This window comes from Equus asinus, chromosome 20 (assembly GCF_041296235.1).
Source record: "Equus asinus isolate D_3611 breed Donkey chromosome 20, EquAss-T2T_v2, whole genome shotgun sequence".
Lineage (NCBI taxonomy): Eukaryota > Metazoa > Chordata > Mammalia > Perissodactyla > Equidae > Equus > Equus asinus.
The window spans coordinates 22700875-22979961 of NC_091809.1; the positions used below are offsets into that span (position 1 = coordinate 22700875).

Sequence of the window (279087 nt, forward strand, 5' to 3'; positions counted from 1 at the left end):
TGGGTCTCAGAGCATCTCAAACTCAACTAGACCATATCCAAACACCGGTTTAGGATATAACTCAGAGTCTCCTTTGCTCAAACCCTCTCACGGCCCCCCATGATGCTCTAATTAAGAACCAAATTTCTCCCAATGCCTCAGGGCCTTTGCACTTGCTATGCCTCCATCTGGAATGCCCTTCCCCTCCACATATGCATGGTTCACTCACTCGCCTCCTTCAAGCCTTTCCTCAAATGTCACCTTCTCATTGAGCCCCTTCCCTACCACCCTATTCGAAATGTCAGAAACCAATCAACAGGCCCTTCCGACTTCCTTCCCCTGTGCAAACTTTTTTTTGCATACACTTATCATCTGCTCATAGACTATTTAAACTCCTCGTTATGCTTAGTGGTCATTATGCCCTCCCTTGCGAGGATGTCAGTTTCATCAGGACAGAGACTTCGTCGTCTGTTCTGCTGGGTCCCCGTACCTACAACGGGGCCTGGCACACAGTGGTGCTCAATAAGTGTTTGCTAAATGAATGAACTAATCACTTGAGGATGCTGATAAACCAGGGAGAAGCACAGACTGATCTTGAGCTGTCCACTTCCAGGTCCTCTCATCCCTCAGTCCTCCTCGTCCAGGAAGCCCCTCTACAGTAAGGGTCCTTCTGTCAGGACTTGAAGTTGGGAGGCTGAGAAGTGAGAGAAAGAAGCACTGTGTGCATTAGAGATACAACAAACGTCTGCATCTCTGCTAGTGTACCCACTCAGCCTACATTTATGAGCACCCACTGTGTGCCAGGCCCTGTTCTAGGAACTGGGGACCCAGCAGTGACCAAAACAGAGACCCTATCCTGGTGGATCTGACATCGTAGTCAGCAGAGAGGCAATAAAACGTGTACATAACATTGGAAGGGGTAAGTTACTCGAAGAGAAATAAACATGGATAAACAGTTAAAGAGTGAAAGGTGTGCGATTCTACACATGTGGTCAGGGAGAGCATCTCTAAGTAGGTGATACTGAAACAGAAATCTGAATGGAGTGGAAAAATGAGCCACGGGGATATCTGCAAGCTGAGGGCTCTCAGCAAGGGAACAGCAAGTGCAGCGGGGCTGCGTTCGGCATGCTCCCGTGTACGTAACTGAGTGGCACTGTGTGATACGGGGGTCATCACTGGGTGCCTGTGAATTTGGGGTGTTTCAAAGCGAGGTGAATCATGGGTTGTGCATCTGTTCCGGGTGGGGGCTGAGGTGGTGCATTTGACAAGGCAGTGTAACAATGTACCTCGTGTGTGTGTGTGTGTGCAGAAAGAGCTGTACGTGCATCAGGCGAAAGGAAACGTGACTGTGTGTGTGCAGTGGTAATGTCATGGTTGTATCTGAGTGTGTTCTGGTGAGTGTGCAAGGGAGAGAGTGTGTATGGGATGCTTTGTGTCAGGGTAGGATAGGGTTGTGAGCATGTGCTCGAAAGCCCATGGGGATTCTGGAAGTGGAATATATAGAGACGCTGTGGGGGTGCGTGTGTGTAGAGTGGCGTGGGGGTGCAGGCTGTGTGAGTGGGCGTATTGGGGGGACGTTGTGGAGCTGTGTTCCGGCCCCAGAGGGAGAGAGAAAGCCCAGGAAATCTCAGTTCCGCCTTGCCCCGGGTCTCCTGGCAACGGCACCACTTTGAAGTTACCAAGAGACCGCGTTGCCAGGGCAACAGGGGCGTGAGTGGCAGCTCTGGGGCGAAGTCTGGGTGAGGAGACCCAGCTAGCGACCGCTTGATCACTCACCTCGTTCCTCCTTCTCTCCCAGTTTCTCATCAACCCTACCTTCCTTTCTTCATTCATTTATTTAAAGAGCATATATTGAGGATCTAGAATGAGCTAGTAGCTGCTCCGGGCGCTGGAGACGCCGAAGTGAAAAGACAAACGAGGTCCCTGCCGTGGCTCTCCCTCTGTCTTCCAGTCGCTGTCTCTGCCTCTCCCAGGGCCTTCTTTGGTCTATGATCTGCCTTCCCCCGGACTCCCAAGCAGGACCCAAGGAACCCCTCGGCCAATGAGGAAGCCAGCTGATAGCCCTCTTCTCACAGCCCCTCAGAGACAGCTGCTGCTGTTTTGCACACAAATGTCCCCGAGCCTGCAGCCCCAGATACACGCTTGTGCGGGTACTCGGGTGCAGACAGAGACGGGCCCACAGCTCATCCCTCTCTCCACTTCTCCAGTGGAATTGGGTGACATCAGCGGGAACACACACAGACACATGCCCACCGCAGTATTCCTCTGAGACATCATGAGCTCCATTTTACAGGTGAGCAAACTGAGGCTAGGAGACTAAGTCATGTCAGTGATTAGGGCTTGCTCCCTCCAACTCTCAGCTCTTATACCTGCCTGATTAGATCACAATAGTAGTATTCGTGCTGCTTCCCTCAGCAAGCTCGCCCAAGGGAAGGAAGAGCCTTTTCTCCCTCAAACGCCCTGATTCCTCCTCGGTCAGACTAGGTTATTTCCCCCTCCACCAGGGGAGGAGCTAGCAGGCCGATCTAAGGTTGATGGACAGATCCATGGACCAACGAAGAAGCCAAGTGCACTGTAACCAATGAGACCTCGCCTTGGGCGGGATTAAGGGCAGAAACGGCCGCCGATTGGACAGAGTTACGTTGCGAATGGCGGAGGTGCTGAGGCGGGTGCTAAGTCCCAGCAGCGCGGCCGGGCCTGAGGAGGAGAACACAGCTGAGGCTGGGCCACCTTTGCTGCTGCTCTGCGGTCCCGGCTCCGGAAAGACAGCGCTGCTATTCGCGGCGGCCCTTGAGACGGCAGGGGAGGGCCGAGGCCCCGTCCTCTTCCTGACCCGGAGGCCTCTGCAAAGCCTGCCTCGCGGGACCGGAGCGGCGCTCGACCATCTGCGGCTGCAGGTAACGGAGGGTGGGATCAGAGGCGGACCAGCCAGTGACGGGGCGGATCGATGATTGAGTGACAGGTCTACAGACCAATGGCGGCGACGAAGGGAGGGCGAGCCGGAGCAGCCATTATGGGGCGGAGTCAGGAATGAGCGGAGGGCGGGACCATGCGAAGCTAGTGAAGATTGACTGAAAGACCCTCCAGTGATGGAGCGGAATTAGCGAAAGGCGGTGCCCAAGGGGTGGAGTCTGCGACAAGCAAGGGGCGGGGCTAAACTTGGGTCTCCTCTGGACGCGAGTTGGTACCAGTGGAACCGGAGTCAGTGATGGGGTCAGACTTGGGGCGCCACTGGCGGGTTTTCCGTGGAAAGTTAGAGATTTGGCAAAAAGACATACCTTGTTTTCAACTAATACTAGGCAGTGATGAGTGCTGGATAATAAAAGGGGGAGAGGGCAAAAGAATATTCCATCACTGTGAACTGCTAAAGTCTGGTACCAGGTACCCGCTGCCTGGGGAGTGAGCGCCTCGTCCAGGACAGTATACAAGGAAACAGGGCTGCTGAGTCTGGCCCTTTCCTTCTTTTCCTCCCTCTAGAAGATCCGCTTCCAGTACCCACGCTCGACCCGTGAGCTTCTCCACCTCCTGTGCTCTGCCCATGAGGCCCGGGGGCCAGCCCCGTCCCTCCTGCTGCTCGATGGCTTGGAGGAGTACCTAGCTGAAGACCCGGGGCTCCAGGAAGCCGCCTACCTGGCTGCCCTGCTTCTGGACACTGCTGACCACTTCAGCCACCGAGTTGGACCTGGCGGTGGCTGTGGGCTCATTGTGGCCCTCCAGACCCAGGAGGAGGGAGACAGTGGGGATGCCCTGCAGCTGTCAGTGCTCCAGCGGTATTTCCCTGCCCAGTGCTGGCTGCAGCCGGATGCACCAGGGCCAGGACAGCACCGCCTCCGAGCCAGCCTGGAGCCAGGTGGGCTGGGCCCCAGGGCAGAGTGGTGCGTGGCTTTCCGACCAGATGGAGAGATGACAGTCACCCCGTGGCCTGCCCAGGCTGGCGACCCCAGCTCAGACAAGGGTTCAAGCTCTGGAGGCCAGCGCTGAGCTTTGGTGTGTGACAGCCTCTCTATGCCTCAGTTTCCCCTGGCTGGAATACTTCCCCCAGGGAAATGTACAGATTCGAAGACCTAAAGAATGTAAAATGCTTTTCCCTTTTAAAAATAGCATTATCATGTACACATTATACCCAAGCCACATACTGTTTCGTTTTGCTGTTTTGAACTTTATAAAAATAGTTTGATGATAAATGTAATCTTTTGAGACTCCCTTTTCTCCCACTCAACATCATTACTAAGATTCAGCCACATTTTTCAGTTCATTCCTTTTTCTCCACTGCATATGATTCCATGGGTGACCCCACCCCAATTTAATTATCAGATTGACTTATTTACTGCTCTGAACATTCTTGCACACATGTCCTGGTGCATGTGTGTGAGAGGTTTTTTGTTGTTTTTTTGCTGAGGAGGATTTGTCCTGAGCTAATATCTGTTGCCAATCTTCTTTGTTTTTTGCTTAAGGAAGATTAGCCCTGAGTTAACATCTGTGCCATCTTTGTGTGTGGGTTGCTGCCAGAGTGTGGCTGAGGAGCGGTATAGGTCCACGCCCAGGATCTGAACCCGAAAACCCAGGCCGCCGAAGCAGACAGCGTGAACTTAACTTCTCCACCACAGGGCTGGCCCCGTGTAAGAGTTTCTAGAAGGGGAATTGCTGGAGCAGAAGGTTTGCACATGTTCAGCTTCCCTAGGTTATGCCAAACTTTTAAAAAATAGTGAAACCAGAACTCCCACTGAACCACCTGATGACACTTGGTGTCATCAGAGTGCTTTTTTCGAACAGGGCCTGACACAGGATAAAGCCCTATGAATTAAGGTTATTATTATTAGTGGCAGAGCCTAGCTAGGGACTCACTGAACAGCTTCCTCTCCCTGGGCGCACAGCTAAACTACATTTCCCAGCAGTCCATGGGGCTAGCTGGGGGGGGGGGGGGGTCCCATGACTATTTCTGGCCAATGGGATTTATGAAGATGAGATGGCGTCCACTTCTAGGCTAGATCCCTGAAACGGCCCACAGAACCTTCTGCTGTCTCTCTCTCTGCTTCTTGGCTGGCAGGATGCAGAGGATCCATCTAAAGACGCCAGGGTGGCCCTGGGGGATGGTGAAGCTACAGACCAGAAGAGTCTGGGCTTCTCATTCATCTGGGGATGGCCGCCCACCTGTCGGAATTGAGATGCGAGCAATAAACCATTCAATGTGTTAAGCCACTCCGGTTTAGGCGTTGTTTGTTATGGCAGCTGGCGTAACTTATAGTGACTGATTGATTTTATTAGGATGATTATTCAGATTGCCAGGTCCAGAATTTCACTCTGGGCTCAAGGCTTTTGATTGCTGCCCCTTATGGCTTGGGCCCAGGGACAGTTGGGGCTTACAGGGCATTTGCAGAAGTCCTGATAAAAAAACTTACACATGTGGATCTATACAAAAAACTATACATTTGAAAATACTGCAAGGTTGTGACTTCCTGAGCAGGATGGCTTGGGCAGAAAGCTGAGGTCAGCAATGCCCCTGGTCCTGAGGGTAGCCTCACTGGCCTTGCCCACTAAGTCTTGGGCCTGGCCTAGCCCTCGTGGTCATGCTAGGTCCCCAAGCTTCTGAGGGCTGAAGTCTTAGGAGCAGGCCACGTAGCTGGGGGCTGAAGGTTCAGGGGCCGGGACGAGGCTGTTCTCATAATGGTTGGAATAGGGGCCATCGGAGGAGCCCCTCTGGGCACCCTGGGAGCCCCCTGAGCTGTAGTCAGTTGAGATGCCAGAATCGGACACCACGAGGTACAGGTACTTGAGGTGGGGTGGGGTTGGGGGCAGCTCAGGAGGCAGTGCCCTCGGGCGCAAGAGCTGGGAGCTGGGATCCAGGATGGTGTACTCAAAGCTGGCAGCCGAGGCCCCCTCCGGCCCAGGCTTCAGCGCCAGAGCAGATGAGCAGGAGGAGGCCTCCGAGCCCGCATCCGTGGCTGCCGTGTCCAGACCGCCACCAGGCTGTGGGAGGTCCTCGCTGGGGGGGCTCCGGGGCAGCAGCCACTTGTCCAGCACCAAGTAGGGGTCCCGGGCATGCTCACTGCCCACCGGCTCCAGCAGGGGCCCCTCGTCCTCTGCCCCGGGTTCCACTGCCTGGGTCACCCCCCAGCAGCGCTCAGAGAGGACCTCCAGGGAGGCGGGGGGGTCCTCTGTGAAGGGGGTGCAGGGGTTCCACCACAGACAGCCGTCGTTCTGGTACAGCCACAGCTGGGGAAACAGCGCCAGCTGCTCAGAGCCCGGGGGTGTGGCCCAGGAGCAGGGAAGCCCCGGCCCCAAGGACAAGGCCACCTACCTGGAAGTTACCCTTGTGGGTGGTGAAGAGGCCCTCAAACTCGCTCTCGGGGCTCGGGATGCCAGGCCAGATCTTCTGCTTCAGAGCCCTGGTGAAGCCAAAAGAAACGAGTACAATACTCCCCAATACATCCCCAGCACCAGTCACAGGGGCACAGATCATGATGGAGGCAGAGGAACGCATAGGGACTGAGGAACGGGGGCTCTGGCTGAAGCATCTGCAAGGCCCCACAAAAGGGTGATGGGAATAGGGTTTTGAAGGATGAATAGGAGTTCAATACACACTGCTTCATGCTCCCTCTAAACCTGGCCCAGGCTTGCCTGGAGGTTCCTTATGTTACTTCCCTTCTCCTTTCCATGGTTCCCCAATGCATTCAGAATATAATTCGAACTCCTCCCCACAGCGCTGTGGAGACTCTGCATGTTCTGACCCCTGTCACCTCCCTCACCTCATCATCCACCACTTCTCCTTAGACACTCTGCTCTAGCCATAGAGCTCTTCTTGCAGCTGCTGCAATGTTCCAAGCTCCTTCCTACCTCAGGGCCTTTGCACTTGTTGTTTCTTCTCCCCACTTTTCATGTGGCTGCCTCCTTCCAACCTTCGGGTTTCTGCTCTGATGTCACCTCCCAGAGGCCTTCCCTGATCATCCCGTCATGTCCCTCGACCCCCTTTGTTGCTCCAGCATCACAATTTATAATCAAATATCTGTTGGTTCCCTTGTTTGTTGTCTGACTCAACTTTGAGACCCTCAAGGTCAGGGATGTGTCTGGTTTGTTCTCCACTTTCTCCCCAGCGCCTAGCACATACCTGGCTCTCAAGGTGTGTTTTCCAACCAAGTAAATGAACAGGGCCTCGAAAGACAATGAGGAGATTGCTTGGGGGAGAAGGCAGGAAGGGCATTTCAGGCAGAAGGAACAGCATGTGCCAAGGCTTGGGGGTGTAAAACCACATGGTCTGTGCTGGGAATTACAAAAACCTCAGGATGGCTCGTCATATCATAAATCTTTCCGTGAAGCCCATCTGATGGATTTGACAAAAGTTGATGACATTGGGAAAAGGAATGAGCAAAGGAATCCAAGAAGGAGCAGCCGCTGAGGCACAAGGAAAACCAGGTGAATGTCCCCCGAGAATTTTAACCAAAATTCTGGGTCTGGTCTGGCTGGCCTCCCAGCCCTGCCACTGACTGCTCACTGTGTGACCTCGGGCAAGTGCCTGACCCTCTCTGAGCCTGGGTTTGCACAGCGAAAAGGGGACGCTGGTGGGGAGGAGTGTGGGCCCGGGCCCGAACGGGGCGCTCACCGGCGGTGGGAGAGCAGCGCGAGCACAGCCAGCAGCAGCAGGATGAGCACGAGGATGAGGGAGAGCGTCAGGAGGAGGGGGTCCAAGTCTGGGGAGCAGGGAGGCGGTCAGGGCGGGGGCCTGGCCCGAGGCTCCGCCCCAGCCCCTCCCGCCCCCCGCGCGGGGCCTCACCACTGGCGGTCAGCAGCGACGCGGGCTCGGACCAGGCGCTCCAGAAGCCGCCGAAGCTCGGCTCAGCCATGCGCGCGCGCACCGCGAAGGTGTAGCGCGTCTGGCCGCGCAGGTTGCTCAGCACGCACTCCGTGCGGCCGTCCAGGATCTCCACCTGGGGGCGGGGCCGGGGTGAGAGGCGGGGCCGGAGGGGGCGGGCCCTGAGGGCCGAGCCAATCATAGGAAGGAAGGGCGGTGCTCAAGCGCGGCGGGAGGAGGGGGCGGGCGATGAAAGCAGGAGGCGGGGCCCAGGAAAGCTCGGAGCCAATCAGGGCAGGGGCGGGGCCAGAGCATAGAGGGGCGGGGTCTGGGGTTTGAGACCACGCGGGTAAGTGGGGTTGGATTCGGGTGGGCTGGTGGGCATTGGGAAGGAGGCCTTGTCGCGGGCGTCAGGGGCGGGACCCGGAGGGGCGAGGCCATGGGGGCGGGGCCGTGATGACCATCTGCGCGGGACTTAGATGGGCGGGGCGGGGATGGCGACAGGGGAGCCTTTGGGAAGCTGGGCGGTAGCGGCGGGCCTCACCCTCTGCGCGCCCCCGGCGGCGTTGCCTGCCGAGATGTTCACCTCGTAGCGGATAAGGCTCGCCATGGGGGCCCCAGGCGGCGGGAGCCAGCGCAGTAGCACGTGGCCGCCCTCATCGGCCAGCCGCGCCAGCAGCCCCGCGGGGGGATCCAGGAGCACTGCCAAAGAGGGGATGCTCAGGTGGGGGGAGACCAGGGGCCCCTCCCCCGACCACCGCCCCGTTCCCGGCACACCTACCTACTTCGTTGACCTGGATGACGCGGCGGTAGCGTGGAGCGCCCGAGGTGGCCGCTGTGACGCGCAACTCTAGGGGCACGAAGCTCGACGTGTCGGCCGTCGGCAGCGAGCACCAGAAGCGCACCGCGCCGCGGGCCGTGGACGCCTGGTGCAGGCGGCACGGCTTCCACGGCTCACCCCTGTGCGCCGAGGGACCAGCGAGGGAAGGGAGCAGGTTGGAGACATTGCCCGCACCGTGGGCGCACTTCGGACACTACCACCAGGGGGCGGCCCAGCCCCGACGCACGCGACGCCTTGGTCCTGATTTGGAGGGGTGTGGTCCCGGCCCTGATGTTTGGGGTCGTGCTCCAGCGGTGATCAGGGGAGCGAGCGTACAAGCCCTGGCCACTAAGGGACGTGTCAGTCCTGACCCCGCAGTCTTCCCCCAAGTGCCCCCCCCGGGGAAGGTGCCCTCCGGCCCCTGGCAACAGGAGGCGTCCCTAGCAACGAGCTCCGGGGCGCTCTGCCTCCCGGGTCGGACTCACTCGAGCTGGTAGGAGAAGCTGTAGTTTTCGGGGCCGACCCCGGCGCTTGCCGCCTCCTCCCAGAAGCACACCAAGTCCTCCAACCGCTCGGTGAAGCATAGAAGCTCCTCGGGCCCGCCGGCCGCCAGCAGGGCCGCTGGGGGTGGGCGCAAGGGGAGGGGGTCAGGGCAGCCGAGCCCGGTCCTCCGGCCCCAGCATCTTCCCCCTTCTTCCCGCCGCCTGTGCGCACCGATAAGAAAAAAGCCCCGCCCCGCTCTCTAACCCAGCGAGGCCCCCTGAGGGGTCCGCAGAGGTGCTGCCCCCCGAACTCCCAAGCGCAGGTTGCTTGCCTTACTGTCGCCCCCTACACACACACCGGCCACCTCGCGAAGGGCTGAATTGCGCGCGGTATTCAAGGCCTCCGCCTCCCGATGCCGCCCCGCCCCAGCCCAGGACGTGCGTGCCCGCGGGCGAGTGTGGAGGAGGCGGGGCCCCCTATCGGCCCCAGCAGGCTCCCCGCTGCCCGATAGCGCCAACCGTGCCCCCTGCCCCCCTCCCTCGGCCCGGCGGGGAAAGGGATCTGGCGCCCGCATGCAAACCGTGTTTACAGTCGCCTGCGGCCCGGCCCCTCTGCCTCGGACTCGAGCTTTATCCTCCCTCCCACTCTGGAGGGTCCCCCAGGTCCCCTCCCTTTGGGGACTCTCGACTGCAGTACCTAGACCCAGCACCACCCCTGCCCCGTTAGCATTTAGCATGTCCCAGGCTCCCTGAAAAGATACAATAGGAAACTTATGTCCCTCTCTAGCGTCTCCCCCAGAACCCAGTCTGGGAACTGAGACCCCAACATGCCCCACTAGGACCCAGTCTAGGGGTTCAGACACCAGCTTGGCCCCCAGGACCCAGAGGGGACCTTCAGAACCCAGAAGGCCCCCAGGACCCAAAATAGAAGTTCAGGCCCCAGCATTGCTCTCCAGGCCCCAGTGCGGGGGTCCATACACAGCCCCATCCTCACCTTTGCTTTCAAACTTGGGGTCCGAGGAGTTGGGTGGGGGAGCCCAGGCGGCCCCAGCGAGCAGGAGACAGAGGGAGCCGACTCCAGGCCAAAGAGGCGCACCGAGGTGATTCATGATGCAGCCCCCGCTAGGAGGGGTCCAGGGCTCCCGCCCCCCCCCTTTTCCAGCCCTGGCACAGTCCACAGCTGGGTCAGCAGCTGCCTCCGCCGGACACAGCTGGCCAGGCGCTTCCCGGCCAGGCTCCTCCAAGTGGCAGCTTCCCGGAGGGGGCGGGACCAGCAGGCAGCCTGGGCTCAGATAAGCGGGAGGCTGCTGCCCTGCCTGGCCCGCGGGAGGGGGCAGGGGCTCTCCTGGGCCCCGGGGCAGCTGGGGGGCTGGAACAGAGTTCTGCCTCAGACACACTTTCTTGCTGTGTGACCCTGGACAAGTGACTTACCTTATCTGCACTTCCATCTTCTCATGTGTAAAATCCAGCTTGGCATATAGCACACATTCCAAAACTGTAAACTTGATAGTATCGTGCTAACCAACATCTTTTCCCAGTCTGGGGAGGAATAAATAACAACAGTGATAGTGACTAGCGGTAGAGGGTTTTCGCAGTGCTGAGCAGGACGGCCAGACAGTATGCACGATCTCATTCATATTTGTAAAATACATATATTCTGGAGTGAGGTTTCATTTGTGATTTTTTTGGAAAAAAAATTTTACTGCTTACAATTTTTATATTCTTGGGATTTTAGTTTACAAGGAGTACACAGTTCTTTTAATGATCCGGAAAGTGATTCTAGAACAAACTGGAAAAGCTATTTGCTTGGGTTGAGCTCAAACGGAGGTACCCCTCGGCCCCCGCCCCAGGTACGTGCCTGGGGGAGGGGTGGTTACCTACCTCGCGCCACCTGCCCGCCCTAGACTAGCCAATCAGAGTTCTTCACTCCCTGAAGCACAGTGATTGGTTAAGGGTGAGCACGTGATCCAAGTGCATCCAATGAGCTTCCGTCTTGGGACTTTACCTGGAGTTACTGGGAAAGGGGGCGTGGCTCTCTGTCGGACGATAAGATCGGCGGATGGAGTGGCCAGAGACATCTGTGCCACTAAGAGGGAAGGAATTGCCGGATGGTGAAGCTAACACTGGCTTTTGCACCGTCTGTTCCCTCTACCTGGAAAGCTGTTCCTCTAACTATCCACAGGGCTCACTCCATCATTTTAAGCCTCTGCCTAAACGTCACCTCCTCAACGAAGCCCGCCTTGATCGCCCTCCTTAAAATAGCAACCCACCCATCCCAAACTCCCCGTCGCTGCTAAATGACTTATTTTATTATTATTATTAGTTTGCATCCTCTGTGCTGTTGTCACCTAACATGCATTTGATGTTATGTTATTGATTCGCCTCCCTCACTGGTCCATTTGGTTCATTTCTGCATCCCCAGCCCCTAGAACAGGGCCTGGCACACAGTAGGCCCTCAAGAAATACGGGTGGAGTAAAAGATGAGGGAAAAACCAAGCTAAGAGAGGTAAAGAAACACTTGGTCTTGAGTGAGTCCCCGGATGCAGCTGTGCTCGGGCGCTCCCGCGCTTTTAAAAACCAGAAGTCATTCCACGAGAATCTCTTCCTCAGGACATCGGCGTTTGGGTGTGTGTGTGAGAGAAGCAGAAACGGTAAGCCGTGATTCTGAGAGGCGAGCCAGCCCAGTGGGGAAGTGGACGTGTCTTGACACATCGGAGATAGTTCAAGTTTGAGCCCCAATCTTATCAGGCCACCTTGGGTCAATCACTTGACCCTCCCGAGTCTCCGTTTTTCGTGTATAAAATGGGCACAATAACAGTCCCTACTTCGTTGGGTTGTTATGAGGATTATGAGATAGATTCTGTCATGTTCTTAGAACAGTGTACACAGCAAGGACAGCAATTGCTTGCTTAAGCTGGTTCAAGAAGGTGATGTTACTTACACCCGATTGGCCTTAAGAGACTTAGAGGGAAAAAAAAGCCTGTAAGTAGCATGTTGTGTACCATAATTGACTTTTTATCAGACTCTCCGTGAGGCTTCAATTCTGTCTCCTCTCCCACCCCACACAGTCCTTGAGCATCCCCTTATGATTGTCCCAGGGAAATGTTTAGAACCCTAGGAATTGCTTTTGCCCATTCACCAGAGTTCTCCCTTCTCCTAACAGCGCCCAAATGTAATTTCCTTTTTTTCCTCCCCAAAGCCCCAGTACATAGTTGTATATTCTAATTGTAAGTCCTTCTAGTTCTTCTATGTGAGATGCCGCCTCAGCATGGCTTGATAAGTGGCGTGTAGGTCTGCGCCCAGGACCCAAACTGGTGAACCCCAGGCCACCGAAGCAGAGGGCATGAACTTAACCACTACGCCATTGGGGCCGGCCCCTAATTTCCATTTTTGTGCCATCCTCCAGAATCCTCTCCTGTGATTGGAAGTTTCTCTGCCAGCTCAAAGGATCGAACCAGGACCCAGGCCTGGCCAATTAGCATATTAGAATCCTCTGAACACAGTGATTGGTTCAGGGGTGGCCACGTGACACCAGCTGGTCCAATGGGCATCTGCTCTGAGACTTTTGCTGGAGCCGATGGGAAGGAGGGGCTCTCCTGGCATGGGAAGGTGGAGCTGGTGGGTTGTCAGCCTGTAACTGCCCCCAGGAGGTGTGAGCCTGCCTTGGAGCAGGGCTATATAAATTAAAATGTTCTTTTGGCTACTGCAATGGAGACCCAAATAATAGGGGCTTACATAAGATAGATATTTATTTTTCTCTTAAGTAACAACCCAAGTAGCAGTAATACAATATGGCAGCTCCCTGGTCTCAGAGAGCCATGCTCCTTCCATTTTGTCGCTCAGTCATTCAGACAATGTTAAACCACCCAATCCAACATGATCCACTCCATGGCTTCATTCTAACCAGCAGGAGGCAGAAGAGGAAGAGGAGGACACACCCCTTGTCTTTAAGGGCAAGACCTAGAATTTGCCCAGCTCCTATCCCTTTACATCTCATTGACCAGCACTTAGTCACATGATCACATTTTGCTGCACGGGAGACTAGAAATGCGGTTTTTACTCTGGGTAGCCAGCTAAAAATCAGTGGTTCTATTACCATAGAAGAAGGTGATTGGATTTGAGGGGACAATGGACAGTCTCAGCCTCAGTGCAAATCCGAGCCAAGAGACAGCAACAAAATCCTGATGACATCTTTTTGAGTCCCTGGATCCAACTGTGCCTGAAGCTGGATCCATTGAACTTTTCAATTACACGAGCTATTAATTTCCTTTTTTGCACATGCCTGTTTGAATTGGGGTTTTGACCACTCGAAACAGACAAAACCCTGATTAATACAGTGAGCTATAAAGCCCCTAGTGTTCAGCACAGAATAGGAGTTCATAAGTGGGCATATTATTGTTACTATTATTGTTGTTGTTATAAGTATGTTGCAGGTGGCCCTACAGCTCACTGTTGCCTTCCCTACCTGTTTCTTCTTCCTCCCCTAGTACTGATAGAGAGCTCATCCCTCTGCTTTCATGCTCCCAGCCCTTACTGACTCACAGACCATAATGTTATTTGTCTCTGATTCCGATGGAATTTCATTTCGTCGCTCTTCCATATACATGGCAGAAAAGAAGCCTATCGCCCCAAAATGTTGGTGGAGGGAGTCCTGAACTCTGTGTGTGTGACAGGGCCCCCCTCTGTCATCCAGTCATGCCTCACCCACCCCCCTTTCTTAGAGCTCTTAGTTTTTTTTCTCCTTTTTAAAAAATTTTTGTCTTGATGAAGAGTAAACACGGGGCACATGTCCATAACTTTGGTCACTATTTTCATCCACTTCAGTGAGTTCTGATGCGTCTCCAATGGTTACAAGATTTCTCTGGGGAAGGGTCTGACCCCCACAGTGATTCCCTTTCTATATTTACAGGAAGAAACTCTCCACCGGCCCCCCATGGGCCGATGCCTTTGGAATGGGGATCTGGTGCCAGGAGGGTCAGAGGGATGGGGTCCAATAAGGTGGGGGGAGGGGTCACGGGCTGGGGAGCACAATGGGCCCTACTGGGGAACGGAAGCTTTCCAGGGCCAGGCCCCAAGCTGCCCATGGGGTCTGCATCCTGGCGGGAGGAGAGAGCCACCTCAGGTCGGGGAGACTGAGTTTGTGTGCCGGGCCCCCTCCTTCCGGCGCAGCATGAAGTCTCCGGGGGCGGCTGGACTCATGGCATAGAAGACATTGGCGTTGTCCGGAATCAGGAGCTCTGGCCAGAGGTGGAGATGATGAGCAAAGGCCCGCACAACCTCATTCTTGCCCCATAAAGCACCTCGGTAACGTGCTGCTGGTCACCCTGCGGCCTGAACAACCTTGGGCCCCTTCAGCCAGTGTGAAGCCAACCTCATTCTCCTCTCATTGGGAACCTGGATGACTTCCCAGTCGAAGCCTGAACAACCTCAAGTCTGCTCCCCACCATGAACCTGGGCAGCCTCCTGCCATTTCTTCCTGGAGTCTAGACAACCTACACTAGCAGCTTGGGCAAACTGAGGCCGCCCGTCCCAAACAACTTTCTGTGCTCCCTTGCCCCCAACCAATGCCCAGCCAAGGTCATGCTGCTCTCACCATGAACTTGGACAACTTCTAACTTCCTGCTTCCAGCCTGCACAACCTCTGGCCCTCGCCCTTGACATCTGAATGACCTCATGTACTCCTTCCTAACGTTCAGCCAACCTCATGTCATGTCCAGTTATATATCAACCTCTTGCCTCTCAGTCTTGAAAACTGGACAACCTCCTACCCACATCTACACTGAAAACCTCATGCTCCCCTACCCTGAATTTCAATACCATGTGGCCCTCTCCATGCCAACTTCATGGACAAACTCATTTCCCCTCAAATCCAAACCCAGATCCCCTTCAGTCTCCCACCCCACCAGGCTGAGCCTGAACAACCTCATGATCCTACAAATTTAAGCCCAGACAACATTCTACACTCCCTCTCCCACTTGACCCTGGACAATCTCCTTTCCCCCATAAATCCTAGGAGGACATCTTTGGTGCCCCCTCCCTCACAGTGAGCCAGGACAACCTCATGACCCCACATAATTGAGGCACAAATATTTGACTGCCTCTTATCCCTACTCTGTACCTAAACTACCTCATGGCCCTGTTAGGGCCATGCTTGACCCTGGCCAGTCTGCCACCCTCCAAGCGGTCCCTGCTCACCCCGGTCCCCAGGAAGGACTTGGAAGAGCTGGTAGTCATGGGCCCAGGGCTGGGCCACATTATGCTTTTGCAAGGCTCGCTGCACCACGCTGGGGGCCTTGTCCTGACTAGTGAGCTGGGAAGAGAGGGTGGGAGGTGAGGGGTGATGGCCCCAACCCCAAGGGCAGGGCTGCTCCCAGCAGGTCCCCAGCCCAGCTGCTCACCAAGATACTCCGATACAGGTTCCCATGGTCATTATCGATGCTGACGCGGATGACACGGGCCTCCGAGCCCTGCAGTCCCGGGAGGGGGATGCAAGGGCCGCTCAGGGACAAGGCCAGGGGCCGGGGGCCTGGCAGGTCTGGGCTCAGGGGCAGCTGTAGGCAGCGGGGTGGGGGTTGAGCCGAGCACTAGCCCCCTCCCTCATTGTATCCAACTCGTCCTCTGAAACACCCAGAGCCTGGGGACACGCCATTAGGATGCACACCAGCTCACATCTACACAACTACACCGCAGACAGACCTTCATGCTGTGTTACACAAACACGCTACACACGACCCATAAACACACAAACCCACGTTCACACAGAAGACATCCCGTGTACACACACGTGCTCGCAACTGTTATACACCCACGAGCCCACGTCCACAAACAGCCCTGCCAACGTCCTGCGGATATTGTAGAGATTCACGCCACATCTCTCCTTAACGTATGCAAATTCCTGGGGACACACATATCCTCGCAAAAGGGTGTGATCACGCCCTGGAGAGCCCTGTGGGCAAGCAGACCCAAGGGTCCAGATCTGAGCACAAGCCAGCTGTGTGCGCAGGCTCCTTCGCACATGCCTGGCCCCGGAAGCCCGCGCACGCCGGTGCGCATGCGCACACACAGTCTGGGCGCCCGCAGTCCCACGTGCGCGCACGGGAGGGCCCGGTACCTTGGTGCTGGGAACCTGGGGGCCTGGAGAGGCCGGGGTACTGCCAGGAGGAGGGTCCTTGCTTCTAGGACTGGACGGGGGGGACCCTGGGGACAGACTAGGGAGACACAGAGCTGAAGGTGGGGTGCCTGCCCCAACCTCTGACTCTGTCATCTCCAGTCCCTTCACCAAGCGGGAAGCTCACCTGGAGGTGGGGGATGAGGGGTCCCCGGGACTCCCGCCAGGGGACGGGCCTTTCTCTCGGGACAGCTTCCTGAGAATAGGGCCAGGAGAGGAGGCTGAAGCCAGACTCCGTCCCAGCAGCAGACCGCCGTCCCTGTCCACATCGCCCCCCACACACCCCGAGACTCACGCACTGAGGCGCTTGGTGAGGCTGATTCGCCGCCGGACACGTGGGGAGCTGGGGCAGGAGGCGGCCGGCGGCTCAGTGACACGGGAGACGTGGTAGCTGAGAGGTCGGGGTGCAGAGGCAGTGGGCAGGGAACCAGGGGATGAGAGGTAGAATCAGTGGGAAGCTGGATTTTGGGTGGGTAAGTGGGGAACAGCCAGGGGGGGAGCACCCAAGGTCAGGGTCAAGGTAGTAAATGGGGTAATTAGCATCAGGGTCTTATTTGGGATGAGTTGCGATGGCTTAGTTGACAGGTCACACTGGGACGCACAGGGTGGGAATGAGGAGTCAAATTTGGTGAAGGATAGAGTTCAAGGTCAGGTAACCATTGGGGTCCATGGTTAGGGTCATGGGTTCAACAGAATGGAAGGAAACAACTGGGATAGTTGAGTTGGATGGTCAGATATACGTCAAATTTGGAATCAATGTTGGGGGTCAATGATTGGGCTCTGAGAGTCAGACGGGGGGTCATGAATGGGGTCCAGGGTCAGATGGGGTCAAAGGTGGGAACAGAACAGAAGACACTTGAGTGCAGTTGCCAGCTACATGTTATAGGTTGAAGTCAGAAAGTCAGATGGGGTCAAAGTTTGAGGTCAGAGGTTGACTAGGGCCCTTGACCGGGCTGGAGATAATGCAGGGTCACAGGTTGGGGACTCAGGGCTCAGGAAGGGGTCTTAGGAGGCCTTGGGGAGGTAAATGGGATAGGCAGATCCAGGGTGCATACAGGGTCAGCCCGGGTGGGGCCAGGCCACAGGGGGGTCACCTCTGCTCCTCGCTGAGCTGCCGCTGTGCCCGCAGGGCAGCCAGGACAGGCGGGTGAGGGCTCAGGCAGTAGCTCCGACAGCGCCTCTGCAGCTGCTGGATGCGGGCCAGGATCTCCCACTCCTGGGGGGGTGGCCTCTGAGACCCTGCCCCTGCCCTGCCCCCAACCCTACCCCCCCACACCCACCCCAGGGCCCGCTTACCTTCCTCCTCTTCTCAAAGTTGATGAGATCCCCCTGCAGGCAAATTTTGTCTGAGCTGGAGCCTTCAGGGTCAAGGATCAAGGGTCAAGGTCGGGGGCTGAAATGTCAGGAGCCCCACTGCACTAAGGGGCTGGGGTCAAGAGTTCAGGCGGGGTCAAGGGTGGGGTGTCAGGAGGCCTACTGTGCTGATGGTGCTAGTGCTGAAGGCGATGGTGCTGGGGTCAAGAGGCAAGGGGCAGGCAGGGGTCAGACCTCTAGCATGTCCGGTAGGGCTGTGTCCAGCATAATCAGGTCCGTGAGAAAGGTACCAAGGTAGGGGACAGGGCCTGGGGGCAGTTTCTGTGGCCCCCAGAGCTCCAGTCAGTCTCAGCCATCACCCACTCCATCACGCTCCACCCCCTTCCCTGAGGGTCCCACTGGTCCCCATCCCAAACCACATCACTCACTGAGGGCAGGCTTCCTGGGGGGGTGTCCTCCTCTTGGGGTCCCTCGGTGGCCTCCTCCTGCAGGGAGGGGAAGATCTGAGCAGTCCTAGGGTCTCTTTGACCCCCCCTCGGGGAAGATGCCTCAATATACACCCATTTTGCTTTCAGCAATCACAGACCAGTTGCAAAGGTTTCCCAAGGGAAAGTGAACAGGGCGGGGGAGGGAGGGAGGGAGCAGATAAACCGCAGAAAGCAGGCCCCACCGGGACGATGAGACCCGTGGAAAGTCGTAGAAGAAAACTCAACTGGAGCCGGGAAGGCCTGTAGGGGGAGCTCTCACGCCCTGTGACACATCGTCAACTACACCAAATAGGAGACAGAGCTTGCATCATCCACGGGGAGTAAAATCACTCTACCAGGGGTGGAAGATTTCTCTCCCCACCCGGAAACAGCCCAGCCAATGAGAAATGCCACAGCTCAGCCAATGAGAAACGCCACAGCCCAGCCAATGAGAAATGCCACAGCTCAGCCAATGGGAAACGCTCCAGCTCAGCCAATGAGAAATGCTGCAGCCCAGCCAATGAGGAGCCACTGCCTCCCCGAGTTGTTACTTCCCTCCAATGAGCTTTCCTTTAGAACAGCCCCTCCCTCCTCCCCCTTCTCTCTATAAAAGCCCCTCCCCTCCTTTCTTTCCTGCATTTGCCTGTGGTTCCCCACAGCGTGTACGTCGTGAATTGCAATTCTTTTGGCTCTCCCTGGATAAACCCCTTTTGAGGCTTTATAAGTTGACAGAGGTGGGGCTTGCATGTGACCCTCCAGAGCCAGCCTTGACACAGCTGAGAATCCTTGTCTGGGGCCTGGATGGAACGGGCTGGCTGTCAGTCTGCTGGAGATACCCTGAATCTTGCCTTCACAGCATCGCTTGGCTGATAATTTTTTTTTTTGGTAGTGCTTTTATTTTATTCTTTTTGTTTTTTAAAGATTGACCCTGAGCTAACATCTCTTACTAATCTTCTTTTCTCCTTCTCCTTCCTCTTCCCCTCCCCCTCCCCCCCTCCTCCTTCTTCTCAAAGCCCCCCAGTACATAGTTGTATATTCCAGTTGTAGGTTCTTCTAGTTGTGACATGTGGGATGCCACTTCAGCATGGCTTGATGAGCGGTGCTAGGTTGGTGCCCAGAATCTGAACCAGCGGAACCCTGCACCCCAGAAGCTGAGGGTGTGAACTTAACCGCTTGGCCATGGGGTGGCTCTGTGATAGTTAATTACAAAGCTGCTGGAGGACTCATGACTGCACTGTGTGTCTCTCCCAAGGCGGGAACCATGCCTATCTGGTTCATGGAGTAGCCTCCTGGGACACAGTAGGTGCCTAATGCAGAGTCCCGTGTTCCTCGAGCTTATCGTTGTCATTAGAACCTAAACCTTGCCTACAATAAGTCAGATGTGCTGGCACACATTTTTCAGTTTTGCTTATCAAAGTCAAGGCCCTAGCACAATTTTTTTTTCACTCTTTGCTGCGACTGTGGCCTCAAGCGACCTTTTCCCGTAACTTCTGATATTTGTTGAATGAATAAATAAGGTGGTCACTGGGTGTGAGCTATCACGAGGGCAGCAGAGGTGGTGAAAAGGTGGGGCTGCTAACATACAGGAGGCAGGTCACTCCTGAAGGGCAAGAAAAGGACTCTAAGCCACAAGCGATGCCCTGTTCTGCCCCAGGTCCCCCTCCCGGCCCGGGATCCGCGGGGTCCGCACATCTCTACCTGGGAAAGGATCTCTCTGCAGCTGAGGTGGTTGTTCTCGTCGGAGAAAATCTGTGAAAGTTTCCTGAAAGTGGATAAGGGTTCCCTGGGGGGACAGGAGAGGGGTCAGAGGTCCGCGGCTGGGAGGCTCAGAGCTGGGATGGGGGAGGAGGAGAATCCGCCCCAGGGGACCCCCGCTCCTCGCTCACCGGCTCACGGCGCCCCAGCTGCGCTTGAGGCGGTAGATGGGGTTCGACTGCAGGGCCGACAGGATGGCGCGCAGCGAGGAGAAGTTCCGCAGCTCCCGGCAGCGCTGGGGGCGGGGTGGGGGCGCTGGTCAGACCTCAAGTCTGACCCCCAGGTACGAGCCACCTTTGATCCTATGACTTTTGACCCCTGGCCAGACCCCTACGACTCGCCCCACATCTGATAAGCTACCCAGAGTCAATCTCCTCCCGCAAGAGCCCCTCCCCTCCTCTCCCTGCAGCCCCAGCCCCGCCCCAAGCCGCCCCTCCATCCCTTACCTCTGACCTTGGCTGCTCGCGTCCCTGCCTCTTACTTCTCCCTGAGCCCTAGTCGTGCCCACAGCATCTCTCCTGGACCCAGACCCCTCCTCACTAAACCCAAGTCTCACCCCGGGTATCAACCTTCCACCCCCTCCCCTCCCCCTTCGCCACGCCCCCACTCTCTCCTGGGCCCCCCATTTCTCTCTTCCTCTCTGCCCCGAGGCTCCTGCCGCGCCCCTACCCAGTCTCTTTCGGGGACCCCCGCCCCCTCCCCCGGGCTTTGGTCCCTCCTCCAATCGTATCCCTTCCCCAGCACCGGCCCCATCCCATCCTCTTATCCCTGCACCCGCCCAGCGTCCCTCAGCTGTCCCTGGGCCGGGCCAGCCTCCACCCGCCGCCAGGCTTTCTCTTAGGCACTTCCCAGCCCCAACCCTCCTCTTATTCCCAGACCGCGGTCCTCTGCCTTCCGCCCGCCCCGCCTCCCCCACAACACGCACCTGGGCGATGCGGATCCACTTCTCCAGCCGCTGCGCCCTCTGCGGGGCGGCCAGGCCCGGCGGCCCGAGCACGGAGCCCAGCACGCAGCCGGTCACTGTGTTGAACTGGGTGACAGTGGCGCGCACGGTGGGGGCGACGCCTGCGGCCCCAGGCCGGTCCCGCTGCGACCACACGGAGCCCAGGCACTCGCAGGGCCGCACGCGGGAGAAGAGCTCCTGGGCGGAGAGGGGGACGTGGAAGTGGGTGGGTAGGAGCTGTGCCCAGCGGGACGTGCCCCCACCCCCCGCAGGCCCCGGGCCCTCACCACGTCCAGCAGGGTCAGCTGCTCGGCCACTTCGTCTACACCGAAGTCCAGGAGCTCAGGGCCTTCCTGCACCAATCCTTCCTCCTCTTGCGAGCAGCCTTCCGGGCAGCCTGCACAGGGAGTCTGGGCAGCTCCGGGAGGTCCTGAGGGAGCATTCGAGGGGGTTAAAAATGCGCAAATTTTAATCCAAGACTGGCTGTGTGACCTTGGGCAAGTCCCTTGGCGTTTCTGAGCCTCTCTTTCCTCATCTGTAAAGCGGAGACCTCCCTGAGCGTTTTTAAGGACGTGGGAGCAAAAGTAACATTCATCGAGCACCTGGCATGGATTAGCACACTCGGTAATTTAGCACACTAACCCAGCGGGGGAGGTACTATTATCCACCTTCTCCAGGTGGGGAAACTGAGGCAGGAACAATCTGCCCTATGTCACACCATCAGTAAATGGCAAGGCAGGGATTTGAAGCCAGGTGCTCAAAGGCTAGAGCAGAAAATAGGGCTTTTTGACTTTGAACCTCTGTTAGGATAAGATCTGTCTGCCCCGGTCTTGTGAGAAGTGGTAAAACTTTGTGGTTAACGGAAGGCTATTGTCCAAAAGCCCCAAGTTCAAATTCAAACTGGTCCACCGGGCTTGCTGTGTGAACTACAGCCAGGCTTTTTACCTCTCTGTGCATTGGTTTCTTCATCTGGACTTTTTTCAGTCAAACAAGATCATGCATGCGAGACTGCCATAAAGTGCTCAAGAAATATGAATGATGTTTCCGAAGTGGGTTTCAGTGGTGGCGCCCCCTAGGGGACATTTTGAAAGCTGGCTCCTGCCACAAGGTGGATGGACGTGCACAGAGAATTGTCCCACTCAGCCTCCAAATGTCCCTCCGAGACATTTGTGTCCTTGAAAAACCTATTGTTTGCAATAATCGGCTCCCAGAATCCGACTGTCTTGCTCATAAACACGAATTATTTTGGCTCCAGGAATGCAAAGACCGTGAAAGTCTGGACTTTCTTTTGTTCGGAAATTACGAGTGTTTACTATTTCGGAAAACGATGTCACCAAGGTCTGTGCTTCCAGCGTCTGTGTTGCCAGGGTGCTAGTCGGTGTCTGTGGCTGTCACATTCATCACCATCCTGCCACAGACAAAGGCACTGGACAACTTCATCGTGTCGCCCAGTGCCCAAGCATTGACACGTCAGCAAGCAGAGTTTATTGTTGTGCACGCTGCTTTCATTTGATTTCTTCCTCGGGTTACAGTTCCAGCATCATATTACTATTTTAAATTATCTTTGTGAGTCTAATTATGTCTCTGATTTCAAATTAGGACAGGTGGCATTGCAAAATATTAGTTTCAAAAAGTGGGCACTGGGAAAAAAAAACTGCACCCAAGTTTAATCAAACCTTCAGATCTTCCAGCAAGTATGGGGGATAGAGGAGCATGCCACATGTCACCACGGGAAAGCGAACAGGGAAATAGAGAAGAACGTGTCCTTCCTCAAGACAGATGACCCATTTTTTTCCTAATGACACAGGGACTGTCACAGAACAGAGACCTAAGGAACAAACAACCAAATGCCTTGAATGGATCTTTGGATTTTGAAGAAACAACTGTAAAAAAGGAAATTTAGGGACCATGGCATGATTTTAATATAGACTGGGTATTTTTTGATGTTAACTGATGACTGATGATTTTTTTGGAAATGATTGTGGGCATGACTGTTACATTTTTTTTAAAGTCCTTGTCAATTAGAGGTACAAACCAAAATATTTATGTGTGAAGTGACCTATGTCTGGGGTTTGCCTTCAAATCATCCTGAAAAGGAATTGGGGGGTCAAATGGACGATTGCTGAAGGTGAGCAATGGGTGTTCGAGAATTCCTTACACTATTCTCTCTACTCCTGTATAGGTCTGAAATTTTCCACAGTAAAAAGGAACCCAAAAATAAAGATATTAAGGTTCCCAGAGGCTGGCACACAGTAGGTATTCAATACATGTTTGTTTTCTCCTCTGACCTCAAGAACCCATAGCTTAGCTTAGCACTTTCAATAGAATTTCCTGCAATGGTGGAAATAGTTTCTACCTGTGCTGTCCGATGGGGCCGCTGAGCACTAGAACGGTGGCTAGTGGAGCCAAAGAACTGAATTATTTTTATTTCACTTAAGTGCAATTTCAATGGCTGCATGGGGCTGGTGGCTACCCCATCGGACTGAGCAGCTCTAATGACTTAGAATCCGCTGGTGAAATCTGGAAGGCAGAGGAAGAAAGGCACTTAGTAACCAGGAGGGAAGATTGCGGGCTAAAAATCTATAAATAACTGAGACTTTGTCATCCGGGAGAGAGCAGTGGCTGCTAGTTTGTAAAGCAGAGAGAAATGTGGCCACTTTATCTGAGTATTAGCGGATGGAGATGAGGGATACAGCGACACAGATGCTTTTGTGATAGGGATCAGATCAGACACAGATGGGTGAAAGATGATACTTTATAAGCAGGATGCAATTATTCAGTCAACAAATCCTCCTTGTTCCTGCCCCCTGAGGTCAGAGCCGGGGACAAGACGAATGAGAGATATGCAGAAAAATAAGGCGGGCTCAGAGGATGGAGGGGGGGGATATATTTGTTGGGAGGGGGTCAGAAAAGACATATCTCAGGATATTTTTCCCTCCCCCCCAAAGCTCTCTACAACAGAGGTTAGCAAACTCTTTCTGGAAAAGACCAGACAGTCTGCTGACACGTACTCGACAGGAAAATATCAGTGTGGCTTCTTGTATCTATTTCTTTATAAGTGGTCCATAGCTAATAAGTAAGAATCAGTGATAATAATGAAAATTACACTTTTGCCAAGCCCTCATTGTTTATTTATTTACTCGTTTACTGATTCTCTTCCCCAGGAAACTGGGTCTCCTGCCCACTCTTATGTGCCCAGAGCCGGTGGCCAAATATTTGTTGAAAGAATGAAGAGGCCAATGAGGTAAGTACTGTGATTGGCCCACTTCACAGCTAAGGAAACTGAGGCTCAGAGAGGTGAAGTGACTTATCCAAGGTCACACAGTCAGCAAACGGCAGAACTGGGATTCGAACCCAAGTCTCTGGGGCTCCCAACACAAGTAGCAATGGAGTGATCTGTGGCTAGAAACACCGGGCGTCCTGACCCAATGGTGGAGTATCTTTGTAGTTAGGATGGAGGGGGTAGGGGGAGGCGCTAGACAAATGCTAATACGTTAGACCAAGAGTTATTATCCCCACTTCACAGGTGGGGAAACTGAGGCTCAGACAGGGTTAAGAACCTTGCCCAAGATCTGTAGCTCTTTGAGCAGAGAGGAGGCCCCTGGGGGATGGAGCAAGCAGGAGAGGCCTCCTCAGAGCCCTATCAGCGAGCAACCCCCTCACCTGCCCTGGCCTGGGGCTGCGCCTCCTCTTCCTGCGCATGCTCAGCCTCCTCCAGGAACTCGCCCAGCAGCTTCTCCGCCTCCCGGGCCTCGGCGCCCAGGGGGGCCGCCCAGCCCAGGAAGGTGCGAACACTGCTCAGGTCCGAGTGGGCCGGAGGGTCCCGGAAATCCTGAGGGTGGTCCCGCAGCCAGGAGCCCAGCACCGACACCACAGCCCTGGCCGGAGGGGCGGGGCCTTAGAGCCCAGCCCGCAGCTCTGAACCTGGGGGGCCCCTCCTCTTCAGATCCCAGCTGTGACCTCTAGGCCCCCCCCCCCCATGGGAGACCAACCTCAGGTTCTGGTTGAAGCTCAGATCGCGGCCCTCTGTCTTCTTGATCTCTACCCTGGGCAGAATCCCCCAACTGGGTCAAGAGGAGGGAGCTATGGGGGGCTCAGGAGGAGGGTTCTGGGGTTGGGGGGGTTTCCGGGTTCCAAACCGGAGGGAGTGCCCAGGAGGTTTCCCGTGGGTACTGACCCCGGAGGCAGGGGCGGCGGCGGCGGGGGCAGGAGAAGGGCCAGCACCCGGGCAGTGGGCACGAAGGCCCGGTGGGTGGCCAGGAAGGCTGGCACGAAGCCCGGGTCCTGTGCGCGGTCTCCAGACACCAGCTCCTGCACCAGCCGCTCCAGCCGCGCCGCCCTCAGCGCCCGCACCTTGCTGGTACGGTAATGGAGGAAGGCGTCGCAGGCAGCGGGGCTGGGGACCTGCAATGGGACACGGAGGAGTGGCCCCCGGAGCCCCCCTCCAATCCCTCCCATCTCTACCGCCGCTCTTGCCTCTGATCCCGCCCCCTGGACTCATTATTTTGCCCCAGGCTCGGATGACCCGCAGCCTGGCCGGGACACCCTCGTCCTCCCAGGCCCTGCCCTCTGTCCTCAACGCTCCAGCCACGCTTCACTGGCGCTTCCTGGTGCCTGCCCTCCCCGCCCCCTCGCCCTCACCTGGCCGCTTCTAAAGACCATCTCTCCCTCCAGCTCAGCCCCGCTAACCTGGCTAACCCGGGCCCTGCCGTCCAGTTGGGTCCCCGGGTCGCGCTCTGCAACCGCGCGCTCACCTGGCCCCGCCTTCCTCATCTCCTCCACTCACCTGGCCGCCCCAAGTCCCCTCCCCACCCTTACCTGGCCGCCTTGAAGCCCCACCCCTCCACTCTGCCCTCACCTCTTTACCTCCCCGCCCCTCCACTCGGCCCCGCCCCCACCCGGTGGCCTCCCGCCCCGCCCCCTCCGCCCCCTCCTCACCTCGCCGCCCCCAGGCCCCTGTCCCGGGCTCCAGCGCTGGCTGCGCTGCCGCCGCAGGGACACACTGTACACCGCGCCGTCCTCGGTCTCCTGGCCCCAGTCCTGCAGCGGCGCCTGGACGCGGAGGCGAGCTCAGGGCGCCGCTGGGGGCTCAGGACCCTCTCCCCCGCGGCCTCGGGCTGGCCCTTCCCGCTCCATCCTCCCTTCCCGGCCGGAGTCGGCGAGACTCAGGGCGGGGTCCCAGGCTAGAGAAGCCCCCTTGGCGCCGCGGGGACCCTCCTTCCCCGGTCCTGGGAGAATGGGCTGGCATTTTGGGACGTCCCAGGGTCCAGTCTCACGGAGTCTGTCTCTGTCCCCTCCTGCAGATGCGCTGAGACCACCCCCCCACACACACACACCACCCCGCGTCTTCCATCCCTAAGAGGAACCTGCCACTGCACTGGGTCAGCAGCCAGGAGGCCTGAGGGCGGGGACCTGGAGGTCGCCAGGGATGTGGGGTCCCGGGAGCCCCGGCCCCCTTACCAGGGCGAGCTCCCGGCCCGCTGTCCGCTCCATGGCCCGTGCCCGTCCCGCTCAGTGGCGCCGAGGAGTGAGGCGGAAGGGCCGGCGGCACGGGGCGGGGCAGCCAGGCCTCCCGGGGGCGGGGCGGGGTGGGGCAGGCGGGACCCACACTCTCGGATGCCCCCAGGCGGACCCCCGCGCCCAGCTCAGGCCCCCGGGGTAGAGCTTCCAGCTCTCCCTATAGGTGTGTATCAACCTGTGCCCAGGAACAAGGCCACCTCTCTCTCCCAGGGGAGGGCTCTTTGCTGTGTCCCCAGGTGTGGGGGAGCTAGTGTGCATAGCTAAGTGGGGGCAGGTCTGCGTCCCCAGGCGGACAGTCCCCTGTCCTTAGACGGGGAGGGCTGATCCGCCCCAGGGGTGGGGGTATGTCCGTCCCATTTCTCTGGAGGGGCAGGGAGAGCCCCATGTGTCCCCAGCTGATGGCGGTCGTCACTGCCCCGGTCGGAGGGGTCTGGGTCTGCGGCACTGGGTTTGAGGGGCAGCGTCTTTGGGGCGGAGCCGGATCAAGCAGAGGCGAATACCCAGGGGGCTGGTCGGTGACATTTATTGCGCGATTCGGAGGCCGGCGCGGACCCGCCTGGGGAGATTTACTGTGGGAACGTCCGGCGGCCCAGCCCCCGTCTCTGCTCCGGGCGCCGCCGGCCCGCTCCGCTCCCTTGTGCCGGCGCGTTCAGCCCTTGAAGGGGCCCGGTGGGCCGGCGGCTGGGCCCAGAGGGCTCGAGGACTCCGCAGGGGCCGGGAGACGCCAGGTGGGCGCCAGGGCGAGTCTAGGACCTCCGCGAGCGATTGCGCCTGTTGTGGGTTTCGATGAATTTCTGGGAACGCATCTTGAGCGCCGCGCGGGTCACCATGCCGTCGTCTTCGTCCTCACTCTCCTCTTCGTCTGCGAAGGGCGATGGGGGGGATCCAGGTTCCCACCTCTGGCTCGATTGTCTCTTCCTAGCCTTTACCACCCCACCCCACCCCCACCTGGGCCCATGGCCCGGCCTCGGACCACCTCCGGATGCTCGGCTTGGGCCCCCAGCTCCGCCCCTTTCTCCTGCCCGCACTGACCGAAGAACTTGTCCTTGGGCCTGGTGAGCGGCAGGGAGATGCGGGTGTTGTACAAGGGCAGCTTTCCCTCTAGGCTGGAGTAGAACTGGGGGGGGGGGGGGCGAGAGAGAAGAGTGAGGGCGGGGCCTGGACTGCAGGAAGCCGAGTTCCCCTCCTGCCCATCCCGCTCCGAGATACACCTGAGTCCACACGCACGGCTGCCCACTCCTCCAGCTGAGTTTTTCTCGGGCCCGTTCGCGTCACCCTTTCTCGGCGCGCACCCTGATACCCGGCCCCATCTCCTTGTCCTCCCCCGAGACCCGCCCCTGGTCTCTAGGCCCCACCCCTTGGCCTCTCGAGACCCTCATCCCCCGAGCCCAATAGTATCCAGAGGACACTCTGGAAGCTCACCTGGCTCGTCCCTGGCTCCTCAAACCTCACCTGTTGTCCCTGAGGCCCATTCCCGGCCCCCCGGCCCCCCCACCCCCAGTCTTCCGAGGGTTGCCCCCGGCTCCTCGGTTTTCCGCCTCAGTCCTGGCGGCTCGGGCACCTCGCGGTTGGCGATGTGGCGCAGCATCTCCGGCACCTCGTGGCTCTGGAGTTGCCCCTGCAACTTCAGCAGCTTCTCCTCCACGAGGCCCAGCAGGTTCTGCAGATAGTCAGGCGCCTTGGGGTCCAGCTCCCTTCCCGCGGAGCGGCCGGCCTCCTGCGGTCGGGGGCAGAGTCAGGTCGGCCGGGGGCGGGGCCTCCGGGGCAGGCTCCACCCGGGGGCGGGGCTTTGAGCTGAGGGGCACCCAGCAGGGGCGGGTCCTCTAGGACAGACTCCACCCAGGGGCGGAGCTTTGAGCTGAGGGGCACCCAGCAGGGGCGGGTCCTCTAGGACAGACTCCACCCGGGGGCGGGGCTTTGAGCTGAGGGGCACCCAGCAGGGGCGGGTCCTCTAGGACAGACTCCACCCGGGGGCGGGGCTTTGAGCTGAGGGGCACCCAGCAGGGGCGGGTTCTCTAGGACAGACTCCACCCGGGGGTGGAGCTTTGAGCTGAGGGGCACCCAGCAGGGGCCACGCCTATGAGGGCAAAGCCTCTAAGAGCAGCGATGGGAGGAAGTCTTTTCGTGGGGGGGATAATAACTCGAGAGAAGCCTTTGGGGGGACAGGCTTCTGAAGAAATGGGACTCTGCTGCGGGATGGGTGGGGCTTCTGTCTCGGGCCGCTCCAAGATTGGAGGGGAGTCTCTGAGGTTTTAGAGGGGGCAAGGCGGGACCTTCCCACGGGACAGGATAACGGGGTTCCCCTAGGGACGTGGGTTGGGGCTTCCCCTGCAGGCAGGCCTCTGATGCCCCGGCGTGGGTTCCCTTGAATGGGCTACAAGGTGGGAACCTCACCTGGGTGGCTGCGCCTCCTCTTGGGTCCTGGGAAGTTGGGGGCGGGGCTCCCTCCCGGGCGGGGCCAGCCACTGAGACCTGGTGCAGCTTGCCTGCCAGGTGCTCCAGGCCCTCCTTGGTGGTCTGCATCGCCCGCAGCGCACGCTCCAGCTGCTCTCGGGCCTCCGTGCGCCGCTGCTCCTCCGCCTGGAGGCGCCCCTGCAACTCGGCTAGCAGCTTCTGCTCGCTGCAGGGAGTGGGGAGGCCGCCGTGGGAGCGCCACCCACCCCGCAACCCCCACTCTCGCCCTCGGGCCTCACCCGGGCCTCACCTCACCAGCGTGGCCTCCCCTGAGTACTTGAGGTCTTCGAGCTCCCGCTGCAGCCGCTGCTTCTCTTGCTTCAGCCTCATCAGCGTCTGCTCATTTTCGCTCTTGAGCGTCTCCAACTGCGTGAAGGTTTCACCTTGCGCCAGAAACCGCCGCACCACCGCCTGCGGGCCACCCAGCCTCAGTCAGAGCCGGGGCCTGGCGAGGCACGGGTGCACGCCTCGTCTTCCCCTTCCCCCGGGCACACAAGACAGGTGGCCTAAGCTGGTGGCTTCGGCCCAGCGATGTTTAGGGACTCTGGGATGCCTCAAAGGTCTGCAGTCCCGACAAACCATTTTTGCGGGCCCTTCCTTGTCTATATAAGGAATGTGAATGAGCCAACATCAGCTTGCGGGGCAAGGTACCAGGAGGCATCGCTGCTTTCCAGAACGAACGTGCCAGCGACATTCTGGCAGTGAATCTCGCCCAATCCCGTGAGTGATCCGCCCACCGGGCCTATTTCTGGAAAGGCGCCCAGCCCCAGTGTCCCAGATGACCACGTAGGTCCGAGACCCAGAAGTCCCCAGCGCCACCCATGGGAGAGGTCACAGGTTGGGGAGTCCCAAAGGGGAGAAACTGGACTAGAGTCCAGTGGGATCAGTGTTTGCAAGCGGAGGACATAAGGGTCTTAGAAAATGTCTAGGAAAACGCTGCAAGGCAGAGGTCCAGCTTGCCAGAGTCTGAGGGTGGCACGGGACAGTCTCCTGGGCCCCAGGCCATGTTACAGGCGCTGGAGACACAGGAGAGGACAGACAAAACTCCCGGTTCTGGCACAGCTCACTGCCAAAGAAGTCAGTGCCCGCATCAGAGCGAACAGGAGAGAGAATGGTGGCGAGTGTAGACAGCGCGCGTGGGTTTTGCTGGGAGGGGCAGCAGAGAAACGGGGCAGTATCTGGAGGAGGTTTTGGGTGGGAGGAGCTGTCTTTTAAGAAGAGCGTAGGTTTGTGTGCTGAGGAGCCAACCTGGGAGAAAGGGGAGGCTGGATGTGTTGGCTTCGGGGCGGGCGGCTCGCGCGCGTCTGGAGCGGAGAGGGCTGTGGGCAGCACTCACGTGCGTTTCGGCCACGCCGGTGGCGTCCTTGACCTTGCCGAAGAGCACCTCCATCTGGTACATGCTCCAGCGCTGCAGCAGCTCCTGCTGCTTGACGTGCAGGCTGTCGTGGGTCACATCTTCCGACTGCAGCAGCACGTGCTCGCGCTGGGACTGCTCGTGGGTTGAGGTCAGGAGGTCAGCTCCGGGATAAGGGCTTAAGACGGAGGCCAGGGAGGGGTAGCGGGAGGGGGGTCGAGGAGGGGGTGGGGCCTGGCCTGGGAGCCGGGGCAAAGGCTTGGGGCCAGGGACAGGCACCCAGGCGGGAGTCAGGAATCAGGAATCAAGGCTGCTCGGCCTCACAGGCAGTGCAGAGGGGCGGGGTCAACAGAGAGGGGCGGGGCCTATGGGTTAGGGGCGGGCTATAGGCGGGGTCAGATGCGGATGGGGGCGGGGCTGAGTCAGGTGCGGAAGGATGCGGACCAACCAGTGAGTAAGAGGAGGGCTGGAGACTCCTCCAGTAGGACGGTCAGATGGGGGGCGGGGTCAGGGAAGTGGGAGGCACCTTGGCATCCAGAGACGGTGGAGGCGGAGTCAGGAGAAAAGTCAGGGGTGCGGCAGGGTCTAAGATGCGTGCCAACGTGGGGGCGTGGCCAGGACCCCGCGGGGCACAGCTGGGGCCCCTCACCCCTGGGTGCCCACCTTGCGCTCCATGCGCTCGTTCTGCAGTTTCTTCTCCTCCGCTCGTTTCTTGCACTCAGTTAAGTTGCGCTCGCGCTTCCTGCGTTCTCGGAACACTGTCTCCTCCAGAGACTGCAGCTGGTTCTGAAGGGCGGGCGGGCAGGGGAACAGCGGGGCTGGCTGGCACCTACCGTGGCTCAGGGCCGGAGCCGCGGGCCCAACTCTGGGCAGCTGGGCCAGGCTGTAGGATCCTGGGAGATAGATGGCGGGGCTCGGGGACAGCTAGGGTTCAGATTCTGGGGCCAGGGGACCAGGGTGGCTGGGCAGGACCCCCAGGGGCCGGCGGGCTGGCACCTTGGCGATGTCCCTGGCGTTGAGCGCCTCTTGATTCACCACCTGCAGTTCCTCCACCTCGTGTTTGGTCCTCACCACCTCGGCCTCCACGGAGTCCAGCCGGTTCTCCAAGTGAAGGCTCTCCTCCTGGGACGTGGGAGGTGGGGCAGGCCTGTGACCTCCGTTCCTGGCCTGGCTGCCCCTCCCACTTGCCTCCCCGCCCCGCAAGCTGTCCTGGGCCCTACCTGGAGATAGGCCTTGAGCTGCAGGTACACGCTGGTGATGTGCTCCGCCTCCTCTGCCTTCATCCGGGCCTTCTCCAGGCGGTTCTCCAGGTTCCGCATGGTCTAGAGGGACGCCAGGCTGGGCTGAGTCCTCTCCCCCTGCAATCCCTCCCCCAGGACCGAGCGCCCCCAGACCTCACTGGCGCCACCTTGGCCACCTCCGTGTTGCTGTCTTGCATCTCGGCCATCTCCAGCTCGCGCAGGCTGTGCTGCAGTTGCAGCTCCTCCAGCCACTTCTGCCGCAGCCCCACCTGGTGCCGCAGAGCATTCAGCTGCTTCACCTTCTCGCTCACCCGGTGGTCCAGGTACTCCAGGGCCTGCTGGAGGGAGGCGAGCAAGGGCAGGCTCATCGCCACGGCCATATCCATTTATTTGCCTTCCAGATGTCTCCATAAGCACCTCCAAGCCATGGTGTCCAAAATTGAGCACTTGATCCTTCCCCAAACCTGCCCTTCTGGAATATTCCCCATCTCAGCTCCTGGCAGCTCCATCCTCCCAGGGGTCAAGTCCAAAACCTTGATGTCGTTGTCATCTTCTCTTTTCCTCTCCTGCCTACATCCAATTTCTTAGCAATCCTCTGCTCTATTTCAAAGGTTCCCCCGGAGATACCTCTTTCTTCTTTCTTCTACCACTTTTCGGTGCGGCCAACACCATCTTTCACCTGGATGACCTCCTCCGGGCTCCCACTCTTGCTTCCTCACAGTCCATTTTCCACTTCTCAGATTCTTAGTACAAAATCCACACCCTTCATCGTGGCCAGCAAAGCCTGCTGCAAGATTCAGCCCTTGCTGGCCTCCTTGACCTCACCTCCTACGGAACCCCCTCACTCACCCCCATCCCACCACACTAGCCTCTCCGTGTCTCTAACACTCTATGCTCCTTCCTACCCCAGGGACTTTGCACTTGCTGTTCCATCTGTCTGGGGCGCTTCTCCTCAGATCATCTCCTGCCTGTTCCATTCTCAGCTCAAATATCACCTTCTTAGAGAGAGGCGTCTTTGCTGTCCCCCACCACCAATCTAAGTGCAAACCCCTGTCCCCATACATCTATAGTAAGTCATTCTGTTTTATTTTACTTGTTTTTCTTGTCACTACTGGAAATCACTTTGTTTCTATATTTGTTGTTTGTAGGGGGTTTGGTCTGTTTTCTCCACTATGATATGAGGGGACTTTGTTTTTTCACTGCATGGTCCCCATCATCTCATACCATGCCAGGCACACCATCAGTGCGTGATAAAGATTAATTGAGTGAATAAATGAATGGCAGCTGATGTGGAGAAAGGATTGGAGAGAGTGAGACGGGAGGCAGGGAGTCCAGTGGGAAGGGGACCTCCCCCCACTGGAAATGAAGGGGCATGGTCAGTGGAGTGGGGACACAGCAAACCTGGCCTGTCTTGTTCTTCAGGTACGGCTTCTCTGACTTCCACCCCCGAATCACTGCCTGGACCAATTTCTCATCTCCCTGCAAGGAGAAGGGCTCAGTCCGCACTCACTCAGGCCACCTCTACTCGAGGTGGCGTCCTGCCTCTGGGATGCTGCCCCCGTCCCTTGGAACCTCTTCCCTGCCTCTGCACCCTCACCTGGAGCAGGTCCGTCAGCTGTAGCTGCAGCACCCTGATCTCATCGCGCAGCTGGTTGATGGTCTCCTGATTCTTCTTCATGTTCCACTGGGTGCTCTCATAAAAGGCCTTCCTGTCACCCTCTGGCAGATGACCAAGCAGAGTGTCACCGGAGGAGGGAGGGACTTCCCAGAGGAAAGGCCTTTTGGTAATCATCAACTTAATATTCTAACAATACTTCATTTTGAGCATTTATTTTGTGTTGGATGCTGGACCAAGAATTTTCCAGGTATCAAATACCAAATGCCAATAGGTGCATATCCAGATCCATGTCATACCCATTTTACGGATGAGAAGACTGAGGCTCAGGCTTATTAGAATGTTTGAGGCCATAAGCAGTCTGACTCCTGAGCCCATACTCTCAACCACTATGCAAGATTACCTCCTAATAATAATAAAACAACAATAATAATAATGGTTCACATCTGGATTTCTCAACCTTGGCATGACTGACATTTAGGATGGATAATTATTTGCTGTGGTGAGCTGTTCTGGGCATTGTCGAATGCTGAGCAGCATCTCTGGCCTCTACCCACTAGAAGCCAGTAGCACTCCCTTGACAATGTGACAACCAAAAATGTCTTCAGACATTGCCAAATGTCCCCTGGGGAACAAAAAAGCGCTCTTCCATTGAGAACCACTGCTTTACACTTTATATTGCTTGACCATGTGCCAGGCACTGTTCTAAGCCCTTGACACATTTCAGCTTCCTATGGGGTAATACTGTTACTATCCCCATTTTATGGATGGAGAAACAGAATAATTAGGTTACTCTTAATTCCCCAAGATCAAACAATTAGTATACGCAGGGGCAGGTCCAGGGCAGTTTGAATCCAGAAAATCTGGCTCCAGAATCTATGTTCTTCACCACGCCATGCACGGGAGAAGACTTGAAACTACACAAAAGTAGGAAATACAGTCCAGTTGGTTCTGAGCCCAGAAAAAGTTTTATGAGAGATGAGGAAAACCATGAACAAGTAGGACTCTTTGCCTCCAGAAACTGGCCACCTGGATGAATGCCGGTGAAACGCCCTTGTCACACTTTGTGTGGTCAACGGGCTGGGCGGGCACTCTTGATTCTTGACCCTTCCTTACCCTCTGGAGCCATCTTACCTAACAGTTGTATCTTCCTTTGTAACTCGGCCACCTGCATCTGCACAGCGGCCTTCCCTCCGATGGCGTGGAGGGATCTCGACTTGGAATGGAGTGGGGGCCAGGCCTGTGCCGCACTCTTGCCTCGGGGGTGACGTTGGTTGGCCTGAGCCTGACTCCCCTTGACCTTGGAGGTGGTTGCAACCTGGTCCTGAACAGGTTGGACGTTGGCAGTGGCCGCCCAGCACAGAGGAGACGTCATGATTGGGTTGGGGCCGAGGGCCCCTGGGAGTTACAGGGGCGACTAGGAATAGCCCCTGTCCGGGATCCGTCAGCTCGGGTTCCTCGGACTCCGGGAATGCACTTTCCGACCGCTTGGCGGGGCCTCGCAGCATCTCCCGGTTGCTAGGTAACCTCCTCCCCCGCCTCCCTCCAGCGCTCCCATGGAAACCTCCCGCGTTCCACACCACCGCTCTCATTGGCTGACCCTGCGAGGGTGGGCGGTCCCAACAGGGGGCGGAGCAGACCGCTCAGCAGGATGGTGCGGGAGAGGGTACTTTGGCTCACGTGGCCATCCCATTTCCTCCCCCACCCCGCCGGGGGTTCGGGGGCATTTTTCAGGAACTTTCTTTTCTGGATGCAGAACTCGCCACTCCCAAGATGGAGGCCCCTTGCGCCGCCATTAAGCGCGAACCTTCAGAACTATCCCTGTAAGGCTTCACAGTCCCATCCAAGATGGCCGCCCCGCTTCCTGCACAACTCTACTTGCCACTCCCAACATGGCGTCCCTGACCCGCCGTTCCGGGCGCGCAGCGCGGTGCCGGAAGTGACGCATCCACACAGTTCCGCTTTCTGGCTGCAGGAGGCACCGATTGCTGCTGGGCCGGGGGGGCGCGGTGGATCTTGACCTTTGCCCCGGCCGCGTGTAGGTGATGAACTAACGGGTGGGAGGGCGTCCCACTTTCCTATGGCGGGCAGCCGGAGGGTGTGCGTCGGGAGAGGGGGAGACTGTTAACCCCTTCGGCCTATTGGCGGGAATTGGCTGGCTCACCCCCATAGGGAGCGGAACTTTTGAGATCCCCGCCATTGATAGGAGCAGAGTGGGACTCCCCTCCACTGGGCAGGATTGGGGAGACCCCTCCCCAAATGGGAAGCAGAGTGAGCCCTGATTGCCCGGAAGCGAAGGAGGAAGAGGTGCCTTCCTTTGGCTGGAAGTAGCCCTTTGCCCTGATTGGCGCCCCTTCTCGCCGCAGCGTGGGGGCCCAGCGTTTCTCCCCGCACCTGCTTCCTCCCACCGAACCCGTTTCCGGCCTCCGAGCCTCAGGCGAGATGTTACTGTTGCTGCTGCTGCTGCCCGTGTGCTGGGCCGTGGAGGTCAAGCGGCCCCGGGGCGTCTCCCTCACCTGTGAGTCCGCCGAGGTGGGACTGGGGTGTGGGCGGGCCTGACTTTGGCACCCAGGACAGGCACTTACAGCCTTCTGCCTCAGTTTCCCCACCTCTGGGTAGGGAAGATGCCAATGCTCAGCTGGTGGGTGGGGGCAGAGGTGCCATTCGTTGGAGAATGACCTGGGCCCCTTGTCCCCCTGCCCAGACCATCACTTCTACGACGAGACCAAGCCTTTCACTTGCCTGGATGGCTCGGCCACTATCCCTTTTGATCAGGTCAACGATGACTACTGTGACTGCAAGGATGGCTCCGACGAGCCAGGTGAGCTTTTTCTCCGTTCATTCATTCATTCATTCATTCATGGTACATTTCTCGAGCACCTGGTGAGTGCCAGGTCCTGCCCTCACGTGGCTCCCTTTGGAGTCCGGGGAAAGCAGGCACAGAAGTGAGTGATGGGTGGGTTGGTGAGGAGAGTCGCAAGCACTGTGGGAGCCCAGAGAGACCCCCACCCAGCCTGGGGTCGGGAGGTGAGGTCTCCGCCAATCGAGGGGTTCTGCCAGTGGAGGGGCCAGCATGTGCCAACACCTGGAGGTGGGAGAGGATGTGGGGCTGAAAGGGAGACAGAAACAGAGGTGAAGGCCAGGGAGGGAGGAGCTGGTGGGTCCCTGTTCGTAGGGCCTCGATGGGGACAGGCAGGAGGGAGCTCTGGAAGTTTCTGTTTCGGGTCCCAAGTTTGCAGCCATGTCCTGAGCACACACCGCCTCCCTCCCTTCTTCCTCACAGGCACGGCCGCCTGTCCCAACGGCAGCTTCCACTGTGCTAACGCTGGCTACAAGCCCCTGTACATCTCCTCCAGATGGGTCAACGACGGAGTCTGTGGTGAATGCGATGGCGCCCGCGCTTGGGGAAACAGGTGGTGGGGAGAAGGAGGAGGGACCTCTGGGTCTGATCGCGCGCCCCCTTCTGCCCTCAGACTGCTGTGATGGCACAGACGAGTACAACAGCGGGATCGTCTGTGAGAACACTTGCAAGTACGTGGGGACACCGACCCCAGGACCTGGCCTTGCCCTTCGTGGTCAGTCAGGCCCCCTCTCTTTTCTGCTTTTGTCTATCAAGTCCTCGCTCTGTGCTAGGCACCTTATGAACGCTGCAGCACCAGTATCCCTTCGGAAACAGGTGTGGTTGTTTCCCTATTCAGTAGCTGAGCAAACTCAAGTTTAGCCAGGAAAGTGACTTCCCCAGGCTCGCATAGCTCGGAGCTAGCAGAGCGGGGACTCGAATTCAGGTTGGTCAAACTCGATACTCTGTGCTTTTCATTGCTATGCTTTGCTACAGGACCTGAGAACTGAAACGCGCACAGGCAGGCCATCTAAACAGAAATGGGCTGAGTAGGAGGCAGTAGGGAGTGGTGGGAACTGTGGCATCTAAAGGCACAGCTGCCCTCGACTCCTGTGAGTTGATGGCCGGTGGTAGGGCCAGATTTGTTTGCAAAGAAGCAAAAAATCGCCATACTTGGGGAAACTCTCCAGATCTGAGATCTTTTAAGTAGAGAGTGGCTCAAGCATGACACACTTACTGGCCCGATTGCCTTGTTGTCTGTGGGTCTTGACTTCTCTACTTGTCTCTCTTTTCTTTCTTGGGAGCCGACTTCCAGCCCCATATCCCAGCATTCCCGAGTCCCTCCCTTGACCCCGAGGATGGGAGAAACCTGCCCGCTGTCCCTCCTCCTGAGGACAGCGATGAGGGGCTCTGAGACCAAGAGAGCGGCGGGGAGGTGGCGGGGAGGAAGTGCTCTTTATCTTTCCCAGTGCGAGGGGTGGTGGGAACAGGTGAGTCGAGCCCTCCTGGAGGAGGCAGACCTGGGGGGCCCTCAGTGCCCGCTGGTGGTTCCTGTGTGTCCCCCCAGAGAGAAGGGCCAGAAGGAGAGAGAGACCCTACAGCAGATGGCAGAGGTTACCCGCGAGGGCTTCCGCCTGAAGAAGATCCTTATTGAGGACTGGAAGAAGGCCCGGGAGGAGAAGCAGGTGAGGGGCCCGGGGGCTGACCCAGGACCATCTGGAGGACGGGGCTGGCGAGGCCTGGCTGGGTTCACGTTTGCTTCTTGCCAGTGGTGTCCCGGGGCCAGTGACTATCTGTGCCTCAGTTTACTCATTTGTCCACTGGGCGTTTAGTTTTGGGGAAAGCTGTCACCAGCATGGCTGTCGACCAGAGCAGACTGAAGTAGGCTCAGAGGAGCTCTGCTCCCTTCTAGAATGAGAGGGACGCATCCCAGTTCTGCCGTTCTGTTGTCTGGAAGCTGGGGCCCATGACTGTGTGACTTCCTGGTCCTGGGGGAGGACTCAGGACAGTGCCAGGTGCAGCGAGTGGGGGAGGGGTGGAGGAGTATGTGTCCCCAGGGGTGTGTCTCTCCCTCACCCCACCCCTGCTTGCTGCCCCCTTGGCTGTCTGATGGGTCACAGTCCTCTGAGCTGCCCCTGGGCTCCTGCCTGAGCCACTGAGCAAGGGCTCCAGCTGTTTTTCTGCCCAGGGAAGGTTCCAGGTCTTTCTCTTCCACCCCCATGGCCTGGCTACTGAGGTCTGTTCCGAACTTCCAGGGCAGGGGGGCCCCTCCTGGGTTTGGAAGGTAGTGAGCGAGGTCTTTCCTGAATTCAGAGGATAGCATGGGGGGGGGGTGGCGCATGTGATAAGGTTTGCTTCAAGTGACCTTTGCCCTCGTGAGAGCTAGAAGGATTCTGGAAGCAGGCCAGGCTGAGGTGGCAGCCACAGTCTTGGAAGGAAAGTGATCCAGTGGGGGCTGGGCCTAAGACCCTACAGCCTGGGGTTGCATCCCTAGGCTGGAGCCTGCCCAACACACTCGTTCCTTCCTGAATTATCCATAGAGCCCGAGGATGTGCCATGCGCTGGGCATGAGGCTGGAAGGGGCCCTGGAACTACCTCAAGGGCACATCTTCTAGCGTGAGGGACAGAGAGACAAAGTGACACCCAGGGCTTTTGAGAAAAGGGACATTTGGGGCTGTGAGGCCTACAGGAGACTCTTGCCCAGTCCACTTCCCCCTGCCCGTCTTGGTGGCAAGAAGCAGGGAAGACTTCCTGGAGGAGGAGGCCTGTATGAAAACTAAAATCTTTCGGGTAATTCAGAGTTAGCCAGGCAGAGTGTTCCAGAGAGAAGGAAAGCATGTGTGAAGAACTGGGGGCAGAGAGTGTTGGGGGTCTGAATGTGAGGGCAGTTGGATCCTGGAGTTTAAGAGAGTGATAGGGCACATGGGGCTGGGGAGGTGGGCAGGGCCTGGTCACTCTGGGCCTGGGGGGCTACATGGAGGGGTTTGGGTTTCCCTCCAGTGGGCTGTGGGGAACCACAGCCAGGAGGACACCCAGGGAGGTGTGTGTTCTGGACAATCCCATAGCCACCCTGTGGAGTAGAGGTGGGGAGGGGACAGAACAGAGGGAGAGCTGGCCCTTTGCTTTCTGCCCACCCAGAAAAAGCTCACTGAGCTACAGGACGGAAAGAAATCCCTGGAGGACCAGGTAGAGATGCTGCGGACGGTGAAGGAGGAGGCCGAGAAGCCAGAGAAGGAGGCCAAGGACCAGCACCGGAAGCTGTGGGAAGGTACGTGGTGGGCTGGCCATCCCTCACCCTTGGCTCCTGGCCGGAAAGAGCGTGGGCCCAGGAGACGCTTGCCCGTTATCTGTTGTCTGTTGTCTCCGCCAACTTTTTTTTTTTGTAGTTCACATACAACATTTATTAATTTCAGGTATATGACATAATAATTTGATATTCCGCCAACTTTTGATTGTGATGCCTCAGCTCTCGGGTGCCTAGTTATCTTCGAGTGTGTGTCGGTCATCATATGTGACAGTCATTTATAGAAATGATTGGCAGCCTAGGACAAGACGTCCTTCTCTCGAGAGGAGGGGCCTTTCTTTCTGCCAGTGTGTGGCAGCACTACCATTCGGGGATCCCACAAATCCAAATTCAGGCTGAGGTTCCTCCAGCCTCTCGGGTAGCGTGAGATCCAAGCAGAGGCTGGGCGATTTCTGGTCCAGCCTGTCCCTGTGGGGATCGCCGCTGGGGGTCCTGGCTTAGTTACTGGGGAGGGTCTGTTATGAATGCCCCTACCTGGGACTTCAATTTCTATCTCTCTTGCCTCTCAAGTTCTCATCCACATTTGCCAGGATCGGCCAAGTCCCTCTGGGCAAAGGCAGCTTCTGCTCTCTTTCCTTCCTGAGTTCCTCTTTGCCCCCACAATTCCTGTTGCCTTGGTTGCTTTTCTTTTTTTTTAAAGGTATGGTTTTTGGTGAGGAAGATTGGCCCTGAGCTAACATCTGTTGCCAATCTTCTTTTTTTCCTCCCCAAAGCCCCAGTACATAGTTGTATATCCTAGTTGTAGGTCCTTCTGGTTCTTCTGTGTGGGACGCCACCTCAGCATGGCTTGGTGAGCAGTGTGTAGGTCCGCGTCCAGGATCCGAACCCCCAAACCCTAGGCTACCGAAGTGGAGCGTGCACACTTTACCACCACACCACTGGGCCAGCCCCTGCCTGGTTTTAAGATGGTGTTATACGCTGTGTCCAGCATTTTCTGGCTGTTGGGAGATCAGCTCTCATGGGGAATCTGAAACCTCAGTCCTCATTCCCAGTCTGCTGCGTGGGGGGACATGCCGTGGCAGCAGCAGGGGAAGGGGATGTCGGCGGAAACCCACTCCACACTAGTTAAGGTACATAGCGTTGCTGGGAGCATTGGAGGTGTGGCCCCCAGCTGCTTGCCTGGCTGGTAACCAGGACTGGGCAGCTCCCCCGAGGCCACACTATTGATCTCCTCCATCTCTCTGGGCTTCTGCATCCTTCCTTCCCTCCCTCCCTCTGCCAACTGGCTCTCCCTGATTTCTCATAACCAGTAATTAAGTCATTCACCCATGAGCACCTGGGGTGTGCCAGGCACACCCCAGGTGCCACCAATACAGCACTGAACAAGATGGAGAAAGCCCCCTGCCTGCAGGGGGAGGGAGGGAGTGAGCGAGCCAGGCAGAAGGGACAGGTGCAAAGGCCCTGAGGCAGCCGCACACCTGGTTTTTAAGGACCAGCAAGGAGGCCATGGGGCTGGAGGGAGTGAGCGAGGAGAGTTGGGGTGGGCAGACTAGAGTGGGTGCCCATGGGGCAGGCCGTGCAGGGCCTTAGGGACCACGGGGTGGACTTGGGCTTTTGCTCTGTGTAAGGTGGGAGCCATAGAGGATTCTAGCAGAGGAGGAACAGGAGCTGGGAAACCAGAGAGGAGCTCCCTGCACTGGTCCAGGCAACAGAGGAGGAGGCTGGGACTGGGGTGGGAGCCGTGGAGGTGGAGAGAGGTGGGCACATGCTGGATGCCGGCTGAAGGCCGACTGCAGCTGGCTATGCCCGCCCTCCCCGGGCCTGGGGCAGGTGAGCAGAGAGCTGCTCAGTCTGGAACGGCTGTCCTCAAGCTCCGCCTTCCCCTCCAGGGCTGGGCTGCGGGACAGCCTCTTCTCCGTGCTGGTGGAGCCCGACGTCCTGACCCTCCTTGTTCGCTGGGTTTCTGAGGCCTGGATTTCCCCCGGCCCCTTTCTTAGGTCTGTGAACTTTTTCTCCACGTCCTTTGTGGAAGCCACTGCCCCATGCAGGGGTCTTCCTGCCCTTTCTCCTGGCGGCCCCCACTCTAATCCATCTGCTCGTGGGCCCAAGACCCCACTGGGCGGCCTCTTTGGGGCTGGGACCCTGATCTCTGTCTTCTTTCTTCTTTGGTTCCCTGCCTGGAACCCCAGCTGTACCTGAATGTACCTGCCTGTAGATGTCCCACAGGGACCCCAGGCTCTCCAGGTCACCCCCTCATGCCCCAAGCTTCCTTCGCTCCTCTGAGTGACAGCCAGCCTCCTGAGGCTGCCAGAATTAAACAAACACAGAGACCAGGGGTTGGCAAACTACGGCCCTTGGGCCAACTGCAGCCCACAGGTCTGATCTGGCCCGCCGTCTGCTTTATCAATAAAGTTTTATTGACACAGTCATGCCCATTTTTTAGATAATGGTTTATGGCTGCTTTTGTGATACAACTGTAGAGTTGAGTGATTCCAACAGAGACCTTATGGCCTGCAAAGCCCCAAATATTTATCATGGGACCTTTCACAGAAGAAGTTTGTCAACCCCTGATAAAGACATCGGTAGCGGGGGCTGGCCCAGTAGCATAGTGGTTAAGTTTATGTGCTCTGCTTCGGCAGCCTGGAGTTTGCCAGTTCAGATCCTGGGCATGGACCTACGCACTGCTCATCAAGCCATGCTGTGGCGGGGTCCCACATAGAAAGGGCTAGAAGGACCTACGATATACAGTTATGTTCTGGGGCTTTGGGGAAAGGGGAAAAAAAAGGGAAGATTGGCAATAGATGTTACCTCAGGGCCAATCTTCCCCACCAAAAAAAGAAAAGAAAAAAAAAAGACTGGTAGTTTCTTCCACACTGACTGTGGGCCTTCCAGAGCACCAGGAAGTTGTTTCATCTGCATCATCTTATCACCCCTCCCTCTCCCCATGAAGTGCACCCGGACATAACCCCATTTCACAGTTGAAACTGAGGCCAGAGAGGCCACTGATTGCCCAGTATCACACAGCAAAGCTAGATTGATGCGTAGCTCTCTCCTGTTGCACACCTGGTCCCTTAACCACAGGCTCAAGTCACCCGTCTGTTCCTGCCTTGCACAGTGCCCTGTGGGAGTCCTCCCTCCACCTCTGGGCTCTGGCTCCTCTCTGGGCTTCCTTCCTGGGTAGGCTCTGCCCACCTGTGCCAGCACGACCCCAGGCAGCCTAGCTTCTTTCCTGGCTCAGCAGCCCCAGTGGGTAGAGGGTACCACTTTCCCATGAGCCTCAGCACAAGTCCCAGGGAAGGCTCCCATTGGCTCGTCCCAGGTCATGTGGCCATCCAAGAACTAATCCCTGCGGCGAGGGGGTACAGTGCACACTCTGATTGGCCAGGCCTGGGTCACAGGCCCATCCCTAGAGGCAGGAGGTGGGATCAACTCTGGCAGGCCCCAAGGGGGATGGAGGAGGTGTATTGTAGACCAGTGGGGGTTTTGCTGGAAAGGATTGCCCCCCTTCCCCGTTCCCGTCTTCCTGCTGTGCTCTCCCCTCCTGAGTTTTGGAGTGAGTAGCTAGTGCCCAGATCAGACGCATCCAGGGCCAAGACCTTAGGGTCACCCAGCTCAGACTTTCAAGGGTGGTTTGAGTCCCCAGGCCAGATCATCAGGGGCACAAGAGACGTAGGGTGTGACTTGGGGCCTTGAAAGAAGACTGGGAGTCCTCTGCTCCATTTCTTCCCAGTTTTCATCCGATTTTAAATATTCCATCTGATTTCCGTGTTCTCTCTGAAAAAGATTTTTTTTTATAAATGTCTAGAAAGTAATAAAGTAGGGAGAGTCTTTTTCTCCAGGGTAACCTCTATGCAAGAGATCTGAAAGCTTTTAGACTTTTCTTGCCTGTCCCAGACAGAGACGCAGCTCTCACCAGCTCTGTGGCCATTTCAGTGGCCACGTGTAGCCGGTGGCTGTCCTTTTGGACAGCACAGGTGTAGACCGTGTCCATCGTTGTGGAAAATTCTATTGGACGACGGCACTGGCCTATATGCTGTATGACTGTGGTGCTGTATCAGTGGGTACTTGGTTTCCTTTTTATTTTTGATCTTTAATTTCTCTCTTACTGTGATAAAATGTCTATAACATATACAAGTTACCATTTCAGCCATTTTAAAGCGTACAATTCAGTAGCATTAAGTACATCCACAGTGTCGTGTTGCCAGCACCACTGTCTAGTTCCAGAACGTTCCCATCCCCCGAAAAGGGAATCCCATGCCCATTAAGCCGTCTATCCCCGTGCCCCCTCCCCCAGCCCCTGGCGCCCACTCATCTGCTTCCTGTCTCTCTGGATTTGCCTGTTCTGGGCATTTCATATAAATGGGACCATACGTTATGTGGCCTTTTCTCTCTGCCTTCTTGCACTGAGCATCACTTTTTGAGGTTCATCCACGTGGTAGCGTGTGTCAGGACACCAATTCTTTTAACAGCTCTGTGTGTTCCATTGTGTGACCCTTGCAGGATTTATTTTCTCCAATGACCATTTTTTCTATCAGGTGTTTGCTATCTTCATCATTTCTAAGTGCACATTATGTATTAGAGGGTTGGCCCTTTCTGACTTAACTTACATACATTTTCTCCTTTTCTATCACTCACCTTTGGTGCTGGGTTCTTGGTGCTTTGTGGCCAGGCCACGTTTCAGGAAATGAATTCACTCCTCTCATCTTTGCTTCTGTTTTGCCTCGTTTGGGGAAGCATCCCTGTGCATGGGCCTGGGCAGACTGGTGCCCGGTTTCCCTTAGCGCACGTCCTCAGTCTGGAGTTGGCTGAATCGGAGGCAGTGCACCACACTTTGACCCAGATTCCCAAAGGGTGACAGGGACGAGCGAGGGCTCCGGAGGCTGATGGACAGCTGGGTGAAGAGGGGCTGAGCCTCACACCTCCATCTGGGAGAGTGACAGTGTCAGCCGGGTCAGCTAGCGCATTGTGGGATCTCCTGGGGTGACCCATGATGTGTCAGAGGACACACCACTTGTCACACTTGGTCCTGTTTTAGAGGGCAGAGCTGAGGCTTGGTATACAGTAGGAGCTTAATCATTGGAGCTGCACTGGTGGCTGTTTCCCCTCCCCTGGGCTAGGTGGGGATAAGGCAGGCAGAGGCAGGACCATCAGTTCCCTCAGTGCAGTGGCCCCCGTTCGCCTGAGACCCTCCCCTGGAGCCCCAGGAAGGCCCCCCTTGCCCAGCCACCCCCGCCCCTAGTGTCCGTCCCCTGGTCTCCTTCAGGTGGGAGAGTGAGCCCGGCAGGTGCTTGCTCTTCCCGTGGGGGCCTCTCAGATCTAATGCACGGTCCCCTGCCTGTCCCTCACGTGCTCTCTGCCTGTCCCTGCTTGTTCAAACTGAAAGTCCCAGGAGTGACCTTGACCCCCGCACCTGAGCCATCATGAGACCCCCTCAGCGCCCCTTTCAGAATCTCCCCACAATCGGGCACTTCTCACCACCGCCTCTCCCCTCCCCTGGCTGGGCCTCGTCATTGCCTGGCTCCCGCCCCCAGTCTGTCCCCACAGTGGCCTGACTCAGGGCCCCCGTGCCCAACAGAGGGCCCCGCGGGGTTTTTGGGCAGACAGGGTGGGGGCGGCAGGAACCCACGGGCAGGGCGGAGGGTGACGGAGCTGCCCCTCCACAGAGCAGCAGGCCGCCTCCAGGGCCCAGCGCGAGCAGGAGCTGGCGGCCAACGCTTTCCAGGAGCTGGACGACGACATGGACGGGACGTGAGTGCCCGCGCGGCCGTGGGCCGGGGTCCCTCCTCCCACCCCCCCTTCAGAAGCCAGCCAGAGGACCCTCCTGGCCAGGGGGCCTGAGCTGGTCCCAAGCCCTTCTGAGTGAGCTCGGCTTACTCACGTGTAGGGGGAGGATGTGGGCGAGGTGACAAGCCATCCCACTGCTTTTCCCAAGCTTCCTCTGTGGCCTGGGACACTGGGGAGAAAGCCAGCCCTGGCTTTGAACCCCGCTGTGCCCCTGCACTTGCTGGCTGGCCCCAGGCTCGTGGCTTGGTGGAGGCTGGGCAGGCACCCGGTGGGAGGTGTGGGGTGGTGAGAGCTGAGGGTGCTCAGAGGGACCCAGGGGCAGCATGGGCAGGGCAGGCCATTCCTCAGTTGGCGATGGTGACAGGTAGGGGACAGGATGTGGTGCCCGGGCCACTATGCCTATTTGGGCTTTGCTGGGTGGGGGGGCGCCAGGCAGAGGGCAGTTTCAGTGCATTGGGTTCTAAGGGTGGAAGGAAGTGGGAGTGGGTGGGCGGGAGGAGACGGGATCTTGGGGGACACAGGGAGGGTCCAGGGGTCTCCTGACCCCACCCCTGTCTCTCTCCCTCCTTTGAGCCCCTTCAGGGTTTGTGGAGACCTTGGGAGGGGAGCAGCCGGGCGACTGGGCAGCTGGGACCTGCTCCTCCTGGGGGCGGGGGTCCCCAGAGCCCCCCTTCTCCCACCTTCCTGCCACCAAGTTTTGGGGGGACCCTGGCGGGGGGAGCGGGCGGCTGGCTGGGAGCCAGTGGGCCTCACCCCTCCAGCCTCTGCCTGCTCCCCTGCAGGGTCTCGGCGGCCGAGCTGCAGACCCACCCGGAGCTGGACACGGATGGGGACGGGGCGCTGTCAGAAGGGGAGGCCCAGGTACCCCCCTGCCCCTTGGCCTAAGACTTCTAGAAGGATTGCCCCAGGTGGCCTTGGGGATGGGGGGCAGGGGACAGGCCGGCTGTGGACTGCTACCACGGAAGGCTCCCCGTGGGCCCCGGCCAGGGCTGCTGGGGTGGCTGGCTTCTCCCTGCCGTTTGGGACAGGGTGGGGTCATGCAGGTGCCACAAGTGTCTGGTAAGGACAGAGCCGGGTTTCGCACCCACATTCCTCTTTTGCTCCCCCAAGTGTGTGTCCCCAGTTCACCCTCCTCACCTGCTGGCCTCTGGCTCCTGGGTACCTGCTCCTTGGTCCCTCTGTCCATCCCTCCCTGGCCGTCCTTGGCCTGTCCTCCCTCTGACGGCCTGGCAGCTCTGGTCCTGGGTTCTCCTTCTCCCTCTCTGTCTCTGTCCCTCCAGCCCCACCTCTGTCCTGCAGGCCCATGCTGCCCCCTTCTGGCCACTGTGCCTCACCCGGCCTGGCTGTGGGCCCGCAGGGACGCTGGTGCCTGGCACCTCGGCCTCAGGCTCCTGTCTAGCCAGCCAGGGGCTCAGGGGGCCCGTGGAGGCCCCGCTCCGACACTGCCCTGACCCACACACAGGCCCTCCTCGGGGGAGACGCACCGACGGACTCCACTGCCTTCTACGACCGTGTCTGGGCTGCCATCCGGGACAAGTACCGGTCCGAGGTCAGTGCGGGCCAGGGGACGGGGGTGGGGCCCTGTGCCCCACCCGCCGCACCTCCCAGAGGAGCTGCCTCCAGTTCTGGCACTGGGCCACCCTGGCCAGCTGGGCGCCCCCGGCTCCCTCTGTAGAGGCCCCCCCACCCCCAGCTGTCGGAGCCTCCCTCCCTGCAGTAAGGGGTGGGGACATGGAGGCTGCCCCTTGGGTGATGGGCTCGAGCCCAGGCTGGGGGTGGACCCTGGGTCCACGGCACTGATCCCCCACGTGCCCGTCAGGCACTGTCCACCGAGCCGCCAGTGCCTTCTGCTCCTGACCTGCCGGAGCCCAAGGAGGAGCAGTCCCCCGTGGCCTCACCACCCTCAGAGGACGAGGAGGAGGAGGAGGAGGAAGAGGAGACGGAAGAGGAGGAGGAGGAGGAGGAAGAGGAGGAGACCCAGGGGCAGGGCGAGCAGCCCAAGGTGCGTGTTTGGAGGAGAAGGGGACGCGCGGTGGGGTGGGGTCCCTCGCTGATGTGCCCCTCCCCCAGGAGCCCCCGCCCCCACTGGTGCCCCCACAGACCGCCAGCCCCGGCGAGGAGGACAAGATGCCACCCTATGATGAGCAGACACAGGCCTTCATCGACGGTGAGGCCCGGCCGGGGAGGGAGCGGACCCTGCCCAGACCCCGGGCCCAAGGAGGGACCCTGAGCGAGCCGGGGGTTTGGGCATCCTGGAGGGGGTGGTGAGGGCCTGGGGAAGCCAGCGCCACCCCCCAGCCCCAGGGGCCCTCCCGCCTCCTCACGGGCTGCCACTTGTTTGTGCCACCCCAGCAGGCGGGCCAGGAGCCAGCTGGGCCCTGGGAGCCCTGGGCCCGCTCCCTGGGGAGCTGAGAGCCTGGGCAGTGGGGTGGGGTCTGCCCTGCAGCTGGCAGGGCACCGTCTTTGCCCAGAGCCAGGGGGCCAGGGGGAGCGGGCATGTCCATCTTCCTGGATGGCAGTGGGGGCCCCTCTGACCTGCCCCGCCCCACCCCCCAGCCGCCCAGGAGGCCCGCAACAAGTTCGAGGAGGCCGAGCGGTCCTTGAGGGAGATGGAGGAGTCCATCAGGTAACCTGGCGCCCTGCCCCACCCCGCCTGCTGCTGGCCCCAGAGGAGGCGGCACCCAGGAGTCGCCCAGGCAACGTGGGGAGGTGGCAGTGGCTGCTGCAGGGAGGGTCCCCAGGGGCGAGGAGCCCAGCCTGCACGTGTCCCTCCATCCCTGGCGCGGGTCTTCCCTCGGTGTCCCCAGCCGGGCGGGGGCGTCCCCGGCTCCCCTGACCCGCTCGGCCTCCCCTTCCAGGAACCTGGAGCAGGAGATTTCATTCGATTTTGGCCCTGACGGGGAGTTCGCCTACTTGTACAGCCAGTGCTACGAGCTGGCCACCAATGAGTGCGTCCCTATGGGCAGGCGGGCGGGCGAGCGGGGCGCTGGGGGGGCCTGGGAGGGTGGCAGCTGTGCAGGCAGTCAGTGGAGTTGGAGATACCTGTGAGCCCCCGATGGGTGGGGCCACCCAGGAGGCTGGGGTCCCGTGGCCCCCGCCCACCAGCCCCTTCCCGTGACAGGTACATCTACCGGCTCTGCCCCTTCAAGATGGTGTCACAGAAACCCAAGCTCGGCGGCTCCCCCACCAACCTCGGGTGAGTGGGCTTAGGCCGGGCCCTCTGCCCACAGCACGCCCCCCCCACACACCTTCCTCGCCGGTCCCCCTAAGTCCCCCTCTCCTGCAGCACCTGGGGCTCGTGGGCCGGCCCCGAGCACGACAAGTTCAGCGCCATGAAGTACGAACAGGGCACGGGGTGCTGGCAGGGCCCCAACCGCTCCACCACCGTGAGTGCCTAGCGGGCAGGGGGGCGAGGGGGGACGCCGGTGCCTGCCAGCCCACTGAGCCCCTGGCTGCCCACCGCCCGGCCAGGTGCGCCTGCTGTGCGGGAAGGAGACAGTGGTGACAAGCACCACGGAGCCCAGTCGCTGTGAGTACCTGATGGAGCTGATGACGCCGGCCGCCTGCCCGGAGCCGCCGCCCGAAGTACCCGCCGAAGGGGACCACGACGAACTCTAGGCCTGCCCGGCGCAGAGGTGGGCCTGGAGGCGGGGTCCTGCCCGGCCCTGGGGGCCCCGCGGAGTCTGAGGCAGGCAGACCCGCCTGTCTCCTCCGCCTGTCTCCTCCGTCTCCATCTTTCTCATCTGGTCTTTCCTCGGCCCCAGAACCTCAAAGCGTGGAAGCAGCTCCGGCGGTGCCACCCACCCCTCCGTCCGTGGACCAAGGGCTGTCCCTCTGGGTCTCCTCACCCTCCCCAGGGGCGCAGAAACCGTGGGGGGCTCTGTCCTGCTCTCGGGGGCTGGGGGCACAGAGCCACATTCCCAGGCCCCAGCCGCCTCCAAAGATGAATATAAGGGAGCTCGCCCTCCCTGGGTCCCCACCTTGGTGGCTCCCCCCACCCCACCCCACCCCTGCCCAGGGCATCTGCCTCCCATCCTGTGGGGACAAATCACTTGACCTGTGACCTCAAAACAATAAACATGATCCCCCCCCACTGATCTGTGTCTGCCTTGCCTTGCTCGGGTGTGAAATAGGCCGTGGGTGGGCAGAGGGTGCAACCCAGGGGAGCAGATCCTGTGAGGGCCTCCTCCACCTTCAGGCCGGCTCCACAGGTGGGGCTTCATCAGGCCCCAAGTCACACCTGAGGTGATTCACGCCTGGATGGTTCACACCTAAGATGTCTGGCACCAAAGAACAGAGGGACCCTGGACCCCTTCCATCTGGGTTTCCGCCTGCGCCAGCCTCCCACCTTCCTTGAGTCTCGTGTGCTCTGGGGAGACCAAGAGGCTCCAGATGAGACCCAGGGCCAGAGAGGGGCAGTGGCTTGCACACGGCCACACAGCCAGGGCCCATGGCACACCCTCCAACGCTCCCTGCACGCCGGCACAGACACCCAAGGCTGTAAGATTCTGAACTTTTATTTTCTGGCATGAAAAGTACAAATAATTAAACAATTCCATGTAAAAGTCTGTTACCGCGGCCAGGCCTGTAATCCCGGTAATAAATAGTCTAAACGCAACGCAAAGTGTTCTTGTTGGGTTTTGGGTTTGTGTGTGTCTTTTTTTTTTTTTTTTTTTTTACAGTTCTTTATCACCTCCAACACGGACTCTGATTTGAAACCTTCCGAATAAATAAGATGAAGGGAGGGCTGGAGGGGCTGAGCCCCCATCCCCACGGCCCCTGCCCCTGCCCCCCAGGGACACGGGAGACCCCAGGCGCCCTCCCCTGGGGTGAGGGGCTGGCCTCCAGGAAGGGGGCCTGGCTGGGCTGAGTTCTGTGTTTTAGAAAAAGAAGTCCCCTCCCAGAGTTGGGGGTGGCAGGGGCCCGGGCCTCAGTGCGGGGGGGAGGGAGTGTGGGGAGGTGTCCCCTCTCCAGAGCCCGGCCCCCCCCAGGGTGGGGACAAACCCAGCCCTTATTGCTCACAAACGCCTCCACCGCGCTGCCCACGTGCTCACACGTGTCCCCCGCGCGGAGGGCAGAGGGGAGAGAGCCCAGGGAACAGCAGAGGAGAGGGAAGGACCCCCGGGGAGGGGGGGGGGGGTCTGCCCTGCTGGAGGGGAGGGGGGATCCGGGAGGACTTAAAAACCACAAGAATAAATAGGTTCGTGTATCAAGAACAAGCTAGGGTTTTCACCAGCTAAATAGGACTGAAAAAATTCTCAAGACAGCAAAAATAATCCCATTGAGACCCCGGAGGGCGCTGGCTGCGCGGGGACCGCCCCGCAGAGCGCATGCGCCCCCGGGTGCCGCTTGGCTACCGTTACTGTTATTAATAATTATTATTACTTTAATGATTCCACTTCCCCTTTTATAAATAAATTAGGCATAATCACGTCTCCGCAAAACTTAAAGAAACAAAGAACATCGTGGTTCCTTAAACTTGCAAACTGGATGGAGGAACAGAAATATACACAAATGTCCTTACAGGGCAACAATAAGAATAAATAGTTAACATAGCAATAAGTTAAAACTACGAGAAGCTAAATTCGGCAAAAAAGTACAAGAAAGTTAACTGGTGCCAGTTTATGTCTTTTTTTTTCTTTGTTTTTAAATCTCTTCTGTGTGTTTTTTTCTTCCTTTTTTTGTCGCTTTTTTTTCTCTTCTGTTTGTGTTTTTTTGTCGCTTTTTTGATTTTTTTTTTTTTTTTTGTTCCTTGCAGCAGAAGCTCCACAGACGGTTAATAACAACACCGGGAGGGGTGGGGGAGAGAGAGCTGGGCAGTCAGACGGGGCCGTGGCCGGACACCAAAATGCAGGGACACCGGAGGGGGGGGCGACCGAAGCTGAGAATTGGGGTTTGCAATTCTCACTTCTGATGGGGCCCGCTGCGGGGGTGGGGGGCTGCGAGGGCTCCTGGGGGCTCCGGCCTTTGGCTTCTGTTGGAATTTTGTTTTTTTTACGAAGAATGAAAACTAGGGGGATGGAAAGTTCCAGACAGAAGCCAGAGCCGGGGCTGGGGATGGGGGCTGCGTCCACTGCCCTCACTGATCTGGAAAGACGGAGAAACCCAACAACTGAAATAGGGGAACAGGTGGACGGGAAGGGGATGTGGGGCGGGGCCCCGGGCCCGTCCACCCTGGGCCTGGCGGGGGTTAGCGGGGGCTTGCTGCTGGGGAGACCCTGCAGGGGCGAGGCTCAGAGCCGGCCCAGGGAGCCTCAGCCCCGGGGACGGGGTCCTTTGGCCTCAAGTGTTGGGGGGGCTGGCTCCAGCCCACCATGATGCCAAAAATGGAACGAGGTATTGTGTGTCTGGATGCATGGATGCCGAGTTCGCACGCCGGTGTTCGTGGGGAGCAGGGAGCTCTGGTGAGCGAGGTGAGACCTCTGCAGGGAATCAGGGCAGGGGCGAGTGGGGCGAGGGCCGGGGGCGGGGCCTGGCTGGAGGAGGTGGACTGCGCTGGAGTCTGTGCTGCGACCTCTCGCCTGGGCCCCAGGGATGCTATGGGGATGTTTGTGTGTCCCTGGATGTTGTGTCTGTTTCACCATGCCTGGGTGTCTAGATTTGTGTGTCCAAATGTACCTTCCATGGGTCCACGTGTACACATGGCACTGTTCCCATGGCCACATCCACCTCTAGCCACATCCACCCATGGCCACTTGTGCCCACATCCATCTATGCTGACGTCACCCCATCTTTGGGTCTCCTGTGTGCATCCACGTGTTTATCTACATGTCTGGGTTTGGCCAGTGACCTCCTGACCGTGTCTGGAGCGTGTCTCTGGGTCTCTCTGTGTGTCCCTGTGGTGTGTATGCGTGTGTACGTGCCCCTGCGTGTCTTTGCGTGGCGTGGCTGTGTTTCTCTGTGTAGTCCCCCGGACCCCCAGCCCCCAAGCCTTGCCCCAGTTGGTAAACATAACCTGCCAAAATATTTTCTTTTTTTTTTTTTGTCTTTTTTTGTGTTTTTTTTTTCAAGTTCAAGAATCCCCAGTAAAAATTCTCCACGAGGTCTTTTTTCCCTTTTTACAAAAATAGAGTTTTTCTTCCCCTCCCACCCCCCCCTTTTTTTTCATTTTGTTTCTGTTTCCAGCCCCTCCCCCTGCCCCTCACGCCCCTACCAAGGGGCTCTGGGCCAGGGCTGCCCACACCCCTCCTCACGCTTCGCTTTTTTGGGGATTTTTAAACCTGTTCCCCCCTCCCCTCAGGCTCACCTGGGTGTAGGGGAGGCCTGGGCAAGGGGGCCAGGGGGCCCCCCCAAGCCATCCCACAGGGGGAGGTGGAGGGTGGGGTGGGGGTACGTCTCTGCTTTCTTGTGAGCCGAAAAAAGAAACAAAAACCATCACCATGATCAAAACCAAGACGAGAGAGTGAACAGCCCAGCCTGGGGTGTGGGGGCAAGAGGATGGGGTGGGGGACCCCCAGGCACCCCCCGTTCCCTGCAGACCCTACCCCCCGAGTGCTCACCCTGTGGCTCCCGCCGGGATGCGGGCCCTCGGCCGTCCGTGGTCTGCCTGCGCTGTCTCTCTCGGGCCCCCTCTCTCTCTCTCTCTCTCTCTCTCTCTCTCTGCTGCCCGGGGAGGGTGGGGAGGCGGCTCAGGCCTTGTGCTGTTTGCTGGTCTTGAAGGACACCTGCAGCACGCGCTCGCCCAGGCGGTAGCCGTTGAGGCTGGCGATGGCCATGGCCGCCTCGTCGTAGTTGGTCATGGTGACGAAGCCGAAGCCCTTACACTTGTTGGTAGTGAAGTCGCGGATGACCTTGACGTTGGTGACCGCCCCGAAGGGCCCGAACAGCTGCCACAACACGCTCTCGTCTGCCTCCGGCGACAGGTTGTACACGAAGATGCACCAGCCGGCGCCCGCCGCGCCCCCTGACAGGCCCACGCCGGCCAGGCCACTCATGCCGTCGATGGCGATGGGCGAGAACCTGGCGATGAGCGACAGGGGACTACTTTGGGGGTCACGCGGGCTCTGCCCTGACCCCCTAGCATGCCCCCGATCCCCCTGCGACCCCGCACACTGTCATGACCTGGGACGGTGCTGTGACCTCGGGACTATGTGACCCCTGTGTTGGCCTGACCCTGCCACCGTCCCGTGACCTTCATCTGTGACCCCCACCTTAAGCCCACCCCGTCTGACTGGCTCAGAGATGCCAGCCCCCCATCTCCATCCTGCCCTGAGCCCCATCTAGACCCTGACCCCATGACCTTTGACCCTACCCGGTCCTTAGCCCTGTTGGCCCACCCCTGGCCACCACCCTTCCCCTTGCCACATCTTCCCACCCAACTCCTGCCCTCGCCCCCACTCTGACCCCACTCTGACCGGGTCCTCGACAACGGGGTCCCCTCCACCCCCTGCCCCTCAACCCCAGAGGCCCACCCTGGAAGCAGAGCGGTGGGAGCCAGGATGTGGGCGTAGCCCTTTAAGTGCCTCCTTCCCACGCCTCAGGTCTTAGCTCCACTGTCACCTCCTCAGGGCGGCCTCCTGTGACCCATCAAGAGGCCAGTGCCTCCCTCTGCACCGCTCGGCTTTTCACCATTCCGATTACACATTTATCCTCGCTCCCTCTCGCCTGCAGGTTCTGCTCCCTGCGCTGCCCCCACCCAGCACAGTCCCAAGCACACAGTAGGCACTCCAGAGGGGTTTGTCGAGTGACTGAATGAATGAAAGGACAGAATTGGCTCCACCCACACTCCTCACCGACTCCTTGCCTTCCTGAGGTTCCACTCGACTGGGGGGACCCCCAGGGTTTGGGCTCTTGGGACTAACTGTTCGCTCCTTCCTCCTGGCCTTTGCACAGGCTGTTCCCACGGCCAGGAACTCTGTGACCTCAGCTGGCTGGGGGGCTCTGCTGGGTCCCCACCTCCCCTTCTCCTGCCCCCTTCCCAGCCGGGGTCACTGCTCCTCTCTGTCTCCTTTCCCACCAGACTGAGATCATTAACAAAAGGGACAAGAAGCATGAGAGTGGCATCCTGTGACCCTCAGCCAAGATGACCAAGAGTGGCCAGTGGAACTCAGAGACCTAACGCGGGAACCAGGGGCACAGCTGTTCCCGGCAACACTGTCACCTTCCACTGGGCCAAGAGGACACAGACAGGCCCCCTGGACCCACATTTTGTGGCAGCTCTTAGTTTTAGGTATTTACAGGCTTGACAGCCCCCCAGATCTCTGAATGGCTACGCCATCCAGATGGGGTCAGACACGGCGACACTGGCAATCCTGCGGGGGGAGCTGGGGATGGGGTCCGTCAGGGAAGGGTCTGAGGGGACAGCAGGGCGGGGGCACTGTTACCTCTTGACTCCGTAGGCCATGTTGAGCAAATTGTCCAGCCTGTGGAGGCAGAAGGGGTGGTCACTGGTGGCCTCGGGCACGCCCCCGGCTATGATGCCGGCCAGCCAGCCCTCCCAGCCCCCACCCAGCGGGCCAGCAGCGCCAGCCCTGCCCCCACCACTGCCCGCCCGGCTGGACACCGCCTGGCACGGAACCGGGGCCACAGGCACCGCCTCTCGCCTGCCCTGCTGTGCCCGGCCTGCCCCAAGTCCCTTTCCTCCCCCTCCCAGCCGGTCTGCTTGCCTGCCCCCACCCTGCAGGGCTTGGGTCCACAGAAGGGGTGGTTCGAGTCTCTTCTCCGCCACGCCTGGACTGAACCAGAGACAACGCCTCCCTGTGCCTCAGGGTCCCGTCCTTCAAATGGGGACAAGACAAGCTCCCTTCTCATCGGGTTGCTGTGCAGAACGAATAAGTGTGTCTGGCACGCAGTCCGCACCCAGGAAATGTGGATGGGGAAACTGAGGCACAGACAGCTGGAGCCACGGGCCTCAGGGAGAGGGACAGTCAGAGCTGGACTCTATCAGGTGACTCTCAAAACTCTGAACGCCCATAATGCCACTCACAGGGCCCTGCACACATTGAGTGCCTGCTGTATACAAAGACCTGCCCTAAGCCCCTGACAGGCCCACACATTTCCCCTCTGCGTGTGGGAGCTGTCCCGTGTCCCTCTGCCTCGCAGGAATGGGGTTCAGGGAGGGGGGCTGCAAGCTTTGGGCCACAGCCTGGGGGCCCCGGGGCGCCCGGAGCAGGGGGGGCCTCACCGGAAGCGCTGCGTCTGATGGTGCAGGGGGCCCGCGTAGCGCCGGGCGGACGACTGGTAGAGGTGAGTGAGCAGGGCCTGCCCCGTCTTCTGACTCGGGTTGTTGGCGAACTTGACCGTGATGGGCTCAGCCGCGCCCAGCGGCTTCTGCCCGTTCAGTCCCTTGATGGCCTCCTCGGCCTCGATTCTCTTGTCGAAGCGGATGAATCCCACACCCCGAGAGACACCTGCTGGCGCGGGGCGGGGGGAGGGGGGGCGTCAGGGGACCCCGGCCCTCACTCCTGTGCGACCCCTCGCTCTTCCCTTACTTCTGGCCCTTACTTCTACACCCCGCCCTCTCCATCCTGGTCCTCTCTCGGTGCCTCCGGCGGGCGCCCCCGCGGCCTGACCTGTGACCTGGTCCACCAGGATGCGGGAGGTGATGATGCGGCCGTACTGGGAGAAGAGCTGTTCCATCTCCTTCTGGCTCATGGTCTTGGGGAGCCCGCTGACGTACAGGTTGGCGTCCCGGATGGATGCAGAGCTGGGTCTGGCATAGGACACCTGGGGGAGGAGGTCAGGCGGCCGGGGTGAGGGGAGGACCCACATCGCAGATGGGGAGAGTGAGGCCACACCCAAAGCACCACTGAGGAGCAGAAATGCCTGTGTTCACTCGACAGATCTCTCTTGAGTCATCGTCACCCTGGGACCCCCGCGGTTTGGGGGGGGAGGGGACATGGACATGGCCGAGACAACATGGCCCTGCTTGCAGAATGATGGGGGATCTGCTGCCTGAGGAGGTCAAAGGAGCCGCGCCCCTGGGGTCATGGGTCTCCTTGGGGACCTCAGGGACCGTCACGTCCCCAGCCAATGGGCTCACGCTGGACATTCCATCAACATCGACACTTTCCCCTCCTTTGCAAAGTGAGCCTGGGATGCTGTCCCCTTCTCTCCCTGACAACACTGGGCCCCTTGGAGTCCCTCAGGTCTTTAGCCAGAAGATCAAGGCTGACAACTCCCAAATGTTGTCCCCAGTGTGGGCCTTGTCACACTCAGTGTGGCAGCATTGGGCCCCTGACCGCACCCCAACTTGCCCCAACTCAGTGATGGCAGCTCGGTCCTCCTGGGTGCTCAGGTCCCCAGCCTCTCTTGTCCTTGACAGCTCTTTCAAATTCACATCCAATCCGCCATCAATCCTGTTGGCTCCACGTTCCTCATTATCCAGAATCCACGCTCTTTTCCTACAGCCACAGCCTGGCCCAGCCCCCACAATGGCTCACCCCCGGACCAGTGCCACTGTCTCCATCCTCCTCCCCCCACAGTCTGTTCCCCCCACAGCAGCCAGAGGGCGCCTGTGAGCATCTGAGCCAGGTCACATGCCTCCGCTGCTCAGAACCTTCAGTGGCTCCCACTTTCTTCAGAGTTAACGTCCTTCCCACGGCCCACAAGGCCCTGTATGACCTACCCCATCACCCCTCTGCCCTCATCTCCACCCACTTGCCCCCTCATTCACTCTCTTCCAGCCACACAGACCTCCTCCATGTTCCTCAAACACACAGGCATACTCCAGCCTCAGGGCCTTTGCACTGGCTGTTCCTCCTGCCCGGAACTCTCTTCTTCTCCCTTTCCTCCAGGTCTCAGTTGCAATGTCCTCGCCTACCTCCATGTGGGTCCCTGCCCCTACCCTCCTTACTCTTTCTCCAAGCCCTCTCCCAGTTGGGAGCTAGACACGTTTTATTACAATCATCTGATTGGTGTCATTAATTAGGATCCAGCCCCACAGTAAAACTCTGCAGCTGTTTAAAAAATGGTGGACGTGTAGATTTATTTCCCCGAAACAGTGGGCAGTATTGTGAAGTGGGGGAAGAAAAGTCCATTTACAGAGCAGCAAGGAGTGACCCCATCTCACTGTGTGCTTATCAGTGTCCGGGAAACCCAGGCTGGAGGCCCCCATGCTAAGGGGCCAGCGCCCTCCTCCTTATTTCTGCCCACGTCTATTTTCTTTCCCTTCTAAACTAACCTCTGGGCAGACGGAGGTCATTGTCAAGAGTCTGGTTTTTGTTCGGGGCTGTGTGTTGTAATGGCGTCTTATTTCTTTAGAAATAACTGATTAAAAAACTAACAAAATGAATAAAGCGGTGGGGGGGATGGAGGGTGAGGGTGCTCACGGGGTGGGGGTGGCAGATGCTAATGAATGCCATGGTGCACACCTGGGGTCCTCCAGAAAAACAGGCAACCACATCCGCTGCTGTTATTTCTGGAAGGATAATAAACATCGAGGTCCCGAACGTGCTGTCTCTTTCCTGTCGCAAGCTCTGAGGTGAGGGCTTGTTGAGAGATCGGGGTTGGGGGTGACAGGAAGGGGGCTCTGAGCTCCTGGGTGGGTGTTTGTCTAGGGCTGGGGGTCATCTGAGACACAAAGAAGGTCTTCAGGAACCTTTCTTGTCCTTCTGTGACCTGGGCTGACCCAGGTCCCTCACCTGTGTCACACTCCCTCACCAGGAGGGGCCTGGCACGTGGCAGGCAGCTGGAAATATTTTAGGCAGAATGTGCTGGAGCATCCAGTCAGGATGGACCACGTGACAGTCATCCAGGCGGACACACGCGCACACACACAAGGCCACGCTGTGCCCCTCACTGCCCAGCCCTGGGGACTACACCAGCGGGGAGGTGACACGGGCCGCTGCCATGTTCACAGCGACTCTGGGGGTCATGCATGATTACAGTAACCACACACCCGTCACACCACCACACAAGCCCACAATGTCACACACGTTCCACCCAGAACCGGGCCCAGATAGACACACCCACACAACTTCACTGTGACACACAAACACCCCGTCACAGCCAGACACACCCACGCAGCCCCATCAGGTCACAGCCGGAGTCACAGTGTGTCACCGAGCGCCTGTCAAATAAACACCACGTGCCCACAGACACACAGTGACACGCCCAAAGTCTATCGTAGCCGGACCCGTGTGACAACAGCCGCTCCTGTAGCCACAGCACCCCACAAACACCATGAGTCCCAGCGCACGGTCACACACGCACACTCGCTGCATCCCACGTGCATGGTGGCCCTCTGGGTCTCCCAGTTTGTCACTAGGGCCCACCCTCATGTCCTGGGGCTTCTGGGTCTAGTTGGCCATGGAGGGACCTATCAAGCATCACCTCGTGACCCCCGCATCTGAGAGAGGAAGAAATTCCCGCACCTCTGTTCCCACAGAGAACTGGGGGCCAGATGGGCTCCCCCAGCCCCGCCTCCCCCAGGGGCCGGGAGCAGATTTGTGGGGCGGAGCCCAGACACCCCCAGGCGAACCCAGAGAGGGGCGTTTCCATGGCGACACCCCCAGGGAACCCGAGCTCACGGGGTCCCAGCTGCAGCTGCTGAGAGGGGAGGCCGTGGGGGGAGGGGCGTTGCACAAAGATGGGGGAGGGCCCACCCCTAATCCCACCCTCTCAGCCCCTAATTAGGCTCCAGATGGCAGATGGGCCCCCACCCCTCCCCCATTTCCATGACAAAGGCGGGGCCGGGTGGGGGGGGCGCCTGCCCGCTGGACCCTGGTCACTCTCTCCTGCTCCTCCGCTGATGAGGTGGGTGCCTCCCTGAGGTGCCAGAGAATGCGGGGCTGATATTCTCCCCAGTGACGAGTGAGGAGACTGAGGTTCAGAGAGGCAAAGCTGTCCGCCCCTGGGGAGCCCAGCCAGGAAGGCTCGAGGGAGAGATTTGAACCCTGAGTGGTGGTGGGAATGGGTATGTTGGGAGGGTGGGTGGCCGTGGGGCTTGAGTGGCAGCGAAGTGGGTGGTCCAGGTGGACAGTGACGGGGCACTAACCTTGATGGTCTTCGTCTGCAATTTGAGGCCGTTGAGGGTGTTGATGGCTTTGTCTGCATCGTTGGGGTCCGAGTAGTTCACAAACCCATAGCCGAGGCTCTGCCCTGTGGGCAGGACCGGATGGTGAGCTGCCCGGACCTGCCAGTGTCCTCCCAGCCCCCAGCCTGAGAGGCTGGCAGCCCCCCTCAAGGTGATGAGAGTCAAGATGCCACCCGTATCTGTTTCCCCAGAGTCCTGCCTGCCCCTGTCACCCCTGAGCCACCCCACCTAGGGTCCCACCTGTCTCCCCATCACACCTCAGACCCCCAGGGTCCCACCTGCCCCCTCACACCTGCACGCTTGAGGCTATCACCTCTGTCCTCAGCCCCCCCACCCGCCAGCAGCCACACCTGTGATTTTGTCCCGAACCAACTTGCAGGACTCGATGTCGCCAATGCTGCCGAAGAGACTCTTGAACTCGTCCTGAGTCATGTTCTGGGGCAGGTAGTTGACGATGAGGTTGGTCTTGCTGTCGTCAGTGGCTCCGTTTGTACCAAGGAGTGGCCCGTTGGGCAGGGCCGGGCCGGCCGGGCCCCCCGCCACCTGAGACTCCATGGCCCCGAGTATCTGCTGGAGACAACAGGCCACACCCGCTCACGGCCCGGTCCCCGCACTGGGGACCAGCAGGAGTGGTGGGGTGCTGGGTGGCGATGGATCAGGCATGTCTGACATGGGCTTGAATGCGGGGAGGGGACAGTGTGTTAGTCTAATGATCTGTTCCACTCCTTGAGCGCCCAGCAAAGCAAAAGACTTTACTGTGGAGAATTCCATCTATAAATGCCATACATGCCCGATTGCATATACATTTGCCTATTTATCTAACACCAATCTGTGCATTTTCAGAATCATAAAATAAACGCTTTTGTCTTCAGAATAAGAAATATGACATTTTTATTAGCTCTGAAGCCCTCATAAGCCCCTCCCTGACCGTGTACCTCCTTCCTCCCAGGAAAGGTGATTCATACCCCAAATGTGTCAATATTTCTTTCACTTCATGCATAATTTTCCCACTGGGGATTTACGCTCCCCAGTTTCTCCACTGAGCTATTTTGGTTTTTTATGTATGACATAGTAACACCTGCAAATAATGATCATTTCAGTTCTTTGTCTCCAGTCTATACCTGTTATTTATTTTTCTTGTCTTATTGCAGGGGCTACAATGTGACAGTGGCTTATTTATTCCTGACTTTAAAGGAAATGCTTTAAACATTTCACAGCTAAATGTGATCTCTGCTATAGTTTTTTTGTAGATGGCCTTTACGAGGTTAAGAATGTTTAATTTTAGTGCAAGATATTTTTTTAAAAAATAGATGTATTTTATTGAATGGTTTTTTCTACATCTATTTTTTAAAATTAAGATATAATTGAGGTACAATGTTATATTAGTTTCAGGTGTACAACATAATAATTCGGTATTTGTATATATTGCCAAATGACCTCCACAATAAGTCTAGCTGACATCCATCACCATGTAGTTTTTTATAGTTAATATCTATCCATACATAGTTACAATTTTATCTTGTGATGAGAATTTTTAAGATCTACCCTCTTAGCACTTTTCAAATGTATTCTACATCTATTTTACACGTCATGGCCATGTAGAGAAGAATTTTAAAGCCACATCTGGGGTCAGCAGGAAACAGTGCTAGGATTGATTAGTATTGTCTGTCATGGTCATGGGAAGGCAAAACAGTCAGCATTTCCTTAAGTCTCTGCTATAGCATGATTGGCAAATAGGTTGCCCTCACCTGAAAACTCAAATCGATTCGTAGGGTTTTCCTAGATGGATGAATTTAGAAGGATTTGAAGCCATATCCAGTTTCAGCAGGAAAGGCCACTGTGATTGATTAGCAATGTCTGCTTCCGTTGCAGAATTAGAAACAGTCAGCAGGTACACATTATCTCAGCCCTCCCGGACCCAAAATACAATACCATAATTGTTCCCAAATATTGGGCATTGCTGGGTGCCAGGCACAGTGCAAAGTCCTCTAGAGGCAATTTTTTTTTCTTAGTCACAACGACTGAAAAGAAGAGGGTTTTATTCCTCCTCTTCACAGATACTATGGACTAAAAGCTGTGTCACCCCAAATCCATATGTTGGAATCCTAACTCCCAATGTGATGGTATTTGGAAGTGGGGTTCTTGGGAGGTAATTAGGTCATGAGGGTGGAGCCCTCATGGATGGGATTCATGCCCTTGTGAGAAGGGACTGGAGAGAGGGTGTCTCTCCCCCCACCATGTGAGGACACAGCAAGGAGATGGCCATCTGCAAAGCAGGAAGCAAGCCCTCAGCAGGAACCAAGTCAGCCAGCAGCTGGACTTCCCCGCCTCTGGAACTATGAGAAATAAACGTCTGGTGTTTAAGCCACCCGGTTGATGGTCTTCTGTTATGGCAGCCTCAGCTAAGACAACAGAGGAGGAAAGTGAGGTTCAGAAGTGATTGCAAAATGACCAAAGATCATGCAGCCTATAAATGGTGGCACAGGGATTTGCACACGAGCTTTTCTGATCCATAGTCTGTATTTCCAACTTTCACTGCCAACTACGACCAGTACCAGTTCTAACATTTCCCGGCTCTGTGGCCTCAGGTATGCCACTTAAGGCTTCTGGGCCTCTGCTCCACTTTGCTGCAGACTCCAAATTACTGGCAAATTAGTGGCCTGGGGAAGGATCTCAGACTGCACGTGGGTGCAGCTGGAAAGCATTCTGGCATCAGCTAGCCATGTCTGCTACATGCACAGTCACGGGAAGCGGCAGCCAGCAAGCGGCAGCCGGCTTGTCACATCCTACGTCCCTGCCTCACGATACTGTGATTAATAATTGTCCTGCTCCACTGAGTATGTACCACTTGCGGGGCATCGCGTGAAGCACTTCAAGGCATCATTTCATTTATGTCTCCCAACAATCTTGAAAGACAGTGACACACTCTCCATTTTACACGGAGGAAGCTGAGCTCAGAGCTGTTGGGTGACGTAAATGGGGAACGCCATTTCAAACTGGATGTGTTGGACCACAGAGCTGGTTTTGATGACAGTGGCCAAGGCACGGGGGCCTCTCTGCCACTTATAGCTGTGTGTCCTCAGGGATGATCTGAGCTGTTCTTTGGGCCCTCCGCTTCTTTCCCACTCTTTCTTATTAAAAGGATGGCCTGGAGATGCAGATCCCCTGCATTTCCAGTCGGCTGAGAGTGGCTGCCTGGAGGATTATTCTGAAGCCCCATCCAGGCTGAGCAGGAACACACACTAGGTTGAATAGCAATATCTGCCACAGGCGCCTGGGATAAAGCAGTAACCATACCCCACAGATCTGCATCCTGGTCTCGTACCATTTAATACTTTACTAATAACATGGCCAAGTTTGGAGGGCCTGCTATACGCCAGGGAAATTTTTTTTTCTTCTTTTTTGGCACCTTGGCATGTTAAATATCTGAAGACAAAGGTTTTTTTTTTTTTTGGTCAGGAAGATTGGCCCTGAGCTAACATCTGTTGCCACTCTTCCTTTTTTCTTTTTCCCTCCCCAAAGCCCCAGCACATAGTTGTATATCCTAGTTGCAGGTCATTCTAGTTCTTCTATGTGGGACGCCACCACAGCATGGCCTTATGAGTGGTGTGTAGGTCCACGCCCAGGATCTGAACCAGCAAACCCTGGGCCACTGAAGCAGAGTGCACAAACTTAACCACTGGGCCATGGGGCCGGCCCCCAGAAAGCTCTATATATGAAAATTTCCAGGCAATTCTCCCAACATCGAGGGTTATGGGACTCTTTTCTCCCTTTAATAGATGAGGAAACCAAGTCTCAATGAAAGGGTAGAGATTTGGGCGAGGTTGGGCAGCAGGTAAATGGCAGAGGAAGAATCCAAAGGCGGCGTTTGGACACCAGAGCTCACTTTCCTAATGAAAAAGCCAATAATGGTAAAAACAATAACAGCCAAGGAAGGCCGAGTACCTACTCCACGTCACGCCCCGGCGCCTCTTGATTTAAACCCACTCTGTCGGCCGAGTCTACTTATTCAACTAGACAAATATTTCCTAACTGCTACCACGTGCCATCTGCTGGCTCCACCCTCGTTGCTGTGTGTCTCTGACACTCGCGTTGCCTCTCTGGGCCCCTGTCTCTCCGCTAAAGGTATGTCACCGAAGTCCCCCGTATGGAGATAGATTCTGAATTGCTGCGCAGACTCAGTGAGCTAGAGTTCTGTGATCGATTGATAATGTCTGCTATGGGAGCCCAGTCAGCCGACTGCAGCCACTGTTTCAGGACGACCGGCTTCCAGCCTCGGAGCCCCTCCTGTGTGCCAGGCAGTGAGCATGCGCAACATTCTCTCTGCCGTCCCACAGTCACACTGAAAGCTGGAGATCATCTTATCCATTTCGCAGCTGGAGAAACCGAGGGTCAGAGGGACCTGACTTGCCCAGGGTGACAGGGGCAGGTGGCGGAGATGGAGTCAGGGTTTGACCCCGATCAGATGACCCCAGAGCCTTCAGGGTTACTGACTCTAGCCCCTCCAAAATGCTGTCCTCAACCCGGATGGGGTTTAGAGGGGATTCGGGAGTCCTGTCCAGGATTTTGAGGGCCAGCCTAGTAATCCCGCCACCACTACCCCGTCTCCCTCCCGTCTGTGCCAGAGCTTATCCGGATCACTGTCGCGTTTCCTCCGCGGCTGAGCCGGCTGAGCCGCTAATGGGGATCGGATTGGTGGAGGCCCCACCCGCCCTGCTCTAGCCGGTGGCATATGTGGCCTGGGATGACACGGAGAACACAGGGACCTTCGAGGGCTGTCCCAGGACGGGGACGAGGGCGTGAAGTCAGAGCAGAGGAGGGCAGATCAAGGATGGCGAGGCGGAGGCCAACTGGGAGCATCGAACCTCCCCTCCCACTCTCTCCAGCTCTTCCTCTGGGTCTCTCCCTCTTCCTGTTTCTCTCTCCCTCTTTCCCCCTCTGTGTCTCTCTCCCCTCTGCCCACGTCTCCCTCTGCACCCCTCTCTCTCCCCCTCCCTCTCCCTGTCACTCTTTCTCCAACCCTCTGGCACCACTGCACATACATTTCACATATGGATTTTGCCGTGAACACACCTGTGGTCACTTGCCGTGTAGCTCCTCCCGTGTCTAACCCCCTTGGCCCCCAGCTGCGCCCCCTGGCCCTGGTCACAGTGACAGATGCCTGGATACTGGCGACAATAGGGCATTGAGTGGCTATGCATGGTGAGGCTGGGCCACCACGTGGTGCTAGCCAAGCCTCCCACTTCTGGGCCCTTCTCCCTCCATGCAGGGCCCTGACTGTCTCAGTTTATCCCCTCACTTTCTCCCAGCCTGTCGCCATAGTGGGCCTCTGCCTGAGCGCCCTCCGTTGGAGTAACGGAAGGATAAGAGCTTCAAGGCCCCGTGTGACCTCTGACCACACCCTCTCTCTTTGTGCATCAGTTTCCCTTTTTCCACCGAGGGAACAGATCAGAGGAATGGATGCTGGACTGCTGGGGGTGGTTCTGAGGGTCCTCAGGAGGCCACACTCACGTTCCTGGACCTGAGTGAGTAGTGTGAGGCCGAGAGGGGAAGGAGCCGGCCCGAGGTCACACAGCAGGGACGTGTGGCCTCCCGGGCCTCATTTCTCAGAGTCAGGTGGGCGGGTCCCAGGGTCCAGGAGAGGAGAGGCCCAGGCCTGCGGGGCGTGCTGAGCATCCCACCACTCACTGCTCGCCACGACTCGAAAAAGAGGCCCAGAAAGAGACACAGTGTACAGAGACGCACACACAGAGACCCGAGAGACAGGAAGAGCCGAAGGGGGAGGCCCGGGCGCCGGGACCAGACAAAGGACGCGCGGCGGCGCGGGGAGCGGAGTCGCGCGGCGGGGGCGGGGGTGGAGCCGGGGTGGGGCTAGGACGGGCCGGCCCCGCCCCCGGGATACGCCCGGGCTGCCGAGTGGAAATCCGAGGGCTCGGGCGAGGCCGGGCCCCCGGGGCCCTAGGGGGCGGGGCATAGATGGGCGGGGCAGGGGCGTGGCCAGGCCGGGCGTGGCCGGGCGTGGCCGCGCGCTCGGGAGCTGACCAGCTCGGTGGCTGCTGAAAGCACCGGGAGCGGGGCGAGAGGCGCGGGCGGGCGGGCGCGCTCAAGGTCACCCCGCGGCCCAGAGCCCTGGAGGGGTGGGGCGCCCGGACCTGGCCTAGGGGGCTTGCCTCGGCCCCTTACCCCATCCCCTGGGGGGCGGGGGCTCAGGAGCCTGGGGGCCCCCCCGCCGTCCCTCCTCTCCCCTCCCCCTCCCCGGAGCCCGAGGCGCCCGCGCGAGGCTACGGCCCGCGAAGAAGCGCCGAGAAACAAAGGGACGCGGCGGCGGCGGCGGCGGGCCCGCGGGGCCTCCGGGCGCGCCCCCTCCTCTCCCCTCCCCGCTTGCCGCAAGGTCGACGGGCTCGAGGACGAGACGCCCGGCTCCCGGGCGCGGCGGAGGCCTGGGGCGCGCGATCCGACGCCACCCGCTTCCCCGGGGCTCTCGGGGACGCCTTGCCGCCTGGTCCTGGCCCAGCACCAGCGACTGGGGCCCTGCGTTAGCCTGGGCGGCTGCGGGGTCCGGGCCCGGATGGAGGAGGCATCCTTCGCCGCCGCGGCCCCTCCCCCATCAGGCCTGCCGGGGGGGGGGCAATCCCGCCCCCGGGGCGCCGTAGGACGCCCCCCGGATCGCAGCTCGCCTCCCTAAGGCCTCTCGGGCAAGACTCTAAGTGCCCCCAGCACTCTGGGCGCGGCCCTGCCCACTCTCAGGCCCCGAGGCTCGGTCCTACCCCCCCACCCGGGCCTAGCTAGGCCTGGTCCTACCCCCCCTCCATCTCCGCGGAGCCTGTGCCTAACCCCTTACTGACCAGGTTCCCTCTCAGCGACAGGGGAATACCTACAGTGACCATTCTTGTGTGCCCGGCGGGCGCGGTCCGTGCTGAGGGCGGCTCCGGGGGTCGTGCACTCCTTGGGGGGCGCTCGATGCTCACGCCGGGGTCCTGCCCGGGCGGCCTCTGGCGCGGCCGCTGCAGAGGTGTCGATGAAGGCGGCGGCTCCCTCGAGGGCCGGGAACGGGCCCGAGCCCGGGGACGCGCCCGCGGATAACCGGGCTCCGGAGTGGTCTGCGGGCGGCAGGGGATGGAAGGAGGGAGCGGCAGTGGGATTGAGAACGCCCCCTGCGCGGCCCCGCGGGGCCCGGGGAGGGTGCGCTTCCCGACAGAGATCGCGGCGCCCTGCCTTTCGCCGCCGCCCCTCGGCCCAGCCTGTCCGGTCGCGGGTGCTCAGTCCTCTCCCCTCGCCCGCCCTCCCTCCCACCCTCCGGCCCGCGCTGCGCGCTCCGCGCTCTGGGCCGCGCAGCCGCCGCCCCCAGCCCTTTATAGCGGCAGCTGCCAGCGCCGGCGCCGCCTATTGGCTGCGGCAACCGAGCCCCGCCTCCTCGCGGCGCCCGACGGCGCGGCAGGTGGAAGCGAGCGCGCGCTGGCCGGGACCCCGCACCCCCAGAAAACGCTTCTTCGGGGCTCGGATCGCCAGCTTCTGGCCCTTTTGCCCCCGCAGACCCTGCTTCCTGTCTTGGCGCCCCTTCTTGGGTGGGCTTTCTGGCCGGAAGACTGGGCGGGTGCCCCTCCTCTGTCCAGCACCCAGAGCCGGAGGAGCGAAGAGGGCGAGGATGTATCGACGGCCCGATTGTACGACCTTCTGGAGGTGCTGTCCACCGAGGGGACTAGAAAGAAAGGAGGAACCAAGACTTCAATGGGCAGAGGCTTGGGTCTCCAGATTTGGGGGGGCCAAGGGAGGAAGGTGGGGGTGGCTGAGACCCTAGTCTGCCTGCAGAAGGAACTGAGACCCTGTGGATTTTGAGTGGGTTAGGTGTCTATAGGGTTCAAAAGCTCTGGACTGGCAGCCTACAGTGCAGGAGAACTGGGCACTGCTCCAAAGGGGGTTAAGAGGTTTGGGGCTTAGGGTTCCGGGCAAACCTCACTGGCGCCCTCCAGCTCCTGGAAACCACTGGGCCTTCTCGGACCCTATAAACTTCGGGTGGGCGGATCTGCCATGTAAATATCCTGACTTTCCGGGCTCGTGATTGGTCCGCTTGTGGAGTCACGCTTCCTCTCTGCTAGTGGGGACCTGGCCTCTCTCTCAGACGATGGGGGGTGGCGCAGCCTCCTTCGGGGAGCGGGTGGGAGCGCACGTTTCTGTCGGGGCGGCCATCAGGAGCGAGGTGTTCTCACCACGGCAGGGGCGCCTTCGAGTGAGGCTTCAGCACCACAGACAGCGGTCCGACGGCCCGGTAGAGGGCGCTGCGGACGAGAGATCCTGGACCCCCTAACCGGAGAGTCGCAACCCCCACCCCATCCCCGTCCCTACACGCCCTTTTAGGATCCGAGCGTGCCATCCACCCCAGCGAGGAGAGCCTAATTTGGCCAATCAGGGACGGTCCTCGGGAGAACCAATTGCGGGAGGATGCCCTCGAGATTGAGCCAATGAGAGCGGACGCAGCAGAGAGCGCTGCCACGCTGATGGAGAGGGCAGGCCAATCATAGCGGCCCGCGCAATCTGGGCGGTGGTGATGCGGGTCCCGCGGTGGCCCCTCTTGGGTTTGCCGGGGCGACCTGGATGATCCGGGGACCCCGAGCGATGGCTTCTTCCCAACCCGGCGTTCCTCCCGGCTCCTGTCGGACTGGAAGCCGTGCCTGTGCCGGGAGGGGGGCTACTCCTGGGCGCGCAGACCCGGCTGCGGTTCCCATGGAAACTGCTGACTCCGGTTATGCTGGAACAGCGAAGGGGACTGAACCTGCCGGGGGCGGCTCGCGGGGGGGGAGCGGGGGGGGCCCAGCGGCCAGACTTGCTCATCCTCGCCCCCTCTTCCGTCCCCGGCTGGGGTAGCCTCGGGTCCGGAGGGTAAAATGAGGCCTGGCTGTGGCCCCGCCCCCACGAGCTGGTGAGGAGCCGGCGGGGCCAATCTGCGCGTGGCGCCACAGGGCTCCCTCGGGCACGTGCCCAGGCTCGCTGCTGCGGTCCCCGGGGTCACGTGTCTGCGGCCACCAGGGCCCACGCGGCTTGCGCGCCACCTGGCGGCCGCGCGGCTTGGTTTGGCTCCCCGCCTCTCTCCCTGGAGGCCCGCAGGAGGAGGAGGAGGAGAAGAGGCGGCCTCAGCATCTTCCTCCGGGAAATGGGGCCAAGGCAGCCGCTCCCCCCACCCGCCCCCCCGCCGCCAACTCCCGTCCCCCCCGCAGCTTCCTGTTCCAGGAACACGCCGAGCCGGTTCCACCTCGGGACTTTGGCACCAGCAGTTCCTTCGACCTGGGATTTGCCTACCCCAGCTTTCTTCGGGGATGGAATCTTTGTCATTCTGGTCTATTCTCAAATGCCACCTCCTGACCACCGACCTAAACAGCACCCCCCAGAATTAACCAATCACTCTCTTTTCTGCACGGCAGCTATACAAGTCTTATTTAGGGGGTTGCTGAACATCTCCCCACCGGTCCCTGAGCTGAGAATGGGGAATAAGTGGAGGACTGGGAGTGAACGTCAGGATCGAGTCCTGGGAGATGTCCAGTGGCCTCTCTGGGTCTCCAACCTCCTATCCCTGACCCCGAGAGAGCAGGGAGTGACCGAGGTGGCCCGGCCAGGTAGCCGAGGCAGGGCGCAGGCTGACAGGAAGGGCCCTGCTGGGCACGTAGGGACATCTCCCCACCCCCTCACCGCCCATCCCCCGCCTTGCTCAGGAAGGGACAAGGTTGGAGACAGAGAGGAGCCCGGTCCCCCCAAATCATCCAGGCCTGGGGGAAGGGCATCTCCTTTCTCGCTCTTTAATCTTGCTCTGCTCTCTTGACACAGTTCCAGCAGCGCGGCCCCAGGCGCCAGCTCCGGAGCCGGGGCCGGGGCGGGTGGGGGGCTCTGCCCCGGGGGCCCAGCCCTGGGGCGGGGCAGGGGCGCCTCCTTCCGGCCTGCGGTCCGGGCGACGCCCTCGGCGGTCCGGGCAGGCCCGGGCGTGGTGTCCAAGCGGACGAATAAATAGGGGTGGGCGGTGGTCGGGCGGGTCAAGCAGGCTTGTGGTCGGGGTGGCTCTTGAGCGTGTGGAACTTGACGCTGTCCAGCTTCTCGAAGCGCTTGCCGCAGCGCTCGCACGTGAAGTTGTACTGCACCTCGGCCGTGTGCTTCTTCATGTGCCAATTGAGCGAAGCGCGCTGTCGGCACTGGTAGCCGCAGATCTCGCACCTGCCGGAGCCACCGGCACCAGCGCTGGTCAGAGGGGGCGGGGCCCAAACACGAGGGCGGGGCCAACCACGGGGGCGTGGCCTAGCAACCGGGGCAGGGCCTAAACGCGAGGGCGCGGCCCAACCGCGGGGGCGGGGCCTAACCACGCGGGCAAAGCGTAAACGGCGGGGCCGGGGCCTAGCGGTCGGGGCGGAGCCCAAACGCAAAGGGGCGGGGCCATCTGCGGTGGGAGCGCTCGTGGAACCCAGCGAGGCGACCCGAGGGTGGAGCCCGCCCGCCCGCGGTCCAGCCCAGGGCCCCTCCCTCCAGCCCCCTCGGGAAGCCGCCACTCACTGCAGGGGCGTCTCGCCGGTGTGCGTGCGCCGGTGCACCTCTAGGTGGTTCTTCCTCTTGAAGGACTTGCCGCAGGTTTCGCAGGTGAATTCCCGCACACCTGGGGCAGACGCGGGGCTGAGGACGCCGCTGCGGGTGGGGCCGGGGGCCGTGTCCCCGAGTCTCCCGGGCCTCTGGGCGCAGGGAGAGTAAACCCCACATCCTCCGGGCGCCAGGGCCGATGATAATGACAGCGGCTAAGGCGAAGGGCGCCTCACCGCCCCGCATGCGCTCCCAGGCTGCCCAGGCGCGCACCCGGGCACAGCCGGAAGATGGCTCTGGTCCCTGAGGGGCAGAGGGTGCAAACGGCCCAGCCAAGATGGGCCTGGACTTGACCCCAATATTTGAACTTCGGGGAGATTTCACAAAAAAATCCAAAGTTCTGGCCTCTTGAAAAATATGAAGATGTACCACCTCTGGGCCCCTGGAACTCCATGGTCACAGGCACCACTGCGTCCACAGCCCATGCTCCGGGTCAAGGAAGCGCTTGGGGCAGAAGACCCACATCTCTGCCACGAGTGGAAACAGGGGCCTTGTCTCAAGCCCACCCCCACCCTGCCGTCCCCCATCAGCCCTGCCCATCTCAGGTGGGTCACTGTCCCCGTCAGCGCTGGAACGGCTTCCACATGAGACCTGCTCATGAGAGAGGGGAGGCCAAGGGGCTGCAAGTTGGGGAAGAGACAGCCAGCCCCTGCCTCATTCCTGGGTATTTATAACAGTCTGTGTCATTGAGATTGTGTAGCTCCAGTTTACTGAGCCCCAGGGAGGGGCCTGGTGGGCACCAGGTTACGCTCTTTACTTTCCCCATCTCACGGCAGCCCAAGTGGAGGACTCGGGGGAGGCTCCGAGACGGGCAGGCCCCTGCCCTGGCTTCTGGCCCAGGCCCCCGTGCCCCGGCCCGTGCGGCTACCCCTGCCCGGGGCCTGACCTGAGTGGATGATCATGTGCCGCCGCAGGTGGTTGGATAAATAGAACTTCTTGCCGCAGCCGGGATGAGGACACACTTTGGTCTTCCCTTTCCGATGCACGAGGTTGACATGGTTCTGGGAGCAAGAGGGGCAGCAGTGGGGCTGTGGGTGCCGTGGGCCCACCTCTGGGGCTCTCCAAGGTGGGGACAGATGAGGGCGGCTGGGAGGCCGGCTGGGGCTGGCCTGCCTGGAGGAGGGAAGAAGGGGGCCCTTGCTCTTGGGAGGGATGCCCAGCTCCGAGCTGGGGCCCAGGGGCACGGCTGGGATCAAACAGCAGCTTTTCTGAGCCCCTGCTACAGCTGGGCTCTGTGCTGGCGCATCACTCTGAAGGAGCTGGACTGCGAGCCCAGCTTATGGGCTGCTCCCAGGGCCTGGAGCAGGCAGCCCCCGGCCCTTCATCCTTTAACTCATGAGAAGGGCTGCGGCTTCAGTGCCCGGCCCCAGGCCTGGCACCCAGCAGGTGCTCAGTACGAGCTTAATGAGAACATGACTCGGCAAATTCGAAGGCCCACTGGTGCCGCCTCCTGTGCCAGGAGTGGGGATGTGACAAGACCCTGTCTCTGCCCTCGGGGCAGCCCATCCCGACTCCAGGGGCCCTGGGGGACTAGGGTGGGCTTCCCGGTGGAGGGGCGTGCTGAGCTGAGCCTGAAGAGGAGGCATCCCCAGCCAACAGGGGGGCCTGGACCAGGGTAGAAGGAGTTCAGAAGGGCTGGAAGAGGGGGAGTGTGTGGGGAAGCAGCAGGTCCGGACCAGGCAGCCACTGGGCTGTGCAGAGAGGCCAGGGCTGGCTGAGGCATGCTGGGTGGGCTGGAGAGTGGGAAGGGAGGACACAGAGGTGACACCTGCCTCTCTGAGGCCGGGTGGGTGCATGGGAGCCAGGCTAGTGGCACCCAGCAGAGCCAGGTGGGTCCTCCATGAGCCACACGGCCCAGACGCCAGCGCCCAGGCAGCCGGACACAGCAGCAGGCCCCGCCGCCCGCTCGGGTGGTGGCCTCACCTGGAAGCTGCTGAGGGCCACGTAGACCTGGCTACAGCCCTCGTAGGGGCAGTGGAACATCTCCAGCAGGCCGTCGGCGTCCATCACCCGCGCCCGCTTGCTCCGCCGCCTCCTGGAGAAGAAGGGGCCCATGGCGTCGGGGCTCCCACACCGGGCAGGCGGAGGGCCCACGGGCCGCTCCTCGCCCCTGCCCCGCCCGCCCCAGCACTCACTTCTCGGGCTCCTTGGGGATCTCGTAGATGATGGCCGACATGTCGCTGCCGTCCAGCTCTTCCCCGTCTGCCTCGGCCTCGGGCTCAGTGCTCTCAGGCACAGTTGCCGCCAGCTCGGCCAGCTCCGGGGCCACTGGCTCCTCCTTCTCCTCTTTCTTGAGCATGTACAGGTCCTCCTTCTCTACGGGGGTGGACACGGGGCGGGTAGCTGTGGGGACTAAGGCTGTCAGGCTCGGGGTCCCTCCTCACCCTCCCCCTCCCAGGCCCCACCGCAGCCCTTGACCAGAGCAGCCCCCAGACCTTTCTTGGTCTCAATGTCCGCCACGGCGGTGGGGTCCAGGGTGCTGGGCTGGCTGCCCTCGGGCTCTGTCTGCGTGTAGGCTGCCACACCCTCCATCATGGCGCAGGGCACCTCGTCGCCCAGGCTCCCACCGGGGGTACTGCTGCCTGCGGCCACGTTGAGATGGATGCCCTCAGCTGTGAGGGCGTCATAGCCGGGGCCCGCGATGATGATCACCTGCGAGCCGGGCACCATGCCCGGCATGGGACAGCTGGCCACCACCTCGCCCAGTGCCTCCTGGGGCATGTTCTCGAACAGGGTGCCGGGGCCCGGGCCCACCTGCACGGGCACCGGCACACACACCACCGTCTCCAGGGCTTCGGGCCCACTGCCCGCCGGGTTGGGGCACAGCGGGGTGCCCTGCTCGGCCAGGCTCTCCACGTGGTGGACGTCGAAGGGGATGTGCATGCCCTCCTGCGTGATGAGCCCGCTGCTGCCCGCGGGGCTGGTCGGGGTGACTGCCGCTGCTGCCGCTGTCACCTTGGCCGGCTGACCCTCAGGGGGCTCCTCGGAGTCGGAGCCTGAGCTGGAGCCGGATAAGTCGGAGCTGCTGGCTGCCAGGCCATTGCCCACTGCGGTGACAGAGGAGAGGGGCGGTTACAGTCGTGGCCGCGGCAGCTGGTGGTGCTGACGGCTCATGAGGGCTGGGCGCTGTGAGGCCCCCGCTGCCATGACAGTGCTCGGGTCTCAGTCCCCATCCTCCCCATGCGCCCCTGCTCCTTGGAGATGGTCGCCTCCATCGGCCTCCAGACACATCTGCACTCTGGTTTCCTGGCCCCTTCCTGGCGGCTCCCTTTCAGCCTCTTTTGTTCTTACGGCTCTGGAAGGCTCAGGCCAGGCCTCTCCTCAGACCCTCCACCCGGGGGCTCGGCCAGGTGTTAAATACCGTCCGACAATTCACCCCAGTTCTGACACTAGCTGCCTGGAGAGCGCGGCAGACCCCATACGTGAAATGGCTCAGGCCCGCAAGGCTGCCCCGGCTTCGGATGCCTGCTGCAAGTCCCAGGCCACCGTCCTTCTGGCTGTAAGTTGGGGGTCCCATGACCCCCTCCTCAGGTCCAATAATTTGCTAGAAAGACTCACAGAACTCAGGAAAGTGCTCTGCTTCCAACTACAGTTTTATGGTAAAGGATACAACTCAGCAAGAGCCAGATGGAAGAGATGGTAAGGTGGAGGGCAAGGCATGGGGGGAGCCCGGAGCTGCCAGGCCCTCACCCAGCGTGCCACCCTCCAGTACCTTGAGGTGGTCACCAACCCAGAAGCTCCCGGAGCCTCGCTGTTCAAGAGTTTTTATACCCCAGTCTCCAGCCCCCTCTGCTCCCTGGGGACTGGGGGTGGGGCTGAGGCTTTCCACCCTCCATTACCTGTTTGTTCTTTCTGGTAATCAGTCCCCACCCTAAAGCTGTCTAGGGGCCCCACAGCTCCCGCCTGGACCCCCCCCATGGAGCTGGGACTCTTCCGTCCCACTGCCCCCTCCGCTGCCCCCCCCAGGGGTCTCACAGGCATCTCAGACTCCGCCCAGCAATGCTGGGCTCTGAATGCCCCTCAGAGAAAGCCCGTGCCGCTCCCAGGCGTCCCCACCTCCGTGATGGCAGCTCTGTCCTTCCAGTTGCTCCAGCCAAAGTCCCGGGGCTCCCTCCGACTTCTCTCTCTCCCACACCCACTTCCAATCCATCAGCACAAGCTGCCGGCGCTGTATCCAGAATTCACCCCACCTGCCCTGGGAGCCCTGGCTGCAGCATCTCCCTGCCGGGACCATGAAGTCTCTTCTCCCTGGTCCCCCGGCTCCCACCCTCACCCCACAGTCAGTCCTCCTCACAGCGGCCAGAGAGCCTGTGAGCACCTTCTCAGCTCAGTCCCTCTTCTACCAACAACCTGCTCATCACTTCCTGGGCTCATCACTTCCTGTGCAAGACACAGACCAGCAAACCCCCTCTCTTCCTCCTGGCACCCAGTGGACTACATTTCCCAGCAGCCCTTGCAGATGGGTGTGACCACAGAGCTGAGTCCCCATGGGGGCTGAGTGGAAAGGAGCTCCCAGCCACCAGCTTCCACATCTCTGTCCCCACCAGCCAGCCAGGACTCAGAAGAAGGCTGGAGCCACAGGACATAAAGAACCTGGGACTCGGGATGGAAAAAACCCTGCGGGTGGGGAGCACGGGACTTTGTGTCCCATGGGAACCGAACCACTATGCTAGGTCATAAGAGCTGGGGTGTGTCTGTTTCAGCAGCTGGCTTTACCGCACTTAACATCTTTCCCAACTCACTTGGCATAGCAGCCAAAGCCCTCACCATGGCCACACAACCCGCATGTCTGCCCCCCAACCAGTCACCTCCAGCCCCTCCTCCCCTCCAGCCCCACTAGCCTCCCTCCTGTGCCTAGGGACACGAGGCAGGTTCCTGCCTCAGGGCCTTTGCACTTGCCATTGGCTCTGCCTGAACTCTCTTCTCTCAGACACCTGCATGGGCTCCCTCCCTCATCTCCATCACGCCTTTCATCAAATGGTATTTTTCAGAGAGCACCCCTCTGACCACCTTGTCTCAAACTGCATCCTTGTCTCTCCTTTATGTTGCCCCCAAATACTTTCCACCTTCCACGGGACTCTAAATTTTACTTATCTTGTTTACTGTCTGCTTCCCCTCGGGACCATAAACTCCACAAGGACGGGGGTCCCTGTGTGCAGGCCCTGGTGCCCAGAATGCTGCCTGGTACAGCCCACCTTTGCCGAAATGAATACATCTCGGACGAAGGGGGTCCAGAGGACACACATCTGCCTGGGTGTTGGTGCTAACGTCCAGGGAGAAACTGGGGATGGGAAAAGTGAAGGCCTGACCCTTATGTCACATGCTCATGCAAGCTGGGGCGCACTGGCTGGGGAGGAGGGTCCCATGCCCCCAGAGGGCCATATGGAGGGCACCCAGGGGAATCCTGGTGCCCACTCTTGCAGCTGTGCACATGCGGGCCCCTTATGTAACCTCTCTGGGCCCGGGGACAACTTGGCACCTGCCTCAGGAATATTTAATGAGTAAATACACATAAAGGGTTTAACACAGTACCAAGCTCAGAGAGAGCCCCGTCAACGTTTCCGTTATCATTAGCATCCTAATGTCCCACCCCCGACTCACCGCCCTGGGGTGGCAGCAGGGATGGGGTGGGGGGATCAGCCCCTCCTCCTAACACCCTGTAATCTACAGGGGGCCGAGAGCGCCTGGCTCCAGCCTGAAGGTGGGGCGGCCACTGGTGAGTTGGGGGCACGGCCAGGGCGTGCGGCTGGGCCCGGCTGTTAAGGCCAACCCTGGACTTCTCCCTGGATGATAATACCCTAACCACAGAAATGGCCGAGCACGCCTGGTGGGAGGTCCCTGTACTGAGTGAGAGGGGGCAGGGCCACCCAGGCACAGAGCTGATAAGGATGCTGCTGGGGGAACGGCCATGCCCCATGGCCCCCCAGGGTCCACAGCAGACCTGGTCATTGGATCCCAGCTTTCATTCCCGAGAGCCCAGATCTGGCAGCCATGAGTGTCAAAGTGGGCTGGGGTCCCAGGGGGCATCTCTGGGTGCCACCCCATCCCAGCCTGACCCAGCACCAGTGGGGCCCGTTACGTTACTCCCGGGCCTCAGTCTCCTTGACTGCAAAGTGGGGCTGGTGACGTGGCTGTGGGGAGAAGTCAGCATGGTTTGGGGTGGGCCTGGCACAGGGGCCGGACAGGATGGCCAAGGGGCAGGCCGCACACGGGGAGCCTGGCTGAAGCACAGCGGGACAGCCATTGGCCAGGGTGCCCGCCCGGAACACCTCTCGCCCACAGCTTCCCCTCGGCCAGCTGGGACGCCACCTGCTCCGAGACGCCTGCCAGCAAGGGTTCAGCCCTGGTGACTGGCCACACCCTCGGGCCTGGCAGGGCGCCTGGCAGCAGGCCCCATGCTCCTCTCAGCTGATGCCAAGCCCCTGAGGCAGACGGGCAGCCCCTCGCCACCCCCAGTGTCCCATCTGCTCCCTCATCAGGACCACTGTGGCCTTCGGACCTGAGTCGCAGCCCGTCCTCAGCAGGCAGGCAGCCCATGCATGTGACCACTGGGGGATTGCAGGAGAGGGGCAGGGAGAGACACGGAGGGGTGAGGAGTGAGGAGGACAACAGGCTGGAGAGAGAAAGAGGATGAGACTGGAAGAGACAGACCCAGAAGTGGGACAGATCTGGAAAAGATAAGGCGGAGGAAGAGGCCGGGAGAGCAGTGCCACCCTGGTGGGTCTGAGGCCCAGCGCCCGCCCCTCCCTGGGCCACAGCCCAGTCTGCTGGCACCTGGCCTCAGCTGTCCCTCTGTAAACTGGGGACCACCTTTGGGGCTCCGTGAGGACTCAAAGATGGCAAGTCCATCCCACATTACTGCCCTTCCAGCTGCTGTGATGTTTGCGAGGCTGGCGAGACCCAGGAGGGCCGCGAGCCCAGGGTGCCCCCCCGAGGGGCTGCAGAGCCCCCAGACACTGGGGGCTCTGGCCCCAGAGACCCACCTTGGTCGCTGTCGGGGTCCGAGTCGCTGAGCGGCTTCAGGGGCGCGTGCAGGTCCTGGAAGTAGCGGTGGCCGGCCTCGCACTGCCACACGGCCGTGGTGTACAGGCCAAAGGTGGGGTCCAGCTCGGCCAGGTGCGGCTCGTAGGGGCAGCGGTGCTTGTGGTCCTCGTACCAGATCACCACGTTCTTCAGACAATTCACGTTGCGCCGCCGCCCTGCGCACACGGGGCCGGGTGTGAGGGGCGGTGCGCGGCCCTGGCACCAACCTCCCGGAGCCTTGTCTCCCCAGGCCTGTCCCCAGGGGAGAGGTGAAGAAACAGGCTCGGAGAGGTGAGACCCACCCTGGAGATAAGAGACTCGCCAGAGACCGTCTTCACTGGCTGAGTCACAGATCATACAGGCCTGGCGCACAGTGGGTGTGCAGGAATGATCAGCTGCTTGTTACTGTCATAATCACCCTCATCAAGTCACCCGCTCCAGCCTGGACCAGCTCAGTCCCTCGGCCCTGGCCTCCAGGCTCCCACCTTTGCCCCCTCTACAGTCTGTTCCCCCCGCAGCCACCAGAGGGCCCCCGTGGACATTTGAGTCTGGTCTTGTCCCTCCTCTGCTCAGAATCCACCAGGGGTCCCACCTCACTGGGAGTCAACACCAAAGTCCTCCCTGAGGTCCACAAGGCCCTGCATGTTCTTCCCTGTCACCTCCTCCCACTCTTCCCTTCATCACTCTACTCCAGCCACATGGCCTCCTGCCTGTTCCTCAAATGAGCCTGCTGTGGTCCTGCCTCAGGGCCTCTGCACAGGCTGTGTCCGCTTCCTCCAGGTAACTGCCTTGCCCCCTTTACTCAGGTGTCTCCCTCAGGCTAACAGCCCCTCCCTGCTGTCCTTTCTCTCCAGGCAGCACCGAGACACCCTCTGTGGGTTTTGGTTCTATGTTACTGTCTGTCTGTCTCCTCTGCGAGACCATCAGCTCCCCAAGGGCGGGGCATTTATCTCTGCTGTTTCTCCTGCATCCTCAGTGCTTACACAGGGCCTGGCACACAGTAGGGGCTGCCGGATGAGAGGATGCTGCGAGGGCGTGGGCACAGTGGAGCCAGACCACCGGGGTTCAAATCCCGGCTCTGCCACTTCCTGGCTGGGTGGCTCCAGGAAACGGACTTGGCTTCTCTGGATCTCAGTCACCCGCTCTGGGCCAGGAGGGAATAAGGGTCCCCATTCCCTGAGGGCTGCTGGGGCGGAGGTCAGGGAGTGAAGACGTCGACAGGGCACAGAACAGTGAGTGCGGCGCACGCTGGCAGTGCCCAAGAAATGGCACCTATGCTGTGTGTGCTGGTACTGTGTCGCCGCTGAAGGGGAGGAAGGGGCGCCCTCAACCCTCCGGGCTGGGAGATGAGGAGGGGCCAAGAAAGGTCCATGGGCCTAGGGAGGGTGCTGGGGGGCTCCACCCACGGACGGCCAGGCCAGGAGGGCACACCCGGCCACCTCCTCTGCCAGGGCTCGTCTCCGATCTCACTCCCCAGCCCTCTGGGATTTGGGCGTAATGGCTCAGCTCGCCCCTGCTCTGAGAACTGTGAGAAGGGGAGGGGCTCGTTGCCACCAGAAGGCGGGCCCTCCCCGTCCTGGACATGGCCAGAGAGCCACAGCCCGGGGCTCGGAGGTCATGGCTGGGGCGACAGGCTCCAGGCCTCCCGTCGAGTCTGGCACACGACATGCCCTGTAGGGCTTGGCACAGCTGTTCCCTCTGCTCTCCCCGCCCTCCCCGGACCACCTCCCATGCGCTGGGCTGGAGCACGGAGGAGCTAAGGGCACCCCTGGGGCGACACCGGACTCGGCTCTGCCGCTGGCCCTGCCACTTTCCTGCTGTACAGCCTGGGGCAGTGACTCAGCCTTTCTGGCTGAGCCGGGAAGCTGAGAGCACCCCGGCCAGGCCCTGCCCAGCCTGTCTTGTCCCACGTGGCTAATGGTCCCCGAGAGAAGGACCCGAAGGAGCAGTGAGGGCAGGAGCATCAGAGCCCCTGGCTCCCACCGCCCCACCCCTCCTGACTTGGCCCAACTTACTTTTCTTCCGCTTTGGCTTTTTGGGGACTTGTTCCCAAGGCTTCCTGTAACAGAGAGGCAGGGGAGGTGAGCGCAGGGCCTGACTGGTGACAGCGACAGCAACTCTGGCTACTGCTCCTGCTGCTCCGGGGCAGAATTTTCGCTGGTTTCCCAGCCTGTTCCATTTCTTGCAGCCCTTCCCCTGGGCTCACAACACCGTCAACACCAGCCCTTGGAGGGGTTGCCTAGGAGCATCACCCTCCTCACAAATGGGAAACTGAGGCTCAGAGGGGTGAGGCCGCCTGCCCGGGGTGCCATGGCCAGGGAGCAGAGAAGTCCGAAAAGGGGTCCAGGAGGTCGGTGTGGTGTGCAGAATCCTAAGCCGGCCCCATGATTCGCACCCCCTGGGGCACAAGCCCTGGATAATCCTCTCCCCATGAGTTGGGCAGGCCTGTGAATATGAGGGATACCACTCCCTGGCCAGGTGACGTTGAATTCATCAAGAGGGAGCTAATGGAGGTGGGCCTGGCCTAATCAGGGGAGCCTTTAAAAGGGCCCTGTTGATGTCAGAAACTGAGGCTGAGAATGTGAGGCAGCCTATGAGGGGCTACATGGCAAGGACCTGACAGTGGCCTCCAGGAGCTGAGAGCAGTCCTGGCCAGCAGCCAGCAAGCCCGCAGGGACATCAGTCCTCCAACCACGAGGACACGATTCTGCCAATGCTGAGGCAGCCTGGAAGAGGATCTTTTCCTGGCTGAGCCTCGAGGTGAAGATGCAGCTGGCTGACACCTGGATTTCCGCCGTGTGAGACCCTGAGCTGAGGACCCAGCTAAAAGGCGCTGGACCCCTGACGCACAAAAACGTGAGATGGTAAACATGTGTGGTTTTAAGCCACCGTCTGCTCGTTGGTGACACAGCAACAGCACCAGCACTGCCCCATCCAGGGTCCTGCCCCGGAGGCTGCCCAAGAGCCCTGGGGAGGTGGTCGGACCCAGCCTGGAGGGCTAGTGCTGCGGAGGGCCCCCCACCCCGACGCTATGTGTCTGCTCTATGAGGACCCCAGCCCCAGGCGCTGACCCTCACCCCCAGCAGTCCCGCCCCTGCAGCCAGCTCAACCCGGCTATGAGGCCCACCTGCCTCCGAGGCCGTCCCCCTCTGGCTGGGGCCCAGCACCCAGCAAGCCAGGGCCTCAGGGAGCACAGGGCAGGGCCGAGCCTGAAGACCAGGGGCCCCCATGGCCTCTCACACCAGGACAGCCATCAGATCTGCCAGGCGGGCTCCTGACCTGACTCAGGCCACCTGGCTGTGGCTTAGCACCGGCTCCACACAGACTGAGGGCAGGTGCTTTGGGGCCATCTCTCTCTCGGACTGGCTTCCTGCCACCATGCTTCTGGGTGTGTCCACCTCGCTCTGGCTGTCTCCTTGTTCCTCCTTTCCTGCGCCATAGCAGCAAGCTCTGCGGCCCCAGGGGAGGGAGCTTGCCTCCCTGTGCCTCAGTTTCCCCTTCTGTTGCGTGGCATCACAATGTGCCTTCCTCACGGAGTTGGCATGAGTTCTGTGCTATCTAAAGAGCTTGGTGGAGGCCCTGGCAGTCCGTCATCACTCAGCAAAGGGCAGCAATGCTCCTGGTGACGGTCAATGTTACCACGAGCCAGAGACGGCCCTGGAACACCGGCCTCCCCGCTGGGGCCCTGGCCACGTTCTCGCCGCAAATATCCCGACAGCTAGTCCTGGGCCTCTTGTCAGCTCCACTGTCCACCCCGCCTGACCCCCCAGCCTGACAACAATTCTCAGCCCCTACACCCCAAGTCTAGTCCCAGGACGGCCACTTGGGGTGCCTCTGCCCCATACCCGGGGCTCCGCGCCCCCTCGCTCCATCTCTGGACCTCCATCCCCTCCTCCACAAGGGGCCAGGCTGGCTGTCCAGACCCTCACCCAAACTCAAGTCCAAACGCCCCCGGCCGCCTCCCCCGACTCTCGGTGTCACCGCGGCTGGGGTGCTGGGAAGGCCGCTTCCTGGTGGGGCAGGCTTGATGTCCATCAGATCCCAGTTCAAGTCTCGTTTCTGCTATAGACTGGCTGTGTGACCTCAAGCAGGCCGCATCCCCTCTGAGCCTCAGTTTCATTATCTGTGAAGTGGAGTTCACAGCAGTGCGCCCCACACAGAGTCACGTTGGGACCAAACGAGGTCAGGCCACGTCCTGACCCTAACGCGGCACTTTCTCCCTCCAACTGCCTCCCGCCCCTGCCCGCTGCTCCTCCGTTCAGCCCCCTCAGCAGCCACCTGCGCTTGAGGACAGCAGTTGCCGGGGCTTCTCCAGGGCCTGGCCATGTTTTCCACTAGGTGGCCAGCCTCCAAGTGGGGCCCCGGCACCCCTCCTCTGCCCTCCTCCGCCCTTCCTTCACTCTGGACCCCAACATCCCGCCTGCATCCCAACACACCAGCATCTTCCATCGTGGACTAAAATGATCGTGAGCCCCTTCCTGGCCAACTTCTGCCCCCTCCTTTTGCTGCTCTGCCCAAGTTGTCTACACTCACGGTCCCCATGCCCTCTCCTCCATCTCTCTTGAACCCCTCTAGTCAGGAATTTTCTCCACCATGCCACAAACTGTTACGGCCACCAGGGACGGCCGCCTGGCTCAGCACAGATCTCGATGCTTCCCACAGCCTCAGGGAGGCAGCCCCTGCCTGCTTCTCCTCCGGCCTCAGACCCGGGTGCTCAGTCTACACAGATCCCCTCGGCAATCCCCACCACCATACATACCATCCCCACCCTGTGGCTCCCACATTCGCATCTCCCGCCTGGCCCTCTCCCCACCACACCACCACCACCCTGACATCCTCTCTGACACCCCATGTAGGGGTCTCATGCCACCTGTCATCTTGCCCCTCAACCTGTCCCTTCTCAGTTAACAGCACCTGCAGCTTCCCAGGTGCTCAGGCTCAAACCTGGGGCATCTCTGTCCACGCCCACCAGCGAACCCTGTTGGCAGGAACTTCACCCACTTCCTCCCAGCCGGGCCCAGGTCTGCCCATCATTGCTCACACGGACCAGCGCAGGCACCCGCTTCCTCGTCTCCCAGCTCCCACTCTCCACTCCCCAGTCTCCACATGGGAGTCAGTATGATTCTTTTCATTTCCTGGAAATCCAAACCCACACCAAGCTAGAGAGAAGAGTAAAGAGACCCTCCTTGAACCCATTGCCGGCTTCAATGACTGTCAACTCTTGGCCAACCTTGTTTCAACCCATACCCCGCCCATTCCTCCTGCCACACATACGCTGGAGAGCACAGCTTTTAAAATCTAAGCCAGATGTATGACTTTTCTGTCCAAAATCCTGCGTTTAAGAAAAGCAAAAAATTGGAGCCACCCAGTGGCATAGCGGTTAAGTCCTGTGCTCTGCTTCCACAGCCCAGGATTTGCGGGTTCAGATCCCAGGCACGGATCTACACACTGCTCATCAAGCCATGCTGTGGTGGCGTCTCACATATGAAATAAAGGAAGACTGGCACAGATGTCAGCTCAGGGACAATCTTCCTCACCAAAAAAAGAAAAGAAAAAATTCCTACCAGGGCTCCCAATTTACTGGGAGAAAAAACCAGAGTCCTCCCTGCAGCTCACAAGGCCCCGTCACCTCCCTGACCTCGTCTTCTCCCATTCCTCTCCCTCATTCATTGTGCTCCAGCCACACAGGCCTCCTCACTGTCTCAGGTACAACACCAGGCAGGGTCCTGCCTCAGGGCCCTTGCACCTGCTCTTCCTTCTTCCTTGAACACTCTTCCCCCAGATATCTGTATGGCTGTCCCTGGCTTCCTTCAGGCCTTTCTCAAATGCTATCTTATCAGTGTGGCCCACCCTGACACCCTATTTAAACCTCCAGCTCACACTCCTGATTCGTCTTTCTCTATTTCACTTTTGATTTTTCCACAGTCTCTATCACTCTCTCACATACTACACACTTTATTAGGTTTCTTGTCCACAGTAAACAAGACTTTGCAAAATAGACAAGCGTCTGCTCTCCGCCCTTTAAAACGGCAGGTCCATGAGGTAAATGAATGAAAGGACACTGGAAATTCCACTACTGACCATTGTCTCCCTTTTACCACTGGCTGCTAGGAAGCTCTGAGGCAAATTCCTGGCCCATTTGCCACTGCCATCTCTTCACGTCTCTCGAACCCCTCTGGTCAGGTTTTCACCTCACCATGCCACAAAACTGCCCTTGTCATGTCCCCTGTGACTTCTCCCTTAATCCAGCATCACTGACCCTGGCCCCACTGTTTCTCTCGTCCTTTCTCTTTTCACTCTGCTTTCATTTCTGCCTTCTTATCCATGTTTTACAGCCCTTGAATTGAAATCCTTCCAGATACAAGACAAGTTATAAATAACTGGACAACTGAAGTAACAGACTCCCATCTCTGGTCACGTCCACTCGCTGCAAGAGACCCCTCCCTCACTCAGGCTAGTGTATTTCCCGACCACCCATGTGCCCCAGGGCCAGGTTTTCGCCACGTGCAGTCTGAGGCGTCTCAATGTCCCCGCCCCCATCCTGCAGGCCCTCGGAGCTCCAGGTTGGCCAAACTAAGCTTCTGCAAATACCGCCTTCAGCTTAGAGACCTCCAGGGCTCCCTCTGGCCAGTGGTTCTCAACTCCACCTGCATATCAGCTCTCTCTAGAAGCTTTGCAAGGAAAAAATACAGGATCTGCAACTCCACCAGACTAACTGAATCAGAAGATCCCATAGTGGGACAGCGGCTTGAGGTTTTAAGCGCCCAGTGATTCCTGCTCTGCTCTCGGGCATATAAACGGGCCTGCCACCCTGGGGAGGGGCTGGGTACAATTCAGCAGGTTCTGGTTGATTCTTGACCCTCAGAATCTCCGCCCAGAGAAACATGCGAACGTGTTTCCGAGCAAGGGTTTCGTGGCGGCACTGCTTGCCCTAGGCAACGGACAGCATCCTAACAGCTGGAACCCGGAGCGCTCACCATGTGCCTGGAACAGTTCTCCGCCCTTTGCTGTACTGTCATGCATTCAGTCATCACATCAGCCCACAAAGCAGGATGGGAAAAATTCCATCACACTGCTCATCCTCAACACTGAGACTCTCAGAAGCCTCTGCCCCCCACCTGAGCAGCTAACTCGGGGCTTCCTCTTCACCTGGTCTCCCCGGGCAGAGGTGCTCCCCAGGAGCCAGAGTTTTAGGGGCATGCGACCTGGATTGTGAGGGGTCCTCCGGGTGTGCGCCTAGAGTTGTGGCAAGGGGGCCACACGCAGTCCCAAGTGGGGCACCAGAACCTCATGAGAGGCAGGGCTGGATGGCCCGGGATGTCCAGTTCCACTTCCAGACTACACTGGCGGCTTCAGGGGGATGAGGCCCGGGAGATCCCAGGGGCCCGCAGGGACGTCGGGCCATTGCGGCTTCGGGGGGCGGGGCCGCCCCTGCAGGGACTGGGCAGTTACAAAGCTTGGAGGCGGGCCCCGTCCCGGGATTGGGCAGCCGGAGCTCCAGTGGCGGGGCCGAGCCCCGGGGGCGGGCCGAGAGGCTGGGCGCATCCTGGGATTGGGCGGCCGGAGCGCGGGGAGGCGGGGCCGCGAGCCAGGCGCGCCCCAGGACCGGCAGGAGGAGACCCAGGCCGGCAGCCCGGCCGCTGGGCGGGGCTCGCAGGTGCCGGGGGCGGGGCATGGGCGGAGGGACGGGGCCGGGCTCAGCGGGGGATGGGGGCGTCTCCTCCCTCTCCCTCCCGCCCTGGGGCAGGGCACCCTCACCCGTGGCGGCCGCTCCGCTGGCCGCGCTCCAGCGAGATGAGGTAGGCAGCGAGCTTGGCGTCGCTCCAGCCGCTGCGGCGCCGCAGGTCCACCCAGGGCCCGTGCGCCTCGCCCAGGTACACGCGCCGCACGTCGTACTTCTTCCGGGACTCGAGCCGCCGCCGGGCCCGGTCCGACTCCGTGAGCCGCGGCCGGCCCCGCGCCTTGCGGCCCGCCGCGCCCTCCTCGGCCGCCGCCTCCCCGCCTGCGCCCGCCTCAGCCTCCGCCTCCGCCTCGGGCTCGGGCGCCCGCTCCGCCATCCCCCCCTCCCTGGTTACCAGCCTCCCCCGTTGTTAGGAGCCCGACCGGAAGTGGCGCGCATGTTACGCGCCGCCGGGAAATTTCTCATGGACTCTCACTGCCCCGCGGCGCCAAAAGGGGACTGAGCGCGAAGGCTGCGCATGCGCGCAAAAGCGCGTGTAACAACCCACGCTCCTCTTACTCCTTTTGTCTCTTTAAACTTTCTAACTTCGCAGAGACGGAGGGAGGGCCTGAAGGTTTGAGGCCAGGGCCGGGAAGAAGGAGCCCGAAGAGCCTGCAGATCGTGGGGACCACGCAGGGACTTCTCCCTCCACGTCTTTATCCTGAAAGCACCCTGGGAATAAGGGAAGGGCGGGAGTTGTCAGGTGGAGGCCGAGGGAAGGCCCGGGTCCCACCCACCGGTCCTGGATGCTGGAGTGCTACAGGCACTAAAGGGCAGGGAGGCCACACTGCAGAGAGGAGGGGAGGCAGCCCCGAGCCCGAAAACTTTTATTTGCTGTACACTCAAAGGTCATCTCATGCTTTCACACCAGTCCCCAGCCCGTGCCCCTGCGACAGCTCAGGCTCAGCTCTGGCCCTGCTGCTGTCGCTGCTGCTGACTGTCTTCTTCGTCTTCCTGGCCCTCGGGTGGTGGCGGGGACGGCTCCTCCAGCCCTGAGGAGGGCGCCAGGAGCTCCCCGGTGGACCCTGCCAGACGGAAGACCACGGGGATCTCGGCCAGGGCTGGGTTGGTCTCCTGCAGGCCCTGGATCCACTTGGCCAGTGTGGCCTGGTCGTGGGCACCCGCCATGCATATGGCGAAGACTGGGCCTTCCTCCACTGTTGGCAGAGACCGGCCCTCAGTTTGTGCAGTGGGGGCTGGAGCAGCGCCCCCATTCCCCACACCCCTTGGAGGCCACGGGCGGGGACTTTAAGATAGCCCTCTCCCCAGACTGCCGGCCCCACACTTCGCCTGAGTGATGTTGCCTGGTTCTTCAAGATTCCTGACCCCCATCTGAGGCTGGGTTGTTGCTCCTCCCCTGAGGCACCAAGAATGTTACTTGCCTGGTCCCCTATTGGCCCCAACTGCCCAAGGGCAGGAACAGGGCCTGTCCTGGTCACACCCAGTGGCCAGCACAGAGGCGCTCCATAAATGTGTGAAGGAGGAAATGACAGGGCTGACAGGCCTGGAGCCCCTGGGGCATGTGAAGGGTGGGTGTGTGAGTACCTGGGCCCCACCCCTGGACCCCAGAGGCCGCACCTCTTCCTGTGCGGTGTTTGGAGTCCTGCCCATCCCAGTTCTACCTTCATCGATGTCAAACTCATAGTCATCCCAGCCGCTCCTCCCATAGTCCAGGTCCAGCTGCATCGGGTAATAGAGGTTCCACTCCTCCGGGGTCTCCTCCACTTCCTACCCCGGGAGGGGGGTTTGGGCAGAGTCTCAGGCCCAGGAGCTGGCAGCCACCTGCTGCCTCCCTGCCCCCATAGGAACTGTCCCCTTTCCCCATCCTGCACCTCTGAGCCCTCCCATGACCCCTCGGGGCGGTGCCAACCACCCCCCCCCCCCCAACTCGCGTTGGGCTCTCACCCTCTCCTCGGGGGGCAGCAAGTCAGCTCGGAGGATGTGGTAATACACACATTTGTCGCGAAGCCACAGGGAGAAGGGGCCCTCGACGAAGATAGGCCGGGCTGGGTTGTGGCGGGCCAGGGCGGCCTGCTGATCGGGACTCTGGATTCCTGGTGTGGAGACACACATACCCGGGGGCCCTGGCTGAGAGGCTCTGCCCAGAGGCCCAGGGAGCCCACCCAGCAGAACCCCTGCACAGGGCCTTACCTACGATGTGCGGCTCAGTGGGGTCTGCCACACCTGTCAAGTCTTTGGACGAAGGCATCTGCAAGGAAGAGCAGGGTGGAAGCTTCTGGCCCCCAGTCCCTACAGAGGAGCCGAGGGGGGAGAAATGGGGGAGGGAGATCCTAGCAAAGTCAGAGCGCCTCTTGGGCCCATCTCCTGGGCCTCCTACATGTCACTCCAGTCCACCCCTCCTCACTTCTATCCGATTCAGCAATAGGTGCCAGCATTGAAGATGCTCACACGGAGCCAGCCCTGATGGCCTAGTGGTTAAAGTTCATCAAGCTCCGCTTTGGCAGCCTGGGTGTGGTTCCCAGGCACGGAACCAAACCACTTGCCTGTCAGTAGCTATGCTGTGGTGGTGGCTCACATAGAAGAACTAACAACAAGAATATACAGCTATGTACTGGGGCTTTGGAGAGGGAAAAAAAACAAGAGGAAGATTGGCAACAGATGTGAGCTCAGGGCCAATCTTTCCTAGCAAAAAAAAAAAGAATTCACACGCCCAGAATATTCCAAGAAGGAGTGACAAGAAGCAAATCTCAGTGTGTGCCTCTGTGGAGAACCGGGGGGAAGGGACACCCTTGTGTATCTTTTTGATTTTACACTCTGAACTTGGTTCAAAAACCTAAATGAATTTTTTTTGTTAAATGCACATACTCTTTGACCGAAAAGTCTGGGATTGGACAATTATTGAAACACATAGCATCCATGTTTTCAAGTCAAAAACAATTGAGGCGGATCAATGGATATGGACATAGAATGGGCTCCCAGCCACAACAAAAGGCAAGTGGATAATGCTCTGCCATTGGAGAAACCTTTATAAAAGTATATATTTGGGGCCAGTCCTGGTGACCTAGTAGTTAAGTTCAGTGCTCTCTGCTTTGGCAGCCTGCGTTCAGTTCCCGGGTGTGGACCTACACCACTCATCTGTCAGTGGCCATGCTGTGGTGGTGGCTCACATACAAAAAGAGGAAGATTAGCAACAGATGTTAGCTCAGGGCAAATCTTCCTCAGCAAAAAAAAAAAGGAAAAGAAGTATTTTGGGGGGGGAGGGGAAGTGTATGTTTTGCTCCTGGGCCCTTTTACTGGACAAGGTATTTATGTTGATTTTTCATTGCAACACTATGGAGTTTTCTAAACATTTTGATAGTATATTAATTATCTTTTTCTCTCACGCTAAAAATCTTGGTTCCTGTCAGCAGCAATACATTTACTTATTTGACTTATCCATCAATATACATAAATAGTGTCGATATTACTACTAACCATAACACGTGGGGTTAAGTTCAGGATTTCTCTGCAGACCTTGTTTGTTCTTCAAATACCTGCCACTAAGGATGGGCAGTTGATTGACAGTGACTCAGAATAACGTTTTTCTCTCACTGGTTATGTTGTCAGTTAAATATTATCCACATCCATTTGTTTTCTTTTGGTTTCAGTTTTCGTAGGATTTTCCCCTCTTTTTTTTTTTAAGATTTTATTTTTTTCCTTTTTCTCCCCAAAGCCCCCCAGTACATAATTGTATATTCTTTGTTGTGGGTCCTTCTAGTTCTGGCATGTGGGACGCTGCCTCAGCGTGGTTTGATGAGCAGTGCCATGTCCGCACCCAGGATTCGAACCAATGAAACACTGGGCCGCCTGCAGCAGAGCATGTGAACTTAACCACTTGGCCATGGGGCCAGCCCCATCCCCTCTTTGTTGATTTTATTTTTTTTTAGTACCCTAAACATTCACATCTTTTAAAAGCCAGCCCATATCAAATAGATGTCTCTCTTCCGTCCCTGTTCTGTCTACCCATCTCCTCCACCTGCCCAGAGATAATCGTTTCTACCCGTCTCTGATTTATCTGTGCCTTCTTTATTTTTGTGAAAATAGGCGAAGAGGTATCCTCACTCTGATTTCCCCTCAGTCCTCTGCACCCTCCCATCCAACACCATCCACACGGCCGCCAGGGGGCGCTTTCAAAATCGCAAACCCTTCCAGAAGCAAGACTCCCACTCTTAAACCCCCCCCCGTGGCTCTCTCCCCAACCAGGTTCAAAACCAAGTCCTTTAAGCCCGTGCCCTCCATGCCTCTTCTCCCCGACCCCGACACCCGGCACCGGCCACAGGGGGCCTTTCTGTATCCTCAGTGGCTCCGGGCCCTGGCCTACACTGCTCCCTCGGCCTGGAATGCTCCTCGCCTCTCCTGTCCTGCCTGAGCCCAGTTCCCCCTCACCTCCTCCAGGAAGCTCTCCCTGCCCCCTGCCCCTTCTGGGGTCCCACAGCCCCCAGGGCTTCTCCATCTCAGAAGCAGCAGCTCTGAGAGAAACCGTGTCATCGGGGGTCAGCCTCCAGGACCAGATGACAGTGCTGCGAGGGGTTCTCTTTGGATGTCCTATGTGGCCGGGCATGAGTGGGGCCCCAAGGACATGGAACTGGGGGAGGCAGTCTGGAATATTTCATTCAGTCATTCAACAAACAAATGCTGAGCGTCAGCCTTGTGCCACACCCTTGCTGGGCCTTGGGGGACACAGGGGAAACTGAGTCACAGTGAATGAGCAACCAAGCTCAGCACAGGGACGGGGTGGTGCCTCAGCCAGGGTGGTCAGGAAGGGGATCCTGAGGAAGGGACAGTGGAGCTGAGACCCGAAGAGCATGAAATCCCCAGGGAAGGGTGTTCCTGGCAGAGGGAACAGCGAGTGCCAAGGCCTGAGGAGGGACCTGGCACGGAATGCTCAAGGAATAGAAAGGAAGAGTGTGGAAAAGGGGTAGGAGCATAGGTCAGAGGTCAAGCTGTGGCAAGGAGGGCTCAGCCTGGGCACACGGCCTGTGTCACGGTAATCACTCGGGGTAGTGACGGGGGGCCCAGCCCCGGCGGCAGCCGGCGGTGTGGCTGGGGTGGATACCTGGTAGATGGTGACCCTGGCGCTGAGGTCAGGCTCCATGTGCCGCAGGCCCAGCCTGGCGAGCTCCACGGGGTCCTGCGGCAGGTCCCGGGGCACGGGGAAGGGGTTGATGTTCTTGAAGCGGGAGAACCACAGTTTCATGCGCACGAACTTGAGCATGGGGTAGCTTTTGCGTCCAAATATTTGAAGCAGCAGGAACTCCGTCTCCTTGTTGGGCATCACCCCTGTGCCGGGGGCGCAGGCAGAGCCTCAGGGTGGAACCGAGAGGGAAGGGAAGACGGGACACACAGAGCAGCAGAGGGGCCGGGAGCAAGGGGTGATCAGGGAACTGATGACAGGGAGGGAGAGCGGAATCTGAGAGAATTTAAAGGAAAAGTCAGAGGGAGAAGAGAGATGAGAGACAGAAAGAGAGACTGAGAGAAAGAGAGGGAGAGAGCGAGACAGAGAAGAGCTGTGCAGCAACGGGAGGGCGGGAGCCCCCGCGAGCAAGGCGGCGCCCCCAGCCCCAGCCCCACCCCCACCGGCCCCCTGGCCTCACCGTGGTTCTCCATCTGCTCCAGGACGGCGATCCCGCACTCCTGCTGCCGAGGGTAGTGGATGAAGATGCTGTGGAGGACGCTGCGAGGCCGGAAGACCTCCTTGGGGAAGACGTCGAGCAGCAGGTTGTAGACGGCCAGGTCGCGCTCGACGCCGTACTCCCGCATCTTGCGCAGGGCCAGGTAGATGAAGTCCACGTGGCCCCGCCTGTGCACGTTGTGCTGCCCGAACTTCTGTACGGCCTGCACGAAGCTCGCCTTGTCCCGCGCGCCATCCGGCGCCTGCCTGAATAGCTCCTCGTGGAGCGCCAGGGCCTTGGCGGGCCTCCGCGGGGGCTCCGGTGGGCGTGGGACCAGGGATGAGTCGGAGTGGTGGGCGGCTGTGCTGCAGTGGAGGCCCCGCGGGGCCTGCGGGGGAACCTGGGGACGGAGAGCCGCTGCTGGAACCTGGCACGTCCTGGTGCCCCCGGGGACTGCCGGCTAGCTCCTCCCTGGGCAAGGCGCCAACGGGCATCCGGACGGGCCTCCGAGGAAATGCGGCAGTGTGGTTACAATCCCAAGATCAGACACCGTTACAAAGTGTGGGAAGACAGTGGTAACCTCCCCACGGAGGCAATTCGGCAACATTCACGCATCCTCTGAGGCAGCAATCCTGCATCTGGCATTTAAATCCGACAGCCATAAACACACCTGCGCCAAATGACTTTCCTGCATCCGCTGCATCCATGGAAGCAGCCCAAATGTGCATCAGCAGGGAAATAATTAAGCAAATGGCCGTGAACCTGGACAGGGAGCATCTGCAGCTGTAAGACCCCCTGAGAAGGTCTCGTGTCACCCGGAATGAGCTCCAGGGTATATTATTAAACAAAGAAAAGCAAGGTGTGAAACAGTGTGTAGAGTAGGTTCCCATTTGTGTAAACAAACAAAAAAAACCAACCCAACTTCTATGCAGTGGATCCTCATTATTTGTGGATTCTGTATTTGCAAATTTGCCTACTCGATAAAATGTATTTGCAATCCCCAAGTCACTACTCCCGGGGCTTTCCCGCTCATTCACGGACACATGCGGTGTGGTGCCCCCAACACCTACGTTCCAGCTGAGATGGAACAAGGTGACGTCCTGCCTTCTTGTGTCATCTCTCATACTGTCAACGAGCCTCCTTTCAGAGGTTAATTTAGTGCACATTTTTCGCATCTTTTTGTTGGTGATCAGCTGTTGAAACGGACCCCAGCGGAGTGCGGCCGGCTGTCTAGTGTGTTCCTGCGTGCAAGAAGGCTCTGCCATTGCTCACAGAAACTACGCGTGGTAGAAATGCCTCGTTCAGGCGTGCGTGACAGTGCTGTTGGCCGTGAGTTCCATGTTAGAGTCAACCATATACTTTAAATAAGATGTCTTTAAACAGAAACACACATACAACAAGGTTATGCTGACGGGTGGATGAGAAGCTGTGACCAGGGGCTCCCAGGAACCCTACCCCATATTCCCCGCGGGAGCAGTGGTTCCATATTTGCTAATTCAGTGGATGTGGTGACTTTATAGCATGCAATTGCTGCGAATAATGGGAACTGACTGTATTTTTTGCTTCTGTGAAATATCTCCGGGAGGAAATACAAGAAGCAGGTAATATCTCTTGCCTCTAGAGAGGGTGCTAACTGGTGGCCCAGCAAGAGAGGGACAGACCCTTGTCATGGTGTAGCTTGGAATTTTGAACTGTAAGGCCCAGTGGAACTAATTGTATTACCTATTCAAAAGATACATTTCCAGGGCCAGCCCTGGTAGCCTAGTGGTTAAAGTTCATGCACTCTGCTTCAGTGGCCCGAGTTCGGTTCCTGGGCACGAACCGATACTGTTCTGTTAGCAGCCATGCTGTGCTGATGGGCCACAAACTAAAAAGTAGAGGAAGACTGGCATGGATATTAGCTCAGGGTGAATCTTCCTCAGCAAATAAATAAATAAAATTTTAAAAATTTTAAAAAGGGACCAGCCCACTGGTGCAGTGGTTAAGCTCATGCACTCTGCTTTGGCGGCCCAGGGATCACCAGTTTGGATGCCGGGTGTGGACCTACACACCGCTCATCAAGCCATGCTGTGGCAGCATCCGACATACAAAATAGGAAGATTGGCTCAAGGCCAACCCCCCCACCAAAAAAAGGATAAATTTCAAAAACTCAGTTAAAAAAGGAAAATGCAGATTTTGGGGTCAGCAGGAATCTTGGCTTGACTGGCCTCCACCAGGTGATGCCCACATCCCACTTTACTGCTCAGGCCTCAGTTTCCCCATCTGCTCTGACGGCATCTCCCTTGGGTCAAGGAGATCTTGTTCCGCAGAGTGGGCTGCTGGGAGCAGGCCAGATCTCTCTAGAACAGAAGTTAGCAAAGCCCAGCCCTTGGGGCAAACCCAGCTGCCTGCATTTGTCAATAAAGTTTTATTGGAACACAGCCATGCTCACTCATTGTCTGGCCAGGGGCTGCTGTGTGCCACAGTGGCAGAGTGGGGAAGTTGTGGCAGGAGATCGTGTGGCTTGCAAAGCCAAAAATGTTTACTATCTGACCCGTTATGAAAAGGTTTGCCGACCTTTTCATTGCCTGCTCTAGATGGTATACAAACAAATTTCTTATTTTAATTTAAACTGAATGTTTAAATTAGAATGGTCATAGATGAGTTATCTTTAAAACTATATAGTTAATAAAAGCTAATATTTACCGAATATTCTCATGTTTCAGGCATTGTTGGGCATTTTGAGTATGAGTCTCATTTCATCTTTCCAGCTGCCCATTGAGGGAGTGCTCTTAGTGTGCCCATTTTACAGATGAGGAGACTGAGGTCCAGAGAGGGAAAGTGGGATGCCTGGTGTCACACAGCTACAAACCAGCAGAGCTGAGATCAGAATTCTTGCCCTCAGTCCCTCTGCTCTGCTGCCTGCAAGAGCCACCCCAATGTCCAGCTTAGAGAACATGATGTTTTTTTAAAAAAAAAAGGTGGGGTTCATTTTAAGTGAAATTGTAGGCAGCTAATACTATAGGTGGCAGGTGCATTGGGAAAAAATCCAGAAGCTCTCCCCATGGAAGGGGAGACACCACAAAGGAGATAATGTAAATGAAATGCATTACATAGGCCTGGCACAGAGAAAGTACTCAATAAGGAATGGTCATCGCCACCATCAGCGTCCTTGGTATCCACGGCCACTGACGGGCTTGGGCCCCCTGGCCACTTCGGGTAACGGATGGAAGTTCCATTTTCTGCCCCCATCTTTACAGTGAATGTAGGAGTTGCCCACGTTCCCCACCCAGATCCATTAGCGCATACATCCTTATTTTCAAATTCAACCCCCTCACCCACAGGGGCACCGGCACTTCTTAAAATGAATGAGGCACGTTCAGTGGGCCCTCAGAGCAGACTGGCCAGCCAGACCAGGAGCTGGCTCCACCAGGTAGAATCTGGAGGGGCTGGGAGCACATCCAGGGCCTGCCCGCCTCCCTCCACCCCGATGACTGTTCTGCTGGTGGTTACCTGAGAGAAGGGGGCTCCGGTGAGGGCGGCCCCGCAGATGCCTCCCCAGCCCCGGCACAGGCCCCGGGCCAGGAGGCTGGCTTGGGCCCAGCTCATGCCTCTGCTTGTCGGACAACCGCCTGGCCAAGAGAGAAGAGACAGCATCAGCCTGGCGTCCCACCTGCCAACAGAGACGAGCCCCCTCTCTTGGGCAGAGGCCAAGTTCCAGATGGCGTGGCTCACCTGCCAGCGCCACTGGTTTCCTCATCCACGAGATGGGGCTTAGTCGACTGTTAGTCAAGGGTCTCTGTTCCACTGGGCCAAACCCTTCACTATCTCGAGGGATTTGCTCCTGCAGTGGCCCCTTCCCTACAGGATACAGGTGACCAGATGATTCTTTTTATTTTTAATTGTAATTTTTATTGAGATAATTTTTTTTTTTTAATTTTGAGGAAGATTAGCCCTGAGCTAACATCTGCTGCCAATCCTCCTCTTTTTGCTGAGGAAGACTGGCCCTGAGCTAACATCTATGCCCATCTTCCTCTACTTTATATGTGGGACTCCTACCACAGCATGGCTTGACAAGCGGTGCCATGTCTGCACCCGGGATCCGAACTGGTGAACCCCAGGCCGCCAAAGCGGAATGTGCGCTCTTAACTGCTACGCCACCGGGCCGCCTGGATGATTCTTTTTCTTTTTTTTTTTAACAGCTTTATTTGCATACCATACAGTTCACCCTTTGAAAGTGTAAAATTCAATGTTTTTTTTTTTAGCATATTCACAGAGTTGTGCCATCCACCACTACAATCTAATTTTAGAACATTTTTGTCACTCCCAAAAAGAAAACCTATACCCATTAGCAGCCACTCTCCATGTCCCCTTAGGCAACCACTAATCTACTGTCTCTATAAATTTGCCTACTCTGGGTATTTCACATAAATGGAATCATGATACATGCTCTTTTGTAACTAGTTTCTTTCACATAGCATGTTTTCAAGGTTCATCCATGTTGTAGCATGTATCAGAACTTCATTCCTTTTAATTGCCCCCAAGGGGGCTGGCCCCGTGGCCGAGTGGTTAAGTTCTCACGCTCCGCTGCAGGTGGCCCAGTGTTTCATTGGTTCGAATCCTTCAAACCACGCTGAGGCAGCATCCCACATGCCACAACTAGAAGGACCCACAATGAAGAATATATAGCTACATACCGGGGGGCTTTGGGGAGAAAAAGGAAAAAAAATAAAATCTTTAATTGCCCCCAAAACCCTCCATTGTATGGCTATAACCACATTTATCCATTCATCGATTGATGGCCATTTTGGGCTGCTTCCACTTTTTGACTGTTATGGCTAATGCTGCCATGAACACTCATGTAGAAGTTTTTGCATAAACACAGTTACACTGTCCTTCTGCAAACACTTAGGAGTCAAGTTGCTGGGACATACGAAAACTCTCTGCTTAACATTTTGAGGAACTGCCAAACTGCTTTCCAAAGTGGCTGCACCATTTTACATTCCCACCAACAATGGGTAAGGGTTCCAATTTCTCCACATCCTTGCCAACACTTATTATTGTCTGTCTTTGATTATAGACATCTTGTGAGTGTGAGGTGCTATCTCCTTGTGGTTTTGATTTGCATTTCCCTAATGATTAATGATGCTGAGCATCTTTTCATGTGCTTATTGGCCACTGTGTATCTTTTCTGGAGAAATGTCTATTTAGATCCTTTGTCCATGTTCAAAATTGGGTTAGCCTCTTTTTATTACCGAGTTGTAAGAGTTCTTTGTATATTCCTTTTTTTTTAAAGACTTTATCTTTTTCCTTTTTCTCCCCAAAGCCCCCGGTACATAGTTGTGTATTCTTCGTTGTGGGTCCTTCTAGTTCTGGCATGTGGGACGCTGCCTCAGCGTGGTTTGATGAGCAGTGCCATGTTCACGCCCAGGATTCGAACCAAGAAAACACTGGGCCGCCTGCAGCAGAGCGCGAGAACTTAACCACTCGGCCACGGGGCCAGCCCCTCTTTGTATATTCTGGATACGAGACCCTAATGATCTACAAACACTTTCTCCCACTCTTTGCATTGTCTTTTCATTTCCTTGTTATCATTTGCAGCACAAGTTTTTAACTCTAATGAAGTCCAACTTATCTGTTTTTCTTTTATAGCTGTGCTTTGGATGTTGTCTTTAAAAAACCTACTGCCAAGCTCAAGGTCATGAAGATTTACTCCTATGTTTTCTTCTAAGAGTTTTGCAGTTTTAGCTCTTACATTTAGGTCTATGATTCACTTTGAATTCATTTTCATGTATGGTGTGAGGCAGGGGTTCACTTCATGTGGCTATCTAGTTGTGCTAGTAATATTTGGTGAAAAGATTATTCTTTCCCCATTTTATTGTCTTGGCATTCTTGCTGAAAATCAATTGGCCATAAACATAAGGGTTTATTTCTGGGCTCTCAATCCTATTCCATTGATCTACATGTTAAGCCTTAGACCTGTACTACAGTTTTGATTATTGTAGCTTTGTAAGTTTTAAAATCAGGGAGTGTAAGTCCTCCTCCTTTGTTCTTCTTTTACATTATTTGGCTATTCTGGGTCCCTCACAATTACATATAAATTTTAGAATCAGCTGTCAATTTCTGCAAAAAGCCAGAGGGATTCTGATAGGGATTGTGTTGAATCTGTCGATCAGTTTGGGGAATTGGTATCTTAATAATAAGTCTTTTGATCCATGAACATGGGATACCGCTCCATTTATTTAGATCTTTAATTTCTCTCAACAATGTTTTATAGTTTTCAGTGTATGAGTCTTTTATTTCTTTTGTTAGGTTTATTTGCATTTCACTCTTTATGAAGCTATTGTATATGGGATAATTTTCTTAATTTCATTTCCACATTATTCATTGCTAGTGTTTAGAAATATAATTTATTTTTATATGTTGATCTTCTATGCTGCAACCTTGTTGAACTCACTTATTAGTCGCTTGTTTGTTTGTTTTTGAGGAAGATTAGCCCTGAACTAACAGCTGCTGCCAATCCTCCTCTTTTTGCTGAGGAAGACTGGCCCTGAGCTAACATCCATGCCCATCTTCCTCTACTTTATATGTGGGACTCCTACCACAGCATGGCTTGCTGAGCAGTGCCATGTCCGCACCCAGGATCCTAACCAACAAACCCCAGGCCACCGAAGCAGAATGTGTGAACTTAACTGCTGCGCCACTGGGCCAGCCCCTCACTTATTAGTTTTAATTGCTTTTTATTGGATTCCTTAGGATTTTCTATATATAAGATCATGTGATCTGCAAGCAGAGATAGTTTCACCTCTTCTTTTCGAATCTAGATGCCTTTTCTTTCTTTTTCTTGCCCAACTGCCCTTGCTGAAACCTCCAGTACAGTGTTGAATAGAAGTGGCAAGAACAGACATCCCTGTCTTGCTCCTGATCGTAGGGGCCAAGCAAAGCATCCAGTCTTTCATCATGAAGTATGTGAGCTGTGGGCTTTTCAAAGACACCCTTTATCAGGTTGAGGAAATTCCCTTCTATACTGGATGTTAAGTGTTTTTATCAGAAAGGGTATTAGATTTTGTCAAATGTTTTTTGTTGCATCTATTGAAATAGTCATGTGGGTTCTGTCCTATGTTCTATGAACGTGGTGTATTACATTAATTGATTTTCAGATTTTAAAGTAACCTTGCATTTCTGGGCTAAATTCCACTTGGTCACAGTGTATAATCCTTTTTATATGTTGCTAAAATTTGGTTTGCTAGTATTTTGTTGAGGAATTTTGTGTCCATATTCATAAGAGATACTGGTCTGTAGTTTTGGTGTCTGTTGGATTTGGTATCAGGGTAACGCTGGCCTCATAAAATCAGTGGGAAGCGTCTGGATCATTCTTATCACCATTGAAACTTTTTCTAGCATCTCCCCTCTTGGCCTGAAGTCCTCGTCCAGCCTCCGCCCCACTCTCTGCTCCCTTTACAGCAAAGCTTCTCCTGAGAGATGTCTACACACTATCGTCCTTCCTCACTCTCTCCAACTTAGCTGCTGCCCCCACCACTCCACTGACGTCCCTTGTAAGGGCCCCACGTGAGTTCTACATTCACCAAAGCCAGTGAGTACTTCTCAGGCCTCATTTTGCTCAATTTCTCAGAAGCATGCGGCATGGGTGGGGCCCTCCTTAAACCTTCTCAGCCAATCAGCAGGACCTGATTCCTTCTCTAAAGTCTGCGACGTCTACAGACATGAATGTGCAGACGAATCAGCTGGGATCTTGTTAAAATGCAGATTCTGATTCAGCAGGTCTGGCGGGAAGTCAGAGACTCTGCACATGTAGTCAGCTTCCAAGTGAGGCTGAGGCTGCTGGTCTGGAGACCACACTTTGTGTAAAAAGGCTGCAAAGAATTCCACATTCTGGATTTGTCTGTCTGCTACCCTGGGCGTCATTCAACTCGTTCCTCTCTTCTCTGAAGTCCTATAAGCAGCTCTAATGGTTTCAAACCTTGTTCCTATTAGAATCATCTGAGGAGCTTTAAAAAATCCCCACACCCAGGCCATACCCCAGACATATAAATCAGAATATCGAGAGGTACGGCCGAGGCATCAGCACTTTAAAGCACAACCATGACGCTAATGTGCAGCTAAGACTAAGACCTTAATCGAAACCTTTGCTACTCAAAGTGCGTTCCAGGGGACCAACTGCATCAGCAGCAGCATCTGGGAGCTTATTAGAAACACAAATCTCAGTCCTAATCCAGACCTACGGAATCAGAATTTGCATTTTAACAAGAGTCCAGGAGCCCAGGTGTCTCCTATGTGTGCGCAAGTCTGAGAAGCAATAACATGGGTGCTTATGGCTCCCAAATGCTTATGGCCAGCTCTGAGCTCCAGCCTCCAGAACTGACTGCCACTTGGGCGTACACGCAGCCATCTCAAACTGAATTTGCTCCCAACTGACAACCCTACTTAAACCTCTTCCTCCCCATCCTAGCCAATGACACCACCATTCCTCGTCATTCAGGTCACAAACAGAGGATGTCTCTCCCTCCCCCATTCAATCCATCAACTCGTCCTGATGACTACTTCAAAATCCATTTCAAATGCATCCAGTCCATGACCTCTTTCCTGAATACCCACCCAGCCTCCCACTTCTTTCCTTACCCGCCTCCTCCAGTCACTTCTCCCCACGGTTAAGTTTGAATGTAAACTAAATTCAGCGTTCTCTGCCTAAAATCACTAATAGTCTATCACACTTAATATCAGACAGGGCTTCCCCCTTCAAACTCAACTGAACACCAGCAGCTCCAGCTACACTGTTCCTTAAACAAGCTAAGTTTATTGTAGCCTCAGGGACTTTGCACCTGCTTTCCCTCTGGAAATTTCTCCCCCCCAGATCAATCCATAGCTGTCTCTGTTTATTCAGGTCTCTATTCAAATGACAGGCCTTTCCTGACCACCGCCCCACTCCCAATCTACAGCCCCCATCACCCTGATGAATGCATTTTAGCAATTCCTAGTAGCTGAAATCACCTGTTTCATTTATTTCTGATTTGTTCAATGTCTGGCTCCCCCAGGAAATGGGGATTTTTGTCTGTCTTCCTCATTGCTGTGTCTCCAGCACCCGGGACAGTGCCTGGTATCAGCTGAATAGGAAGAAGAACGAAATTTCTAAAAAACTTCTATAAATCGCAACCCCCAGGCAGGGTGTACCTAACAGCAGCCCTGAGGCTGGCTGCCGGGATTCCGGGTCCCTTAGGAAAACAGGCAGACGCGGGTTCGAACTCCCGCCTAGAAGCCCTCTTGCAGCGTGGCCTCAGGACAAGGCCTTAAACTCTCTGAGCCTCAGCTGTTTCATCTGCACAGCGGGAGATGAGGGACGTCAGAAGGCGCGTACCCGGAGGGCGGCCTTTCCCTGCACGTCCCCGCCCTGCACTCCCAAAGGTCACCGTGCCCTGACCCTGCAGCCGGGTCCCTCTTGGGCCACCCTCCCGCCCTGCCAGCCCAAAATGGGCCGCCCCAGGACCCAGCGGTTCCCGCTCGCCTCCCGACACGCGACCTACCTACTCAAACGGCCGGCCGCGGACTCCGGACCGGTTCTGTCTTACCGCTGGGCGCCGCCATTTTGCCAGAAGAGCTTCCGGGTCACGGGCCACCAGGGAGCTAGCCAATCGCGAGCGCCGCTTTAGAGGGGTACCCCCCCCATGGGGAGAAGGACCAATAGGAAGGAGGAAAGGCCTTGGTCCCTCCTCATAACGAGCTAGGCCCCGCCCCTAATGAGGCAAAGCCCCACCCCTGACCTGGGAATTGAGTAGTCTGGCCCCGGATGGAGCCGCAGGACTGTTCCCGGCTGGGAGGCTGCATGTGGGGGGTCCGTGAATACAGCTGGCGGCCCCAGTTTTTCCGCCTGAAATGGAATGAAGTATTAAAGGTAGGAGTGACGGGATTCCTTCATTTGTTCAACAAACATTTATTGGGCGCTTACTGTGTGCTAAATGCGCTGAGGATATGGCGTTGACATTAGCGAAGGAGACAGGCTCTGCTAATCTAGCTTCGTGATTCTGGGCTGGTGCTTAACCCATCTGTACCTTGATTGTCTCGCCCCCGAAATGGGCCAATTATAATAACCTCATGGGGTTTTTTGAGGTTTAGTTAAGTTAATCTACGCAGAACAGCCATACAAATGTTTGCTATTATTATTATGGGGGATTCACCCTAACACCTCGCTCCGCCTCCCTCCCTGGGACGGCATGGAATCTAGTTTGACACCTTGGACCCCCTTGCTGAGGGCTGACGGTCCTGTGAGGCTGGGTGTGTGTTCATGATTGTGTCCTGTGGCCGCGGTGTGTGTGTAACTGTGATGTGGGGTGACAGTTGGGGTTTTTTCATGCGTTTTTGTAGTATCTCAAAACTCGAGCAAAGGTGTCTAGCTGTATGTGTGGCTGTGTGAGTGTGGTTCAGGGGTGGTCCCTGTGTGTGTGTCAGTGTGAGCCAGGCCAGTCTGGGAATTGGTGTGTGTGGGTTCTTGTGTGTCAGTAGTTACATGGGCACCTGTAATTGTACAGCTTCTGGGCGTCTGATTCTGTGTCTGTGTGCAGAGGGTGTGTAGAATTTGTCCCACAACCCTGAGGGGCTGGCAGTAGGTGTGTCAACATTTCTGTGATGATTTGCATGACTTAATGTGTGTGTGACTGTGTGTCTGAACACTGGTGGGTCGAGGACTGTGTCCGTGATCCCTCTTGTGTCCCCAACTTGTAGATGAATGATTGTGTCCCACTGTCGAGACACATGTGACTATGTGTGACACCCCATATCTGTCTCTCTGTGTGCGATTGTGTCTGACTACCAGCGTGTGTCTGTGACTGTATGAGCCTCTGATTCCATGTGTGTGGGACTGTGCTCATGACACCCTGTGTGTCTGTCTCTGACACTGTGGGACTCTATGTATGTATGTGTTTGTAACACCCTCTGTGTCTCTGACTTGTATGGGTGTCCCCCACCATCTATGTGTCAGTGACACTATGTGACACCGTATGTGTCTGTGATTGTGCCTCAACATGGGTCGATTCTGGAACTGTGTGTGGTTGTGTCTGTGTCTCTTTGCCTCTCTGCATATGACCGTACACCCAACCGTAGTAAGCGCTGTCGCTGTGTTTGTAGCACCCCGTGTGTATCTCTGTGTGTGGCTGTGCGTCCGATGCCCAGGGTCTACCCACGGCTGGCTGTCCCCCTAAGTGTGCGTGAGAGATGCAGCGTCTGGGTCCCTGGATTTGTATTTCTCCTCCCCTGTGTGCAGCAGGCCTGTGATCGTCGACAATCTTCTTGCCTCAGGGCACAGCGACATTGGAGATGGTGCAGCTGGCATCCGGGTCGCTGGCTGTAGGGGCTGGGCAGTCGGGCAGAGGAGGGACCTGGGCCGTGGACGCGGCCACAGCGCAATAACCACCCCTGCACGTCCCTGTGGCTCCCTTTGCGGTTCAGCCTTCTGATTTCGTCTCGCGCCAAAAGAGCTCCCGGGCGCTCAGGAGCTCCGCAGCCTGTGGCAGGCCTGAGAGCGCCTTGGGCTCATGCAAACGCCTCCAATGGGCTGCTAGGTGGGGCGGGGCCTGGAGGGGCGGGGCCATGCGAGGAGATGGGCGGGGCCTAACGTCCGTATTTCCGCCCCAGGTGTATATCGTCCTCCTGTCCCTGGCGATCGGCGTTGTTAGCCGGCCCAACCTACTCTCCGTGGAGGCAATCAACACCAACCTCACTCTGTAAGAGGCAGCTGGGCCCGGGTGGACGTTTTCCACTTCACTCCCTCCCCAACCCCGCGCTCCTGTCGGGGTGGGGAGCCGGCAGCATGGTCGGGGGGCGGTGGACACTGCTGAGGGTGTCTAGGTAAGGAAGAGACCCCTCCAGGGAGGTTCTCAGAGTGAGACTGGCTCAGCTAAGGAGCCTCATAGGCCAGCCCGCAGTCTCTCTTGACCCCAGCGCAGGCAGAGGTTGACCCACGGCCTTGACCCCTCCATGCCAGGTCCAGCGCCATCCAGAGTAGGGCGTCGGTGGGCTCCCAGCTCCCCTCATCCCACGGATTGTATGTAGCTGATGCCTCTGATTACCTGCTCCGTGGTAGACGGGATCCAACTGGGTGAGACCTGGGGTCACCTTGACTCAATCCTCTGCCCATTTCTGACTCCTGCCCCCTCCAGACCTGGTGGTGATTCTCCGAAGCTGGGATCACATGTTCCCATGTCACCACGCAGTTTCTCTCTTCCGCGTCTACCGCCTGGTGTAGAGACCCCTGGAGACACTACCTCTCCCCACGTTCACGCCCCGCATATATTGAACATCTCCTGTGAAAATTTTACAACTATTTGCAGCTTGAAAAAATTAAGTGCAATTTCAAAACTGTTTAGGATATTATTTCATTTATAGTCTTGTTAACCTTAATCTATTTTGAACTTGGAACATGTTACTTTTTGAAATGAATAGCAATTTTTTAGTCCCTTTTTGCTTGTGCATAGAGGTTGATTCTCTGTGTTCTGTGTATTAATTGAGATATGTAGATTGATGTCTTCTATCCTTCTGCCATCTCAAAAGATCATAATACATTCATTAATTCAACAAATATTTATACGCATTTTAAAACAAATACTTGTTGTGTGCTAAAGCCAGAAGGAAATATAAAATTAACTCGAAAGAGGAAAAGAAATTTAAGTTCTCCAAGTGCTTAGAGTTTTTTCCCCAAGAAAGGGCGTATTTTCATGAAGTAAAAATGTAAGATGCTACATGTGACTAACAAAATGGTTGATATTAACAAATAGATTAAGAATTAAATATATATATGTTATAGCTTGAGCTGCATGGCAATTACACAGGTGTATATGTATGTAAAAATTCATTGAGCTCTGCATTAAGATTTGTGCATTTAAGTAATATCTCAACTTAAAAGTTTTAAAGTGATCATGGATTAACTAATCTATCATTTGTACACTTTTCTATATGTATGATATACTTTCAAAGTCTATTTAAATACTTCACATCCATTAGGATGGCCATTATCAAAAAAATAGAATCTAACAATTGTTAGTGAGAATGTGAAGAAAGTGGACCCTGGACACTTCTGATGGGAATGTAAACTGGTTTAGCCACTACGGAAAGCAGTTGGCGTTCCCCAAAAATTAAAAATGAAGTTACTGTATGATTCAGCAATTCCACTTCTGGGTAGATACCCAATAGAATTAAAAGCAGGGCCTCGAACAGATACTTACACACCATGTTCATAGCAGTCTGATTCACAATAGCCAAGGCGACTCAAGTGTCTGTCACTAGATGAATGGATAAGCCAAATGTGGTGTATACATTACAACTGAGTATTATTCAGCCTTAAAGAGGAAGGAATTTCTGATACAGGCTACAACATGGATGAACTTTGAGGACATTATGCTAAATGAAATAAACCAGTCACAAAAGAACAAATACTGTATGATTCCATTTGTATGAGGTACCAAGAGTAGTCACATCCATAGAGAGAAAGTAGAAGGTGGGTACCAGGAGCTGGGGGAGCGGGATGGGGAGTTAGTGTTTAATGGGGACAGACTTTCAGTCTTGGAAGACAAAAAGTTCTGAAGATGGGGGCTGGCCCCGTGGCCGAGTGGTTAAGTTCGCGCGCTCTGCTGCAGGCGGCCCAGTGTTTCGTTGGTTCGAATCCTGGGCGCAGACATGGCACTGCTCATCAAACCACGCTGAAGCAGCATCCCACATGCCACAACTAGAAGGACCCACAACGAAGAATATACAACTATGTACCGGGGGACTTTGGGGAGAAAAAGGAAAAATAAAATCTTAAAAAAAAAAAAAGTTCTGAAGATGGATGGTGGCGATGGTTGCATGGCAACGTGAATGTACTTAATATCACAGAACTGGTCAATTTTATGTTATATATTTTACCACAATATTTTAAAAAGTCTACTTCAAAAAAGGTAAGTGGGGCCCGGCCCACGGCCGAGTGATTAAGTTCGAGCGCTCCGCTTGGGCGGCCCAGGGTTTTTGCTGGTTCGGATCCCAGGAGCGGACATGATACCGCTCATCAGGCCATGCTGAGGCGGCGTCCCACATGCCACAACTAGAGACACTCACAACTAGAATATAAAACTATGTACTGAGGGGCTTTGGGAAGAAGAGGAAGAAGAAGAAAAAAAAGATTGGCAACAGATATTAGCTCAGGTGCCAATCTAAAACAACAACAAAAAAAGCTAAGTGATAGAGAAGTGAAGCAGAGAAAGGGAGAAGGTACAAGAGGGCTTTGCAGTTTGAAGTCGGCTGTTCAGGGAAGGCCTGGCAGAGTAGGTGACATTTGTGTAGAACAGGTGAGTGAATCATCTGGAAGTTTGGGGAACACTCTGGACACAAGGAGCGAACTAAAAGGCCCTGTGTGGCTGGAGTGGGATGAAGTGAGGGTAATGTGATAAGACATTAGGTCACAGTGGAAGAGGGGGGTTCATGGGCTCCCCCAGAAAGCCCCAGTTTTAGGCTGTTAATAACCTAAGTGGATTAGAACATAAAACAGGTGCTTGGCATAGCAGAGGCTCCAGGCGAGGATGGTTATTCACGTCCATAAAGTCTTTTCTGCAGCCTTTGGCATCCACGACGCAGGACGCCGGCATGGGTATAGAAGGATACACGCGGCTACCCTTAGGACGCCTCAACGGCTCTGCGCAGCCGCAGCACATTTGCCTCCTCAAGATCCCTGTGATTGGCCGATCTGAGAGGCGCCGCAGCCAATCAACTGCCGGTCCAGGAAGGCGTGCGCACCCCCCCTCTCGCACATTGACAGCAGCGAGGGCAGCGGCTGGGCGCACTACTGCCCCCTGCCGGGCGTGCCTAGCTATGCGCAGGCGCATTTCGCGCTGCTCAGCTAGGGCGTGTGTGGGCGGTGGTGGGGGTCCCTGACCTGCCTGCCACCTTCAGCGTCCCCAGTATCCCCTCTTGGGGACAGTCACAGCTCCTATTTTCTGATTTATCCTTCCAGAAGTAGTGGTTACAAACACAGGCATTTACATGTTTTTTGTTTGTTTAACAGAACACAAAAGTATGTGTGAAGCCCCAGTGTAGAATTTTTACCTGTAGTCCTCCAAACAACCCTAGGAAAAAGAGCAGCTGCACAGTGGAGGACACTGGCAGATACCACCTCAACCAAGGGACCAAGGTTAACATCACCAGCAATGAGTCATAGTGCCATCACAGTGACGTCATAAGCCCCTGGTATGAGAAGGGCACGTCATCTTTCTGGTATCCTTCCCAGGGACGGGAAAACCTCAGTCTAACCAAAACAAACCAAACTGAGAGACAGTGGACAAAATTACCAACCAGTACTCTTCAAAAACGTCAAGGTCATGAAAGACTGAGGGGCTGTCACAGACTGGAGGAGTAAGGAGCTATGTCAACTAAGGAGCTATGTCAACTAAAGAGCTACGTCAGCTAGATGCAGCTAGAAATCTTGGACTGGGCCCTGCGACAGAAAAAGGCACGAGTAGAAAAGCTGGAGAAATCCAGATCCAGTCTGTAGTTTATTAATAGTAGTGTCCCCAGGTTGATTTCTTACTTTTGATAAATGTACTACAGTTACGTAAGATGTTTTCAGTAGGGGCAGCAGGGTGAAGGGCATATGGGAATTCTGTGCTATTTTTGCAAATTTTCTGTAAGTCTAAAGTATCTCAAAATGAAAAGTTAAAAACAGAGAAACCTGAGAAGCAGGCACTATTAATATGCCCATTTTCCCAGAGGAAGAAACTGAGGCACAGAGAGGTTAAGACACCTGTCCCAGGTCACAGAGCCAGGAAGCACCATGGCATATTCTTACAGAATATGGACCCAGAGACCCTGCTCTCAACCACAGCACTGAAGTGCCTTTCTTTAATTGAAACGAAGTGTGGCATATTCTGCCTTTATCCTTGTCTATCTCACGTGTTACTGTTGATGGATCTACAGGTGACTTGTTATTAAATGGCCACTGCAATCAATATTCTTGTACATGTCATTCTCCAGACTTACGCTTGTACTTCTTAGGAATATTCTAAAAAAGAGATTTGCTGATTCAGAAGATGTATTAGATAGATAGGGTTCTCCAGAGAAATGGAACCAATAGAATACATATAGAGAGAGACAAAGACAGAGATTAATTTATTGTAAGGAACTGGCTCACGGGATTATGGAGGCTGAGAAGTCCAGGACCTATAGTTGGCAAGTTGGAGACCCAGGAGGGCAGCTGATGTCGTTCCAGTTGGAGTCCAAAGGCCTGAGAACCAGGAAGAGCCAATGGTGTAAGTTCCCATCCAAGAGCTGGCAGGCTGGAGACCCAGGCACAGCTGTTGTTTCAGTTCCAGGCTGAAGGCAGGAAAAGACTGATGTCCCAGCTCCGGGCGGTCACGCAGGCAGGAATTCCCTCTTACTCCAGGGAGCATCAGCCTTTCTGTTCTCTTCAGGCCTTCAACTGATTGAATGAGACCCACCCACACTGGGGAGGGCAATCTGTTTTACTCAGTCTACCCACTAAACGTTAATCTCATTCAAAAACACCCTCGCAGACACACCCAGAATAATTGACCAAATATCGGGGCACCCCGTGGCCCAATCAAGTTAACACACAAAATTAAGAAAAGGTAGGGACGCTTGTCGTTTCAAAAGCTGTGGACAAATTGCCCACGCCCATCGACAGTGCTCCCACAACACTGTGTTGTCAGGTGTTCTGATTTTTGCCCATCTGTCCACTTTTTTCAAAAGCTCTCTTGTTCAACCAGATGTTTTTCCTATAAGACACCTCCTTGCAAAGCTCAAGGCCAGACAAGGGAGTGGGCAGCTGTGGAATGGCCTGGAATAACCCCAGCCACAGCCCATGACCCAGTGCCCTCTCCGAACTCCAGTTGGTCCTCTGGGGAGGGTGGGGATGGAAATGCAAGGGGGAACCCCAGCTCAACATTCCTCAGTCCAGGAGGGGCTGGGAAATAATGTGCTTCCTTTGCACATGGTTAAGCGCCAACATTTCAGACAGATGTGGGTTCGAGTCCTGGATTACCCACTTTAATTCCACTTCTCAGCACTTTGTGAGTGCCTGCTGTGTGCAGGCACTGTACTGGGCAGTGGCGATAGAGCAGTGACCCAGACAGGCTAAGCCCTGCCCCCGTGGAGTTTCTGTTCTTGAAGGATGACACAGATAATAGGCAAAAAGGAGACGATAAGGAAAAGAAAGGGAAAGGAGATAGAGAGCAGTGGGGGCTTTCTAAAATGAAAGTTTTCATGGAGGTAGACAGACCCATTGTCAGGTGCGAACTCTTAAGTGAATAGCTCCCTCATGCCCATCCTCCCACAGTCTGGGGTGGGGGGTGCTGTTATTTGAACAGAGGAAGTGAGGGAGAGGCCAGACAGGCATCTTTCAGAAATGTGTCCTGGCAGAAGGGACTGCCAGTGCAAAGGTCCTGAGGTAGGAGCTTGCTTGAGCACTCATGAAACATGTGGAAGGATCTGGAAGCAGCTGGAGCAGCGTCACCCTGGGAGAGTGTCCCTCTCTGAAACTTGTTTCCTTATCTATAAAATGGGCCTACGAGTTTCCGCCCCCCCGAGAGTTGTAGTGAGGATTAAATGAGATTGTGCCTGGCACAGTGCCTGGCATGGAGAGAGCCTTCCAGAAACAACTTTGAAAGCTTTATGAACAAGTCTCTGCCTGTTTTCCGGAGGCAAAAGCTAGGTGAGGAGGGGGCTGGCCAGGCAGGGCTGCCAAAACAGGCAGGTGCGGTGGCGGACGGGGCCGGGACTGTCTCACGGGGACACACCGGTACAGAATTGTATGTGTCTGTGGGTGTGTTAGGAGACTCAGTAAGGTTTTAGGGGTCTCCCAAGGTTGAGGAGAGGCTGGGTTTTCCTTTCATGACCATCAGTCCTGGACTCTCCAGGAATCTCCGTTCCTTACAAGCTCCCACCCTTTCCTTTAGATGGGAAACTGAGGCACCGACGGGCTGGAGCCTGGGAAAAGCCAGACAGGAGCTGAGGAGGGGACTGCACACCAGGCAGCCAGAGATGGGGGAGTCCCCTGGGGTTGGGCCCTCGATGGCATCAGCCCCCTCTCTCCGCCTCTACCCCCATCTGCCAGACAGGGACACAGAGAGAGGCGGAGACAATACAGAGACAGCGAGAGAGAAAAATGGTGACCCAGAGACGTGGACCAGAAACAGAGACACAGAGATGGAGAGATAACGAAGAGAGGAAACCTGGGGACAAAGAGAGACAGTGAGACACGCAGATTCAGAGACACAGAGAGAGACAAAGTCTAGGCGACGCCGAGGCACGGACAGAGAACGACCTAGAAACAGAGCCAGAGATGCAGAGTCACACATCAGAGAGGGCTGCCCTCCAGGGAGACCCCGGGCTGCCCCGATGGGGGCGCGCCGACTGCCCCCCCGCCCCCGTCGTGCCTGGGCCGTGACTTCAGAGCCCGCGCGGATGCTATAAATGGCCAGGCGGCCGCGCCGGGGGCGGGGCGAGTGAGTCAGCGCGTGACGTCACCGCCGCCGGGTCCCGCCAGGCCCCGCCCCTCCCGGCCGCCAGGGGGCGCCGGCCGCGAGCTGGGCCGAGGCGCCGGTCCTCGCATGCGCAGTCGCGACCTTGGGCGGCCGAGGCCGCTGGGCGCGGACCGGAGACGGAGTCCGCGCGTTCGAATCCTCGTTCCGGCACCGGCGTGCTGTGTGACTCTGGGCAACCGGCTTCGCCTCTCAGTGCCTCATCTCGACCCCACTTCATAAGGCGGTTGTGAGGAATGAGTTAACAGAGCCAAAGCGCTTAGTACGTAGCAGGAGCCAACTGTTGGCTCATTTTATGTATTTTAGTGTATCTTCAGCATATCGTTTCACACCATCAACTTGTCCTAAGTTGCCTTGTTCTCAAATGGGGACGATCTGCCCTCCTTCGCACCCCACCCCCCGCCCACAGGAACCCTTTGCAATGTCTGGTGATATTTCCGTTTGTCAAGACTAGGTAGAGGCTGAGGATGCTGCTCAAAGGCCTACAACGCCGACGACAGCGCCCCCCACCCCCACCACGAAGAATTATCCAGCCCTGACGTCAGCAGCGCCAGGGGCAAGAAACCCTGCCTTAGCCTCAGAGCATTAGGGGCAGGGGCCTGGGTGCCAATTCTGCTCTGCCGCTGGCAAGCTGTGTGGCACTGGGAAAGTAATCCACAGCCCTGTGCCTCAGTTTCCCCATCTGTAAAGTGCATATTAACTGCGTCCACCTCGGAGGGTGTTGTGAAGACTGGGTTGATACATGTAGTGCCCGGATCGGGGCCCGACATGGGGCTGCTGTCATATTAGCATATCATAGCTGTGCCCTTCGCACGTGGCCCGCAAACTGCAGGTCCTTAACCTATGAGTGTGTGGCAGGTTGCTGCCATGCCATCCAAGCATCGCTAATGCCGTATGCACGTGACTTGGGCATGGCATCCGCCCTGTGCTCCAGGGTGAGATCTGGCCTGGTGGGGCTGCTCAGGTGTTCCCTCCAAGCCAGCCTGGCTGGGACAGGGACAAATGGGGGTGTCCACGGCCTGGAACCTGCTAACACAGTCACATGGTAACTCAGGCAACCCACAGGTGGACAGAGAGGGCGAGATGCAGCATCTCTGCTCCCCCAGGTCCTTAGGACGGGCTGGAGGGGACAGAAGTGGGTGCCAGATTCTCAGCCGCAATACTGCTATTTCCTGCGCCCTTCTCTGTGCCAGGCACTGGGCATGTCGGAGGCCTTATTTCTTCTGACCCTCGTGACACCCCCAGGAGGCAGGCAGCATCACGAGTCCATTTTACAGATGTGCCAGCCGAGGCTCAGAGAGGGGAAGGGACTGTTGGTGTCTGGGGTTAGACCTACAGAGGTGCTGGCCAGTCTACCATGGGTGGCGGTCCTGCGGCAAGCCTGGAGAGAGATGACCTCAGAGATACGGAGAGATGGCCTCAGAGAGAGACATCGAGACGTGGAGACCCTGCCAGAGGCCCAGTGAACAGCGGGGGGTGGGGGCACGTGGGGAAAGGTTGCTCTCTGTCTGGCCAAGACCCCCCCCCCAAAAAGAATAACCCAGGCCGCCCCCCTAGGTGGAAACAATGACACAATCAGCTCCCAATACCAAGGGCCTGACATCAGAGGTGGGGGTGGCCGCGCGGGGGGGGGGGCGCCCCGCCCCCTGGCAGGCCCCTGCGGCCAATGGGACCGCCTTGGAAGAGGCCCGGGCCGCCTCCGGAGCTTCAAAAACTTGTGAGGAGGGAAGAGGGTGCAGACGGAGCCCCAGCCGCTGCCCAGGTCCTCAGCGCCCCCGCCACCGCTGCCCACCACAGGCCGGCATGTCCTCTGCCCACTTCAACCGAGGTCCCGCCTACGGGCTGTCCGCGGAGGTCAAGAACAAGGTAGGGCTGGGGCCACATGCCCTGCTCTGGGGCTTCCCTGGACCCCCTCCTGCCTGTCCCATGTGGCTTGGAACCTGAGAGGGAAGAGGGACGAGGATGGGGCCGGGGCTGCCTTCCTCCCCCTGTGAGCATCCCAGAGCCCTCAGCTACTGTTGGGGAGTGAAATGCCGTGGCGCGAGGCAGCCACAGGTAAACTGAGATGGTCGGTCCACTTGACCAGCCCCTTTAACCCTTTGTGTTCCTTGGGGGCTGGAGAGGGACTTGAACCCCTCCCCCAAGCCTGACAAAGAAATTGGAGAGCGCTGGAGAGCTGGGGCTCCTGGAGGTGAGGCTCAGAAAGTGTGGGAGATCGCGAAGGGAGAGGGAGACAGTTGCGGGGGGGGGGGGGGGGGGCAGAGAGCCGGATTTGACAGGGCTCTCCTAACTTTGGAGCTGGGAAGACACAGGGACTCCACCTCCATGCTGAGGATGGGTAAACTGAGGTTCAGAGAGGGGAGGCAAGTAGCGAGGGTCCCACATAAGGGAGGGGCAGAGCGGGACCCTGGACTCTCCCCCCTGCACCAGAAACGGGTCAGCTTCTCCAGGACAGCCAACTTGAAGTCCCCAAGCCACCGGAACGCTCCCATGAGCGGGACCAGGGGAGGAGCGCCAGCCCCATTTGACAGAGGGGAACGCTGAGGCGCAGGGTGGCTTTTCCCAGGGTCCCACAGCGAGGAGGTGGGGAGCTGGGATGAGAAGCTGAGTCGGGGGCTCCTCGGAGCTGGTGGAGGGGGCAGGTGGGGGGCGGCTGCTCGGGCCCGGAGACAGATCGCAGCGCCGCCCCCCCTTCCCCCCCAGCGCCGGCCCCAGAGCCGAGCGGAGCCGCCGCGCCATATAAGGCGGCCTCGGGGAGCCCGGCCCGCGGGGCCGCGCTATATAAGGGCCGGTTTGCTTTATAAAGCCGGGCTGGTCGGGAGGGGGGCGGCAGGGCCGGGGCCAGGTGAGGGGGCCGCCCCCTCCCACCTCTCCCTCCCCTGGAGAAGGGGCAGCCGGGTCCCCCAGGGGCTGGGAGCCTGTCTGGGCTTGGGGGGAGTGTTCTGGAGAAAGGGAGAGGGGCAAAGTGGGGAGGGGGAAGAGGGGAGAGACGCAGACAGATTCTGGGAGCCTGTGACAGGAGAGAGACGGATGGGGGAGGGCGAGCCAGGAGCCAGATAAGGCTGAGACAGGGATGGAGAGGCCGAGAGGGGGGACACACGGGCCCCACCCCCACCAGAGGCAGAGGACCTGGAGTCGGACACAGATGGAGACCTACGGAGGCAGAGATGGAGAGCCCTGAGCCCCACCCCCAGCCGGACGTGCAGAAATGGGGACGGAAGACAGGGCCAAGGAAAGACAGACAGAGCTGGGGTGGGGTGGGGGAGGCAGATGGAGAAATGCAGATGCACACGGTCCAGGAGTCAGACAAGGACAAGCCCCCACCCCCAGCTGGAGCTGGAGCCCCGGAGATGAGGACCTGGAGAGACACTGAGACAGACAGAGATGCAAGACAGAGCAGTCCCCTGCAAGGCGACATTCGGGGCACCTCCTTAGATCTCCTCCCCTGCCTGAGGCGCCTGGCTGTCCTGCAAGGGGGGGGAGGGGGGCAGGGCCAGGCCAAGCTGAGCCCCAAGTTTGGCCTGGAGGGGGAACCAGGAGGCCAGGCACCACCTCCCAGCTCTGAGGCTCTCACTCTCCACCCCCCGTGTCCTCATTCTCTGGTGCCAAACCTCAGAATGCCCGGAATGGCCCCCTGGGCAGGTGCCACCTCAGCCCTGGCCCTCTGCCCCCCCCACCCCCTGTGGACGCTGGGGCAGAATTGCCTTAGTTGGGAAGGGACAAGGATCAGGCCCAGGGAGCCTCAGATTGGGCCCGGGGAGCCAAGCTGTTCCCCACTGCAGCCTCACCACCCTCTCTGTGCCCCCCTCCCCCTCAGCTGGCCCAGAAGTATGACCATCAGCGGGAGCAGGAGCTTCGAGAGTGGATCGAGGGGGTGACAGGACGCCGCATCGGCAACAACTTCATGGACGGCCTCAAAGATGGCATCATTCTTTGCGAGTGAGTGGGGCAGACTGCCCTGGGCTGCCCCCCAACCTGGGTCTCAGCTCTACCCCCTCAACCCCTCCAACGACCAGGAGCTCGGAGCTGGGTTGGGCACTTTATCTCTGAGACCTCGAAACAGTCCTCTGGGGCGGCAAATAAGCATTGTGCCCATTTCACAGGAACGAAAACTGAGGCCCAGCTAGGTAAAACACATTGCCCAAAGTCCCGTGAAATGACTCCAGATCCAGAGTCTGAACCACCATGTAGACAGGACAGGCCCATTTGTGGCCTCCAGGGTCAAGAGAAAGAGAGGTCACGGCTACAAAGCCACAGGTGACAGTGGCTGGCTGTCGCTGGCTTGGTGACGTGAGGGCTGTGCTGTGGACATTGAAGCAGGTCCCGACTTTCCAGTCCTCTCAGAACTTAAACCACGGAGGAGAGCAAACCCTCACAGCTCGGAAGCCCCGATTCCAGACTCACTGCAGCTCCAGCCGGAGTCCCGTCTGCATCTGAGTCTGACCCAGGGCAAGGTGACCTGCGGGCCGCAGTGTGCCCTGGGAAGCCTCCCGAAGGCAGGTGGGGCCTGGCCAACAGCTAGGTGCTGGACAGCTGGAGGGAGAGCGGGGATATCTTATTCTGCCACAGCCCCTGGGAACAAGGAGCAGGGGACGTCCTGGTGCCCCAGCTCAGACAGCGCCGCCCAGGCCTTGAAGAGCACAGAGCCCCCGCTCGCTCAGTCCTTCATGCAACAAGCACTGACGCAGCTCCTGTGGTGTGCCAGGGGTGGGCACTGGGGACAGTGACCAAAACAGACTGACTCGGAGCCCACACACGGCTTTAGTCCTCGTGGGCGGATGGATCAGATAATTGATGAGACGGTCACACACTTGCCTGCAGCGGGAAGTGCCATGGAGAAGAATCAAGCTGGGAAGGATGGGAGGGCCGGGTGGGGAGAAGGGTGGCTGCTTGTACAAAATGGTCTGGAGGTAACATTTGGGCAGAATCTTGGATGAAGTGGGGGAGAGAGCCAGGAGGGCATCAGAGGGAAGAGTGGACCAGGCACAGGGGACAGCCATGCAAAGGCCCTGAGGTGGGCGCGTGCCTGGCATATTCAAGGGACAGTAAGGAGGCTAGTGTGCTGGCACCAAGTTAGGGGCCATGGGGGGAGTTAGCTGGGGGCCTTTTAATCATGCTAAGGACTAGGATTTTATTCTGAACCCAATGGGAAACCATGCGAGAGTTTGAACCACAAAGTTACTTGAGTTGCTTTGAAAGGCCATTTTAGCTGCAAGATGAAGAAGCGTTTGTAGAGGACGAGACGGAAGCCGGGAACCCCCAGGGAGCCCACTGCGAGAGCCCAGGAGAGAGCCGCTGGGGGCTCAGAGCAGGCTGGAGATGGCGAGGAGCCAGCCGTGGGCTTCTGGAAGTCTTCAGGAGGCAGAGCCAGAGGACTCGCTGAGGGACTGGGTGTGGGGGTGCGAGAAAGGGAGGGGAGCATCAGGAGCCAGTCTGAGAACTTGCCCTGAGCACCTGGAAGGCCCGTGGGTTTCCTGAGCCGGGGGATGGGGGGGGCTCTGTGGGCGGGGTGGGGTGCGCTGGATCTGAGACACACTTGGAGGGAGCTGGCTGGAGAGTGGGAGGTCTGGGCTGCTGGGGCCACTGGCGGATCAATGGCATTTAAAGTCAAGAGACTGGACAAGGTCAAGGGCATGAATGCGGCACAGAAGTCTGAGGCCTGAGCTGCAGGCTCTCCAGGGCGCAGAGGTCCAAGGGGGAGAAGGAGGCTGAGCTGTGGTCACCAGTGACGCGGGGGCATGTGGGAGACCCCGCACGCCTGGGATAGAGACTTTGGGACCCAAGGCCTGAGTCTGGCTCCAGGGGTTGGTTTCCCAGCTCGGTGGGTCCTGCCTGTGTGTCTGGGTGGATCAGCGGGGCTGCAGCCGGGAGCTGACACCCGTGGGCAACAGCACAATGGGTGTCACCTGTCTGTCATCCTGATCCCTGGTCCCACCGGGCTGAGCCTGGGAAGGGGGTGGCAGGGTCACCTTTCCCACTCCCCTCCCCCACTCCTCGTAGGTTCATCAATAAACTGCAGCCGGGCTCTGTGAAGAAGGTCAACGAGTCGACCCAGAATTGGCACCAGGTGAGCCCGGGCTCTTTTTTAACTCAACGCCTGGCCCTCAGCCCCTCAGCCCTCCATCTTCCCTCTCCCCCTCCCACCACTGACGTCGCCTTCTCCCCTCCAGCTGGAGAACATCGGCAACTTCATCAAGGCCATCACCAAGTACGGGGTGAAGCCCCACGACATCTTCGAGGCCAATGACCTGTTCGAGAACACCAACCACACCCAGGTGCAGTCTACGCTCCTGGCCCTGGCCAGCATGGTGAGTGGGGGAAGGGTGGGCAGGGGCCAGGGGGGCTGTGGGTGGTCTGGGCGTGGATGCCAGTGTGGCTGCTCCCAGCGTGGGTGGGAGGGGGAGTGCAGCTGCTGCAAGGGGTCTCCGAGGGGACAACGCGGTCCAGAGGCTCCCTCAGTCCCTGCCCTCTCGCCCTGCCCAGGCCAAGACGAAAGGGAACAAGGTGAACGTGGGCGTCAAGTATGCCGAGAAGCAGGAGCGGAAATTTGAGCCCGAGAAGCTCAGAGAAGGGCGGAACATCATCGGGCTGCAGGTACTGCCCCTTCCTCTCCTGGCTCTGGCTCTGGCTCTCGATGCTGAGCTGGGAGGAGGTGGGGGAGGTCGAGGAGGCTGGGAGGGCACTCTGGTCCCCGCGGGCTGTGGGGGACAGGCTATTTGGCATTAACTGAATGATATGCCAGGCACTGTGCGCAGCATTTTCCAACAGTTCTGCGGGGGGAGGGACTGTCAGCATCCTACCCTTTACACAGATGAGGAAACCGAGGCGTGCAGAAGCTAGCTCACTTGCGAGGATCGCCCAGGTGACGAGTGGCCAGGCTGGGCCTTGAACCTGGCAGTGAGGCCCTGGTGCTCGGAGCCACTTACTGGGGGTGTGACACACATTCTCTGGGCTGGTTTCCAGTCTGTAGCCTGAGGGTGCACAGAGGGCTGTGTAAGGGTCCCTGGACATCATCTCGTGACCTTCGGTGGTTCTCCTTCTGGCTCCCTAGATGGGCACCAACAAGTTTGCCAGCCAGCAGGGCATGACAGCCTACGGCACCCGGCGCCACCTCTATGACCCCAAGCTGGGGACTGACCAGCCCCTGGACCAGGCCACCATCAGCCTGCAGATGGGCACCAACAAGGGAGCCAGCCAGGTGTGTGGGGGCCGTGGGGCGCGCTGGCAGGGCCTGTGCCCATGGCTGTCCCCGCGGCCTGACCGTGTTGCCCTTTGCAGGCGGGCATGACCGCGCCGGGGACCAAGCGGCAGATCTTCGAGCCGGGGCTGGGCATGGAGCACTGTGACACGCTCAACGTCAGCCTGCAGATGGGCAGCAACAAGGGGGCCTCACAGCGGGGCATGACGGTGTACGGGCTGCCGCGCCAGGTCTACGACCCCAAGTACTGCCTGACGCCCGAGTACCCGGAGCTGGGCGAGCCGGCTCACAACCACCACCTGCACAACTACTATAACTCTGCCTAGGGCCCTGGCTGAGCCCTCCCCCAGGAGGCTGGCTGCTGCTCGGGGCTGGGCCCGGCCCGGCCCCGCCACCCCCTCCCCCTGCATGGCGTCCTCCAGGGGTAGTGTTTGGGGGGAGCAGCCTGGGGGCCTGTGTGCGGAAAGGGGGCCCCCTCCCTGGAGCGCCGCGGGGCCCACCATCGAGCCGGGTGTCCCCAACAGCACTCAAAGGACGCACTGAGCAAAGCTACTCCGGCTGTCCCCCCACGCTCCCACAGGTGGGTCCCCCAGGACGAGAAGCCCCCCAGCGAAGCCCCCAGCGCCCAGGCTCGGCCTGCCCCCACCCCATTCCCGCCGTGGGAGCAAACTGCATGCCCAGAGACCCAGCGGCCACACGCGGTTTGGTTTCAGCGACTGGCGTACGTGGATGTGACAGCGGCGTTTGTGACGCGAGCACTTTCTTTTTCTATTTCACTGGAGCACAATAAACGGCTGTAAAATCATCCGAGGACCCGGGGCCGCTCTGTCCCAGGAGCCTGCGTGGCTCTTGCACACGTGCAAACATCCCTGCTCAGATACGCTCCATCTCACACACACACACACACACTCACACGCACCCAGACACGCACTCGGGGCTCACAGCCACTCGCTGGACCCAGGATAGGCACTCACTCCCACCCAAATCTGCACACATGCACCACTGTGTTTGAAGGGCATGCACACGCTCTCTGCAGCCTTAGGCACATGCACCCTCCCCTTTCACACACAGGCAGTGCACACTCACACCCATGACATAAAAACACACACCCTCGCACACGTACACTACGTCTACACACACACGCTCGGCACCCACGTCCCTTTCCAGGAGGCTGTGGGTTGTGGTGAGATGGCCCGGGCTAGCGGGTTGTGAATCAGTCTCGCTGCTCGCTATCCAGGTGACCTTGGGCAAGTCACTTCCCTTCCTGGGCCTGTTATCCCATCAGGAAAATGGGGACAGCTGAGCGTTACAGGGTCTTACGGAAGCTTAAATGGAACGACTCCTTCAGGCAGGGGAATGACATTTGGCCCTGACCAATGTGAATGGACAGCAAGCTGGGTCCTGGAGCCTCTGTGGGTGGGGGGACCCTTTAGCCCTGCAGTGGACTGTGGCAAGATTGAAGGGGACAGGGCAGTGGGGGAGTGGGCACTGTGGTGGGCGTACAGCGACAGCCCTTTACTGACTGCAGGGTGCTGCTGCCCTGTGGGCCCGGCGCACTGTCTCCCCTCTCCTTAAGGCTGGTCCCCGAGTCTGGCCTGCCAGCCCAGCACCCTAGAAGTCTGTGGATGGGGCTCCAACCTCCCCACGTTTCAGAGGGGACTCTGTCCTCCCCGGAATGTGGGCCCCAGCTCTCCTGCCTGGAAGCCACCACTGTCAGGGTTCCCAGGAGAGGAGGCAGCTGTGCGGGGCTCACAGAGCAAGCAGGCTTCTCCCCTTCCCTCCCCAGGCCAGGGGACAAGGCTGGAACGTGGGGACCTACAGAGACACACACCAGAAGACCTGAACGCACAGCCGCACGCAGCCCCTGGGGCCTCGTAAACGGATTCCAGGCGCTCTTGGCCAGGCTACCAGCCGAGTCCTGCTCCCCCAGGGCCAGTGCAGGAAGCCATACTGAGGAGGACCCAAGCCTGGCCCGGGGCCCTGGCTCCTGGGGAAAACAGCACCATATTAGCACTCGGCCTGTGAGAGCGGGCTGGGCGGGCCCTGGATGCCAGAGGGACGAGCCCCCTTTGTGCTGGACCCCAGAGGGCACCCCGCCACCCAGGCGCCTGTCCACTGCTCTGCCCATGTCCCCTGGCTCCTACTGGGCCAGGGGACCTTACCTGGAGCCTCGGAGGGAGAGGTGGGGGCACCAGGGAGGGGCATGTCAGGGCAGAGGGGCCTCGGGGGGCACATGCCAGACCCAGTGGCTGGGCCTGGTGGCCAGGGTTTCCAGCCAGCTCAGCACCTTCTTTGCTGTTCACGCCCCTCACTGCCCTGGGTGGGTCGCAAACTACGCCAGGCACAGGGCTGGGCGCCTCCATTCTCAGCACAGCCCAGGGAGGAAGGTTCCATCATCCTTCCCACTGTACTGGCAAGGAATCCGAAGCAAGGTCACCTGCTGCCCGGGCTCCTGAGACCAGGGGGACGAGCTGGAGCTGCCCCAGGCTGCTGAGCATCAGGGCCTCTGTCACCCACGACAGCCTCTGGGGCCACCATGCTGTAGGTGGGTGCTCACCATCAGCCACGTTCTGGTGTGTGTCTTCCCACCACCACCAAACAATGAACTCACTTCTGACACCGTCTACCTGGAGATGCCGTCAGATGCCACAGGTTAAGGGCTCAGTCCCACAGGACTGCCCCCCCAAGCCAATCACAAGTCCAGGTTGTCACCTGTGCCTCTGACCCACGACCCCCTCCTCGGGTTCCATCAATCTGCTAGGGCGGCTCACAGAACTCTGATACCTTTCACTTACGAGATGATGGGTTGATTCTAAATGGATGTAACTCAGGGACAGCCAGATGGACGGTGTGTGGGAAGGGGCGCCCCTCTCCCAGCACCACCCCGTGCTCCCCAAGCCGGAAGCTCGTCAGATCTTGTCCAACTTTCTACAGAGTTTCAGCTGCAGCCCCTGTCCCTCCCAGGGCTCGGTGGGCATGGCTGTTCACACTCAGTAATCATTTTCCGCGGGGACCAGCCACATCCTGAGACCATCTAGGGCCTCACCCTAAATCACCTTATTAGCATATGCTTGGTGTGATCAAAGGGGCTTCTTATGAACCACAAAAGACACCATCACTCAGGAAATGCCAGGGTTTGAGGAGCTCTGCCAGGAGGCAGGACAGAGACCAGTTAACGTCTCACTGCACCACACATGCGCACTGAGCCGCACCCTCGGACAAAGGCAAGGTCCCTGCTGTGGACCCTTACTTTTCTCCAAAGGGAGAAGGCTTCCCCAGAGCCCCAGCCACGAGCTGCTCCCTCATCCTGGACCCTGGACTCAGGGGGAAGTAAGCCCCCGGGGCTGCGAAGTAGGGCCCCCCTGCTGTCGGACCTTGGTCAGTGATCTCCCCTTTGGCCTCAGTTTCCTCATCCGAGAACCTGGGGCCTCTGCTTCCTAGGTGGCTGTCAGGACACGGGGGTAGGGCAGGGAAGCCTGGGAGCAGTGTCTGGCACACGGTGGCCCGAGTGTTATTGCTGTCAGGCTGTCCCCAGGAAGCTCCACCCCATGCCCTTGTCCCCGTTCTGCCCCAGCTCCCCGGTTGCTGGGCTCCACTCTTTGTTGTGACTAGAAACGCCTGGCCTGATGTTTGTGGGTTCATCCATGTCCCCTGCGTCCAGCACTGCCCCCATTTCACCCTGAATGCTTGTCGAGTGGATAAAACGTTGGACAGTTTGAAGGACTGACCCAAACCCACTTCCATGGGCCGCCCGGCTGCCTCTGAGCGCCTCAATCTCCCCTTCCATCCCCGTCTCTTGCTGAGCCTCTGGGGCTGACCGAGAACGCAGGAAATCAGAGCCAGGAGTCTGTATCTCTGCTTTATTTAACAGCCCGTGACTGACAGCTGTCCCCGACCAGCCCCTCCCGCCTCTACAAAAGCAACTAAAAATGAGCCGGGGCTGCCCTGCAGGGGACCTGGGGGACTGTGGCTTCAAATCCCAGGCCACCGGCCTTGAAAGGCAGGGAAGGAGGGCAGGCAGCGCAGCTCAAACCAGGAGCGGGGGAGGAGGCTGGAGAGTCCCGGGGCAGCCTCTCCTGGGCTTGCCCTGGCGCCAGACGCCAGGATGCTGGCCTGGGGAAGCCAGGCCGGCCACCCGGGGCCGGAGGAGGGAGCGAGTCAAAGCCTTTCAGAGTCAAGGGAGGCGGTCAGGCCCCTGGGGCCCAGTAGCGCGCCCTCAACTCCACCCCACGCTCACAAGCACACCCCCACAGCCACACGTGCAGCCACACACACTCACACCCACACCAACGTCACACACACAGTGGGCTGCAAAGGCCCTGGACCCACCCCCTGGACCCTGGAATGTCTCTGGATTGGTACCCAGTAGGCGGGCCCACGGCAGGCGGGGCTGCCACGGGGGTGGGTCCTCTGTGTTGCTACTGATTGGCTGCCTCGCAGGCATCTATCCAATCGCTGTACACGTCCACCGGTTCTGACAGATCTGAGCCGCTGAGGTCAAGGGCCACGGGTGGCATTGGACCCCTTCCCCGTTCACCCCTCTGTGGCTCACAGACCCCTGCCCTGCACCCCATCACCCCATTTAAGTCAGCAGGCAGCAATAGTTCCTCTGGGCGGCCACAGCCCTGCACCAAGGCACACGGTGGGGCCAGAGGAGCAGGCGCTGGCCTCCAGCCCCCTCACCCTTGGCCAGGTGCCCTTGAGCAGCCCACCCTGGGCACCCCGCCCCCTCCCCTGGAAAAAGCCAGGCTTCTGAAGGATACATGTGATGGGTGTCTGGAACTCCTCTAGGCACACGGTACATGAGATGACTCCAGTGTTGCGGGCACGGTCCCTAGAACAGGAGGAGGTGGAGGGACTGGTGAGCCAGGACGCCTGTGTCTATGGGTGATGGTCCCCCTAACCGGAAGGCCCAGGGCAGACCAGAGGACGGTGACGGACACAGGAGAGGTCCCATGAGGCAGGATCCCTGGCCCCCGTCCCCACTCACATTTTCACGTCACAAGACTTCTCGTGGTTGCAGAAGGGGCAGGTGAACTGGGTCTCTAGGGTGCCTGTCATCTTCTTCTTGGGGGGCGGCTTCCGTTTGGACTTTCTGCGCCCCATGTCTGCAGGACGGCGAACCTGGGGGAGGGAGGCAGAAGTCAGCGACTCAGGGGACCCACGGTGAAGGGGGACTTGGACAATGGTGCCCTCTGGGGCAGGCGGACAACACCAGAGCACTCTGGGTGGAGGAGGTGGGAGCAGACTCTGGGGCCAGGTGGCCTGGGTTCTAACCCTGGCTCCCCATCACTGTGTGACCCCGAGCAGGTTACTTAAGCTCTCTGTGCCTCAGTTTCCTGCCTATAACATATAACATAGAGACAGGCCTTCTATCTCAGAGGGGTCTTGTGGGGCTGACACGACAAACGGTCAGTGAAGTGCACGCGCAGGGCCTGACACCTCCACTGTGGCCCCTGCACAGGAAGCCACTGTTCCTGGTGAGGATGACACGACAGATTCTGCGACAGGCCATTGCGCAGGGCTGTGCAGAACCTAAGTGCTCAAAAGCCACTGATTTTCGGAGCAGCTGTTCCTCTTGTCAAGGGGAGATGCAAGTGCCACCCAGGAGGAATGACACCCAGGGCATTTGACAGTCTCCGGATGGGCCCCCTGGATGCCTCTCTGCAAACAAGGGGCTGTTGAGCAGAGAAGTGGGGACAAGCATTTTGAGCAGAGAAACACCACGTGCAAAGGCTCTGGGGCAGTTGTCTGAGGGTCCCGGGCAGCATTTGGGGCCCGCATAGGTGGGGGAGAGGGGCAGGCTGAAGAGGGCGCAGGGACAGGCGGGAGGGGTTTGGGTGGATCCTGGAGGCCACGGGAGGGAAAGGACGAAATAGCTTTGTGTTTTGAAGGGACTGAGGAGTAGCGGTCAAAAGCCGGGATAAGATGCAGTCAGACCAGGACAGGGCTGTTCGGGGTGACAGACATTGAGGAGACGAGTCAGCAGAGGGAACGAGAGAAGGGCAGCCCCAGGATGACTCCTCAGGTTGTGGTCGGGGACAGAGCAGCAGGCGGTGGAGAAGGTGACATCATTCTCCGATGTCTAATAGGAAGAGCAAGGTGTTGGGGAAAATAATGGCAGCAGGTGCCAGAGGGACGTCTAGGGACAGGTGTCTCACAGGCAGGGGCTGCCACTGAGTGTACTGCCCACGCCAGGCACTCGGCTCAGGGCTCTGCATTCGCCATCCCTGAACCTCCCAAGGCACTCCTCGCCCACTACCACCACACGCACGTGCACACACACTCACTCCACCGCTGGTTCCAGCATCAATCCTGCACGACAGGGGAGGGGAGCCGCCCGCCAGAACAAAGCCCAGGGTTTCATTCATATTTGGCGCTAGCCCTCTATGTAACATCCTCATTCTTGGCTGAGGGGGCTTCCAACACACTGAGAGGCAGCAACATCCACAAGCCCATAGGCCCGCCTGCTCCGCCTTCCCTCCTTCACTATGGAAGAACGTCCACGCTCACCACAAAAACCATGTTACCACGTGCCTGGATCCCAACATCGCATTGTCTGTCTCTCCTGCATCAACAGACACACTGTGATCACCTCTCGCATTGTGAAAAACAACAAACCCTTCGTTCTCCGTGGGCATTTTCTCCCCTCCCATTCTCTCTCCAGCCCCTGCCCCTGCTCCCTATCCCAAGCGGCAGTCCGCGCTCCTCAGGGCACTAGACACACCGGCTCCTCTTGCCAGCCTTCCCGTGGGGCTCTCAGGACCAGCACTGTTCCCTCCCTGCCTCAATGGCGGCTTCTTTCAGGCTCTGCGGCTTCTTTCAGGCTCTGCGCTGCTGCTAAGCCCCTCCCCAATTCAGTAATGATAGGTGAGCCCCCAGGCTCCATCCTTGAGCCCCTCCCCTCTCTGGCTACACTCGTGTCCACGGAGACCTCGCCCAGTCTCTCCCTCCACCCTCCTGTCCCACGTGGACTGCAGACTCTCCCGTCTACCTGCCTCGGCCACACTTTCTCCTGATGCTAACAAACATTTAAACATCACCTATCCAAAACGGAGCTCCTGGCACCTCAACCTGCTCTCCGGCAGTCTTCCCCATCTCGGAAGACAGCGAGTCTCTTCTCAGAACCTTGGACTCATCAATTCCTTTCTCACACCGATTACCTGATACCGATCCAGCTGGTCTACCTCGAAAACAGTCAAGCGTCACATAACGACGTTTCAGTCAATGATGAACCGCGTATACGACGGTGGTCCCATAGGATTAGTACCAGAGAGTCCAGCTGTGTAGTAGGCTGTACCATCTAGGTTTGTGCATGTACACTCTCTGTTGTTCACACAACGACGAAATCGTCTAACGACGCATCTTTCAGAACATGACCCTGTCATTCTGCACTGCATGACTGGACATCCAGAATGTGACCACTTCTCACCATCCCCAGAGCCAGCTCCATGGTCTGAGTCCCCGAGTCCTGGTCATCTCTGGCCTGGATGATCACAACAGCCTCGTTGGTCTCCCAGCATCTCCGACGCAGTCCCCCCCCCTCCAAATGTAAATTCCCTGAGGGCAGGAATTTTTGTCTGGTCTTTGTATCCCCAGAGCCTAGAACGGCTCCTGGCACAGAGCTGGCGCTCAGCAAATATTTACTGAATGAATGAATGAATGAATGCACCCAGGCCAGGCCCTCCGCTAAACTGCAGCAATGCTGCCAGGAAGGCAGGCAAGGCATCTGCTCTTGTGAAACTTACATTCGGGTGGAGGAAGACAGACCGGCAAGGTAACTAACAAGCGAAATCATTCAAATACTGGTAAGCCCGATGAGGTTAATAAAACGGGGCTGGGTGGACACTTCCAGAACCAGATAAGGGTGGGGGGGGAGGACCCTGGGTAAGGGTCATTTAAGCCGAGGCCTGATTGAGAAGAAAAGGCAACCATGAGAGGGAGTCCAGACAGAGGGAACAGCACCTGCAAAGGCTCCGAGGCAGATGCCGCTGTTCTGGAGAAAGAAGACTAGTGCGGCTGAAGCCCCGTGAGCAATGAGGAGGGTATGAGATGCGACAGAAAGGCAGCAGCAGACCCCACAAGACCCTGCAGGCTTCCGTAAGGTGTAGCCCATGCTCTCACCGGCAGGGGCAGTGTTTTTTTCTTTTTTTCCCCCAAAGCACGCCCGGAGTACCACCTGCAACAGAATCACCTGAGGGTACTCCAAAAAAATGCAGATTTCTGAAGCCCCTCCCAGATCTCCCCCCTGCTAGACTGTCAGGTCCGCAAGGCGGGGGAAGCATGAGTTGCCCACTGCTGAATCCCCAACATGCGTAGAGCCTGGTAGGTATTAGGCGCTCAATAACTACTTGTTGAATGAATAAATCATTTGTCCCCTGAATCAGAAGCTACAGATGTGCCCCAGAATCTCATTTTACCCGGTGTCTACAGCAGCACCCCAAACCCCACCCCAGAAAAAGGGACGGGCCTGCATCCAAGGCTCCAGAGGCCCTGGCCTGGCCTTCTGTGGCCACCGAAGGCCAAGCGCGCCAAGAAGGGGCTGGAAGAGGGCTCGGCCCTCGGCCCTGCTGCGACTCAGGAGGCGGCCGGGGGCGGCCCCTCCAGGCTCCCCGAGGCTCCGGCGTCGCCTCCCGCCGGCCTCCCGCGGGAGCCAGGACTCCGAGCAGGGGGCCGGGGAGGGAAGCTCCCTGCTGGGCCGCCCCCCAAGCCCGGGGCCTTTAGGGACCCCTCCAGGACCCCGTAAGCGCCCCGGGGTGGAGCAGCGCCTCATCCCGCCCGGCCCCAACGCCCGCCCGCGCGACCGCCACCTGCGCTCAACTTCGCTCGTTGCGACCGGCCTCGTTCACCCGGGAGACAGGGACTTCCGGCCCTCGGCGGAAGCGGAACCCCTCTACTCCCCTCACGTCCCGCCCACCCACGGCCGGGACCGCCCCGCGAGCGGGCCCCGCCTCCTCCAGTGCGCACGCGTGCCCGCCTTCAGGGCCCGGCGGCGGGCTCGCTCTGCGCCTGCGCGAGGGCTCGAGAGCTTTTGGCTGTAGCATCGCGCACGGCCGCTAATTATGGTGAGTTCCCAGCGGTGGCCTTTCCAGCGTTTCCGGGCCGGTGGGCCGGGCCATACCAGCGCTGGAAAGGCAGCCTCGGCCTTGGCCGCCGCATCTTCACTTGTCTTCTCTCCCAGTTCAAGCTTCAGCCCCTCGCAGCCCACCTAGGTCTCCCCAACTTCGGACACATTCAGATATCCCAGTGCTAAGGCATTGCGGGTGTCCGTATGGCTGAATCGGGGTGAGGGCGAAGCTTGTAAGATGCTGTTCTCAAACTTTAGCAAGAACCTGCCGATCTTAAAATTCAGGTTCTGATTCGTTAGGTCACGTGGGGTCTCAAAAGTCTGCATTTCTAACTAGCTCCGTGTTGACGTCCGTGCTACTGGTCGGCGGAGCACACTTTGAGTGCCAGAGGTTATAGTAGCGGAGGTTGGATAGGCGGGCAGGGGCCAGATCACTCCACAAATCCGACAATTTGGTGAAGAGGCTGGACAGAAAAGATCGATGACCACACAAGGAGAGTGTGTGGATCTCTAAGAGCCTATGGTGGTGGAGGTGGTTGCCAAACTGGTCTGAGAAGTGAGGGAAGGCTGATGCTCGGGTTGCAACCTGAAGCCCGAGTAGGAGTTACACAAAAGTAACACCCACAGAACTGATGATGGGGTGAAGGAGAGAGAGGAGTCAAGGATGGCTCCTACTGTCTGGAGCCCCCCTCGGTGCTGCCTCTTACTCAGCTGAGGAAGGCTCGGGGGAGGTGATTCGGAGAAGTCAAAGGTTGTGTTTTGGCCGTAATAAGTTTGAGACAAGCAAGGGGAGGTATGAAGCAAGCCCCTGGAAGTGGAGTCTGGAGCTCAGAAGAAAGACCTGGATGTGATTTTGAGAGCCTTCGAATATGGAAGTTATTTGAAGTCTTGGAGCCAGAGGAGGTCACCTGGTTTCCTGAGCAAAATGCGAAGTGTAGCAAAAGAAGAGGGCTAAGAGGGAGACCAGGGCCCCCCCAACCTTAGAGGTCAGGGGGAGGGACCAGCAAGAGACAGGGAGGGCCAGTCAGGTAGGAGGAGAAAGAGGTGGGTGTCCCCTCCCAGAAGCCTCCAGAAGAGGGTATTTCAAGATGGGGAGAGTGGTCAGCTATGTCACATGTGGCTGAGAGTTTGATAAGATGAGGAAAGAGAATTGACTGTTGTCTTTGACAAGTGGTTGGTCACATGTGTCCTTGATAAGAGCTGTTTTCATTGGAGTGTTCAGGCAAACAACTTGTAATGAGATGCGTTTCAAATAGGCTTATCTCCAACATGTCCGTGAGGGGGCAGTGTGATCCTTGGAACCGCCAAGTGCAACCCTTGGAAGTGCCTCCCTGGAGGACCCCCCTCAGTGCTGGTGCAAACCTGGACACACACAGATGAGATCTTACTGTACACGTTACCTCACAACCTGTGTGTGTGTTGACTTAATGGTCAACACACACACAGGAAACTCTTGTTTTAGTAGCTACACAATTCACATTGTGGCTCTGTCATAGTATATATGGACAATCCCGTATTTGCTTGTGATTGCTAAGTTAGTTTTTTCTTCCTTCCTTCTCTTTCTCTCTCTCCATCTCTCTCCCTTTCTCCTTTCCTTCCCTTCTTCTTTCCCAGCTTTATTGGGATATAATTGACAGACAATAAAATGCACATACTTAACCTATGAAATTCCATGTCTTGACATACGTGTTCACCCATGAAACCGTCACCACAATCAAGATAGTGGATGTCTCCACCACCCCGAGGAGTTTCCTCGTCCCTCTTTGTAGTCAGTTCCTTCCGCTCTTCCCAGCCCCTGACATCAATGGATCTGTTTTCAGTTCCTATAGTTTTGTGTTTTTTCAGGAAGTCACATAAACCAAATTATTCAATATGTAGCCTTTTGAGTTTGTCTCCTTTGACTCAGTTTACCATGTTCAGGATTCGTCCATGTTCTATCAGTCTTTTTTTAAATTTTTATCACTGAGTTGTAATCCATTGTATGGATGGACCACAGTTTGTGTATCCATTCACCCATTGATGGACATTTGGGTCGTTTCCAGTTTGGGGCAATTATGAATAAAACGACTATGAACCTCTCATTCAGATCTTTGTGTGGTTGTTCGTTTTCATCCGCTACTGTGTTTGCTTTCTATACAAAAATGTGTGATTCCTCTGGAACTCATTTTTGTATATGATCTGAAGTCGAGTTCAGGCTTTGTCTTCTTCTGGGCAAGTCGACAAGGCAAATAACACCTTTCTGCGAAGTTGCAACACCACCTTCAGCCTACATCACGTTCTCGTGTGTTCTTTGAATTTGTTTTCTGGGATTCGCGCTGGATGTTTGCCCCGAGCCCATGTCATCTTGTTTTGATGACAGCCGTGTTTTGCTGTGTCATGAGGCAGGACTCTCCCCTTCTTATTCATGATTCTTGGCCTTGGAGGTTGTTGAGGAGGTGGGTGTGGCCTGACTCTCTGGTGACAACCTCCTGGCTGTGTGAGGATGCTGGTACCTGTCCGAGTAGCTGGTGTGAGGCGTGGGGAGATAATAATATCCGTGATGCTTGAATCAGACGCAGTTGCTTGTCAAGAGTAAAAAGAGATGGAGATGGGACCCTGGGACTGGCCTTGAGGAAATCCGCCATCTTGTTCTTTGCAGTTTAAAGCCATCTTTCTAACAATGGCCGTGTGCCAGCTGGCGTTGTCCCCAAGCTGGATGGACGCCCTCTGAGGGCAATGTCCACCCTGCCTTATTCCTTTTGGTGCTCCTTGGGTCCCCAGCTGCCTGGCACAGGACTTAGTCCTTGGTACTTGGTAGAAGTACTTGGTTGTTGTGGCAGAGAGGGCCAACCCCCCTTCCTGCCACTCATTCCCTGTGTCAGCTTGAATGTGTCACTTCTCCTTTCCACACTCTGGGCCCTGTGAACGGGGACATTGGCCTAATTCCACCCTCCAGGCCCTGCAAAAAGGGACATTGGGCTGACCACTGATTCAGACCCTGCCTGCCCGGAGTCTCTGAGTCAGTGGGAAGCGACAGGGTGGCTTTGAGCAGCCTGGATGGTCCTGGTTAAGACTGAGGGTCTCCCACTTCCTGGGCATGACCTTGGGCACGTTGCCTATAATCTGTCGGATTTCCGTCATGTCCTCCGAGAAGCGAGGATGCTTCTGGCCCTTGCCTCGTGGGTCACGATTAGGAGAGAGGGTGTGTGTTAGGCAGAGAGCTTGATTGATAGTAATGCCAGCCAGGTAAACGTCAGCTGGCAGGGACTCAGGGCTGGCATTTCCATAGAGCTTTGCCTCATTTTAAGAGTAACACGTGCGCCGTGTCACAAATTCAGCAGTATCGACATTTATAAAGTAGCAAGTGAAGATACCGCTTCCAGCAAGTTCCTCTCCCCAGAAGTAACTTGTTACATTTTGTCCAGGTTGTTATTTCATGTCACCCAACTGGGCTGGCAGCTGCAGCCAAACAGATGGGTCCCTGCCCTGTAGCAGCTGAAGTGACAGTTGAAGGCGGGCCCAGGGAGCAGTTTCTGCCACTTGCCTTGAGCTGCGTGGCTCAGGCTGTAGGTGGGTGGGTGTTACTCAACTCTCCCACAGGGGAACTAGGCTTCTCTGCAGCTTCCCGCTCACGAGGAGCATTCTGCTTCCAACATCTGTCGTAAAAAACAAGCTCTGAAATAATTCTGCTTCTGGAAGTTTTCCTACATACATACCTGCACAGATGTACAAAAGCACGAGGCCAGGGGTGTCCATGGTGCCTCTGTTGGTAAGAGAGAAAGACTGAAATTGATCTCAACGGGCCCCAGCAAGGAGCCGGTGACATAGGCGGAAGCTCCCTGGCTGTCAAAAAGAAGGGCCACCCTCTTTTGGGAATGCCTCTTGTTTATCCTACATACATACTGCACACGTGGGAAACGAATGTACAGGGTCATTAACTGCAGCAGTGTTTGAGGAGGGCAAAATTATTGGAAGCAATCCAGGCCACCCTCTGTAGATGGCTGGTTAGATAGACGGTGGGTCAGGCACGCAGTGGGGCCTCTGTGGCCTCAGAAAGAGCTAGAAGCTCTCCCTGAGAGCTGATGGGCAGATGGCCAGGTGTAACAGGCAGAAACAGCAAAGTACACAGAGAACCTTTTGGGGTGTTGGAAATGCTTCTATCTTGCTTGTGATCATGGGTTTGTGGGTGTGCGCCTGTGTCAGAACTTCCCGACATGCACCCTGCAAATGTGTCAATTACACCTCCATCAAGTTGCTTTGATAAATCAAAAAATGGCACAGAGAAAGACTGGAAGGGAACACAAAGCCTTTATAAAAAGTTCTTTCTTTTTCGGAGAGGGGGAGGGAAGGGCAGGGAGGGGCGTAAGATACTTCTGCTTTCTATAAATTTGAGATTTTCAAGCCATGTCAATGTGTCACCGATTCCATGTTGAAATGAACAAAAATGAAGGTTCTGTTGTGAGCAGTCCAGCTGTGGTTAAGCAGAAAGAGCACACGCAGAACTGTGTGTATCTCATGCTGGTTTGTGTAAAAAAAGAGGGATGTTTTTGTTATGGAGGCATCGATTGAGGAAGGAAAGACAAGGATGATGGTGGATGCCCCTGGGGAGGTGGGCACAGGGAAGAAGCCTTGCTTTTTGTGGTACCTTCCTTCTGCAAGGTTTTCACTTAAAATCTCATCCATGTAGGAGGCCAGTTGGTTGCAAATGGGGCTAAGAGATGGAGGCACAGAGTCGGGGAACCCCAACGCTCTCAATCCCAGGTGGTACAACTGGCCAGTGAGGTGAGGCAAGAGATGCTCATGGCACACGTTCAGCCTTTGCAACTATTCTTTTATTGAACATTCGGCAGTGACAGAAGGATGCTGAATCCAGGAGAAAATTTCCCTCCCTGCCCCCCATTGCCCAGATGTCAGCCTGGGCGAGCTGGGCCACAGGGCATGGCACTCTGGCCGGTGTCCATGCTGCTTTCACATCCGTGGGCATCCTCGCCACAAGGGCCACGTGGCCCCTGAGAAAGCCTGCCCACCCGCTGGCAGGGAGGCCCCTCCGGCTCAGGCTGCAGGATGGAGCCTTCGTGGGTGTGCATGCCTTGCTCTCCTGGGCAGCCTGGTCTTGAACAGGGACTTGCCCGAAGCTTCGATGTAAGTGACGGTCATCTCTTTGGGGCTGATCTCCACGTAGGCAAAGCCACCCATGGAGGTGTTGGTCCCGTGGTGGAAGCGCAGGTAGCCATTGGGGACCTTGCGTGCGTGCTTCGTCGAGGGGTCCATGAAGTTCCCAGCGCCGCTTAGCACAAAGCCTATGCCGTTCTCGTCTTGAAGGTACTGTGGGTGGGAGATGCAGGGTGAGGGGAGCCCCCAGCTCCTCAAGGAGGCTAACCATGGGCTTTGTGCCTTCCTGCCGTGAGTCCAGCTGTGACCACAGAGTCACCTTGGGCAAGGAACATAACCCCTTCGGGCTTCAGTTTCCCCACCTGTAGGAATGGGTTGATCCTACTCCACAGGCAGAACACTGGGGAAGCCGTTGGCAATGGGTAGCTATTATGATGGCTTTGGGGGAACTTTGGACTGTTTTCCCGGTTAGAGCATAGAGCTTGAGGGAGAGTGACGTTTGCGAGACCCCCAAACACCAGGAAGGTCCCAATGTGCCATGTGCCACCTTGGCCAGGCTGGGGACCCCTGACCTGGCCCCCTACCCCTGCCACAGGCCCCTCACCTGCAGGTTGTGGTCGTGGCCACACAGGTAGGCGGTGACCTTGTGCATGGCCAGCAGTGGCAGCAGCTGCTTGACGAGGCAGTGGGTGGGCCCGTGCTCCGCGATGGACCATATTGGGTAGTGGCCAGCCACCAGCACGTAGTCCTCCTTGGCCGCGGCCAGCTGCTTCTTGAGCCAGGACAGCTGCGTGCGGGCCAGCGCCAGGTCCCGGGGCCTCTCGGGCTGCTGGCTGGTGAAGTCGTTCGAGTTGCCGCACAGCGTCACTGTGTCCAGCATGAAGATGGCCACGGACACGTTGGACCGTGGGACCTTGAAGCGCAGGCGGTAGAAAGGGCTGGGGAAGTTCCTGTGGAGGGGATGCAGGTGGTGGGCACCCGGACTGGCCCAGGGTCAGCTCAGGCTAATGGGCCTCTTTGTCCACTTGAGCAAGGCTCAGGGGATGGACGGGGCAGGGGGCAGACTCACCAGCGTTTTGAGATGCTGGAGTAGGCGATCTGGGCTGAGACGTTTCCCAGGTGGTCGTGGTTGCCAGCCAGCACGTACCAGGGCACGTTGCGGAGGGACGAGGCAGAGAACACATCCTCGAATGTCTCCTGCAACAGACAGCGAGGGCACCCCCCCAGCCCAGGGTCAAGCAACTCCCCCAACGCTCCCAGCAAGTCAAGGGCTGGGGCCCAGGGAGACAGTGAACGCTCCAGGTGCCCAAAGTGTCAGCTTCCCTCTGCCCTCTCCAGAGTCAAAAGCTCGAGTGGCTTCGCCACATACCCCCCAACCCCCACTCCAGTGGCACACACCTGGAACCGCTTGTCATTGGCATTCTGCACGCCATTGAAGTAGAAATTGTCCCCCAGAGAGAGGATAAAGTCTGTGCCCAGGATCTGCACGGTCTTGGCAATCTCCTTGGCGGTGGCCGTTTCCCGGGCTGTGTAGAACGGGGCATTGGGGACTCCGCCCCAGTCACCCACGGCCACAAAGCGCAGGACGGGGGTGGCCCTGTTGGCCAGGGAGAGCACCAGCGAGGCTTGTAGGAAGAGCAGCACCATCCATGTGTCCATCTGGGAGGCAAGAGACGAGCGTCTGGGGACCCGAGGCTGAGACTTGGGCAGCAGACCCTGGAAACCCCCACTTGATGCTCTGAGAGAGGGGGAGCCACTCCCTGCAGGGCTGGCCTGCCGGGAACCCCTGGGTTGTGCCCTGGTTCCCAGGACTTAGGGCAAAAGCTGGCTGGGAGGGTCAGAGGGTGGGCGGGGTCCGGCCAGCGCTGGGAAGGGTGGCCATGCTCGCCCACGCACCCTCCCTCACCGCGGGCCCGCACTCACCCTGGGAGAGGCACAGGCCGGTTAGCAGGGGGCTCAGAGAGGCAGGTGAGCTCCCAGGGCAGAACTGGCCAGTCACCGAGCCTTTATTCCCTGGGGCGGAAACGGATCATTAGTGAGGGTGATGCAGTTTCTCCGCAGACTGTTCCAGAAGCCCTCCCCTTGGGTCATGTGGGCCTTGGACTTCCCCAGTGCTGGACACGGGATTCGGGGTGGGGGTCTGGCCCACGAGTTCAGCCTCTGCGTCTGCCCGCCTGAGTTTGTTTGTGTCACTGCCCGAGGCGCCCCCTTATCTGAGTGTCTGTGCTGTCTGTGCGGCCGTATTTGTGCGCCCCAGCCCGACATGTTGTGTGTGTCCGTGTTCTCTGAGGATGTGTTTGTCTGCCTGTGTCTGGGTGTGTCTGAGCTGTTTCCTGTGTGTAGCCAAGCGTGCCTGCCTGGGTCACTTGTCTGCTGTGTGCCTGGGAGTCCTGTGTCCCTCCTGATGGGTACGCCGAGGGGGCAGCCAGGCCTGGGTGGCACCTGTGACGTGCGCCTGAGTTCTCAAGTGGGACTGTGTGGGGCCGCGATGGGGGCGTCCCTGTTTTGTGCCGGAGCCTAGTTGTGTGTCTGTGTTGTGTGTCTAACTGAGGTGTGTTTGACAACATCTGAGTGTGTGTCCCACGGTCACCCCCGCCCCCAGACAGCAGGGTCTCCCTTTTCCAGGAAGTCCTGGCCACACCTTCCCCTCCTCCCCACCCCCATTCCTGCAGGAGGAAGCGAGGCAGGAGGCAGCTGGTGACACGCCATGTGACCACTGACTTTGGACTCTCACACCCTCAGCAGCTCCCCCGGGGCCCCCCAGGTCACCGCAGCCCCCCAAGGGGAGGCAGGGGCACTTGGGCAGTGGGGCCCCTGCCCTTGTGGCCTGTCTGACCCACCCCTCACCTCCCTCCCTCCTCCGCCACGCACACTCACGATAGGTCCCTACAGGCCCTTGCGAGGGTGGAGGGGGCCCCTCATTCAACACCAAGGTCACAGGCTCCGCGAGGGTCGGTGACCTGACCTGGGTCACCCAGCGCAGGCTGGCTGTTTGTCCCTCCCGTCCCCGCAGCCGAGACAAACAGGAAGTGGGTCACGAGGGCAGGCGAAGACCCCTCCCCCGGGGACACCTGCGGGCTGGGCTGGTCTCACCTGCGGTCGGCAGGGCCCGGGGTCAAGGGCGGGCGCCGTCCCTGAAGCCGAGCTGCAGGAGCGCGCGGGGCGCTTGCCATCGGGGCCACTCAGCGTTGAGGAGGCGCCGTCCTGCCCGTGGTCCCCGGCAAGCCCAGGTGATGCCCCGCGGGGAGGGCGGACGCCTCGGCCTTCACGGCCCCCGCGCTTCCTCCAGGCCCGGCCGGGCCGCGCCCCGAATCCTGCTCGGCCACCCAGCGCGCCACGCCTCCGGGGCGCAGGCGGCGCGTCTGTGAAATGGGGTAACGCACCCTAGGGGGCGGCTCGGGACCGATTTCCTGCCCATGGCCACCTGCCTTCACAGCCCCAGATGGCAACTCTGGGTGCCGCCTCCCCTTCCGCAGGGCCACCCTCTAGAGAGGAAATCTCATCTTCAGTCTCAGTTTCCTGGTCTTTAAAATGGGTGTGAAGGCAGAAGAGTCAACTCTTCCTTAGAAAGAATTCCAAATAAGTTGAAATGCCCCTCCAGGGGCCCACCCGCTCTCCCACTCCTTTTGAGTGTGGGCCAGACGCAAAATTTGAGTTAGTGACTCTCATCTGAAGAATGAAGTATGGAAAAGCAAAAGATAAGAGCTTTACTGTGGACACACCTGGCAGACATCACCTTGACCAAATGATCCAGGCCAACATCCTGGTGGTGTCTCATTGATGTCAGGTGGCCTTGACATAATGCCATGAGAAAGGCACCTTATCTCTGTGGGTTTCCTCCCAGAACCGGTAACGACGGGCTAAAGACGAGAAAAATATCAGATACACCCCAAACTGAGGGATATGCTACAGCATCCTGTCCAAAAATGTCCCAGTCACGAAAAAGAAAACTTGGAGGAACTGTCACAACCTGGAGGCGACCCAGGTGACATGACAACTGAAATGTGGGCTCCTGGACCAGAAAAGGGGCATTTGTGGAAGAACTGGCGACACCCCAATAAATGGCAGTTCGTGAATTGCAACATGACGAAGTAACTAACTTCTCCATAGGGTCAGGTGTGTCACGGTTCCAGAAGGCGTCAGCCATAGAGGACAGTGAACAAGGCACATACTGGAATGCCTGACACAGTTTTTTGCAACTTTTCCGTAAATCTAAAATGATCCCAAAATCGAAAAGTTCACTTTGGAAATGGCCATGACCCAACAAAATGAAACTTTTGCTCAACATCTGGAGCATCCGCTGGATGCTGGACAAGACGAGACAGGAAAACCGGCCCTGCTGGGGCTGCTACGCTACAGAAATTTACATTCTAGCTGTCAATTACTTTCCTTTCTCTGGGGGTGGGCGGGGCGTTCTCTTTCTGTTTTATAATTTACCTGCTGTTTGGATATTTGGAAAGCCCTGTTAGTTATTTTATCAGCAGAAACAATGCTTCTCTTAACATAGCCCTCATCCACATGTAAACAAGTAAATAGATCTCATTCCAGATGGGATGGGGGGGTGCAGAGGAGGTGTTTCTGGGGAGACAGGAGGGCGAATGAAATTGGGCCTGTAGGACAAGGAGAGTTGCGAAAGGGGCTTCGACTTTATTCCTCCTGTTTTCTTTCACAAAAAAGGAAACAATTTATCTGAAGGGGGCCGGCCCAGTGGCCCAGCGGTTAAGTTCGCACATTCCGCTTCGGTGGCCCAGGGTTTGCAGGTTTGGATCCTGGGTGCGGACATGGCACCGCTTGGCAAGCCATGCTGTGGTAGGCATCCCACATACAAAGTAGAGGAAGATGGGCACAGATGTTAGCTCAGGGGCAGTCTTCCTCAGCAAAAAGAGGAGGATTGGTGGCAGATGTTAGCTCAGGCCAATCTTCCTCAAAAAAAATAAATAAATAAATAATTTTATTAGGTCTGCGTTTGTCTTCAGAAAAATGAGATGCTCGTGACGCCATTTTATATCCTTTGAAAGCATTAACACTTTCTCTATTTTTTCAAAGAAAAATCACATAAGCACGTGCATGTGATTAAAATAAATCAGACTTTCGGCAGAGCGTGTGAGGAAACCCGTGGATTCTCACCTATTGCTCTGCTCCCCTCTGGGCTCGGAATGAGCTCTTCTCCCTCCATGGGCCGGGGGAGCCCTGTGCCCTGGCTTTCTGCGGCCATGCATCACAGTTTGGCTCAGGGCCTCCCTCACCCTCCACTCCTGCCCTGCTTCCCAGCATCAACGTCAATCTCATGGTTGAGTTCCTCCTTGGGCATTGTGGGGCCCTGCCCTCCCCTCCTCCTCTCTCTCCCAGCTCCCACTGCTCCTCTGGTTTTCTCACCCTTCCTGGAATAGGAGCATGCTCTGACCTCAGGGCCTTGGCACTTGCTGTCCCACCTTCCTAGAAGGCCCTTCTTACTCGAGATACCACTGTGGCCTCCTCCCCTTTAACTTCCCTGAAACTCACCATCGCACCCCATCCTGACACCCTCTCCTCCTGCTATAGTTTCTCTGTAGCCCTTATCACTGCCTGACAAGCCACATACCTGCTTATCTAGTTTTCAGTCCGTCTTCCCACCAGAAGGAGCTCTAAGGGGACCAGAACTTTCTCGATCTTGTTCCCTGCAGTTTCTCTGGCATCTAGAATCTGGAGCACACAACGGTGGTTGCTCAGGAATTATTTAGGGAATAATGGAGTGAAGGGAAGCCCTTTCTGGATACACACTATCTATCTATTTATCTATGTCTATCATTTATCTACGTCTTTATCTATCTACCTATCTCTATCATCTATCTACCTATCTCTATCTGTCTGTCCGTCTATCTATCTAATCTCTCTTTCTCTGTCTCTCAGTCACGCTATATCTTGATATAAAATCATAAGTGCTAGGTTGCTACACACCAAGAAGAAATTCTGGTGCCAATGGGAACCAGATTCAGAGTGGCATCCTCTGGGGAGTGTTGATATGGAACACTATTACTTTTTACTTGATTCATTTCCTTATTGAATTCATCTTTAAAAATTATATGCTGGTAACATTTTTGTAATCAGAAAGACACCATTTGCCTAAATAATCACTCTGATGAAATCGCGGATGACTGTTGATCGAGGGGGAGCCTCCAGTGAGGGGGACCCCAGGGGGCTGGTGTGGTCAAGTTAGCATCCAGGAGGGCCGTTCAAAGGTGGTGGAGCCTGCAGGCTCTGCAGCCATCTGCTGGGTTCAGATTCCAGCTCCTCTGCTGTTCTTTAGCTGTGTGACTGGGGCCTAGGAACTGTACCTCTCTGTGCCTTATTTCTTCATCTTTAACACAGATGATGTTACTGTTCCATACAGGGTGGAACATGCAGACCAGTACCTTGCCCATAAGCCAGCTGCCACTGTTCATTATTATTATCAACACCATTATGTGTATTATTATTATAGACGAGGGCAGTGGCCATTTGGATAAACTGAACATGTTTAAGAGGCAGAAATAATAGGCTGGACAGACGTCCCAGCATTTTTTTTCTAGATTTTTAAAAAAAGATTTTATTTTTCCTTTTTCTCCCCAAATCCCCCCAGTACCTAGTTGTGTATTTTGAGTTGTGGGTCCTTCTCGTTGTGGCATGTGGGACGCTGCCTCAGTGTGGCCTGACGAGCGGTGCCATGTCCGCGCCCAGGATCTGAACCCGTGAAACCCCGGGCTGCCGAAGCGGAGCCCGCAAACCCAACCACTCGGCCACGGGGCCGGCCCCCCCAGCACTTTATGCTGAAATATTTCAAACATCCAGCAAAGCTGGAAGAATTGTACGGCAAAGTTGGAAATACGTGAACACCCACATCCTCACTCGTAGATACTGCCATTCACATTTGAACATATTCGCTTTAATAGCTATCTGTCCATTCATCTCTCCTGCTTTTGACCCATTTTAATACGTCGCAGACTTGTGCACACTTTCCTCCCCACACTCAGTGCTCATCCATTCACTGCAGCTCAGTGTGTGTTTACAGTTCTTTTCTTTGATGTCAAGTTTACATACAATGATGCGCACAAGACTTAAGTCTCCACTGGCGGAGTTCTGATCAACCTCAGCTAGAGCCATTAACGAACTGACTTATTCTTCCCTGGTGTGATTCAAAACAAAAAATAAAAGTCACAGGAGGCAGCCCAGGCTCTGCCACTTGCAAAGCTCTGTGACCCGGAGCATGTCACTTAACCCTTCTGGGCCTTAGCTTCCCATCTCTAAAAGGGAATAGTCAGGATGCCTACCTGAGATCGGATGTGGTTGTTGTGGGTATGAAACGAATCTGTGTAGAAATCCCGGGGAGTGCCTGGCACCCAGGAAGTGCCTTAAAACCGCTTACTTTTAATATCTCCCAGTTGAAACAAAGGAATTACAGTTGGGGGAAGAAGACATAAAATGGGAAATAGCTGAAAAATTTCAAAGATGGCCACCAGAGGAGCTTAAGCTTGGGGTCGACACCGGGTGTGGGGAGGTGGGTGCGGGGGAGGGAGGCTGTGAGAGAAATCCTGACCCGGCACCACAGAAAACCGGCAGCTGAGGGCTCCACTCACCTGTGGGTGCAGAGCAGCACCCATTCCGAACCGTGGAAACAGCCAGAGAGAAAGCGAAGACCCCGCAGGTGTCTGCTGTTCATGACACGCCCTGCAAGAGCCCTCGTTTATTTGAATCATGCGCCCGTGCTTTTGTATTTTTAATTTAAATTTAATTTGAAAAACACAGACAAGCTTTTGACCCACGCTACAATGTAGGTGAACTTCAAGGACACGATGTCGAGTGAAACAAGCCCGTCACAAAAGGTCTGTCTGATTCCACTCCCAGGAGGTCCCAGAAGAGTCACATCCATAGAGACAGGAAGTAGATGGAGGGGCCAGGGGCTGGGGGAGGGGGAGTTAGCGTTTCATGGGGACAGAGTTTCAGTTTGGGAGGATAAGAAAGTTCTGGAGACTGGTGGGGATGGCTGCACAACAATGGAAATGTACTTAATGCCGCAGAACTGGACACTTAAAAACGGTCAAGATGGTAAATTGTATGTTGTATGTATTTTACCCCCAAAAAAACCCCACAAAAAAAGTGCAGAAAATAATTCCTAAAATACCCCATAGTGCTGCATGAAGAATTGATTTGAGGCTGGCAACTTTAGGTTGAAAAGTATACCACAGTTCAGCTGCGTTTCAAAGCAGTATCAGAATGTTTAAGAGAATATCATTTCCCCCTATTTATGTGTCCAACTTTTAGATTTGTAAGAACCTCCAGGGTCTTCAAAACGGTTTGCTAGGTGGAGGCATTTAAGATGAAAGAATAACGTACATCACTTTTCCAAATGCCATCTACAATGTTTCAGCGCTTTCAACCCACTGCTTTTCTAAATGGACCCAAATACGTACCCGGTGGCCCCTTTGCAAGTAACTGTCCCCTTTGCCAGGTGTATCAGAGACCTAATAGCTTCAACTGTAACTAAAGGCTTAGGGGAAACTATGTTTCTAAGGGTATCATTAAATTGACCATGCATTTACAAAGTAACCACCATGATGGATTCTTCTAGGCTCCAAAACTGCCCCAAGCTAGACACTGCGGTGAGTGGGAGCAATTGAAGGGCTAGTGAGGCTGGAGCAGGGGGAGCGAGGGAGCAGCTGGGAGGGGATGAAGGCAGGGAGGTGAGGAGCGGGTGTGGGAGGCAGACGGTGGGGGGCTTCGGGGGCTGCGGGAAGGGGGGCTTCATCCCCAGCCAGGTGGGTGCTGTGGGGGATTCTGAGCAGAGCAGGGACTTACCTAACAGATTTTGCATAACTTCCATTAGCTGTTGGGTCGCGGGACACCGCCTCTGGGTGGGTGGGGCAGGTGGGAAAAACTGGGTCGTGGGGGTTTCCCTCGTACTCATTAATTAAAAAAAAAAAAAAAAGGAAAAGAAAAAAAGGTTCAGGTCTGGGTTTGGTTTGGGGACGCCCGGCAGGCACAGAACTTCTGCCTGCGCTTCCGACTCTTGACTTGTCCCCTGCCGCCCCCGCGTGGCCGCAGCCGGAACTGCAGCAGCATCCTGCGGACCGGGTTTCCTTTTTGTTGCGCGGAGGCTTATCCCGTCCCCTGGTGCGGGGGATCGGGCAGTGGATCCAGCCGAGGGCTGCCCCAGAGGAACTCCCAGGGGAGGGATGAGTGAGATAAGCCGGGATCCAGACGTTTGCAGGATAACCTGATGCGCAGCCGGCTTCTCGGGAAATTGCAAACCGCATCTGTTCCACCTTCTCAGAGGAGGGGTGTGTTCGCGGCGTCTTCAGGGACTTTTTCGGGAAGGAACAGTAAGCAAAGATATTCTAGGCGGAGGGAAGGGCATGGGCACAGCAAGGTCAAAACTGAAATCCAGATAAAGCCCCCTCCCCTTAAATGCTCCTCCCAACCTGGGTCACAGGGTCACCATTTGAGCCCCGTACTCAGAACTCATCCTGAGCTCCTCTCTTCCTCTCCCTCCTGCCATCCCCATGGCCACCCCCCAGGGCCAGACACCCATCACCTGGGTGATGTCCCAGCCTGCAATTCCTGGTCACTCACCCCAGTCCCAAAGGGATCTTTCCCCTGCTCATACACCTCCCATGGCTCCCCAGTGCTCTGGAGAGCAAGTCCAAGCCCCTCAGCCTGGCTCCTGAAGCCATGACAGACCCGGCCTCCCTGCCCCATCGTATCGTTAGCAAGAACAACTATACAAGCAATGATGACGACAATAACAGCACCTCTCTTTATGTATCGAGGGCCCAAATGGTGCCAGGCCATGTGCTGTGCAGTGGCGCACAACAGCCTTATCACCCCTATGTTACAGAAGGGCACGCAGAGGTTCAGAGAACTCGAGGGACTTGTCCAAGGTTACTTGGACTTGTGAACTCAAGTCTTTCCAGCTCCAAAGGTCAGGCTTAACCCCAACTATCTGGCCCTTCTCTGACAAATCTCTGGTGTGAGGGGTTTAATTTCCTTGCTCCTCCTTGGTCATAGCTCTGGCTGCCAAAACAGAATATCATTCACGGGGCAGCGTGAACAACAAACATTTATATCTCACTGTTCCGGAGGCTGCAAGTCTGAGATGCTGGCCGATTCGGTTCCTGGGGAGGCCTCTCTTCCTGGCTTGTAGACGGCCACCTTCTTGCTGTATGTGGGGACGTTCTCGGCCATTATTTCTGTAAATGAGCTCTCTGTCCCCTTCTCCTTCTCTTCTCCCTCTGCAGCTCTAAGAGTTTGCAGACTGGTTCTTTGGATGGCATCCCATGGGTCATGTGGGCTTTCTTCACTCCTTTTCATTCTTTTTCTTTGTTCTCCTCTGCCTGGATATTTTCAAAGTTCCTGTCTTCAATCTCACAGATTCGTTCTTCTGCTCGATCAAGTCTGCTGTTGATGCTCTCTATGGCATTTTTCAGTTTATTCCTTGTATTCTTCAGCTCTAGAAGCTTTGTTTGGTTCTTTCTTTCTTTCTTTTTTTTTTGAGGAAGATTGGCCCTGAGCGAACATCTGTGCCCATCTTCCTCTATTTTAAGATTTTTTTTTTCCTTTTTCTCCCAAAGCCTTCTGGTACATACTTGTATATATTTTTAGTTGTGGGTCCTTCTAGTTGTGGCATGTGGGATGCCACCTCAGCATGGCCTGATGAGCGGTGCCATGTCCACACCCAGGATCTGAACTGGCTGCCAACACAGAGTTCACAAACTTAACCACTTGGCCATGGGGCTGGCCCCATCCTCCTCTATTTTATATGTGGGACACCTGCCACAGTATGGCTTGACAAGCGGTGTGTATGTATGTGCCCAGGATCTGAACTGGCAAACCCTGGGCTGCTGAAGTAGAGCGTGCAAACTTAACTGCTATGCTACTGGGCTGGCCCTAGTTTGGTTCTTTTTTTTTTTTGAGGAAGATTAGCCCTGAGCTAACTACTGCCAATCCTCCTCTTTTTGCTGAGGAAGACTGGCCCTGAGCTAACATCTGTGCCCATCTTCCTCTCCTTTATATGTGGGACGCCTGCCACAGCATGGCTTGTCAAGTGGTGCCATGTCCACACCCGGGATCTGAACTGGTGAACCCCAGGCTGCCGAAGCGGAATGTGCGAACTTAACCACTGTGCCACTGGGCCAGCCCCCCAGTTTGGTTCTTTTTAACAACTTCTATCTCTTTGTTAAACTTCCCATTTTGTGTGTGTATTCTTTTTCTGATTTCATTGAATTGTCTGTCTGTGTTTCCTTGTAGCTCTTCGAGTTTCCTTAGAACAGCTATTTTGAGTTCTTTATCTGGTAAGTTGCCCATCTCCCTGTCCTTGGGTTTGGTTCCTGGAAGATTATTGTGATCCTTTGGAGCTGTTACTTTACCTGAATTTTTCACGTTCTTTGAAGTGTCCGTTACCATCTGCATTTGAAGCAGCAGTTCCCTCCTCATCTTTACTAACCGCCTTCAAGAGAGAGAGAGACCTGGGGCCGGCCTGGTGGCACAGCAGTTGGGTGCACACATTCCACTTCGGTGGCCTGGGGTTGGCTTGTTTGGATCCTGGGTGTGGACATGGCACCGCTTGGTGAGCCATGCTGTAGTAGGCGTCCCACATATAAAGTAGAGGAAGATGGGCATGGACGTTAGCTCAGGGCCAGTCTTCCTCAGCAAAAAGAGGAGGATTGGCAGCAGTTAGCTCAGGGCTAATCTTCCTCAAAAAAAAAAAAAAAAAACCAGAGAGAAAGACCTTCTGTCAGCTGTGCTGAGAGGCGAGGCTGTCTGAGGCCTTCTCTGAGCTCACCTGCTCCATTCTTCTTGCTCCCTCTTGTGGCGGAGCTCTCAAGCTTGTGAGCCTTCTCTGGACCCTGTAACACACCAGGTCAGGTGCCAACAGCCTCTCTTTTTTTCTCCCAAGTTGGCACTAAAGCTTGAATTTGTGGTCTCTTCCTGGCCCACAGATTCTGCCAACTTTCACGTGCTCACTAGCTATAGGCCAGAGCCCTCTCTTGCCACCGTTACCATCGATAGCACACACAGAGAACCGACCACGGGGTAGGGGTGTGGGTGAGGTATGCAGAGCTCTGGGGGTGCCTGTGGGACAGTTGGGGGGTTACGCAGGTGAGGAATTCCCAGCAGCTCGTGGTCAAGCTTCTTGATGGAAGCTGTGATGTGGATAGTAGGGTCCACGCCCCTTTAATGTCCTTCAAGAGTCTTACCTCCCATTCTCCCCATCACTTCGCAGCCCCCAGTCATGCAGCTCACAGCTCGGTGCTCCGGGTGGGGCAAGAGAGAAATGGGCCCCTTTGGCAGTGACTCGCACAGCCGGAGAGACCAGATATTCACTCACAGACACTTCCTTTCCCCCTTGGGAGAGATCACAGGCCACAAAGATCTCTCCTGGCCCTAAGCTGTGCCACCCTGGGGGAGGGACGGTGCAGCTAACGTCAAGCTGTTCGTCTTACCCTCTGAAATGCATCCAAACTGTATTATTATTATTTATTATTATTATTTTTGCTGGAGCTCCTCCTCTGGAAACCTGGACTTCCACAAAGGCTCTCTCATCCACGGGTGATTGTCTAGGTCCGTGTTCTCCAGGGGCAACCAGACTGTGGCCGCGAGGGACTGGACCCGGTTCACAGGCCACTGCAGGGTCCACGGCTGGGAATGAAGTCTGTCTGCCTGTTACCCGATGCTCGATGCACGGGTGGGCGAGACTCCTCCTGGGCGCCTTGGCGTGTGGTGCCAGATCCCATAGGTCCCTCAATGGCACTTTTGTCCATGGATGGATGCCACATTTTTGTTGTTGAGGGGGACAAAAACAAGGGACATCTTATGCCGCCATGATGCTAGCATCACTTTCCTTTGGTTCCTTTTCATAATTTCTATCTATATTGATATTCTTTCTCTCTCTCTCTTTTTTTTTTTTTGGTGAGGAAGATTGGCCCTGAGCTAACATCCATGCCAATCTTCCACTGTTGTGTATGTGGGATACTGCCACAGTGTGGCTGATGAGTGGTGCTAAGTCCGTGCCCAGGACCTGAATCTGCAAGCTCCAGGCCGCCCAAGTGGAGTGCACGAACTTAACCACTACACCACCGGGCCGGCCCCTTGATATTCTTCTCATCTTTTTTCATACATTCTATCCTGTCTTTGTCTCTGTTTTCCCTTAGCTCTTTGAGCACGTTTAAATAGTTCCTTTATTTTTTTTTTGTCTCGTGAGTCTAACATCTGGGCTTCTTCAAGGACTGTTTTTGTGTATTCGTTTTGTTTCTTTGGAATGGACCTGTTTCCTGGGTTTGTTTATTTGTTTGTTTTTGGGTCTACCTTGTAAAATTTGGTGAAAACTAGAAATTCAAATCTTACAATGTGGTAACTCTCAAAATGAGATTCTCACCCTTTGCCCAGGGCTGGCTGTTTTTAAATTTTATTTAGATTGTTGCAGGGTGTTCCTGCTGTGGATCAGCCCGATGGGGAAGCGTAAGAGCTTTACCGGATCTCTGATTCTGTGTCTTTTCCTGGGCCCGTGCCGTGGCTTTCCAAATTTGCCCATATCCCTTGTTCCTTGTGAGTGTTGTAATCCTTAAACGTCTGGCCCCCAAAAGGGGAGAAAGGGAAAAAAGAAAAAAATGAAAAAAATAAAAACAGATGCTGTTCCTTAAAATCTCCTGGAAGCCACTTCAGCTGGTGGCGGTTGAGACAGTGGCCGCCAGCCTCGGTGCCTGCACCTCGGTGATCGAAAGCAGTAATCAGCCGTCGGAACATAGAACCCAGATCATGGGAGGACAAGGTCTTTTTGTCCCACATTGGTTCCAGCAAGCTGCACCTGGAATAGAGCCGCGGCCTCCAGCGCTGTCTGCGCCGGGGGAGGTGGTGGGAGATGGGGAGTCACTCCTTCCCTAAAGGCTAACATGGACTGAAATTACCGCAATTTAGCAGCCAAGCCTTCCCCCTGGAAGCCACAAATTCAAATAGACGTTATCACTTCAAAACGGTTAACTTCTGACAGTTTGTGGCTGTACGGTTTGCTGTCTAGATGGACACAAAGACCTGGTCTTTCCACTCCACCATCTTCCCTGACATCACTTCCTACACCGCTGCTTTTGAACGTCCTAATTTCTCAAAGAATCGCACTCCAGCTTCTCTGCAGGATTTGGGCAGTCTAGTCTGTGTCTTAACTCCATAATCTTTGGCCCCAGCCACTTGTGGGTCTGTAGGCTGCCGTGCAGCTTTTATGAGCGGGGCCGGCTGCTTTCCCACTCGAGATCTGAGTTAGGCTCAAGAGAGACAGGCAGCTTGCGTCAGCCCTCCGGGTGGCTCCCACGCAGGTTGGAACAGACCCACACGACAACTGGTGAATGGAGTCTGCTCTGCTTCCTGCAGGTCAGGGGCCAGGCTCCTGAAGCTGGAGCATGGGCTGCTGATGAAGCTCAAAGGGAAGAGAGGCACAGGGCAAGATGCAGAGAGGCAGAGGCCACCACAGACAAGGAAGGAGTTTCTGAGAGTCAACACAAGGGATCCAAGACCCCACCAAGGGACTGGCCCCGCAGAGGGAGTGTCTGCCTCTGAGCTCAAACTCCCTCGGCCCCTGGGGCTGGCAAAGAATGTGTAGACTGAAGGAAATCAAAGGATGGTCTTTCCATCATGCAAAGTCCAGTCAGAAGAAAGAAGCCACGTTAGTTACACTAATGAGGAGAATTTCATATAAAAATTATTGGCCAGTTATTGAAGAACGGAAACACAGAAAACTCAAAACTGTGGAGGAGATGGCAACTATAGGAAGCGTTCTCTTCTCTCTAGGACTCGGGGACCACATGGAAGAAGATGAAATATGAAATCTTAGAAACTTGGATGATGGGGAGTATAGAACTCAGAATCTTTTTCTTTTCTTTTTTTTTTTTTTGAGGAAGATTAGCCCTGAGCTAACATCTGATGCCAATCCTCCTTTTTTTGCTGAGGAAGACTGGCCCTGAGCTAACGTCCGTGCCCATCTTCCTCCACTTTATATGTGGGACGCCTGCCACAGCTGTGCGTGCCAAGCAATGCCATGTCTGCACCCGGGATCCAAACCGGCAAACCCCAGGCCACCGAAGCAGAATGTGCACACTTAACTGCTGTGCCACCGGCCGGCCCCTAGAACTCAGAATCCTGAGAAAGGGGTGGAGCCTGACTGGAGCTAATTTCTCCAGAGAGTCTCAGTGGGGCTGGTTTTGTAAGTGATGGGAAAACTACAGACTGGAGTCAGCAGCTGATGCCAGGAGGCACTGCCTCTGCTGGGGTGTGACAAGAAACAGGAAGAAGCAGGTCCCTTCTTCCCCTGCCCGCCTTCCAGTCTCACTCTGTCGCCTTCTGCAGCTCACAGGGAACCTGCTGAGAAGCAGCAGCGTGGTTTGCGGAGACCCAGTTCTAGCAACACACACAAAAACATTTCGGATGGCAGTGCAACTGAGAGATGGTAGTTTAATAAGTGGTCCATCTCCCATTCTGCTGGAAGGATGCAAACCCATAAGGAGGTGGCAAAGCACAGATTAGATGCTGGTGAAAGATTGTGTTATAGATGAACCGTTAAATTAAGTAACAACTCACACGTTCACTGTCTTTTCTGCAAAGGGGAGCCATCTGATCTTTCTAGCTCTTTTCCTTTCTCTGGTAAAAGGTCCCTTCTGCTCCACTCTCAGGGCTGTCCCCAAGTTAGACCCAGGGTAACAGGTGATGGACAGGAGAAGGCAGTAGGGGTGCAGGGAAAGGCCCCAGGGATGTTGGTGAGCCATGCACACTGGGGCCAGTTCTGGTCATGCGCGTCCCAGGTGGAGGCTCTGTGAAGACAGGGGACACGGCACACCCACAGACCCAGACAGCCAGACCCAGGGCAGAGTCCTACTCAAGGAAGGGGAACCAGCTCAGGAAGCGGTGAGCAGTGGCCTGAGAGGGGAAAGGAGGTCCTGGGAATGAGGTTGAAGAGATGGAATGTTGCAGCCGAGAGTGGATTTCCAGAGAGAGGAGGAACGGGCCCCAGAGGAAGGAGCAGCAGAATCCTGTGGCACGAGGAGCAGAAGACCAGGGGGGAGGAGTCATGTAGGATGGAAGGGCAGGATCTCAGCTGGACGGAGCTGGGGAAGAGGAGAGTCACTGGGTTTCAGAGGAGAAGGATGGGGTGGAGAGCAGGAAGAAATTAACTGTAGTGTGTTTCAAAATGTGTTACAAAGCTACAAAAATCAAGACAGTGTGGAACTGGCACAAGGGTAGACACATGGATCAATGGGATAGAACTGAGAGTCTAGAAATAACCACCTACATTTATGGTCCATTGATTTTCAAAAAATGGGCCAAGACAATGCAATGGGGAAAGTCCTTTCAACACGATGCCGGGACAATTGCATATTGACCTGCAGAAAGATGAACTGAGACCCCTACCTCACATCATACATTATGATTAACCCGCACGGAAATGGTGAAGAGCAAAAATATAAAGTTAGCGGCAGATGTAGGAGAGTGTCTTTGTGACTGAGGGGAGGGAAAGAGTTGTTTTTTGTTTTTAGGAAGAACAAAAGGAAACATCTTTCTTTTATATAGCTTCTTTTTACTTTTAGGTATGCTTTTTTTCTCTGTTTTTTGGTGAGGAAGATTGGCCCTGAGCTGACATCTGTTGCCAATCTTCCTCTTTTTTTTTTCTCCCCAAAGCCCCAGTGCATAGTTCTATATCCTAGTTGTACATCTTTCTAGTTCTTCTTTGTGGGATGTCGCCACAGCACGGCTTGATGAGCGGTGTGTAGGTCCACACCCAGGATACGAACCGGTGAACCCTGGGCTGCCAAAGTGGAGCATGCGAACTTAGCTGCTCTCCCACGGGGCCGGCCCCAAACTAATAATTTTTTAATGCATTAGTCTTTTAAATCACATAAAAAACAAAATGTGGAGTTATAAGCCAAAGTTACAATAATACTAGCTTTTAGACTAATAATTTTTTAATGTATTAGTCTCTCTTTAAATTTTGAAAAATACTCTTGCTTCTCTTTAATTATTGATGTGTGGAAATGTCACTGATTTCAGCTCTCAGCGCTAATGTCCGCTCCTCAGAGGGTATCCTTCCTCCCATCTGATTACTCCTACTTCTTTCCAGGTATGGAGTTTTTTCACTGCCCTTAGAATCAGGAAAATCCAGTCCGAGTTCACAGAATTTACTGCTTTCTTAACAACCTATGGAAAATCAAATCATGTAAATTAAACGAAATTGAACAGTGTTACTTTTACTTCTATCAACTCTATACCCCTGTATAAAAATCCTCCAGAAAACTGCTCCCAAGATTATCCAGAAAAGGAAAGAGTGAAGCTCCCTCTTGTGGCGAGGCCCGAAATAACATCCACACACCCATTCACAGGAGACAAGCCAGCTTAAAATATTGTGTGTGCCCGCTCAGTGAGCAGATGGTGTCACAGGTTAGGGAGAACAGAGCAAATACAATGGGTGTGGCACTTATCCAAGATATCAAAGTCTATCCTGGAAGACAATTGCAAATTAATAATTTACTGGATTTTTTGTTTGTTTTTTGTTGAGGAAGATTGGCCTTGAGCTAACATCTGCTGCCAATCTTCCTCTGTTTCTTTTTTTTTTTTTTTTGTACACGAGCCGCTGCCACAGCATGGCCACTGACAGACGAGTGGTGAACCCGGGCTGCTGAAGTGCAGCACGCTGAACTTAACCACTAGGCCACTGGGGCTGGCCCTCAAATTAATAATTTAAATTGAGGGAAATTAGAGAATCACAAGTGGATTCAACCTGGGGCCATTTACATTGCTTGAAAGAGGGAGTATTTATGCAATGCTTAGGAGTTAGCTACAGAAATGACTGGATGGGTCCAGGGGGATGAGTGTGGGGTTGAGAGTTTCAAATGGATGAACCGGATATGGAATCCCCAGGCACAGAGCACCTGGGGATCCTGAAACAGAGGACAAAGGACAGAATTCACACATGCTTAGTTGTTTTATGTAGTAATTTGTTAATGTGAAAACAATAGTTTGCTGGCACCTTTGCTGTCTCAAGGAAATAATTCGTCAATATCTTTATCCACAAACAGTATCTTAGAATTTTCCTTCTCTACCATTTAAAAAACACAGGAGGAAAGCCGTGACTCTGCTGGTTTCTTATTCGAACAATGGAATTGAGGGTCTTGGCCCTATTTATTTATTTATTTATTTATTTATTTTTTGGTGAGGAAGATTGTCACTGAAGTAACATCCATTGCCAATCTTCCTCTTTTTTGTGGTGAGGAAGATTGGCCCTGAGCAAACATCCACACCGATCCTCCCCATTTTGTATGTGGGATGCCTCCACAGCATGGCTGATGAATGGAGCAAGTCTGCACCCAGGATGTGAACGCATGGACCTGGGCCGCTGAAACAGAGCATGTGGAACTGTAACCACTCAGCCACAGGGCCGGCACATCTTTGTCCCATTCGAGGAAGGTGAGTAACCTTGACTGGGAGGCAGGGGCCTGAGGCCAGCGATTCCAAGCTGAGGTTAATTTTGAGTCTGTAAATGAAGCTCCCTGGGTTCTTCCTGGGCAGCCTGCCCCCCTGCAGGTGGACTCCGGCTGCTCAGAACAGCTACAGAAGGAGTGCTGAGATGGAGAAAGCTGCAGAGCACTGGAACCAGGAGATCCACATGCAGAGGCAGGCGGGGTTTCGGCCCTTCTGAGGTGGTAACTGTGGTTGCCGTGGGGCTGTTTCTGGCCGTGTTTTGCTTTGGTATGCGTGGAGTTGCTGGAGTCAGACTGTAATTTGTATTTATCAAGAAATTCTGAGCCAGCCATGATGGCCTAGCAGTTAAAGTTCGGTGTGCTCTGCTTCTGGGGCCTGGGTTTGGTTCCTGGTCGTGGAACCATACCACTCGTCCATCAGTAGCCATGCTGTGGCCAAGACACACATAGAAAAACTAGAAGGACTTACAACTAGAATATACAACTATGTACTGGGGCTTTGGGGAGGAAAAAAAGGGAAGATTGGCAACAGATGGTAGCTCAGGGCCAATCTTCCCCAGCAAAAAAAAAAAAAAAAAAAAGAATAAAAAGCATTAAAGAAGAAAAAGAAATTCTGTGAAGGTTAGGCTACGAGAAAGACTTGTTTGGTTAGAACCTTAAAACGACTCTGGGTGCGAGTTCCTGCTCTGGTGGAGATGAAGGTTTTGAAGGAGCGTGTTTCCACACAGTGAGGAGGATGGGAGGGCACCTGGAGCTCCCAGAGTCAAATCCTTAGGTTTCTCTGCCTCATCACCAAGGAGGGATTGTAATGTGAGTGCCTGAGATGAAGCGTGTGATTGCCGAGGCATCCATTTCAAAGACACGCATCTCGAATGAACATGTCACCAGTCGTGAGAAGGCAGCTTCTAGCAAAACAACTAGACAAGAAACCCGGTCGCCCCTCTGACAAAGTTCCTCTTTTAGAAAGTGCTGGTGACCCAGATAAATGACTGCTTGTGTGACCCTCTTCTTCCCTTCCCAGACCTGCTCTTATGTTTTAAATTCATCAATAAAGAGTGAACATAATTTTAGGATGAGTAAAGAACTTAGTCAACTAATGCTGATAAAATTACTATAGCTTTTAAGGAAAAACTCAAGAAAATCATTTACTAATGCTAATTTTCTAATCATAGGTGAATTAAATTCTTTGTATGAAAACATATGCTAAATTATAATATAAATATTTGGGAATTTTATTGGGTCCTTTTTTTGTCACATGAGTTATCATGTACCGTATCTGTGTAACTAGTAAAGTTATCGTTTATGATATTGAATGATATAACTGAAATGTTTGTATCATTATAGTTAATTTTTAATTATAGCGAAGGGGAAAAGCGACACCAATAAATCAAAGATGAAGTTAGTCCAATGAAACTTGTATAATTGTCCATGTCGTCTGCTACTATTCTGACTCTAAATGGTGCACCAAAAGATACTGTAGTAATTTTTTTTTTTGCCCTTCTTAGTTTCTCCCTTTTTTTTTTGAGGAAGATTTGCCCTGAGCTAACATCCATGCCCATCTTCCTCTACTTTATACGTGGGACGCCTACCACAGCATGGCTTGCCAAGCGGTGCTATGTCCGCACCCGGGATCCCAGGCCAACCCCGGGCCACCGAAGTGGAATGTGCATACTTAACCGCTGCACCACTGGGCCGGCCCTCAACCAATTCTTGAGGGTTACATCTTTTTTAAGCTCGCTGTCACTGGATAGTATCTTACGAATTTTATTTAAGAACTAAAGCTTTAACATTTCAAGGAGTAGCTCTTCTTTTTTTTTAAGATTTTACTTTTCCTTTTTCTCCCCAAAGCACCCCCGGTACATAGTTATATATTTTTAGTCGTGGGTCCTTTTAGTTGTGGCATGTGGGACACGGCCTCAGCATGGCCTGCTGAACAGTGCCATGTCCCGCCAAGCATCCGAATCTGCGAAATCCTGGGCCACCCAAGCGGAGTGCGAGAACTTAACCACTCAGCCACGGGGTGGGCCCCTCAAGGACCAGCTCTTAATTCTATGTATTGGTGAGTGAAGTGATAATCAGTCTATTTATATGCTTTTTTTTTTTTTTTTAAGATTTTATTTATTTCCTTTTTCTCCCCAAAGCCCCCCGGTACATAGTTGTATATTCTTGGTTGTCGGTCCTTCTAGTTGTGGCATGTGGGACGCTGCCTCAGCGTGGTTTGATGCGCAGCGCCATGTCCGCACCCAGGATTCGACCCAACGAACCGCTGGGCCACCTGCAGTGGAGCGCGCGAACTTAACCACTCGGCCACGGGCCAGCCCCTATTTATATGCTTTTTATTCAATACAGATTGATCATGCAATATCAAAAAAAAAAAAAAAAGTGAACGGAAGAGCGCAGATCCAGCTGGTCTCCATTGGAGGAAGCTGTGCCCATTGCGCGGTCTTTTCACCGGCCGGTGGAGGGATGCGGGGCCGTAGAAGCTCCTGAGACGCGGACATCGGAGGGTGGGAATCGGCCTGGACCGAGCAGACTGCTTGCAAACGGGTGAAAAGCCTCGTCACACCAGGCCCGGCCTCGCTGCGCTTGGCGAGTTCCGTGGTGACCAGAAAGCCACCGAGTGGCTGGGGAGGGAGATGGCCCAGAACCTCCAAACCGACTTAGGGGTTCAGAGGGCCGCCACTGGTGCGCTGCAGGAGGCTGGGGAAGGTACCTGGTGGGTTATTTGAAGATACCAATCTGTGTGCCATCCACTCTGAGAGTCACCATGGTGCCCTAAGACATCCAGGTGGCTCACTGGATGCAGGGGGGAGAGAGAATAAGGGAAGGCAGTTTGTATGGTGTTTTGTAGAAAATTCTATAAAATGCTTTAGTTTGTGACTTTTCAGGTAAGGAATTGTTTCTAATATGTTGCATTTATACTTAAGTCTTTCCATCTTTCGCTCAGGGTGAATGTGAAAAGTGTTCCCAGACCTCAGTGACGCGAGCCCTGTTGCGCAGGAGGGAGAAGCTGCTAATATGCCGAAGCGCTGGGTGACATTTCTTGCTTCTCGGGATGCGTGTTTCTGTGTGTTAATAACTTGCTGGGTAGCGAGTAAGGTGCTAGAATCGCTAAATGTGTACAGGGTCCTTTTGCAATAAAACTGGTTATGACTTGATCTGAGTGTTTCACAGTTGGGGCTAAGCCTGACCCCACATCACTGCGATAGAATGCGGGCTTTTTCAAGGGTGAAGACACGAGTCTCAACCACAGTGGAACTTACACTCCCCGCCCCCGCAAAAAACCCCCAAAGTAAACCTGGCAGCTACAGAATACACTATGTGCATTTATAACAGCTGTTTTATATATTGTAGTGTCAACATTTTTAAACTAAATATTTTCCGTTCACATGTGCTGGGGAGCCTTGTCATTAAGCTGTGTGTAACTTAGGGTCCAGCTGGTTTTCTCCTGAAGAGACTGCCCTTGTTTTTGTGGTCAAATGCTTTGTGCGTTGTCCCTTGAGTCAGTCCTCATTCTACCGCATTAGCTGACCCTCTAGCTGAGAATGCAAACACCAATGTGGGGATTTTATTCATAGGGGCTCTAGGATATAAGACAAGTTATTTACCCAGCATTGTCTGTTACTAATATTCTAAACTGGTTTGTACAGCTTTTCTTTTCTTTTCTTTTTTTTAAAGATTTTATTTTTTTTTCCTTTTTCTCCCCAAAGCCCCCTGGTACATAGCTGTATATTCTTAGTTGTGGGTCCTTCCAGTTGTGGCATGTGGGACGCTGCCTCAGCGTGGTCTGATGAGCAGTGCCATGTCCGCGCCCAGGATTCGAACAAACGAAACACTGGGCCGCCTGCAGCGGAGCGCGCGAACTTAACCACTCGGCCACGCGGCCCGCCCCTGTACAGCTTTTCTTTGTATTGTGGTTGGTCTCAACTAGGTTGAGTTTTTCTCTACCGAGAGGAAACAATATTGACCAAAGTTCTTTTCTTTGTGGAGTTTGCGTTATGGTAACCCTTAGAGTGAACTTGCTGTGGGAAGGGGCAGACAGAGTTACTGAAACTCTGAGGGTCAAGATGGTGTTGGGGTAGGTTCCATCTCCTACGCGGTGCTGGGAAAATCACTTTATAGAGATGGCCTTCTAAGTGGTTTTAGAATTTATCCTTCTATTGAAGTTTTTGGGTCATTTATGTATGTTGACTAAATTTACAAATAAACTTGTTTATCCAAGAAAAAAAAGAGTGAATACAAGAAACCCTAGGCACCCTGTTACCGAACCAGGTTCGTTTTGCCCACCACGTGATTTTGCCAATCACTGAGGAGACGAGTTTGCAAAAAGAAAAGATTACATGAAAAGACAGCCAAGCGAGGAGGCAAGAGAACCGGACTCAAATCTGCCTCCCCTAAAATGGGGATTAGGGGTATTTATGGGATGAAGGGGCAGGGTGGTCTGAACTGTGGGGTAGGTGGTTGGAGGTGAGGAGACGTGAGGTGATTGATGATCTGCGCACACGTGGTCCAGCTTCCTGGCTCTTCATAGGACACGTGTTCACAAGATGGCGGCATGACCACAATCCCAGGTGGGGTTTTCAGCCCCTTGACATCAAAAGGTCATTTATCAGTCATCCACGCAGCCCCAGTTGATGAGTTGGTGGTCTCAACAGGCCTGAACTGGACAAGGAGTCCACTCTCAGTTCCCTGAACAACTTAAGCTCCGCACCCGTTACCATGGTGACCCAAGCATCAAAGATGCTATCTATAGGCTGGGTTTTATCAGGCATCATCTAGCTACTTTTGCAAATAGACAACTAACTGAGTATAGTTAAAGCAAGTTGGCCCCCATTTTCAACCCCATCCTTGACCCCAGTAAAAGCAGAACCCCAGGCGTGTGCTCTCTCTCCCCCTGCGACCTTGCTGTGTGGCCCTCGGCATGCTGTGTACCCTCCAGGACCTGTGAGTAATAAACCCTGTTTTCCAAAGTTCCCTGATGGCTGCATCTTGCAGTCAGGAGAACCACAGGGGCAGGTCCAGCCAGAACATTGGCCCCAGTCTGGGAAATGTCCATCAGGGCTCGCCACAAGTTGTGCGGGTCCAGGTGAGCGCCTCAGGCGTTCCTAGCCGTTGCATTGCTATCGATGGGCTGAGCCACTCTAACTACATTTCAGCGTCAGCACTGGCGAGCTTGGGAACACATTTAACCTTCTTCTTTTTTTTCTTTATAGTTCTTATTTCACATCTAGATCTTTTTTTCCTTTTTGTGAAGAAGATTGGCCCTGAGCTAACATCTGTGCCAGGCTTCCTCTATTTTATGTGGGACACCGCCACAGCATGGCTTGATGAGTGGTGTGAGGTCTGCACCCAGGATCCGGACCCCTGAACCCTGGGCAGCTGAAGTGGAGCGTGTGAACTAAACTGCTCCACCACCAAGCCGGCCCCATGTTTAACTCTCTGAATGTGGGTTTTCCTTGAGCACTGTGGGTGATGCAGCATGCTCATCTGAGCTAGTTCAAATGTTTGCTTCTCTCCCCTTTTGATTCCTTTATAGAATATTGCCACTGACAAAGACTCTTTCCCCCCCAGCTTTATGGAGGTATAATTGAAAAATAAAATTGTATATGTTTAAGGTATACAACACGATGTTTTGATATATGTGTACATTGTGAAATGATTACCAAAATCAAACTAATTGGCACACCCATCGCTTCACGTAGTTACCTTTTTTTTGGTGGTGAGAACCCTTAAGATCTAATCTCACCATATTCCAAGTGTACAGTTCAATATTATTAACTAGTCACAAGGCTGTACATTATGTCTCCAGAATTTATTCATTCTGTATAAGTGAAACTTGTTACGCCCTTGGACCAACGTCTCCCCATTTTCCCATCCCTCGACCCCTGGCAACCACCCCTCTACTCTCTGCTCCTATGAGTTTGACATTTTTAGATTCCACATATAAGTGAGATCATACAATATTTGTCTTTCTATGTCTGGCTTATTTCATTTAGCTTATGTTCTCTGGGCTCATCCACATTATCACAAATGGCAGCATTTCCTTCCTTTTTTAAAAAAAATTTATTATTTTTTTTTTGAAGAAGATTAGCCCTGAGCTAACATCTGTTGCCGATCCTCCTCTTTTTGCTGAGGAAGACTGGCCCTGAGCTAACATCCGTGCCCATCTTCCTCCACTTTATATGTGGGACGCCTGCCACAGCATGGCTTGACAAGTGGTGCCATGTCCGCACCCGGGAACTGAACCAGCAAACCCTGGGCCACTGAAGCGGAACGTGCGCACTTAACCGCTGCGCCCCGAGGCGTGCCCCCATTTCCTTCTTTTTAAAGGCTGAATTATATTCCATTGTATGTGTATCTATATCTATTTCTATATCTGTATATAATACCTTCTTTATCCATTCATCTGTCCACAGACACTTGGATTGTTTCCATATCTTGGCTATTGTGAATAATTGTGCAATGAACATGGGAGTGCAGATATCTCTTCAAAATACTGATTTTATTTCCTTTGAATATATACTCAGAAATGGGATTGCTGGATCATATGGTAATTTTATTTTTAATTTTTTGAGGAATCTCCATACTGTTTTCTATTACAGCTCTACCAATTTACATTCCCAACAGAACCCAGTATACAAATGTTCTCTTTTCTTCAAATCCTTACCAAGACTTGTTATCGTTTGTCTTTTTCTTTCTTTTTTTTTTTTTTTGGTGAGGAAGATTTGCACTGAGCTAACATCTGCGCCAATCTTCCTCTTTTTTTGCATGAGGAAGATTAGGCCTCAGCTAACATCTGTGCCATTCTTCCTCTATTTTGTATGTGGGTTGCTGCCACAACATGGCTTGATGAGCAGTGTAGGTCTGCACCTGGGATCCGAACCCATGAACCCTGGGCCACCCAAGTGGAGCACGCGAGCTTAACCACTATGCTATGGGGCCAGCCCCTCTTTTGTCTTCTTGAGAATAGTCATTCTAGCAGATGTGAGGTGATGTCTCATTGTGGTTTTGATTTACATTTCTCTGATAACTAGTGATGTTGAACATCTTTTCATATACCTGTTGGCCATTTGTATGACTTTTTTTGAGAAATGTCTATTTAGATTCTTTTGGCTTTTTTTTTAAAGATTTAATTTTTTTCCTTTTTCTCCCCAAAGCCCCCCGGTACATAGTTGTATATTCTTCGTTGTGGGTTGTGGGATGTGGGACGCTGCCTCAGCGTGGTTTGATGAGCAGTGCCATGTCCGTGCCCAGGATTCGAACCAACGAAACACGGGGCTGCCTGCAGTGGAGCGCGTGAACTTAACCACTCGGCCATGGGGCCGGCCCCTCTTTTGACTTTTTTGCTGTGGAGTTCTTTGACTTCCTTATGTATTTTGGATATTAGCTCTTTATTAGATGTATGGTTTGCAAACATTTTCTCCCATTCTTTAGATTGTCTCTTCACTCTCTTGATTGTTTTATTTGTTTTGCATAAGATTTTTAACTTGATGCCATCCCACTTGTCTATTTTTGCCTTTGTTGCCTGTGTTTTGGGGGTCATATTCAAAAACATAATTTCCCAGATGAATGTCAAGAAGATTTTCCTGGGGCCGGCCCCGTGGCCGAGTAGTTAAGTTTTCGAGCTCTGCTTCAGCAGCCCAGGGTTTTGCCGGTTCAGATCCTAGGCATGGGCATGGCACTGCTCATCAGGCCATGCTGAGGCGGCGTCCCACATAGCACAACCAGAGGCACTCACAACTAGAATATACAGCTATGTACTGGGGGACCTTGGGGAGAAAAATAAAGAAAAAAAGATTTTCCCCTATGTTTTCTTCTAGTAGTTTTACAGTTTCAGGTATTATAAGTCTTTAACCTGTTTTGAGTTTATTTTTGTATACGATGTGAGATAAAGGTCCAATTTCATTCTTCTGCATGTGGACATCCAGTTTTCCCAATACCATCTGTTGAAGAGACTATGTGTGTTCTTTGTATAGTTGTAGAAGATTAGTTGGCCATAAATGTGTAGATTTATTTCTGGGCTCTCTCTTCTGTTCCATTGGTCTATATGGCTGTTTTTATGCCAGTACCATGCTGTTTTGATACTATAGCTTTGTAGTATTTTGAAATTAATCAGTGTGATTCCCCCAGCTTTGTTTTCCTTTTTCAAGATCACTGTGGCTATTCTGGGTCTTTTGCATTTCCATATGAATTTTAGGATTGTTTTTTCAATTTCTGCAAAGAATGACATTGGGGTTTTGACGGGGACTGCATTGAATCTGTAGATTACTTTGGGTATTATGGACATTTTAGCAAGGTTAATTCGTCCAATCCATTAACACTGGATGTCTTTCCATTTATCTATGTCATCTTTAATTTCTTTCAACACTACATTACAATTTTCTTGTCTAATTGCTCTGGCCAGGACTTCCAGTATTATGTTGAGGAGAAGTGGCCAGAGTGGGCATCCTTGCCTTGTACTGGAGCTTAAAGAAAAAGTTTTCAGGTTTTCCCCATTGATTATGATGTTAGCTGTGAGTTTTTCATATATGGTCTTTATTGTGTTGAGCTAAGTTCCTTCTACACCTATTTTGTTGAGAGTTTTTAAAATCACGGTTGTTGAACTTTGTCAAGTGCTTTTTCTGTATCTATTGGGACGATCGTCCATTCATGTGGTGTATCTACGTGGATTGGTTTGTGTATGTTGAATTAACCTTGCAGCTCAGGTAGACAACCCACTTGGTCATCGTGTATAATCCTTTTGGTGTGCTGTTGAATTTGATTTGCTACTATTTTATTGAGGACTTTTGCATCTGTGTTCACCAGGAATATTGATCTGAAGTTTTGTTTACTTGTAGTGTCTTTGTCTGGCTTTGGTATCAAGGTGATGCTGACCTCATAAAATGAGTTTGGAAGTGTTTCGTCTTCTACTTTTTGGAAGAGTTTAAGAAGGATTGGTGTTAATTCTTCTTTGAATGTTTGGTAGAATTCACCTGCGAAGCTGTCTGGTCCTGGGCTTTTCTTTGCTGGAAGGTTTTTGATTACTACTTCAATCATCTTATTTGTTATTGGTCCGGCCCTGAGCTAACACCCATGCCCATCTTCCTCTACTTTATACGTGGGATGCCTACCACAGCATGGCTTGCCAAGTGCTGCATAGGTCCATGCTGGGATCTGAACCGGCAATCTCCAGGCCCTGAAGTGGAGTATGTGAACTTAACCACCACACCACTGGCCCAGCCCCTGTTTGAGTCTGCTTTTTTTCCCTAGTTAGTCTAGCTAAGGGTTTGTCAATTTTGAATATATTTAAAGAAATCCAACTCTTGGATTTGTTGATTTTTTTCCTATGATTTCTTTATTTCATTTATTTCTGTTCTTATCTTTTTTATTTCCTTCCTTTGGCTAACTTTGGGCTTAGTTTGTTCTTTTTCTAGTTCTTTGAGGTGTAAATTTAGGTTGTTTGAGATCTTTCTTCTTTTTCAACGTCGGTGTTTATTGCTATAAACGTCTCTCTCAGTACTGCCTCTGCTGCATCCCATAAGTTTCGTTATGTTGTGTTTTCATTTTCACTTGTGTTGACATATTTTTTAAATTCCCTTTTGATTTCTTCTTTGACTCAAGGGTTGTTCAACAGTGTGGTGTTTAGTTTCCAAGTATTTGTGAATTTTCCCATTTTTCTTGCTGTTATTGATTTCTAGTTTCATACCATCTCATGCCCTGTGAAAAGATACTTCGAGTGATTTTGATCTTCCTAAATTTGCTGTCTCATTTTGTGACCTAACCCGTGATCTGTCCTGGAGAATGTTCTGTCTGCACTTGAGAAGAATGTGTGTTCTTCTGTGGTTGGGTGGAAAGTTCTGTGTGTGTATATGTGTGTTAGGTCCATTTGATTTATCGTGTTGTTCAAGGCAGCTGTTTCTGTATTGGTATTCTTTTTGGGTGTTCTATCCATCAGTGAAAGTGTGGCATTGAAGTCTTCTACTATTATCATATGGCTGTCAATTTCTCCCTTCAGATGTTAATATTTACTTTATGTATTTAGTGCTCTGATGTCGAGAGTGTAAATATTTAAAACTGTTACATCTTCCTGTTGAACCCACCCTTTTAACCTTATGTAGTGACCTTCATCTATTTATCATGAAGCAGAGTTTTGCCTCTATTGAATTTTAAATAGTTAATATTACCATTAATATGTCATGCATATTCTGTGGAAAAGGCTTTTTTTCTGGTTTCTCTACCTCAGTCTCCTTCACACATGCTACTGTGTGAGGCTGTGGGTCACCCTAGTTTGCTCACCCATTTCACTGCTTATGGACAGGGTTGTTTGAAGTTTATTTATTTAATTAATTAATTTATATATTTTTTGAGGAAGATTAGCCCTGAGCTAACATCTGCTGCCAATCCTCCTCCTTTTGCTGAAGAAGACTGGCCCTGAGCTAATATCCGTGCCCATCTTCCTCCACTTTATACGTGGGATGCCCACCAGAGCATGGCGTGCCAAGCGGTGCCATGTCCGCACCCGGGATCCGAACCGGCGAACCCCAGGCTGCCGAGAAGCGGAACGTGCGAATTTAACCACTGCACCACCGGGCTGGCCCCTGAAGTCTATTTTTTGATCTTATTGACAATGTTATTCTTGTTTTTCTTTCCAAGTGGTAATGCGTCATTAAATTTTTAAAAAATTCCTGGGTTGTAGATTATGGATATATTCAAATTTACTAGAAAATGCTAATAGAGTGTATGAATTAACTATTTAACCGTTCATGAATATGCATTTATTTATTCCTTGTGATTTGCCAACACTTGGAATTATCTAACTTATTTATTTTTGCCTATCTAGTATTAAACAAAATCTCTGTGTGATTATATATTGGTTTTTGTTAATGACCATTGATGTTGAGCATTTTTCCTATGTGGTCCTTCATCTTTTGTGAAACAGTTTTCAGTCATTTCCTCATGTTTAGTTTATTTGTATGCTTATTGCTTTCTTACATTTTTTTTTTTACTACTCTGCACACTAATCCTTTATCATTTGTAGGTATTACATATATTTTCTCCAAGATTCTGGTTTATTTTTTCACTCAATTCTGCATTTGAACAGCCTCTTCTTAATTTTAATAGAGTTGAATTTGTCAATCTCTTCCTTTGGGCTTATTTTCTTTTCTTCCTTTTTTTTCAAACCAAAGGTCTCACATATTTATTACTGAACCAACCTACAAGTACAAAAGGATAGAAACAAAGAGAAAAATCATTTTCCCAATAAAACATGTCCAACTGTCCAGGGATAGAGGTGATGTTTTCAGCATGATATGGTAAGATGTTAGTGACCTTGATATGGCATAAATATGCAGGCCATCTCACGTACAATCCATCTCCAAGGTTCCTCTTGGAGTTGTACCTGATTTTATTACCAGTTTTCATCTGAATCCATTGGGAAATGAGACAATTCTGCTTTTGTTTCTTGGCCAGGAATCATTTGATTCTAACAGTCTTGTGAGAAGAGACAGCGAGGAACAGAGTCAACCACACGCACTGTGATGGCGGAGAAAGTGCCTACTTTATTTTACAATGTAAGAAAACTCTCCCTGCCATGAAATCACAAAAGACATTTGCCTGTAACTTCTGAAAGGGTTCCCCTCTTGTCTTTCACAGGTAACTCTACAATAATTGATTATGTATATGGAGATGGTAGGCAGAGGAGTCATTAGTCTACTGTAGATACTTGTCACCGCTCTGTGTGTTAAAATGTCCATCACTTCTATCACCACCTGCTCTGTCACAGGCTCATGCACCTTAAATAGATGCTGCTGCTCCAGAAATTCCTATTTTCCATTGGTCTATCTGTTCACATCCCTGCTAATACCATATTGTCCTGCTTACTATGGATTTAAAAGTCTTGATATGTGCCAGGGAAAGTGTCTCCCTATCTTGGTCAGTTTGGGCTGCTTTAACAAGTTATTGTAGACCAGGTGGCTTCAACGACATTTATTTATCCCAGTTCTGGAGGCTGGGAGGTCCAAGTTCAAGGTGCTGGAAGATCCGGTGTCTGGTAAGGACCTGCTTCCTGGTTTGCCAATGGCCACGTTCTCATCGTGTCTTCATGTAGTGGACAGCAGAGAGGGGAAACAAGCTCTCTCGTGTCTCTTATAAGGGCATTAATCCCATTCATGAGGACTCCACCCTCATGACCTAATTACTTCCCAAGGGCCCCGCCTCCTAATACCATCACATTGGGGATTAGGATTTCAACATATGGATTTTGGGGGACACAACATTCAGTCCGTTACTCTCCCTAACAGTGTTTTGTACAAAATCTCAATATTTTTAGACATTTATCTTCTATTTCAACTTTTAGGAGTTTTTTCTTAAGTTCAAAAACAAAACAAAAAGCTGGTTGTGAATTTAAAGGAATTTAATAAAACACTAGATCTGCTTGGAAATTATATCATGGTGATATTCAGTCTCCTTTATAAGGACAGATGTCATCTTAACATTTATTTCATGATACCGTGAAGTCTTTCAATGTATACCTTTTCTATTATAACCATTTAATATCCTTCACTAGACATATTTTAGGACTTCAAGAAAATTAGTTTTAATAGAAATTAGTTTTAATAGTCTCTGTTACCTTCTAAAAATTTATTTTCAATGGCTTGTTGCTAGTAATTCAAATGCACTGAGATTTATTTTTATATTGAGTTTGCATTCTGGAAACTTACTAGAAATGTTACATATGCAGAAAATACAGAAATCAGTTGCACAGTCAACCAAAACCTTATAAAGGAATCTGTGATGACAACCAGGCTAAGACTTGCAAGACACCCTCATAGCACCAATCCCACTTGAAATGATACCGAAAGGAAGAATCATTCCAATTTTCTTCAGGCAGAGCCAGTATTGTGAATTATGGGGTAATTTCTTGTTTTTCTTTATAGTTTTATAACCTGTGTATGCATCTCTATGTCAATGTATTTTATTTTTGCATGCTTTTAATGCAAATGGCATCATAATGCATGTGCTATTATAAGTCAGGTTTCATTTTTATAGAGTTATGAATCTTCCATGGAATGGTCACTCATTCATTTCTTTCATTGATGTCGTAATAGTTTATAACATCGTGAAATTTCATTATTTGTCAATCACCATATATAGGTGCCCCTTTACCCCTTATGCCCACCCCCCAACCCCCTTCCCCTCTGGTAACCACTAATCAGTCTCTTTGTCCACATGTTAGTTTATCTTCCACAAATGAGTGAAATCATATGGTCCTTGTCTTTCTCTGTCTGGCTGGTCTTGCATAACATAATACCCTCAAGGCCCATCCGTGTTGTTGTGAATGGGATGATTTTGTCATTTTTTATGGCTGAGTAGTATTCCATTGTATATATACCACATCTTCTTTATCCAATCATCAATCGATGAGTGCTTAGGTTGCTTCCACACCTTGCCTATTGTGAATAATGCTGCAATGAACATGGGGGTGCATGGGACTTTTGGAATTGCTGATTTCAGGTTCTTTGTATAGATACCCAGTAGTGGGATGGCTGGGTCATATGGTATTTCTATTTTTAATTTTTTGAGGAATCTCCATACTGTTTTCCATAGAGGCTGCACCAGTTTACATTCCCACCAGCAGTGGATGAGGGTTTCCTTTTCTCTACACCGTCTCCAACATTTGTTATTTTTTGTCTTGGTGATTATAGAGATTCTAATGGGTGTAAGGCGATATCTCATTGTTGTTTTGATTTGCATTTCCCTGATGATTAGTGATGTTGAGCATCTTTCCATGTGCCTATTGGCCATCTGTCTATCTTCTCTGGAAAAACGTCTGTTCATACCCTCTGCCCATTTTTTGATTATTTGTTTTTTTGTTGTTGAGTTGTGTGAGTTCTTTATATATTTTGGAGATTAACCCCTTGTTGGATATATGATTTGCAAGTATTTTCTCCCAGTTGTTGGGTTGTCTTTTCATTTTGTTCCTGGTTTACTTTGCTTTGAAGAAGGTTTTTAGTCCGATAAAATCCCACTTGTTTATTTTTTCTTTTGTTTCCCTTGCCCAAGTAGACATGGTATTTAAAATGATCCTTCTAAGGCTGATGTCAAAGAATGTACTGCCTATATTTTCTTTGAGGAGTTTTATGTTTTCAGGTCTTACCTTCAAGCCTTTAATCCAATTTGAGTTAATCTTTGTGTATGGCGAAAGATAATGGTCTACTTTCATTCTGTTGCATGTGGCTGTCCAGTTTTCCCAACACCATTTATTGAAGAGACTTTCCTTTGTCCATTGTATGTTCTTAGCTCCTTTGTCAAAGATTAGCTGTCCGTAGATGTGTCGTTTTATTTCTGGGCTTTCAATTCTGTTCCATTGATCTTTGTGTCTGTTGTTGTACCAGTACCATGATGTTTTGGTCATTATGGCTTTGTAGTACATTTTGAAGTCAGGGATTGTGATACCTCCAGGTTTGTTCTTTTTTCTCAGCATTACTTTAGCTATTTGGGGCCTTTTGTTGCCCCATATGAATTTTAGGATTTCTTGTTCTATTTCCGTGAAGAATGTCATTTAGATTCTGATTGGGATTATGTTGAATCTGTAGATTGCTTTAGGTAGTGTGGACATTTTAACTATGTTCTTCCAATCCATGTGCATGGGAAATCTTGCCATTTCTTTATGTCATCATTGATTTCTTTCAATAATGTCTTATAATTTTCTTTGTAAAGGTCTTTCACCTCCTTGGTTAAATTTAACCCTTGATATTTTATTGTTATTTCTTTTTTGAGGAAGATTAGCCCTGAGCTAACATCTGCTGCCAATCCTCCTCTTTTTGCTGACGAAGACTGGCCCTGAGCTAACATCCATGCCCATCTTCCTCTACTTTATGTGGGACGCCTGCCACAGCATGGCTTGCCAAGTGGTGTGTAGGTCTGCACCTGGGATCTGAACTGGTGAACCCCGGGCGGCTGAAGTGGAATATGCGAACTTAACTGCTGCACCACTGTCTTGGCCCCAATATTTTATTCTTTTTGTGGTGATTGTAAATGGGATTGTATTCCTGAGTTATCTTTCTTTTAGCTCATTATTAGAGTATAGAAATGCAACTGATTTTTGTAAGTTGATTTTGTACCCGGCAACTTTGCTGTAGTTGTTGATTATTTCTAATAGTTTTCTGATGGGTTCTTTTAAGATTTTCTATATATAAAATCATTTCATCTGCAAACAGTGAGAAATTTCACTTCTTCATTGCCTACTTGGATCCTTTTTATTTCTTTTTCTTGCCTAATTGCTCTAGCTAAATCCTCCAAGACTATGTTGAATAGGAGTGGCGACATTGGGCATCCTCATCTTGTTCCTGTTCTCAGGAGGATGGCACTCAGTTTTTCCCTGTTGAGTATGATGTTGGCTGTGGGTTTGTCAGATATGGCCTTTATTATGTTGAGGTACTTTCCTCCTATACCAATTTTATTGAAAGTTTTTTTTTCTCATAAATGGCTGTTGGATCTTGCCAAATGCTTTCTTTGCATCTATTGAGATGATCATGTGGTTTTCATTCCTCAGTTTGTTGATGTGGTGTATCATGTTGACTGATTTGTGGATGTTGAACCATCTCTGCGTCCCTGGTATAAATCTCACGTGATCATGGTGTATGACCCTTTTAATGTATTGCTCTATTCGGTTTGCCAATATTTTGTTGAGGATTTTTGCATCTGTGTTCATCAGTGACATTGGCTTGTAATTTTCCTTCTTCATGTTGTCCTTATCTGGTTTTTGGATCAGGGTGATTTTGGCCTTGTAGAATGTGTCAGGAAGTGTTCCATCTTCTTCACCTTTTTGGAATAGTTTGAAAAGGATAGGCATTAAATCTTGTTTGAAAGTTTGGTAGAATTATCCAGAGAAGTCATCTTGTCCTGGGCTTTTATTTTTTGGGAGGTTTTGATTAGTTTCAATATCTTTAATTGTGATTGCTCTATTCACATTCTCTATTTCTTCTTGGTTCAGTTTTGGGAGGTTATATGAATCTAAGAATTTATCCATTTCTTCTAGATTGTCCAATTTGTTGGCATATGGTTTTTCATAGTATTGTCTTGTAATCCTTTGTATTTCTGTGGTATCCATTGTAATTCCTCCTCTTTCATTTCTAATTTTATTTATTCGAGCCTTCTCTCTTTTTTTCTTAGTGATTCTGGCTAAGGGTTTTTCGATTTTGTTTATCTTCTCAAAGAACCAGCTCTTAGTTTCATTGATCCTCTCTACTGTTTTTTAAGTCTCTATTTCATTTATTTCTGATCTAATTTTTATTATTTCCCTCCTTATGCAGACTTTGGGCTTTGTTTGTTCTTCCTTTTATAATTCTGTTAGGTGTGGTTTGAGATTGCTTAGTTGAGATTTTTCTTGTTTGTTAAGGTGTCCCTGTATTGCTATGAATTTCTCTCTTAGCACTGCTTTTCCTGCATCCCATATGAGTTGGTATGGTGTCTTTTCATTTGTCTCCAGATTTTTTTTAATTTCTCCCTTTATTTCTTCAATGAGCCTTTGGTTGTTCATCAGCATGTTGTTTGGTCTCCACATGTTTGTCACTTTCCCAGCTTTTTCCTTGTAATTGATTTCTAGTTCCGTAGAATTCTGGTCAGAAAAGATGCTTGATATGATTTCAATCTTCTTAAATTTATTGAGGCTTGCCTTGTTTCCTCACATAGGGTCTATTCTTGAGAATGTTCCATGTGCACTTGAGAAGTGTGTATTCTGCTGTTTTTGGATGGAGTTTTCTATATATATCTATTATGTCCATCTGGTCTAGTTTTTCATTTAATTCCACTATTTCCTTGTTGACTTTCTGTCTGGATTACCTATTCATTAATATGAAGTGGGGTGTTGAGGTCCCCTACTATTATTGTGTTGCTGTTACTTTCTCCTTTTAGGTCTATGAATAGTTGGTCTTTGTACTGTGGTGCTCCTGTGTTAGGTGCATATATATTTGTAAGTGTTATGTCCTCTTGGCAGAATATCCCTTTTATCATCATTTACTGTCTTTGTCTCTCATTACCTGTTTGAAATCTACTTTCATATAAGTATGGCAACACCTCTTTCCTTTGTTTGCCATTAGCTTGGAGTATCACCTTCCATCCCTTCACTCTGAGCCTCTTTGTCTTTAGAGCTGAGATATGTTTCCTGGAGGCAGCACATTGTTGGGTCTTGTTTTTTAATCCATCTCACCACTTTGTGTCTTTTGATTGGAGAATTCAATCCATTCACATTTAGGATGAATGCTGATATATGAGGGCTTAATGCTGCCATTTTATCACTCATTTTCCAGTTGTTCTGTATTTCTCTTGTTTCTCATCCTATATATTTAGGACTACCAATTCAGTTTGGTAGTTCTCTACGATGATTTTCTCAATTCTCTATTTATCATTTGTGTCTCTGTTCTGATTATTTGTTTAGTGGTTACCAAGTTTGTATAAAAAAATCTTGTAGATGAGATAATCCATTTTCTTTTATTTTTTCCCCTTCTCTCCAAAGCCCCCCCCCCCCCAGTACATAGTTGTATATTCTAATTTTAGGTCCTTCTGGTTGTGCCATGTGGGACACCACCTCACCATGGCCTGATGAGTGGTGCCATGTCCACGCCCATGATCTGAACTGGTGAAACCCTGGGCTGCCAAAGTGGAGTGCGTGACTCCAACCACTTAGCCATGGGGCCAGCCCAATAGCTCATTTTTTGATAGTCTCTTATTTCCTTAGTCTGAGCCAATTCCATCCCTATCTTCTTCCCCTTCTAAGTTACTGTTGCCACAACTTATTCCATCTTGTGTTGTGGGTTTGTGGTTAAAATGACAAGATTATAGTTATTTTTGATGTGTTCCTTCCCTTTATCTTTAATGTTATAATTGTTTGCTAACCTATTCTGATAGAGAGCTGCAATTTTCTGATTTTGTCTGCCTATTTATCTCCTTGCTCAAGGCTTGTAAAACCCTTTCTTTTTTTCAGGTATGAGAGCCTTCTTGATCATTTCTTGTAGAGGGGGTCCTGTGGCAATGAACTCCTTTAGCTTTTGTTTATCTAGGAAAGTTTCTATTTCTCCATCCTATCTGAAGAGTATTTTCACTGGATAGAGTATTTTTGGCTGAAAGTTTTTGTCTTTCAGGATTTTGAATATATCATTCTGTTCTCTCTTATCCTGTAATGTTTCTGCTGAGAAATCCACTGAAAGCCTGACAGGGGTTCCTTTGTAAGCTATTTTCCTTTGCCTTTCTGCCTTTAATATTTTTTCTTTGCCATTTACTTTTGCCAGTTTTACTACTATATGCCTTGGAGAAGGTCTTTTTACATTGATATAATTAGAAGTTCTATTAGCTTCTTTTACTTGTATTTCTAGCTCTTTTGCCAGATTTGGGAAGTTCTTAGTTATCATTTCTTTGAATAAGACTTCTGCTCCATTCTTTCTTTGGAATACCAATAATCCCTATGTTGCATTTCTTAATTGAGTTGGATATTTCTCAGAGAATTTCTTCATTTCTTTTTAGTCTTAGTTCTCTCTCCTCCTCCATCTGAAGCATTTCTATATTTCTGTCCTCCAGATTACCAATTCTGTCCTCCATACTATCAGCTCTGTTATTCAGGGAGTCCAGATTTTTCTTTATTTCGTCCATTGTGTTTTTCATCTCCAACATGTCTGATTGGTGTTTCTTCATAGTTTCAATCTCTTTTGTGAAGAATTCCTTCTGTTCCTTAATTTTGTTCCTGATCTCATTGAACTGTCTATCTGAATTTTCTTGTAACTTGTTGAGTGTTTTTATGACAGCTATTTTGAATTTTCTGTCATTTAGATTGTAAATTTCTGTGCCTTCATGATTCATTTCTGGGTGCTTGTCATTTTTCTTCTGTTCTGGAGCATTAATATATTTCTTCATACTGTTTGATGGCATGGGTTTGTGCCTGTATCTGGTCATAGACTCCATCTGCCACCACTGAGGGGTGGGGGGGTTCAGGAGCTGTGTATTCTGAGCCCACTGTGATCCCTGGCATCTTGGAATCTATGCTGACAGGGCCCATCTCTGATTGCTGGCTCACTCACAGCTGCTGCTTTTCTAAAGTATGTGTGGGCACTCTGGCTGACTGGCTGGGCTGGAGCCCCTGACAGGGGGAGGGGCACTTTCTTTTGCCTTCATGATCCCAGGGGCATTCTCACTCTGCCCTTGCTATCTGCTCTCATGGGGTGCTGGGTGGATGAAGACACCCCCTCAATAGCTTAGCCTGCTCTGTGTGGAACTTTCCCATGGGCTGTGTGGGGAATTGGAGAGAGAAGGCATTCCTGTAGGTAGCTGCCCCTCCCCCTCTTATCTCAGAGCCACATGTGGTCCATGCCCTGGCTCACTGCTGGGGAGGGAGAGGCAATCCCTTTACCTCTTTCCACTTCCTGCCAGGGGGTCCAGCACCTCCACCTTCAGATGTATGGCTGCGTGGGTTTCTCAGACGTCTTTTGTGTTCTGTGAATGTCCTCTCTTGGTTTATGAATGTCCTTTTTACTGTATCTTAGTGTGGAGACTCTAAGGGAAGAGCTCACTCCACCATGATGCTGACATCACTCCTCCTATATCTCAATTTTTAAGAAAAGTTCTTGTGTTTGAAACATGCTCAGGCCCAGCCGTGTACATACCTTTCCCATTTCACCATGTCATGCTGCTATTCTTCTGCAGCTTTATGGTTCTATGGCTCAGATAACACCCAGTAATGATGGACATTAAAGGTCATTGTTATATGGTGTCCTGTGGTCAGAAACTTAGTCTCTACCAGGGCTCAGTAGGAAGCCAAGGTTATTTTTCAAATGGAGAAAGGTTTTCAGGTGAAGAGTGTATGACCACACTGTGAAATTTTTGGGGTGTGCACTGTGATTCTCCTATTTGGGATTCCCATGAGCTCCACACAGCATCCTCCAATACATCATGAGATTGTGTAAAAAGACCCAAATAGAAGGGCAGTTGCAGTGCAACATGGATGTGGTACAGAACTTTTTCTGTTCTGGCTCACACACAAAACTGGCACTCTTATGTGTCACCCAGTAAATGAGCCTAAGTGGCCAGTTCAAGTGTCGTTTATGTAGTCTCCATAATCTAAACATTCCTGCTGACCTTGATTCCTACCTGTTGGAGGGCAGCACAAGGCGCAACCACTTGTCACCCACACTGCAGGGTGGTATTTCATCTTGTTCTCAGATAAGTGAAACCCTAGGAAATCTGTAAACTTATGTAGCCCATGCACATTCATGGCATTTATACCCCAACATCTGATATGCATGTGTCTGTACTCTATTTTGACAGATAAGCATTGTCAACTGAGCACTAAGACAAGACAGTAAAAGTACACTGTTGTGACTGCCAAGTAAAGGAAATTGATCCTGATGAGCTCTATTGGCAGAGACAGGCAAAGAGCAGAAGCCACCTGCCAGATGCCATGAGCCTTCCTTATATGCCCCAGTAACGATACATTGGAAAATGGCTGTGATTAACATTCCAAACCATTTAAATGTGTGATATTGTAAACTCACGCTCCATAGTTTTGTAACAACCAAACGTGAATTTTTGGAAAAGTTGGTACAAAACACGCCTGTATCTCTCAGGTCTTTGATGATAGAACTTATCTCTGCAGTTGCCCCATGGATAAGGTGTTAATTCTGGGTTACTATCTTGGTTGGGGAACAGATCAAGAAGCATCCTTTTGGACTCTCCCACCGGAATATGCCTCAACAAATGTGTTAGGGAGCCAACATAGGTATTTTCCCAGTACATCTATTCCAAATATATATCTTGGGCCTGAGAAGTCCTCTGTGGAAGGCAGTCTGACATTGTCTTGCAAAACTACACAAAGTCTTACTATATGATCCAGCAATTGTGCCTCTAGATATTTTCCCAAATGAGTTGAGAACTTATGTCCACACAAAAATGTGCACACACATTTGTATAGTAGCTTTATTCATATGTACCCCAAATTAGAAGCAATCGAGGCCCCTCAATAGGCAAATGGATAAACAAATTGTGGTACCCAAACAATGGAATATTATTCAGTGATAAAAAGAAATGAGCTACCAAGGAAAGGCATGGGGAACCTTAAATACAGATTGCTAAACGAAAAAAATTCCCCAAAGGCTACATTCTGTATGATTCCAAGTGTATCACATTCTGGAAAAGGCAAAACCATAGAGACAATAAAATAACAATGGGTGCCAAGGATTCGAAAAATGGGAGTGGGGGAGTAGGTGAGTAGGGATGAATAAGTGAAGCAGAGGAGATTTTTTAGATAGTGAACAGTATCTGGAAAATGTGGTGAGGGTGGATCTACGACATCACGCATTTGTCAGAACTCACAGGAGTGTACAACACGAAGAATGAGCTGTAACGTAAACTGTAGACTTTAATAATAATAATGTACCAATATTGGTTCATCGATTGTAACAAATGCACTGCACTAATGTAAGATGTTAAAAATAGAGGAAACTATAAGCAAAGAAGAAGGAATATACTTCCTTTTCTCGTCTTAGTGCATCAGCTAGGATTTCCAGTACAACACTGAATATGAGTGGTGAGAGGACATCCTTATCCTGTTCCCAATTTTAGGAGGAAGGATCTAGTTTCTCACTATTAAGTATGAATTAGCTGAAAGGTTTCTTACATGTTCATTATCAAGCTGAGAAATTTCCACTCTATTGCTAGATTGCTGATAGGTTTTTTTAAATCAGGAATGGGTGTTAGATTTTGTCAAATAGTTTTTCTGCATCTATTGGTATGATGCCATGATTTTCCCCCTTTAGCCTGTTGATGTGGTGGATGATTTTAATTGATTTCCACGTGTTGATCTACCCTTGCCTACCTGGAATAAAGCCCATTTGGTCATGGTGTATAGTTCTTTTTATACATTGTTAGATTCAATTTGCTAATATATTCTCGAGGATTTTTGCATGTCTGCTCAGAGAGATATTAATCTGAATTTCTCCTTTCTTACCACATCTTATCAGGTTTTGGTATTGAGGTAATGGTGGCCTCATAGAATGCCTTAGGGAGTATTCCCTCTGTTTCTATTTTGTGGAAAAGAACAAGAGAATTGATTTAATTCTTCCTTAAATGTTTGGTGGCATTCACCAGTGAATTCATCTGGGCCTGGTGCTTTCATTTTTGGAAGGTCGTTATTTACTAATTCAATTACTTTAATAGATATAGGTCTATTCATATTACCTGTTTCTCTTTTTCATTGAGGTATGATTGACATATATTAGTTTCAGGTGTACAACATAATGATTCAATATTTGTATATATTGTGAAATGATCACCACAGTAAGTCTAGTTAACACCCAGCACCATATGTAGTTACAAAATTTCTTTTTCTTGTAACGAGGTCTTTTAAGATCTACTCTCTTAGCAACTTGCAAATATGAAATACAGTATTTCATATTAAAGTTACCATGCTGCGCATTATATCCCATGACAATTATTTTATAACTGGAAGTTTGTACCTTTTGACGCCTTTCACCCTTTTCTCCCACCTCCCCACTCCCCCACGCTGCAACCACCAATCTGTTCTCTGTATCTATGAGCTTGGTTTGTTGTGTTGTTGTTGTTGTTTGAATTCCACATATAAGTGAGATCATAGGGTATTTGTCTTTCTCTGTTTGACTTCTTTCAGTCAGCGTAATGCCCTCATGGTCCATCCTTATTATTGCAAATGGCAGGTTTTCATTCTTTTTTATGATTAAATAGTATTCCCTTGCATGTATAGACCACATCTTCTTTACCCAGTCATCCATTGATGGACGCTAAGGTTTTTTCCATATCTTGGCTATTGAAAATAATGCAATGAACATGGGGGTGCATATATCTTTTTGAATGAGTATTTTCCTTTTCTTCAGATAAATACCCAGAAGTGGAATTGCTGTATCATATGGTAGTTCTATTTTTAATTTTTTGAGGAAGCTTCATACTGTTTTCCATAGTGGCTGCACAAATTTACATTCCTACCAACAGTACACAAGGGTTCCTTTTCTCCACATCCTCACCAGCACTTACTATTTCTTGTCTTTTTGATAATAGCCATTCTAACAGGTGTGAGCTGAGATCTCATTGTGGTTTTGATTTGCATTTCCCTGATGATTAGTGATGTTGAGCATCTTTTCATGTACCTGTTGGCTCTCTGTATATCTTCTTTGGAAAAGTGTCTATTCAGATACTTTGCCCATTTTTTTATTGGATTATTTGTTTTTTGTTTTTTTGCTACTGAGTTGTATGAGTTCTTTATATATTTTGGATATTAACTCCCTATTAGATAGATCATTTGCAAATATTTTCTCCCATTCAGTAGGTTGCCTTTTCATTTTGTTGATGATTTCTTTTGCTATGCAGAAGCTTTTTAGTTTGATGTAGTCCCACTTGTTGATTTTTGCTTTTGTTGCCTTTGCTTTGGTGTCAAATCCAAAAAATCATCCCCAAGCCTGATGTCAAGGAGCTTCCTGCCTATGTTTTCTTCTAGGAGTTTTATGGTTTCAAGTCTTACATTCAAGTCTTTAATCCATTTTGAGTTAATTTTTGTGTACGGTGTAAGACAGTGGTGTGGTGTCATTCTTTTGTGGCTGTCCAGTTTCCCCAACACCACTTATTAAAGAGAATGTTCTGTCCCCATTGTATGCTCTTGGCTCCTTTGTCATAAATTAATTGACCATATATGCATGGGTTTATTTCTGGGCCCTCTATCTTGTTCCATTGATCTATGTGTCTGTTTTGATGATGATACCATACTGTTTTGATTACTATAGCTTTGCAATATAGTTTGAAATCAGGAACCATGATGCCTCCAGCTTTGTTCTTCTTTCTAAAGACTGCTTTGACTATTTGGGGTCTTTCGTGGTTCCATACACATTTTGATTGTTTGTTCTATTTCTGTGGAAAATGCCATTGGAATTTTGATAGGATTGCAATGAATCTGTAGATTGCTTTGGATAGTACAGACATTTTAACAATATTAATTCTTCCAGTCCATGAGCATGGAATATCTTTCCATTTGTTTGTATCTTCTTCAGTTTCTTTCATCAATGTCTTATTGTTTTCAGGGTATAGGTCACTCATCTCCTTGGTTTATTCTTAGGTATTTTATTCTTTTTGATGCAACTGTAAGCATATTGTTTTCTTTCTTTTTCTGATAGTTCATTATTAATGTACAGAAATGTCACAGATTTTTGTATATTGATTTTTTATCCTGAAATTTTACTGGATTCACTTATTCTAAGAGTTTTTTGGTGGAGTCTTGAGGGTTTTCTACATATAATATCATGTCATCTGCAAATAGTGACAGTTTTACTTCTCCCTTTCCAATTTGGATGCCTTACTTGATTTTCTTTTTGTGGGTTTTGATAGATTGTGTCCTTCAAGAAATCGGTCCAGTTGACCTGGGTTATCAGATTTGTGGGCACGGAGTTGTTCATAATATTCCTTTGTTATCCCTTTAATGCCCATGAGATTTTGTGATGGCTTCTCTTTCACTTATGATATTAACAATTTGTCTTTCTTTTCTTCTCGGTTTCTCTGGTTAGAGGTTTATCAATTTCATTGATCCTTTCAAAGAATCAGCTTTTTTAATTTTTAATTTTTTTTTGAGGAAGATTAACCCTGAGCTAACTGCTGCCAATTCTCCTCTTTTTGCTGAGGAAGACTGGCCCTGAGCTAACATCCATGCCCATCGTCCTCTGCTTTATATGTGGGACGCCTACCACAGCATGGCCGCACCTGGGATCTGAACTGAGGAACCCTGGGCCACCGAAGTGGAATGTGCGAAGTTAACTGCTGCGCCACCAGGCCAGCCCCAGAATCAGCTTTTTTAAAATTGATTTTTCTCTATTGATTTCCTGTTTTCAATTTCATTGATTTGTGTTCTCATTGTTTTATTTCTTCTGACTTGTCTTTTTCTGGTTTCTCAAAGTGGAAGATTATATTATTTTCTATTTTTCTTTTCTAATGTATGCATTCAGTGCTATCAATTTCTCCCTAAGCACTGCTATTGCTGCATCCCACACATTTGGTAAGATGTATTTTCATTTTCTCTCAATTGAAATATTAAAAAATTTCTCTCAAGACTTTCCCTTTGATGCAATTTTTATTTAGAACTAGGTGATTCAGTCTTCAATATTTGGTAGTTTTCCAGCCATCTTTCTGTTACTTATTTCTAGCTTAAATCCATTGTGGTCTGAGGGCATACTTTGTAAGATTTGTATTCTTTACTTTTTTTCAGGTGTGTTTTATGGCCCAGAATGTGATCTATATGGTAAATGGTCCATGTTATCTTGAGAAGAATGTCTATTCTGCTATTGTTGGATGAAGTAATCTATAAGTATCAAATAAGACCAGTTGATTGATGGTCCTGTTCTTTTCCACAATACATTTACCAGTTTCCTGCCTGCTGGATCTGTCGATTACTGATAGAGTGATGTTAAAGTCTTCAGTTATAATTGTGGCTTTGTCCCTCTCACTTTGCAGTTCTGTACATATTGACATCAGTTTCTTTGACAATCTGTTGTTCGGCATGTATATGTTAGGGTTTATTATGTCTTCCTGGAGAATCAACACTTTTATCTGCACATAATGTCCCTCTTTCTTCCTGATAATATTCCTTGTTCTGAAGTGTCTTTTGTGTGAAATTAATAGTTATTTTAAATTCATAGCCTGGCCATTCAAAAACCTCTGCTGCGCTTGAGTCTGTTTTGATGATTGCTTTGTCTCTTCAGAATGTGGTTTCTCTTGCATTTTAGTATGCCTTCTAATTTTTGGTTGATTGGTGAATAGGCCCTTGGTGCGAGGTGTTATGATTTCTTGAATAGGAGTCAGCCTATGTTTAGTGTTTGCTGCAGCTGGAGGGGTCAGGGGCTTCGTGGTCTGCCATGAAGTACAGTGTCCTTGTACTTATCTCCCTGGTGTGTTTGAGTTGCCCTAGAAGCTCCTTCTTAAGTAGGGTCTGTGTCTTGCAGCTCTGTTTTCATCCGCTGCTATCATACTGGGGCCCTGCTTATATGATGTTAAGGTATTTGGGAGGTAAAATGTTCTATTATGTGATGATTAAACCTGCAGTGTTTTGGTGGGACAGAATCCCTGGCTATGAAAATCAGAGAAGTTTCTCAGCCTTTATTTTTCTACACTTTTGTCAAAGAGGAAAGCTGAAGAGGGCTGGAGTTGTCTGACTGCTCTTTCCCCAAACAGATAAGGCTGTGGCAAATTAGTTTTCTTTACGAGATGGCCTAGGATACAGAGAACAGAATGCATTCTATGTATATCAAAAGGTTTTCCCCCCATTTCCTGCACGAAGTAGGAGACAATTTTTCTTGATCTTCATGGTGAGCACCTAATTCGGCTCCTGCAGGAAGAATTCATGAATTGTGGGCCCCTAAGACTGGGTTTCCCCAGACCTTTTAATTCTCAAGCTAGTCTATACTGTGTCTCCAGAAATTCACTTGTTATAGTTTCTGTGTTCCTTTAGGTTACTGGCTCAAGTGGCTTCTGCTGCAAGTTTGTTACTCAAAGGCACCTTTTAGGAGAGTAGGGCAAGTGTAAGTGGGTTCAGGTGCAAAAGGGTGACAGTGGGTTGGGCCTTTAAGTCTCAATGGGTTGAAGCTGTGGGTTTTCAAGGTTTGACTCTCCTACCCACTGGCACCAAAAGAAAAGGGGCATGTGTGAATCTTCTTAATTTGGTCGCCCATTGTGGGCCAGGCAGGGTGAGTGGGCAGCTAAAGCCAATAGTCAAACATCAAAAATAGAGCCAGTGTCTTTATTAATGTTCACTCCTGACGACTGTTGACTGAGTTATGGTCCATCTCATTTACAGGAACTTGATTTTGAATGTGAGCTTTAAAAGCTATGTGAAAAGTACAAGCAACATGTTATAAACAAGATGAAGCCTTGAAAAAGCATTCATGTTCAGTCATCCCAGGGTGCTGGAGAGAGCCAGGAAAATGTCAGGGTGTTTCAGAGCTGTTCAACCAGTTTAATGATATTATTGGTTATTTTCATCTGTTGTCTCACTTGAGTTACTGGTGGCCCCTTGCCAATGCTGTTGACCCAAATGTGGGTCATTTTAAGGGAACAGAGCTCTCCCTGGCTGGCCAATAAATAGTCCAAACCCAAGTAGTCATCAGCTACCACGGCTGCCAGGGTGAGCATCCTTCCATGGAAACTCTCTAAAACATTAGGTGTCTGCTGCATGTGTACAGAGGGTTTTGGACATTTCTTGATTGAGATCAATGATGTGAGTTTGTTGAATGCCATCATGTGTGCCCAGGGCAGTGCCAGGAACTCCCATGACAAGGAGCAAATGAGTGCAAACGGTAGGAAAATAGCACATTTGTGTTGGATGGGCCAGAGGGTGTTTTGAAGGAGGGGGTCCAAAATGAAATATTGACATGCAAAATACACAGACTACAGGTGATGTTAGGAGGAAGCTCTGGGGCTGGGATATGAGTGTTTGCTACTGGGCGCTATTACAATAAACAAGAGGCCTGTGAGAATGACCATGTTGACAGAAATATCTGGTATAGAAAGGCCTCTATGTGTAAGGTGCCAGTAAGTCTTATGATCAGAACAAAGTAACAGGCCCGTACACTGAGGCTGGGGGTCTAACGCCTCGAACAGCAGGAAGACTCATTTAGAAGTCAGCACGGTTTGTCTAAGGAAGCCACTCTGGCTTCTATGAGGGCTGTAGCCTGAGGTCATGGGAGGTAAAAGTCACACTGAATGCCTTTTTCTAGAACCCAGAGTTGGTTTTTTGTGTTTTTCTTTGAGAAAGAAGTTGATCACATCAGTGTTTAGAAGGTCTTGGTGACCCTTGCATTTTGGCTTCATCAGTGGCAGGTCTGATAGGATAAGTGAGTAATATGTCTATATAAGTACATACCATGGTCAGAGCATACAAGTAGCCCAGCAGAGGGGGTGGGGGCCTACAACGTCTATTTTCCATCAGCTGTAGGGACCCCTTCCTCAGCCTGGGAATTATGTCCATCGATATATGACCAGTGGCATTTTTTTTCATATCAGGTGCATGGGTCAGTTAGCACATGGCAGAGGAGGAAGTCCCTTGCATTCTGCCTAGAGCTTTAGGGTACAGGTCTCTCAATGGTTTCATATTTCATGAGGCCACAGGGCCAAGGTTAATACAATCAGGTCTGAGGTGTTGGTATTAGTCTCAGAAACTTGAGTCAATTAATTGCCCTGAACATTGAAATAAGCCTCTGTAGTTTGAGGTTTAATATGTGCAGAGTTAGGAGTGACCTTGATTGGGTAATTGTGAGGCAAGATACTCCCAAATTTCTTTATCCCAAAGGGGGCCACTTGGACAAGAAATTCTTGATGCTGTTGGTGGGACCAGACAGCAAGATCCTTGGCATTGGCCAAAAGAGCTGTGAAAACGTGCAGACAAATTTGACTCTGGGCCAAGGCTGCTTCTACTACGAGTATGGTTGCTGGATTTGACTCACTGAGCTGATGCTTGGGTGCAGACTTTGATCACGGATGGCCTGTTGGATCTGGAGACAGAACGCAGCATCTCTCCAGTGGACTCTGTTAGGTGTGTTGGTGGCACCTAGCCCATAAAGTATGTGAACTCTCCTGGTCACTAATGTGATCCCGAGGAACTCCCCAAGTGTCCAGTGTGTCTGGAAAAGGGGTGATTTCCTCTAGAATGATCACATCACTCAGAGGACAGGGGAACACACTTTCTCCTGCAGGTGGGGTACAACAGAAGTCCTTTTTTGGTTCTATCCTGTGGGCCGCAATATCTTTGCAATGAGGCGGCCTGTGTGGTGAAGCAAGGCTGATGGGTCCTCCTTTCACAACCCAAGGCAAAGTGGAAAGCTGTCTGCATTGGAGCATCAGCTTGGGGTCCATGAGAGCTTCCATTTCCACAAAGATTGTTTCTGTCCCCAGTAGTGGCTGCTCTAAATGTGTTTAGCACCAGACTGAGAAAAGTTTCTTGCACCAGAACGTCCTGGGCAATTTATGGCCATCAGGGGTGACTGAGAGCCTCTGGCAGGCAAGAGAGGAGGCTGCTGAAGCCTCTGTGCTGTCGGAGTCTGGGGGCGGGGGAGACACCATGGAGTGCCTGTGATTTGGTCAGATGACAGAGCCATTGTTTCCCCAAAGTTGGTCGATTTAAGTATTTTAGAAGCAAGCAAGTAGAGAGGATAATTAAGGGATTGTTGCAGCTGAGGGGCACGTGCCCAGGACATGATTTCTGCCCTCTCAGCTCACAGCCCTCCGATGTGCCACAAATTTTCCTTAAGGGACAGGTGTGGATTTCTAAAGATGCTTCCCAAGTAAGCATGCAGAGCAGGCCCGAGATGGGAGACTAAGAGCTACAAATAATGGCCTCAAACGGGCAATGGAAAGATGAAGCTGACACCCATGAATCAGGATGTCCCAGGGCACATCCAACCTGGGGAGAAGTGTGGGAGATGCCTGTACGTTTCAGAACCACAGAATTTCCAAAGACCTGTCCGTGAACTTGACTTAAACTCAAAGACAGAGTCTGGGAGCCCTCTCACTTCACTCCTAGTTATGAGTCTGAGCTGAGGGCAGGTGCAGCCCTAGGGGGAGTTTTCTCAATGAAGACAGGGCTGCAAGAAAGGCCTGTAGAGGACTGAGTCCCTCCTCCTGATCCTTCATTCTTCCTAAGAAAGACCCCAAGGTGGAGGAAAGAGGTGTTGCACATGTAAAAATCAAGGTTCAGGAGAGTTTAACATCCTCCCAGTATACAAAAGCATTTTTATTGTTGATTTTCTATTAATTATTCTGAATTGATCTACCTACTATTTTAAGTGTAGTTGTGAGCTATCACAAATGTATGGTAATGCTGCCATCACAAGATGGAGAGCACTCCATCACCCCAAAAGAAGACTCTTGTGATGCCCCTTTGTACCAAACCCCTTCACCACTGACTCATGTTTTAGGTCCCTATGTTTCCCTTTTCCAGAATATAATATAAATAGAACAATGCCATATTTCTAAAAGTGCATAATTTCTTGCACTGTTCTTCTAACTTTAAAATTCTGAAAGTTAAGTAGGTGGCGCATGTCAGGCCTTCAAAACAGAGATTCCACTACTATGAGCTCTGAGAGTGTGGGTGATAACCTGTCCTCCTGTGCTTAACTTTCTCATCTGTAAGATGGAAGGAGTGACTGGTGGGGCCATCAAATGAGAGACTAAGAACTATGAGATGACAATCTCTGCATTGCTAAGAAAATGTAAGCTAGCACGAAAACACGGACAAAGATGGGCTTTCCTTTGCTCTTTATTAAAACTCAACCTATTACTTGCATATCCTTAGTCCAATAACATGTGCTGGAAGCCTAAGCACATAGAAATGACACCTGTGAACAGTAAGATGGGCTTTGTGGGTCATTGAAACAAAAAGCTTCCAACTACTCCTCTTACAGAGGCATCAGAAATTTCCCATTTCTCCTCTGACACTCAATTAGGATGTTACTCAAAATGACACCCTCTCTCTGCAGCTCACTTAATTATTCCTGGGATGGCTGCCTCTAACCAGCCAGAGCTCTTTGTGCTGTTTCCACGGGGAGATCACAGTGGACTCACAGAGATGTTACTGTACTCATAGAACTCACTCAGGATGAGCCAGAACAGGGCAGATGAAGGCAACATTTTCTCAAACTGGGAGGAACTCCAGGATTTAATGGGGTATTAGAGTGTGTTAGTCAGTATAGAAGCAAAATGAAAATGCCAAATACTATAAAACTTAAACTAGTCAAAGGTAAGTTAAAATCCTCTTAAATGATGATAAACACAAAAAGACACCACAAATATCTGTGGCCCAGATCAATGGCAAGTTTCAAGTCCTGTATATACCCATGTCCCAACTCATGATCACATATTATGTATAGAAAACTGTGAAAATGAAGATGAACCACGTCTATACATTTTTGTGAGGAATCATTACTGTTAATCAAGGAAAGCAGGACTTTCTATGTTGCCGCCCTCTATGCTACACCCAAGCAGTTCCAGAAGCAGTGTTTTAAGATGTGTTACACGGTGGAAATTCAAGTGACCAATAATGACACCCTAAGTCTCCTACCCTCATAGAAACACACACACCCCAGCCTATTCTCCCATGTCCTGACTTTCCTTCAAACCGCTTATGTCCATCTTATAAACCAAAGTTTTACCACTTGTTAACGCCCCCTCTTCCCCACAAATATAAAGACCAGGACTGCAAGGATTCGCTTCATGCCTCTAGAGCCCAGGCCTGCAGTGCCTTATTTGTGCTGAACTGGGTATGTTTTGAATCCATAGTGTCTGGCAGATGAGGTATGTTGAGAAATGTGCATCAATAATATAGTCTCTGAGAAAGAAAGCCTTGATTGGAATAGTGGTCCTGTCTTTCCCACTTGCAAGGTTTGTGTTCCCTCACAATTTACCCCAAACTTACAGGCCTGAGTTGAGTCATAAAGGAGATGTTAAAGGTATTACATACTTGATGAAGAGGTGAATTTATTTAACTGCTATTTATCCTGCTGAAGAGAAATATGTCACACATGTCCATCACCAGACAAAGCTATTCAATGATCATGATCGATCAGGACAAAAGTAAGGGTATTTTGTAACCATATCTCTAAAATTGGTAAAAGAGAATTTCAAACCATAAAAATGACCGACATTCCCCTCTTCTTAATAATACAACTGACTGGAGCTTCTTACAAATTGGGTTTAGCTCTACTACACTGCCCTTGCCTTCTGGAAAACAGTGATTATGATCATCAATGACAGAATAAAATGTACCTCCTCACAGCATTCACGACAAACGTCCTGCTTCCTTGACTAGCAATCAAATCACCTATCAGAAGCCCAAATCCTAAGTCCCTCTGTGCTCTCTTACTGATAGAGGCACAGTCATTCAGGGCTTGTGCTCATCCTTATCCTACAACTCATTACACCCCTCTGGGTGACTGTTAGTGTGATCCTGGTGGGTTTTGGCAAGATGGCACTGACAAAACACATGAACGGGAAATTAGTTTCATGACAAAAACTGTAACTGTGAAACAAAAAATAAAATTTACCTGAGAAAGAAATACCTGAACTTGTATACACAAAGTAATACTGAGTGAAAATATGTAACAATTAACTTGACGAGATTCAAAGCTGATCTGAAAATCCATTATTACAATATTTTATTATGTGCACAGGAAACGAAAAACACAATATTCCCAAGACACAACTACACACAACTACAACAACTGTTTGACAAAAATGCATTGTTTTTAGTCGCAATCAAACATAACTGAAAATGTACTGAGGAATTTTGTACAGCTGTGAGCAATGGGAAACGTCCATCATCTGCCTGATGTGAGGAACAGGGACGGCCTGGGCCCGAGCAGTCGCTGCACAGTGCAGTGGAGTAACCAATGCCACGTGGTTCTTTTGGACGGCACCACTGTAGCTGTCACAGTGGAATCATGAACACAAGGTCACAAGTAGTGTAACCAGAACAAGGTGTTTACTACACAAATTAGACCTTAAATGAACAGAATCTAGAGAAGATGGCAGTCCGAGCATCAGAGAAGACTCCAACACAGAAAAGTACGAATGAGTTGCCTGGTGGACACATGGAAGCTTGCAGGAAAATCCAAACTATGTGATCTCTGATGTGGAACTTGCGAGGATCTGGAGTGCAGAAACCCACACGTGACAGAGTGGAATCAAGCAGCTGATTGTGGTTTTGAGGATACTCTTGATTGGCAGGGCAAGAACTCAGGAAAAAAGGCTGGAAGCAGGTGGCCTTGAAGCCGCTATGTGACTGTCTCTCTCCCTGTATGGTGGCTCCTAAGTCCGCCTAATGCCTCGCTTGCTTCTGCCTTCCAAATCTCATGCAAGTGAGGCTACCGGTGAATTCCAACACAGAACCATAATGGAAACAGATTCCAGAAAACATCACATTACCCAGGTGACAAAACAATTTAGAAGAGCCATTTCCAATTCTACACTTTGTTGTCCAACAACAGGTCTGTCTGAATGCAAAGTCTATTATTTGAATCCCAGCCAGAAGGAACGACAAAGAGCAAAGGGAAAAAAACGGAAATAACTGACATGAGACTATACTCTATGATAAACTTTGCATATTTACAAATTTAAGCCATCTTTCTTTAGCAAGCAAAATGGAATAAGGCTGTTCTGGCCAAAACAAGAGTTAATGTTCTCATTATAATAAGGTGAAATGTGTAATGGGTAAGGGATATCCAACACCTGGCAGAGGAGGCCAGTAGGAAAGTCCCAACAATACCAAAATGTCACTTATCAATAGCCCCTTCCTTACAAAATAATTGAAACATTTTATAAAAATTAAACATACTTGTATATTAGAATAACACTTCAATTTACCTATGGATCAAACAGGTTCCAAATGGAAAGAGAAAAATATTAATTGATTTAAGGAGAAAACAATACCTATTAATCTGACATGATATTGCTTAAAGAATACTTACAGAACTATCTCACTTTAATGTTCATTTTTTAAAGCAAGCAGTAAATACCCACAGTCCAGAGGTCCACTTTAAGAATGAGGCACTGGTAAAGAGAATATATTTATTACTATTATAATGATTCTTCCCTGTTATTGTTTTCTGGAACATTATACATGGATTAGCATATATCAGGCTTTCTCAAATTACTTATATTTATAGGATTTCTTGTAGTGGGAGTTTTCACATGTAAGGATGAAGGCAAAGTGACGTCTTTCTCACACTGCTTACACACAAGGAGTTTCTATTCCACATGAGATCTTTCATGCCTTCGGAAAGAATTGGGCCGACTGAAGGCTTTGCCACATTCTTTACATTTGTATGGTTTCTCCCCAGTGTGCATTCTCATGTGTCCTCGAAAGGTAGTGCGATAAATGAAGGCTTTTCCACATTCCTTACATTCGTAGGGTTTCTCTCCAGTGTGAGTTTTTTCATGTGTTCGAAAGGATGTGTAACAACTGAAGGCTCTACCACATTGTTTACATTCATAGGGCTTCTCTCCAGTGTGAGTCCTTTCATGTATTCGAAATGAACTGGGAAAGTTGAATGCTTTCCCACATTCCTTACATTTATAAGGTCCATCCCCAGTATGCATTATCATGTGTGTTCGAACACTTGAGGGAGAAATGAAAGCTTTCCCACATTCTTTACATTTATAGGGTTTCTCTCCAGTGTGCTTTCTCATGTGTCCTTGAAAGGTTGTGCGATAAATGAAGGTTTTCCCACACTCTGTGCATTCATAGGGCTTCTCTCCAGTATGAGTTCTTTCATGTATTCGAAAGGAACTTGGCCAACTGAAGGTTTTACCACACTGTTTACATTCATATGGCTTCTCTCCAGTGTGAGTCCTTTCATGTGACCGAAATGAACTGGGACAAATGAAAGCTTTCCCACATTCCTTACACTTATAAGGTCCATCTCCAGTGTGCGTTATCATGTGTGTTCGAATGCTTGAGAGAGAAATGAAGGCTTTCCCACACTCCTTACATTCATAGGGTTTTTCTCCAGTGTGAATTCTTTCATGTATTCGTAAACCTAGAGGAGAACTGAAGGTTTTCTCACATTGTTTACATTCATACTGTTTCTCCACAGTGTGAGTCCTTTCATGTCTTCGAAAGGAACTGGGACAACTGAGGGCTTTCCCACACTGTTTACATTCATAGGGCTTCTCTCCAGTGTGATTTCTTTCATGGATTCGTAAACCTAGAGGAGACCTGAGGGATTTACCACACTGTTTACATTCATAGGGTTTCTCTCCAGTGTGAGTTCTTTCATGTGTTCGAAATGAGGTGGAACAACTAAAGGCTTTCCCACATTCTTTACACTTATAAGGTCCATCTCCAGTGTGTGTTATCATGTGTCTTCGAAAGGTTGTGAGCCACGTGAAGGCTTTCCCACATTCCTTACATTCATAGGGTTTTTCTCCAGTGTGGGTCCTTTCATGTCTGTGGACAGATTTGCGGTAACTGAAGGCTTTCCCACATTGCTTACATTTATATGGCTTCTCTTCATATTCGTGATACTCGTACGGTTTGTGTCCAGTGTGAGATCTGACATGCCTATTAAGGGATGAGTGACGCACAAAGACTTTTCCACACACGCTACATTTACATGGCTTTACTCCAGAAGTTTTCTTGTTCAGATTAAGATCTGGAATCTGGCTGGCAGTTTCTCCGCACTGTCTACCTTCCTTGCCTTCACCAAGTCTCTCTACCATTTCACTTCTGTAAAAAATGAGAAGCACATTACTAATGATTTGTTAATAATTTTGTATTAGCAGGGTAATGAATTACATTTTTATAATTTACAGCAAAAGTGTAGATTTTCTGTCCTTTCTGAATTGTTTGAAAGTGAATATACTGAATAATCTATAAGAGGATTTGACTATAACTCTTACGAAAAGTGACATTTATAATAAGATGGGGTTTCTTAATGTTTCAAGTGAATAATTTTGCTAACATAGAACATCTATGTCACACTTAAGCAAGTATTTTCAGTGAGAAAAACTTAAGGATAAATAAATTTGAAGCTGGTATTACTTGTTTTATTTGCTTGTTTTTAAAATTTCATGACACACTAGGATTCTCACATGGGACAGTGCTGTCTATTGTGTGACTCACCTTAGATTTTTCCCCTGGGTTTTGTACGTATCTGCAGTGTTATGACCTTCCCATTTTTGTCCTAAAACACAGACCAAGAAAAATGATGCCAAATTATTAGAAATTATAGAAAAATTATTAGATTCTTATCCATCATTAGCTGTGACCATGCCTAATTTATTTACCAGTGTCCTCTCTTTCCACATTCTATGTCTTGGAACAATGCTGATGGACAAGAAACACTTGTTCTCTAATGACGAAGAGAAGGTAAGTTGTCATCCTCACCTATAGACGCCAGGTTCCTGAAGGTTTCCCACATCACGTCTCTATAGAGTCTCCTCTGTGAAGGATCCAGTAAAGCCCACTCTTCCCGGGTGAAGTTCACAGCCACGTCTTCAAAGGCCACTGAGTCCTGAAACATCACAAATATGTTTATAGTAGGATGCAGAAGACTGGCAGCAATGGACATCTATACTCAATTTATAGGAAGGCTACGTATGATTCTGTGGTCTCCAAACATTTATTTTACGTCTTGGTCATCAGAAACTTACTCTCTATCCATGCTCACTTCCTTATAAATTGAACAGCATCATGAACACATGCAAATGATTTATGCATTTCTACTGTGATCACTGTAAATGTTATTGCTCTCTAAAGGCAGGGTCTAAGCACCTTGGAGAAATGAGAGAAATGCTACACAAATGAAACACATCTTGTTAAGGACATCAATTCCTTGTGAGAAAAACTCATGTCCTTCTGTATTACCTACCATTTAACTCAGCACTCCATGAAGGACAGGGTCAAATCTGCATGAGGTTTTAATGAGTAAAAACACAGTCAAGAACTGGAAGCTTTTTCTTCTATTCACATCACCAAACACGAGAGGCCAGGAGGCCTGTGGAAATCCAACTTGTAACAAGATTCAGCTTGTCATACGGACCTGAAGTACTCCAGGCCATCAGAAGTAGTCACATGCAGCTGGCTAAATGAGAATATCCTTGTGAAGCAGTACTTTCAATTTGTGTAATATTTGTCAAAACTTAGTTTTTCCCCTCTCTGTCTCATTTCATGGAGCTAGGGGGTTATTCAGAAGTTACAGTTCAGGGGCCAGCCCCATGGCCAAGTGGTTAAGTTCCCGTGCTCTGCTTCAGCAGCCCAGGGTTTCGCTGGTTAGGATCCTGGGTGCAGACATGGCACCACTTGTCAGGCCATGCTGAGGCAGCATCACACACAGCGCAGCCAGAGGCACTCACAATTAGAATATACAACTATGTATCGGGGGGCTTTGGGGAGAAGAAGAAGGGGGGAAAAAAGATTGGAAACAGCTCAGGTACCAATCTTAAAAAAAAAAAAAAAAGAAGTTGTTAGAGTTCAGACAAGGTAGCATGATAGGACACGCTAGGAAGGCACGACAACTTAGACCTCCACACAAACCCTGTACACACGAGCCTCAGGGTGCTCCACACCAGTTTTTAGCACACACAGGCACACGTGCTGACATGACAGAGTGCTAGAAGAGATCTTTCTGTCAAATCCTAACAGTGTACCCTGGGCCTTGCTGCCTTTGAGGAACAAGCTAAGAGCTGCAGACTGCACAGGAGTTCACTGAGTCCACAATGGTTTGATGGTGAATCTGCCTATGATTATGAAATACATAAAGGATTCAGCAGTGAATTCCTCCAAAAGAACATAAAGTCTCCATTCTCTAATTTCAGGAGAAAATCCCTGACCAGACCTCCCAACTTCTCTTATTTCTGAATTCCCATATGGTGCACAGAAGCATAACAGCCCACCTCTGAGTATAGGAATCTAAGTCGATGGTATCCTACTCTGTCAACAGGGTATGAAAAGGTTTATTACTTCCATAACTGAAGTCTCTGGAGAGTAAGGCAGCCCTCCCAAAGCAGGGATGAAATGAGAGCAAGGTAAGCTGCATGAACTTGCTTTCTTATTGAGATTGTGAGTAGACTAAAGTGAGAGTGCGCACACAAGGGCAGGAGCCTGCGTGGACGGAATCTTTCACGACTGCCAATGAAGGAAGCACTGAGGCTTTGTTATCGCCTTGGGTAAACGTGGGTCACAAGAGGCAGAAGAGATGAGGCGTCAAAGCTGTCAGCAGTCAAACAGCAAACACTGGAGTCAGAGACTGTTTTGTCTGTCATACAACGAACTTAGAAGCCATCATCCCAACCTCATGAGAAAAAAGCAAACCAACTTAAAATGGACAAGTCTTCTGAGATCGACCAGAGAACTGAGGACACAAGGCAGACCACCGTCTCCAAAACTGGACAGAAAAGAAGCTCTTTTGAAATACGCCCAGAATAGTCTATTGGTAAGGCTTGTATTCAAAAGAGTATTTTCACAAGGGCCTAATACAAAGACGAAAAAACACACACTATCCAAGAAGTTTGGGACAATGACAGCTGGTGTAAAATACACATAATGGAAATACTTGAAAGAAAGGCAGAAAGGAACAGAAGAAATAAGCGAAGCAATCATCACTCAGATTTCCCTAACATTGGTGATAGACAGCAAACTGCAGATCCAGGAAGCTAAGAGAACATTAAACACGAAAAAACACCAGAAAATGCACATCCAAGTGTATCATATTCAAACTGGAGAAAAATCAAAGACAGAGAATACACTGAAAGAAGTCAGAGGACAAAAACCTTCGTTATACTAAAACAAGGATAAGAATTAAATCAGACTTCTTTTCAGAAACCACACAAGCAAGAAGAGAATAGAGCGGAATATTTAAAGTGTTGAAAGTAAAAAAACTACTATCCTAGAATTATACGTTAAGCAAAATTATCCTTCTAAAGTAAGATAGAAATAAAGACTTTCTGAGACAAAAACTGAGAGAATCTGACATCAGTACAGCCACTTGGCAAGAAATGTTAACAGAAATTTGGTGAAAAGGAATAAACAAAGGTAAAATATCTTTTTTCTTATTTGTACTTAATCTGACATATCACTTTGTTCAGATTAATAATAGTAACAATGTCTATCGAGTAATTATAGCTTATGGATAAGTGAAATGAATGACAACAATGTCACAGGGGACAGAGACTGAGCAACTGGGAAGACTCTGTCATGAGGTTCTTGCACAACCAGTGCAGTGGCACAGCGTTACTTGACAAAGGACTTGGGTTAGTTGTAAATGTATCCTGGAAACTCAAGGTAACAAAGTGAAAAACTATAACTGATATGCTGAGAGGAGATAAAATGGAATCAGGTAAAATGCTCAAAGCCAGAGAAGAGAAAAATGGTGGAAGACAAAAAGAAACAAGGGCAAAAAGAGTAAGAAGTATGGTAGATATTAATCCAACTGTAACAATGACCACTCTAAACATCAATGATCTAAACCCTACAGGTGAGAGACAGATACCACAACAACGGGTTAAAAAACCTCAGCTAATTATATATTGTCCACAAGAAACACACTTTAAACATAAAAACACAAGCAAACTTAAGATAAAGGATGGTGAAAGATCTACGATGCCAAATCAAAAGAAAGCTGCCAGAGCATGTTAATCTCAGATAAAGCCAGCTTTACAGAGCAAGGAAAACGCAGGGGTAAAGAGGGAATGAGACAATGGTAAAGGGGTCAAGCCTCCAACATAGCAATCCTCTGCGTGTATGCGCATTTTTAATAGAGTAGCAAATTACATGAGGCAAAAACTGATAAAATGCAGTGAGGAATAGATGCATCCGCTGTTACAGGTGGAGGCATCAACATCCCCGTCAGTAAGGCAAGAGTTCCAGCAGGTCAGAAAACCAGCAAGGACAGGTGAAGTGAAAAGCACTGTCAAACAACTGGTTTAACTGCAACCCATGGAACACTTCATCCACCAACAGCAAAACTTACATTCTTTTCAAGTTCACAAGAAACATTCACCAAGACAAACCACATCCTAAGACATAAAATACACCGTAACAAATCTGAAAGAACAGAAAGCATACAAAATATGCCCTCAGACCACAGCAGCATTAATCTAGAAATCAATAACAGGAAAATCCCCAAACTCACAGAAATGAACACTTCTAAGCATCACGTGGGATCGAAGAAGTCTTTAGAGAAATTAAAGACTATTTTGAACTAAATGAAATAAAAATAGAACATATCAAAGGTTATCTGATGCAGCAAAAGTACTATCTGGAGGGAAATTTATACCATGGAACAATAAGCCAGGGAAAAAGACAGATCTACAATCAATAATCTAAGTATCTACTTGAAAAACAATCAAAAGAAGAGCAAATTAAACCCAAAGTACACACAGAAAAGAGAAATAGTCCAGTTCAAGACAGCGACAGAGGAGGGTCCTAAACTCACTTCCTCCCACAGATACACTGAATCTACAGCTACGGAGAGAACATTTCCTGAAAAAAATCCCCCAAACTAGCTGAGCCACTGCTACACACATTGGGCAAATAAGAAAAAACCCACATCAAAGTGGGTAGGAGAAACTGAGACACGACCTTGCCATAAACCCCAATCCTGGCACGGAAACCCACAATCAGAAGGGAACTCAAAACCCCAAGCTTCTCCCCGAGGAGTGAAGGGTTTGAACCCCACATCTGACACCCCAACTTTTAAGACCTGCCCCTGAAGACAAGGCTCTAAAACATCAAGCTTCAAAAGCCATCGGGGCTGGCATCTGCCAGACCTACACAGCTGTGAGGGCTCCCGTGTGCGGACTCCCCTGCCCCAGGGCCCAGCACAGAGGCAGCTGATGGAAAAGCACCCAGACTGTCTGTGAAGAGAGAACTCACTTATCTTGAAGAGTCAGGCTGAGGAACAGACATCTAATTTAACACACAACTAGGGACCTACTGAAACATTCTCCCAAGACAGAGGCCAGCGGGTGCAGCTCTGCATTCTCCCTCTGCCTCGCTCCAGCAGAAGGAGCTGGCGCCCTGCTCTGATGCTCCTCTTGTTGCAGCTGCTGCCTGCCTCTGGAACACCTCTAGACCGCCTGGCTCTGGTGCGTAGTGGGGCTTATGCCTGTAGGTCCCAGAGGGCTGTAACAAACGGAGGAAGAGTTCTGAACTGGCTACCACCCTCAGGGCACAGCAGAAAAGCAACAGACTGAGGCCCATGGTTCTTCTGTGAAAGAGGCCTATTAGCTTATCTTCGTAGCTACAGCCTGAGAGGCAGACACCTAATTTAACGCACCTCCAGGGGCCTCCTGAAATACCCTCCAAAGATGGAGGTGGGTGGGCACCATCTCTGTGCTCTCTCTGCCTTGCTCCAGCTCACTGGTGTCTTCTGGAGAGGAGCTTCTGCACTTGCCTGGTGCCCAGACTTATGTGGCTGCTGCCCAGGAGACAGCCCTAATCACCTGGTTCTGGTGACCAGTGGGGCTTCCATGCACAGGTCCCATGGGACTATAACAGAGCCAGGTCTTGGCTGGCTGCCACCCCCAGGGCTGGGAGCAGACTGAAACACCCCCAGTCTTTTTGCGAAAGAGGCCTATTTGCTTGTCTAGGAGCTCCAGGCTGAGAGGCAGGCTTCGGGCTTGGCACAGACCCAGAGACCTAGGGAGATACTCCCCATGGATGAAGGCTGGAGGGCACCGTCTTTGTGCCTCCTTCTGCCTCACTCCAGCTCACCAATATCTGTGAAAGAGGCCTCTCAGCTCATCTTCATAGCCACAGCCTGAGAGGCAGGCTTCTAATTAAACACACATCTAGGGCCTGACAACATCCTCTCCAGACACCAGGGAGGTCAGCAGATGACCATCACACTCTCCCTCTGTGCAGCCTGAGGTCACTGGTGTCTCCAAGAAAGGAGCTTGTATACATGTCTGGCGCCCCAGCTTTTGTGTCTGCCACCTAGAAGACACACCCCTTGATAGCCTGGCTCTGATGGCCAGCAGGGCTTGTGTTCATCGATTCAACAGGATGGTAGCAAAGAAAGAAACAGTGCTTAACTGGCTGTCATCCCAGGGCTCAGCATAGAGGGAGCAGACAGAAGTCTTCCCCAGAAAGAGGTATACTGCACACAGCCATGAGCAGCATAACAACGCCTGAGTCAATGACGGCATACATAACGGTGGTCTCATAAAATTAGTACCACACAGCCTACGTATACAGTAGGCTATACCATCTAGGTTTGTGTAAGTACTGTAGACGAGAGAGAATTTTCCTCTGCCCTTCTTGGTTGTTCTGGCTGGTCTAAAAATTAAGTTTACATAAGACAGACTAACAGGAGAAAGACAAGAGCTTAATAGCATGTATACACTGGACAAACCCAGGAAAACTGAGTAACTTGCCAAAATGGCTGAAGCCCTCACTTTAAATACCATCTTCAGCTAAAAACAAAAGTGCTGGGGGTAGGGAGAGTCAGAGACTTCAAAGGCAAGGCAGTCACAGGCAGGTGAAAAGAAGCAAATGTTTGGAAAACAAGTGTTTGGCCACACAGAAACAGACGAAGAGGAGAGCCCAACAAACAGGCTTTTCTAGGTTCCTCCCTGTCTACCACCTAGTTCATGTGCCAGAGGGAGTGGCAGGATGTATTCAAAGTGCTGAAAGAAAAAAGCCTGCGAATCAAGAATATCTATCCAGTAAAGCTGTCATTCAGAACTGAAGGAGAAAGAATTTTCCAAACAAGCAAAATCCAAAGGAGTTCATCACCACTAGACTGACCTTGCAAGAAATGTTAAAGGACTTCTCTAAGCTGAAACAGAAGGGTGCTAATTAGTAATAGGAAAACATATGAATAAACCCCAATATTAAAGGCAAATATATAGTAAAATTCACGACAGTCTAATGTCATAAAGGTGGCGGGCTAACCACTTATAGCGCAAGTATGAAGGTTAAAAGACAAAAGTAGTAAAAATAACTATAACTACAAGAACTTGTTAATGGATACACAAGATAAAAAGAAACTGTGACACCAAAAACATAAAACATGCATGGGGGTAAAAACATAGAGTTTTAGAATGCTTACAAGCTTAACTGTTAGAATCTTAAAGTCCATTGTTATAAGTTATTCTATGCAAGCCTCATGGTAAACACAAAACAAAGTCCTATAGATAGACAAAAGATAAAAAAAAGAAAAGAATCTAAGCATACCACTCCAGAAAATCATCAAACTACAAAGGAAGACAGCAAGAGAAGAGAAAAGGAACAAAGGAATTACAAAACAGCCAGGAAACAATGAGCAAAATGGCAATAAGAACATACCTATCAATAACTCCTTCAAATGTAAATGGACTAAATTCTCCAACAAAAAGACACAAAGTGGCTGAACGGATTAAAAAAACCCAAACCATCTATATACTACCTACAAAAGACTCACTTCAGATGTAAGGACACACACCAACTGAAAGCGAAGGGACAGAAAAAATATTCCATGCAAACGGAAACCAGAAGAGAGCTGGAGTAGCTATACTTGTATCGGACGAAACAGACTTTAAGACCTAGACCGTAATAAAAGACAAAAAACATCATTAGGTAATGGTAAAGGGGTGACTCCAACACGAGGATATAACATTTGTGAATATTTATGCACTCAACATAGGAACACCTAAATATATAAAGCAAATATTAACACACCCAAAGGGAGAAAAAGACAGCAATATAATAATAGAGGATTTTGGCACCCCACTTTCATCAATGGAATACATCATCCAAACAGAAAATCAATAAGGAAACATTACCTTTAAATGACACAGACCAGATGGACTTAACAGACGTTCCATCCAAAAGCAAGAGAATACACATTCATCTCAAGTGCACATGAAACATTCTCCAGGACAAATCATATGTTAGGCCACAAAACAAGTCAATAAATTTAAGATTAAAGTCATATCAAGCATCTTTTCCACCCACAATAGTATGAGACTAGAAATCAATTACAAGAAGAAAACTGGAACATTCACAAATATGTGGAGATTAAACAAAATGCTACTGAACAAACAGACCAAAGAAGAAATCAAAAGCAAATTTAAAAATACCCTGAGACAAATGAAAATGAAAATAAAACATAACAAAACTGTGGGATGCAGCAAAAGCAGTTCCAAGAGGGAAGTTCACAGTGATAAATACCCACATCAAAAAACAAAAAAGATCTTAAAACCCTAACTTCACACCTTAAGGAACTAGAAAAAATGAAGGCTGAACTTAATAGAAGAAAGAAAATAACAAAGATCACAGTGGAAATAAATGAAATAAAAACTCAAACAGCAAGAGAAAAAGATCAATGAAACTAAGAGCTGGTTTACTGATAGGATACACAAAATTGAAAAACTTTTAGGTAGACTCACCAAGAAAAAGATAGAAGTCAAATAAAATCAGAAATGAAAGAGCGGACAGCCCCATGGCCGAGTGGTTAAGTTCATGTGCTCCACTTCAGCAGCCCAGAGTTTCACTGGTTCGGATCCCGGGTGTGGGATGGCACTGCTCATCAGGTCATGCTGAGGCGGCATCCCACATAGCACAACCAGAGGTACTCACAACTAGAATATACAACTGTGCACTGGGGGGCTTCAGGGAGAAGAAAAAGAAGAAGAAAAAAATAAAAGGTGGGCAACAGATGTTAGCTCAGGTGCCAATCTTTAAAAAAAAAAAAAAAAAAAAAGAATAAAATACCAAGGAATAAATTTAACCAAGAAGGTAAAAGACTGGTACATTGTGAACCATGACACTGATGAGCGAAACTGAAGACGACACAAACAGAAAGTTATTCCATGCGCATGGATTGGAAGAATTAATATTGTTAAAATGTCCACACTACCCAAAGCAATCTACAGATTCAGTGCAGTCTCTATCAAAATTTCAAAGGCATTTTCCACAGAAATAGACCAAACGATCCTAAAATCTGTATGGAACCATAAAACCCCAAATAGCCAAAGCAATCTTGAGAAAGAAGAACAAAGCTGGAGGCATCATGCTCCCTGATTTCAAACTATATTGCAAAGCTATAGTAATCAAAATATATGGTATTGGCATCAAAACAGACACACAGATCAATGGAACAGAACAGTGTCCAGAAACAAACCCATGCTTATGCAATTAATTTACGACAAAGGAACCAAGAATATACAACAGGGAAGGGACGGTCTCTTTAATAAACTGTGTTGGGAAAACTGGACAGCCAAATGCAAAAAATGTGAAACTAGACCACTATCTTACACCATACACAAAAACCAACTCAAAATAGATTAAAGTCTTGAACATAAGACCTGAAACCATAAAACTCCTAGAACAAAACACAGGCAGTAAGCTCTTTGACACTGGTCTTGGTAATTTTTCGGATTTGACATCAAAAGCAAAAATCAACTCATGGGACTACATCAAACTAAAAAGCTTCTGCAGAGCAAAGAAAATAATCAACAAAATGAAAAGGCAACCTACTGAACGAGACAAACCATTTGCAAATAATATATGTGATAAGGAGTTAAGATCCAAAACACATAAAGAACCCATACAACTTAATGGCAGAAAAAAAAACAATTAAAAATAGACAGAGGATCTGACTAAACATTTTTCCAAAGAAGACATACAGACAGTACATGAAAAGATGCTCAACATCACTAATAATCAGGGAAACACAAATCAAAACCACAGTGAGATAACAACTCATACCTGTTAGAATGGCTATTATTTTTGTTGTTGTTGTCTTGTTTTGTTTTGTTTGCTTTTTTTTTGAGGAAGATAAGCCCTGAGCTAACATCCACCAATCCTCCTCTTTTTGCTGAGGAAGACTGGCCCTGAGCACACATCTGTGCCCATGTTCCTCTACTTTATATGTGGGACGCCTAACACAGCATGGCTTGCCAAGTGGTGCCATGCCTGCACCCAGGATCCAAACCGGCGAACCCCAGGCCGCCGAAGCGGAACGTGCGCACTTAACCGCTGAGCCACCGGGCTGGCCCCAGAATGGCTATTATTAAAAAAGACAAGAAATAATAAGTGTTGATGAGGATGTGGAGAAAGGGGAACCCTTGTATACTGTTGGTGGGAATGTAAATTGGTGTAGCCACTATGGAAAATAGCATGGAGGTTCCTCAAAAAATTAAAATTGAAACCACCATATGATCCAACAACTCTACTCCTGGGTATTTATCTGAAGGAAATAAAAACATGAAGACAAAAAGACACATGTACCCTATGTTCACTGTAGCGTTATTTGCAATTGCCAAGATACGGAAACAACCTAAGTATCTATCAACGGATGAATGGATAAAGAAAACGTGCTCTGTATATACACACACACAGGAATATTATTCAGCCATAAAAAGGGAAATCTTGCCCTTTGTGACAACACAGATGGACTTTCAGGGCATGACACTAAGTGAAATAAATCAGACGGAGGAAAAAAATACTGTATGATCTTACCTATGTATGGAATCTAAAACAAAAAACCCAGACAACAAAAAACAAAAAACCAAGCTCACAGACACAAAGGACAGACTGGTGATGTCAAAGGTGGAGGATGGGAGTAGGGGAAACAGGTAAAGGGGGTCAAAAAGTACAAGCTTTCAGTTATAAAGTAAGAAAAAAAAATCATACAGACGTAACATACAGCATGGTGAGTACAGTTAAAACTGTATTGTATATTTGAAAGTTGCTAAGAGAATATTAAAATTTCTCATCACAAGAAAAAAATTCTAACTGTGTCATGACGGATGTTTACTATACTTACTGTGGGGATATTTCACAGTATATACAAATATCAAATCACTATGTTGTACACCTGAAAATAATATAATGTTAGATGTCAATTATAACTCAATAAAACCAAGTAAAATAAGATGGCAAAAAAAGAGAAAAAATCAGAGAAGACATAAAAAAATTGCAGGAAACTTAATAGAGACTTTCAAGGAAACCAAAAGCTGGTTCCTTGAAATAATTAATAAAATTGATAAATGTCAAGCTAACTGAGAACAGAGGGAAGACAAAAACGACCAGTATCAGGGATGAAGGGAGAGGAAATGAAAAAGCACTTGATAAAATCCAACACCCATTTATGATAATAGACTAGAAATAGAGGGGAGTTACTATTCTTGAAAAAGAACGTCTATGTGAAACCTGTACATACTTAATGGTGAGATACTAGATGCTTTCTGGTAAGATAAGAAACAGAGTTAAGAAGTCACCTGTCACCACTCCTATTCACACTGTACTAGAAGACCGAGCTAATGCAATCAAGCAAGAAAAGGAAATACAAGGTACACAGATGGGAAGCAAGAAATAAAACTGTCCTTGTTGCGTGACATGATTTTCTATGTAAAAATGCGAAAAGAATCCAAAACAACAGCGATCACTCAGAGAATTAATGAGAGTACAGCAAGGTTTAAGGATACAGAAGTCAACTCCTTTCCTATGGATCCCTGATCCTTGACAAAGGAAAAAAAGACAATCTGATGGAGGAAAGAAAGTCTTTTCAACAAACAGTGCTGGAAATGGTGGATATCCACATGCAACCCCTCCTCCCAAATGACTCTAGATAGACTTTACACCTTTCACAAAAATTAACTGAAACTAGATCTAAATATAAAAGATAGGCCTAAATGTAAAATGCAAAAGTAAAAACTCCTAGAAGACAACACAGGAGAAAATCAAGGTGACCTTGGGTTAACTGGTAAATTTTAAGGCAAAACACCAAAAGCAAGATCCATGAAAGAAAAAAATGGTAAGCTTCACTTCATTAAAATAAAACCCCCCCGTTCTACAAAAGACAGGGGTAAGAAAATGAAAAGACAGTCACAAACTGGGAGAAAATCTTTGCGGAACATTTATCTGATAACAAACTGAATCCAAAATGTCCAAAGAACTCTTAAAACTCAACAATGACAAACAACCCAATTAAAAATGGGCAGAAGATCTGAACACACATCACCAAAGAAGATATGCAGATGGCAAATAAATACATGAGAAGCTCAACATCAAATGTCATTAGGGAAGTGCAAATAAAACAATGGATATAGCAGGACACTTATTACAATGGATGAAATTCAGAACACTCAGAACACCAAATATTGGCAAAGAGGTAAAGCTACAGGAACCCGCATCCATTGCTGGTGGGAGTGGAAAATGGTCTGCCTGCTTTGAAAGACAGGCAGTTTCTTACAAAACTAAACTACTTACCACAGGATCTAGTGATCATACTTCTCGATATTTACCCAAATGAGCTGGAGACTTGCGTTCACACAGAAACATGCAAATGAATGTTTACAGGTGTTTTATTCATAATTGGCAAGACGCAAAGTGACACAAGATATCCTTCAACAGCAGAATGAATAAACAACCTGTGGTATACTCATAGAATGAAATACTGTTGTGTGATAAAAAGAAATGGGCATCAAGCCATGAAAACACATGGAGGAACCTTAAAAGTATATCGCTAAGGGAAAGAAGCCAATGAGACAGGGCTACACACTGTGTGACTACGAGTATACGACATCCCAGAAGAGACAAAACTAGAGGCCAGTAGACAGGTCTTTGGTTGTGAAGGATGTGGGGGTTGGGAGAGAGATAAGTCAAGAGGTGGAGTACGGAGGAGTTTTAGGGAAGTGAAACAACACTCTATGACACAGAAAGGATGGACACATGTCATCATACATTTGCTGAAACCCACACATTGCAGAACACACAGAGTCAATGCTAATGTAAATAGCGGACTGCAATGCATCAATATTGGCCCATCAACTGTAACAAATATACCACAGTAATACAAGATGTAAAAAATAGTGCAAAGTGTGTGGATGTAGAGTGTTCAAGTGGGAACTCTGTACTTTCTGATCGATTTTTCTGAAAACCTAAAATGCTCTAAAAAACCTGAAACCTCATTTCATATCTTACAAGGTTTTTTTTGAAGTCTAGAAGTTTCTTTTTCTTTTTCTTTCTGGTGAGCAAGATTGGCCCTGAGATAACATTTATTGCCAATCTTCCTCTCTTTTGTTCTTGTTTCTTTCCTCCTCAAAGCCCCAGCCACAGTTGTATATCCTAGTTGTAGACAATTCTAGATCTTCTATGTGGCATGCCGCCACAGCATGGCTTGATGAGTGACATGTAGGCCCGTGCCCAGGATCCAAATTGGTGAACCCTGGGTTGCTGAAGCAGAGCGCACAAACTTAACCATTGAGCGACGGGGCTGGCCCCTAGAAGTTTCTTATAATTTTTTTTTTATCTTTTGAATGCATTATTTAAAATGAACAGAAATTTATATATATTTTACTATTTAATAGTCTTTTTAAATTAACTTTTGCTACTTTAAATTTAAATTAATTTAATTTTAACTTTTCTACATCGGAAATCATTCTAAGATTTAATTTTTAAACACTAGTGGGTATAAACCTGCAAACCATAAAAAATGAAAAACTTCAAAAGCCGACTCTGTAGCCGAGTGGTTAAATTCACGGGCTCCGCTTCGGCGGCCCAGGGTTTCCCCGATTTGGATCCTGGGCGTGGACATGGCACTGCTCATCAAGCCATGGTGAGGTGGCATCGCACATAGCAGAACCAGAAGGATTTACAACTAGAATATACAACTACGTACTCGGGAGCCCTGGGGAAAAGAAGAAAAAATTTTAAAAAAAGAACAATTAAAAAAGCATTTCAAATCTCTTTCCAACTAAAAGGACAAGCATTATCGTTTGTCCCCCTGCTGTATTTCACATTAGGGATGTTGTGAGGAATGAGCAGCGTATTATAATGCAATAGGGATTTGCATTTAGTCCCTGAAACCTGCTAGGACTTTCCAAGGTTTACATAAGCTTGAGTAGTTTTTCTCATATCAACTAAAATAGAAATTCAATCTTTTTCCTCTCATCAATTTAAGTAAAAATTCATTTGCCTTAAGAATAATATAGCCTTTTAAACATCAAAGTTCTCTAGGGACATGCACATGCAAAAACTCATCTAAAAATTAATAATGTGCCTGAGATCTTAAAAAAACACCCATCTTATAGCTTGAGATTCTGTCACCTAAACGAAACAAAAATTCTGTTTGGTTCCAGGATTTTCTTGCCTTCCTTACATATTTCTCCATCAGCTTACATTTTCAAAGCCCAAGGAATCAAAATTCTTACACACTGACTCAGGAAATAAAATTACAAACTGCTAAGTTAAGAAACTAGAGGTAAAGGTCTGAACTATTCAACAGATAAAGAAAAGACAAAGGAAAGAAATGCCAACACTCGAATCTGCAAAGTGGCCTGCTTCCCCGCAGTTCAGAGGGAAAGCCCACAGCTAGAAAGGTAACACACATTCCCTGGCTTGGGGTCTGGACTCTCCTGGTGGAGACAGATCCCCTGGAGGGGGTCAGTCCCTGGTGAAGGAGGGGAGGGCACCTGAGCAGCCACAGGAAGGAGCTCTGGGAGCCCCACACACCCTCCCTCTCCTGTGAGCATGGAAGCGCTGCCTCCCCCAGACTCCCACTCTCACAAGTGAGGAAACTCTCAAGTGGATTCAGTTTAAGCTTCTGACCCACATGAACTCCAAATTCATGAACCCTTTGTCCACAGGACGGAACCCCTGACCTTCACTGTGCACAGATTACACTCAACATGTGGTTGCAAAAGTCAAACACAACACTGGAAAACATCTAGGCCTAAGAACCCCCCTTGTTTGCTCAGGGGGCCTTAGTTTCGGGTCACTGGCCTCCGGCCTCTGCTCCCCAGTCACAAAGCTTTGGACCAGCACTGATAATTTAAATGACATAGGCCCAGTGTTTCGAGAATCCAGCGAAATCACTCAAACCCAGTGTTCATGCATAAAGGAGAAAAGAAAATTGTAAGGCAACTTTACTGGTTCAACAAGAAGACCCACAAATATCTATTTCTACCAGAAAATGAAGATGTCAGTTGTTATTTCTGAGAAAAGAAACTCATTTGTAAACAATTAACACTGGAACACTTGTAGATGGTGCAAGTCTAAGGAAGCCCCCACATGCCATTAAAGTCACCCAAAACAACAGCGCAGACCTCAGAATGTTACTACAGCCACTCAGGGGGAGAAAAAAGGGAAATAAGGGTTTTAACAAATGGGACATAATAATGACATTTCATTTTTTTTTGGAAAGTCATCTCTTTTTTGCCTCTCTGGAAATACTCTATACTGTCTCCCAAGCCCTCCTGATAAAATAAATTTTAAGTTTATTGAAAAACTGAGTCTCAAATACGTGAATAAATCTTTTCAAAGTGACAAACACAAGGAGGTGCAGCGCTGAAAGGCCAGGTCAGCCAGAAAACTTTCCCAAGAGGAACCTGGGCCCAGAGGACTTCCCCAGGATGTCTGCGCCCGGAGAGAGGCTGCGGGAGAGCACGAGGATACACACGTGGCTCCAGGCGGCTAACCTCTGCTCCCCTCTCATGGAAAACACCCACAAAAATAAATCCTGAAGAGCCAGCCGGGGCTCTGTGGATGAGTGCTAATTACAGTGCAGACTCTGAAATGCACCACGGAGGACAAACAGTTAATAATGCTGCTGTGAACGGGAGAGGGAAGATGGCGTTCGGGAATGCGGGCAAAGATCTGGAAATGCAGGGATTTACTGTCACTCCTGGAAAGAGCTGGGCTGGGGGGACAGGGTCGTGGATTTGCGACCCTGCTCCTCAAATAAGTGGAAAATTCAGGGGAAACAGGTGCCCCCCGGGGAGAAAGAAGGCCCTGGGGACCCCACAGACCACAGCCCCTCCGCTCACGGATCCCGGAGCCTGAGGCCCGACTGTCCTGCGGACCCTCCCGCGGGCCCCGCACCGTGTGGGGAGAGGCGGCGCGGTGACGGCGAGGACAGGGGTCCCGACTGCGTGCCGCGCCTCCGCCCCCTAGGCCGCAGCCCCGGAGCTGACCGCGGGGAGCCCGGCCCTCCGCCCCGTTCCCTGCCACCCGGCCGCACACTCACCATTTTCCGGTTTTTGGGGTCCCAGGACGTCCACTCTCCCACTGCCGCGGCCAGTGCAGCTCACAGCGACAGACGACGTGGCTCGGCCACCGAAGGTAGCGACAGGCGATCCCGGAGCGACCACGGCCCAGCACGCCGTCCACGCAGTTATAGCCCCCACGTACGTTTCCGGCGACTCCCCTGATTGGACAGTTCACAAGGCCCCACCCCCTTGTGCCTGAGTGACAGCAGGCCGGGAGCGCATCTTTGAGCCGACCTTGCCTTGGCCGCAGGCCAGAACCTGTCCTCTGCAAGGACGCTGCATTGAACCATGAGGCCGGAGGCCACGCCCGGAACTGTGACCCTTCCTTGCGCACACAGACACTTCAAAGGGACCTCACCATATATGTCACAATGAGCCTGGCTCCGTTTGATCTTTGACCATCTCCAGCGGGGAGACCCCCGCCCCCGTCCCGGCTCGCTGGGGTCTTTAAAGGGTCCGGTGGGCTCCGGGCGCCTGGCTGCGGTGGGAGGTTTGAACCCCACAGCCCCAGGGCAGGCCCCGGGCCTCCGGCGCCAGCACGTGTGAATACTTTTCAATGCAATTCCATTAATACTCATTTGTGGAAATGTCAAAGGAGGTAAAACGAAGAAATTGGTTGGTGGATGGTAAGGTGTGAAGAAGAACGAGTGAGGACAGTGGTCACCTACGGGGCGGGTCAGATGAGTCAGGGCCAGGAGCGTCAGGGGACTCACCGCGGCCCACAGGCCATTTATGAATCTTGATGACGATTCCAAGGACGTTTATATTGTTATCACTAAATCCTACCACAAAATATCGTGCACATTCTTTTCTGAATATTATTTGATGATGAAAATTTTAAGAAGTAATTCAGGTTGGAAAAGAACATAATTTGTATACGTTTGTTTGCCCCATAATGTGGCAATAGGAGTTTTCATTCATGGTTTTGGCAGCAAAATTGGTAACAAGCCATGTGTCTATTTAGAAAGAATAGGTTACGTAAGCTGGTCATCATCTGTACCTTTTAAAAAGAAAGGGTGGCATGCGTTGATATGTAAAGGTCTGGAGTATTTATCAATAGAACAATTAAGCAAAGTGTATTGCAATCCATACACCACGGCACCCCCTCTATAAATGTTATGGTCACCCGGAGTCAGGTGGGCCCCCTCCCGAGGTCTGGTTGACAACATATACCTGCCATAAGAAAGGGTCTATTACTTCCAGAATGGAAGTGTCGGGGGAGGGCGGGCAGGCCTCTCAGGCAGGTGGGAAATGCCCAGAGAGAGCAGCGAGAGGAGGCTGGCCTGGGTTTTTACGGAGGTGAGGGGTGGGCCAGGCTGAGAGTTCACACACACACAGGTGACAGGTTCCAGGGACTGAATCTCTGGTCAGCGCCAAGGGAGGGTGCAGCCAGGCTTTCTCGTCACCCTGTCCAGATGTGGGGCGCAAGGGGAAGGAGGAGGGGTGAGGCTTTTAAAGCTGTCAGCAGTCAAACATTAAAAAATGGAGTCAGAGACCTCTCTCTGGTTTCTCACGTGGCATGTGAGGAGCTTGGAAGGTGACATTCCCATTCTCACCAGAGAACAGCTAACGGACTGAAAATTCACAGCTCACATCTATCAAGGCATTAGCCACAGGGCAAACCGCTATCTCCAAAACTGGAAAGAGAGCCAGAAAAGCAGCCAGTGTGAAAGATGCGCCCAACATTCTGTTCGTCTTAGCGAGGCCTGTCCTCAGAGTCTTCTGCTTCCCCAGAGCCCAACAGACTAGCATTTCACCAGCACCTAACCGGCGTGCGGGGAGGGAAACAGCCAGCACAAGTCCCTTCTAGCCTTTCTGCCAGACCTAACTGGAGGGTGGGGGGACTGGGAAACCCTTGTGAGACTGATAGCTGTTTTTCCTCCTGTAGTGTGTTTTCCACCCACTTCTCCAACCCTCTGACACCAACTGGGTGGCCTGACTAACCAGAGTCAGCATCAGACTCCACAGTTTAAGGGCTCAGTCCCACAAGATGCCCCCACGTCAGAGGCCAGCCGCAAATGGGGGGCCCAGGCTACACACATTTCTGCATGGCTGACTCCAAATTTGGAGGTTCCCTGCACAAGCCCAGAGGTTCCATAAGTCAGTAGAATGACTATCAGAAGTCAGGAAAGAGCTTTTCTTACTATTATCAGTGCATCGGTAAAGACACAACTCAGGAACAAATGGAAAGCACGACAAGGCAAAGTATGGGAGGGGCGACAGGAAGCTTCCACGCCCTCTCCAGGCATGACGGCCTCCCAGCACACTGATGTGTTCACCAGCCCCGAATCTCTCTGAACGCGGAGGTTTGGGAATTTTGAAGGAGGTTTCTTCACGCAGCCATGACTGATTAAATCACTGGCCATTGGTGAACAACTCAGTCTCCAGCCCCTCCTCTCCCCAGAGGCTGGGGGTTGACTGAAAGTTGTATGCCTCTAATCAAAGCTTGGTCTTCCTGGTGATCAAGCCCCATCATTAAGCTATCCAGGGGCCCACAAACAGTCACCTCACTGGACATAAGATGCTCCCATCATCCTTAGCACACAAGAAGCTCCAAGGGCTTTAGGAGGGGTCTTTGCTAGGAACCAGGGCCAAAGACCAACTATCATTATTATACCAAAGAAGGTCACAGTCCAGGCACACGGGCTCATTAACATACTGAGGCCAAATCAAGGGACTCTAGAACACGTCCGCTCCACCCACAACACAACACTACATCAGGAGGACTCCTGTGTGATAACAGTGGAACACACTGGCAGAACTGCATGTTTCAAACCTTATTTAAGAAGCCTCTACAGAACCCAGAGATGACACAGGAGACAACAGCAAGGACACCGGAGGATATTTTAGCCTCTGACAACCACAACCAATAGTAAACACAGTCTAAGCTCTAGTCAGACAAACATAAAACCTCACACTAAAGGCCTATTTACCTCAGCCCCTTTTTCACAGTACATCCTTTCCAGAATTCAACAAAATACCAAAAGGCATACTAAAGGACTTACAAACACAGTTTGAAGACACAGGACAAGCAAAAGAACCTGATTTACATGTAGCAGATATGTTGGAATTATCAGACTAGAGTTGTAAAGCAACCGTGATTAATATGTTAAGGGCTATAATGGAAAGAGTGGGGAACGTGTGAGAACAGATAGATAACAGATGCAGAGATGGAAACCCTAAGAAAGAGCCAAGTGGGAAATGAAAAACAAATAAAAAACCCAGAAATGAAGAATTCCTTTGGTGGGGGAGGGCTCATCCATACAGCGGAAACGTACGAGGAAGAATCAGTGAGCTTGAGGAGACGTCACCAGAACCTTCCCAATTGAAATGCAAAGATAAGAACAAGAAAGAACAGGAAACACCATGCCAACACTAAACTAAAGAAAGCTGAAATACCTATATGAATTTCAGACAAAGCAGACTTTAGAGGAAGGAAAACGCAAGAGAGAAAAAGGGTCATTACATAACGCTGAAGGCGTCAGTTCTCCAAGAGGATGAAGCAATACTTAGTGCGCATGTGCATAACAACAGAGGGCCCAAATACACCAGAAAAACTGATAGAACAGCAAGGAGGCATGGGTGAATCCACCATCCAAAGACAGAACTTTGGGACAATTACAAGAAGTATAACATACACATAATGGGAATACATGAAGTAGAACAAAGAAAGGAACAGAAGAAATAAGTGAAGTCATAGTGAGTGAGATTTTCCCCAAATTAATGACAGACAGCAAAATGCAGATCTAGGACGCTCAGGGATCACCAAGCAAGATAAAAATGGAAAAATGCACACCCAGAAATATATATTTAAACTCGAGAAAAATCAAAGACAAAGAGAAAATCTTGAAAGAAACTAGAGGAAAACACCCCTTAGTTCTAGGGAAACAAAGATAAGAAACTGGACACCTTTTCAGAAACCATGCAAGCAGGAAGAGAGTTTTGTGAAATAAAGTGTTGAAAGAAACACCATCCAACTAGAATTCCGTGTCAAGCAAAATTATCTTTCAAAAGTGAGGGAGAAATAAAGACTTTCTGGGACAAACAAAAATTCGTCATCAGTACCCCTGCTTTGCAAGAAATGTTAAAAGAAATTGATTGTGAAGAAGATAAATGATTTAAAAAAGTGTTTGAGAATGAATAAAGGAAGGTAAATTAAAATCACTTGTTTTTGTTATTCTTAGTTATCTGACAGATAACACTTTGTTGAAGATAACAGCAGCAGCGCATTCAGTAATTATAGCTTTCGGATGAGAAAAATGATTGACAGCAATGTTCCAAGGGCTTTGGAGGCAGGAATCGGAAAACTGTTATGAGGCACTTGCACGTCCAGTGAAGTGCAATGGTGTTACCACAGAGAAAGCTTAGGTTAGTTGTAAATGTATGGTTGATATTAATCCAACTATATCAATAATCACTTTAAACATCAATGGTCTCAATACAAGGGGAACACGCCAACTGTCACAGTGGATAATAAAATAACACCTAATTCTATCTTGTCTATAAGAATCACACTTGAGACATAAAGATACAGATTAAAAGTAAAGGGATGGAGAAGGATATGTCATGCCCACACTAAATGAAAGCTGGCATAGCTATATGAATTTCAGACAAAACAGACTTCAGAGCAAGGAAAACTCGCTTCATGGGTCAGTTCTCCAAGAGGACACAGCAACACTTAGTGTGCATGTGCATTAACAAGAGAGGGCCAAAATACACAAGGAAATAAAACGACAGAACTGCAAGGAGAAATGGAGGTATCCGCTATTACAGTTGGAGACTCCAACAGTCCCCATCAGTAACTGAGTTCCAGCGGGCAGAAGACCAGAAAGGACATAGTTGAATTAAACAGCACCGTCAAACAAGTGGATTTAATAGAAATCCATGCAACTCTTCATCCAAACACAGCAGAAGGCACATTCTTCTCAAGTTCACATGGAACATTCACAAAATAGACCACATTCTGGGACACAAAACACACTAAAAAATTTGAAAGAACAGAAATCATACAAAGTATGCTCATAGACCACAAAGGTATTAGTCTAGAAATCACTAACAGAAAGATCGTTGGAAAATCTCCAAATACTTGGAGATTAAACAAGCCCCTTCTGAAGTACGCATGGGTCAGGGAGCGAGCGAGGCCAGCCAGATAGCAGAATAGGAGTTTTCTACTGATATCTCCCCACAGCGCACGATTTTGACAACCACCCGAGGATGAGGACCTGTCTGGGAGTCATGTGGAGAAGTTCCAGCACACCACTGGGACAAATAAACTGAGAACAGACACATGGCAGACACAGAGAAGAACAGTTTCCCTTTCCTGGTATCACCGCCCCCTCAAAGCAGCCCATCTCATAGCCAAGAGGGACCCCCTCAGGTTGGCCTGCAATTGCTCCGGCATGGGAAAGTGAGAGTGTAGTCACTGAGCACTTGGCAGCCCCAGTGGCGTGGGACACTACCCAAGAGGCCCGCAGCTGTCTCGTCTCCCTAAGAATACCAAGGGCATCAGCACGGATGAGTGGCTGGAAGGCTGGTACTGGGAAATCTACGAGACTCAGACCAACCAGGGCTCGGAAATCAAAAAAGGGCTGCAGACCCTACTAACTGCTCGCAGTCTCCATCAGGAGGCTCACACACCAGCCACTTGGGAGGCTATGCCCACAGACACTTCTAACCAGCCCACGGGCATGCCTCAACCTCCGCCCTGCGTCCAGCTCCCCACATGCTCTCCAGATGATGAGTGCAAGCCTCTGCAAATGTCTTGCAAGCACGTACATTCAGCTGGCTTGACCTGGGGGGATTGCAAGAAGACACAGACACTTGAGTATTTCAGGCAACCACCTTAGGAGACAAACGATAGACCCTCAGCACCCAGCCGTCTTTTGAGGAATTAAGAGAGGGCATACAACCTTAAGAATGCCCCCTAAAGAGGGGACAAGAGGCATGAAGTGGGTGCATCCACAGAAAAGGTTTGAGAGAGCCTCAAAATGTCTAGCTGGGCTGACTGATGAAGGTGTTCTCTCCCAAAGCCAGTGAGTGAAGCCTGGAGGAGATGACTGCTACAGATGTGAAGACAGCAACACAAAGCTTCAACAAACAAGACACAACAAGGGAAAACGACACCACAAAGGAACACAATAATCTTCCAGTAACTGATCCCACAGAAATGGAGATCTATAAATAGTCTGACAAAGAATTCAGAATAATTGTAAGGAAGATCAGCAAACTTCATTAGAACACGGATGGTCAATTCAGTGAAATCAGGAAAACAACACATGAACAAAACAAGAAATTCAACAGGTAAATAGAAATCACAAAAAACCAAGCAGAAATTCTGGAGCTTAAGAATACAATAGATGTTAGCTCAGGGTGAATCTTCCTCAACAGCAACAACAACAAAAAAGAATACAATGAATGAAACGGAATAGGCTATTATGCAATAGGGAACTTTGAGATCTGACTTGATCAAACAGAAGAAAGAATCTGTGAAACAGAAGACAGGCCATTTGAAATTACCCAATTAGAGGAGAAAAAAGGAATGAAGAAAGCTTACAGGGTTTATGGAACACCATCAAGAGAAATAATATATGCAATATGGAAGTTCCAGAAGGAGAACAGAGAAAGGGGGAGAAAGCTTATTTAAAGAAATAATGGGGGGGCCAGCCCAGTGGCGCAGTGGTTAAGTTCGCATGTTCCGCTTCTCAGCAGCCCAGGGTTCACCAGTTCGGATCCTGGGTGCAGATGTGGCACCGCTTGGCAAAAGCCATGCTGTGGTAGGCGTCCCACATATAAAGCAGAGGAAGACGGGCATGGATGTTAGCTCAGGGCCAGTCTTCCTCAGCAAAAAGAGGAGGATTGGCAGTAGTTAGCTCAGGGCTAATCTTCCTCAAAAAAAAAAAAAAAAAGGCTGAAAACTTCCCAAATCTTGGGAGAGAGAGGGACATCCAGGTAAATGAAGCTCAAATGTCTCCAAACAGGTTCAGAGACAAAGACAACTTCACAGACACATTGTAATCATATTATAAATATCAAAGACAGAGAATTTGAAAGCAGCAAGAGGAAAGTGATTCGTCACATACAAGGGAACTCCAGTTAGACTACTAATGGATTTGTTAGGAGAAACCTTGCAAGGCAGGACAGAATGGAATGCCATATTCAAAGTGCTTGAAGATGGAAACTGCCAACCAAGGATGCTTTATCCAGAAAAGCTACACTTCAGAACTGAAGGAAAGAAAAGGCTTTGCCAGACCAACAAAAGCTGAGAGACTTCATCACCAATAGACCTGCCTTACAGGCAATGCCAAAGGGAGTTCTTCAAGCAGAAATGAAAGGATGCTAATTAGTTACACAAAAACATATGAAAGTATAAAACTATCTGGTCAAAGAAACTAGTTTTTTGAAAAGATAAACCAAATTAACAAACGTATAGCTAGACTAAGAAAAAAGAAGATTTGAATTACTAAAATCAGAAATAAAGGAGGAGAAATTATAACTGATACCACAGAAACACAAAGGATTATAAGAGATTCTTAAGAACAATTATACTCAAACAAATTAGATAACCTAGAAGAATTGAATAAATTCCTAGAAACATACAATCTACCAAGACTGAATCATGAAGAAATAGAAAAGCTGAATGGACAAACAATGAGTAAGGAGATTGAATTAGTAATCAAAAATCTCCCAACAAAGAAAAGCTCAGGACCAGATGGCTTCACTGGTAAATTCTACCAAACATTTAAAGAAGAATTAATACCAATCCTTCTCAAATTTCCACAAAAAACTGAAGAGGAAGGAACACTTCCAAACTTATTTTACCAGGCCAGCATTACTCTGATAACAAAGCCAGACAAATCAACGTGATAATCACATTAACAGAATGAAGTGTAAGTCACTTGACATCTATTGCCTTTGACAAAACTCAACACTCTTTCATGTTAAAAATTCTCCACAAATTAGGTATTGAAGGAATTTACCTCAACACAATAAACACCACCTGTGAAGAGCCCAGAGCTCACATCATACTCAATGGTTAAAAACTGAAAGCTTTTCCGCTAAAATCCAGAACAAGGCAAGGATGCCTCCTCTGCCACTTCCACTCAACACAGTACCGACAGTCCTAGCCAGAGCAATTAGACAAGAAAAAGAAACAAAAGTCAGCTAAACTGGAAAGAAAGAAGCACAGCTGTCTCTGTTTACAGATGACATGATCTTCTATAGAGAAAACCCAAAAGACTCCACCAAAAAACTGTTGGAACTAATAAACGAATTTAGTGAAGTTGTGGGATACAAAAATCAACATATGCAAATCAGTTTCATTTCTATACACTAACAACAAAATATCCAAGAAAGAAATTAAGAAAACAATCCACTTAGAATAGCATAAAAAACAATAAAATACTTAGTAATAAATTTAAGCAAAGAGGTGAAAGATCTATATACTGCAAACTATAAAAACAGTGATGAAAGAAATTGAAGACAACACAAATAGATGGAAAGATAACACGTACAGGGGCTGGAAAAATTAGTATTGTTAAAATGTCCATACTTCCCAAACGGAACCACAGCTTCAATGCAATCCTTATGAAAATTCCAACAGCATTTTTCACAAAAATATTTTTTAAAATCCTAATATGGTATGAAATCAGAAAAGACCCTGAATACCTAATGCAATCTTGATAAAGAACAAAGCTGGAGACACTACACTTCTTGATTTTCTGGTAACTATATTACAAAGCTACAGTAACAAAAAAAAAAGTATAGAACTGGCCGAAAATTAGACATTTATACCAATTGTGCAGAAAAGAGGGCCCAGAAATAAACCCACACACATACAGACAAGTTATCTTTAACAAAGGTGCCAAGAATACACAATAGCGCAAGGACAGTCTTCATCCTATAGTCATTCCCTTTGCTGGGAAAACTGGATAGCCACATGCAAAAGAATGCGATCAGACACCGATCCTAAACCATACACAAAAATCAACTCCAAATGGATTCAAGATTTAAACATAAGACCTGACACCTTAAAACTCCTGGAAGAAAAGACAGGAGAAACGCTCCTTCATATTGGTCTTGGCAATAATTTTTTTTGGATTTGACACCAAAAGCACAGGCAACAAAAGCAAAAATAAACCAGTAGGACTACATCAACTAAAAAAGTTTCTGGACAGTAAAGGAAACAATCAACATTTCTCCCTAATGAATGGGAGAAAATACTCAGAAACCATATACCTGAGAAGGGGTTAATATCCAAAATACTTAAGGAACTCACACAATACAACAGCAAGAAAACAAAAAAAACTGATTAAAAAATGGGCAGACAGTATTCCAAAGAAGACATACAAATGGCCAATCAGTATATGAAAAAGTCCTTGTGATACTTTGATTTATAATAAGAAATAGATTTGGTCATTGGCCCTGTTCCTGGCCCAGATCGCCTAATATCCTTGCAACTTCCTAAGTGATAAGAGCACTGGGAGCATCTTTTATCCTAATACTCGATCTCTGACCCCGGTTCCTGACACCCTTGTAATTTCCTGGGTCGTAGGAGTGTCTTCGGTTCTAACGAGGTGACTCAGGGTGGGCTGTGATGGGAGCTGGTCACCAGGAAGACTAAGCTCTGATGAGGAGCTTGGACGTTTGGGCCCCGCTCCCCTACTCTCCTGAGAAGGGAGAAGGGCTGAACGTTGAATTAGTGATCTACCACTGTGTGATGAAGCCTCCACAAAAATCCCCATAGGAGGCAGTCTGGAGGCCTTCCCGGTCAGTGAACACATCCCTGTACCAGGAGGGTGACGTGCCCTTACTCCACAGGGACAGAGGCTCCTGAACCTGGGACCCCCCAGACCTTGCCCTATGCATCTCTTCATGTGGCTATTCATCTGTAGCCTTTATCATATCCCTTAATAAACTGAGAAACATAAGTAAGTGTTTCCCTGGGTTCCGAGAGCTGCTCTAGCAAATAACTGAATCCCAGGGGGAGGAGGTCATGAAAACCTTTGATTTGTAGCCAGATCCGACAGAAGCTGTAGGTAACCTGGGAACCTACTACTTGGAATTAACCTCTGAAGAGGGGAGCAGTCCTGTGGGACCGAGCCCTTAACCTGTGGGATCTGATGTTATTGCCAAGTAGATGGCGTCAGAATTGAGTTCAACTGTAGGACACCCAGCTGGTGTCACAGAGAATTTCTTGTGGGAACTGCCCCATCCCCCGACCCAGCACACACACTATTTGGTGATCAGGGGCATCAGAAGTGAAGTGTTCTGTGTAAGTAGTAAAGCAGACACACAGGAGGAGAACACTGTAGGTTTTCCCCTCCACAGTCCTGAGCATCATTAATCAGGGAAATGCAAATCAACATTACAACGAGATATCACCTCACACCTGTTAGGATGCCTATTACAAAAAAAGTCTGAAGATAAAAAGTTTTAGTGTGGGGCTGGCCCCATGGCGGAGTGGTTAAGTTCGCGCCCTCCACTTCAGCGGCCCGGGTTTCGCCGGTTTGGATCCTGGGCGTGGACATGGAGCCACTCATCAAGCCATGCTGAGGCAGCGTCCCACATGCCACAACGAGAAGGACCCACAACTAAAATATACAACTATGTACCGGGGGGCTTTGGGGAGAAAAAGGAAAAAAAAAAATTCTAGCGATCTAAGGTACAGCATGGTGACTACAGTTAATCATTACATATTATATACATCAATTTGCTGCGAGAGTAGAACTTAAGTGTTCTCACCACAAAAAAAGAAAGAATAACCACATGAGGTGACGGATGTGTGAATCAGCTTGACTGTGGTAACCATTTCACACTGTGTGTGCATATCATCTCTTTGTACACTTTAAATATACGCAAATTCTGTTTATCGATTATAATGCGATAAAGCTGGAAAAAAGAGAAATTGTCAAAAGAACAGAAGTATACTATTTTACGGCTTTTAAGGCAATTGTAAGAGCTGGAAGCAATTTTTGAAATGCAATATTCTGTTTCCATGACAATTATCAAGAAGGGAAAAGAACCTCAGAGGGGAACTTCTCTGATACAAAACAATTTTGGAACTTGTAGTTTAATTAATTCATCATTTTTCCTACTGTTTTTTAAAATTTCTTTTTATTTTTCAAACATCTAGGGTTTTCTGTTTTTCAGGAGGGAAACAGAAGTATAAGCCAGGGCCTCTTCGCAGAGAGTTCACAATTCGGGTAGAGAAGCAGACAGACACCACTTAGAGAGGCAAATACTTCCAGGAGATAAACGTCCACAAACGGGTTCTGCAAAATCAAGTTCTTATACAAATGTGTAACTAAATGCTGACTCCACGGTGTCCCAGTGACATCTGGAAGGGCTCTGAGCAATTAAGCAATTCCATTACCGGATAAAACTAGCAGTCCCTCTAGCCAAAGATCCTTTCCAGGGGCATCAAAAGAAGCTGTAGGGAGAGCAGAGGTAACTGTCACGTAACCTTTTAATCGAAATGTGACCAAAGTCTGAGAACGCCATGGGGGATCTTGAATCTCAGTGATCAGTGAAGGCTCTCTCTCTATCCATCATGCCCACAGGCTTGACACACATCCGCTCAGGATGCTGCTCAGAGCAGGCGTGCATGAGAAGTTAATAATTCTCCTTATGTCTTGCTTCGTCTCCTTTGCCCTTTCCTCACATAACTTCAGTCGCCCGTGTCCCAGGACACAGATAACCAGCTGGAATGTGTTAAACAGTGACAGCAAAGCAAAATCAGAGTGAAAGGCAAATGTTTAACCAATCATGTTCAAACACAACCTAGTGAATGAAGAACCAGAGGTTCAGAGAGTCAAACAGTCTGCATTCCCGAGAAATCTCAACCAGTTTCTCATTCTGGTATTTCCACATTGCGCTTTGCTGCCGCAAACTAAGCAGGTGTGCATTCGGAGTGCTGGTCTATTACTAAAAGATCTGAATTAGGAGGCTGAAAGAAAGCATTTTGTATCTATGTGTTTTCTGAAACCGTCCATGGGAGAGGAGCCAGACATCAGTTACCCATGGGGGAAATGTTCCCACGGAGGTACCATAAGGCTACCTGTCCACTTCATTTCTCATTCTCTAACAGATTCTGTGGTGCCACCCCTTGTCCTGCTCAGTGGTATTGCAACACCCTCGAGACGGCAGCTTGTCTTCTTGCCAAGCATCGTCAATCAAATTTGAGGTCCTTCCATCTCTCTGTACTGCAGTGTCCATTCTCCTGCTGCTCTGATCTTGTCAGATGGGTATCTGAGCTAGGCTCCACCCGCTTCCAACGGACCCTACCCTCAACATCACGGGACCCGCACGCCTTTCTCTTCCTGGATGTGGGTGAGCCAGTCTGCTGGTGAGGAGGGGATAAACTTCTTAAAGAACTTTTAAAATAATATAACCGCCTGACGTGTGGTTAGTTTGGGATGTTTTAGTTATGTTGGGGTCCCCTTCTTTATGAAGGTTGTCTCAATTAAGCGACGAAAAGCAGTAACTCTCCACTGGGCTCCATCTTGTACAAATGTTGCAAACTCATGTTGCAGTTCACTGCGTTAAACCAAGACACTCCCCTGGGAGCCAAGGGGTCTGGGAGAGGGGTGACCTCTTCCAGAACAATGGCACGTGGCAAGGAACTGACAGGATGGAAGGGCACCCGCTCCTGCAGGTAGGATATCCCAGAGGGCCCAGGTTTGGCTCCATCGTGTCTCAAGGAGGTCTTAGGAGCCATGCTGAGCTCATGGGGTGCTGTTTCCAGAGCCCAAAGCATAACGGGCAGCTGAGTGGAGGGTCCCATGGGTCCCATGCTCAGGGCCTCGGAGAGCCTCTATCATCAGGAGAGACCAGTATGTGGTGGTGACTGCAGCTCCAATGGCACACAGTGGGGGGCTGGGGCAGGTTCTTGCATCAGAAGCCTACGCGCAACTTAAGGCCATCAAGGGTACCCCAGAAGACATGACAGAAGGTCACTGAGGCTTCCGTAGGGAAGGAATCTCCAAGGACACTAACAGGAGTGTTGGCTGTAGGACAATTTGAAGACAGTCTCCAGCCTTCTGTGGTAGGGGTGCCCACTCAGGGTGGCAAATTTGCACATAACAGCATAAATGGGCTCAAGGAAAACCTGTAAACAAGAAATATATTGCCTCCCAAACATCAAGAGAACCTGCAGAAACGGGTGTGCTATGAGGACAATAGCTATTTCTTCCCATTATCAGGGAGGAGCAGCCCCTGGCTTACCAAATAGTTTTTAGGAATTCAACCGAGGTGTCAAGGCCTCACGTTATGTGTGGGGAATGGCCCATCTGCTTTTTGAGAGCTCCTCTCTTCAATATTTGTATGTCCTGAATGAAGGTCAACCGAACGTCCTTGGAGGAGGATGTCGTTAGGGTCATGTTACACTGTGCTCCTGGGGCAAGGTGGGTGCAGTTCAGACCCCGCCTGCAGTGGCTGTGAGAGGGCACAGCTGTGGAAGATCCATGAGGACAACCCAGTAAAGGGGCATCATGTCCCCTCAGAGGGGAAGGCCCAGTGCAGCTAAGAGGCTGTGGACACAGGCGCTGAACAGAACAGACTCAGCTGAGTCTGTGCGAGCAGAATGTTTACCAGCTGCTGACTGGACGGAGTCAGTGCTTTCCATACTGCTGGGAACTGGGTCTATGGCTGTGTTTGGCGCGACCGCAGCCTCCAGGTTGCAGTGATCCACTGTGAGTTGCCGTTCATTCCTTCCAGATTTATGAACAGGCCAAATCCGGCTGCGAAAAGGAGAAGCACAGAGAATCATCACTTCTCACTAACAGGGGTTGCACAATGGTTTTCAGTCCTTCAAAGCCCTGTTTACACTGCGCCATGTCAAGTCATTTAACCGGAAGTTAAAGGTCTGTGGGGTCCCATTTGGACAAGATAATCTGAAAGTCCCAAAGACGTGTCTTAAATTTAATTCATGACTCATTGGTTCAGAGCTTCCCTGCTCAGTGTGGGATATTCTAGGACATTGAGTGTCACGATCCTGGGGAATTCAGGCAAGACCATAGTTTTCTGGTGTTAAGGTGAGCCACAGCTATTTGTCTCCTATTTTATATTCGGTAACTACCCTAAGATTGTGGGGGTATCAAATTTAGCCGGATCCCCAGGTACAACTACAGTTTGAACCCTCATACTGACTGTTTGTATGAAGGTTTCTGAACTGGTGCATTGCAGCAGATGGTGAAATCAATTCAGAACCGATGCTGCAGAGGCCCCAAAGCCAAGAGTGTGCCTCCATCTGTTTTGTTACGTAAATTCAGTATATGTTGGATTTCTAATTGGTCAAAATGTGGACCTGTTTCAGTATTTGTTTCTTTTGCTTCCTCTCTCCCTCCCTCTCTTATTTTGTTTTTTGTTTTTTTTAAACACCCAATACACTTCAGGGGAGGGAGTGCCTCTGTACTCTGCTATTTATAAATTTTATTCCCCCCAAGAGCCTCAGAACAGTGCCACCAGGGCTGGGAGCTTCCCCATGACAACTGGTTGCTTTATAGGGTTAAACCCTGGGCTTAAGTCAGGTTTGAACTAATCGCTTGTGTCACAGGGATGCCATGGTGTTGTCCCCTATAGCCCTGAAGGTCAGGATCTTTGTCACAGTAAAGGCAGGGGCGGCGGCAGCAGCAGAGGTACTGAAGGGGCCTGGGGAGCCCTCTGGTGTTAGGAGCATGGACTCAGCCTGCCACCTACTGTCTGCCTTTCACCTTCTCTTCTCCTTTCTCTTTAAATGACAGCTCTCTCAGGAGTGACCACCGATGGGCCCTCCTCTTGCAGAGAGTTTAGTCCCTGTCCACCAACCCCACCCTTGGGGTATATTAGACCAACGCAGCTCATGTCACAGCTTCACTCCAACACACAGACCAATCCCAGCAAACACACTGACCCACAACTACTCTAATGAGGCCTCAATCCCACAGTCCTGCTCCCAAATGCCTAGGAATTTTCAAAACTGCAGGCTCCGCTCAGCTGAACCTAGAACTGAGTCCTTGTAGGGTCAACAATGCCACAGGGGGCAGCACAGCTCACAGCCCAGTTCCCCAGCGAGCAGCAGCCCACAGTGCATGCCGCCACCAGGCAGCAGAGCAGGGGAGCAAGGCACAGCAAGAGAAGACAGACCCACGGGTGGGGTCATGTCTAGACATGCTGCTCAGGGCGCCAACTGTTATGGTCCCTGCAGAGGGGTGGTTCCCTTGTTGACACTGATGCCAGGGTGGCACACGCACACACAAGGTACGAAAAGGCTTAGGACTCACATAACAGAGGTCTGAGGGGAGGGCAGGGCCAGCCTCTCAAGCAGCTCTGACAGGGCTCAGAAAGCAAGGAATGGAGCCTGGCCTGGGGGTTCACTGGGCCTGGGGGTGGGGCCGGGGCAAGAGCTCTGCACACAGGCAGGGGCTGGGGTGGTGGGAATCTCCTGCCTGCTCTAGAGGAGAGAGCACCCAGGCTTCCTCCTCAGCTTGTCCAGGTGGGGGCACAAGGGGAGGAGGGTGGGTGGGGCTTAGGCTGTGAGAAGTCACGAAAAATGTGGAGTCTGACTGCTCACTACAAGGACAAAAATGGGTAAAAATACATGAATTTGCAGTTGCTTCTTTTTATATAAAGAAACACTAACAGAAAGCTCAAAAAATCATCAAAACTGTGTACTTGGGGTGACTTGAGTAACAGTGCTGGAGGGGACCAGGATATGTTGGCCATGAGTCATAAGTCAGACTTTGCTGTGTTACAGAATTATTTTTAAAAAACAGAGAAACTGATATGTACTATATTTTATTATTTAACAGTCTTTTATTTTTTTAACTTTTGTACATAGGAAACCATTCTAGTAGATTTACTTCCTTTAAACACTAACAGTTACAAAAGTGCAAACCACAGAATGAAAATTTTTAAATCTTTCTACCTAAAAGGACCTGCAGCATCCTAGTCTGTCCTCCCCCTGTAGCTCACACTGGGGTATTTTCAGGAATAAGCAGGCAGGGGCTGGGGTGGTGGGAATCTCCTGCCTGCTCTAGAGGAGAGAGCACTCAGGCTTCCTCCTCAGCTTGTCGGGTGGGGGGGGAGGGGAGGGGGGGCACAAGAGGCAGAAGGAGAGAGGAGGCTTAAGCTGGGAGCAAACAAGAAAAAATGTGGAGTCTGACTGCTCATTACAAGGACAAACGTGGGTAAGAAAAATATGCATTTGCGATGGCTTTTTTAAAAATTTTTTGTGAGAAAGATTGGCCCTGAGCCAACACCTGTTGTCAATCTTCCTCTTTTGGCTTGAGTAATATTGTTCCTGAGCCAACATCTGAACCAATCTTCCTCCATTTTATACGTGGGATGCCGCCACACCATGGCTTGACGAGCAGTGTGTAGGTCCCTATCTGGGATCTGAACCAGCAAACCCCAGGCTGCCAAAGCAGAGTGTGCAAACTTAACCACTATGCCACCAGCAGCTCCTGGACAGAAGGAAAGCCACCATCAGAAGGTTCCGTGTTCCTGACTCTCCTGGTGGGGACAGAGCCCTGGAGGGGGTCAGTCCCTGGAGAAGGAGGGGAGGGCACCTGAGCAGCCACAGGAAGGAGCTCTGGGAGCCCCACACACCCTCCTCTCCCCAGGGAACAGTGCACATGCTCCCTCTCTCAGGCTCCATTCTCACAGTGGGGAAACTCAGCTGGATTCAGTTTAAGGTTCTGACCCAAACGGACCCCAGATTAATGGGCCCTGATCCAGGACCCAGAGCTCCTGACTCTCACAGACTTTCTCAGTGTAAACAAATTACTCTCTGAGTGCACCTACACTGTGCATGCAAAACTCCAATTACGTCTAGAAACAGGCCCAAGTGAACCACAGTGACAACCTCAGAAAGGGCGTCACTCCCCACCCCATGAGCACATGCACCCGCAGCTTTCCAGGGCTCTGCAGCTCCTCTCAGGACAAAGGCTCCTTCCATGGGGGTGTGAGCAGTAGGACACCTGCAGGGGGAGGCTCCCCAGGAAGGACAACTGGGCCTTCAAGGCCTTCCCTCTGCAGGCCCAAAGGGGCCTTAGCTTAGACTTCCTGCCCTGAGGCTTCTGCCCCCACTGGAGGTGCTCTGGAACACCAGTGAGGTTTTAAATACACAAACTCAGTTGTTGAACAATCCAGTAAAATCATTCAAACCCAGTGTTTCCATGGAAACGAGGGAAGAAAACTGTATGGCATTTTGCTAGCTCAACGAGAAAACCCCTGAGTATCTATTGCTTTAAGAATATAATAATCTTGAGCCAGCCCTGATGGCCGAGCAGTTAAAGTTTGCCATGCTCTGCTTCGGTGGCCCAGGCTGGTTCCCCAGCATGGAACCGCACCATTTACCTGTGAATTGCCATGCTGTGGCGGTCGCTCACATAGAACTAGAAGGACTTACAACTAGAATGTATAACTATGTACTGGGGCTTTGGGGGAGGGGGAGAGGAAGATTGGCAACAGATGTTAGCTCAGGGTGACTCTAGACCAGCAAAAGAAAAAAAAGAAACTAATAATCTTAATTATTATTTCCATGGCAACAAATTGTTTTGTAAACAATCACTCATACTGCAACACTTCTGATCTGCCAGTCTAAGCACTGGAATTCCATCTGAAATCACCCAAAAGGAAAGAGCAGACCTCAAAACATTCTAAACCTATTACGGGAAGTAAAAAGTGAAACAAGAAATTTTAACGCATGCAATATGATACTTTTATATTTTATTTTTTTGAAATTCACTTCTTTCTTGCCTCTTTGGAACTATTTGATACTGTCTTGCAAGATCTATTGATTGAATTCATTTTACATTTATTGTAAAACGGAGACTTAAAAAAAGTGAATGAATCTTTTCAAGGTAACAAACCAGGGAGGGGCAGTGTGACAGCACAGATCACCCAAGAAAGTTTCCGAAGAGGAACCTCCCCCCAGAGGACTTCCCATAGGATGTCTGTGCCCAGAGAGATCGTGGAGGGAGGGCACGAGGATTTTATGGAACGTAGTTCCAGGTGGTTATTCTCTGCTTTCCTCTCGTGTAAAACATCCACAGACAAATAGAATCTTTAAAAAAGAGCCATCCATGGCTCTGGGGGATAACGATAAACAGTTAAAATATTGGGTCTGTTGGAAATGCACCAGGGAGGACGAACAGGCGATAATGATGCTGTGAATGGGACAGGGGAAGCTGGCTTTGGGAATGCGGGGAGGGATCTCGAAATTTAGGGATTTATTGTCGGTCCTGGGAAGAGCTGTGGGGACAGGGTCGTGGATTTGAGACCGTGCTCCCCAAACATCTGGAAAACTCAGAAGGAAACAGGTGCCCCCTGGATAGAAAGGAGGCCCTGGGGACCCACAGACCGCAGCCCCTCCGCGCACGGACCCGGAGACCGAGGCCCAGCTGTCCTGCGGACCCTCCCGCGGGCCCCGCACCGTCTGGGACACGCGGGGCTGCGGGCGCACAGCGGCCCAGAGACGCTCCGCTCCAAGTCGCCGCGCGCAGGGACCACAGGACGCCCGGGGCCCGGCTGCCGGCCCCGCCCCCACGCTGCGGCCGGAGGGGCGTGAGGGCCGAGCGGCGCCACCGCGGACTCGGGGGCCGCAGAGCCCGGAGGGGACCGCGGGAGGCCGGGCCCGCCCCGCGGCTTCCCACCAGCCCCTCCTCCCGCGTCCTCACCCCGGGCCGCACACTCACCGTTTCCCGGGTTCTGGGTACCCCAGCGTCGCCCCCACTCCTCCGGCGGCCACGGCTGGTCCCAAGGGACCGACACGGCAGCACAGACACCTGAGCCCCAAGCGCAGGCGAGACACCGTCGGAGCGCGGCCACGAGCGTCCGCATGTTTTGCGGAGCGTGGCCCCACCCACCTGCCCCTGCTGCTCCCCTGATTGGACAGTTCGCAAGGACCCGCCCCCCGCTCCTCTGAGTGACAGCAGGGCGGGGCGTCAGAAGGCTGAGCAGAACCAGGTACCACGTCTGGGCGGGATCTGTTCTCCTGCAGGGGCGTTTGCTTTTTAATAAAACTTGTTCCTGGCCCCACAGGGACAGTGGCGTCTTCCTGCAGCTCCTTCTAAACGCAGGGACACAGGTGAGCCCAAGGAATTCCGGAGTCAGTTTCCAGATGGAGGGACACCCTTGCCCATAGCAAGAGACGTGCCCAGGCCAGGGCAGACGGGGACAGGAGGGTCTGGGGTCCTCCCCGCGTCAGGGGTTGGCAAAGGCTGCGAGGCCACTCATGGAACTGTGACATTGTTTCCAGACACACTTAAAAATGACCTCACCGTAGGTAATAGAGTCTGGTTCCATTTTCCTCTTTGTGGACGGCGCTGAGGCTGCCCCATCCCTTCACCTGCACAAGTTTGGTACTTTAGCTGAACAACCCCATAGCCTCCCAAGGTGTGGCTCAGCTGGGAAATTTGAACGCTGCAGCCTCGCCGGGGCGCAGACACTCTTCTCCGACCCACCGTGAGCTTTGAGACGTGTTCAATAAAACTCAAGTGTAAATTTTACACCAGAAAGAAATTTAGGTAGTTTTTGAGTGTGTGCCTAAAGATTTTGAAATGTGAATGACTGTGATATCCCTAAGGCAATCGAATTTCTATTTTCACCAATATTAGGAAAAACAATTATGTAAATGTGGGATATGCCTGATAACTCTTAATATACTTAACGCATTGGTTCAAAACTCCTAATGCATTTATTTATTTGAATATCTTTATTGATATATAGTGCACATCCCATACAATGCATCCCTTTAATGTGTACAACTCAGTGGTGTTCAGTATATTCAGAGATATATGCAATCATCATCACAATTTTTGAACAATTTTGTCGCTTCAAAAAGAAACCCCTGTACCCTTTAGAAGTTACTTTCTTATCTTTCCATCTTTTTCCTCCCAGTCATAGTCCTAGGCCATCTCTAATCCACTTTCTGTCTCTATAGAATTCCCTGTCTCTATCTACATATGAATGGAATCATATATGTTGTAGTTGACTTTGTAATTGACTTCAGTCACTTAGCATAATTTTTCAAGGAACATCCATGTTGTAGCATATATGAATATATCAGTTATTTCTATGGCCAAGTAATATTCCATTGTATGGATAAAACACATTTTGTTTACCTATTCATCGGTTCATGGACTTTTTTTGTTTCTACCTTTTGTCTGTTATGAATAATGCTGCAATAAACATTCATGGGCAAGTTTTTGAGTGAACATATATTTTCATTTCTCTTGGACACATACCTAAGAATTGATGGGTCCTATGGTAATTAGGTTTAATTTTTGAGGAACTGCCAGAATGTTTTCCAAAGTGGCTGCACCATTTTATATTCCCACCAGCAGTGTATGAAGGTCCAAATCTCCCTATTCTCGACAAAACTTATCTCACTTTTTTTATTCTAGCCATCCTAGTGGTTGTGAAGTAGGGTTTTTAAAATGCAATATTTTAGTGAGGTCATATTGGCTTATAGCCAATTGTGTAAATTTCCAGTGTACCTTATTATATATCAGTTTCTGTATAGACTGCATCGTGCTCACCACCAATAGTCTGGTTTTTACCTGTCACCAGACATATGCGCCCCTTTACCCCTTTTGCCCTCCCTCTCTCCCTTTCCCTTCTGGTAACCACTGATCTGTTCTTCTTATGCGTGTGTTTGTTTATCTTCCACTTATGAATGAAATTGTACGGTATTTGTCTTTCTCTGTCTGGCTCATTTTGCTTAGCATAATACCCTCACGGTTCATCCATGTTGTTGAAAATGGCATGATTTTGTCTTTTTATGGCTGAGTAGTATTCCATTGTGTGTGTATGTATCACATCTTCTTTATCCATTCATCCTTTGATGGGCACTTGGGTTGCTTCCAGGTCTTGGCTGTTATGCATAGGAATGCATAAATCTCTTTGGATTGTTGATTTCATGTTCTTTGGATAAATACCCAGTAGTGGGATAGCTGGACCGTATGGTGTTTCTATTTTTAATTTTTTGAGAAATCCCCATACTGTTTTCCATCGTGGCAGCAGTGAAGTAGGGTTTTGATTTGCATTTCCTTGATGACTAATGATGTCCAGCATCTTCTCATATGCTCTTTGCCATTTGTACACTTTCCTTTGAAAAATGTCTATTTATGTTTTGACATTTTAAAATTGAGTAATTTGACTTTTTATTATTGAGTTATGAGTTCTTTATATATTTTGATACAAGTCCCTGTTGACCTCAACAAATAAAACAGCCAGTTATTTTACCAGCAAAATGGGCTTATTTGGGAATGGCAGAGAAATTGCAATTTGGGACAAGCAAGCTATAGCAAAAGCCATAGGCAAGTCCAGCAAACAAAGGAGAGGAATGTTACGTTATGGAGAAAAAGGAGGAAGTTGGAGGGGCTGTTTTGAATGAAAGTCCATTGGTGGAAACCTAGAGTTCAGGATGGTGATGGTTTCTCTTTGTCTGGGTTGCTTGGCAAGGAGGAAATCTTCCTTCCTCCTTCTGGGGTGGTAATTGATGATTCTTCAATTGTCTTCAAAATGTCTGCAGTTGATGTCTTCTTGTTTGGGGTCTGTAACTGACGTTGAGTGGTATGGTGTTAGGGCTCCCCCTTCTGGCTTCCTGACACCGTTTTAAATGAGGTTTCCTTTATTCCGTTTCACACCCCTTATGATTTGCAAAATTTTCTTTGATTCTGTGTGTTGTGCTTTTACTCTCTTGCTTTAAAATTTTTACATTTAATTGTGGTAATGTATCCATACTATAAAATGTACATCTTAACCACTTTCAAGTGTAGAATTCAGTAATGAAAAGTACACTGACATTGGGGAACCAGTCTCAGAACTTTCATTGTTCAAAACTAAAAATCTATGCACATTAAACAATATCTCCCCAGACCCACTCCCTCAGCTCCTGGCAACCACAATTCTACTTTCTATCTCTATGAATTTCACTATTCTATGTACCTCATGTACATGAATTCATACAGTAGTGTCCTTCTTTGACTGGCTTATTTCACTTAGCATAATCCTCGAGCTTCACCCCTGTTGCAGCATATGTCAGAATTTCCTTTCTTTCTAAATCTGAATAATATTCCATTGCATGTCTATACTAAATGTCATTGATCCATTCATTCATTCATTGATGGATGCATGCCTTGCTTCCACCTTTTGGCTCTCCTGACTAACGCTTCGATGAGCATGGGTGTAGAAATATATGTTTGAGTTCCTGCATCAATTCTTTTGGATATATAACCAGAAGTGGTATTGCTGAATCATATGATGACAATGCTTTTAATTTTTTGAGGATCCACGGTACTTTTTTCTATAGTGGCTGCACCATATTACATTCCCACCAACAGTGCACAAGTGTTCCAATTTCTCCATATTCTTGACAACACTTATTTTTTATTTTGTTTTTTTTCTTATATTATTCATTCTAATGTGTGTAAGTATGCCTTTATTTTTATAGTGAATGTTACTATTGCCCACACAAATGCAGGACTGTCTCTGTATTGCGCCCACTACTTAAATTCACACCTGAGCAACTCCTGAAACAGCGTTAATTTATGATGCACCAGATGGTGGAAACAGAAATGATTCACGATGACATCCTTAATCACTGAGGTTGCTACCCTCCATAGAGGAGATATGCAGCATACTCCCTGTTCCCCTGTTATCTCCATGTCATTGTGAACTTTCCTGCAAAGCTCTTATTTCTGGTTTATGCACCAAGCTTTGTCATTTGTTAACCATGTCTATTTCCCCACAAACCTAAAAACACCAGGACTATAAGAACTTGTTTGTTTCATTCCTCTGTGTCCAGAGTCTAGAGTGCTTTGACTAATTTTGTGCTTAATTACATATGTTTGAGTCTAGAGTGCCTGGTGGGAGAGGGACACCCCACAGTTAACATTAAGACATGGTCCCTCAGCAAGAAGGGCCTGATTTGAATAGTGGTCCTGTCCTTGTCCCTCGCTAGATGGCATTTTATCTAAACATGCAAGTCTTAGTTGACTCATTAAAAATGTTAAAATAATCAGAGAACAATTTAGTTGATCTAAGCAAATTTTATTTCATACTTCATGAAGCGGGCAGTCTCCAGTTTCAGGAGTCCAGAAAACTGCAAAGCGAGGAACGGGACTGCAAGCTTTTGTAGGAAAAGGCACTCAGGGACTGAGGAAAGAGGATTTGGCTTCAGTTTATGGACTGGGACCTCATATCTGACTTTACTAAGAAGAAGGAAACCATTATAGATTCCCAGCTTTTGGGGACTGGCTGGCCGAATGGACTACATTTCTGGCCAAGCAAAGCACTTACGGGAAGAGGGAAGTTACCTAAGTTTTGGGTTGCCTATGTGGCACCCCAGGCAGGAGCAGCTCCATCTTGGGCCGAGAAATTTATTTCAACAAAACAGACAACGCAAGTATTACAGTTTGCTAACTAGTAAGTAAATTTGTATATTATAATTAAGTTGCTGCATAGAAACACTTAAAACAGTGTCAACCACACAGTAAGAAATATTTAAATGTTTAGATAATAAGAGAGAAAGGAAAAACAGCACTGGGCAACTGGGAGCTAGCTGCCTCCCACTCACCAGTTAGGCCAAGTCTTATTTTTATTATTTTTTACTAGAGATTCATAATAGTTTACATCCCTGTGAAATTTCAGTTGTACATTATTTCTTGTCTGTCGCCACACAAGTCTTATTTTGGGAAGAGAAAAATGTCACCTACCTCCACCATGAGACAGTGCTGTTGGGGACCATGATGGGTCATAACAAGGTCAAGGGACCTCTGTCAGCATGTCTCTAAAAATGATAAAAGAGAACAGAGTCCAAAGCACAAAAATGATCGAACACTCCAAATAATAATGATTACCAATCACAGAATTACATTTACCTCCTCACAGCATCCCATAGAGAGCATCCTGCTTCATCACATACCCATTGTCGCCTAACACCAGCCTGGATCCTTTAAGAAGTCCTCTTGAGCACCCCCTGACTGTGACACCCACAGTCAGTTCTTGTCTGTGGCCACGCTTATTACTACAAATCAATACCCCACTCCCTATGACCAAGGTGTGTCCTGGTAGTCTTTGGCAAGAGGATACTACAGAAACATGATTTAAATTTTTGCTATTATGAGTGAATGAGAAGTTAGCTTAATGACAAAAATGTAAACTATAGAAGAATAAAAATTAAATTTGCCTGAGAAGAAATTCCTGACCTTGCATGCTCGTGATAATATTGACTCAGAATATGTAAGCATTAAATGGAGAACATTACACAGTCGATCTGAAAATCCATAATGGAAAAGGAATACTTTAATATATGTTCTCAGCACGTAAAAACAAAGACAGTAACATTTGTTAGTATGCAAGTTATTTGAAAACACAGCTAATAGGATATTTCCACATAACTTTTTGTTTGACCAAAACTTGCCCATTGTTATTGTTTTTTACAACATGACAACATGAGAGGTAAGCTTAAATATTCTTATGATTTTGAATTTTGCTCCAGGTTCTTATCTTTGTAGTTTATCTGTTTACAGTGTTTGAAGCATACAGATCTACATTTTCTCTTCAAAGGTGTCTGAAAAGATGTGTGTCCTTAATGCTCCCAAATCCAACATTTACCTGTTTTCTACTTAAAATTCCCAAAAGTTGGCAAATTCCTGATCAGGGACCTTGAGACTATGAAAAATACCCCAAATGCTTGTGGTTTATGGAAAACCAAAACCAAAACCACAATTTTCACTGAGAAGGGAAACTAGGGAGCACGTGGGCGAGTGAATCTGCAAGTGTCTGTGGCTGGGGTCCTGCCTGAGCCAGGAAAGGGGGTGGGAGGGGACCCCTGGCCTATCCCAGGACGGGGGAGCCCACCCTTGTCCCCTCCTGCAGTGGTTGTGCAAGTCAGTGCCCCACTTTACAATGGCAGAAACCAAGACTTATAGGCTAAAAGGATCCCCCAAGATCCTATTAATAATAAGTAGTAGAAGCAGATTCAGGCTCAGCTCTAACTCTCCATATTCTTTCTACCCGTAGCAGATGGGTCAAAATTCCCAAATCTGCTTTCCATGCACTTAAAAAAGTTTTTTAAATTTATGTTTTTATCAAACTATTTACATAATTTGAGTCAAATAATGCCAGAAAAATTTAACAATGAAAAGCGGTCCCCTATAATAACCCCCCAATTTAACAATGAAAAGTGGTCCCCTATAATAACCCCCCAATTCTAATTCCTGTCCCCCACAGGCGACCGATTTCAATCCTTTTAGTCACTGTTCAGAATTTATGTTTATATGCTTTAATAGCATAATACCACTACCGTTTTTTTTTTTAAGATTTTATTTTTTTCCTTTTTCTCCCCAAAGGCCCCAGTACATAGTTGTATATTCTTCGTTGTGAGTCCTTCTAGTTGTGGCATGTGGGACGCTGCCTCAGCGTGGTCTGATGAGCAGTGCCATGTCCGCACCCGGGAGTCGAACCAACGAGACACTGGGCCGCCTGCAGCAGAGCGTGCGAACTTAACCACTCGGCCACGGGGCCAGCCCCAATACTGGTACTCTTTCTTGATTAGTAGGTTTCACTTCTCATCCTTTTACTTTTGGGGGGTGGGAGGATATATTTAGTCAATCTTTTCTTCCTAATTTCTTAAAATGAATGAAGTGAAACATTTTCAGTCTCCAATTTTAACAAAAAAGCATTTAAGGCCGTGACATTTCCTTTGGGTACAGATTTACTGTAACTCATAGGTTATAGAGGTATTCTTCATTACTTTCTAGAAAATGTTTTTTTAATTGCAATTTTCTTGGTCTGCAAGTAGAAAAATTTTTCATAATTTTCAAATAATTGAGGGATTTTTTTCTTGTTGATTTTGAGTTTTATTGCTCTATCATCAGCGTACGCTGCTTGTGAAATCTCTACTTTTCAGAATTTATTAAAGTCTCCACTGTGGCTAAGTAGATGACTAATTTTCGTAAACTTTCCGTGGACATAAGAAAAGGATGTTTATTCTTTAGTTGTGGCGTCAGAAGTTCTCAACGTACCTATTAAATTGAGCTTGTTGATTTTGTTGCTTAGTTCTCTATATATGAGATGATTATTTGCTTGCTTGATCTATCAAGTTTTGAAACAAGTATATTAAAGTGTCCAATTATATCTTTTTGTTAAATTTGTCTGTAGGTCTAGGAACATTTTTTTTGAGGAAGATTAGCCCTGAGCTAACATCTGCTGCCAATCCTCCTCTTTTTGCTGAGGAAGACTGGCCCTGAGCTAACATCCATGCCCGTCTTCCTCCACTTTATATGTGGGACTCCTACCACAGCATGGCTTGCCAAGCAGTGCCATGTCCACACCCGGGATCCGAACCAGCGAACCCCGGGCTGCCAAAGTGGAATGTGTGCACTTAACTGCTGTGCCACCAGGCGGGCCCCATAGGGACTTTTAGTTATGTCCTGGTAGCTATATTATTTAGTGCATAATGGTTTGTAGCTTTTCCACAGATTGTTCAGTTACATCATATACTACTTTGACCTGTTCTGTGCTTTTGGCTGTGCATGGCACATTGATATTAATCCTGCGACTCCTGAGTTCTTTTTGATGCATTTGCCTGTATGTCTTCGACCATTTCTTTATGGGTAACTTTTCTTTTTCACGTTGTTTTTCATGTTTCACATTAACAACCTACAGCTAGATTTTTTTTTCCAATGCAACTGACAATCTCTGTTTCTGACATCCATTTACATTGCATAGTGTAACTGAAATAATTTTACTCCTTCCATCATATTTTACACTTACATTTTATTTTTTGCAATGTAGTTTTTTTTTTTAAGATGGGCCCTGAGCTAACATCTGTTGCCAATCTCTTTTTCCTTCTTCTTCTTCTCCCCAAAGCCCCCTAGTACATAGTCGTATATCCTAGTTGGAGGTCCTTCTGGTTGTGGCATGTGGGACACCGCCTCAGCATGGCCTGATGAGCGGTGCCATGTCTGCACCCAGGATCTGAACTGGGCCGCCCAAATGGAGCACCAAACTTAACCACTGGGCCATGGAGCCAGTCCCTATAATGTAGTTCTTTCCTTTTGCTTCTTGGTCATGTTATAGAATACTGGCTATGGGGTTTCTAACAGCCATAATCGAACCTCAAGTTCAGTATCAATACACAAAAATTAAATAACAATATCCCATCCAATAAGCTGTTTTACCTACCCTCTTTTTTTTTTTTTTGAGGAAGATTAGCCCTGAGCTAACATCTGCTGCCAATCCTCCTCTTTTTGCTGAGGAAGACTGGCTCTGAGCTAACATCTGTGCCCATCTTCCTCTCCTTTATATGTGGGGCGCCTGCCACAGCATGGCTTGCCAGGCAGTGCGATGTCTGCACCCAGGATCCGAACCGGTGAACCCCAGGCTGCCGAAGCGGAAGGTGCGTACTTAACCGCTGCACCGCCAGGCTGGCCCTGACCTACCCTCTCTTTTGCCCTCATTTAAAAACCATGGGGCTGGGCCCGGGGCCGAGTGGTTAAGTTCGCGTGCTCTGCTGCAGGGGGCCCAGTGTTACGTTGGTTCAACTCCTGGATGCGGACATGGCACTGCTCATCAGATCACGCTGAGGCAGCGTCCCACATGCCACAACTAGAAGGACCCACAACGAAGAATATACAACTATGTACTGGGGGGCTTTGGGGAGAAAAAGGAAAAAGATAAAATCTTTAAAAAAAAAAATAAATAAATAAATAAAAACCTTTGCCATCCCATCCTCTCCTCTCCACCCAAGCACCTGGGTTTTGCAGAGACCACTTAACTTTTCAGTCCTGGACTACTTTTAAGTGTGAATCTTCTATTCCAAGAGTTCTCACTTAAAAAATATATGCAATCATGATGACATTATCAACCACTTACACGTAACTATATCTATTGCTCACCACCGTGTCATTTCGTCTTCCTCCATCCTGAGATCTACGTTCTGATATAAATTGCCATCTGGGTTAAGTCCTTCTCGGAGAACAGTCACACGTCACTTAACAACGGGGATAGCTTCTGAGAAATGCATCGTTAGGCTGTTTTATCATTGTGAAGACATCACAGAGAGCACTTACACAAACCTAGATGGACTAGCCTGCTGCACACCTAGGCTGTGTGGTCTAGCCTATTGCTCCTAGGCTACAAACCTGGACAGCGTGATACCATACTGAATACCGTAGGCAATTATAACACAATGGTATGTGTTTGTGTATCTAAATATATCTGAACATGGAAAAGGTACCGTAAAAATGTGGTGTAAACGATAAAAAATGCTGCACCTGTATAGGGCACTTACCATGAATGGACCTCGCGGGGCTGGAAGCTGCTCTGGGTGAGTCAGTGCGTGAGTGGTGAGTGAGTGAAGCCTTGGACATCACTGTACACGGCTGTAGACTTTAGAAACACTGCACACTTAGGCTACACTACATTTATAAAAAGTACTTTTCTTTCTTCAATAATAAATTAACCTTAGCTTACTATAACTTTATAAACTTCCGAATTTTTTTACCTCTTTGACTCTTTTGTAATAACACTTAGCTTAAAACACAAACACAGGGGCCGGCTCCGCGGCCGAGTGGTTAAGTTCGCGTGCTCCGCTGCGGCGGCCCAGGGTTCGGACCCTGAGCGCGGACATGGCACCGCTCGTCAGGCCACGTTGAGGTGGCGTCCCACATCCCACAACTAGAAGGACTGCAACTAAGATATACAACTGTGTATGGGGGTGTTTGGGGAGATAAAGCAGAAAAAAAAAAAAAAAAAGAAGATTGGCAACAGTTGTTAGCTCAGGTGCCGATCTTTAAAAAAAAAAATGGAGATTAAAAAAAACCATAAACACATTGTACAACTGTACAAAAATATTTTCTTTCTTTATATCCTTATTCTATAAGCTTTTTTCTATTTTTAAAATTTTTTATTTATTTATTTTTTTGCTTCTCAAGCTTTTTTTGTTAAAAACTAAGACACAAACATACACCTTGGCCTAGGCCTACACAGTGTCAGCATCATCAGTATCGGTGTCTTCCACCTCCTCATCTTGTCCCACTGGAAGGTCATCAGGGCAATCAGATGCATGGAGCTGTCACCTCGTGTGATAACAGTGCCTTCTTCTGGGATAGCTCCTGAAGGACCTGCCTGAGGCTCTTGAGGAGGGGTCACTCTTTTCAGAAATACGTCCATGGTGCTTTGCTTAGTTTGTTTCTTTTTTACATCAAAGATTTGCTTGTAAGTAGATAATGCACCAGAACATTCCTCTCTACTAATGAAAACCTTTCGACGTTGGGGTCCATGTTCTCAAATTCCCTAAGAAGCTTGATGAAGTCTGCAAATGCTTCTTCTAAACCCTTCACTGTGAATTTCCTTAGGGGTTCTTATTTTTTTTCTTCTGCAGCTTCTTTTTCTTTTGCTTCTTCTTCAGCTCTGCATTCCTCTTCCAGTTCCAACAACTCCTCATTAGTCACTTCCTCAGGAACCACCTGTGGGAGTTCCTTCGTGTCATCCTCATGCACACCCAGGTTACAGTTGCTTGCCATCTCAACCTTGTTGTAAGTTGACAAATCCTCATCCTTGGCAAATCCCTTGAAGTCATGGACAAACCTCTTGGGTGTCTTCTTCCAGAAGCCATTCATACATTCCTTGGTGACATCACCCCAAGCCCAAGCAAGGTTCTTTTTTTTTTTTTAAAGATTTGCACCTGGGCTAACATCTCTTGCCAATCTTCTTTTCTTTTCCTTCTTCTTCTCCCCAAAGCCCCCCAGTACATAGTTGTATATTTTAGTTGTGGGTCCTTCTAGTTGTGGCATGTGGGACACCTCAGCATGGCTTGATGAGCAGTGCCATGTCTGCAGCCAGGATCCAAACCGGTGAAACCCTGGGCCAGCGAAACCCTGGGCCACTGAAACAGAGTGTGCAAACTGAACCACTCGGCCATGGGGCCAGGCCCACCATGGGCATCTTATATCAGAAAAAACAAAAATCTTTCTGGGAGCTTAAGTCTCATTGGCCAGAACAGTGTTATACTGCAAGGGAAGTGATAATGAGTGTATTCACATTTCCAGCCTCCAAAGTGGAGTCAAGAAAGGAGAGGGAGGTTGGGGATGGGGTTGAGTCAGTCAGCCAATGGCATCTGCCACATTTCCTCATCTTGGATCAGGCCTCCACATCTTTTATCTTTCTCTTCTGACTTCTACCTCTTTGTGTTTTTGCTCTGTATTGTGAGTTACTTCTCTCACTTTATCTTGTGACCACTGATTCAATTCTCAGCAATGACCATCCTCTTTTGAATTGTTATATTTGAAAGTCATACTTTTTAGTTTGCAAGAATCATCTTTTGGCTTGTGCTTTAGTTACATCTTCTTGAGAGTTCCCATAAGATTTTACTTCTTTCTTTGCAGTCTTCTTCTGACTGTCCTCTTAGTTCTACTTTGTGTGTTCACTGGGGGCTTCATCACCCATTAGTCCTATTCCTATTTTTTTAATTTTGAAATTTATTGTGGTAAAATATGCATAACATAAAATTTGCCATCCTAACCATCCTTAAGTATACGGTGGTATTGAACACATCCGTAATGTTATGCAACCATCACCATCCTCCATCTCCATAGCTTTTTCCATCTTGTAAAACTGAACTTCGACACCCATTAAATAGAAACTACCCATATCCCCCACCTCCAGCTCCTAGCAACCACTCTTCTACATTCTGTCTTTGTGCATTGGGTTACTCTACATACCTTATATAAGTGGAATTGTGCAGCATTTGTCCTTTTATGAATGGCTTCTTTCTCTTTGCATAATGTCCTCAAGGTACACATATTGTAGCATGTTTCTGAATTTCCTTCCTTTTTAAAGCTCAATAATATTCTGTTATATGTATATACCACTTTTTGTTTATTCATTCATTAATCAATAGACACTTGAGTTGCTTCCACTTTTTGACTAAAGTGAGAAATACTGCTATGAACATGGATGTACAAATATCTCTTTGAGACCCTGCTTTCAATTCTTTTCAGTATATACCCAGAAGCAGAACTGCTATATCCTATGGTAATTCTTTTTTCTTTTTCTTTCTGGGTTTTTTTTTTTCGTGTGTGAAGAAGATTGGCCCTGAGCTAACATCTGTTACCAAACGTCTTTTTTTTTTTTCTCCCCAAAGCCCTCCAGTACATAGTTGTATATTCTAGTTGTAGGTCCTTCTGGCTGTGCTATGTGGAATGCCACCTCAGCATGGCCTGACAAGCAGTGTGTAGGTCCACACCCAGGATCCCAACTGTCAAACCCTAGGCTGCCAAAGCGGAGATTGTGAACCCAATGACTCGGCCACAGAGCTGGCCCCTGGTAATTCTATTTTTAATTTTGTGAGAAACCGATATATGGTTTTCTATTGCAGCTGCACCAACTTAAACATTTCAACCAATAGTGCACAAGGATTCCAATTTCTCTACATTCTCACCAAGTTTTTTTTTTTTTTCATAGAATTCCTAATGGTTGTGAGGTCATTTCCTTGCCTCCTTTAATCATGCTTCCTATCAGTTGTGAATACATTTATAATCTCTACTTTGAGGTATTTTTCTGACATCTATTACTCTTAAAGTTCGTTTCTGTTGCCTGCTCTTTTCCAGCCAGTGTATGAGTCATATCTTCCTGTTTCTTTGTATTTCTCATGATTTTAGTTGCAACTGGACATTTTAGGTAATTGTTATGAGTGGTTAATAACGGATTGTCCACTCACTTTTGTGTCTTTCCACAATGCCAGAATTTCTTAGGGTCAATTCAAAGGATCTTGTCACAAGTGACTGAGGTCTGGGAACAGCAGTCACAACGTAGTGTCTCTTCATAGACTCAATCCAACATCACACATTAAATCATATGAGTATCCTAAGGACACATTAACTCCAAACACAGCATTCAATATGCAAGAGGTTATGAACCAAAGTCCACAAGGGCCTTGGCACAGTCCAATAAGTTGGAACAGGAAATTGGTCCAGCCGATGGGGACAGCGAGAGTTAGCAAGGAGTTAGCAAGGCAAACGGCAGGGTGTTGTCCTCTCCCTGGGTATGGCTTGCTGGCCTCAGTGTTCTTTGTCTCTTCCTTTTATGTTGCTTCCATATCTCATCCGGGTCTGCAGTCCTGCCATCCGGGTATCTCTGGGTGTGCCTGTGGTCTTTGTGGTTTTGGGTGTTCCATAGGGGTTCTTTTAAGATTGTTGCCAGTTATGCCCATAACTCCATACTCTTGTGCCAAGTCATTAGCATGAATTCTTCCATTTTGAATGCTCTCTACTATAATATATTATACCTCCTCTGGGTATACCCCACTCCTCCAGGCCTTGTTATTGTTATTTGCTTGTTTTTTGCTGTTTAGTGACTGCCTGGGTTATTTCAGGGAAGTCTGGTTCTGCCTGACAGTGTCAAGCCTCTGATGGTGCCCTTTGGGAGGTGGAAGTGTGCAGCTTTACGTCCACAGTCATCTGGGACATTGGTATGGGTAGGAACGTCGTCTTCTCTTTCTTGGGTCACACCCAGTTAATAAAGTGGACTAATTTGTAGCTGATGGCTCTCTTGTTTTCAACAAAGCCCTGGGGCAAACTTGCCCTAGAAACTAATCCAAACATATTTGTGCCTCCTTTACAGGAATACTGTCTGAAGGCTGCGTTTGATATTTGTTCTGACCTTTAGTGGGTTCTTCCTATGCCTTATTCCCTGGTTTTCCCCTGCAAATTATCTGGTCTACAAACTAGGCTCTATCTTCATTCCACGCACACATCTGCCAATTGTCTTTCAGGTCTATGGCCCCTGCTTTGAGAGTGGAGTGCCCTTTGGCTTGACATTCTTATGATATGTAATAACTGAAGTTAGTTCTTTGCCAATTCTTTTATGGACTGTTTTACAGCTTGCTTTCCCCCCACCTTCAGGCATGATCTCTCTGCTAGGGCTCTGGAGCTTGGGTAGGGACAATGGCAAGCTTCTGTCTGAGTAACACTCTCTTTCTAGGACCTGAGTACTCAGTAGAGGGGAGGGACAGCAGCCTGATAATCTCTTGGCTTGCGTCTCCTAGGATGTATTGACCTTAAACAAAGAGACAGCCAGTTATTTCTCCAGAAAAAAATGGGTTTGTTCAGGATCAGCAAAGAATTGTAAGTCAGGGTCTGCAACCATGGTGAGCCATGTGCATGTCTCCCAGCAGCAAAGGGAGGAGAAATTCTTTCATATAGAGGGAGAGGAGGTGGGGAGGGCTACTGTCAACAAAGAGCTCCAGGTGAAGTGGCTTTTCATTGGCTGAGCTGTGATGGTCTCTCATTGGCTGAGCTTGCTGGTCAAGAAAAGGAAGACTTTCTTCTTCCTGTTGGGCTCTGCTATTGACGCAGGGCATGAGAGCGCTCCCTTTTGGCCTCCTGACTCCAATTTAATGAGGTTTCTGTTTACTAATTCCCACATTTTCCCTTTTTGATCAAGCTCTTTATCTGAAAGCATCGCTGATCAAGAGCCAGGTTTTCTGGTTCCACCTGCCTTTTGTCCTTCAGTGCCAAAAAGGACCCTTCCTGGGTATTGTGTCCCACATCAGAGGGGAAGTGCACAGGTTGGAAAACTATCATGGCCACGTTTGAGTAACAAGGAGGGGTAGAAGGGAGAACTCTCAGGCATTTGTCTTTTCTGAAGTCCAATTATTATCAAGATCATAGGCATTGGAGATCATTGGAAGTGTTATGTCATCATCAAAGGTTTGGCAGACAAACTTTTAACAGGCCTGGTCCAGACACCTTGGGAAAGCTGTGTCATTGGATGGCACCTGCTTCGATTCTGGGAAATCTTCACTTTCAGGTCACCAGATGAAGTTCGGATCCAGTCAGGGTTTGGCACTTTCTTCAGGTTGTCACATGAATCCAAGAGTCCATTCGTTGGACTTCTGCAGCACAAGGGTTAGTTAACAATACCTGATAGGGGTCTTTCCAGCAAGGTTGAAGAGAGTCCTTCTGGAGGTGTCTTTTCCAATAGATGACATCTCCAGGTTGCAAGGGATGATGCTTAAGGTCCTTGTCTCCGCGGAGCGCACTGTGAAAGACTGCTCTACCAAAAGATGGTTATTTTGAACAGGAGCAATTAGGCCTTTTCAATATTGGCGTATATGTCCTTTCACCAGCTGTGGGTCAAAAGAGGCAGGAGCCAAATGCATAGGATGTCCGGTGTCTATCTCAAAGGATGAGAGGTTATGAGTTCCAAAGGGGGTGGATCTGAGATTTAGAAGGACCAACAGCAATGCTTTTGGCCAGGTATTTGGAGAGTCCCTACAAATTTTGCCAATTGAGTCTTAATAATGTCATGAGTGGGTTTGATTGAACCAGAGGATTGAGGGTGATAAGTGAAGTGAAAGTGCTGTAAAACCAGCCAGACATCCCAGACTTGTCAGGTACCTGAGCAGTAAAATGGGTGCCTTGATCACTATAAAGTTGGAGAGAAGTTCTCCTGGTAAGGATAAGCCTTTTCAGAAATACTTTAACCACAGAAGAGGCGGTAGCCTGTCTTCAAGGAAAGGCTTCAGTCTAGTGAGAAAACACACCAACTATGACTAAAACTGATTTATATCCATGAGATGGGGGAAGTTGTACGAAATCCATTTGTCAAAACTTGAATGTTAGTTTAAAATGTCTGGGAGCAGTTGGAACACGCCTCCCTGGGTTGTGTCTTGGACAAGTGGGACAAGAGAGGGAGGCACTTTTTGTAGCCTTGTTAATACTTCCCTACCAATGTTGATTCATGAATGCCGTCATTCTGTCAGTAGAGCAATGGTTTAATGCATGTACAGTGGTGACGAGTGGGAATTTTATTTTATTTTATTATTTTTTTTGAGGAAGATTAGCCATGAGCTAACATCTGCCGCCAATCCTCCTCTTTTTGCTGAGGAAGACTGGCCCTGAGCTAACATCCATGCCCATCTTCCTCTATTTCATACATGGGCCACCCACCACAGCATGGCTTTTGCCAAGCAGTGCCATATGCGCACCTGGGATCCAAACCGGCGAACCCAGGGCCGGCGAGAAGCAGAACGTGCGAACTTAACTGCTGCGCCACCGAGCCGGCCCCAATGAGTGGGAATTTTAAAGTCTTCAGTAGGACTCGGTTGTTATTTGGTCTGAACCAGAGCTTTCTATCAAACCAACAACTGTTGAATTTCCAATCTTGTTTTCCCTTTTTGGGGGCCAATCGGTGGGCTTCTCTAGCCAGTCTTTCTAGGTTATCAGTTGGGGAAATATCCCTTTGGATGGTGACAGAGGTTTGGCTGTTGTTGATTCCTTTTAGGGCTGCATTCCTTGCAGAAATGTCAGCAAGATGATTTCCTTTAGCTTCCAGAGAGTCAAGTTTAGAATACCCTAGGATCTTAATAATAGCAAAATCAGCAGGTAAAAGCATAGCATCTAATAATTCCTGAACATAGGGGCCATTTTTAATTTTATTTCTGATGGAAGTAAGAAGGCCACATTGCTTCCAGAACATTCTGAAATCATAAGCTACTCCAAAAACATATCTACTATCAGTATAAATATCGGCAGTTTTGCCCTTGCTTGAGCCCAAGTAAGAGCATGTAATTCAGGCTGCTGGTCTGAAGTGGCTATAGGTAAAGGTGCTGCCTCAATGACATCAGAATGAGTTGCAATAGCATACCTGGCACAGTATTTGCCATTGTCACCTTTTAAATAAGAACCAGCAGTGAACCATGAAAAGTTGGTGTTACCCAGAGGAGTTTCCTGCAGCTCGTCACCAGGAGTCAGGATGGGATCCGTCAGTGTTAGGCAGTCATGAGTGACTTCATCAGCCATGGAGGGGAGGAGAGTAGCAGGGTTAAGGGTATTGAGTGGAGAAGAGTTCTGTGAGGCGAAGTTAAAAGGATTTCATAGGAGGTAAGGCAGCACGTTGAAAAATGTTGAGTACGATGAGAATTCAGGGGGCTTCTACTGCATAAGGTACAAAAATGGTTAAAGGGGATCCCATGATGATTTTCTCAGTGGTCTTAACCAAAAGGGCAGTGGCCGTAATGGCTCTAAAGCAAGGGGTATGTCCCCATGCCACAGGGTCCAATTGGCTATAATACCCTATGGGTTGATGATGGCCCCGTGTTACTGGGTGAGTAACCCAAGGGCATTTCCTTTCTTCTCATATACAAAAAGGAAAAAAGGGATCTGATAATTGGGATGTTCAAGGGCAGATGAGTTCATCAAATTCGTCTTCAAGGCCTCAACACCTACGTTGTCTAGTTCTTCCCATAAAACTGAGTGGAGGCTGTTCTTTAATACAACATACAGAGGTTTGGCCATAAGAGAGGAATTTGGAAACAATTTTGGCAGGAACCAATTAACCCAAGAAAACCTGACAGTTGGCACTCAGTTTTGGGTTTTGTGCAACTTAGGATACCATGAAGCCTATCTGGACTGAGGTGTAGCCCTTCCTGATATCAGATGCCCTAAATATCAAACCTGGGTCTGAGCAAACTGCAGTTTCTCCTTGGCGACCTTACGTTCCTTTAAGGCGACAAGCTTTAGTAAGTGGAGGCTGTCTTCCTCTGCGGAGACTTGGAGGAGAAAGCAAAGAAGCAAATCACCCACATATTGTGACAGAGTAGAGCCCTAGGGGCCTTTCTATCATCCAGGTCAGCCTTCAGGACTGCTGAGAAGTCGGGGCTCCCAGCAACACTCTGAGGCATTCTTGTCCAGGCAAATTGTTTTCCTTCCCAAGTGAAGGCAAAAAGGTGTTGGCTAGCTTCACCAACTGGAATACTGAGGAATGCACTGCCTAAATCAGCTACAGGGAAGAATTTGCTTCCAGTGGGAGTGGATGTTCGGAGTGCATGAGGGTCAGGAACAACAGGGTGTCAAGGGAAGACAGTGTTGTTTATTGCTCAGGGGTCCTGGACAAACCGCCACCCTTGACCCTAGGTTTCCTCACAGGTGAAATAGGAGTATTACAGGGACTAGTACAAGGGACAAGGAGGCCTTGAGCCTTGTGATCCTCTATTATAGGCTTTATACCTCGAAGGGCTTCTTTTCTTAAAGGGTATTGATTAATTCTGAGGAGAGGTTTTGAGGGATCGATACAAATCTTGATGGGAAGTGTGCTGTGAATTTTACCAATCAGTTGGAGATTTTGCCCATAAGGAGGGTGGTAGGTGATTCAACAGGGACAAATGATCAGTGTTTCCAGAATCAGCTCTAGTATCATCAGAGATGGAGCAAATAAAAGATGTCAAAGTTTATTTAATTCACCTGGTTGACTGTTTTGATGGCTAGGGTCAAATTCTAGAATTCTTTCCTCCTTTTGGGAGAAAGAAATTCCAGCATGATACTTTTCCAAGGAGTGTTGGCCTCATAAATGAATAGGGGCAGAGGAACTAAGGAGAAAAGGCTGTGTCTCTCACAGGCCCAAACACAAGGAGGTAGGTTCAGAGACAGGAACCTATGGAGCTTTATTAGAAATCCCCACTATTTGAACTGTGTTAGTTCTCTGAGGCAGGGCGTGCTTCATAGCAGTGGGGTTGAGCACTGAGAGTGTGGCTCCGGTGTCAGTCGGGACAGAAGGAGATTCATCCCCAATCTGAGAAATGCTTCTCCAAACGGATTAAGAGGGAGGACCGGGAAGAGCCCCTGAGGTCCTCGGAGCCCCATCATTGGGGATTTGGAGGACACTGGAAGGGCTGGTTAGAGAGCTGAAGGTGTCCGAAGTGCTTACATTTGTAACAGTCTCCTTTCCAATGTCCTGACTCTTTGCAATGAGAATAGAAACTTGGAGGTTTTTAATTTCATTTACGGGCCTTCATTTGCTGGAGTTGCAGATTAAGAATTTTAAGTCTTTCCTTTAGGTGACTCATCTAGAGTGTGAGGGAGCTCGTTTGCCAGATTAACTAAATCTGGAGGAGACAGTTTCCCGTTCCATCCTGGTCCTTTTTACTAAAAGGGAGAGGTCCTGGTTCAGCCCATTAATAAACAGAGTTAAAGGCTACCTGGGTGGAATCAACATCTGGAGGAAGACCAGAATTTCCTTTAAAAACAATCTGAAGCTGACTGTAATAGTCACGACCAGGTTCATCAGGTTTTTGTGCACAAGCTGAATTTTGTTCCAACTAGCAGGCTTTGGGACAGCCCTAGGAATTGCTTGATAAAGTCATCTAGCGATTGCCTGAGCCCGATCATACAACAGGTCAGCAGGTTGGTCTGCTGGTTATAATTCTAGAGACCTTTCAGGATTTTCCCCAATTAGCAGATTTCATCCAGTACTTGGCCCGAACCTCACCGACAAGCATGGGAACTAGCTGATACAAGTCAGAGAAACCAGACTAAGCGTGCAAGACAATATTAAATGCCTCAGCAAATCTGTGAGGACCTTTGGTTACTTTGGGAGAATCTCGGACTGTGGCCCATAGTTCAGCTTTAGTCCAGGGAATATAAGAAATGAAGGGTCTAGCCCTTGGGTCCTCAGAAGGCTTTAAAGGGACAGGTTCTGATAGGTTCAGAGTAAGAGGGAGTGGGGAGAGATGCAGGGAAAAGGGAAGTTCAATGAGAGAGTTACTATGGGGAAACTGAGGGTCTGGAGGAGGCGTAGACAGTGTAAAAGGAAGGAGGAAGATGGCACTAGAGGTGGGGAGTGAGCAAGAGGAGAGGGGGAAAGGAACACGATGGCGCCGGAGGCCAAGCCTGAGACCAAGAAGCCAGGGACGTGGACCGGGAAGCTTCCGAAGCCGTTTCCTCTTTCTTTCATCATTTGTTTGCCCCAGTTAACCTTAAAACGTTATCTTGCAAAGAGGCAATTTTAGGCTCTTGGTAACATTGGGAACCTCAAAATACCAATCAAAATAGGCATGCCATTTGATTTGGGAAATTACAGGGCCATGGTTGGCCAACTCGGTTTTAAGTAAGTTTGGGGAGATCAAAAGTTCCCCATAATGGCCATTGATATTCTAAAAGACTTTTGGTTAAATTGGTCCATTTAGCTAATGTGCATGAGGAATGACTTCAGTTTTTAAACATAAAATCGTCTGTGTTCCCTGTGGGGGGCATCCTCAAAATATTCAGATAACTGGGATCCTATTCCTTAGAGGTCTTTTTCAAGAGCAATGGAATAATTCTCAAACAGCCAAAAGAGGTCAGATGGCCTGAACAGCTCAAAGACCCTGCGGGCTTACTACCACCCCATTCCAATAGAACAGTCTACTTCAGTAAGGTAGATCAAAGGTTGAATATCACAGGTCCAAAGGAACAGTCTAGATCCAAAGGGAGACAGGCTGAAGGCTGGACCAGTACAGTTCCAATGGCAGTTCCAAAGCTAGTGTGGTTCCAGTGGAAAAGGTCCAGTTCTGAAAGGAAGTAGACCGAAGGCTGGCACAGTTCCAAGGAAAAGCCTGACTCAAAGAGCCAGGCCAAAGTGCCACCCACGCACTCGCAAACAAGGCCTTTACCAAAAAAAGATGGAGCCCTAGAACAGCTCTCAAAGCCTGGAAAGCATCAATGCAAAAAGAGCAGAAGCTCACATCACGGAGAAGAACTGATGCTCAAACTCGAGAGCTGGCAAGAAAAGAGTGAGCTCAGTGGTCTCTGTTGTGGGTACCACACCTGTTTTCTCACCGGCCTCAGAGTCATCCAGGGTCTTCTCTTGAACCCCCGTAAGGGCCACCACAATGTTGATCTTAAACAAATAGATAGCCAGTTAACTTCTGCAAAAATGGATTTATCTGGGATCAGCAAAGATTTGCAACTTGGCATCTGCAACCACAGTGAGCCAGGTGCATGTCCCCAGAAGCAAAGGGGGGAGAAAGTTTTCTAGAGGGGAGCAGGAAGTTGGAGGGCTATCGCAAACAGAGTTAGAGGTGTAGTGGCTTTTCATTGGCTGAGTCATGACCGTCTCCCATTGGCTGAGCTTCCTGCTGGCCACGAGGAGGAAGTCTTTCTTCTTCCTGTTGGGCTCTGCTGCTGACGTAGGGCACGAGAGCGCCCCCTTCTGGCCTCCCAACTCCAATTTAATGAAGTTCCTGTTTATTAATCTCTACACGTGAAAATACCAATTTATGAGCTGAGGCAAGGCTGCCCAGGGTCCCAGGATTCTCAGCCCACCGTGCCCATGGTAGTTGGGTAGGGGCTGGAGCAAGAAGCATGCCCCTGCTCTCAAGCATACCCACGTGCACTGTAACCTCATGTAATAAGTAGCCAGAGGCAGGATGAGAAATGATGACGTCCTGTTCTTCCTAGAAAAAAAGCCCTCCAAAAGGAAGCTGGAGGAACAGAAAGCTGTTTTCTTGGCCACTGCACTCTGGAGTGGTGTCCACCTAGCTGAGCTGAGACGGGGGAGGGAGGGGACCATTCAGGATTTAAACATCACAGACTCATACTTTTCCATAGAATTTTCTTAGGGATCCCTTGAATTGATGTTCCTCATTTTCTGCTTACCTTTACAGCCACTTCCAGAGACTTTAAATGATGGTGTTTAAAATAATTTTCACAACTTTCCCTGGAGAGTGTGTCAGAGGGAGCTACTCACACTAGAGTGAAAGCCGGGTGCATTTAAAATGCTCCCTATCTCAGAAAGTGCTCTGCAGTTTAAAATATCATGGCCCTACAAGCTGTGACATCATTTCTCATTTTCCATACAAACACAATTGAAAAAAATTAATCCTTGAGGGTTTACGAAACCAGATTGTACACTTCACGATAAATACTGTCTAGAGGATTAACAGAGAGAGAAGTGACTGTCCATTAAAAATAGCTATTGATTTATAAACTATTAAAACGAAAATATAGATAACACAATTTTTTTCATTTATCGTTAATTGTTTATAGTGAACGTCAAGTTTCAAAAACTCAGCTTGAGATTTAGAGTTTGGCTGGAAGACACACTGCCAGGATGTTGTCTAGGATTTGTGTGTGCTTGCTCAAGCTCCTGAACGTGATTTTATTAGTTCCTTGTTAGTCTTTTCAGTATTTATATAAAAACAAGCAATTTACATATTTTTTCCCTTTAATATACAAAGGTAACATGATTTACACAAAGTGTAATGCTGTGCTTTTTGGTTCATTAAATAATAAATCCTCCAGGGGCTGGCCCTGTGGCCGAGTGGTTAAGTTTGCGCGTTCCGCTGCAGGCGGCCCAGTGTTTCGTTGGTTCGAATCCTGGGCGCGGACATGGCACTACTCATCAAACCACGCTGAGGCGGCGCCCCACATACCACAACTAGAAGGACCCACAACGAAGAATATACAACTATGTACCGGGGGGCTTTGGGGAGAAAAAGGAAAAAAATAAAATCTTAAAAAAAAAAAAAATCCTCCAGGGCCAGCCCCATGGCCAAGTGGTTAAGTTCACGTGGACTGCTTCAGAGGCCCAGGGTTTCACTGGTTCGGAACCTGGGTGCGAACATGGCACCACTCATCAAGCCATGTTGAGCTGGCATCCCACACAGCACAACCAGAAAGACCTACAACTAAAATATACAACTATGTACTGGGGGGCTTTAGGGAGAAGAAAAAAATAATAAATCCTCAGCTTTTTTTCATGTCAATAGGTGGCTTCCAGAATTTTTATGGAGAAGCATAAGGTGATACAAATTTATGTAACCAGTTCTCTCTAAATAGACACTGAACATGTTCCCAGTCTTTGGTTACTCATTTGTTGGTCAAATGAATATCAAGGTAAATATCAATAAGCCCATTAAAAAAAAACTGGAACATCCTTACTGAGCCAAGTCTGTGAAACCCAACTGGGGAGGTGGTTAGAAAATATTGCACAATAAATATTTGAAAAAAAAACCTTTTTCATAGTTAAATAATTCTGTATATTTCTCAAGCGAAGTATATCATACTTACAAAAGATGCATAAAACATTTTATGTTGAAATAGTAATTGCATAAAATTCTGTAGACGTGACGCCAACAGTAATGAGTACAGCTTTGGCAGTTCAGAGTGTCTGTGGTGCTCCACCCTCCTATCCCCAGGAGTGAGCACTCCAAAATTTTGTAGATGTTCTTTATAGCGCTACTACCCATTAATTTATATATTTTTCATAAAAATTGTCTATATTTTAGGTGTACATGATTTGATATACATATACGTAGTGAAATTACCACATCAACTAACTTAACATATCATCTCACAGTTACCTTTTTTTGTGATAAGAGCATCTGAAATTTACTCTTAGAAAATTAAAAGTACTTAATAGAGGAGCTGGCCCAGTGGCATGGTGGTTGGGTTCATGCGCTCCGCTTTGATGGCCCAGGGTTTCGCCAGCTCGGATCCTAGGCATGGACCTACATACCGCTCACTGGGCCATGCTGTGGTGGCGTCCCACATAGAAGAACTAGAAAGACTTACAACTAGGATATACAACTATGTACTGGGCGTTTGGGGAAGGAAAAAAAAGAGGAAGACTGGCAACAGATGTTAGCTCGGGGCCAACCTTCCTCACACACACACAAACACACACACACAGTATTTAACAGAGTATTGTTAAATATAGTCATCACACTATATAAATAGATCTCTAGACTTGTTCATCCTACATAGCTGCAACCTTGCACATTTTGACTATCTCCCCACATCCCCCACCTCCCGTCAACTGACAACCGCTAATTCTACTCTCTGCTTCTATGTAGTGACTTTTTCAAAGTGACATATAAGTGGGATCACGCACTTTTTTCCTGTCTGGCTTATTTCACTTAGCATAATGTCCTGCAAGTTCAGCCATGTTGTTTCAAATGGCAGGATCTCCTTGGTTCAGGCTGAATATGGATACATACCCCAATTTCTTTATCCCTTCATCTGTCAATACACACTTAGGTGGTATGCATAGCCTGGCTGCTGTGAATAATTATGCAGTGACCACGGGAGTGCAGATTGCTCTTACAGAATTCATATCCTTCGGGTCTATAACCAGAAGAGGGGTTGCTGGATCCCATGGTAGTTCTATTTTTAGCTTTTTGAGGAACCTCCATACTGTTTGCCATAACGGCTGTGCCATATACATTCCCACCAGCAGAGTACAAGTGTTCCCTTTCCTTCACATCCTTGCCAACACTTGTTCTACTTTTTGATAACGGCCATCCTAACAGGCGTTGTGATTTTGACTTGCATTCCCATGATGATAGTGATGTTGAGCACCTTTTCATACACCTGTCTGCTATTTGTATATACTTCTTTGGAAAAATGTCTATTCAGGCCCTTTACCCATTTTCTAATTGGGTTTTTGCTACTTTTGAGTTGTGTGAGTTCTTTATATATCCAGATATTAACCCTTTAGGAGATATGTGGTTAAAATATTTTCTCGCAGTCTGTAGGTTGTCTTCATTTTGTTGTTTCCTTTGCCGTGCAGAAGCCTTTTAGTTTGATGTGGTTCCACTAGTTTATGTTTACTTTCAATGATTGTTCCTCTCATGTTACCTCCAAAAGTTCATTGCCAAGGCCGATGTCAAGGAGCATTTTCACTATGCTTTCTCCCATGAGTTTTACAGTTTCAGGGGTTGTACTTAAGTCTTTATCTCGAGTGATTTTTGTGTATGGTGTAAGATGAGGGTCTATTTTCATTCTCTTGCCTGTAGATATCCAGTTTTCCCAACACCATTGAAGAGATTATCCTTCCCCCATTGTGGATTCTTCGTGGTCTTGTAAAAAAATTAGTTGACTATATATGCTTGGGTTTATTTCTAGGTTCCCTATTCTGTTCCATTGATCTATGTGTCTGTTTTTATGCCAGTACCACACTGTTTGGGTTACTGTAGCATTATAGTATGACCTGAAATCGTGACGTGTTATGTCTCTAGCTTTGTACTTCTTTTTCAAGATTGTTTTGGTCGTTTGGGGGTACTTTATGGCTCCATATACATTTTAGGATCGTTTTCCTATTTCTGTGAAAAATGCCATTGGGATGATGATGATGATGATTATTATTACTATGGCTGAGGGAGATTAGCCCTGACCTAACATCTGTGCCAATCTTCCTCCACTTTATATGTGGATTGCCGCCACAGCATGGCTGACAAAGTGGTGTAGGTCCATGCCTGGGATCCGAACTTGCCAACCCAGGCCATGGAAACAGAGCACCCCGAACTTAACCATACACCATGGGGCTGGCCCCACTGCCACTGAGATTTTGATAGCTTGAGCTGAATTTGTACATTGCTCTGGGTAGTATGGACATTTTACCAATATAATTTCTTCCAGTCCATGAACACAAAGTATCCTTCAACTTATTTGTGTCTTCTTCAGTTTATTTCATCCATCAATATTTTTATACTTTTCAGTGTGCAGATCTTTCACCTTCTTGGTCCAACTGATTCTTAAGTATTTAATTCTTTTTGATGCCATTGTAAAGAGGGCTGTTTTCTTGATTTCTTTTTTGGATAGATCATTGTTGGTGTAAAGAAATACAACTGAGTTTTGTCTCTTGATTTTGTATCCTGCAACTTTACTGAATTTATTAGTTCTAACACATTTTTTTGTGTGTGTGGAGTCTTTAGGATCATGTCATCTGCAAACATATAATTTTACCTTTCTGATTTTGATGCCTTTTATTTCTTTTTCTTGTCTGATTGCTCTTACTAGTACTTCCAGGAAGTGGTAAGGGCAACCTTCCTTGCGTTGTACATGATCATGGACTAAAAGAATTCAGCGTTTCTCCATTGATTATGACGTTAGCAGTTGGCTTTTCATAAGTGACCTTTACTGTGTTGAGGAAATTCTCTCTTTTATACCTATAATCACTTTTATATATCTATTTGGTTGAGTTTCTACCATGTATGCATGTTGAACTTTGTCAAATGCTTTTTGTTCACCCATTTAGATGATGATGTGGTTTTCATCTTTCATTCTGTGACCTACCACAGAATGTGGTGTTATCATATTGATTGACACTTCACATTGACTGATATGTTAAAAGAATCTTACATCCCAGGGAGGGGGCGGCCCTGTGGCTGAGTGGTCAAGTTCACATGCTCCACTTCAGGGGCCCAGGGTTTCACTGGTTTGGATCCTGGGCACGGACCTAGCACCACTCATCAAGCTGTGCTGAGGCAGCGTCCCACATAGCAGAACTAAAAGGACCTACAACTAGAACATGTACAACTATGTACCGGGGGGTTTTGGGGAGAAGAAAAATAAATAAAATAACTGGCTTATTTCATTAAAAAAAAAAAGAATCTTGCATCCCAGGGATGAATCCCGCTTGACCGTGGTGTATAATCTTATTGATGTACTGTGGAACTCAGTGTGCTAGTATTTTATTGAGCATTTTTGCATTTATGTTCTTTAGATACATTGGCTTCTAGTTTTCTTTTCTTTTTTTTTTTTTAAAGATTTTATTTTTTCCTTTTTCTCCCCAAAGCCCCCCAGTACACAGTTGTATATTCTTCATTGTGGGTCCTTCTAGTTGTGGTATGTAGGATGCCACCTCAGCGTGGTTTGATGAGCAGTGCCATGTCCACGCCCAGGACTCGAACCAATGAAACACTGGGCCGCCTGCAGCAGAGCACACGAACTTAACCGCTCGGCCACGGGGCCAGCCCCCTAGTTTTCTTTTCTTATGGTGTCTGTGACTTTGGTATCAGGAAGATGCTGACTTCATAAAGTGAATTTGGAAGTATCCCTTCTACTTCTAGTTTTTGGAAGAGTTTAAAAAGGGATTGGTATTCATTCTGTGAATTTGTTATTACCTGTTATTGGTCTGTTCAGGCTATTCAAAAAAATTCTTTCTTGGTAGGTTGGTTGTTTATAGGAATACATCCATTTCTTCTTGGTTATCCAGTTTTTCATATGTAAATGTTCATAATACTCCTCTTTGATCCTATTTATTTCTAAGGCATCCAATGTAATGCCTCCTATTTCATTTCTGATTTTATGTATTTGAATCTTCTCTCTTCTTTTTGTAGTTAGTCTAAGGGTTTGTAGGTTTTATTCTTTAAAAACACCAACACTTAGTTTTGACTTTTTTTCTATTGTTTTTCTATTCTCTATTTCTGCTCTAATATTTCCTAACCTTTGCTAACTTGAGTTTGGTTTGTTGTTCCTTTTCTGGTTCCTTGAGGTGTAAATTTAGATTGGTAACTTGACATCTTTTTTCTTGAAATAGGTGTTTATCACTATAAATTTCCCTTTTAGTACTCCTTATGCTGCATCCCATACATTTTGGTAAGTTGTATTTTCACTTTCTCTCAATATATTTTTTAAATTCCCTTTTGATTTTGTCTTTGACTCACTGGTTGTCCAAGACTGTTGTTTAATTTCCACGTACTTGTTAATTTTCACAATATTTGAGATAAATAGCATTTTACTGTTGTTGTTTTTTTAATAGGCATTAGACTATGTTCAATGTTTGCCATAGCTGTGTCAGGGGCTTCAATATCCTCTAGTGTTTGGGTTTCCCTAGAAACTCAACCTTAAGTAGAGTCTGTGTCTTGCAGCTCTGTGTTTTAACCCACTGTTTTTATACTGGAGCTGTTATGGTGGGAAGGTATTTGAGTGAGAAAATGTTCTATTATGTTATAACTAAACCTGTACTGTTTTGGAGGAACTCAATCCCTGGGCGATGAACTTCAGAACAGGTTCTTAGCATTTATTTCTCCCTTTCTGCAAGAGAGGAAACCTGTGGGCTGTAGGATTGGCCTAACTGCTCTTTGCCCGATCAGATAAGGCTTTGGCAAATTAATTTTCTTTGAGGGAGGGCCTAAGTTACAGAAAATAGAATGCTTTGTGTGTATAATTAAAATGTTTTTCCCCATTTCCTGCAAGAAGCAAGAAGCAATTTGTTTTGATCTTCACTAGGAAAACCTGTTTGGGCTCCTGCAAGAAAAATTCATGAAATGCAGAGGGATCCCCTTACAGCTCTTAACTCTCAAGCTGGTCCATACTGTGTCTCCAGCAATTCATCTCTAACAGTTTGTGTGTTCCTAGAGGTTGCTGGCTTTAGCAAAGTGCTAATTCTCCATATTCTCCAGTTTGTTCTGGGGGCACTGGTTTGCCATGTAACCTGAAATCTCTCAGGGATCTAAGAGGTGTTAATTTTCCGTTTGTCCAGCATTTTTTATTCACTGAAGACCAGCATGACTACAAGTTCTTCAGATATTGGAACAGAAACCATCCCTTCACTTCTGTTGCTCTGTATTTTTACCATGGGAGACTATACCATTTCCAATTATTGATTCTACAACTAGTGACCATGTGAGTGGTTTCAAAGTTTTTCTTTTGTGACCAATGCATCTAGAAACATTATAATGGTATCACTGCATTTGGATTTCTTATCATCTTTTCAAAATTCCCTACGCTGCACAGCTGTTTTTCACCCCAAAGACATTTTCCATTGGTTACCTTCTGTTTTATCATTGCCCTCGTGGGGGCAGGATTAACACCTTAGCTAAAATGGGATTGAATGTCAAGACTATGTCACCACAGGCATCAAGCGAATAGCAAAATGAATATCACCCAAAGGTAATTTCAAAAGAGAGTAGGGCAAGTTACAAGTGGCTTCCGCAAAGAATTGGTTGACTCTGAGACATGTAGGGTTAAAGGCTGCAAAAGATTTCAAGGTCTGACCCTCCTACCCACTGACAGACAAAAAGAGGCGTGTGTCAACGTGGCCACTTGTCTACCCACCGTGGGCCAGACACGGTGAGCAGCAATCCAAAGCTGATAAAGGGTCAAAGCTGAAAACAGAGGTCAGCATCTTTATTAAAGTCCCCTCCTGTGGTTTGGATGCCTCATCTACTTTAGGTGAATTTGAATATTAATTTAAAAGCCATGTGAAAAGCACAAGCAATATATTATAATTCAGATGACAAGGCCTCAAAAAGACCCAAATGAGTCCAGTCATCCCTGGGTGTTGCAGATCCAAGAAAATGTGTCAGTATGGTTCCAAAAAAAAAAAAAAACAATTATTTTAGTAATGTTATTAATTTGCTGTCTCATCTGTTGTGCTCTTGGAGGCACCCTGCCAGTGCAGCCTGCACACATGCAGCGAGCAGCCCTTTTAGGGAACAGAACTCTCCCTGGCTGGTTAATAAATAGTCTAAACCAAAGTAGTCAGCAGCTACCATGGCTACCAGGGGGTTTTCCTTCAGGGAAAACATCTCAAACACTAGCTGTCTGCTGCATGCATTTTGAGTGTCTTGGACATTTCTTGGCTGGCATTAATGATGTATGTGTTAAACATCATGTGTGCCCAGGTCAGTACCAGTGACTCCCAGGACAATGAGCACTTAAGAGCAAATGGCAGGAAAACAGCATATCTGTGTTGCATGGGCTGAAGGGGTTTTGAAGGAGAGTGTTCAAAATGAAATACTGACACACAGACCACAGGTGATGTTCGGAGGAAGACCCAGGAATGGGATATAAAAGTGGCAGCTAGCGTGCACTGTTACAATAAGCCAAAGTCCTGCAGGACTGACCATTCTGACAGAAAAGTCTAGTATAGAAACACTCTACTTAAAAGGTGCAAGTAACCCTGATGGTTAGAGCAAAGTAACAGGCCCCAAGGACTGGGGATTGAATGTAACTAACCTCTCAAACAGCAGGAAGACCTATGTGTAACAAAGCAAGCTTTAAGTCATTGGGACAAACTAAGAGGGTTGTAGACTGGGGTCATAAGAGGTACATGGTACACTGAATGCCTTTTTCACAAGCCCGGTGCTCTGTATTCTGAGAATTGAGTTGATAGTATCAATAATTCCTAGAGTGCCTTGATGAGTCCTTGCACATTGGCTTCACTAGGGTCATGTATGATAGGATGAGGATTTGTCTACATAAGTATCCTGGTCAGAGCATCGCAAGTAGCCAGGGGTGAGGGATTAAGGGGCCCCCTAAAGTCCATTTGCCATGAGCTCTAGGGACTCCTTCCTAAGCTTGGGAACTATGTACATTGACTATATTACCAGTGCCATTTTCTCACATTAGGTGCACTTATAGGCCACTATGTTGATCATGGCAGAGAGAAGTTCTTTGAGTTTTACCTAGGAAATACCCACAGGTTTGCTGAATGAGCAAAGTGATTCTTCTCACAGGAAAGGACAGAGTCCAGGGAGCCACCGCACAACACAGCAGAGAAACAAACCCCTACGTCCTTCTTTTTACTGCCCCATAGTAGATGTCATGGTGAATCAGGAAAACAGACCAACACTATTAACAGTATAAGGTGTTTCCTATACAAATTACACCTTATACAAATATCATCTAGAGAAGAAGGAAATCAGAACACTCCCAAGCACCAAAGACTGAATTTCTTTCCTGGCACACATAACAGGGCTTAAAGAAAAACCCAAACTCTGATACATCTTTGATGTGAGACTTGTTAAAACATCAGTGGAAACCTACACCTCTACAGAAAATAGAAATCAAACTATTGGTGGTAGTTTTGAGGATAATTTCTTTTTTTAAGATCAGCACCTGAGCTAACAACTGTTGCCAATCTTTTTTTTTCTTTTTTCTGCTTTTTCTCCCCAAATCCCCCCAGCACATAGTTGTATATTTTAGTTATGGGCCTTTCTAGTTGTGGCATGTGGGATGCCACCTCAGCGTGGCCTGATGAGCGGTACCATGTCCATGCCCAGGATCCGAACCAGTGAAACCCTGGGCCGCCGAAGCATAGTATGCAAACTTAACCACTTGGCCATGGGGCCAGCCCGCTTTGAGGATAATCTTGACTGGAAAGGCAAAGAATCTGGAAAATGGGCTGGAGCATGGCATCCTCAAAGCTCCTATTCATTGATGTCTCTCTCCCAGTATGGTGGCTCCAAACTCTGACTAATGCCTTCTTGCTTCTGCCTTCCAAATCTCATGCAAGTGAGGCTCCTGCTGAATTCCAACATGGAACCATAGAGGAGGTGGACTCTGAAAGATCTAGTTCCTGACGTTACACTTATCACCATAATGCAAACCAAGTGTCCAGCTCTAGGTTTTGTTTCCCTACCACAGTCTAACTAATTCAAAGTCTATTTATCAAATAACAGGAAGGACGAACAAAGGCCCAAATGTGAAAATAATTCACATGAAACTACACTTTTTGATAAAGTTGCCATGTGTACAAATTTATTCTCAATGTTTAATAGTATGGAAAATACAAAAAGGCTGTTATACCCAGCACCTCAAAAAGGCTTTCTCAGTAAGAAAGGTACAATATATAATGGATTAGGGATATACAGATGCTTCTACACAAGGCCAGCAGGAAAATCCCAACAAACAAGTATCAATTTTCAACAGTCCCTGAACACAGAACAAATAAAACATTATAAAAGAAAATTAAACCTAATTGTATATTAGCAATACATTTCAATTCACCCATGGATACAACAGGCTGCAAAATAGAAAGAGAAAATATTAGTCAATTTAAGGAAAAGGCAGTACCTGTTAATCTTATGTACTAGTTTTGAAAGACAATTCACAGAACTCTTGCTTCATTTCTAATAGTAATTTGTAGAAATCCACAGTCCAATATCGCATTTTAAGAAAGAGGCTTGGTAAACACAATATATTTACAACGTTTATAACAATTCTTTCATCTCGAAAATTTTCTAGAACATTATACATAGAGTAATTTCCATTAATCTTTCCCATGTTTCTTGAACTCTTTTCATTGGGCATTTTCAGATAAGGGTGGGGGGCAATTGAAGGCTTCCCCATGCTGTTTACGTTCAGGAGGTTATATCAATTAAGGTCTTTCATGTCTTTGTAAGGACTTGGGATCAAGAAGACTCTCCCACATTCTTCATATTTATATTTTTCTCCTCTGTGTACTCTTACATGTCCTTAAAACTTTGTTCAAGAAATAAAGGCTTTCCCACATTCCTGATATTCACAGGGTTTCTTTTCAGTATGACGTTTTTCATGAATTTGTAAGAAACCATAATATTTGTAGGCTTTACCACATTGTTTACATTCATACAATTTCTTTCCAGTGTGCAGTCTCAGGTGTATTTTTAAGGCTTGGAGATAACAGAAGCCTTTCCCACATTCCTTGCATTCATAGGGTTTTTCTCCAGTGTGCAGTCTCAGGTGTATTTTTAAGGTTTGGAGATAACAGAAGGCTTTCCCACATTCCTTGCATTCATACGGCTTCTCTCCAGTATGAGTTCTTCCATGTAATTTTAAGGAATAGTAATAATTGAAGGCTTTACCACACTGTTTACATTCATAGGGTTTTTCTCCAGTGTGAATCCTTTGATGTATTTGAAATGAACTGGGAGTAACGAATCGTTTCTCACATTCCAGACACTTGTAGGTTTTCTCTCCAGTATGAATTCTTTCATGTTTGCGCAGAGCACTGGAACAAATGAATGCTTTACCACATTTTTTACATTGATACGGTTTCTCTCCAGTGTGAGTTCTTTCATGTGTTTGTAGAGAACCGGAAGAAGTGTAGGCTTTACTACATTTTTTACATTTATAGGGTTTCTCTCCAGTGTGACGTCTTTCATGTAATTGCAATGAAGAGGAATAATTAAAGGCTTCCCCACATTCCAGACATTTATACGGTTTCTTTCCACTATGAGTTATCTCGTGTTTTCGCAGAGAACTGGGACAACGGTATGCTTTACTACAGTGTTTACATGTGTGGGGTTTCTCTCCTGTATGAATTCTTTCATGTAGTTGGAAACCTTTATGAGTAACAAAACCTTTACCACATTGCTTACATTCATAGGGTTTCCGTCCCGTGTGAGTACTTGCATGTGTTTTAAAAGTTTGATGATACCTAAAGGTTCTTCCACATTGTTTACATTGATAGGGTTTCTCCCCAGTGTGAATTGTTTCATGTTTGCGCAATGAAGTGGAATAACTGAAAGCTTTTCCACATTCTTCACATATATAAAGAACATCTCCCTTGTGCATCATCATGTGTCTCTGAAAGCTTGTGAACCTTGCAAAGATTTTCCCACATTCTTTACATTCATAGGATTTTCCTACAGTGTGAATTCGTTCATGTATTTGAAAGGATGCACGCAAACGGAAGGCTTTCCCACATTCCTTACACTTGTAGGGTTTTTCTTCTCCACTGTGATTTCCTCCTTCATGTATTCGGAGACCTTGATGAGAAACGAAAGTTTTACCACACTGCTTACATTTATAGTTTTTCTCTGCTATGTGAGTCCTCTCATGTTTTTGAAAAGTATCCCGATTTCTGAAGACACTTCCACATTGTTTACATTGATACAGTCTCTCCTCAGTGTGAGTTCTTTCATGGCTTTTCAATCTAGAGGAATAACTAAAGGCCTTCCCACATTCCAGACATTCATAGGGCTTCTCTCCACTATGAGTCTTTTCATGGACTCGCAGAGAACTGGAAGAAGCGTATGCTTTACTGCATTTTTTACATTCATAGGGTTTCTCTCCAGTGTGACTCCTTTCATGTACCTGGAAACCTTTAAGAGAAACAAAACCTTTACCACACTGCTTACATTCATAGGGTTTCTGTCCTGTGTGAATCCTCTCATGTCTTTGAAAAGTATGATGATAAATAAAGGTTCTTCTACATTGTTTACATCGATTGAGTTTCTTCTCGGTGTGAATTCTTTCATGTCTTCTCAAAGAAGCGGAACTACTAAAGGCTTTCTCACATTCCTTACATTTATTGTTTTCCCCTCTACGGTGATTTCTTTTATGTTTTTCAAAAACCTGGAGATAACGGAAGGCTATACCACATTTCTTACATTTATACGGCTTTTCTCCATCTGTCTGATACTCATCCGGTTTGAGTCCAGTGTGACATCTGATGTGCCCATAAAGGGGTGAATGACGCATGAAGACCTTCCCACATGCCCTGTATCCATGTGGTTTCACTCTAGTAGTTTTCTTATTCAGACTGAGATTTGGAATAAGGCTGAAGTTTTCTCTGCACTCACTACTGTCTTCACTTTCACAGAGTCTCTCTACCATACGATTTCTGTAAAAAATGAGAAGCACATTATTAATGATTTTATGTTTGTTACATTTATTATGACTTACAGGAAAACTGTTGGTTTTCTGCCTTGTGTGAATTCTCTGAAATTGAATATACTGAATGCTCTGTAAGAGGACCTCACCCTTGCTATTACCCAAACAGTGATATTCCTACAGAGGGTTTATTAATACTGTTTCCAAGTGAACTATTTTGCAAACACTGAACATCTATGTCACATACATGAAGTATTTTTGGTGAAAATTTTCCAAGAATAAATACATTTGAAGCAGAGGTTATTTGGTTTGTTTCCTTCTTTTAAAGTTTCATAACATAACAGAATTCTCATGAGCTATGACTTTCTACCATGAGTGTGACTTACCTTAGTTTTCTCCCCTGGTTTTTGTACTGATCTCCAATGTCATGATCCTCCCATTTTTTCCCTAAAATGTAGACCAATGAAAATGATTGCAAAATGTAAGAAATTACAGACAAATTACTACAATCCTTGTCCATTTTTGACTGTGACCGTGCCTAGTTTATTCACCAACATCCTCCTTTCCACATTCTGAAACACCTTCAAACACTGTTGATGGGCCAGAAACACTTGCTCTCCACTTGATGCAGTGATGGAATGTCCTCATTCTTACCTACTGAGGCCAGGTGCCTGAAGGTGTCCCACATCACATCTCTGTAGAGTTTCTTCTGTGAAGGATCCAGCAAAGCCCACTCCTCTGGGGTGAAGTTCACTTTCACGTCCTCAATGGCCACTGAGTCCTGAAACACCACAAATACGTGTAGAGTAGGATGCATGAGCCTGACAGCACTGGGGATCTATACTCCACTTGTAGGAAGGTTATGTGTGACTATGTTACCTCCAAACATTTATTCTATGACACGATCATCAAAGTTACTCTGTCTACACTCCATTATAAATTTAACAGCATCATAAACACATGGAAATTATTTACATGCTTTTACTGGATAACACTGCATCTTATTACTAATGGGAGGGTCCAAGCATGTGGGGAAGCGAGAGAAATTCTATACAAATGAAACATTTTAAGACCATCAATACCTTGTGAGAAAAACTCATCTTATTCCTTCCTGCCCACCGTTAACAACACTCCATGAAGCAGAGGAGCAAATATGCATAATGTTTTAATGAATAAAAACATAGTGAAGAACGGGAAGCTTTTTCTTCTATTCTCAACACCAGACATGACAGTCCAGGAGATCTGTGGAAATCCAACTTTTAATAAGGCCCAACTGGCCACATCATCCCTAAAAGTACAACAGGCCTTTAGAAGTAGCCAGGGAGAGCCGGTGGAATGAAAATATTCTTGTGGGAAAGTACTGCTTTTAACTTGTGTAATATTATCGCAGACTCAGTTTTCCTTTCTCTGTGCCATTTGATGGGGCTAGAATGTTAATTGGAACTTAGACTTCAGACATGAGGAAGAAGGAATGACAGCTTAGACCACAAAACCCCTACACTCACATGCCACAGGCTGCTTCCAGCCAATGTGAGGCACTCATAGGCACCCAGTTAGAAAATACGCCAGGGGAGCTCTTTATGGCAGACTGAGAACCCTGAGCCCTGCGCCTTGCTGACCTTGAGGACCCAGCTGAGAGTTGCAGATTGCAAGTGTGTTCATTAAAAATCACAATGGCTTAGACCTGATCGGTGGTTACCAGGGAAAAGGGAGGTGGGGGGAGGGCACAAAGGGGGAAGTGGTGTACCCACAACATGACTAACAAAAATGCACAACTGAAATCTCACAAGGTTGTAATCTATCATAACATTAATAAAAAAAAAAAATCACAATGGCTTGATGGCGAATTTGCCCATGAGAATAAAATACCTGAAGGGTTCAGCAATGCTTTCCTACAAAAGAACATAAAATCTCCGTTTTCAATTGTAGGACGAACTGCTTCCTGATCAGCCACTCCAGAGGCTGCCCTGCCAGCTTCTCTAATTCTCAAGCTCCCATGTTGTGACCAGGAGCATGACATGATACCTCAAACCCTGAATGCACAAATTCCTTAGCTGATGACACCACACGCTGCCAAAAGTGTAGGACAGGGTTTATTATGTGCATAATTAAGGTATCTGGGGAAAGTCAGGCAAGCCATGAAATGGCCTCATAGAGCAGTGAAAGGTGCCAGAATTTTAAAAATCAAGGTTAGGGAGTGAATCAGGGTGAGAGTTCACACACAAGGGCAGGATCTTGCGTGGACTGACTCTCTAGCCACTGCCACAGGAAGGAGCAGCAAGACACTCTTATCACTTTGTACAGATGGCAGTCACAGGAGAATGAGGAAGAATAAGGCTTCAAAGCCATCAGCAATCAATCAACGAAAACTGGAGTCAGAAAATTCTGGTTTCTGGTCGGGCATTTAAGGAATGTGGAAGTAGTCATCCCAACCTCTTAGAAAAAAACGAAAAACCTTGAAATGAACAACTCTTCTTAGATTCAACAGAGTATTGAGGTCAGAGGCAAACCAACCTCTCCAAAATTGGGAAAGAGAAACTGAAGATGGTATTTTCAACTAGACCCCAAATCTTCTGTTCTTATCAAGGCCTGTACTGAAAACAATCTGTTCCACCAGAGGCTAACGCAGAGACGAAGAACAAATGACAGAACGCAATATCCATGCACCACCGACCATGACAGAAGGCTTAAAATACACAAATGGGGATGCCAGAAGGAAAAGACAGAAAGGAAAAGAAATACATGAAGTACTAATCCCTGAGATTTTTCCTAAAATTAATCACAGATGGCAAATTGTAGATCCAAGCATCACAGAGAACAATAAAAACATGAAAAACACCAAAAATGCACAGCAACCTAGAAAAAATCATATTCTAACTAGAAAAAAGTCAACAACAAAGAGAATACATTGAAAAGAAGCCAGGGGAAAACCAGACCTTAGTTACAGAGAAGAAAGATTCGAATTAAATCAGACTTCCTTTCAGAAATCATGTGAGAGTGGAAAGAAATATTCAAAGTTTTCAAAACCAAAAGCTGGTCCTTTGAAAGGATTAATTACATAAAATTGATAAACATCTAGTCAAGATAACTGAGGAAAGATGGAAGGCAAAAATTACTAAGACCAGAAATGAAAAGGGGAAATGGACGTGAGGAAGGATTTGATACCATCCAACATCCATTAATGATAACAAACTAATAATAGAAGGGAACTTCCTCTTCTTGAGAAAGAACATCTACAGGACACCTGTAGCTAACGTCAAAATGGTGAGAATCTAGATGCTTCTCTGGTAAGATGAAGTATAGAGCAAGGAAGTTTCCTCTCCTCACTGTATGTAACGTTGTACTGGAAGGCCTAGCTGTGTAATAAGAAAATAAAATATGCTTCACATATTGCGAAGCAAGAAATAAAACTGTCTTTGTAAAACATCTGAAAGAATCCTCAACAACAGAGATAACTCTGGGAATTACTGAGAGAGTACACCAAGGTTGAAGGATACACAAGTCAAGTGCTTTCCTACAGACCCACATGGTCAAGTGATCTTTGACAAAGGAGTAAAGGCAACTCACTGGGCAAAACAAAGTCTTTTAAGCAAATAGTGCTGGAAATAATGGGTATCCAGACAAAACACAAATGAATCCACACACACACAAAATGAATGTTGACACAGACATGAACCTTTCATGAAAATTAACTCAAAATAGATGACAGATCTAAACGTAAAGTGCAAAGTCAAGAACGCCTAGGAGATAACACAGGGGAGAAAATCTCGGTGACCTTGCCTTTAGTGATGAATTTTTAGATACAACTCCAAAAAAGATCTCTGAAGGGAAAAAAATGATGTTTCACTTCATTAAGAAGAAAAATTCCTGCTCTGGGAAAGTGTTAAGAGAATGAAAAGACAAGTCACAGATGAGGAGAAAATCTTTTGTAAAACACGTATCTGACAAATAATGATACCCCAAATACCCAAAGAACACAAAACTCAATGGTAAGAAGACAAACAACCCAATTAAAAACGGACAAAGACCTGAACAGACACCTCAACAAAGAAGATACGCAAGTGGGAAATAAGCAACACGAAAACATGCTCAGCTTCTATCTTTGGGGAGTTACAAAGAAAACAAAGACTACACATCTATTAAATGGTTAAAATTCCAAACACTCAGAACACCAGAAATTGATGAAGAAGTGAAGCTACAGGCAATCCTCATTCATTGCTGGTGGAAGTGGAAATTGATATGCCTACATTGGGAGACAGGAATTTTCTGTCAAAACTAAACATACTCTTACTACACAGAGTAAGATCCAGTGATCACTCTCCTTGGAATTGACCTAAATGAGTTGAAACTTATGTTTACAGAAAAACCTACACATGGATGTTTATAGGCACTTTATTCATAATTGCCAAGAGTTAGAGTTAAGCAAGATGTCCTTCAAGAGTCCAATGGATAATCAATCACTGGTGTATACATATGATGATATACTGTTCAGTGATAAAAGGAAATGAGGTATGAAGCCATGAAAACATATAGAGGAATATTAAAAGTATATTGCTGGGGCTGGCCTGGTGGCACAGCAGTTAAGTGCACACATTCCGGTTCAGCGGCCCGGAGTTCACCGGTTCAGATCCCAGGTGTGGACATGCCACCCCTTGGCAAGCCATGCTCTGGTAGGTATCCCACGTATAAAGCAGAGGAAGATGGGCACGGATGTTAGCTCAGGGCCAGTCTTCCTCAGCAAAAAGAGGAGGATTGGCAGCAGATGTTTGCTCAAGGCTTATCTTCCTCAAAAAAAAAAAAAGTATATTGCTAAGGGAAAGAAGCCAATCTCAGAAGGCTACATACTGTTTGATTCCAAGTACATGACATTCTGGAAAAGAGAAAAGGACGAGCCAATAAAAAGACCTCAGGTTGTGAAGGATTTCAGGGTTGGTGGGAAGGAAGAATGAATAGGTAGGGCATAAGGGGTTTTGAAGGAAGTGAAACATTATATGATACAAAAATGAAGGATACATGCCATCAACATTTGCCAAAACCGACAGATCCCATAACAGAGTCAATGCTCATGTACACTGTGCACTTTAAGGTATCAATATTGGTGAGTAACTGCAACCGATGTCCCACTGTGACACAAGACTTCAAAAAGTAGTGCAAACTGCGTGAATGCAGAAGGGTTATGTGGGAACTCTCCGTGCTTTCTGATCAATTTCTCTGGAAACATAAAACTGCTCCAAAGAACCTGAAGTATCTTAAGAAAGAAAGATTAAGACAACCTCATAACTCACCCCTGATAACTGAAACAGGACATCTCTCATTCAAGTGATTTCAACAAGCTAGTATGATGCTCTCTGATCTGAGACCAGTAATGGGGGTGGGGGGGGAACTTGCATCGAATGCCTTGTTGGGGAGCACAGCACTGGATCCTCTGAGAAGTGCCATGGTCACTATCAGTAGTGGCAGAACCCCAAGGTGGATGAGGAGCATCCTGGCGAGTCCTCGTCTTGTAGACATAGTAATGTACAGTAAGGGTTCCCTATATTTATATTTTGGCTATCTCTGAGTCAAGAGATTCCTAAAGTTTTTTTTTTTTTTTTTTTTTTTTACTACAAAGTTGCAACACTTAGACAATTGTACGAAAGTCTGTGAATATATGTAGATAGGGCCAATAGTAAGATGGCTGCCTGATATCTGGTTAGCTGTGTGACCCTTGGGTTTGCTCCTTCATCAGGGATGTCTCAAGTAGGGACGTACAGCAGCAACTCTCCACTGAGCTCCATCATGTAGACATATGTGAGGTTGTCCTTAAAATCTGTGCACTCCCCAGAGTTGGGGATTCAGTTAATCCCACAGAACTTTTTTTTTTTTGAGGAAGATTAGCCCTGAGCTAACATCTGCTGCCAATCCTCCTCTTTTTGCTGAGGAAGACTGGCCCTGAGCTAACATCCATGCCCATCTTCCTCTACTTTATATGTGGGACACCTACCACAGCATGGCTTGCCAAGCGGTGCCACGTCCACACCCGGGATCCCAAGTGGCGAACCCCGGGCCACCGAAGCAGAACATGCGCACTTAACTGCTGAGCCACTTGGCCAGCCCCTCCCATGGAACTTCTGAGGGAAGTCTCCAACAGGGGGAATGGTGACCTCCTCCAAAACTCTAGAATCTTTCAGGCAACTGAATAGAGAGGAGGCCACCCTCCTCTAGGTGGCTTAAGTCAGAGGGCCAAAGTGTGACTCCATCATATCATGTGGAAGTGCTGGTGGGTATGCTGACCTGTCAGCATGGTTCCCCGGGCAAAGGTACAATGGGCAGCTCAGTAGAGGGTCACAGGCTCAGAGATTATGAGAGCGTCTCTTTTCAAGAAAGCCCAGTACACGGTGGAAACTACAGCTCTAATGGCATATAGCGTGGGGCTGAGGAAGGCAGGTGCTTGCATCAGACACATAAGGATAACTTAAGGTCCTCATGGGTACCCCGGGAGGCATGAGAGGAAGTCACTGAGGCCTCTACAGTGAAGGAAATTCTGAGGGCACTAACAGGAGTGCCTGTTGTACGGCAATTTAAACACAGTCCAGAGCCTTCTGTGGCTGAGGGGCCCATTCAAGCTGATCCAACTTGCAAGTTACAGCATAAGTGGACTCAACTAAAATTTGTAAACAAGAAATACGTTGCCTGCCCAACACCTAAAGAATCTAGTAGATGTGGTTGCTGAGGGGCCTATGGCTATTTTTTCAGTGTCAGGGAGGAAACGGCTGTCTGATTATCAAAGAATATTTAGAAACTTAACCACAGTTTCAGAGCTTCACATTATATGAGGGTCAATGGCCCATGCATTTTTTGAGAGCTCCTTTTTAAAACATTTGTGTGTTCTGAATGAATGTGAAATGAATGTCCAAAGGAGCAGGTACAAAGGGGCATGCCATGTCGTGCCTGCCTTTCTGGAACAAAGCGGATGCAGTTCAGACCCTGCCTGGAGAAACTGAGGGAGGGCAAGGCTGCTGAGGCTCCCTGAGGGTTACCAGGTAAAAGGGCATCATGTACCTTCAGAGGGGAAGGCCAAGTGCAGCAGAGGCTGGGGACACAGGACTGGACAGGACAGACTTAGCCAGATCTGTGACAGCAGGGTATTTCCCAGCTGCTGACTGGATGGAGTCAGTCATTTCCATAATGTCAAAGGCCTGGGAATAGGGTTTATTTGGTGCAAAAACAGTCTCAGGGTTGGGATGATCCAAAGCGAGGTGTCATTCTTTCTTTAAAGGTTCAAAAACAAATGGAATAAGGCTGATAAACGGAGAAGCATCGGGGACAATCACTTCTTTAATTTACATTTGGCCATATTAACTATGTAACTGAGAAGCTAAGGTCAGTGGGGTCCCATTTTGTCAGACCAATTTGGAAGTCGTAAAGACTTGATTTAATTTTAATTTATGAATTATTCATTCGGAGCTTCCCTGCTTCACTACAGGATATTTTAGGACAATGAGTGTTATGAGTATGAGGAATTTAGGTAAGGTGAGCATTCTGCTGTAAAAACAAGGTACACCTGTTTGTCCTCGAGATTATATTCAGTAAGTCCTCTAAGGTTATGAGGGAAATTGCTTAAATTTAGTGAAATCCCCAGGTATACCTGTAACGTGAAACCTAGTTTGATTAATTTCATGAAGATTTGTGAATTAGCGCATTACAGGGGATGTTAATATTAACTCAGAACCTCTGACGTAGAGGATCAAGGCCAAGCAAGGCTCTTTCATCTTTGTTGTGTAAATTGTTTTGGCACATTTTGGATTTCCGAGCGGGTCAAACTATAGACCTTTGTTTCAGTGCCTTTCCTCTTGCTCCCTCCCTGCTGGCAGGCCCTGTTTTGTATTCTGGTCACTGGATACACTGTGGGGGAGGGGATGGCCTCTCCATCCTGATATTCACAATTTTTTTTCCACTAGAGGGACTCACATCACTGCCATCAGGGTTAGTGGCCTCCTCCAAGACAACTGGCTGCTTTATGGACTTTTAATATCCCGGGCTTAAGTCAGTTTAAACTAACCCCTTTGCTGTGCCACAGTGAAGCTATGTGTGCTGCCCCCCACTATGCAAAGGTCAGGGTCTTCGTGGCAGTAGAGGCAGGGGCAGCAGCAGAGGTACTGAAGGGGCCTGGCAGCCCTCTGCTATCAGGAGTGTGGATGCCACCCTCCATCTACTGGCTCCTTTCTTGTCTCTTCTCTTTCCTCTGCAATAACTGTTGAGGACTGACCATCTGAAGGCCTTATATCAGTTGCAGGGGATAATCATCTTCACATACCTTCAGATGCCCCCTAATGGCAGGGAAACCCCAGCTTTAGTCTCACCTTCACTCTAAACACAGATAGGTTCCATCCAAGACATAACCCAGGACCACATTAAGGAGGGCCCCATTCCCAGGCTCCTGCTCCCAAGGGAGTGCAACTGCCAGCTTGGTGCCTTCTGTGTATAGAACCCAGGCTTGGTGGGGTCAACAGTGCAACACAGGGCAGCACAGCGCCCAGGAGGAGCTGCCCAGCAAGCAGCAGCCCACAGTGCAGGAGCCTGCAGGCTTTCTCATCAGCCTGTCCAGGGAAGAAGGCCCAGGGGAAAAGGGAGGGTGAGGCCTAAGTTTTCAGTGGTCAAACAGCAAATCTGTGCACCCTGGTTACTCATTACAAGAACGGACAGGGCTAAGAAAAACAGGCATCCACACTGGCTTGTTTTTACATAAAGAAACACTAACAGGATGATGAAGCAGAGACCAAAACTGGTCATGTAGGTAGGCTGGAGTCAGAGCAGAGGAGTGGGGCAGGACGACCAGGCAGGGAGCCTCCTTAAGGGAGTTTCCTTATAGGCATTTTTTTTAACCTTCTCATGCACTATTTATTTAAAATGAGATAATTTTATATACATATATTTACCTATGCATTATCATTATTTTTAATTAACTTCTGCTTTATTAGTTAACTTAATTTTAACTTTTCTACATGGATAACTTCCAACATTTAATCCTCTAAGCACTAGCAGATATAAAATTGTAAACCATAAAAAATTTACAAATCCTTTCTAACTAAAGGACAAGGGGCATTATAGTTTGTCCCTCTGCTATATTTCACAGCAGGGATAATTTCAGGAATGGGTAGCATATTATAAGGCATTAGGGGTTGGCAATTAAGCCCTGAAATGTATAGGAATTTGAGAGCTTTACATAAGCTCTGCAGCGTTTTCTTCCTATCAATTAAATTAGAAACTCAATTGTTTCTCTCTCATATCCATTAAACTAGGGATCCATTTGCCTTAGAAATAGTATAGCCTTTTAAATGTCAAAGATCTCTAGAGACAAAGACACACCTAACAATGGAAAATGCATGGAGGACTTAGATACACCCATCTCACCTCCTCAAATTCTCTTGCCTAAATGGAACACAAAATCTCCTTGGTTCTACAATATTCTTGTTTTATCTCTCAATCAACAGGGCCCAAGTGTTAATGGAGACTAGAATCAAAGGGCTGCAATCTTCACTGGGTAAAGGAATCCAAGGACAGAAACAAGAATATCCCAATTAGCTCATAGAAGCAGACTGCTTGCCCACAGTTCAGAACGAAAATCCACATTCAGAAAGTGATCATATTCCAAGATTTGGAGTCTAGACTCTCCTGCTTGAGACAGAACCCTGGAGGGGGTCAGTCCCTGGTGAAGGAGGGTGGGGACCCCTGAGCAGCCACAGGGAGGCACTCTGGGAGCCCCACACACCCTGCCTCTCCTGTGAGCATGGAGGCACTGCCTCCCCCAGGCTCCCATCCTCACAAGTGAGGAAACTCTCAGCTGGAATCAGTCTAAGCTTCTGACCCACATGGACTCCAAATTCATGAACCCTTTGTCCACAGGACAGAAGACCTGACCTTCACAGACTTTCTCAATGAGCACACATTACACTCTCAGTGCACCTACAGTGTGGGTGCAAAACTCAAACAATGTTTAAAACATCTAGGCCTAAGGAACCACAACCACAGCCTCAGAAAGGGCATCACTCTCCACTCCATGAGCACGTGCACCCCCAGCTGTCCAGGGCTCTGCAGCTCCTCTCAGGACAAAGGCTCCTTCCATGGGGGTGTGAGCAGTAGGACACCTGCAGGGGGTGGCTCCCCAGGAAGGACAACCGGGCCTTCAAGGCCTTCCCTCTGCAGGCCCAGGGGGGCCTTAGGTTGGGTCAATGACTGCAGGCTCTGCTCCCCACTGCAGATGCTCTGGAACATCATTGTTATTTGAATGATACAAACCAGTGTTTGAACAATCCAGCAAAATCTCTCAAACCCATTGTTTATATGGAAAGAGGGAACAAATCTAGCGCATTTTCACTAGTTCAATCATAGAACCCCAAATGTCTTTCCTTTCAGGAAAAAAGAGGTCAGTTTTAATTATTATTTCCATGGCAAGACCGTTTTGTAAAAATCAATCATACTGGAACACTTGTGGCCCGCACGTCTAAGCTCTGAAATTTCACTTTAAAACACCGAAAACTAAAGAACAGACCTCAGGAACTGCATATGCTCAGGAGAGGAAAAACGGAAACCAGAATTCGCAGCAAATGGAATATTTTACTTTTTCTGAAATCTACCTCTTTCTTGCCAGTTTGGGAGTATTTCATACTGTCTCTCAAGCTCAATTCAACACATTTTACCCGTAGTGAAAACCGGTGATTTAAGTGAATAACTTTTTTCAAGACGACCAACCCCACTGCCAGGAGGGGCAGTGCCGACAGGAAAGATCGCCCAGAAAAGCTCAAAAAGGAACCTGCCCCCAGAGGACTTCCCACAGCATGTCTGCGCCCAGAAAGATCCTGGGAGACGCATGAGGATTTCATACAACGTAGTTCCAGGCGGTGAGAGGCTGCTTTTCACTCATGGAAAATATCCACACACACCGTCTTTAGAAAAGAGCTATCCATGGCTCTAGGGGAAAAGGATAAACGATTAAAATACCGCGTCTGTTTGAAATGCACCACGAAGGACAAATACTTAATAATCCTGAGAACTAAAAACTGGCTTTGGGAATGCGGGGAGAGATGGGAAACTTAGGGATTTATCGCCAGTCCTGGGAAGAGCTGAGGGGACAGGACAGTGGATTTGAGACCCTGCTCCCCAAATATATGGAAAATGCCGAGAAAACAGGTGCCCCCTGAGAAGAAAGGAGGCCCTGGGGACCCACAGACCGCAGCCCCTCCGCACACGGACCCGGAGACCGAGGCCCGACTGTCCTGCGGACCCTCCCGCGGGCCCCGCACCGTCTGGGACACGCGGGACTGCGGGCGCACAGCGGCCCAAAGACGCTCCGGCCCCAGTCGCCGCGCGCAGGGACCACAGGACGCCCGGGGCCCGGCTGCCGGCCCCGCCCCCACGCTGCGGCCGGAGGGGCCTGAGGGCCGAGCGGCGCCACCGCGGACTCGGGGCCGCAGACCCCGGAGGGGACCGCGGGAGGCCGGGCCCGCCCCGCCGCTTCCTACCAGCCCCTCCTCCGGTGTCCTCACCCCGGGGCCGCACACTCACCATTTCTAGGGCTCCTGGGTCCCCCGAGTCCTTCCTACGACCCCCCACGACAGGTGCAGATAAAAGCCTGAGAGAAGCTGCGGCAGAGCCACCAGAGATCACCAAGACAGGCGACACGCAACTCCGAGGCCGGAACAACAGGGACGTCGACCAGGGTACGCTGCGTGGCCCCACCCACAGCCCCAGCGCCACCCCAATTGGACAGTTCCCAAGGCCACGCCCCTCCCCGCTGAGTGACATCACAGAGGGAGGACGCTTGGCTCAAGGGACCCACCTTCCCCCGCTGGGCCGAAATCTGTCCTTTCTGGGTCATTTGCATTGAAACAGAACTCTTTCCCGGCCTGGGGCTGACTCTGCTCTTCCCGCAGCTTCTGCAAGACGACTTGTTGCAGGTGTGCACAGGGAATCCCTGATTCAGTTTCAAGAAGGAGCAAGTACAGACAAGAGGGTGGCCCAGGCCAGGACACACTGGAAAAGAAGTTCTTCGGGCCTCTAGGGGTCAAGGGCTTGGCGTAAGGCTGCGAGGCCACTCATGGAACTGTGACCCTTGTTTAGAAAAGCAGACACTTAAACGTGCCCTCACCAGCTGGGATCAAGTGTCGGGCCCCATTTTGATCTTTCCGCCTTGCCAGCGATCAGCCTTCCACCCATCCCCGCCCCACCCCCACTCATTTGGTTCTTAGGATAAAGAATCCCTGGGCCCTGGGCTCTGCTGGGAAGTTGGAACCCCACAGCCCTAGCGGGGTGAGGTTCTCTTCTCACCAACCACAAGCACTGAGATGCGGACGCCAAATTCTTCAGTGTGCGTTTTACACTGGAAGGAAGTTTATTTTGGATCAGTTTTTTCCTGTGTCCCCAGAGAGGTTTGAAATGTAAATGGTATAATATCCCTAAGGCAACTGATTCCCATTTTCACTGTGTCAATGAAAATAATCCATAACCAATCTATAAATGAAAATTTGGGTGAGTTTATTCTGAGTTTAAATCTGAGGATTATAACCCAGGAGAGTCTTTCCACAAAGGAACAGAGCACTCCAAAGAAGTGTAGGTATACAGGGTGGTTATATACCCTCAAAGAGTATGTTTCACATATGATTGAAATGTCCCTTTTACAATAGTCACGAGGCTGCTCTGTCAGCACAGCGATTGATGGAAACAGCAGATAGGTCTGCTGTCTCAGTGAATGCAGCGGGGCGGCAGGTGTGTTGCCTCGGGCTGGGCGGTCACAGATGAGCGCCGCAATCGGTTCCCAGCCTAAAGAAAGATGCTTAATCTTTAAGGAGATGCCAACGTTGGGAGGGGGAGAGAAGTTGCACCTTTATCTCAAGGGCCTTTGCTCTTGCCATGGGGAATGTCTAAAGCAGATATGCAATGCATGCTCCACGGCCTCGGTCGGGCCCTTTTGGAAAGACGAGGTCAGGCCGAATTAGGTTTACCCAAAATGGCTTCCTCATATTCTCCAATATATCCTATTACTTGCCATTTTTATTCGTCAACTGCTATATTATATAAATATAGGATGCACCTGGAAACTCTTGTTCCCTCAGCTTTAACGAGGTGTAATTGACTAATAGTGTCTGTATTTAAAGATTACAATAAGATGATTTGATACTCTTATTCTGTATTGTATAATTTAAATTAGCCGAGAGAACGGCTCTTAAACATTCTCAATACACACACACACACACACACACACACACACACACACACACACACACAGTAACTATGTCAGGTAATGGACGTGTTAATTAACCTGGAAATTCTTACATGCCTAAAAGCCTGGATTGCAGAACTTTACTGATTTCTTTACTTCAACAGCTTTCTCGAGATGTAATGCATAGACTGCACAGTGCACCCCCTTAAAGTGTACAGCTCACCGTTGTCAGTATATTCACAGATACGTGCGATAATCACAACAGTTTTTGAACATCTTCATCCCTTCAAAAAGAAACTCCTCTGCCCTTTCGCTATCGCTCCCAATCTTTCCATCTTCTTCCTCCAGTCCCAGCCCTGACAACCACTCGTCTCCTTTCTGTCCCTTTCTGTTTTGTGTCTTACCTCTGAAAGGGATTATACAATATATGGTCTTTGTGATTGACTTCAGTCACTTAGCACAATTTTTCAAAGCATATCCATGTTGTAGCATGTATCAATACCTGATTCAGATAATTCCAGAGAATGGCTAAAACACATTTGTTTATCTATTTGACAAATAAAAATGGCAAGTAATAGGATATATTGGAGTATATGAGGAAGCCATTTTGGGTATACCTAATTCGGCCTGACCTCGTCTTTCCAAAAGGGCCTGACCGAGGCCGTGGAGCATGCATTGCATATCTGCTTTAGACATTCCCCATGGCAAGAGCAAAGGCCCTTGAGATAAAGGTGCAACTTCTCTCCCCCTCCCAACGTTGGCATCTCCTTAAAGATTAAGCATCTTTCTTTAGGCTGGGAACCAATTGCGGCGCTCATCTGTGACCGCCCAGCCCGAGGCAACACACCTGCCGCCCCGCTGCATTCACTGAGACAGCAGACCTATCTGCTGTTTCCATCAATCGCTGTGCTGACAGAGCAGCCTCATGACTATTGTAAAAGGGACATTTCAATCATATGTGAAACATACTCTTTGAGGGTATATAACCACCCTGTATACCCCCACTTCTTTGGAGTGCTCTCTTCCTTTGTGGAAAGACTCTCCCGGGTTATAATCCTCAGATTTAAGCTCAGAATAAACTCACCCAAATTTTCATTTATAGATTGGTTATGGATTATTTTCATTGACATATTCATCCTTTAAAGGATATTCGGATTTGTTTTCACTTTTTGGTTTCTTTGAATAATGTTGCTAAAAATTCACGTCCAAGGTTTTATCTGAACGTGTGTTTTCATTTTTCTTGGGCATATACCTAGGAGTGGAATTGATGGATCACACCGTAATTATAGGTTTAAGTTTTGAGGCGCTCCCAGACCATTTTCCAGCGTGGCTGCCTCATTTTATATCCCTATGATCCATGTATGAGGGTTGAAATTTCTCCATGTATTCTTGACAATGTTTGATATTGTCTCACTTTTTGATTCTAGCTATACTAGTGGTTGTGAACTGGTATCTCATTGGGGTTTTGATTTGCATTTCCTTGACCACTGAAGACGTCCAGCATGTTTTATGCTCTTGGCCGTTTGTCTGTCTGTCTTGGAAAAATGTGGATTTAATCCTTTTCCATTTTCAAGTTGAGTTATTTGGTTTTCTATTATAATAGGTCTTTACATATTTTCAATACATGCCTTTTCAGGTATATTCCTTGTTCTGAAGTCTGCTTTATTTTGTGGGGGATCAGAATTCGCCTCCCCAAAATGTGTCTCTACCTTATGTTGATTAATTTTAAGAACAAAAGACTCTGAAAGAAACTTTGACCTTCCCCCTAACTGCCTAAAAGAAATTTAAAATAGAGGCCTGTCCCCAGGAGAGGCCATCACCATACCTAACTCAGGATATCCGGTGGACTGGGAGGATCCTTGCTAAGTCCACTCTTATCAAAGTTCTATTTACCAAACATTTGCTTTTCCTTTTCCATGTGAATTGCCTTCCTCCCCTTTGAACCCCCAAACCATCACCCTCACCCCCCACATCCTCCTTTGTCTGTAGCTGAAGATGGCTTTTAAGATGAGAACTTCCACCATTTTGGCAAGTTACTCAGTTTTTCTGGGTCTCTCCCATGTATACATGTTATAAAGCTTTGTTTGATTTTCTCCTGTTATTCTGTTTCACATCAATTTAACTCGTAGCCCAGCAAGAAGGACCTAGAGTGGGTAGAGGAAATATTTTCCTCCCATACAGGGTGAAATTAATAGTTATTTTAAATTCAGTCTGGTCTTCCAAAAATCTCTGTTGTACCTGAGTCTTGTGTTGATGCTTGCTTTGTCTCTTTAAAATGTTTTATGTCTTTCCTTTTCATATGTCCCCTAATTTTTGGTTGAAACCCAGACATAATGTATGATGAAATAGGATTTCATGAACATAGGCTTTTAGTGTGAGGCCTTATGATTTCTTGAATAGGAGTCAGACTATGTTTCGTGTTTGCTGCAGCTGGAGGGGACAGGGGCTTCATAGTCTGCAGTGTCCTTGCACTTATCTCCCTGGTGTGTTGGGTTTCCCTAGAAACTCATTCTTAAGTAGAGTCTGTGCCTTGCAGCTCTGTTTTCATCCAGTGTTTCTATCCTGGGACCCTGCCGATATGGTGTCAGGGGTTTGAAAGGGAAAATGTCCTCTTCTGTTATGATGAAGCCTGCAATGTTTCAGTGGTAAAGATTCCCTGGACTATGAACTTCAGAGCAGGTTCTTAGCGTTTTTATTTCCTCCCCTTTGGTCAGAGAGAAGAGCTAAAGGGTGTGGGAGTTATCTAACTGCACTTTCCCAATTGTTAAAGCTTTGATAGATTAGTTTCCTTTGAGGGAAGGTCCAAGTTACAAAGAACAAAATGCTTTGTGTGTATATCAAAACATTTCCCCCCATTTCCTGCATGAAACAGAAGGCCATTTACTCCCATCTTCACTATGAGAACCAGGTTGGGCTGCTGAAGGAAACATTCATGAGTTGTGGGGGCCCCCTAAGGTCAGCCCCCCAATAGCACTTAACTCTCAAGATAATCCATACTGTGTTTCCAACAATTCATCGATTAGTTTACGTGTTCCTAGATGTGGCTGGCTCCCATGGCTTCTATTCTCAATAAGTGGTTTTCCTCTACCAGTCTCTCGTTTTGGGGTCATTGGTTTGTCCTGTAACCTCAAATCTCTCGTGTAACAAGGAGAGGTATTGCTTTTCAGGTGGTTCAGTTTCCTTCTTGTTGTGGAGAGCAATCACTGCAATCTGTACATATTGGAACAGAAACCATCACTCACATCTGTTTCTTGGCATTTTCCTTTGTGAGACTGCACCATTTTCACCTATTGATTCTACTCCTAGAGGAATGTGAGTGGTTTCAAGGTTTTTATTTTGTGACCAATACATCTAAAAACATTATCATACAGGGATCTCTGCATTGGATTCCTTTTCCTCATCTTCAAAAAATTCCCTAAGCTGAATACCTGTTTGTCACCTGAAAGACATCTTCCATTGGTTAACTTCTGTTTTGTCATTGTCCTTTTGGGGGAAGGATTGACACCTGACCTCAAACAGGATTGGATGTCAAGACTGATGTTGCCACATGCATCAAGTGATTAGAAAATGTTTGTTACTCACAGGTACTTTCTAAGGAGAGTAGGGCAAAGGTAAGCAGGTTGGGGTAGCTTGTGTGAGGGAGAATGGGTTGGCCCTTTATGGTGTATAGGGGTAGAGGCTGCAGGTTTTCAGGGTTCAGACCCTCGTACCTGATAACACAAAAAGAAAAGAGGTGTGTGTCAACCGTCCCAACTCGTTGACCCACTGTGAGCCAAACAGGGTGAGCAAGTATCTAAAGCACATTAACAGTCAAACATCGAAATAAAGTCAGTGTTTATTAAAGTTCACATCTGATGTTTGTTGACTGAATAATACCATCTTATTTAAGTGAATTCAAATTTGAATATTCAAATATTAGAATATGAATTTTAAAAGCCATGTGAAAATCACATGTGACATATAATTAAGATGGAGAAACCTCAAAAAGAATTTGAAACCAGTCATCCCAGGGTGTTAGAGAGATCCAGAAAAATGTCAATAGGGTTCCGGAGCCCTGTTCAACTATTCTAGTCAGGGTATTGTTTATTTATTTTGTTGTTGTTAAATTTCTTTATTTAATTTGCTGTTGACTTTTAATAATTTGTCTCACTGTGGAGTTACTGGTGGCACCTTGCCAGTGTCATCTACCCACATGCTACAAGCAGCCCTCTGAGTTCTTTCCCTGGCTGGCCTGTAAACAGTCCGAGCCAAGAGGTCCTCAGGATTTGGAATCCAGGTGAAGGTTTCTCCACATTGACTACCTTTTTTACTTTCACAGAGTTTCCTCAAAATATGACTTGCATAAAAAATTAGAGGTACATAATTAGTGATTTCTTTATGAATGATTTTATATTAGTGGGATATTAGATTTCCATTTCTGTAACTTACAGTGAAAGTGTCGGTTTGCTGCTTTTTCTGAATTGTTTGAAAGTGAACATACTCAACTCTCTGCAAGTGGACTCGACCATAGTTATTATGAAAACAGTGCTATTAACATATAGAGTTTCTTAATAGTGTTTCAAGTGAATTATTTTGCAAACACTAAACATCTATTTCACCTTTATGCAAATATTTTTGGTGTCCTTGGACTTGAACTTTTTAGTTAATTCTTTTGAGAAGGATTAAGAGCTTTGTGTTTTATGGCTGGCTTCTCCCCTGTCTTCAGACAAAATCTCTGTGCCAGGATTCTGGAGCTGTGGTGGGGACAATAGGAAGCCTTGCTCTGGGTGACAATCCCATTCTAGGAGCTGAGTGATCAGTGCAGTGGAGAGACAGCAGCCAGAGTCCTCTTGATTGTCCCATGTTACAGCCACCTAATGAGCTGGGGAAAGAGCGGTCAGTGCCCAGCATTCTCAGCACAGCATGAGCACAGCAGAGCCTCTGCACCATGAGGAGGGGCTGGGGCAAGAAGGGGTCCCCACATTTCACAGGAACCAACGAGGGACTGAAATTCAGCAACAGGTAGCTGCGGGCAGGATGAGTAATGTCAAAGTCCTGCTCCTCCTGGGAAAAAGCCCCCCTTCTGGAAGCTTAGGGAGGGAGAACCTTGTCTTCTGGTTCGGGGGGCAGCGCTGTGGAGAGGAGGGCTCACCTGCTGAGCTGAGAGCAGGGAGGGAGTGAACATGGTTCAAATGCCACACACTCTCCCCTTTCTCATTGAATTTCCATTGATTTTCATGAATAGATGTTGCTCATTTTCTACTTGCCTTATTTCCAGAGGCCTCAAATGATTGTTATAAAATAATTTCTACCAGTTTCACTGCGGAGTGGGCCTGTGGAGCTCCTCCTATTATTATACCCCGCTACTGCATTTAATACACTGACTGTATCAGCAAACCCTCTCCAGATGGGTATAAAATGACACCACAGGCTGTAATACCACTTGTCATTGTATAGAGAAACAGAATAGAGAAAATTATTATTTTACGGTGTGTAAAAATGTATTTCACACTTCAAAAAATTGTTTAGAGGATTAACACATACAGCTGTGGCTTCCCATTAAAAATTATTAGCCATTTTATAATAAACTATTGATAAAAAGAAAACCACAGGCCCCAAATAGAGTCACATTTGCTAGTCCCATGTCACCAAACCAGGGCTTAATACGTCACCTAAGTGTAGCTTCAGCCTCCCCAGGAACAGAGTCATAACTGGTCAGTCTAGGAGTTTGTGGTCAGCACCAATGAGGCAATCTGCCACACGGGCCTCTCCCTCCCCCAAAGGAAGATGAGGTCATCCACCTAAGAAGATCCTTGTGTCCCCAAAGGGAGATAACCTTTTCTGAAATAATCCCTTTTTTTCTGTTTACGACTTCCTTTAAAACCTCTCCCCCCTTTCTGTTCCCTTGGAGCTCTGCTCTACTTGCTAGATGGGATGCTGCCTGATTCAAGAATCACTCAATAAAGCCAAATAGATCTTTAAAATTTATTCAGTTGAAGCTTTGTTATTTCACAGGTTTGAGGGCAGCAACAGGACCCAAAGGAAACTTCTGACAGCTTTTGGGACAATGATAAACACGGCAGTGGGACCCATCAACCCCTTTTGTGTTCTCCGTCTTTCTCACCACTTCCGAGGGCTGCGCATAAGTCCCTCTCAGTTCTGAGCTCCACTGTTTGCCTCAAGCTTGCAATCTCATTGGACTTCCAGTCATTTCTCCATTTTTCTGGAATCACAAGTGCCGCAGTGGGAACTGCTGGTAGTTCAGGCCACAATTCCCCATTTCACTGGAGGCCCCAGTTCCTGGTTCTGTCCCTGTGTTCCATGTTGGGAACTGCTGGCAGTTTAGCCTCCAATTCCCATTTGTTGGAAATCCTTCCCAGACTCCACGTTGGGAACTGCCACTGGCAGCAGCAATTTCCCAGCTGTTTGGCATCAGTCTGCAGGACCTCTTTGTTGAGGTCTGTTGGTTCATTCCAGTCCCCAGTCCCAGGATCCATGCTGGAAATTGATGGTGCATACTGGACCTTTTTCTTGGCCAGTCTGCAGTAATATCTTTTGGTTACTGCTGGTATGTAAAGGTACACGTGTTTGTTTTTCTTCTTTTATGTAAATAAAGGCTATCGCTACAGAGGAGCTCTGAGACCAAAAAGCTGCACAAATTGGCAGGCATGGGTGGGGCATTTAAAGGCTATTAGAGCACTGGCCATGAAACTCAAAGGCTGCCAGGTTAGGATAAGCTGGTCACAGAATGTGTTAGACTGACACTAGGTCACCTGCCAATCGCAAGAAAATGTCCATACAGTGAGGTACACTGTGAAACATCACACAATCTCCAACCCAGTGGCATATTCTTTTGATTATTAGTTTGTCTCTGAGAGGCCTGAAGGCTTGGCTAAAAGAACCAGAATCCTTAAAATTGAGTTAAGTGTGCCACCTTTGGGCACACCTGCTTATTTTATATCTAAGAACTATGGCCCCGGAAACTATAAATGTCTACAAAAATGGCACAATCTTACTAAGATTTTTTTGTGTCCTGAGAGCTTGAGTTGGTACCGATCAGGTTGGGGGCCCCCGGAAAGGCTGATAGAAGTGTAAGTTGCACCCCATGTGCAGCTAGATCAGGCTGGACAGAAACATGGGTGATGCTCCATTTACAGCTAAGGGTCCCACCCAACTGCTGTCAGCTTTCAGGAAATAACAAGGGCTATTAAGAGGAATGTTCAAATTAGACAAGATCATTTGAAAAATGCAGGGCCAGCCCTGGTTAAGTTTGGTGTGCTCCACATCAGCAGCCCAGGTTCAGTTCCGGGGCATGGACATATACCACTCATCTGTCAGTAGCCAAGCTGTGGTGGCAGCTCACATTAAAAAAAAGGAAGATTGGCAACAGATGGTAGCTCAGGGTGAATATTCCTGAGCAGGAAAAAAAGAGAAAGAAAGAAAGAAAAGAAATGCACCTAAAAGCTTCTGCAAGGCAAAGGAAATCACGAACAAAATGAAAAGGCAACCCAAAACTGGGAGAAAATATTTGCAAATCATATATCTGACAAGGAATTAATTTCTGAAATATATAAAGAAACCATACAACTCAACAACAACCACAAAACAACCCAAACAAAAAATGGGCAGAGGATATAAACAGACATTTTTCCAAATAAGATATACAGATGGCCAACAGGCACACAAAAAGATATTAAACATCACTAATCATTAGGGAAATGCAAATCAAAACTACAATGAGATATCACCTTAAACTGGTCAGAATGGCTATAATAACCAAGACAATAACAAAGGTTGGAGAGGATGTGGAGAAAAGGGAACCCTCATACACTGCTGGTGAGAATGCAAACTGGTGCAGCCACTATGAAAAACATAGATGTCTCAAAAAATTAAAAATGGAAATACCATATGACCCACCCATCCCACTACTGAGTATTTATCCAAAGACCTTGAAATCAACATTTCAAAGAGACTTCTGCACCCCTATGTTCACTGCAGCATTATTCACAATAGCCAAGATGTGGAAACAACCCAAATGCCCATCAAAAGATGAAATGATAAAGAAGATGTGGTATATGTATACAATGGAATACTACTCAGTCATAAAAAAATACAAAATCATCCCATTTGCAACAACATGGATGGACCTCAAGGGTATTACGTTAAGTGAATTAAGCCAGACTGAGAAAGACAAATACCACGTGTTTTCACTCATATGTAGAAGATGAACATACACATGGACAAAGAGAACAGATTCGTAGTTACCAGAGGTGATGGGGAGTGGGGGGTGGGTGAAAGGGGGAAAGGGGCCCATATATATGGTGACAGATAAAAATTAGACTATTGGTGGTGATCACAATACAGTCTATATGGAAACTGATAATAATGTACACCTGAAATTTCACAATGTTATAAACCATTATGACCTCAATAAAATAATAAAAAAAGAAATACACAGAAAATAAAAGCTTCAAAGTGCCAAAAATAGATTATTGAATGTTTCCTTGCAAATATTAATGAAAAATTAAAGATATAAGACATACTTAAAACAAGACTACGTGCCCATACACTGAAGTTCACCAAGTCAATGGCCTGACACACACCCCCATATCTACCGTCAAAGGGAGGCCCCCACACAGGCCCTTCTCAATGCTGATGGGACTCTGATGGATTTTCTCATAAGTCACTACATTATTCCCTTAAACAGCCAATAGAAACGACAATCAAAATTAGTGAAAAAGTTTGCCAAATTGTGGTAAATATCAGAGCTACACCCTCTACTTTAAACCCCACTTGGAGCCTGCAGCTCCCAGGGATCCTGGGAGAAGCGGCAAAAGCCGGCTTTGGATGAGAATTCTTACAGAGCCAGCTCTCCTGGACCACTGTCTGTAGGGCGCAGTGGCTAACGAGAGCGGGAAAGAAAATTCCACACTGTCCCTTCCTTTCCAAATTCAATCCAACTGGTCACTGATCCTTTCTCTCGCAAAGACAGCTAGTGCCTTCTTGTTTCTCTTGCTTTATGCCCTAAAACCTAGCTTGGCTTTCCATCTGCCTGGGACGTGCAAGTTGTTGGTTCTTTCTTTTGGCTATCTTTGGGAGTGAGTCTAGATCTTGTGAAGCTATCTTTTGCACCCTCCTTGGGGATGCCTCTTGAGTCCAAGAGGTTGTTTGATATTGCCAGAAGCATTCACTGCTTGTCCTGCTTCTCCTGAATGAAAGCTGGCAAGATATTCTAAAGGATTTAATAACTTTATAACCAGAAATTTGGCCAAATTGCAAGGTGATATCCAGAGCCTGATATAAAAAAAAAAAAAAATTTTTTTTGCCTTCTCCTCTAAGCTAAATGTACCCAGAGGAAAGAAAAAACATTCCAACACAGTCAGATGGGTGGGTCAGTCTTTTAGCATCCAGGCTACAACCCAATTCTTTGAGGAATTGAGAGCAACTGTCCTGGCCTCCCAAATCCTTACAAAACTAGAAAAGCGGCTCTACAGGCAGTTAAAATTTCTTTACCAATTCCAAAACTTGCCCGATTCATCCCCAAAGGCTTATAAATGATTGACCTTAGGAGATCAAAGTCCTTCTTGGACAAACTGACATCCCTTCCCTGTGCCTCTGAGATGCAAATGTGAAAGTATGAACTCAGGGAGGTCATTCTTACCAGAAGAAAAATGAAAGGGGGAAGGTCATTTGAAACGTGGGCAAATAAAAGTCATTTTAGGGGCCGGTCTGGTGGTGCAGGAGTTAAGTGCACACATTCCACTTTGGTGACCTGGGATTTGCCAGACATGGCACCGCTTGGCAAGCCATGCTGTGGTAGGCGTCCCACATATAAAGTAGAGGAAGATGGGTATGGATGTTAGTTCAGGGCTAATCTTCCTCAGGGAAAAGAGGGGGGATTGGCAGCAATTAGCTCAGGGCTAATATTCCTCAAAAAAAAAAAAAAAGAGATCTTAGTATAAAATGTGAAACTACAATACTCCTAAAAGATAAAACAGGAGAAAACCCAGAGGACCTTGGGTTTAGTGATTAATTTTTAGTTACAAAATCAAAAGCAAGACCCAAGATAGAAAAAACGTCTGACTTCATTAAAATAAAAAGTTTCCCCTTAGTTAAACACAGTTTTAAGAGAATGAAGGCACAAGCCACAAACTGACAGAAAATCTTTCAAAAATCACTTATCAGATAAAAGACTGGTACCCAAAAGATCCAAAAACTCTTACAACGCAACAAAAAGAAGACAACCCAGTTAAAAATGGGCAAAAGATTTGAACACACACTTCAGCAATGATATACAGATGGTAAAGCAGCACATGAAAACATGCTCAAAATCATACGTCACCAGGAAATTGCAAACAAAAGAAGAATGAAATATCACCAGACACATTAAAACAGCTGAAATTAAAACGCTGAGAACACAAAACGATAGTGAACATGGAGAGCAACAGGGCCCCTCATTCATTGCTGGTGGGAAGGGAAACTGGTATGCCTACTTTGGAAGAAAGGCAGTTCCTTAAATCTAAGACTACTCTTAGCATGCAATGCAACAACGATGTTGTTCAAACTTACCTAAATGGGCTGAAAACCAGTGTTCACGAAAACCCTGCATGTGAATGTTTATAAGGAGCTTTATGCATAATGGTCAAGATCTAGATGTAACAAAGATCATTCAATAAACGAATGGAGAAGCAATCACTAGAACATCCATAGGATAAATATTCTTCAGAGATGAACAGAAATGAAGTTACCAAGCCAAAAAGACATGGAGAAACTTTAAAATAACGTTGCTAAGTGAAAGGAGCCAATATGACAAGGCTACACACTGTAGGATTCCAAGCATGTGACAGTCTGGAAAAGACAAAAGTACAAGATGCTGAAAGATCACTGATTGCTAGGGACTTGGGATGGGAGGGAGGGAAGAATGAATAGGTGGAGAGATTTTTAGGACAGTGCAAGTGTTCCACATGATAGAGAAATGATGGAGACATGCCATGTGACATTGGCCAAAGCCCAGAAATTGTACAACACAGTCAACACTAATGTAAACTATGAACTTTCACGTGTCAACTTGGCTCATCAAATGTCACAAATGTACCACAGTAACACAAGATATAAAATATAGGGCAAACTGTGTGGAGGCAGAGGGGTTATGTGGGAAATCTCTGCACTTTTTCTCTTTTTTAATGATGTAGTTGTTTATTTTGAACATAAAGTGGGAAAAAAATTTTGAATACTACAGTAGAAATAGAGTTCCAGAGAAAAACAATCCAGTGTACTGTGATTCTTTGTACTTTCTGATCAAGTTTTCTGCAAATGTAAAACTCATCTTAAAAAGCAAAGTCGACTAGGAAAAAAAGATAAAGACAGACACATTACTATTCACCCCTGATGACTGACTGATGACAGAAACAGACCATCTTTCATTCCAATAATTTGAACTTATTTCAGTAAGCCATAATGATGCTCTATAAGACCTGAATCATGAGACTTGGAAGAGAGGAGAAACTTCCATTGATTGCCTTGTTAAGAGCCCAGTGCTGTATATTCTGAGAAGTGAAGTGAGTGCCTTTGTTACTATCAGTAGTGTCTGGAGCTCCCACGTGGATAAAGAGTGTCCTGGTGGGGCTTTGTGTGTGGCCTTCCTATGTGCAGAGACAAGTGTTACTTTGGTTTACATTGTGGGTGACTGTGAGGCAAGAGATCCTCAGAGTTCTTTTACCACAGTCTTTGATGTCTGCAAGTGGAACCATTTCTCATTGGTGCTAAGATGACTGCTTGATGTATGGTCAGTGTGGTGACCCTTGGGTCCAGTCCTTCATCAGTGATGTCACAATTAAGACATGAAAAGCCACAATTCCGCCTGAGCTCCATCATGGACAAATGTGGTGCTGTCATCCCTAAGTCTATGAACTCCCACTGCTTTTCACTCAGGGAGTCCTAAAGATGTCTCCAGGGAGCCTGGGGTCTGAAAAAGGGGTGACCTCTTCCACCACATGGCACCTGACAGGAGACTGAGGACAGGGAAGACCACCCCCTCCTGCAGGTAGGATATCCCTGAGCGCCCACCTGGCTCCATCTTGTCTCCAGGGGGTCTTGGTAACCATGCTGGGCTCCTGGAGGGCTACTTCCAGGTCCCAAGTCAAAAGAGACTGCTCGATACATGGTCCCATGCACAGGGCCATCTATTTTCAGGACAGCCTTGTAAGTAGAAGTTATTGTAGCTCTAATGGTGTACAGTGTGGGGACTGGGGCAGGTTCTCACGTCAGAAGCCCATGGACAAATGAAGTCCATCAAGGCCACCCCAGGAGGCATGACAGAAGGTCACTGAGGCCTCTACAGTGAAGGAGTCTCTGAGGGCACTAACAGGAGTGTTGCTTGTAAGACAATTTGAAGAGTCTCCAGCTTTTGTACTGGGGATGCCCATTCGAGGTGGCAAATTTGCAAGTAACAGCACAAATGGAGTCAAGTAAAATTGTAAACAAGAAATATATTGCCACCAAATATAAAGAGACCCTAGCAGGTGTTGTGGGTGCTGAGGGGAACAACAGCTATTTCTACATGGTGTCAGAGGAGCGGGTCTCAGATTAACAAATAATTTCCGGAAATTTAACTAAGCTGTCAGGCGTCACATGTATGAGTGGGAATGTCCCATCCACTTTTTGTGGTCTTGTTTTTTTTAATATTTGTGTGTCCTGAATGCCCTCAGAGGAGATATCATTAACATAATGTTGTACCTGTGTTCTTGGAGGAACCAGGATGAGTTCAGACCCCGCCTGCAATGACTGTAAGAGGGCACAGCTATGGAAGATCCATGAGGACAACCCAGTAAAGGGGCATCATGTCCCTTCAGAGGGGAAGGCCAAGTGCAGCTGAGAGGCTGTGGACACAGGACTGGACAGAACAGACTCAGCCAAACCTGTGATGGCTGGATATTTATCAACTGTTAAACGGTCGTAGTCACTAATTTCTACAATGTTGGAGATGGGGTACAGAGGTCTCTGTGGTGCAACCAGCGTCAAGTTGAGGTAAACCACTCTGAGGTGTCAATCATTCTCTCCAAGTTTAATAATAGGACAAACTGGGCTATTAAAAATAAGCACTGGGAACAATCAAGCCTTCACTATCTAGGTTTTCCAAACAGTTGTCAATCGTTCAAGGCCCCGGGTAATTTACAATGGGCCATGTTAACTACTTGATTTATGGGATAAGGTTCCTGGGGTCCCAATTTTTCAAGCAATTTGTAAGTGGCAAAGACTTCATTCAATTTTAATTCTTGCTCATTGGATCAGAGCTTCCCAGTTCACTATTGGACATTTCAGAACAATGAGTGTTATGACCATGGAGAATTTAGGCAAAATCATAGTTCTGATGGCTAACGACGAAACATTTGTCCTACGTGTCCTCTGTATTATATTCATTAGCACCCCTAAGATCCTTAAATTTAGTGAGATCCCAGGTGTAACTGTAATTTGACACCTAGTATTGACTAACTGCTTGAGGTTTCTGAATCAGTGCATTAC

General features: G+C 50.1%; 13 protein-coding genes, 2 long non-coding RNA genes and 1 pseudogene across 35 annotated transcripts; 5 read left to right on the forward strand and 11 right to left on the reverse strand.

Annotated features, from left to right (window-relative positions):
• Positions 1-2603: 2603 nt before the first annotated feature.
• On the forward strand, positions 2604-5177 carry SWSAP1 (SWIM-type zinc finger 7 associated protein 1). Its single transcript, XM_014865488.3, has 2 exons — positions 2604-2876; positions 3457-5177. The coding sequence occupies exons 1-2, from the start codon at positions 2628-2630 to the stop codon at positions 3958-3960; spliced, it is 753 nt and encodes a 250-aa protein (XP_014720974.1). The 5' UTR covers positions 2604-2627; the 3' UTR covers positions 3961-5177.
• A 153-nt stretch (positions 5178-5330) lies between these two features.
• EPOR (erythropoietin receptor) lies at positions 5331-11253 on the reverse strand. Its single transcript, XM_044752896.2, has 8 exons — positions 10062-11253; positions 9071-9206; positions 8547-8725; positions 8310-8467; positions 7748-7901; positions 7577-7664; positions 6278-6365; positions 5331-6192 (listed from the first exon to the last, which is right to left on the reverse strand). Exons 1-8 carry the CDS (start codon positions 10174-10176, stop codon positions 5581-5583), a joined length of 1530 nt encoding a protein of 509 aa, XP_044608831.1. The 5' UTR covers positions 10177-11253; the 3' UTR covers positions 5331-5580.
• A 1545-nt stretch (positions 11254-12798) lies between these two features.
• Positions 12799-26239, reverse strand: RGL3 (ral guanine nucleotide dissociation stimulator like 3). 6 transcript variants are annotated; one of them, XR_011496161.1, is made up of 19 exons: positions 26175-26239; positions 25653-25766; positions 24892-25118; positions 24707-24760; positions 24378-24592; positions 21002-21144; positions 20697-20912; positions 19903-20006; positions 19715-19799; positions 17978-18034; positions 17784-17870; positions 17532-17564; positions 17330-17451; positions 16535-16626; positions 16363-16431; positions 16179-16275; positions 15466-15618; positions 15263-15377; positions 12799-14304 (listed from the first exon to the last, which is right to left on the reverse strand). XR_011496161.1 is itself a non-coding variant. In XM_044753103.2 (19 exons), exons 1-19 carry the CDS (start codon positions 26205-26207, stop codon positions 14186-14188), a joined length of 2139 nt encoding a protein of 712 aa, XP_044609038.1. In that variant the 5' UTR covers positions 26208-26239; the 3' UTR covers positions 12799-14185. The 6 variants fall into 6 exon arrangements, 5 of the variants coding, with proteins under 5 accessions (XP_044609038.1, XP_044609039.1, XP_070348183.1 ...); XM_044753103.2 differs by having other exon boundaries at positions 16531-16626; XM_044753104.2 differs by lacking the exon at positions 17784-17870 and having other exon boundaries at positions 16531-16626.
• A 497-nt stretch (positions 26240-26736) lies between these two features.
• ODAD3 (outer dynein arm docking complex subunit 3) lies at positions 26737-34413 on the reverse strand. 3 transcript variants are annotated; one of them, XM_044752492.2, is made up of 13 exons: positions 34033-34413; positions 32881-33002; positions 32685-32762; positions 31451-31621; positions 31263-31364; positions 31039-31164; positions 30706-30828; positions 30025-30177; positions 28939-29099; positions 28629-28854; positions 27796-27951; positions 27267-27351; positions 26741-27096 (listed from the first exon to the last, which is right to left on the reverse strand). In XM_044752492.2, the coding sequence occupies exons 1-13, from the start codon at positions 34271-34273 to the stop codon at positions 26981-26983; spliced, it is 1860 nt and encodes a 619-aa protein (XP_044608427.1). In that variant the 5' UTR covers positions 34274-34413; the 3' UTR covers positions 26741-26980. The 3 variants fall into 3 exon arrangements, with proteins under 3 accessions (XP_070348186.1, XP_044608427.1, XP_070348185.1); XM_070492084.1 differs by having other exon boundaries at positions 26742-27096; positions 31460-31621; XM_070492085.1 differs by lacking the exon at positions 32685-32762 and having other exon boundaries at positions 26737-27096.
• Positions 34414-34807: 394 nt separating this feature from the next.
• Positions 34808-48859, forward strand: PRKCSH (PRKCSH beta subunit of glucosidase II). Of its 4 annotated transcripts, none has more exons than XM_044752493.2 (18): positions 34808-34936; positions 35265-35416; positions 35603-35719; positions 36182-36277; positions 36372-36429; positions 37305-37422; positions 38876-39005; positions 44645-44729; positions 45548-45626; positions 46228-46314; positions 46585-46767; positions 46836-46932; positions 47322-47391; positions 47624-47713; positions 47887-47961; positions 48052-48151; positions 48237-48400; positions 48530-48859. In XM_044752493.2, exons 2-17 carry the CDS (start codon positions 35341-35343, stop codon positions 48381-48383), a joined length of 1608 nt encoding a protein of 535 aa, XP_044608428.2. In that variant the 5' UTR covers positions 34808-34936; positions 35265-35340; the 3' UTR covers positions 48384-48400; positions 48530-48859. The 4 variants fall into 4 exon arrangements, with proteins under 4 accessions (XP_044608428.2, XP_014720968.3, XP_044608429.2 ...); XM_014865482.3 differs by having other exon boundaries at positions 46866-46932; XM_044752494.2 differs by having other exon boundaries at positions 34810-34940.
• A 2913-nt stretch (positions 48860-51772) lies between these two features.
• On the reverse strand, positions 51773-66064 carry ELAVL3 (ELAV like RNA binding protein 3). Of its 4 annotated transcripts, none has more exons than XM_070492088.1 (7): positions 65619-66064; positions 59091-59307; positions 58702-58805; positions 55277-55430; positions 54889-55114; positions 54089-54127; positions 51773-52724 (listed from the first exon to the last, which is right to left on the reverse strand). In XM_070492088.1, exons 1-7 carry the CDS (start codon positions 65625-65627, stop codon positions 52394-52396), a joined length of 1080 nt encoding a protein of 359 aa, XP_070348189.1. In that variant the 5' UTR covers positions 65628-66064; the 3' UTR covers positions 51773-52393. The 4 variants fall into 4 exon arrangements, with proteins under 4 accessions (XP_070348189.1, XP_044609262.1, XP_044609263.1 ...); XM_044753327.2 differs by having other exon boundaries at positions 51773-52745; XM_044753328.2 differs by having other exon boundaries at positions 59091-59310.
• Positions 66065-68504: 2440 nt separating this feature from the next.
• Positions 68505-84522, reverse strand: ZNF653 (zinc finger protein 653). Of its 3 annotated transcripts, none has more exons than XM_014865529.3 (9): positions 84133-84521; positions 78390-78433; positions 76335-76550; positions 71787-72398; positions 71487-71667; positions 71275-71386; positions 70238-70352; positions 69271-69370; positions 68505-68937 (listed from the first exon to the last, which is right to left on the reverse strand). In XM_014865529.3, exons 1-9 carry the CDS (start codon positions 84429-84431, stop codon positions 68760-68762), a joined length of 1857 nt encoding a protein of 618 aa, XP_014721015.2. In that variant the 5' UTR covers positions 84432-84521; the 3' UTR covers positions 68505-68759. The 3 variants fall into 3 exon arrangements, with proteins under 3 accessions (XP_014721015.2, XP_070348184.1, XP_044608305.1); XM_044752370.2 differs by having other exon boundaries at positions 68524-68937; positions 71487-71694; positions 84133-84522; XM_070492083.1 differs by lacking the exons at positions 76335-76550; positions 78390-78433; positions 84133-84521 and adding an exon at positions 73408-73713 and having other exon boundaries at positions 68516-68937; positions 71487-71694.
• Positions 84523-84882: 360 nt separating this feature from the next.
• On the reverse strand, positions 84883-99328 carry ECSIT (ECSIT signaling integrator). 2 transcript variants are annotated; one of them, XM_044752371.2, is made up of 9 exons: positions 99225-99295; positions 98695-98807; positions 93199-93317; positions 89689-90106; positions 89151-89374; positions 86246-86303; positions 86000-86148; positions 85717-85822; positions 84883-85251 (listed from the first exon to the last, which is right to left on the reverse strand). In XM_044752371.2, exons 3-9 carry the CDS (start codon positions 93292-93294, stop codon positions 84998-85000), a joined length of 1305 nt encoding a protein of 434 aa, XP_044608306.1. In that variant the 5' UTR covers positions 93295-93317; positions 98695-98807; positions 99225-99295; the 3' UTR covers positions 84883-84997. The 2 variants fall into 2 exon arrangements, with proteins under 2 accessions (XP_044608306.1, XP_014720959.1); XM_014865473.3 differs by lacking the exon at positions 98695-98807 and having other exon boundaries at positions 99225-99328.
• A 102-nt stretch (positions 99329-99430) lies between these two features.
• LOC139041293 (uncharacterized) lies at positions 99431-103122 on the forward strand. The gene is made up of 3 exons (XR_011496163.1): positions 99431-99592; positions 101329-101417; positions 101853-103122. It is a non-coding gene; the product is annotated as an uncharacterized lncRNA (long non-coding RNA).
• Positions 103123-109836: 6714 nt separating this feature from the next.
• Positions 109837-116218, forward strand: CNN1 (calponin 1). The gene is made up of 7 exons (XM_014865472.3): positions 109837-110081; positions 112033-112154; positions 114216-114282; positions 114386-114523; positions 114699-114809; positions 115267-115413; positions 115494-116218. Exons 1-7 carry the CDS (start codon positions 110019-110021, stop codon positions 115737-115739), a joined length of 894 nt encoding a protein of 297 aa, XP_014720958.1. The 5' UTR covers positions 109837-110018; the 3' UTR covers positions 115740-116218.
• A 3041-nt stretch (positions 116219-119259) lies between these two features.
• Positions 119260-124352, reverse strand: ELOF1 (elongation factor 1). 2 transcript variants are annotated; one of them, XM_014865471.3, is made up of 4 exons: positions 124224-124352; positions 120404-120537; positions 120177-120247; positions 119260-119896 (listed from the first exon to the last, which is right to left on the reverse strand). In XM_014865471.3, exons 2-4 carry the CDS (start codon positions 120517-120519, stop codon positions 119832-119834), a joined length of 252 nt encoding a protein of 83 aa, XP_014720957.1. In that variant the 5' UTR covers positions 120520-120537; positions 124224-124352; the 3' UTR covers positions 119260-119831. The 2 variants fall into 2 exon arrangements, with proteins under 2 accessions (XP_014720957.1, XP_070348191.1); XM_070492090.1 differs by having other exon boundaries at positions 124235-124342.
• On the forward strand, positions 124350-151292 carry LOC123278783 (uncharacterized). The gene is made up of 4 exons (XR_011496164.1): positions 124350-124478; positions 129147-129241; positions 147896-148024; positions 150986-151292. It is a non-coding gene; the product is annotated as an uncharacterized lncRNA (long non-coding RNA).
• ACP5 (acid phosphatase 5, tartrate resistant) lies at positions 129274-133060 on the reverse strand. 4 transcript variants are annotated; one of them, XM_014865468.3, is made up of 6 exons: positions 132665-133060; positions 131495-131584; positions 130970-131230; positions 130641-130768; positions 130176-130521; positions 129274-129784 (listed from the first exon to the last, which is right to left on the reverse strand). In XM_014865468.3, exons 3-6 carry the CDS (start codon positions 131228-131230, stop codon positions 129512-129514), a joined length of 1008 nt encoding a protein of 335 aa, XP_014720954.1. In that variant the 5' UTR covers positions 131495-131584; positions 132665-133060; the 3' UTR covers positions 129274-129511. The 4 variants fall into 4 exon arrangements, with proteins under 4 accessions (XP_014720954.1, XP_070348190.1, XP_014720955.1 ...); XM_070492089.1 differs by having other exon boundaries at positions 132537-132926; XM_014865469.3 differs by having other exon boundaries at positions 132449-132926.
• Positions 151293-181770: 30478 nt separating the features above from the next.
• LOC106846593 (zinc finger protein 709-like) lies at positions 181771-199650 on the reverse strand. The gene is given in 5 exon segments (XM_014865467.3): positions 181771-182034; positions 182036-183283; positions 183680-183740; positions 183944-184070; positions 199512-199650. Coding segments are annotated over 5 exon segments (1569 nt in total). The 5' UTR covers positions 199515-199650; the 3' UTR covers positions 181771-181904.
• An 11757-nt stretch (positions 199651-211407) lies between these two features.
• On the reverse strand, positions 211408-211894 carry LOC139041202 (anaphase-promoting complex subunit 13 pseudogene; annotated as a pseudogene).
• A 37628-nt stretch (positions 211895-249522) lies between these two features.
• On the reverse strand, positions 249523-264094 carry LOC106846586 (zinc finger protein 709-like). Its single transcript, XM_044752905.2, has 4 exons — positions 263934-264094; positions 253044-253170; positions 252776-252836; positions 249523-252399 (listed from the first exon to the last, which is right to left on the reverse strand). The coding sequence occupies exons 1-4, from the start codon at positions 263934-263936 to the stop codon at positions 250281-250283; spliced, it is 2310 nt and encodes a 769-aa protein (XP_044608840.2). The 5' UTR covers positions 263937-264094; the 3' UTR covers positions 249523-250280.
• Between the last annotated feature and the right edge of the window lie 14993 nt (positions 264095-279087).

What these genes read in the sequence shown, in the direction of transcription:
- RGL3 (XM_044753103.2), bottom strand. Translation starts at nt 26,207, where the DNA reads ATGGAGCGGACAGCGGGCCGGGAGCTCGCCCTG. An exon ending in GCAGAGAGATCCTTTCCCAG is followed by an intron (nt 18,035 to 19,714) that starts GTAGAGATGTGC and finishes CCCTCCCTGCAG; the next exon opens with GAGGAGGCCACCGAGGGACC. An exon ending in CCCTACCGGACATGCTAGAG is followed by an intron (nt 17,565 to 17,783) that starts GTCTGACCCCTG and finishes ATTTGCCTGCAG; the next exon opens with GGGGATCTCATCAACTTTGA.
- SWSAP1 (XM_014865488.3), top strand. Translation starts at nt 2,628, where the DNA reads ATGGCGGAGGTGCTGAGGCGGGTGCTAAGTCCCAGCAGCGCGGCCGGG. An exon ending in TCGACCATCTGCGGCTGCAG is followed by an intron (nt 2,877 to 3,456) that starts GTAACGGAGGGT and finishes TCCTCCCTCTAG; the next exon opens with AAGATCCGCTTCCAGTACCC.
- ECSIT (XM_014865473.3), bottom strand. Translation starts at nt 93,294, where the DNA reads ATGAGCTGGGCCCAAGCCAGCCTCCTGGCCCGGGGCCTGTGCCGGGGC. An exon ending in CCGGAGCCCCCTTCTCTCAG is followed by an intron (nt 90,107 to 93,198) that starts GTAACCACCAGC and finishes CTCCGTCCCCAG; the next exon opens with GTTCCCCCGCAGGCCCCGCG. An exon ending in CACTGAGCCGCACATCGTAG is followed by an intron (nt 86,149 to 86,245) that starts GTAAGGCCCTGT and finishes TCTCCACACCAG; the next exon opens with GAATCCAGAGTCCCGATCAG.
- ACP5 (XM_014865468.3), bottom strand. Translation starts at nt 131,230, where the DNA reads ATGGACACATGGATGGTGCTGCTCTTCCTACAAGCCTCGCTGGTGCTC. An exon ending in CCAATGACAAGCGGTTCCAG is followed by an intron (nt 130,769 to 130,969) that starts GTGTGTGCCACT and finishes TGTCTGTTGCAG; the next exon opens with GAGACATTCGAGGATGTGTT. An exon ending in TCCAGCATCTCAAAACGCTG is followed by an intron (nt 130,522 to 130,640) that starts GTGAGTCTGCCC and finishes TCCCCTCCACAG; the next exon opens with GAACTTCCCCAGCCCTTTCT.
- PRKCSH (XM_044752493.2), top strand. Translation starts at nt 35,341, where the DNA reads ATGTTACTGTTGCTGCTGCTGCTGCCCGTGTGCTGGGCCGTGGAGGTC. An exon ending in GGATGGCTCCGACGAGCCAG is followed by an intron (nt 35,720 to 36,181) that starts GTGAGCTTTTTC and finishes TCTTCCTCACAG; the next exon opens with GCACGGCCGCCTGTCCCAAC. An exon ending in AGGCCCGGGAGGAGAAGCAG is followed by an intron (nt 37,423 to 38,875) that starts GTGAGGGGCCCG and finishes CTGCCCACCCAG; the next exon opens with AAAAAGCTCACTGAGCTACA.
- ODAD3 (XM_044752492.2), bottom strand. Translation starts at nt 34,273, where the DNA reads ATGACGTCTCCTCTGTGCTGGGCGGCCACTGCCAACGTCCAACCTGTT. An exon ending in AGCTGACGGACCTGCTCCAG is followed by an intron (nt 32,763 to 32,880) that starts GTGAGGGTGCAG and finishes TTCTCCTTGCAG; the next exon opens with GGAGATGAGAAATTGGTCCA. An exon ending in AGCTCAAGGCCTATCTCCAG is followed by an intron (nt 31,165 to 31,262) that starts GTAGGGCCCAGG and finishes CCCACGTCCCAG; the next exon opens with GAGGAGAGCCTTCACTTGGA.
- EPOR (XM_044752896.2), bottom strand. Translation starts at nt 10,176, where the DNA reads ATGAATCACCTCGGTGCGCCTCTTTGGCCTGGAGTCGGCTCCCTCTGT. An exon ending in CCGCCGGGGGCGCGCAGAGG is followed by an intron (nt 7,902 to 8,309) that starts GTGAGGCCCGCC and finishes CCCCGCCCCCAG; the next exon opens with GTGGAGATCCTGGACGGCCG. An exon ending in GCGCTGCTCTCCCACCGCCG is followed by an intron (nt 6,366 to 7,576) that starts GTGAGCGCCCCG and finishes TGGCTTCACCAG; the next exon opens with GGCTCTGAAGCAGAAGATCT.
- CNN1 (XM_014865472.3), top strand. Translation starts at nt 110,019, where the DNA reads ATGTCCTCTGCCCACTTCAACCGAGGTCCCGCCTACGGGCTGTCCGCG. An exon ending in CGACCCAGAATTGGCACCAG is followed by an intron (nt 114,283 to 114,385) that starts GTGAGCCCGGGC and finishes TCTCCCCTCCAG; the next exon opens with CTGGAGAACATCGGCAACTT. An exon ending in GGAACATCATCGGGCTGCAG is followed by an intron (nt 114,810 to 115,266) that starts GTACTGCCCCTT and finishes CTGGCTCCCTAG; the next exon opens with ATGGGCACCAACAAGTTTGC.
- ELAVL3 (XM_044753329.2), bottom strand. An exon ending in TGCAGACGAAGACCATCAAG is followed by an intron (nt 55,431 to 58,701) that starts GTTAGTGCCCCG and finishes CTCCTCCCCCAG; the next exon opens with GTGTCCTATGCCAGACCCAG. An exon ending in ATGGCCTACGGAGTCAAGAG is followed by an intron (nt 52,746 to 54,088) that starts GTAACAGTGCCC and finishes CCCCCAAAGTAG; the next exon opens with TCCCCTGTCGCTCATCGCCA.
- ELOF1 (XM_014865471.3), bottom strand. Translation starts at nt 120,519, where the DNA reads ATGGGGCGCAGAAAGTCCAAACGGAAGCCGCCCCCCAAGAAGAAGATG. An exon ending in AAGTCTTGTGACGTGAAAAT is followed by an intron (nt 120,248 to 120,403) that starts GTGAGTGGGGAC and finishes CTCCTGTTCTAG; the next exon opens with GGACCGTGCCCGCAACACTG. An exon ending in GTTCCAGACACCCATCACAT is followed by an intron (nt 119,897 to 120,176) that starts GTATCCTTCAGA and finishes TCAGCGGCTCAG; the next exon opens with ATCTGTCAGAACCGGTGGAC.
- ZNF653 (XM_044752370.2), bottom strand. Translation starts at nt 84,431, where the DNA reads ATGGCGGAGCGGGCGCCCGAGCCCGAGGCGGAGGCGGAGGCTGAGGCG. An exon ending in CAGCGGAGCGGCCGCCACGG is followed by an intron (nt 78,434 to 84,132) that starts GTGAGGGTGCCC and finishes TCTCTGTTACAG; the next exon opens with GAAGCCTTGGGAACAAGTCC. An exon ending in AAAGCCAAAGCGGAAGAAAA is followed by an intron (nt 76,551 to 78,389) that starts GTAAGTTGGGCC and finishes CCGTGTGCGCAG; the next exon opens with GGCGGCGGCGCAACGTGAAT.
- LOC106846586 (XM_044752905.2), bottom strand. An exon ending in CAGGCACCTGGCCTCAGTAG is followed by an intron (nt 252,837 to 253,043) that starts GTAAGAATGAGG and finishes TCTACATTTTAG; the next exon opens with GGAAAAAATGGGAGGATCAT. An exon ending in AACCAGGGGAGAAAACTAAG is followed by an intron (nt 252,400 to 252,775) that starts GTAAGTCACACT and finishes CATTTTTTACAG; the next exon opens with AAATCGTATGGTAGAGAGAC.